The following is a 245,924-nucleotide window of genomic DNA, read 5'->3' as shown; positions in this document are numbered from 1 at the left end:
TACAGACAGGAGCTAGTCCCCCATGCTTCCCCATCTGTGGTAGACAAACCATTCTTTCCCTTCATTAATTTTGCTACTTGCCAGGTCTAAGAGAGCAAGGAGAAGCGTAGCTAATGCACCGCTTTCCACTCAGGGCTACCCCATGTCTTTCTCATCCTTTCCTGCCCGGGGTGAATGCTGCCTCACAAGGTTTCATGGTTGATACATCTCTCTGTGCATGGCCCCCTCCAGCTCTTGTCATCTGCTGAGAAGTGAAGATTTCCTCCTTGCCATTACACACTTCGAGTAACTGAAAACACTTACACACTGGACATTGAGTAAATGTGGGATAGGGTGCTGGGCAGGTGGATCAGGGGTACAGGGCCCGCTGCACAAGCATGAAGACCTGGGTATAGTCCTCAAAACCCACATTAAAAATAAACAAGGGGTTGGTGATTTAGCTCAGTGGTAGAGCGCTTGCCTAGCAAGCGCAAGGCCCTGGGTTTGATCCTCAGCTCAAAACAAACAAACAAACAAACAAACAAACAAACAAAAGCCAGGCATGGTGGTGCATGCTTATAATTCCAGCAGTGGGAGAGCAGAGACAGGAGGATTCCTGGAGTTCACTGGCCAGCCAGCCTAGCCAAAATGGCAAGCCCCAGGCCAGGAAGAGACCTTGCCTCCAAAAAACATAGTGCCCAATGCTGTGGATATCACTCTGTATAAATAAAGTGCTGATTGGCTAGTAGCCAGGCAGGAAGGATAGGGTAGGCGGGACAAGGAAGAGGAGAAGGTAGGGAACAGGAAGGCTGGGAGGAGACATTGCCAGCTGCTGCCATGAGAAGCAACATGTAAAGACACCGGTAAGCCACAAGCCATGTGGCAAAGTATAGACTAACAGAAATGGGCTAAATATAAGAGTAAGAGCTAGACAATGGTAGGCCTGAGCTAATGGCCAAGCAGTTTAAATAATATAAGTGTCTGTATGATTATTTTATACATGGGTTGTGGGACTGCGGGGGCTTGGTGGAACCTGGAGAGAAGCTCTCCAACTACAGGCCAGCACCTGATGAACAACACCTGAGGTTGACATCTGGCCTCCACAGGCCCGTGTGCACACATGTGGACACGTGCGCTTGCACACACATGAACATATACATGCACGTGAAGTCACTAATCACTGCTCTACTGGCAGGCTGAGAAGCAGCCTTCAGACCTAAGCTGAGTCACGACTCCCTTAAGCTAAAAACACGAATCAGTTTCCTCAGTGTCTCTGAAGTGATCCCAGAAATGAGTTCATAATGTAGGGAAGTGAGATCGTGAATCCCACCACTTTTGAGCGGTGTGCTGTGTGTACTTGCTATTCCAGGCTAAGCCAAAGCAGGAAGCCCTTAGCTGGTTAACAAAATTCCCCTCCATCCTATCTGCATTGGATGTTTAAGGTCAATGGGACAGCTCATCTGTAAGATCAGTTTGCTTGCTAATTTAATGAATAGCTTTGGTTATGACAGTGGACTAGTCTTTTAAATGGGATGCTGTGGAGTGAGCAAGATGGTTCAGTAGGTAAAGCCACCAAGCTTGACAACCTGTGTTTGATCCCCAGGATCTACATTGTAAAAGAGAGGGGTTGGGGATTTAGCTCAGGGGTAGAATGATTGCCTAGCAAGCACCAGGCCCTGGGTTCTGTCCTCAGCTCCGGAAAAAAAAAAAAAAAAAAAGAAGAGAACTGAATCCCAAAAGTTGTCATCTGACCTCTATATGTGCACCACAGCAACTCAGCCAAAGATGGGATGTTGACATCAACCCCTGCCCTAACACTCAGGGTCATCATAGAAAGGGGGGTGGGGAGGCAAAAGAATGTAAGAGCCAGAGGCTAGGAAAGGGCGCTGTGAGGTGCTGAATTTGAACGTGGCACCGCTGTTGTACATGTGAGTGCTAAGAAGCAGTGATTATATCCAGTGGTGAATATGGTACAATGGACGTGTAATAAACATTGGTTAAAATGAGTGTGTGGGTCTGTACACAACAAATCTGACAAGCACTGGAAATGTAGTGTTGAATGAAAGGAGCGAGTTGTAGGAGTGTAGAAGGTGTATTTAAGGAGCATTTAAATTAAATTCAAAATAAAAGGCTGGCAAGGTGGCTCAGCGGGATAAAGTATTCGCTGCCAAGCTTAGTGGCCTGAGTTGGATCCCCAGGACCAACACCGTGGAAGGGAAGACTCGCCCCTGTTGTGTGACGTTTTGTTTGTGTTTTGACAGATAAAGCTTGCTTGAAGTCATAGGGCGGAGCTAGCCACTAGTTGAACACAGAGGCCTGGAGGTCTGTACAGAGAGGAGACAGGAAGTGATAAGGTGGGGCAGAGATAGGATCTCAGTCAGCCCTTCTGGTTGGAGGAACGTAAGAGGTAGGAAGTGACCGTGGCTGCTCTCCTGCTTCTGTGATCTTTCAGGTTTTTACCCCGATATCTGACTCTTGGTTTTTATTGATAAGATTAATTAGATTCACACATCACACCCCTGCAAGTTGTTCTCTCACACCACATGCACATTAAGACACACAAACAATGTAAAGGGAAGCCTCCAATGACATAACATTGCTGTGGGGTGTCTTTCTGTACCCTGTGACTATGTGTTGCTCTCATTGGTTGATAAATAAAGCTGTTTGGCCAATGGTGAGGCAGAATAAGGTTAGGTGGTACATTCAAACTGAAGATGGAGACGAAGAAGGGTGGAATCAGGGGAAATGCCAGCCTGCCACCCAAAGGAGCAACAAGATGCCAGCAGGCTGGTAATGCAGTGTCCACATGGCAACATATAGATTAATAGAAATGGGTTAATTTAAGATGAAAGAGCTAGTTAGCAAGAAGCCTGAGCCATAGGCCATATAGTTTGTAATTAATATAAGCCTTTGTGTGTTTACTTGGGACCACCGAGAGACCAGGCGGGACACAGGAAAGCTTCCAGCTACATTACATATTTTGAGAGAGAGAGAGAGAGAGAGGAGTTTAAGTGTAAAATCACTGATTTGTGCTTTTACATTCCAAATCTACTGTGGTGAATGATGCTGAGAAAGTGAGAGAAAGGGATAGAGGCAGGAAAAGAAACACAGAAGACCTCATCTGTATCCCAGGATCTTGTTTATCTGAACATAAGACATTAAAGTCTTCTAGAATAAAAGCTTTATGTACCATGTAGGTCAAGCCTTGGGGGTGACTTGGATCTTAGTGGTTCCTCCTATCTATGTTTCCTATACATTCACACCTCTTAAGGTTCCGTCCCCCAAACCATAGGGCTCAGCATGGCAGGCAGTGCGCTTCTCTTCTCTAGGAGAAGTACCTGTCTCAGGGTCTAACCCTGGCAGGTACTTCACGAACATTCACTGAAACAAATCTAAGAACAGAGGATTTTAGCAAGGTGTTTAACCATTTTGAATCTTAAGACATTGTAAAGTCACAATACAGTGACTTAGGAAGAGACATTCTGTGGGATTATGCTTGAGAGCTATGTGCTAGCAATTTGTGATAGTTGATTCACCAAGGTAGGTGGTATCCCAAATGGCGAAGGGTGGCTTAGCATAATGGGTTCCCAGCTGGGCTGAGGATAGAAATACAGAGTTAACTGAGGAGAATTCAATTAATTCTGAGCCATGAATGCACAATCATATCAAGGTTGTACAATAGAGCGAGGCAGGTGTTGCGATGCATGCCTGTGATCTCAGCATTCAGGAGGCTGAGGCAGAAGGATTGATTGCCTTGAGTTCATGGCTTACACATGGGCTACCAATATGGTACCAGGCCAGCCAGAGCTACATAGGGAAACTGTCTCAACAACAACGAAGAGGTTGTACAATAAAGTATAGGTTACTTGGATACCTTTGATGTTGCAAATCCAAGTTTCCCTAGCTGTCACTGTGCCCATCACTCCTTGGCACACTCATCATCTACTTCTCTCTGCAGCATTTAGTCTGTAGTGTTCCCCAAGGCTGTGGTTTGAAAGCCCAGTCCCCAGTTTGTAGCATTAAGAGGCAGGGCCTGGCTGGTGGGAGTAGTTCACTAGGGGCAAACTTCTGAAGGTGAAGCTCATCCTTGTTACCTGTGTAGAACTATCTGCCTCCAGGTGAACAAGCCATTACTTCATGCTTCCTCCACCAGAGGGACTCCACCCTGCCTTCCCCATCACGATGGACTTCCTTCCTTTAAGCTGTTTCTGAAAGGTACTTGGTCACAGCAGTGAGGGAAACACCCACACTCCTGGACAGCTGAAGACAGACCCGTGCAGAGCAAGAGTGCATGGCCTTCTCCTCTTGCCACTCAATGCTCTGCCCCTTTTAAGGAGGCCTGACCTCTGCTTTGGGAGCTCATTCTCCCTGCATCATCTCAGAACTTCCCTCAGAGTCAAGTGAGGGGTTGGGAAGACCTTGCTATTCGCTGAGTGTTCCATATGGTGAAACCAAAAGGAAGACACCTGTGTATGAACAGTCACTGTGAGTGCTCCAACCCTCTGCCATGTACATATGCCAGAGAAGCCGTTTTCACCAGTGAGGCAGGGATGAGCTCACTGTAGGCAGTAAAGGGGAAGCACAAAGCCGATCACATGTGTTACTGAGAACAGATGCTGGGCTACAAAGGAATGCTAAGGTTAAAACAGTGAGGTGGGGGATGTCAAGGATGAGAAATAAGAAGGCTTCCGGCTGGGAATGAGATAGCCATACTGACTTAATAGACAGACTGGGGCAAGGCCAGTGTGAGCTGGCCTGCTAACTGGCTTCCATGTGTCTTCTCTCCCACAGGGAACGTATGCAAGGTGGTGTCAACCTTCACATACTCTTGCTTGAAACACAGCTCATGAATAACTTGTAAGGATGGCTTCTAAAAATCCTCCACCTACTTCAGGAAAGAGACGAGTAACCCCCAAGACTGCCTGCAAACAGTTAAGTGTGAAGAACAAGGGCACCTGAATCTTGACAGCTACAAGTTGACCAGATCATTGTGAGAACAGACAGCCAGACACCTACAAGGTTGATGACTCACAGACTGACAGCCAACAGCTAGTCAAGGCTGTCACTAAAAGAGGAATGGGGGGCATTGCCTACCATAACTGGGTGAGCAGCATGTGGATTAGGCACAACCATTTTTCTGGTTAGTCCAGGGGAACATGCCCAGAGTGTGGGGCCCTCTAATTGGCCAACTAATGAAAGTACCTCAATCTTTGTTCAATTTCTACTATGGGTCACATAAGATGCCCTAGACCCTTTAATACAGCTCCTCATGTTGTGGTGACCCCTAACCCTAACATTATTTCGTTGTTAATTCATAACTTTAATTTTGCTACCATGAATTATAATGTAAATATCTGCTATGCAGGATATGTGATATATGACCCCTGTGAAAGGGTTGTTCAACTCCAGGGGTTTCGACCCACAGGTTGAGAGCCACGGTCCTTGACAAAGGTCCGTGGCTGTTTCTCTCCTGGGAATCCCTCCCACTCTCAGGAGTTTTCTCATGTTTCCTTAGTTCCTCACTTTTTCTTCATATCTCTTCACACAGCTTGCTTCCACTGTGTTCACACCCCTGAGTGTCCGCATCTTTAACCGTCACCGGTGTGAGACAGATTCTGAGCCTCTCTCAGGTTGACATTGGGTGACTTTGGAGTTTCTGGCACCTTAAGCTCCTGGATGAAGCACAGTGGGCTGAGCAAATCACTCTTGAAACTGCATCATCAGTGCCAGTGGTTTTGATGACAGGGCAGAAGACAGTGCTGTGCTGACCATCACTGCCCCATGTGTCCTTTTGACAGACACTCTCATCACACTATCCATCTGAATGAACCGTTCACACATGCCAGCTCCTTGTGTCTATACGGCTGGTCTAGACTTGGCCCAAGCCCTTTACTGTGAGGTGCAGGGGCACCATCTGCTTTTCTGAGAGACTGTGTTGCCTCTATTTTCTCCCCACCCATCCTTTGCTATATGGCTTTGCATATATCTCATACAAAAATGAATAATATTCTGCTGGAGAGATGGGTCAGTGGTTAAGAGCACTTCTTCTCTTGCAGAGGATCTAGGTTTGGTTCACGGCATGCATTTGGTAGCTCACAGCCAGTTCCAGGGGATCCAGAGTCCTCTTTCTGGCCTCTGTATGTACCAGACACATGTGCAGTGCACTTACATACATGCAGGCAAAGTATTCATACACATAAAATAAAAATAATTAGATCTTTTAAAAGATGAATAAAAATATAAAGATCCGGTTAGAGGGAAATATGATCAAAATACATTGTATGCATACAAACTTCTCAAATAATTAATAAAATATTACAAATTTTTTTGAGGCAGGGTCTCAGTATGTAGACTTGGCTGGTCCTAGAACTGGCTATGTAGACCAACTGGTATCAAACTCACAGAGGTCTGCCTACCTCTGCCTCCTGAGTGCTGGGATTAAAGGCATTCACTACAACACCCCACAATATTATAATGCCTTTATTTATTTTTTTTTTTTAGCAAAGATCATATGAGGTCACATGAATATCTACTTTCATATCCACAGATTGTTATAGGTTTTGTTCTGTAGCATCAGTTTATAAGAGGAAGGATATGTAACTCAGTTTATATAAACCAGAAGAGAAAATTGTTTGACGGCATGCAGTAAGTGGAACCTGGCTCTGATGGCCTGGTGGAAACTCACCCTAATGTGCACATCAGTGCAGATAATGAAGTCTGTGCATAATTAGCTGCTTAGAGTTGCCCTTTTATCTTCTAAGATCAAAATATCCTCCTGTCCTCTGACTCGGCAAGTTCTAAGGCACTCTTGCTGAATTAATATAATGTCATTTTGAAGACCTAATAACTGTGTCTCTGCTAGTGCTGGAAATTAATTTTCCCTGCAGCTCGGGGTAAGGCTTCTCTGCATGCATCTTGGTCTAAAGGCTTTGAAGTGATTTTAATGATGTATCTTGGGTAAATATAAAAATAATGTTGATGCTTAACCTAAACAAAGGACAAGGGTATGGGAGACACTTGGGCTTTTTTTTTTCTCTTTCTTTGATCCCCTAAAAGCAAGATTCCTGACACACGTCAGGGTCAGAAGAAACAAGGAAGAACAAAAAGAAACAAGTCAGAAAGGAGGGGACATAACCTGAAGTCACTCTGGGAGTACTGAATTACAGACCCTGGGAACTTAGGGAGTGTGTGACAGTGACTAGGAGAGATGTATCCTCTTGTAGATACATCAGCTAAGAGGACTATTAAAGACAAGTGTTTTAAAAAGCTTTTAGATATGTATTAAGTGGAAGCATCTAGAAGAGTGGTTCTCAACCTTTCTCATGTTTTGGTGACCCCCAACCATAAAATTATTTTTGTTGCTACTTTGTAACAGTAATTTTACTACTATTATGAATCATAATGTCAATATCTGTGTTTTCCAACAGTCTCATGTGACCCCTGTGAAAAGGTCTTTTGATTCCCCCCCCCCAAAAGGGGTCATGACCCACAGGTTGAGAACCTCTCCTCTAGAGTCTTGCTTAGAAAGCAGGTTTAGTTTGTGTTCAGAATGGGACAGTGATATTTGAAGCCAATTAAGTTTGTTTTTGTTGTTGTTTTGTAGTTGAGGATGACTTTGAACTCTGCTCTTCCTGCCTTGCAAGCACTTGGGTTACAGGTATGCACCACCACGGTTGGTTTTGTAAGGTCCTGGGAATGAAATCCAGGGTTTTATACATGCTCAGCAAATGCTCTACCAACTGAGCTCCACCCCCAGTCCATGAAGCCAAGTAAGTTCTAATGAGAAAGAGACAATGTTTCACTTAAGGTTTTGAAAACTTGCTCATTAAGATAATCTATTTCATTTTAAAGTTACAAGTATTATTAACTGTGTAATCCTAACTGTCCATTACACTGTGGAAAGCTCCTTTTCTCCACATTGCTATTTCATAGTTGGAGTACTTGGCTGTCCTCCTCCTGGACTGCCATCTGCCCTGTTTCTGCTCCTTCTAACCACCTCTGCTTTCAGCACGCTGGGCCTTAATTCATTTTATACCTAGTCACTGAGCATCCTCATCATTGTCCCCTGCATCCACTTTTAGGTGGGCTGAGGTTCATGTGGCTTCCCTCACTGAACTCAGCCCCTCAGAGAAATAGGCAGCCATACCACCACCACCACCACCACCACCACCACCATCATCACCACCACCACCACCACCACCACCACCACATACACAGTTGAGTTGCTATAGAGGCCCATGCAGCTGCTGAACAAGTACAGGAAGGCTCATTGGCAGACATCCAAAGGATTAGGCAGCAAGATTTTCAAATTTGCCAGCTATATATTTTGGTGGAAAGCCTACTTATGCTGACCTACATGCCAGGAAGTCATAAGCCCATGAAGGTATAACTGTCCATATGGCTGCCACAGTGTGTTCAAAATATTCAGTCTGTTCTAAAGAAAACCAGTGGCTTTTTCAAAATCCTTGTTTACCTTTTTCTTCTAGAATGGAAGACAAGAACCAACTTAATTTTGTTCTCATCTGTAACATTACTGGCGACAGGCATACAGAATAAGTACATACAATGTATACAATAAATACATTGAATAAATACTTGTTGAAAGAATAAAGGAGAATAGTGGCACACACCTGTAATCTCATCGTTCAGGAGTCTGACATAGGATTGTGAGGCTAGCCTGGACTATAAGGGGAGTTCCAGGCCAGCCTATATACAAAGTGAGACTCTGTCTATAAACAAAGTTGGGTAAATATTTATGATGCAATCCACACTCCATTTTTTTGTTTTTTTTTTTTAACTTCCAGTGGCCTTAATTTTCACCTCCCTTCAGGCTTTCTTTCTCTGTGTCTCTATTACATTTCTGAAATTCCCTGCAAACTCTAGTCAGTGAAATGTATAAGGTCTGCAGAACCAATTGGCTGATGAACAAACACAGCTAGGAGGCTGTCAGAAGGCCAGGAGAAGGACGGTGGCGTGATGAGGACATCGGAGGCAGTGTCGCAGAGCGGGGTGGGCACTTCTCATTTGCTGTCCGATCCATTAGTGACTCTGCCTTTGCCAACTCCAGCTTGGCAGCAGGTTACCTTGAACCATAATGCAGCTACTATGACCCTGTCATAATGTGGCAGGATCCTGTTGGGGAGACTGAGACCACTGTTGTGGACATTTTGCCTAGCAGATGCTGCTAGTGTTTCCATTGTGATGGTGGAGAAAGGAAGAAGAGAGGGAGGAAGCTCCAGGATCAGAGGAAAAAGGCAGAGGACTCGAAGCAGGAGTCTGAAGTCTCCTCGTAATCAAATGTTGCAAAGAATGTCCTTTGTCCCCAGAAACATCCTCCACAAGTCACCGAGTATGTGACAATTGGGACCTGAGATGCAGGTCGAAGACATGTCCGAGGTGTTTTTAGTTTTGTTATTTTAAGGGAATTGATAAAAATAATCTCTCCTTTTTTTTTTTTTTTTTTTTTTTTTGAGACAGTGTCACTCTGTAGCTCAGCCTGGTCTCAAATTCACAGCCATTCTCCTGCCTCAGCTTCCCATATGTAAGAATTATAGGCATGAGCTACCATGCCTAGCCAGAATCTATCTTTTTTTCTTCACCTCTGTATCTCCAACGGCTAAAGTGGCACACACCTAGCTCTCTGAAAGTGTCCCTATGGAAGTTCAGAGGTAAGGTGGGAGCCTTTGCTGGTCTGTTTCCTTCTTTACTATTCAGAACAGCTCTGGGGTGTTTCAGAATCTCACTGCACAGCTCTAATGAGGCAACACACTTTTCTTGCTCCAGGGAATACATACAGATCTGGATCTTGAACCCCAAGGGGCTCATGGGGCTACAGAGAGCGCTTTGATTCTGTTCTTTTCTTTGCAGAGGTTTCTGAATCTTAAATTTTATGACATTAGATTCTTTCCAAGACTGCATGAATAATGTGTACTCTTTTTATTCCTATCCCCCACTTTTTATACAGGATCTTATTGTGTAGCCCAAGATGACCTTGAACTCCCGGTTCCCCCGTTTTTAGCCTCTCAAGTGGCTGGCATTACATAAGTATGCCATCGTACTAGACTTTACTTCATGGCTTTTCATTTGTAAAAAAAAAAAATTAATCTTTGGATGTCACTTACTCTTTGTTTTTGTTATCTTTGGAAGCTTGATTTTTGAGACAGGGTCTCACTATGTAGCCCCAGCCTCCCAAGTGCTAGGATTACAGGCATGCACCACCATACCTAGCTCTGTGTTGAGTGTGTGTGTGTGTGTGTGTGTGTGTGTGTGTGTGTGTGTGTGTGTTATACTTCTGTGTGTGAGGTAGGATGCCAGTTTGTGTGGAAGCCAGAGACCAACACCTCCTCAGTTAATCTCTCATTGAAGCTGGATCTCATGCATGGATTCAGCAAGACCGCAGCTCTAAGGATTGACTGTCTCCTCCTCCACAAGCCCTGGGATTATAGACGCTTGCTCTGCACCCAGCTTTTATATTGGAAACTTGGCTCTTCATGCTTAGGCAGCAAGCACTTTCCTGGCTGAGCTTTGTCTTTGTTAGCACGACATTTCTTGTCATATTCAAACATTTAAAAATATTCACAATCATCAGAAAGTTCTCTATAATTGCTTTTGAAATTAGATTTAATATGCCTTTAATCCCAGCACTTGGGAGGTAGAGGCAGACAGATCTCTGAGTTTGAGGCTAGCCTAGTCTAAAAAAGGAAAGAAATTGGACTTAACAGGAAAAAAAAGTGTGTGTATATATGTGTAAGGAATATTTCATACTGAAACTGAAATTAATAGAAATTATTATATATATTTCAATAATATAAATTATTAAGATAGGGTCTGGAGAGGTGACTCAGCAGTTAAGAGCACTTGTTGCTCTCACAGAGGACCCTGGTTCAGTTCCCAGCACCCACAGGTCAGCTCACTACCATCTGCAACTCCAGTTCTAGGGAATCCAACACCCTGTTCTGAAAAAAAGTCTAAAATACATTTATTATTATTATTATTATTATTATTATTATTATTATTATCATCATCATTGTTGTTATTGTTGTAGTAAGTGTTACAGCTCTGAGGGGAAATGTTTCTCCGATACAGGGTTATAGCTCTGAAAGGAAAGGTATCCGAGCCAAGGAATACCACAAAATCACTCTGTACAACAAACCTCCCACAAGAGATTTATTGAGAAAGACCCAAGAGAGGGGCCGCCCTGGGAGAAGTAGCAAACAATTGAGAAGGAGGCAGGCTTTACATAGGGTTTGGGAGAGGGGCGGGGAGGGGCGGGGCAGCTTCCTAGTGTGGCCTGGGTTTGGTAGGATTTTGTGGCCTGATCTTGAGCTTTTTTTTCCCCTGTAGGGTGGAGTTTGGCCACCTGCTTCTTGGGGGGCAGGAAACAGCTGTTAGAGTAGTGAGGGGGGGGATGGGCCTGTCCTCTTGCTCCTCAAAGGCTTACAATTATTATTTTGGTTTTGCCTTGAGGCAGGGTTTCTCTGTGTAGCCCTGGAAGTTCTGGAATGTGCTTTGTAGACCAGGCTGGCCTGGAACTCAGAGATCCACCTGCCTCTATGCTTAAGCGCTGAGATTAAAGATGTGTGCCACCACACCTGACTTATTTTACTATTATTAGTTTTAGGGGTTTTGTTTTGTTTTTTTGAGACAGGGTTTCTCTGTGTGGCTTTGGAGCCTTTCTTGGAACTCACTCTGTAGCCCAGGCTGGCCTCGAACTCACAGAGATCCTCCTGCCTCTGCTTGCCAAATGTTAGGATTAAAGGCACATCACCATGCCCATCTACAACCTTTTTTTAAAAATAAAGATTATAAATTATTAGGATAAAGTCAGGGACTGTAGATATAGCTAAGTGGTATATTATAGTGTATATAATATATTATTATTGAATTGGAAAACAAAAGAAGAAGACAGAAATGTATTTTTAGAAATTCATGTGCATGCAATAATACCTGTGAAGGCCAGAACTGGATGCCCCATCTGTTGGAACTGGAATTACAAAGGGCTGTGAGCTGCCGTGTGGGTACCAGCAACAGAACCTGGGTCCTCTGGAGGAGCAGCTAGAACTTGTAACTGCTGAGCCATCTCTCTAGTCCCAGAATTGTATCTTTTTAAAGGCAAAATCATCGTGGAAAAGCACAATGCAAGCACCTACTTTATATTTATTTTCTCTTTGAGAATCAGTCGGCATGTTACTTTGCATAAAAACCATACAGTTTTAGTTTTCCCGAATAAATTCTAAGTTGAGATTTCCTATTTTTGGACTTACGCCTGTGGCTAACTGGCCTTTATCAACTTTGGTTGCTTTCCAGTTTCTCCACACAGATAAATAAGGGGAAAACAAAAGAGGGAAGCTTTTTACTGCCACCTAGTGTTGGGGGGGAAAAATAGCCACTAAGTGCAAAGTGGAAAAACTTGCATAAATACTTAAGGTGTGGTAAGGACAAGATGACCACATGTCCTGGATTGCAGAAAATCCCTGTTGTCTTGGCATCTGACTTGTTTAGCATTTGGCCAGCTCCCTTTTCCCTCAGAACACTGATTTGGAAAATAAATTAAATGGCCACTATTGGCTCCTTCTGTACATAGCAATGTGTGTGTTTTATGTGCACGTGTGTGTGCAGGTGAGAGTGCACTTGTGTATGTGTGTGTGTGGGGGGTGGGAAAGAACTTGACCTCAAGTGTCTTCCTCTACCATTCTCAACCTTAAGTTTTCTTTGTTTGGCTGCTTGGTTGGTTTGGTTTGGGGGTTTTGGTTTTTCTGAGACATGATTTCTCTGTATAACAGCCCTGGCTGTCCTGGAACTCACTTTGTAGACTTGGCTGGCCTTAAACTCACAGAGATCTGCCTGCTTCTGCCTCCTGAGTGATGGGATTAAAGGTGTGTGCCACCATCACTCGGCTCCATCTTTTTTTTTGAGGTAGAATCTCTCACTGAACCTAGAGTTTGCCATTTCAGCTAGACCAGCTGGCCAATGAGCCACAGGGATCTACTCGTCTCTGCCTCCCCAGCAGTGGAATTATGAGTGCATGCTGATGAGTCCTGCTTTTTATATGTGTTCTGATGATTGCACTCAAGCCCTCATACCTGTGTGTCAAGCGCTTTACCAGCTGAGCCATGTCCCCAGGCCCCATAGAGCATTTAAAAAACTCAAGTGGGGTATGGCTCTCTCCGCTAAGCACCCAACGACTCAACTTAAGTGCTCTCATTCTTCCCTTACTGAACTTCAGGACCAGGATTCTTGAAAAACTCACTCACACATAGTTCTGCTTCCTAAAACTTCACCTCTTCCTCAGCATTGCCCTAATCCTTGCACTGTGCATCAGTGGACACTCTACTCTCTCTTCATCCTGCTCCACAGCCTTGTACCAGCTGCCTACCTTCCAACCTCATCATACTTCTTGTCTTCCATGAGGCATCTCCTGTTTTCCTCCCCTGTTCTGGAATCTTCTCAATGCCTTTATTGTTGTTTCCTTTCCTCACACCTAAATCTTGATGTCTTCATTTAGCTCTGCTCCAAAGACTATCACCTCATCTTGTACGATTTATGTTAATCAACTCACTGAGATATCCAAATCCTTTCATTCCACTCAACCGGTCACTCAGTAAATATTTATGAAACACCTAGGAAGTACTAGTTGCCACTCCAGGTACTGGGATGCATCGATGGACAAAAGACAGAGGGGAAATGTTTTTGTCCTATGTCCAGAGTCCATTATACGATAAGCAAAATAAGTGAGTGAAATGAAGTGAATAGGAGAGGGGAGGAGAGGATAAAATAGAACGGAAGAGAATAGGACTAACAGAGATTGGGGTGTTAGGAGGGCATTAAAGGAAGAACGGAAGGCTTATTGAAAAGGTCATCTTTTAACTGACTACCATGAGTTACAAAGCCATCTAAATGAAAAGCCAAAGGAACAAGTGTGTACTTGTGCACTATCACGAGCCAGCAGTGTTGGTATACACCCGTGGTCCCACTACTCCAGGAAGATGGTGAGTTCAAGGCCAGTCCAGGTTACATATGAATTTCAGGCCAGTAAATAAAAAAAGAAAAGAAGAACTACAAAATATATCCAGAGGGTCAAGGTCACTATGGTTCTAGAGCCAAGTACATGGGGGCACATTAGCAAAGGATGAGGCTTGAGAATGAAGTGCTACAGATCTCAACTAACAGGTCACAGGAAGATCCTGGGTCTTCATGATAGAACTTCGCAGAGTTCTGGCTAAGAGTACCATCAGATTCATTGCCTTGGGTCAGGTTTCCTGGCACACACTTCGATACAGGAGACTGTTCTTGGGAGCATGCAAAGTGAAGAACAGATCTAGGCTGTGGAAGTTGTCCAAGATGCTGTTGCCACTGAGACCACGAGATGGCTCTTTAGAGTTGTCCCAAATCTTTGAACTCCTGTTCAACTAGTCACTGGGTGCAGGTTGCCTTAGGGGAAGAGACTGTCTCAGGCAAGGCAGCCACTTCCAGTGATAAGCACTTCCTAGACAGACAGAGAACCGTGCAGGTAACAATGCTCCACCCTGGATGCCAGGTGTAATGCAAGGCATGTAGCAGCTAGTCTCCAGGGCACCTGTGTTGGTTAAGTGGCCACGCCAATGGAGGAGAGTGCTGGAGGAAAGTCACAAGCCATGGTTACCTCTTTTAGAGCTTTATTGAGAGAAAGAGGGGGAGAGAGGGAGAGGACACACAGAGGGCAGGCCCGCTTTTTAGGCTGGGATGCCGTCGCAGGCTGGTGATGTAATTGAGGACATATTCCTTACAACCTGTCTTGGTGTCCTGCATCTTCAAGCTGGCTATCACCACTGCCACTTGTCTCAGGGCATGCCTGAACCTCCACTTGCACACTTACAAACACTGGGGGACTCTCCTCTTCATCAGCCAGTCAGGTCTTGGCTCAGCAGCTTGATTGATCCTACTCTAACTGGTTGGATCTTGCCGATCCTCCGTGCACAGCCAGCCCATTTAGCAATCATTCCCATTCATTTCAGAACAAAAGCTAAAATCCTTGCTGCAGTTTGTACCCTGTCTTGCTGGGGTTTAGCTCTCTACCCTCCCGCTCTGCTGTTCTATTCTCCTCTTCTTGCATAGCTTCCTTTCTGGAAAGAATGGAAGAATTTCTACTTTCTTTCACTTCCAGGAGAACCCCAACCCAATGGCACAGTCAAACTACACAAGAATCAGGAAGCCTTGGCCCAGTGGGTCTCAACCTGTGGGCTGCGACCCGTTCAGCAAATCTCTATCTCCAGAAAAACTATCTACAGAACGATTCATAACAGTAGCAAAATTGCAGTTATGAAGTAACAATGACAATGTTATGGTTGGGGGTCACCACCACATGAGGAACTGTAGGAGGGCTGAGAAGCACTGTCTTGGATTGAGATGCAAAGGGCTGCTTCTGCTGGGTAAGAGGTTGCCTTCTGCTAGTCAGGGTATAGGCGTTTACTCAGAAGAAATCAACTAATGGGTAAAAATGCAAAAGTAATCATTAAAATGGTCACATGACTAGGGCAGAGGATGTACCTGAGCAGAGGATGCTAGAGTGCTTGGAAAGGATAGTTTTCAAGGCTTACCAGCCACCATCGTCCACAAGTAAATGTAGCATTGAACAGCCAGATAAGATCTCTTGAAAAAGGAAGTGACCCATTGTGGGAGGCAGAGAAACATTAAGGAGAAGGAATTAGAACTGGAGTCAGGTGTGGTAGCACACAGCTGTAAACCCAGCACTTAGGAGGGTGAGGCAGGAAGGTCCTGAGATTAAGGCCAGCCTGGCCATACTACAGAGGCAAGGAGCAATGAGGAGGAGAGGGAGGGAGGAAGGAAGAACTAGAAATGACCGAGGGTGTACTGAACAAGAATTGGAAAGAGGAACTTGTCCGTGGGAGAAATGGGCAGGCCTTTGGAAGCAGCAGTAGAAGGACAATGGGACCTACAGACAGAGGTAGTCAGCACCAGCATGTAAACAGCAGATCCTAGGAACAATTTTATTTAGTTAACGAGTTTAAATTTTCTTTCTTGGCCGGGCGGTGGTGGCACAAGCCTTTAATCCCAGCACTTGGGAGGCAGAGGCAGGTGGATCTCTGTGAGTTCAAGGCCAGCCTGGTCTACAGAGCTAGTCTAGGACAGGCTCCATAGCTACAGAGAAACCCTGTCTCCAAAAAAAAAATAATTTTTTTTCTTTCCTGTACCTTATTAGGCTAAATTCTACATAGTCTGCTAAACCCGTGAGCCAGGTCCTAGCTGCAACTGGAAGGACAAGAGGGAGGGACATCGTCCCCTGGTGGAGTCAGCAGAAGGTGCTATGGCCTAGGTGTAGTAAGAGTGGGGATGCTGAAGGTAGGGCAGCATCCTGAACAAGTGGCCAGCATCTGACATGAAGTTGTGCATTTGTAATCCTCAGGCACATAGAAAAAGAAATTCCCTTTCCTGCTTCCAGCTGAGTGCTGGGCGGGATTACAGGTTTGTGCCATCATGCAAAACTTGGAAGGACAATATTCTTTCATAGACTTCAAGGTAAAATGTAGATTCCTGAGCCTGGAGAGATGTCTCATCTTGCTGCTCTTGTAAAGGATGTGAGTTCAGTTCTCAGCACCCATGTCAGATGGCATACAACTACCTATAAATCCAGCTCCAGGAGATCCAGCATCCTCCTCTGGCTTTTACAGGCACCCCCCCCCCACACATATATATACAACCACACACAAACATACATACTCTCATGGTTAGGGTTTTGTGCCGTAAAGAGACATCATGACCACACATCTCTTATACAGGAAAACATTTATTTGGGGCTGGCTTACAGGTACAGAAGTTTAGTCCATTATGGTCATGGCGGGAAGTATGGTAGCATGAAGGCAGACATGGTGCTGGAAAGGTAGCTGAGAGTACTATATCTGGATCCACAGGGAGCAGGAAGTGACTGGGCAACTTAGCCATGTTTGAGCAACTTAGACTCAAACCCCACTCCCTAGTGACACACTTCCTACAACAAAGCCACACCCACTCCAAGGCCATACCTCCTTATAGTGCCACTCTTTAGGCACTACTTCCCCGCCCCCCAACCCCACACTTTAGTTTGGGTGCCTGTCCTGGATCTTGCTCTGTAGACCAGGCTGGCCTCGAACTCACAGAGATCCACTTGCCTCTGCCTCCTGAGTGCTGGGATTAAAGGCGTGTGCCACGGCCTGGTTTAGGCACTATTTTCATTCAAAGCACTACACATCCACATAAAAACAAAACACACCTGTTTAAAAAGGGTGGAATCCTTAGCATAGTATGTGATCTGGCATCTGCCTATTCTATTTGCATTAAGGTTATACCAGGCTGTTTAAATCTTGGTAGCAGATATCTCACTGTCTTGGGATTTTGTTGTTTATTTTTTACTTAATAGTGTCCTTGTTAATTATACTCTTTGATTTCTGTACTCTACTGGTTTTTTTCCTCCCAGGGGTAGCCCGCTCTAGTGAGCCTAGGGCTAAGTTAAATATCTGTTGCTTTGTGCTGCCACAGCACCATGGCAATCAGTTCCTAGACACTGGTCATTGGCAAATGGAGAACCAGGCATCCAAGTTTGCATTTACATAAATCTAATCCCCTACTAACTTGTTCATGTCATGAAACAATGAACACCTTGACAGTACAGATTATGTGCTCATTAGGTTTTTAGGGTTTTTTTTTTGTTTTTTTTTTTTTGGTTTTTTGAGATAGGGTTTCCCTGTGTAGCTTTGCGCCTTTCCTGGAACTTACTCTGTAGCCCAGGCTGGCCTTGAACTCACAAAGATCCGCCTGGCTCTGCCTCCCGAGTGCTGGGATTAAAGGCGTGCACCCCCATCGCCCAGCGCTCATTAGTTTTTAAGACCTTATTTCTTCAGTTCCATTAGGATGGTTTGGGTGGCTACTGTAGTGTTCATTATAACCAAGTTGTTTAGATACTATTGTATAATGCATTCTGCCCTGGTTCAGTCTAACACAATTCCTTTACTCGGCTTTACCTTTACTTTCTATATATGATATATATATATATATATATATATATATATATAGATATATATATATATATACCACTGAAGGTCTTCTAACATGCTGGCCAGATTTATTGATTAATTCATAGTCTGTCCTTCACCAATATCATCTGACAAGGCTCTGCTTCAGTTAATTATGTATGGAAAATACCTTTGGAAGTGCCTGGCACATAGTAGGTGCTTAGCAAATATACATTAAATGAATAGATTTGCCAAAGTAAGAATTCCTTTTTTGGGAGCTCATTATCTTGTTTTTTCAGACTGACTTTGAATTCATGACAAACGTAAAAGTCCCCTCCCTCTTCTATTCAGTGTTGGGCATTAACCCAAGACTGCCCACTGGTACAAGTGTTCTACCACTGAGCTTCACTTCCAGCTAAAACAAATTTCTTTTAATGGAAATAAAAATTGTGTGTTAAAATTTTATTTTATCAAGTAATACAACAGTAGAATACAGCTTCTACATGATTAAACCAAATAAAAATTTCAAATTAAAAAACCGAAAACATTGCAAAAATACCCTCCAAAAAAAGCAATCGTAAGGGGCTGAAGAGATGACTCAGTGGTTAAGAAGAACCCTTGCTGCACTTCCAAATAGGACCCAAACTCAGTTTCCAGCATGCAAATCGCTTGGCTCACAACCACATGAAACTCCAGCTTCAGGGGACAAGATAGGCCTCCCTGCCCCGTAAACACATGCAAATGAAAATCAAACAAATCTCAACAAAACATAACAAGTCAATGTTAACTAGTGGTGTAGTTTAAGTTGGTAGACTGCTCGCCTAATACGGAGTAATAAACCCTGGGTTTCATCTCAAAGCACTGCATAAAAACCACATGTGGCCGGGCAGTGGTGGTGCACACCTATAATCCCAGCACTCGGGAGGCAAGCCTGGGCTACCAAGTGAGTTCCAGGAAAGGCGCAAAGCTACACAGACAAATCCTGTCTCAAAAACCCAAAACCAACCAACCAACCAACCAACCAACCGACAAACATATGTGGTGGCACAGTCTTGTAATCTGTGCACTTTCGAGGTGAAGACAGTTCAAAGTCATCCTCGGCTGCGTAGTTTCAACCAACTATGGGGTGGGAGACAACGACACAATTGCCTTTCTCTAAGCCTACGCTATGTAAGCACTACGGAGCTGAGCCAGAGGTGGCTCCAGTGAAGTTTTCTCTTTGCCTAAATGCCGGCTAGAGGTGGATCTCAGCCAGCTCACACATTTGGTCATTGTTATCTTAGGCTTCTTCAACTTGTGGGAACTGTGCAAGTCACACGGTAGCTGCTACTCTCATTCTAGTCCTTCCGACAGTTATCCTCGTGAGGAGCGCGCGGATGCCCAGGACCAGGGCGGCAGCAGCCTTCAGGTCCGGGGTCCTCCTCCGCCCTCGCTTTCCATAGCGAGGCCCGGGGCTTCCCGTCCTTCTCACCCGGCATTGCTAACTGGAAGCCAGCCGGGTACTCCCCGCCTCCCTCCTTAAGTGGGTCTGTCGGGGGAGCGCACCATGATCTCGCTCAGCGATAACGCGCCCTGCAAACCTTTCCGGTCATGCACCCTACAGCGCTGCCCACAACTAGGGGGTCGGACAGCAACTCCGGCAGAGAAGTGCGGGTTCCGTAAGCGTAGTACCCGCCTCAACCACCGGGGAGCACTCGCAGGAGGACGGCTAAGCATGCTCTGTGTGCTTCCAAGGAACAGTGGCCGGTGGAGAGACGCGCGTGCTCTGTGTGCGCTTCGCCTCTGCCAGCGTCTTGTACTGGAGCGCCCACAGCACCACGGGAAATGTAGTTTCTAGGGTTTGGAATGTCAGGCACGTCTCCAGCCTGGGATCAGGGCGGGACTACAGCTCCCGGCTATCCCGCAGAAGGGTGGTGCGGGGATGCGGACTAAAGGGCGGGGCGAGAGCGAGGAGGGCGGAACGGGTGGGAAGGCGGCGCGCGCGCGGGGGCGGGGCTTCGGCCGCGGAGCCGCTGCCGCTTGCGGTCCGGACCTGAGGCGCGAGCTGAGGACACAGCGCCGGGTGCGGGCGCGGGCGCGAGCACGAGCACGAGCCCTGTCGGTGGCTCTCGGTGCTCTTAGGTCCCCTCGCTCTCGGCCGGGACGCGGGAGAGAGCGGCGCGCGGCGGGGGCGCGAGGTGGTGCGGGCGGGGGCGGCCAATGCGAAACTGGCTGGTGCTGCTGTGCCCGTGCGTGCTCGGGGCCGCGCTGCACCTCTGGCACCGCTGGCTGAGCTCCCCGCCGCCCCCCCCGCGCCTCTGGGCCCGGCGCGGCAGGTGAGGTGCGGGGCTCGGTGGCTGCGCGGGTGGGAGGCCGCGGGGATGGTCGGAGGGCCACGGGGCAGGTGCGGTCGTCCCGGGACAGCCTGAACAAACGGGTCTTTTCATCGGCGTCGGGCGAACTCGCCTGTGCGCTTCCTCTCTGCGTGTGCTCAGCGGCTCACGCCGTGCTCGAGGGCCTCGGTCACAACTTGTGAGTGTGTTGGGTCTTCCCTCCTCCGAGGGGGGCCGCGAGCGCGCCGGTGCTGACGGTGCTGCCTTTTGCATGTCAGGATTCACTTTGCAGTGTGAGGAGGGACTGACTGGACTTTGTGTTCCCTGAGCACGAGGTGAGCCAGTGAAACACATCTAGACGTGAACTAGGGCGCAGCTGTGAGTGGAGTCGCCCCTGCGGGTCTGCTTGGGTAGCTTGCTAATACAGGAGCCTGGGAATACCGGATTCTTTAACTCTCCGGCCCATTTGTTCCTAAACTTCATCCCTCGTGGGCATGAAATCTTTGTTCTCATTCGCTCAGTGTTGTCCCACTACCCGGAACACTACCTTAGGGTCTCGTGTGTCTTTTTCAGGTTTTTCCCAGTGAGTTTGTATAAAGAGACCTAGATGGCTGTTTTTAAAATAGGGCAATGCTTATTTTATTTTTATTTTTTTAACTACGTTCAGATTTCTCTTACCACTTCATATCCAAACAGCTGTTTTCTTCCCGGAAAGTTTATAAAAACAGGCCTTGACAGCACAGGGCTGAGTCTTATACCGTATTTAGCAATCCTCAAAACTCCCCAGCTGTTACCATATTACACTGGAGTTGTTTTAGTAACGATCTCTTTTCCTATTAGACAAACCACCAGCTTTTGGAAAGGTTATTTGTGTGACTGAAAAGAATTAACCATTTAAGTGGTTATATGTGTATTTAGCTTGTTAAACATGTGGGGCTCTTACAAACTATTGGAGAAAAGTGTCATACATACAAAACACTTTGCAGCCTAACATCTGTTGGGGTCGCGTTTTATAGGCTTCTTTCTCTTAAATAGATGAGTGAGTTGCTGGAATCTACTTGCAGATCCAATGAAGATTATATATGATCCTAACATCAGCAGTCTTTTGGGGTTCAACATAATAAACCTTGCCTTTGAGTTTGTATTTCAGTAAGCCTGCGAGCAATTTTTTGGTTTTGAAACAGGTTTTTCCTATTCTTTTAATGTTTGGATGATGCTTTAGTGCTTATCCATTTAGACTAGACTAGATTAAGGAAGCAAACTGTCAGGGCCATACAGGTTCTTACTAGTTGTAAAAATTAATTTGGTATTGATACTGAAGCTTTGTCAGATAATGTTTCAGTATAAAGCCAGATTCCTATCCCACTCTCCTCCCTTGGCACTTCAAAAACAAAAACAGAAGTAGTTTGATTGCAAACATTTCCCATAGGTCTTTTTCCTATTTTGCTATTGAAATATTTAAAATATTTGGGCATATTTTTTGTTTTGATCCTATCCATGAAGCCTAAAACCTGAGATTTTACTAAGGATCTTTCTCTTGAACTGACATTTTAGGATTTACTTGGTTCTCTTTCCTGCTCCTCTGTCTGTAGTCCCACTAAACCACGATAATAATTTTTTACATTTATTTGTGTTTATTGGTGTACTCAGAGCTCTTGTAGAAGTCAAAGGACAATTTGTGAGACAGTTCTCTTCCTTCACTATGTGGGTTCTGGGAATCAAACTGAACGTCATCAGACTGGGGCAAGTCCTTTGACCTGCTGAACTATTTCAAAGCTCAGTAACTCATTGAAAGAGAAATTTACCTTCGGTGAGTATTAGAAAAGCCCTCTTGGCTAACAGTTGGTTCAGCAAACAGTAGAGAGCTTCTGGGCAGTCTCCTTTTGTAGGTTGGAACTAGCAAATCATCAAAATAAAGTGCCTGCCCTCCAGGTGTTACTCATTTGGAAGTGAAGACAGCCTAAAACTATAAATGTGAATGTCCTGAGGATGGTGAGTATGATGAAGGGAAAATGAAGCAGTTTCTAAGAGGACAAACAGATCAAAGAAGGCCACTGTGAAGAGGTGACACTTGAGGAAGGACCTGAGGGAAGTGAGTGAGTCATGTTAGTACTAAGATTAGCAACTTTTCTAATGTAGTGGCTTTAAACAGCACTGGTCATGAAGAGGGTCTCTTGTGAAATGTAGCAGCACACCAGAGGGACAGACAGGAGAGGAAAATACAGCCTTTGGACCAGGGGATAGAAACTGTGACTTGATCACTGCGTACTGGTTGCAGGCAGTGCCTTAGAATTACACAGTGCTTAATATAGAAAGATGATGTGACCTAGTGGTCAATATAGAAAGATGATAATGACCGAGAAAAGGCTTCTCTTTGTAAGATATCTGGAAAGAAGGAAGCCAGAGTTGGAAAGAAGAGGAACTTATCACCAAGTACAAACCTGAGCTAGGTGTCGGGCTGGATACCTGGGTCCAGCGTGCTTGGAGACAGGCAGAGCAAGCAGTTCAAAAACAAATTGAGCTTGATGCCCAGTTTTTTGCCTAGGGCTGGTTCTTCCAGAATTATCTCTGCTATATCTTAGGGCTCCGGTTCCCATGTTTATAAACCGATGTTCTACAAAGATTTGTTAAGCAAAACACTCAGTGGTGCCGAGTCACTGTAAACCCTCCAGGAATTTAAGGGAGTATTGGTAGTAGGGAGGTGGCTAAAGCCTGTGCCAGTATGGTTCATTGAAGCTGGCAAGAGCACACTGTAGTGAGCAGTGACTATTTCATAATTGATCTGTGATGGGCTCTTGTATTTTCCTCATTTTCAAGATTGCTGCCTGATTGTGATGGATGCCATCCAAGAACATACATACGAGTTTGCTTGTCTGTCCGTTGTTTGTTTTTTATGAGTTCTTAGGCTTATTTTGAACAATCATTTTCGAGGTCAGCATCCCTTAGACTTTAATGTCCACAGTCATTGCAAAGCCCAGCAGGTTGCCAGACTCGGATGGATTACTTATTAATATAAATAGTCATTGCTCTTGGGGCGCTTGCTTGGGGCTGTGAGTTATTCCTGTCATTGTGGAGATCTTGTTCCCTGTGGGCCTGTGCTAATTAGCACAGTAGACATAAGAAATGCTCAGTTTGAATGAGTGAATCAAGAGAATAAAACTGAGAAGATACTAATTTTCTGCCTATATCATCTGTTTACATGCCATGAGGACCTAATAATTTAAATATATTTCTTTCATAAAGGGGAACAAGTTCTGTGGAGGAAAAGTTGAAATTGTTTTTAAATGAAAGGAAAGAAACATGATCTGTACTCATAGATTATTTTCAATATAATACATGTTTTGAAAAATGTATTTTGAAAATGTTTTTGATGTTTCATACTAGATTATTTTCAATATAATACCTGTTTTGAAAATGTATTTTGAAAATGTTTTTGATGTTTTATACACATTCTTTTCAGCCACGTGACTGTGCAGGCTGATACATTTTTACAAGCTGAGCACTCACAATCATGTTAATTTTAAAAAGGAAAACTATGGGGTTGGGAATCTAGCTCAGTTGGTAAAATGCTTTTCTTACAACAAGCATGAGGATCTGAATTAGATTTCAGCCAGGCACGATGGTACACAGTTGTAACCCCAGCACTGAGGAAGTAAAGAGAGGATCCTGGGGCTTACTGGCCACCAGCCTGTATGGATCAGTGAAGAACCTACCTCAAAAATTGAGATGGGACAGCATTTGAGGAATAAAATGTTGGCAAAATTCCTATCTTCCTAAAGTGTTGAATGTATATTCAAAGTGTGCCCTGAGTTTGTTTTTGTGGGGTTGTTTTATTTTGTTTTGAGACAGTTGCTCTCCCTGACTGTTCAGGAACTCACTTTGTAGACCAGACGGGCCTCCAACTCATAGAGATCCACCTGCTTCTGCCTCCCTAGTGCTGAGATTAAAAGCATTTGCTGTCAAGTCTGACTCCAGTATGCTCTGTAAAAGACTTGCAGGTTACAGTCCTACCAGCGGTGAGGCGGACTAGCTATTATCTTGAGATCATTGTCAGCATTCTCTTGAAGTACCTATCATTTGATTTTTATCATATAAGAAATCTGTCACTTCAAATGTAGAAGAAATCTAGTGTGTAGTTGCTGTAATTCAAACTTGATTTCTAGTGAAGTTGGGTTTTCGTTCCTTCCAGAGGTTGTTGCCTCTTTCAAGACTTGTCCTTTAGTGCTTATGTCTCAGCCGCCCTCCCCTCGTGCTTTTGTATACTGGAATCAGAGCTATGTTTCCATGCTTGTACCATGTAACAGTGATGAGTATATAAAGTGAAAGTCTTTTTGAAAAGGCATCAACATGTTTCTGTTGCATTTTAGACTGACTGCTTAGCACCTGCAGCATATAAAAACATTGCATTTAATATGGTGAAGATCCCTGCCTCTCAGAAATTTACTTTTAAAAACATTTTGAATCAGTTCCCACCACTGGACAAAGATGAAATGGAATCCTTTTTAGAGCTCTGTATAAGCTTGTAGCTCTTAAGCTTAAAAAACTAGCAGTAAAAAGAAAGACATAGCCTCTCCTGTCATATTTCTAAGAATTGAGGTTTTTGTTTTTTTTTTTTTTTTTTAATTAAAATAGAATCCTGCCCATTAGGTCATACAACAGTAAAAAATGAGCTGTAGCTGGGCAGTGGTGGTGCACGCCTTTAATCCCAGCACTCAGAAGGCAGAGCCAGGCAGATCTCTGAGTTCAAGGCTAGCCTGGTCTACAGAGCGAGGATCCAGGACAGGCACTAAAGCTACACAGAGAAACCCTGTCTTTAAAAAAAAAAAAAGAAAGAAAAAAGAGCTGTGTACATGATTTGTTAAAGTACTTTTTTATTTTTTACTAAAAATGTTGATTCTGCTACTTCATTCTTTAGAACATTTGGTTTGTAACAGAAATTTTAGCTGGATATAGAAGTCTGTCTGTGTGCGTATGTAGTGATAATGTCTGACATATTTGCGAGAAATACTATAGTCGTTTTAGTTTAAGAAAAACTGACATGCAAGATCATGTAACTTAGACTCAGCCAGGTATGGTTGTTCATGTCTGTTATCCCAGTATTGGGGCCGTGAAAGTAGTAGGATTGAAAGTTCAGAGCCAGTCTGCACCTATGAAGGAGTTGAAATACCAGTCTGGATTACATGTTAGAACTCTGTCTGAAAACACAACAATGTCTTAGGGTTTTTATCGCTGTGAAGAGACACCATGACCAGGGTAAATTGGAAAACATTTAATTGGGGTGGGTTACAGTTCAGAGGTTTAGTCCATTATCATTATGGTGGGACATGGTGGCTAGCAAGCAGACATGGTGCTAGAGGAGTAGCTGAGAGTCTGGCATCTTGCAGGCAACAGGAAGTGGTCTGAGAACTGGGTGGTATCTTGAACATACATGAGACCTCAAAGCCTGCCCCCACAGTGACCTTTCTCTTACAAGGCCATACTCCAACAAAGCCACATCTCCTAAATGTGCCACTCCCTTTGGGGGGCATTTTCTTTCAAACCACCACAAACAACAACAACAACAACAACAACAAAACCCCCAAACATTCTTTATAGTAAATATGTGAAGGATCCAGGATTCTGACTGAGGCCTAATTGACTTTCTTACTGCCTACTACTTGTTGTTTATGCCATATCGGCTTTTACAGGTGATTTTTGTTTTGTTTTGTTTTTTGTTTTTACAAGACAAGGTTTCTCTGTGTAGCTTTGGAACCTGTCCTGGAACTCACTTTGTAGAGCAGGCTGGCCTTGAACTTACGGAGATCTGGTTGGCTCTATCTCCTGAGTGCTAGGATTAAAGGCGTGCACCACCACCACCACCACCACCGCCTGGCTTCACGGGTGATTCTTATTATATAAACTTCCTTGTTTTGAAAATCCTTTTTATGTTAGCATAGATATATAGATGCATACATACATATGAGATACCAAAAGCCTATATGCCAGTATGTTGTACATATTTCTGGATGCTGGGTTTATGGTTTTTTTAAAATTGTTTCTATTTATCTGTATGTTTTAGAAGCATAAGCATGTTTTATTTGTAATAAACTATTTATGAAATATGCTGTTTAGTGTAGTTGAGATGTTGTGACTGACTTGCAATCTATGTTGCTTATTTATAGGTCAATCAGCCCTATTTCCTCAGTGGAAATTTAGTCACTATGATGTGGTAGTTGGTGTGTTATCAGCTCGAAATAACCATGAACTTCGAAATGTGATTAGAAACACCTGGCTGAAGCATTTGCTGCAACATCCTACTTTAAGTCAACGGTAGGTTTTCTGAATTACTCCTTTACCTGTTTGCAAAACAAACAAAAAAGACCCCTTAGTTTTAAAAGGCAGATATTGGGGCTAGTGAGACAGTTTGGTGGTTAAGAACACTGGCTGAGAATCTAGTTTCTGTTCTCAGTACCCACATGGTGGCTCACAGCTGTCTATAACTCTCATTCCAGGGGATCTAATTTCCTTTCTGACCTCTGGGCCTGCACACATGTGGTCTACAGACATACATGTAGACAAAACACTTACACATGTAAAATCTTTTTCAAAAAGAGAGACTGATTTAGAAGCATGGTTCTTTGGGGAGAAATGGCCACTTCCTTCTGAGTCTTAGAAGTAAGTTTTATCAAGATTTTTTGTTTGTTTGTTTTGAGACAGGGTTTCTCTATTTAACAGTTCTGGCTATCCTGAAACTCTTTGTAGACTAGTCTGGCCTAGAACTCAGAAATCCTTCTGCCTCTGCCTCCGCCTCCGCCTCCGCCTCCGCCTCCCAAGTGCTGGGGTTAAAGGCATGCACCACCACTCCCAGCTAAGTTTTATCAAGATTCTAAGCCCAAAAGCACTTGAAAGAATATCTTTGGTTGCGGATTTAGCTCAGTGGTAGAGTGCTTGCCTAGCAAGCTCAAGGCCCTGGGTTTGATCCTCAGGTCCCCCCCCCCCCCAAAGTATCTTCTTGGGTTAGCATCCTAGAGTATTTTCAATAACCTCATTTTTGTCAGTTGTGTAGTATTTTTAGTGGTAGAATGCACGGTGTGTGTGGCATGCCATATTCTTTCCTCCCAGAACTGGGCTTTGCACTGCCTCTCCTGTTGATAGTGGGTGGCCCGGCTGTTGGTGAGGGATGGTTGGTGTGGGAAGTGAAAGCAGGGGAAGCCAACATAACACCATGATTTTGCTCTGAGCAGTTGATGAAAGTTTGTATTGGGCATGATGGGAAAGACTCCTGGAACTCAGTTCTGGAGGTGATTCTGAGGCCTTTCCTTCCCTTGCAATGTAATGGGATTTATTATTGCAGTCATGTACTGAGGACATGAGTCCTTCTCAATATGATCATCTAAGACTGCAGTGAGGAGCTGAGGGAGAGGCATGGGGCTGAGCTGCGTAGGATGGTAAAACACTGGGGCAGTAGCAGAGAAAGTCCTCTTGGGGCTGTAGTAAACTGTCACTTTCTTGTCGGCTGTTGAGGTAAATTGCAGTTGGGAATTTTCTTGTCACCGACAGTGAACATGTATAGATTTCCTATCTTTCTCGTGACAGCCTCCATTCCTCTTCCTGGTAGGTTTCCTCAGTACATGACTGCAATAATAAATCCTATACCTAGCAAGGAATGGCCCTAGAACCACCTCCAGAGCTTGAATTTCAGTAGGTCTTTACTGTCGTGCCCAATAAGAACTTGCCGCAAGCTAGGTGGCGGTGGCACACGCCTTTAATCCCAGCATTCGGGCAGCAGAGGCAGGTGGATCTCTGTGAGTTTGAAGCCAGCTTGGTCTACACAGTGAGTTCCAGTACAGCTAGGACTGTTTACACAGAGAAAAACCCTGTCTGGAAAAAGAACTTGCCACCAATTCCTCAGGCCAAATTCATGGTGTTATATTGCTTTTCCTTGCTTTTACTTCCCGCGCCAACTGTTCACATATTCTTGGTGCAGCTTTTAGGTCATACCCCAAACTAGACTTCTCACACGGTTTACCACTGCCTTCCTTACCTATGCTACCTTTTCCTGTTACTTGGATTATTGCAGAAGTTCCCCTATATGGATTGCTTGCTTTTATCTTAGTCATATTCCACATTATATTTTCCATATAGCTGCCAGACCAGAATGATCCTCTTAAGATTAGTCACATTTTGTTAATTCTCTATTCATACCTCTCCCCTGATACTTGTGTGTGTGTGTGTGTGTGTGTGTGTGTGGGTGAATGCATGTGTGCCTGTGTCTGTTGTCTTTTCTTTCTTAGAATAAAATCCTATCAGGCATAGACAGGAGCTTAAGGTGATCCTCGGCTGTATGCTGAGTTTGAAGCCTGTCTTGGCTACATGACACTTGTCTCTAAATAAAGAAATATAATGAAGTAAAAATCCCAAATCATAGTAGTCATTGACCTTGTCTCTATCATCTTTTCTATTTGAGTAATTTTGTTTCCCTCATGTCCCATTGTGGGAGGCCAGCTCCCACTTTTTCCAGGGTTCCTGTGAGAAGAGAGAGATAAGAAATAATAGGTAGAAAGATAGTGAAGAAGAGAAAGACAGAAACACAGGATAGCTTCAGAAGAACCTAGGTCAGTACTCAAGGGCCCCTTCTGCCTTTTCAAAAGGGCTTTTTATAACAATGCCAAGGGCCGGGGCAAAAGACCTCCCCCTTACTAGATCAAAGCACACCACACAGCCAAGTGTAGACCCTTCCAAACACCTGGTAATCATGCCCGTGGTCAGATCATCCACTTATGCAGCCCTGCTGAGTAAAGCAAGCTCAGGTTCTCAGACCCTGAGTAATTTGGGCCTCCACACCCCAGAATTGATTTTATTTTATTTTTTGATGCATACAAAATAATGGTGGTTTTCATTATTACAACATTTTCAAAAGTTTGCCATTGTACTTTGCTCATACTTACTTTCACCCTCTCATCCTTCCTATGATTAGTTAAGTTTTTCATCATTCCCCACTAGGAGGTAGGTTTTTTTTTTTTTTTCCTTTTCCACTGATAGAATTATAGTATCTAGAACCTGGCCTGACCAAGAGTGAGGTACTCAACAACTGTTGAATGAATACCTCAGAACTACATATAATCAGTATATAATTTAAATTGGTAATTCATTTGCTTTTGTGGCAGTTATTTAAATGTAGTAAGCTTGTGTTTGTTTTCTGAAGAAATGGATTGTCTATATAAAAACAGATTGAAGCCCCTAAATAACTTTCTAGGGCATGATAGTTACATGGATTTGGTAAGGTTATTTAAGCTAGCTTAAAAAAAAAAAGGTGAGTATGTATAATTTAGTTAGCATAGTCACTCATGTTTGTTTTTATTACAAATGCTAATTGTCTACATAAGGTAAGGTGTTCTGCCTGGCTGGCCAATAGTAAAAGCTGATGCATTCTGTGGTTATGACATTCTTTTATATCTTGTGTTTTACCAAAGGAGTCAAACTCAGTGTTATTTATGAGAGCTGTGTTTGATTCTAAGCCTCTGTAATACACTGTAACTTGTCACTTTAATGTATTTATTGTTCTAAGCAGGTCATGCACTATGTGTGTTAAAACCACAAAGGTATAATAGACCTGGAGCCTAGGAGCCTTGAAGTAGTAGGTAGAACTAGGTGTGATAATGCCGTCAGTATGTGCTACCACGGAGAGACATGTGAAATAGCCTGGCCAGCTCAGCAGTTAAGAGGACTTGCTGTTCTTCCAGAGAAACCTGAGTTCTGATCCCTGCACCTTCATCAGAAGCCTTGCAACCCTCTGGAATTCTAGCTCCAGGAAGTCAACTCCTTTTTCTGGCCACTGCAGACACACTCAACAGGCAGCACAGGCACTCGTACACACACAGCAAAACACACATACACATACACACACACACACACACACACACAGAGAACATGATAAAATCAGTCTTTTTTTTTAAATAGCCTGGGGTGCTTGAGAAACACCAGTCATTAACCTGGGGGTTGTTGAAGGTGAGTATTAGAGCAGAGGGGAAGCCTAGGAAGGAAGGAGAAAGAGAAGACGAAGAGATGGGGAAGGAGAAAGGCCTGTGGCTGTGAGGTCAGCGGTGGCCTGTTTGCTCATGGCAAGCAGTTGTGTAGAAGCTGACTTGTTGAGACAAGAACTGCTGAGGAGTGGTGATCTCATCAGAGGATGCAGAAAGAACAGGAGGTGTGCCAGTGACTGCCAGCTGTCTGACTTGGAGAGTTGTGAAATCTTCAGTCAGGTGCTGAGGACTGGATGGAAAGAAAAGAAAGCTCAGCTGAGCATGTGTTTGTGCTCAGGTGCCCATAGGCTGTGGTGTCCTCTCTAAATGTCTATTGAATGGCTCTCTGTAGAAAAAGGGTGCTAGGGCTGGAGAGATGGCTCAGCGGTTAGGAGCACCGACTGCTCTTCCAGAGGTCCTGAGTTCAATTCCCAGCACCCATATGGTGGCTCACAACCATCTGTAATGAGATCTGGCACCCTCGTCTGTGTACATAATAAATAAATAAATATTTTAAAAAAGGGTGCTCATGTGTACATAGATTTATCATAATTTTATTGATATAAAGAATTGTAGCACATAATTGATACGTAATAATATTCATACAGTACTCTTTCAAATTAGTAAATTCTATTTGGCCAGCTAATTGTCATAGAATGCTTCCGTTTTGCCAGGACATTAGATCTATAATGAACTTATGGCTGGAATCAGCAAAGGCATATAGCTCTGAGGAAAATATTTGAAGTTAAAGAATAAGACTTAAGGCTGGAGATGTGGCTCAGTAAGAACCTACCTACCTGCTCTTCCAGAGAACCCAGGTTCAATTATCAGCACCAACATGGCAGCTCACAACTGTGTGTAACTCCAGTTCCAAGGGACCCACTACCCTCTTCTGATCTCCATGAGAACTACATGTAGTACATGGATACATGCAGGCAAAACACACCTACACATAAAAATAGGTTTTGGACTTTGCAAAAGTACTATTCACAAAGTAATGACTAAAGAGCTATTGTACTTAGTTTTAATTTGCATTACTATCATTTTCTCATACTTTCATGCTAGACAAACAGTGATACAAGAAGTTCAGTCCTTGCCGGGTGGTGGTGGTGGCGCACGCCTGTAATCCCAGCCCTCGGGAGGCAGAGCCAGGAGGATCACTGTGAGTTCGAGGCCAGCCTGGGCTACCAAGTGAGTTCCAGGAAAGGCGCAAAGCTACACAGAGAAACCCTGTCTCAAAAACAAAAAAAAAAAAAAAAAAAAAAAGTTCAGTCCTTATTTATATTGTTTATCAATTTCTGTGGTTTACATATTTCCACCAAGGCCAATTTCAAGCCACTACTGTGACATAACTGGGTACAGAACTGTGAAAAGATATATACCATGAATATATTCCATCAAACAAAAGTATGGGGAGCTTGAGGATTCCCATGTTTTAAATATATTTGTTTTTGTGATTTAATAAAGACCATTTACAAAGTTCCTGAAAATTTGACAACTAGCTCTCATAAGCCAGCACTTCAGAACTCAACTCCCTGTGCGTAATCTTACTCTAAGGATGAGTCGACACTAGATGTGCTAGTTCAGGAATCCTTCTTGTACCAGTTATAGCCCTAGGAATAAATTAGTGTTGTCAGAGGACAGGGAGTAAGAAGATGAGCAGACCAAGAAGAGATGAAGGATAAAACCCTGGGTAACAGGTCACAAGGTAACCAGTGACACAAGGTTTGGGAGGGCAGGGCCTCCTCTTACATAAATACTAGTCCAGCAAGAGAAAAGAAGTCCAAGTGCTGTTTCTGAGAAGTTGATATTATTGTGATCTGTTGCTAGCTGGCATTGAACATCTGCTGGTAGCCAGGCCAAACATTTACACTTGCTTTAGAATTACAGAAGAATATAAAGTCATTCAGTAGTTAGCAGGCTAGAAAAATAAGGTTAGAGAACAGCCCTCATAAATGCTAGTGTCTCAAAGGTCTGAAATGAGCATGGGGAAATGGGTATGTGTGAAGTGACGACCCATAACTGACTACGTTAATGCCACCCTGTCTCTCAGTGTGCTTGTGAAGTTCATAATAGGTGCTCGTGGCTGTGAAGTGCCTGTGGAAGACAGGGAGGACCCTTACTCCTGCCGACTGCTCAACATCACCAGTCCAGGTGCGTGGGCCTCCAGGCTGCTGTCTGCGTTAGTTGTCAAGTAAGAGGTGCTAAATTTTATGGGAGGGAGTCTATTTTTAACCAACTAAATGTTTATCATCAAAATTTGTGTTCCAGCCTTTTTGACAGCTGACTAGTCTCTCAGGGAGTCTCTGAGATTCTTTACTGACAAAGAATTTCAGGACTGACTAGTGTATTCTTCAGTATGATTTGGTACATCTAGAGAATTAGATTACTCATAGATTGCTGAATTTTGAACTTTTGGAAAATTGTTGATTTTACCAGTTTATAATAGTCATGATACAAATATTGTGAGTTGACTTTGATTTTGAATTATTGCTAAAATCCAGGTGATGTGGCACATGCCTGGAATCCCAGCATTGGGGAACTAGAAGTGGGAAGATCACTTTTGTTTAGGAATCAGCCTGGGCAATAGATCAAGAACATACTAAAAAAAAAAAAAATCAAAAAGTTAAATGTCATGGACTATTGACTAAGCTTCTGCAAAAGAAACAGGAAAAAGTTTGAAATATTAAAAATAATTTTATATTCCTTAGAATTAAGTTTGTGAGAATCTGGGTGGGGATGCAGAAAGCTGATGCTAATGAGGTCTCTGTGTTTGCAGGGAGGCTGTTACTAGCATTTTATTAGCATTCCCATTGTATTCAGCTACAGTTCTAAAGGAGGCTTTCCAAATCTCTGTTGGGTGTGCTGGGTCTGGATTCTGGTATTTTAAAGTTTATCATCTCTTCATAGTTACATATATCTCACTTTTAGAAGTGTGACAATACGCAGGTTTGAACAGCAGATCTGTGGCTACACAGCCAACTCTGCCACATTCTAGCTCTGTGGCCTCCTAGTCTGCATTTCATTTCATTATCTGTAAGCAAGGAATAAACAGTATAATTGCACATGCCTTTAATTGCAGCCCTTGGGAGGCTGAGGCAGGAATATTGCCACAAGTTTGAGATCAACCTGCTGAGTTCCATCCAGGTCAGCCTAATATACAGAGTGTGATACTATCCCCCCATCCCCCAAAAGAAAAGAAAAGAAAAGAAAAGTACCTACCTCATGGAGACTAGTACAAGGGTGGAGTAAATGCTAAAAACATTTAGCATAAGTCCTGGGACTCCATAAATACTTTGTGCTAAAAAGCTTGCTTTTTTCATAGGTTGGATTCCAGCACACTTTCTAAACAAAATGAGCATATATTCTAGTCTAAAAGCAGAGGTTTGTAGACAGAATTTTGCATATAATTGTCTTCTTCTGAGGAGAGGTTCCATTAACTTTTAGTCAAGAGCCAAAGGATCATGAACCTCATCAGATGTGTTGTTGCTAATGTAGTAGCTTAGAGAAATTAAAACCAAACAAACACATACAGAAACATACACAGGGCTGGAGGTAGAGCTCACTGGCAGAGTGCCTGCCTCACAGTGTGCAGCCCTGGTTCCATCTCCAACACTTGTTAGCTGACAGTTCTTGTTTTGTTTTTTAAATTGTCTGCTTACTCTAAGCCCTTGTGGGTTACCATCTTGGTAGTATTGCCTTTTCTGTTGACGTAGGTTTTTCTTTTGTGCCTAGCAACTAGTAACTCCAGATACTGTGAATGATCTGTTTCCATATGGTGTTCTCCTACATACTTCATTTTGGTTTATTACCGACCCTCTTAACAACTCCCTGCTCCTTCTCCCACAGTAGTATTTTGCTCTCCTATTGTTGTGAAATATTTCTTTATACTGTGAAGACATATCACTGTGATTGGTTCAATAAAAAGATAAACAGCCAATAGCTAGGCAGGATTTTCAGGGCAGAGAGGACACTGGGAAGAAAGGAGGAAATTCAGAGGATGCAGAGCAAGCAGCATGGGCATTACAAAGTAAAGATAACTGAACCACATAAAAGAATGTAGATTAAAAGATAAGTTATCTTCTGTGTAGATGCCTTGAAGTTGACATCTATTTAGTATTCTATGGGATGTGTGTGTTTGCACATGTGTGTATGCAGATGTCTGGATTTTATTTATTTGAAGATATAAAACCCTATTCTTAATGTTTGTTTAGTTTTGAATCAGGAAATTGAGGCCTTCAGCTTTCCTGAAGATGCTTCCTCATCTATACTCTCTGAAGACCGAGTTGTCAGCGTGAGCTTCCGAGTTCTCTACCCAATCGTGATTACCAGTCTTGGAGTATTTTATGATGCCAGTGATGTTGGCTTTCAGAGGAACATCACAGTCAAGTTGTATCAGGCAGAGCAGGAGGTGTGTATTGGCATGTACAGGATTTCTCTCTCTCTCTCTCTCTCTCTCTCTCTCTCTCTCTCTCTTTTTTTTTTTTTTCTTCAAGACAGGCTTTCTCTGTGTAACAGTTCTAGCTGTCCTGGAACTCACCCTGTAGACCAGGCTGGCCTTGAACTCACAGAGATCCACCTGCCTCTGCTTCCTGAATGCTGGGATTAAAGGTGTGTGCCACCACTGCCTGGCGAGACTTACTAATTATGAAAGCTTGGCTGATATCTTAGGCTTGTTTCTAGCTAGCTCTTATAACTTATGGCTCGCAACTGTCTGTCTATAAATTCAGTTTCAGGGAATCTGATACTTCTTCTGCATTCTGTGTACACGAGGCATATATGTGGTGCATAGACATACATGCAGGCAAAACACCCATAAACATAAAATAAATAGATTAAAAAAAAAAGTAAAAACCTGAAAGTTGTTGAAACTACAGTGAACATGATTGGTGGCTTTGTGGATTAATGATAAAGCGACACAGTGTCTAACAGGAAATACTGTCTTTGTTTTTCCATCCCTCCCTACCCATCTTGCAGGAGGCCCTTTTCATCGCTCGATTTAGTCCTCCGAGCTGTGGAATACAGGTGAACAAGCTATGGTACAAGCCTGTGGAACAGTTCATCTTACCAGAGGTATGGCTCCAGTGAAGACTAGTGTTGCTTTTGAAGGCGTGTGTGCTTTGTTATACCACATCAGCTCTACAGTGTGGAAGCAGCAGTACCAACAAAGCCTGAACTAAATTTTGCAGTTACACCAACAGAGAACTTCATAGCCACACTTTTTTAAAAGTGCTTATTGATATGGTTAACTTGAAGTTGAGAACTGTGTGACTGTCCTAGTGACAAAGGGTAGTATTAGGTCTTAATAGACAGTAGATCTTTTGGAAGTTAAATATTTTACTTATCTAAAGAATTGAAAAAAATGCCTGTTGTAGGATATTTTGGTCACACTCTGACACCCCTGAGACTGCCAATAAAGGTTACCTTGAATCAGAGAGATGAGTTAGCTACTAGCTAACCAAAATTAGCCATAGAGGTTTTGGAGGACCTAGGATGTAGAGACGCAGGAAGTAGTATGGAGGGACCTACAAAGATTTTCCACCCTTTTGGACGGAAGAAGGAGAGAGAGAGGAGGTCACTGGTTGTTTTGCTGCAGCTTTTCTGATTCAAGGTAGACTTTATTGGCAGTCTCAGGAGTGTCAGAATGCAATCAAAATATCCTACAACATTGCCAGATTATGATGGGGCACACTTTTAATCCCAGCACTCTGGAGGTAAAAACAGGCAGATCTCTGTGAGTTTGAGGCAAGCCTGGTCTACATAGTGAGTTCCAAGACAGCTAGAGCTACATAGTTAAACCCTGTACCAAAAATTAAAAACAAAAACCAAAACCAGTGCAGATAGGAAAATAGGCAATATTTTTGAGTTAAACAAAAGTTTAATAACAGTGAACACTTGTGGATGATGTCTGAAAACATGTCTGTCACCTCTGGGCTGCTCTTGGGCAGTCTTAAATCTTACATGCTGGAGACCATTTTACCTGCTAGGTGCCCTCGTGCATCCTGAGGGTTTCCCCAGTGTAGAACTCTGACAGAGGCAGGTGTGAGCAGTACCCATCCACCAGCTTCAACCTATTCAGAGTCTACTTCTGAATTTAGTGCTTTGAAACCACAGTGTAAGGGTCAGAGTGTTAGACAGTTGTGTGGTTCATTGAAAACTATCTTGAGTTCATCTGCAATATCAAATCTGAGTTAAGGTTTGAAAGCTAGACCATTGACAGCTCCTCCATTAAGCACTAGTCTCATGGTGGTGTTTCAATTAAGGGCAACAGCAGAGCCACACATTTTTATAGTGTGTTATGTCCTTTGGCATCAAATTCAAGTAGTTGAAACATCATTTGTGTCTTGATTAATTTTATGTCAGTTTTACACAAGCTAGAATCATCAAAAAAGAGGGACCCTCAATTAAGAAAATGCCTCTATTAAGGTTGGGCTGTAGGCAAGTCTGTGTGGCAGTAACCCCAACTAAATATGTTAATTCTATATCAAAGGAGTCTTGTAAGAGGTACTTGTTTTCTATGTGTGGCTGTGTCTCCTATGAGGTAGAGATGCTGCACTAGCTAGTCCAGAGGGCTTTTTAGGGAATGACTGTGTAGACTACTTAGAATGTGCTGCCATATGGCAGGCATCCTATAGGTAACTGTACCGTCATTGTCTGTATACAGCAAAATTCCCCATGAGTTTTCTACTTGCTGCCAGAGGACACTTTGCAAAGCCTGGTACTCTGATCTGTAACATTGGCCTATGAGTGTCCAAAATGACAAGGGTTTGAGCTTGAGAAGCTTCTTGAGGGAGGAGTCTCTGGGGCTGAGGTCAAAAAGAGAAGGTAAGTTTTAATGCTTCAGCTAATCACAGGTTTATAGTCTGTCCCCTACTTTTGATCACCCTTATAGAAAGAAACTTTCTTGGTCTGGAAAAAGCATTTCTTTCCTCAGAATGCCATTGTTCTTGAGAAGTGCTATGTCATTGTGCATCTGCATTTCTGTTTAGGACACGGACAGCAAGGAAGTGTGTGGAGAGGACATAGCTGTGGAAGTGTGGAGCTCTAGGGAGGCTAGGCATTCAGGTGGTGACTGTAGCTTCTTTGTAGGTTTGTAGTTTTTCAAAATAAAAAAAATTAGTTAGGGGATGAGGTGCCAGTGGTTGGAGGATCTTTGTTGATTTGTTTATTGTTTTTGTCAATAATTAATTTAAAAAATGTACCAGAAGCCCTGTCTACACCAGCAAAAGAACACTGCTCTGGCTTCCTTACATTTTACAGTTAAAAAATAGTTTTATTCTTTGAGAATTTATTATTTATTTTTATCATATTCACCCCTCCCACAAACTGTACCAGGATCCACCTTCACCTTCTTATCACCCAAATTCAAGGTCCCCCCCTTTTCTTATTTTCTAGATAAACCATAAGGTACAGTTTATGCAGCCCATACACTCCTGAGTGTGGGGCCATCCACTGGTACATGCCCACCCTACCAGTGGCCTCACCCTTAAAGAAAACACTGATTCTCCCCTCCACAAGAGCAGTCAGTTGCCCATACCTGGAAGTTGTTTGGTTGTTTTTATTGCTTTGAGACAGGGTCTTACTGTATAGTCTTGGCTACCCAGGAAGCCACTATATAGACCAAAGTAGGCTGATTGCCGTCTCATGGAATTCTATCTGCCTCTGCAGGCATGTGCCACCATGCATGGCCTGAAAGGAGCTTTTAATGCTGGCATCCCTAAGAGCCTTACTTCCTTTTAAGTTTAAGGTAAATATACTAGGTATTTCATTACTTTTTAAAAATACTGAGAAATAAAATTGTTCATTAGTGAGTATATGGGAGAATGTGGGATGATTTTTATTTTCTTTCATATATATGTTTTGTTTTGGTTTTTGAGACAGGGTTTCTCTCTGTAGCTTTGGCTCTCCTGGAACTTGCTCTTTAGACAGGTTGGCCTCAAACTCAGAGATCCACCTGCCTTTGCCTCCCTCATGTATTATCTAAAAGTCGATAGTAAGTGCATGTTAGCTTTATAAAAAGAAAATAATAAACCTTTAGAAATCTAGAAATTAAGTTTCATACCACATGCAGCGCTTTCTTTGTTGAAATTTGTCTGGAGTTACATGGATGTTTTTTTTCCTATATCAAGCCTAATGGAACCTAATGGACTTGGTGATGGTTTGTCTGTGTCTCATGAGAAGTGAGAGTCAGCCTTGGAGTAGTCCATCTGTGAGGAGAAGTAGATGATCTCATTACTGTCTCACTTGTAGTATAGTGTTCATCCTGTGGCCTGCCCACTGAAATGTAAACCTCCATGAGAGCCACAAGTTTAAGTGAAAGCTGCTATGTTTATCATAAAATAGCTATTTCTCTGATTATATATTTTTCTTAATAATGTAGTTAAAACGTAAAACTGCTTTCAGTAGAAAACAGACTTGTCATTCAACTGAATCCCTAGGCACATTACTGTAAGTTTAGTGGACACTTATGCTTACATTTTTATGAAAAGTGAGTCTTCAGTCATTTTTCCAGTTCACAAGAAGTTGTTATTGTTTATATGCTATAGCTCCTGTGTTGTTAGGGATGAGAAATTATAAGTAATACATAGAATTACCATGTAGAAGGGCTTGTACTAACTGTTTTCCCAGACTATCACAGTGCTTTTTCCCCGAGTCATAGTAGTTTTATGATCTTCAAACTGGGTTGCTGTCATTCATTGTGGATTGTAAGAGTTTCCTGGTTTCATGAAACCTACAACAGAAAATAGAAAGGTGTGTGAGAGGTGTGAGACGCAACTTTCAGCTGTGGCCGGTATCAGGATGGGGAGAATACTTGTTGCTGCCCTACTTCTATACAACTTCAGAGGAAATCAAGGACTTTTGCACTAGTGGATTTGTCTGGTGTTGAACCTTGTTGACTATTATATCACGGCCCAATTATAAGCTACATGGAGGCGGGTGCCAGGAAGAGCTACTGGCAAAGAGCAAACCAGATGCCAAATGTCGTTTGAATAGGATAGAACAGAGAATGGTGTCTTATGTTTCCATGCTGTTATAGGTTCAAGTTTACCTTTCCTTTCATAGATACCTTTCCTTTTGGTGTGGCTCTATGTCTCCTGTTTGACTCTTGGTCACCTGCTTTATTTTACTTAGCACACCTGGGTCATTTCATCCATTACTGCCTAGACATCTCTAGTGAACTCCAGATGTGCCAGCTGATCATGGACATTGAAGCAGTGTTGTCTTCCTCTCAACCATTCTCAATGCCTGTATTTCCTTCCTTCCTCCCTCCCTCCCTCCCTCCCTCCCTCCCTCCCTCCCTCCCTTCCTGTTTCTCTGTGTAGCTTTGTGCCTTTCCTAGAACTCACTCTGTAGCCCAGGCTGGCCTCCAACTCACAGAGATCTGCTTGCCTCTGCCTCCCGAGTGCTGGGATTACAGGCGTGCGCCGCCACCACCCGGCTCATTTCCTGTATTTTCAATCTTGGGGCTAGGATTTTCTTAAACCACCTAAATCAGAATCAAGGGATTTGTTCTCAGGCTTTAGACCCAAGTCCTGTCCATTCTAATTCTAAGGTGTTCTCACATCTTCCACATTTTACTAATGTTAGAGTTTTAGAAGAAATTACAGCATACCAAAGGCAAAAGATTGTTGTTAGGAGATGGGTGCATGACTAACCCAGGCTATCTCATCCAACACACAGTAGTGATCAGATTCCCAGTGATTATCATTGTGTACCATTGTCAGTTCATTCATCTTTTACGGTGTAGGCTCATACATGTGACTTGAATGACTATTACCCCTGGTATGTCAAGGTCCCAAAAACATCACTTGGAATAATAGTTCTTGATTTTGGCAATGAATTTGATTATAGAAATAAGAGTCGGGCGGTGGTAGCACATGCCTTTAATCCCACCATTTGGGAGGTAGAGCCAGGCGGATCTCTGTGAGTTCAAGGCCAGCCTGGTCTACAGAGTGAGTTCCAGGAAAGGTGCAAAAGCTACAAAGAGAGACCCTGTCTGGAAAAACCAGAAAAAAAAAAAAAAAAAGAAAGAAAGAAAGAAAGAAAAAAAATGAGTATTTTGAAGTGATGTTTCATCCAAGAGGGATGTGACTAGGTACTCTATTCCTGAAACTTCCTCCCCTACATATTGCTGCATTGCCAAGATTCCTGTCTGTGCTCAGTTTTTATGCAGTGGCCAGTGGCAGATTGTTGGAGGGTGTAAAGGTCGCTAGTTAAATTTCACTCTTAAGCTCTTCTCACTGATTGGAACATGATTTCCTTTCTGTAAAAGAGGAATTATATCTCAGCCAAACAGGCAGTTACCTGGGAATCTCTGTGTTGTTCAGTCTCACCAGGACTGCACGTAGCTAGTTCTTCTCTCCCTACCAGCCACTGCCACTCTGCCAGCAACCTCCAGTCTTCACCACTTCCAAGCAAAGGACAGGGTTCATAGCATTATGGTGGGCAGAGAAGCATCTATCTGGTCTACCTTAGACCTCTCCTCTCTTTAGCCTAGTGCTATAGCCTGTGAAATGCTTGTAATTCTGAATGAGCTACTTCTCTGCTTTTGTGGTAATTTGAAGTTCTTCTTGCATAATATCTACCCCAATTCTTACCAAAATGCCATGTTTTTTTTTTTTTTTTTTTTAAGCGGAGGATCAAATCCAGGGCCTTGTGCTTGCCTAGCAAGCTCTCTACCACTGAGCTAAATTCCCAACCCCCAAATGCCGTTTTTCATTTGTGAGCCTGTGGCCAAATGTTGGTAGTATTTAAAGATAATGGCTATTCTGTTTTTATTTCTAATATTCAGTGTATAGCCCATGACTTGGTAAATATTAATGTCACATGTTAAAAATCTACCACATTAACTTGAACTTTTTACTTTTTCCTAAATTTTATAGTAGAGAGAGTACAATGCAGTTGGCATTCTCAGACTTTGCTTAATGACCTTATAAATGAATAAAAATGACTATTTAAAAGCAATTTGATAGTTTGTATGTACCAAAATAAACACATAAACACACCTTGCTTTTTCCATTAATTTCCCCTCTAGGAATTTATTTTAAATAAAGTATTGTGGGAACGAGACATTATACCAATCATTCCTATATTACAGTAGCCATTTGGTCAGCAGACAACAGTTACAAATCAAGTGTCAGCCAAGTGGCATGTTATGCCACATTAGAAAGAACAGCTCTAAAAGTTGTAGCAACATTAGGAAATTGATACAGGAGAAACAGCCAGGCAGCATCTGCCAACACCACGAACTCAGAGTGACTGTTTTCTAGATGTGTCCAGAAGAAATAATTGAGGACATACATGCCAACAATGAAATGTTCAAGTTGTGGCTTAAAATTTTAACTGATATATTTCAGGGGAGGGAGGGGTTGATTTTTTTTTTCTAAACTTTTACATATATATATACTCAGAACCTAAGTGGCAAGAATAAACAAATTAATCCACTACCATTTTTCCCCCCAAAGAGCTTTGAAGGTACAATCGTGTGGGAAAGCCAAGATCTCCATGGCCTCGTGTCCAGAAACCTACACAGAGTGACAGTGAATGATGGAGGCGGTGTTCTCAGAGTTATTACAGTAAGCTGTCCTTTGTTTGGATTGGTTAGACATGAACTATCTTAGATACATAAAAAGTTTAGAATTTACTTTTATCCCAGGCAGTGTCAAACAGTGGTTTTGAACATACAACAGTAGAAAGTGTTTCTGAGTCACTTCACCATAGTGAAGATGAACAGCTGTAACTCCAATATTAATGAATAATGTGGTTTTGCCTTAAGATTGGTACATTTTAAAGTGTGATATTTTCTTGACAGGTTTTAGTGAGCATTTTTTAGAAACATTTGTTCATAGCTGAGTATAGTAGTTTATACCTGTGTTCTCAGTACTGAGGAGGCTGAAGCAGCAGGATTGCCTAGAACTTGTGACCAGCTAGCTACAGAGTAAGAAAGGAAGAAAAGAAATGCTTCTTCCATAGTTGGCTATGTTACCTTGATAGCAAAATGTTAGTTAAAGTACGATCTACCAAAATACTGAGCTGAGCACAATGTCCTGTGCTTGGGGTCCCAGCTCCTTGTCACACTAAAGCTGGAAGATTACTTTAGCTCAGAGTTCAGGGCCAGCCTGGGCAACATAGATAGCATCATGCTGTCTTTAAAAAGAGAGTGAGAGAGTGCTTGTTTTTGTTTTATTTCAAAGCAACTTGAGTTTCTGAATAATATTTCTCATTGAGTCAGATTTTTCTCAGATTTAAAACAAATCCAAGTTAGGTAAATTTCTCAAACATAAGCATAGTAAAGGTATAAAGACAGACTTAAGACGGGCGGTGGTGGAACATGCCTGTAATCCCAGCACTCAGGAGGCAAAGGCAGGTGGATCTCTGTGAGTTCAAGGCCAGCCTGGTCTACAAAACTAGTTCCAGGACAGCCTCCAAAGCTACAGAGAAACCCTGTCTCGAGAAACCAAAAAAAAAAAAAAAAAAAAAAAAGACAGACTTAATAAGCAAGAGGAATGCTCTAACGGTGTTGCAAACAACTTCCCAACCCCCTCTTTGTACTTGGTCTAATGAATAGGAAGACACTTGGCATTTAAATGCAGAAGTTCAATAATCTCTTAATTAGCCCTGCTCATGTGAAATAATTCCTGGTTTTGAAATGAGTGTCATGTGATTTATTACTTATTCAGGAAGCATTTGTTTCACACCCACTGAAAAGCAGGTACAGGGGGGCTGGAGTGATGGCTCAGAGGTTAAGAGCACTGGCTGCTCTTCCAGAGGTCCTGAGTTCAATTCCCAGCAACCACATGGTAGTTCACAATCATATACAATGAGATCTGGTGCCCTCTTCTGGCTTGCAGGGATGTATGCAGACAGAACATTATATACATAATAAATTAAATACAGTTTAAAAAGAAAAAGAAAGGCAGGCACAGTTACTTCATCACATCCTGGTCAGGGAGAAAGTAAGTCAAGGACTGGCAGGGTTCCTTAATGTAGAGGCGTGGGATGGCAAGCCTGATGGCCTCAATTCAGTGGGCATACCTGTGTACATACACACAGAAATAAATGTAATTTTAGAGTGTTGAAAAGAAAAGAACATATATTAAACAAATGGACCAAAGTCACATGTAATTATACAGTCTCGTAGGCCATATATAGTATTTTATCCATTGTTTACTTAAGACAGAGAATTTTATGAAAGGAATCATAATTTTTTTTTATTATTTTTAGGACAAATGCCTCTAATATCATGCCACCTTCTATTTGTGGAACAGAAATATCTAGGATACACCAAAATTCCATAGTATTTGATTTGTTATACTAAGGAAATGTTTCCTGCTGAGTGGAAGATTTAGTTTAAATATAAAGACAAATGATCTGCTCTGGAGGGAAACTAGCTGTGGATGGGGAGAGACAGCGTCAGCAGAAGCCCTTTAGTGGGAGAGATTTCAGGTCTGCTCCCTGTCAGTAAGTGATGATTTCAGGAAAATTTACAGCTAGACTGTGACCGTTGGGAAAAGTCACTAGCGAGGAATCCTAGTTAACTTTAACTGTCAGTTGCTGCAGCCTGGAGTCATGTGAGGAAGGATGTGGCCTGTGGCCTCTGGGTCTGTCATCGGGACTATCTTGATTGCTAATTGATAAAGAGGGTCCATTCCACCGTGGGTGACACTGCTCTCTGGACAGGTGGTCTTGGGCTAAGCGTGGGCTGAGTGACCCATCCAGCAGCATTCCTCTCTGATGTCTGCTGTATTCCCTGACTGGGACCCAGTTTCTGGTTAGAGGGAATGCTGCATGGACTAGTTAGCAGACTGCCTCTAAGTGCATGCTTTAGTTCCTGCCCTGACTTCCCTCAACAATGGATGTGACCTGGAAGTATAAGCCAATAAATACTTTCCTCATGGAAGTTGCTTTTGGTCTGAGTGTTTATCACAACAACAGAAATCAAACAAGAACACAATCAGTATTAGAATATTGTTAAGTTCTAAACAAGTCAAAACAAGAACATATTACAGTTGTTTTTGTTCTGTTTTGTTTTTTAAGTATACCACAATTATGGAACCAGAGTTGAACTCTAAAACATTCAGCTACAAACTGTATTTTAAATATTAATGTTATCCATGTTATCCACAGTGATCTCAGAATACTCTTTAGAAGCCTTAAAATGGTGCTGTGTAGAATCTTTTTCTACTGAGATCTGCTTAAAGAAAGTAGCCACGTAGTATTTCGTCTGACAAGAGAAGTCCGTGTAAGAAATGCTGTGAAAGGACAGATGGCTGCTTTTGGTAGTCAGCTTCAGCCCCAGCAGCTAGGGGAAAGCTGTGGAAGGCAGACATGTTGGAGCACAGCATACTGATGAAAAGTATTTCTAGTCTAAGAGGCAGGACTGTTGTTGGCTGGTGATAGTTAAGTTCTAGGTCTTCAACAGCAGTAGGAAGTTGGTCTACATCTGATTTGTTGGGAACAGATGATGATGTTTGTCTGGTTTTTGATACAGGGTTTCTGTGTGTAGCCCTGGCTATCCTGGAACTCCTGTAGACCAGGCTGGCCTCAAACTCAGATCCACTTGCCTTTGCCTCCCGAGTGGTGGAATTAAGGGTGTGTACCACCTCATCAGGTTGGGAACGAATGATGACTTAAAGAAGCTTTTCTCGGGCTGGAGAGATGGCTCAGAGGTTAAGAATACCATCTATACTCTTCCAGAGGTTCTGAGTTCAATTTCCAGCAACCACATGGTGGCTCACAGCCATTTATAATGAGATCTGGTGCCCTCTTCTGGTCTGCATACATGGAGGCAGAATGTTGTATACATAATAAATCTTTTTTAAAAAGGGGGTTGGGATTTAGCTCAGTGGTAGAGCACTTGCCTAGCAAGCACAAGGCCCTGGATTTGATCCTCAGCTCCAAAAAAAAAAAAGCTTTTCTCTGCATGGCCCCTGAATTCTCAGGTGCACAAGGATCTTGTCAAATTCATGAAAATTTTTGTGGAAAAACAAAAGTGATAATTCTTTAATGTTTTTATAAGTTTTTTTTTAATTAAAGATTTATTTATTTATTACATATACAGTGTTCTGCCTGCATGTGTCCTTGCAAGCCTGAAGAGGACACCTGATCTCATTACAGATGGTTGTGAGCCACCATGTGGTTGCTGGGAATTGAACTCAGGACCTCTGGAAGAGCAAGCAGTGCTCTTAACCACTGAGCCATCTCTCCAGCCCCTCTTTAATGTTTTTAAAATGCTATTAACTATGTTGAGTTTTGTACTATTGTGGTTGTGAGTGTAAGAACATTTATTTATCTCTAAGTGGGAATTTTGAGCACTGGGCCAGAGTCATCCTGATGCTTTAAATCCATGGCATAAGGGCTGGAAAGGTGGCTTAGTGTTTAAGAGTGCTGGCTGCTTATCTTCATTATTTTTCTGTTGCCATGATAAGGCAAGACCAAGGCATCTTATAAAAGAAAGTATTTAATTTTGGGCTCATGGTTCCAAGTCGTCAGAGTCCATGACCACCATAGTATGGAGCCTGGCAGCACGCAGGCATGCTAGCTTGGTACTGAAACAGTAGTTGAGAGCTTGCAACTTGATCCATAAGCTCGAAGCAGAGAGCTAACTGGAAATGGCTTTTTGAAATTTCAAAGCCCACCCCAGTAACATCTCCTCCAATGAGACCACACCTCCTAACCCTTTCCAACAGTCCCACCGACTGGGAACCAAATATTCAAATATATGAGCCTATGGGCGAGTGCATTCTTACTCGGTCCACTGCACCATTCTTCCAGAGGCCCTATGCTGGGTTCCTAGTGCCCACAGAGTGGCTCCAGCCTCATGGTCTGATGCTCTTCTTTGACCTGTGGCACTGTACTACACATGCATACAAAATATCCATGCACATGAAGTAAAAATAAAGAAATAAAGCAGGCCAGGTGGTTGTGGTGCATGCCCTTAATCCCAGCACTCAGGAGGCAGAGACAGGCATATTTCTGTGAATTCAAGGGCAGCCAAGGCTACACAAAGAAACTCTTGTCTTGAAAAACAAAAACAACAACAAAAAAAGAAAGTAAAAGGAACGCATGGCATCAGTATCTGCTGTAGGGTAGGCACCTTGGGCATCTGCTGGTCCAGCTCTGCATTGTAATACATTCACTGTTAGTCATGAAAATGCCTGAGCACTTCTGTTCTCATTCCTTTCAGGCTGGAGAAGGGGCATTGCCTCATGAATTCATGGAGGGTGTGGAGGGAGTCGCAGGTGGCTTTATCTACACTGTTCAGGGTAAGTTGGCTAGTGTAAAAGCAAACTCAGTGTTGCTAACCTTTTTTTATAATATGCTGTGAAAGGTCATCTTTTCAAGTTGAAAGTTCCTTATTGAGCAGGAACAAAGTAGTATGCCTGAAATACTGATTTAGGAGACTAGGAAAATTATGATTTCAAAACCATCCTGGGCTATGTGGCAACACCATATCTCTAAAACAAAGCCAAAAAACTCACTTTTTTTGTTTGTTTGTTTTTTGAGACAGGGTTTCTCTGTAGCTTTGGAGCCTGTCCTGGACTAGCTCTGTAGACCAGGCTGGTCTCGTATGCAAGTAAAGCATAGTTGGACTCTTTCTGTTGGTTCCAATTTTGTTGTTTCCCAGCATAGCAAACAGTGCTGCAGAGAACATTGTGGTGCCCAAGTAAGGTAATATCTCTAATGTCATGTCACAAGTAGGCTTCACTGAGCTGTAACTCGGCCCCACTGTCAAGTTCTAGGTCCTGAGCATGCAGTAGTGTTTTTCTCCAGCAGTCAGCATTTCCTTTTCAGAGGGAGATGCACTGTTACGAAGCCTCCATTCGCGGCCCCAGAGACTCTCAGACCACATACGGGATTTGCGAGTGGAAGATGCCTTACTGCAGGAGGAGAGCAGCGTCTATGACGACATTGTCTTCGTGGATGTTGTGGATACTTACCGGAATGTTCCTGCAAAATTACTGGACTTCTATAGATGGTAGGTTATGCAGATATTGGGTAGCGAAAATTTGCTTTGTTGTTATTTTGATGTGGAAACATCAAACCACTGAAATTTCAAAATTCAAAAGACTCATCCTCTGGGATGTGACCTGTTACGTCACATCCTTTAAAAACAATTTCTTTTTAATTTTAAGGTTTTTAAAAAATGACTCATGTTTGTGTCTGTGTGTCTGCTTTGTGAGTGTGGGTGCCTTTGGAGGCCAGAAGAAGGCATCAAATCTCTGGAACTGGGGTTACAAGCAGTTGAAGCTGCCCTACATGGGTATCAGGAACCAAATGGGTCCTACATGGGTCCTCTGGAAGAGCAGTACTTAGTCCTGATTCCCGAGCCAACTCTTCAGCACCTCCTGGCATTTTAAAGACAATGTCTAATGTGCTGTTGCTTTCTTATTTGGATGAACAGATCCACAGTGTGAATGGCATTAAGTGGTCAAAAACAATAAACAAAAATTAATTCCCTTAGAGTCATTCCTACACACTTTGGGTGTCTCAGCCTAGCATTGGATGAAATCAGTGGGTCTAGAAATGATCCTTTTTAGTTTTGTTTCTACCTATACACTCCAGTTCCCTAATTATATTCACACTAAGTTACTAATCTGAATTCTGTGCAACTAAATATCCACCTTTAAATAGCCAGTCTCTCTACTCTATCAATTTCCAAACTCCTTGCATTGGGATAGATACAGTGGTGCATGAATTTTGTCCCAGCTACACAGAAGCTGAGACAGAGGCTCTTTTGAGCCTAGAAGTTTAAGGCTAGCTTTTCACAGCATGGTAGATTCTGAAAGCCAACAAATACTTGTCTGATTTACAAACTTTTATAGCTGTTCAGTGAAATTAACTCTCCTAACTTCCTAGAACGTCCAGTGACTGTTGGTTGCACTCTAAATTTGTGACAGTATGTTAGAATCTTTAACATGCATAGTTGGTAGTTACTTGGGGCTGTGCTGACTTGCTGAGGTGCACCTTGCTCTCATATGACTGAGGTACTAACTCCCTGGAGTTGTCTGCCTGTCTCACCAATGCCTGACCTGGGATTTCACAACTTTGCCTTATTTTTTGAAGCCTTATCAAGGGCTTATTTCTTGGAAAGGCCTACCAGATCTCTTTCTTCATGTCCCTTCTCAGGTGGGAAGTTCACAAGGGCACTGTAGTTATGTTTTTTTGGGGTCATGATCTCTAGATTGTCCAGTTAGTTTGTGGAACATTCCTAACATTTCCTAATTATTATTTTGGAGTCATCTGTGGATGGAAGGCAGACAAGTCTGAAATACCAGGACTGCATTTAGACAGCAATATTTAAGGAGCCTGTCACAGCTGGGCTGTGGTGGTACACCTTTAATCCCAGCACCTGGGAGGCAAAGGCAGGCATTTATCAAGTTCTAGGGCTATACAGAGAAACCTTGCTCAAAAAGGGAGAGGAAAAAAAAAGGAGCCCATTACTTAGAGTTCCAAGTATAGATAAGGCCACTATGAGGAGTTTCAGGAAGGGGAAATCAGGACTTAGATGGGGTAGGGCACTAGGATTTCTAACATCATTTTGTTTTCCATATCCTGTTCCTTACATACCTCTCCCATTGTTTTCTGTTTCCCTCCTCACTTCCCTGTAGTGCTGTTACTGGCTTCATCAAGGCTGTTTTCAGACCTGCCTCCTCCTAGCCCACATCACCCTCCACCTTCTATTTTTCAGCATGCTTTGTGTGGAGGGAGGGAAACATGGGGGATGGAAGGGAGGACAGTGTTCTTCTAATAGGAGAATATTATTAGTTGTACCTTATACATTTTAAGTCAGTGCTTAATTATTTGGCCTTATTTACTGAGAATCACCAGTGACCTAAATGTCTTTATAACAAAAGTTTATTTCTGATTGGCAAATACCATATGTCTGTTATACTGTTGAAAATCACTTAAAAGGCTGAGTTTGGTGGTACACACCTTTAAGCCCATCAGTCCAGAGGCAGAGGCAGGTAGATTTTGTGAGTTTGAGGCCAGCTTGAACTACATAGTAAATTCTAGCTGGTCCCTTGACAAGTCTGTACTTAAAAACAGACCTGCAGAGATTGACAGTGAGGTAGGGAACTAATTTTGCCCTGTTTGAGGCCATGAAGTTTTGGTGTCTAGAGAAATAAAGTAAGTCACCTTCCTGTTCCTCCAGAGGTTGTTTATAATAACTTAAATGCTGGAAATTGGTTCCAAAGAAAAATATGTTTGCATGTTATAAGTCATGTTTTAACCCATAATATAGTTATTTAAAAAAAAAAAAGTTTTGAGACAATCTCACTGAGTATCTCTTGGCTGGCCTAGAACTCACAGAGCTCCACCTTTCTCTGCTTCCCACCACACCTGGCCTGTTTCATAACACACCGTGTTCCACGGTGTTGTAGATGAGAGCTTTGGGTCTGATACCATGATCTTGGGCTTTACAACTAGGCACACATGGGGCAAGGTACAGGTGATAGGTAGGTCTGGTAGCAGACATGGAAGATGACTGGGAAGCACTTGTTACAATGGAAATTCTACTTCAGTCAGACTTTCTTCTCATTCTTCTCTGTTATGCCAGCTGGTCAGGTAAGGACCAGCCACAGTGGATGGTCACAGGGATAGTGTTCTGGGTGCAGGATAAGACACTGAAAGTGCACAGCTGTACAGACAGTGCACATCCTTCCAGGGTTGTGCTTGCTTGCACGTCTCCTTTTCTGTCAACAGGACTGTGGAAACCACCAGCTTCAGTTTGCTGCTGAAGACAGATGACGACTGTTACATAGACTTAGAAGCTGTGTTTAATCGAATTGCTCAGAAGAATCTAGATGGGCCTAATTTTTGGTGGGGAAAGTAAGTGAAACATGGACAACCATTGACTTGCAGTGTACCTAAGTGTAATTAATTTAGAATGAAGTGTGCAAGTTATTTTTCCACAAGAAAAATGGTATGAACTTTCTTATTAGTTAAACTGTTTTAGATTAGTTTGCTGTCAAAAATCTCAGGCTTATTAGCCAAGAGTCAAAGATGTGATTTTAGAAGTGCATGGTCCTCTGAAGCTGTTGTATGTTTTTTTGTCAGAATCATGCATGATACATCTCCATAGCCATTGTCTTTGCTACTTTAGGAATCACTGCAGGATTAGTGATTTGGTGGGTTTGGTTTCATTTGAATATATACTGAAACACGGGGTGGGCTTCTATTAGCTTCCATTAAGAAACTGAGAGCTTACCTAACTAATATATATAAAGTACCATTCGGTAAATAATTCCTTTCCTTAGTTGCAAGAATTTTTCCCTGCTTTACAAGCCAGTCCCTTTGTAGTGATCAATCCAGTAGAAGGACGTGGCTAGCCATCACCTTTGTAACATCTCAGTTTCAGATTGAATTGGGCAGTGGACAGAACTGGAAAGTGGCAGGAGCTGGAATACCCCAGCCCAGCCTACCCTGCCTTTGCATGTGGGTCAGGGTACGTGATCTCCAAGGATATCGTTGACTGGCTGGCAGGCAACTCCGGAAGGTTAAAGACCTATCAGGTAACAAGATCACTCATCCAGTCCAATGTCCTTGAGATAGCCCTGAAGCAGAGCCAGCTTACCATGATTGTGGTTTCTCTGCAGGAGTCATTCCCTAAAGGTCAGGGATGTATTCCTGCCACCTCTCAGACTCTAGCCACGATGTCTATTCCTGTATCTTACTTGAGCCTGTTTACACTGTTCTTCATTTGCAAAGTATATTCTCTGGAGAAATGTAAATACTTCTGTTATAAGGAAGAAGCTAAAGAAGTGCTTTCTTCCCCCTGACCTGGTTATAGTGTTGGGGAGCAAGTGTGCCCAGCTATTAGATCCACAGCACACTTCAGACTTGTCAGTTCGTTGCATACTTCCTGTTTCCCATCTCTAGCTTGCTCTTGTACATCTGGATTACTTAATCTACATATGGCCTTGTCTTTACAAAAACTTAAAAAGTTTGCATTTGATCATGAGTAGGGTGAAGATGTCAGCATGGGCATTTGGATGGCAGCCATAGGCCCTAAAAGACACCAGGTAAGCAAGTATGGGGTTGCTGGCTTCAGGGCTCTTGGAGGTATGTAGGTGAACTTACATACTGTACATCCAACCCTAGGCATAAGAAATGAAAGCCTTCTGGCATCCCAGCTGTGCTCTTAAGCTCCAACACGGTACCTTATTACTACTCAGAGCAGTTGTCTAAGTTTAAACCAAAAGGAAATGCTATGAATGAACGTTCCTTACTCACAAAAAAGAATTAGGTCTTTAGGTTTGATCAGAAATTCCTTGTAGTTTTACAGTGTAGAATCTGTTGACTTGAGTTTCTGGTCCATGACTGTGAGACCTCTCAACTCCTGACAGCAGACTTTTCCTAGTATTTTATTTGTATGGAGCCAGGGCAGGGAAATGTGTATGTAAGACCAAAATTGAAGGTAAGAAACTTGGGGACAGGAGGAACAGGCTTCTGCCTTATTTGTTGTATTGACTTCTGGATTCTTGCACCTTCTACTCTGGCTGTGGAAGGTACAGAGAGCAGGACATGCAATGCTTGCCATTCAGAGCCACACAGTCACACTTGCTTATTTGGAAACAGGAATACATACACAGTCAGCTCAGCCTGAGTCCTGCTGCTGCATCATACTCTCAGCGAATCTGAATGTTGTGATCTGTAGTTTCCAAAGACTGTTTGTGGAGTTTGTTGACGTGTTGAGATCCTTTATTGTGACCCTGGCTTGTAACAGTCATACAGAGGATAGCTAGTCACTTTGTCTTACCTTCTGGGGCACTGTCACTTTTAAATACTTAACATTGCTGGTTTGGATCTTCTGGAGCTGAACAGTTTCTTGGATAGAAAGCTTTGTTTTCTTCCATGTCCCCAAGGCATGGGGCCCACTATGCTGTCACTGGTGAACCCCTCATTCTAGGTGTTTTTGAGAAACAGGGATTACCAGGTACCCTCCAGACACATGGTAGTTCCAGCAGCTCCTATGCCCATCAGAATTGTCATGGTTTAAAAAGATTTTCAGATTTTTGCTGTGTATATCACTCTGGCTTGGTGGGGGCTGGAGAGGTCTCTAGCTACAGATTTTAGCTAGGATTTATGTTCTCTTATATGTGTTTCTTCACGTGTGTGTTGTTATGCTGAGCAGTGTGGTACTTGGGACTCAGGTCAGAAGTCTTGGACGTGCCTATTCTTACAGCATAGTGCTCTCATAGCATTTGATACTTAAATGGGGTGATTTACAAAGAGTTGCAGGCATCCTATCAGAGAAGTGCTGCCATTGCTTTATGACCTCTCTCTAAAGGAGAATCTGAAAGTATTCATCTGTGCTCTCTGTACTTTTTATAGAATTTCATGTGCTGACTCTTCTGAGAATCTTAATGTATTTATTTTAACTGACAACATAGTAATTGTGCATATTTATGAGGTAGTGTGGCATTTGGTGACTATTAATCTTTACACTGTAGTTTCTATGTTCATAGCCCCAGGACTATGAGGTTGTGGTGCTTTCCCAAATTTAGGAGTCATCCCCACCCCAAAATTCATGAGTTGGTATCGGTAGAGTACAATGAAATGTCTCACATGTAGTTTCCTGATTCTGTCTTCTATTTTGTTTCTTAACAGGACAGCCTGTGGCTGTGTGAGAAAACCTGTGAGACAGGAATGCTGTCTTCTCCTCAGTATTTACCACAAGAGCTAAGCAGACTGTGGGAACTGAAGGAACTGTGTGGGGATCCTTGTCAGTGTGAAGCAAAAGTGTAGTGATCCTCAAAGATCAGGAACTGTAAGTCTGAGGAGACCTCGTGGCTGGTATTGAACTATAAGTAGTTTGATATGACTAGTATTTGCACAGGCATTAATGAATCAACTGATACTGTAGTGTAAGTTTTTATTTGTAAATTGGAAGATTATTTAATACCAAATTATGTTATAAAAATATTACTAACTCCTGATCACTGTTACTAATTAGTAATTCATCATTACCATTTTTTGTTAAACCTGGCCAAATTCAGAAAGTTGTAATAACTCCATTTGAATCTCAATCAGGATGATAAAATAGCTCTGTATAGCTTAATTAGGCCAGAAAGAACATACAAAGATGCTCTGTGGCCCTGGGGCCACATATACCAAAGTCTGGGTTGCTGGAAATACCAGTTTGTGGATCTCTGACATGGGCAAACTGGCCTTGAAAAGGAAATACTGTAACCTGAAGTTTGGAATCTTGCTTTTAAAGATGTTTATTTACAGATGTACCATGTTTTCTTTACCATTTAATGTAAATCCTGAATGTCTCAGCTTACTCTCACTAAACTGTTTTGTGAGTATGAGTAAAAGTAAACACCTCAGGGTTCAGTGTCACAGGGAAGTAGGGAAGGCACTCTGCCTTGCCTGATGTTTACCTAAGCTTGAGGAGGTGGTAATCTATGGAAGATAGGTTCAGTATAATGTAGGGGAAAGTATGTTGTACAGAGTAGAAGATGAGTTTCCTCAGTTTAAGGGACATTTCTCAGAATGACCAGCCAAATCACTGTAGTAAACTTTTTTAATAGTTAAGTAGCCCTCAGCAGATGTTAACTCCACTCAGATTTAGAGTATTGTGTTTACTTCATAGTTACATCTTCACATATTGGAATGCAGTAAGCTAAGAAAGCAGAAGGAGTAGAAAAATCACTAGTAATCAAAGCCTTTATTATTCTATTAATATACAACCAAATGGTCCTTTCCCAGCAAAACATACATCCTTTGTGAGGGTGAAGTTTTTGTTTCTGGTGTGTACAACATTCTAGTCGCTAAACTCTTACGGTTGGACTGTTACCATCGCACTAGTAGACAATCTCCATTCTCCACAGAGTAAAACTGTAATGACTGTAGGTCATTTTCTAGTTCAATTTCTCTGCCCGGCATCTAAAATTAGAACAGAATGGGGAAGAGTGAGTAAGACATCTGATAAAGCGTATTATACATGCCGCCCTCCAATGGCAGGTAGCTTGAAGAGTCAAAATGCTGCCTCCATTTAGAATCTGTTATGTATGGCTCATGGTACTATGGTGAACTAAGCTTAGCATAGCTTTGTGTTTTTGCTTAGCAACTTACCTTGGGACTTTCATAGGACAACAGAAGTTCTGACACAGGAACTTTGAAAAGACGTGACAGCAGTCCCTTTACCTTTTGAATTGTCATGGAATCTATCAAAGAAAAGGAAAATCCATTTCTCTCAAATGATGACTATGTACAAACAGCTCAGGTGAGGCAGCCATGATCTGTTGTTTCTTAGCATCAGTTTACCTAAGACACTAAGTGACAAAAGCTTGAGTCATTTGACCAGTTGATTCTTTTGGGAAATGGAGCCAATGTTTAACCCAAGTGGTCTTGACAGTGAGGTGTCATACCATTTCAGCAGCATTTACTATTTCTTCCTCAATCTGAGTAACCAGAAATAATCATTTCACAGAGGAGGAAAAATATAGGCCTTTGTGATAACTTCCTAATGGGTTGCTGAAGATCCCATGAGTGGGGCCTTGAGGACACCTCTCAGCCTTATTTTCCCTCTAGAAGAGAGCATAGACTTAAGTGGTGGATGAGGTCTCCCCCAGCATGAGCATCCAGTCACCATCAGGATGTGCACACACATGACTACCAGGTATGGGAAGGTAACTCAAAAACAAATGCTCTGGTCTATTCAGAACACACTAGGAACTTCTTTCCAAAGACAGGTTGTGATACATAGTGGATATTTTGATTAAGGATATTAGTTTCTCTGAAGCTTTAGCTGAAAGTACAGCAATAGTTTGGTGTCCCACAAATATCACAATGTAGACAATTATTTTTCTATAAAAATTGTTTTTTTATGAAAGCTGTGTTTTTATGCAACTTGTGATAATAAATCTTCTCTATTTTAGAATAAAACTAGCCTTTTCCTGTTTGTGACCCAATTCGACAGCCGTACTACCTTGAATGTGCCTGATCAAACTTGTTGCATCTAGAGAGGACTAGGCTGGGTCCCAGACTGAATAAGGATGGGAAGGGGAGAAAGCAGGTTGAGTTGTCAGCATAGCTTTGCTTCCATAGTATGGACATAATGTGACTACTGCCCCATTCCCACCAGTCTTTCCTGCCATGAACAGCGCACCTGTCCTTACATTGCTTAGCTTGAGTATTTTTTCTGAGCAACAAGAAGAAAGTTAATACATTAATACACACTGTTAATTTGTCATCATATATTACGTATCAGTAATAGAAATTGAATTGCTAAAAAAAAAAAAAAACCACAGGAGAAATTGGCCCTAAATGGATGGTTATTCAGGAAAATACTCTTCTGGGTGCAACTAGCCTTGCATGAACTATGGTATCATGGGCAAGCTTTTGTCTAATGAACACGGATGTAAAATCAATAAATTTACAGCACTTACGGTAGGCAAATAGGGAAATATATTTACTGGAGTCAGTCAGATGCATATGTTTCCATTTCTTCAAGTGCTTTAAATCTAACCCACCAGCATTTAGCTTTGACTCAAGTTAATCTTGAGAATTTATAGAATTGTGTCATGCTAAAAAAAAAAAAAATAGACTGATTCTTCTGAGTGCAAGTCTAAGTTCGATTATATTTATCCAAAAGCATTTATTTTCTTAATATTAAATTAGTTCCAGTAGTACAAATGTTTTTTAGAGGATTTTGAAAAAAATTTCTTTCTCCCCAAGTTGTATAAAAGCACTGACTGGGGCTGGAGAGATGGCTCAGAGGTTAAGAGCACTGCTTGCTCTTTGAAAGGTCGTGAGTTCAATTCTCAGCAACCACATGGTGGTTCACAACCATCTGTAATGAGATCTGGTGCCCTCTTCTGGCCTGCAGGAATATGTGCAGATGATAGAACACTGTATACATAAAAAATAAACCTTAAAAAATAAAAAAAAAAAATAAAAATAGCACTGACTTCTCCCCTGATCAGGAAATCATCTCTAGATAAGAAAAGCCCAAGAGAATCTTAAACACATGGGCATGGGAAGTAATTCCTTTAAGGGGCTAAGCATTCCATTCAAGTCAAGTCCTCACACTTGTGGCTGGACACACTATCACATGGCACAGGTGTAGTGGCGAATGCCTTTTACTCAGGCACATGGGAGGCAGGTATGTGAGTTCAAGGCCAGCCAGAGTAACATAATAAGACCCTGTCTGAGAGAGAGAGAGAGAGAGAGAGAGAGAGAGAGAGAGAGAGAGAGAGAGAAATGGGCATGCTCTTACCTGGCAACTGCTTTTCTAATACTTTCTGTTCAACTTGGTTTGAGCATTTTATCTTCAGTGCTTTAAGGAAAAAGGGAAAAAATTACTAACCATCATAGCAGGGATTTATAGCATGCATGCATGTAGAACTGGGACTGTGCCTCTGAGGTAGAGCACATACTTTGTATACACAAGGCCTCAGTGTGATTACTAGCACCAATAAGTTAAAAACGTGCAGGAGATTGCTAGATAACGTAGCAGTTTGGCACAACTTGGTTCAATCCTCATAAATGGGCCTTAATGATGTTAAAAATTTCTATTAATATTTCCATAAAGCTAGGTGTGGTGGTGCACACCTGTAATTCCAAGCTATAATCCCATCTTGAAAGGCTGTGGTAGGACTGTCACAAATTCAAGTCCAGCCTAGACAACACATTCCAGCTATGAGACCTTGTCTCAAAACAAACAAACAAACAAACAAAAAAAAAAAAAAAATATCATAGTCCCAGAACTGGGGAAGGCATAGCGGAGGCTAATGAGTACAAGGCAGCCTGGATTTATATAACAAGATCATGTCTCAAACAGGCGACCCAGAATTCTATCACCCTTTCTTCCCCTCCATACTACTTCCTGACAGTTTAGCTAGGGTTCTGCATGGAGGATACAGTGCAGGATTCCACATTACAGCGTGGTTTACTATTCCACTCTCTCCTACACCTAGAAGGCTATTCAGAGAGTCAACAGCATAATAGTTACTAACATTATGATTCATAACAGTACCAAATTTTAGTTATGAAGTAGCAATGAAAATAATTTTATGGTTGGGAGTCACCATAACTGTATTAATGGGCTGCAGCATTAGGAAGATTGAGAACCACTGCCCTAGGAGAAACACACTTCATCCCTGTCAAACATCACCACTTGCTTCATACCCAAGACCCCGGTACAAAGCATGTGTGTGAAAGGATTCTTACTTACTTAGTAGCTGATTTCTGAGCATGAATGGCTGCTGTGTTTTGAGTTCCTCATCTTCAGGCGCACCATATTCTGTTTAAGAAATAAAAAGGGATGAAAAAGAAGCTAGAGACCACAGTAAGGAAACAATGTTAGTGTAAACAGATCCTCTCCCAGGATCAACCCAGCATCACTGATCAATTAGCTTCCTCCTGCAGAACTAACTGCTTGTTGGGTTGTTAGGAGAGGTAAACAATAACCACTCCCAAGGAAGATCATCTCTGTGGCTGTATGTTCCATGCTCGTTCTAACAGTAGCCTGTTCTAACAGTAGCCTGACTAAGCTCCTCATGCTTTCAAAACCTTCCAACTTTTAACTTGGTTTCAGTTTTGAAAATGCTCTTTCCTTCAGGGTCCTGAGAGAAACTAGGTATGATCTGGACAGAGGTCATAGGACCCCATCAGGTTTTAACCAGTCAAGTGTTTAGTCCTGCTGCAGACCAGTTCCTGTCCCTGCAACACAAGCAGCAGCTTTCCTTGTCTGTGGGGACACATCCTAGGACTTCAGTGGAGATCTGAGCTTAATAGCAGCAGATAGACCCTTTTCCTAGGTCTTTAAGTACCACATACCTGTGATCCTGTGATTATACACTGTAGGAGACTAACAACCACACCAATGTGCTGTGATGGAAGTTCTGCGAACCTGCTCTTTCAGAATATCTTTCTGTACTTTCAAGCCTCAGTAATTCCATTTCACAGCTTCTCTTTGGATTTTAAGAACCATGGCACTGTATTCATCTGTGTTTGGGGCTATTTTCTTGTCACAAGCACTACGACACCTTGGTGGTCTATATACTCAGTCACTGAATGACTCAGGGCAGGCAGCACATGTAGCATGGAATGCTAGGCAGAGGCAGTCTTGGACATCATACCACTTAGAAACGGTATGCAATTAAGGCGATGAAGTTTTGGATTCTGGAATTCTCTATTTAATGTTTAGGTTGAGGTGGACTAAAGGTAAGTGAAACTGCAGAAAAGGCTGAACTACTGTCCTTCCCTGCTGCACTTTATCAAGTGGTACTGGTTTCTCTGTACACACTTGGCAATGAGAAGCTGAACTGCATGCATCTGCAGGCTGCTTAGAACTTTCCTTTCCCCACTCAAGTGACTCAGAATTTACCTAGAGCAGCCAGGAAATTGGGCCAGCTAATGGAGTAATTTGAAAGCAATTCCCACAGGCAGCTTGTCTTCCTGAGATAATGTTCTAGCTGAAGCATTTATGCAGTGAGCTGCTTACACTGGAAATATGTCAAAAGAAAAATGGCCTAAATGTGAACCATGGAATTGATGAAATGATGAAGTCAAAACAAAGTGAAAAGTACATTGGAACATAATGCCCAATCCTTTGCTCCAATGCCTGAGGCCAGCTAGCATGCTAAAGGAACCACTGTGAACACCAAGTGCCAAACAACATAGGACAAGACTTTAGGATGGGACTTGGGAAGAACAATACAATTTATGTGCAAACTTGCCATGCTGGGAGCATTACAAAAAAAACACCAGCACTTGAGATGACCTGGAGTACTGCCAACCTTTGCAAGGAGTTACCCACCACCAGAAAGTGTAGGTCTCTGGGGGAACACATGTTGACACTGCCAGTTTACCATCTGTTTTCAACTCGCTGATGTGGTGCCAGGAAAGTGCCCACATAAAAAGGAAACAGATCCCCCAAATCAGAAAGGACAAAACACTGAGCCTTCCTGAACTACTACATCAGGGCCCTGTTCTGGCTGGATTCCCCACGGGCTACCTGGACGTACTGCAGCAGAGAAGCTGGTATCTAGGATGGGCCGAAAGAAACTCTGCATTTGGCCTGTTTTTGTCGGGATCTGGATGTCCACCAGCCTTTTTCCATTCATTTCCAAAGGTTTTTCGGTAATCAAGCTCAGCTCCACGCCTTTCCTCTGGAAGAATCTGTGTTCATGTGAAATAGAAATGTGTCATCTTCCAGTGAGCTGCTCATGGTTTTACCCAGTCCTCCTTCTGGTGCTCAAGCAGAGACAATACAATTTTTGCCCTCTACACTGAGTTAAATCCCCCAACCATCCCTGCACCTTCCTTTTCCAACACAACTCACAAGTTTACTTAAGAAGTCCAAACTGGATATGGTGGTTCCTACCAGTAATCTAGCACTTTAAAGAGAGCTAATGCAGAACTGCATGGAGTTCAAAGTCAGCTTGGGTGAGCGACTATTAGTCTCAAAAACAAAATAGAAACCAAATTTTAATTTAAAAAAGACAAGCCATTACATAACCCTGAAAACTTAATTTGCGTTGCCAAGAACTTGCATTCTTCTATAGAACTAATATCCAGGGCCAGCAAGATGGCTTAGCAGTTTAATCACTTGCTGCCTTAAAGCCTAATGACTCTCATTCAATCCTTGAGATCCATATGGTGGAAGGTGAAAACAAACTTCTGCCAACAAATGCTCTTAACCACTGAGCCATCATCTCTAACATTCCACCCCCCATTTTATAATTTCCATCATGATAATATCTGCACCAGGTACCTGGGCTCACCTCTCTTGGTATCAGCTAGAACAGCTTGCTTCCTTTAGGAAACTTCAGAGTGTGCCTAGGCCTCAAAGCCTCACTCTTGGGAGGAACAAGGAGAGAAGAGACATGCTCTGGTCCTGTGTTCTTTCCAAGGACACATGATAAAGTGCCTAACACTCCCCCACTGCTCCTTAAATGACCACTGTTCAGGCAGCAAAATAACACTGATCTAGTGCTGACCTAAGTATAACCCTCTTCCCTCTAAGGGCAAAGAATCTCAATAAACAAAATGCACATGGTCATCACTTTATAATATTCAAATGTAATTTACTTTTACAGTTTTTATTGTTTTCTAGTCTTAGAAAAAAATTTAAAACCTAGTGCTATGACACACTTACAGTCCTACGTACTCTGATGGCTGAAGTGGAAAGAAAGCTGAGTTCAGAAGTTGAGGCCAGTAGAGGTAACACTTAGACTTCCTCTCCAGAAAGAAACCAAAGGGCATGGTTAGGGTCATGTGCTCACCTGACACCTGTTCAGGGTCTTCAGCTGACCGATCTTGGCAATGATGATCTCCTCTGCTTTGTCTCCTTCAGTCAAGGGGTTTCTAGTACAGGACAGAGCCTGTAGGCTCTGTAATTTATCTAGCTCATTGATAAATGACCACTGAAGCAACAAAAGAAATAAAAGCATCATGTATCAGGACACATTTCAGATTACTTGGCCTAGCACATAAAAGTAAAATTGCCTAGCTCTCATCTGAGGTATAAGGTGCACTGGTCACCAACACCTCACCCATGTCAACTTAATGACATTTTACATCTGTGTAAATAAAAGAACTCTAACCCTAAAAAGTTTTACTATGAGGAAGCATTTGCTTTTGATTTAATGTTTTCTAAGATTTGTTTTATGTGTATGGATGTTTTGCCTGCATGTCTGTCTGTGCACATGTGTGCAGTGAGCAAGAAGGCCAGAAGGTGGCATTGGATCTCCTGGAACTGGAGTTACAAACAGTTGTGAGTAGCCATCTGGGTGCTGGGAATTGAACCTGAGTCCACTGCAAGAGCAGCCAGTGCTCTTAACCACCGAGAGTCATCTCTCCAAGCCCCTAGTTTAACTTTTTTGACAGAACCTTCAAGCTTCGTGTGCAAGTGAAGACAAGCAGTATGGTGCCCGGCACACTGAGGCAGCTCTTACTTCTGATATTTGGTTGTCATTGACTACGAGGTACTGCAAGGACGGGAACATGGATGTTTTGCACCCTAGAACAATAAAAATGAAATTGCACAGTAGGAGTGAAAAGAAACAGCTAACATAGGAGGGAGGCACATTACTAATCTTATTTACCAATTCCAGCATCTGGGAAATGTATAGACGAAAGTCCAATGTCAGAAATGAGTAGGTGTTCTAATCTGAAATTAAAATGTTAGATTTGATTACACAGGGCATCTACTAAACTAGACTAGCAAGTCTTTCCCTCCACCTTGGGTTTCCATCCTGTTGAAAAACACAAGGTCTAGAAGGAAGGTTGACACTGTGACTTGTGTTCCCACACAGGCCTCTAAGATTATGGAGTGCCTCCTATTCTATCAGGTGCTAAGTGGGTCTCAAAAGAAGTCTCATTCCCCCAAGATTAACAGAGATGTAGGTATCACCACCAGGACGAAGTTTGCAGCTACAGATTATCTGGTACCTAGTCCACATGGCAAATGGGGTCAAGTACATTCTCCAGATGAGTTCAAGTTGAAATTCCCCAAGGGACTTGCCCAGTTTAGGAACTACATTTTGTATCTATTCAAAAGGTGTATTTAACATATGACAATTCATTCAGTATAAATGATATGTTTTGGTTGGTGGTGCCCAGCTTGGGCTACGAAGTGAGTTCCAGGACAGAGAAACCCTGTCTTGAAAAAACAAAACAAAACAAAAAAAGATCTTTAACAGGCAAAATTTAAGGGATTACCTGGGCAGATATGCTATGAGGCACAGCTGGCTCTCATCAATTGCTGGGTTAGAGGAAAGGTCTAGAAGCCTCATCTTCTGCAGAACGTTCACTGGCCTGTATGGAAAGTACAATTTCTTCAATATGGACTAATCTCTTGTTTTCAAAGTCAGAAGCTTAAACTAAGTGCACCAGATGTTACAGAGGGTTAGGGAGAAAGGCAGATGGATTTGGCTCCAAAAGGCCAAGGGGTGCTGTGTTGAAATGCTAGCAGAGTCAGGGTGCCTATCCTGCCTTTGATAATGGGAGAAAAATGCCTGCACTTGCCTTCACAAATGAAACTATTCTATACAATACAGTCTTTATAGTCTGATCCAACTCAAAAATTTCCCATCCTTGACTTTCTTGCACATACTTATTTAATGATATTGTCTAAAAAGGGAGATGATGGGCCAGAGAACCCTGATGACCTGAATTCCACTCCCCAAACCCACGTGGTGGAAGGAGTGAACTGATTCTCAAATTGTTCTTTGGCCCCCACATGCATGCACACACCCAACTATACAATCAAGATACATACAAAAAACCAAAACTATTTTAAAAGAGGGAGATGAGGGCCTGGAAATAAGACTCAGTGTTTAAGAGTTGCTGTTCTTACAAGTTCTGTTCTCAGCACCTATGTCAAGCAGCTTTCAACTGCCTGTTAACTCCAGCTCCAGGAAATCTGATACCCTCTTCTGACTTCCTCAGTTACCTGCATATATTCGTACACATTAATTTTTTAAAAAAGAAAATCTGATTTTTTTTAAGGGAGATGAAGCAGCAATACATTTATTTAGGACATGAGCCTACATACACTATAGTACAATGGCCTGAAGCAGATATTACTTATTAAAGATCCTTCATTTCCTAGACTCAGCCACCCACACCTGTTTTCCCAGCACATGGGAAATGGAGGCAGCTGAGAAGCTGAAGGTCATACATACTGAGCACATAACTAGTTTGAGGCCAACCTGGGCTATATGAGACTTTGTCTCAAAACAAACAGGCCTAACAAGATGGCTCAGTGAATAACAGTGCTTGCTGCACAGCCTGGCAACTTGAATTCAATCCCTGGAGCCCACAGTGGAAAGACAGAGCCCCAAAGGTTGTCCTTACCCCGCACACCCCTGAATTCACACATAAAACACCACACACATACAATAAATTAAGAAAAAAAGGAAATCCATCATTTACTTACTTTAAAATTTTCGCAATACTAAAGAATGAACTGAGGAGCTAGTGGGATGGTTCAGTAGTTCAGAGCATTGGCTGCTCTTCCAGAGAATTGAGATTTAATACCCAGCACCCACATGGCAACTTAAACCTTCTCACTCCACTCCTAGAGGACCAGACAGACACCCTTTTCTGGTCTCCTTGAGCACTGTACATATGTGGTACATAGACATACATTCAGTCAAACACTCATATACATAAAGATTAATATCTCAAATTTTTAAGTAAGAATAAGCCCAGGGCCTTGCACATGCTAGGCAAGTGCTCTACAACTAAGCTATATCCCTCTGCCCTTGGTTTTTTTGAGACAGGGTCTTGCCTGTCTCAAAGAACCAAGGAGGGGGGTAGTGGGGAGAAAAAAGCCTGTATTCCACTGAGAATCAGGGAATCTCTAATACATGTATACAAAACTAATAAATTCTAATATTTAGTTTGGTTGTCTCTGAGAATCCAAGATATTTATGCAAAGTAAACAAGTTCAGATATTTAATTCAGTTATCTTCGATGAATTTCCTTTGGTTTGTATAACACTTCAGTTGATAATCTAATCTGTAATACAATAAGTAAGGAGTAAGTACAACTACAATTCATGCTTGCAGACCCTCCTAAAAGTTAATGCTGGACCTGAGGCTGTATTCAGAATAACTGAATAGCCTTAGAATTACTGAAGCAAGCTCATTACCTTTCTGAAATGGAAATACTGTTAGACTTGAGGTAAAGTTCCTCGAGGACTGGCCATGAAGGGGCACAACGCAGCACCTAGAAAGGAAATTAAACTCAATGTCTGGCAGCCTCTGCTGGCCATGTTCAGCCACATCACCGTGGGAACTTCATGCCTGTGGACAGGTCATGCAAGCTGTACTCAGGCACCAAGTGGTGGTGCAGGAGGATGAAGGACCACACTGAAAGGCTGTAGCTTCTGGTAGCTGAGTCAGCACCCAGCTCAGGAAGTGCCCACAAGGAGCTGGGAATGCTGATGGGCAACCTAACTCGCTAGTGGCCTAAGCCTAGGACAGGATGAGGTACTCACCTTCTTAGTTCTGATACCACTTGGGCATGTGAAGGATATACTGAGCACATAAATGTTGCCTCATCAGTTCTTAAGTTTTCCTCCTTGAGCCTCACTGCCACCCCCCATCCAACTGCTAAGTGATTTTCTGTCTCAGGCTTGGTGTGTACCAGAAGAGGGAAGGATATCCTCCAAAATCAGGGGCCCAGGAAAAGACAGAAACAGATGTACCAAATGCCACTGTGCCAAGGATACCTGTGGCTGCTCATAAGCCAACCATACCAGGACAGTGGAGTATGGGGACAAGCCTGAACACAGGGAGAGGGTAAGACTCTCCACTTCATGCTCTGTCCTAAGAACATCTGCAGGAAACCCGGGGGAGCCAGCATTATGGCATTTAAAACTCTACATAGTTGGTGATTGCCACTGTGAACATCATATTCAAGACTCCAGAGCAATACAAATGAGCTAAGAGACAGGGACAGGCTGAGAAAGAACATGGATTACCAGATCTAAAATCCTGTTTCACCAAAGGATTACTCTTCTCTGTAATGAAGTGTAGAACATTCTACTGTTTGGATAATAGGGTTATTGAAATGAAACCAGTTAGTCTTTAATTCCCTTTTAAAGCAAAAATTGTAATTATTTATTACTGTGTAATAAAGCAAATATGATTACCTCAGCCCACGTTATTCCCATTTTATTTAGGACTAAAATCTTCAGATTAGAAAATGTTCCAGTTGGAGTTGGTGAGTCAGAGGGAAACTGCAGTTTATTTTCACTGAGAAGAAAAAGGAGATAGGAAGTATTTACAACCTATATGGCAGACCCAACACACTGACATCAACAGTCTGGGGTTTAACCTGAAGGCTTGAGAGGGGTTCTCACAGAGGTAGGTGAAACTTCAGGTTTCCTCACACATGTGAAGTTGACTTGGGCTCCCATAGTTCCAGAAGAGGAGACACTAAGAGTTAAATTATAACCATCTGCTCTATTTGAGTGTCTTCAAGCTTGACTGCTCTAGCCTAATAAAGCTTACCTGCATATGTAAGCACTTAAGAATGCAAGGGGAGAAGGGCTGGGGTGTGTACAGTGGTCGGGGCTTAGGAAGCTTGGTTCCCAGCCCCATCAAAGGAAGGAGGGTTATTGAAATGAACCCTAGTTGAGCCCTAGTTATTGAAATGACCAGCCTAGTTGAGCCCTTGGAGAATGAGGTTGTGAGATTAAACTAATCAAATATTTGTGAAGGCCTCAGAAAATGTGACATTAGTAAACAAAGTAAAGAAGTTAAAAATACTTACTAAAACTATATTAAGCAATGTTCCAATGAACTACTTATTCCTAAAGAATTAAACACTGATTCCAAATAAGCAAGCATGTTCAGCACTAACCCCTCTCCTCCTCTACAGAGATCACACATACCATAGTCCCTCTTTCATAGACAGCTTTGACTATCACCCCCTCCTACCTGATCAGGACAGATATACTCCTTATTCATGCACTTTAAGGGACCATGTGAAGACTGTGCCTTGAAGTGGACCTTCTTCACCTAAGTCCACTCAGCCGAAGCATCCCATAAAGTACCTACCAGCTGTCAGAGAAGGCAGTGAGGAGTCCATACCTGAGATCCAGAACCTCCAGGTTGTTGAGCTGCTCTGCAATAAGAACCACTTCAACCCAAGATGGCAACAAGTTCTTGGACAAATTTACAACTCGAATATCTAAAGGTATATTTTAAGAAAAATTAATTACAAAAGACCCCCCAAAGACACAGAATTAGTAGCATTCTAATTCTGAAATGAGTTTGGTTTTTTTTTTTTTTTTTGAGACAGGGTTTTTCTGTGTAGCCTTGGCAGTCCTGGAACTCGCTCCGTAGACCAGGCTGGCTTTGAGCTCATGAGATCCCCCTGCTTCTGCCTCCCGAGTGTTGTGATTAAAGGCATGCACCACCACTACCTGACTGGAGTGGGGAATTTAAACTTCTGTCTAGTCTGAAAAATTTTTTCATGAACACAAATGTTTTTATCCTTTAAATTATCTATTAGACTGGATGTAGTTCAGTGGTAGAATGGTTCTCTATATGCCCAAAGCCCCGAGTTCCATCCCTAACATTACAAAACTAAAACGAACACTATTACCTTGGTTCATTCAAAACCTAAAATACTCATTTTCAGTGTCAGAGCATGAGACATGCATCTATAAACAAAGGAGAAGCAAGTGTCATAATCAAACTTTTGCAGAACAAAAAAAGAAGACAGTGACAGATAGCAACTGATGTAATGAGCACCATGAGGTGACTAACAAGCCTTGCCTTCAGCACTGCCACAAGCGTGTATACCTGTGCACACACCTGCCCGTCTCTCTAGTACATCAGTCCCAAACCCACGGATCTAAACAGCACCATCCTAGAAGAGAATACAAGGGCAGCAACAACACAGGCAAGAAAGAGACTGAGAATCACCTGAGTGCTCAAAGTCTGCAATGTGGCTTTTTGTTTTGTTTTGTTTTTGTTGTTGTTTTTTTTTCGAGACAGGGTTTCTCTGTAGCTCTGGAGCCTGTCCTGGACTAGCTCTGTAGACCAGGAGCCTGTCCTGGACTAGCTCTGTAGACCAGGCTGGTCTCGAACTCACAGAGATCCACCTGCCTCTGTCTCCCGAGTGCTGGGATTACAGGTGTGTGCCACCACCGCCACGTGGCTTTTTATCTGTGGTTCAGGACTACAAACGTAAAACAAACTGGGACCATCACATATGCATGATGGCTTAAGCAACTGTTCTCAGGGAGGGGGGTGTGTGTCACAGTGTACCATAGTAAGGCTTAACATTCCCACCCGATATATGTAGGTATTACTGTGGTTACTCTACAAATATTATTTGTAGAGGGCCAAGAAGACAGGCTTTAGCAGGGAGAGAGCCATAAGTTGACACCTCCTGCAAGTCTGAGACTGCCTGTGTTCAGAGTGGCAGGTGGGGCAGGTAGGACGAAGGTATGTGGCCATACAGACAGACACAAGTAAAAGCAAAGCCAATGAGCAACTTGAGCAGAAAAACGAGGGAACCTAGGAAATAGAACCTGGAAGAATCTTGTGGCAACATGACAAAGCAGTGACCACAGCAAGGTGCTGAGCAAGCCAACTCCAACACACTTGGAAAGATGGATAGGTATTCTCAAAATGAGACATGTAGGCCAGTGGTTCTCAACTTTCCTAATGCTGTGACTTCAATACAGTTACTCATGTTGTGGTGACCCCTCTCAACCATAAAACTATTTTTGTTGCTACTTCATTACTGTAATTTTGCTACTGTTATGAATCATAATGTCAATATTTTTGAAGACAGGTTTGCCACAACCTATAAGTTGACAATCTCTGTCCTAGGCCTTGGAGGCCAGGCCACATCATGGAGGACCTCCAAAGCCTGCTAGTCTGCCAGAAATGGGAATTATTAGAAAGGCTGGAGCAGAGTAACAGGATCTGACTTGGGTCTCCAGAAAGTGACTCTGCTGTAAAGCTGAGCTAAGAACTGTAGGGAGAGAGACAAAAGAGACAAGTGGTCCTCCGTCTTAGGGATACTGTTGCTGTGATAAAACACCATGACCAAAAGTAACTTGGGGAGGAAAGGGCTTATTTGTCTTATATATCCTAAACCACAGTCCACTGAAGGAAGCCAAAGCAGGAACTGGGTAGGAATCTGAAGGCAGGAGCTCATGCAGAGGCCATGGAGAAGTACTGCTTACTGGCTTGCTCATGGCTTGCTCAGCCTGCTTTCTTACAGAACCCAGGCCACCAGCCCACAATGGGCTGGGCCCTCACCCATCAATCACTAAGAAAACGCCCTATAGGCCTTCCTACAGACCAATCTTATGTAGGCATTTTCCCAATTGAGGCTCTATCCTCCATCAGATGACTCTAGTTTGCATCAAGTTGACATAAAACTGGCCAGCACAGCCTCACATGTTTGGATCCCACCTCAGCATCAGAACAGGAGGAAATATCAGAATAAGTTTACCTCAAGCTGAAGGCAAAGCCAGCAGTATTTGTCAGACATAGGAAGTGAGGAAAATAGAGACAGAGCTGGCCAGGCACATGGTACTGCTGTTTACTGGATGTAGAAATTATGGTATAATTGGGCTGGGGGGGGGTGTCTCACTGTGGGACATGTTGTTTGAGGTAACCATTAGACAGAAACAAGTGTTAAATGAGCCACTGGGAAGAACAGCAGAAAAAGAAAAGAGCAGTGTGGGAAGACAGAAGCATGTTGGGCTCCAACTGTGTCCCAAATACAGTCTTTGAGAGAAGCTGAAGATACACACTCTTTGCTGAGAGAAGGGACCTTCCAAAAGAGACAGAAAGCATTCATCCAGGGAAGAAGAGACCCATGGCTGAGAACAGCAACTGCAGCTGATTCTTTATTTTTGAGACAGGCTCTCATGTAGCCCAGGCTGGCCTTAACTCACTATGAAGATGAGAATTACCTTCACCTGAGAATTCCTCCTGATCTTTGTTTAGCACTAGGATAACAGGCATGCACTCACTGCCACACCCAGCTGCTGAGTCACCTTTGCACAGAAGAAAATCCAAGTAGGCAACTGTCACCTGTACAGAGCAGCACAAGACAGTCAACCTGTCTGCCTCCATCGAAAGAACAATTTGATATATCCTATGATAAAAGGAGGACCATTAAACATAGATGAAACATGGAGACAGTTGTGGTAGCTCAGATGAGTGATCTCACTACTAGGAAGGCTGAGGCAGAGGTGCTTAAGCAATTTCAATGCCAGCCTGAGCTACAGTGCGAGACACTATCTAACCCCCACAGCCCCCCCCCCCCCCCCACATACACTGAAACATGGAGAGCCTGTTTTATCACTTCAGGGCTCTGGCTGGAAATGAATCAATCTCAGGAGGAAACAGGTGGGGAACTCCACAAAGAACATAGGGCTGGGAAGAAAGGCAGGCAGACATAGTCTGTAAACTCAAACCTGTCAACTTGCCACATGTGCCCAGATCAAGTCAGCTCTCTCAGCCTTACTGGATGGCTTTCTTCACACTTGAAAGACAACTGATGAAACCCCAGACATCCCAGCTGCACTGAAGAATCACCAGAGACCAATACAACAGAGGGAATGCTAACCAAGTCTATCCCCTTGTTAGGGGCCACCTATAAACTTCCACTCTCAGAGCCAAGCATGGTGACTCATACTGTAATACCCGCACTTGGGGGAAGCTGAGATAGGAGAACTATCATGAGTTCAAGGCCACCCTCAGATACATAGTGAGTTCAAGACTAGCATTAACTACAGAGTAAGAACCTATCTCAAAAAAATAAAAAAGCCTCCCCAGCACCAGAAAGCTATATTAAAGTATAATAAAAATGTTCACACTCATTGGCCATACTTGCAGGCAAAATGGTCTGGGAATGTACTTAACTGAGTTGCATGCCCCAACAAGGGCATGCTACGAACAGTATCAGGTACAAACACCAAATCCAAAATCAGGTTTCAGGATGAGCTGGTAATGAAAAGGATACTGGGGCAGGCTTCAGCAATTCTTCCTTGTTCACCAGCGTGACTCACAGCACACTTCCACAGGGAAATGTTTTGCAGTGCTCTCAGCTGACTGAAAGAAAAACAGTTCATATGTACACACAAGTCATATGCTATCCACTGGCCCTTTAAAACACACAAAATACCATAAATATACAAATGCTAGTACCCACCACATAAATTAAGAAGAAAGCATTACAAAAAAAGGAGAATGAAATGAAGCATTAGAGACATTAGAGCGTGTTGTAATCATTGCCTCTCTCTAAAACACACTGCTCTCCCCCATTCCCTAGCAAACTCTCCAGCCACAGCTGCTATGGACTTAATCCTGACTTGTAAAACTCTGTGTCTCCACTTCCTCTTTTATGTACACCATGAAATGCTGTAAGTGATATTCTGCTATACAGATTCTCCTGTGACTTCTTCCCTCTGAAGGATATTGTGAAGCAGTGAGTGAGGTGCAGCTCCATTGACACTTAGAGCTCTGGAACACTTGCCTTCTTATCTTAGTGTCTACTAGACCCCAATGAAGTTACTAATTCTTCTGCTGATAGTTGGTAGTTTCCCCAAAATGCTGAAGTGACACTATGAGCGCCTCCTGCCCCCTGAGACAGGTTCTCTAGGAACGTGTCTGAGGCATTGTGCACGAGAGCTCCCAGTTGTGTTTCTACATATGCAGGATTTGTGTCCTCTGCCTGTCAGGAAAGCCAATGTCCTGCAACTCAGAATCCAGAGCTAGGCTACCAGGCTTCAAGGCCCAATTCCACCACCTCCTGTGGCACTAGGGAAGTTAATTAAATCTTGGTGCCTCAGACTTCACACTGGTAAAATGTTTTTGCACTCACTTTAATTGTAGCAGTTTTATTCACACAATAATCAAAAGGTAGAAACAGCCCAAGTATCCAGAACAGATAACCAAATGTGACATCGCATTTGAGTAGCACTGTTTGGCCTTAAGAGAAGAAATTCTGAAATCCACAAATGGAGAGACCTTCAAGATGTTACTCTAATCAAAGTTAGACACAGGGACAAATAATGCACAAGGCTCCCACCTGTGATCCCAGAACAAAGGGACAGGCAGACAGAACAATGGCTGGGAGATGGGGAATTAGTGTTTCTAGGGGAGGGAATTCTAGTTTGGAATGATGAGAATGTGTCGGGGACTAGTTTATCCAATGTTTAGAGTTCGTACTGCTAAACCATTTTACTAGGTATATTCTGCTATAACTTTTAAAACACAACCAATGACTCAGTGAGTTAGTATTTATGAAGATCTCAAAATACTGCTTAGCACACAATGGTTCATTTCAATTAATATTTGTAAAAATTAACATAAAAGTGATAATGTTGAGGGGTAAACACAAGAACTAAACACATGGCAAAGGTGATTATAATCCTCAGAAACAGGCTCTAAGGCAGAGGCGCTCACACTTGTTCAACAGGCCCTGAGAGTTTCAGTGATGTTTCATGGTGCCTATATTAAAACAAATGTTTCCCAGTTCCAATTTTGTGTGTGGTTAGGACCAAACAACTTCATGATGACTTAGAACCACTGAGAACTGCATGACTTCCTAGACTCTGAAATCAATCCATTTGAACACCACTATGTCCATATTCTGTCCACCATAATTTTCAGGAAGTATTTACTTTGTATATATTTATTTTAGATAGGGTCTCTTGTAGCCTAAATTGGCCTTGAATGCCTGATCTTCTGTCTCCACCTTCCAAGTGCTGGGATTATAATATGTGCCACTATGCCTAGAAAATTACTTGTTTTTTAAAAATGCAACAACTGTCCATTTCAGTTTTTCAGAAACATGAAGTCACTGAAAGAAAATGTTAATACTTATTCATAAAACTGTCAATAACTGCAGACCAGTAGTTTGTACTCTGACAGAAGTCACTGTTTCTGGGCCAGGTGTGGTGGTTTTTTAATTCTAATACTCGGGAGGTGGAGGCAGGAGAGTCAAGGGTTCACAGTCAGACCATCTAGATAGATGATTCAGTGGATAAAAGCACTTGGACCTGAGTTCAATCTGATACCAATGCCTACAAAAAGCAACAGGTGACGGCTCACAGCTGTAATTCCTGCAGCCCTCCTACATGAGGCTCAAGGCAGAAAAAGAATGGGCAAGCTCCAAAAGTTGTCCTGCTCACACTCTCATATTGTGACACGTGCATGTCTGCTCTCATATGCACATATCATACACATATACAGATAAAAACTTCAAATTTAAGCGAGTTCAAGCCTGGCAGTGGTGGCTCACAACTTTAATTCCAGCACTTGGGAGGCTGATGCAGGTGGGTCTCAAGGCCAGCCTGGGCTACAGATCGAGTTCCAGGATAGTCAGTGCTACAGAGAGAAACCCTGTCTGGGGGGGGAAGGGGGGAGGGAGGAAGGGGGAGCCAAAACAAAACAAAAAGAGTTCAAGGCTAGCCTGGGCTACATGAGATCATTTTTCAATAATAAAAATAATTAAAAAAAATTTTTAAATCAAGCCTGCTATTTCCCTCTACAGTTTAAAGTGTGCCATGCTGGGACACCTTGGCACCAAGCTTGAGGAACCAGGTCTCTATAGAGGCATCAATCCAAAGCCATCTTCAGAAGAGTCAGGATACATGGGCTCTTAATTGCTTCTCTTGTCTTTATTGTGCTTGTCTCTCCACCACCCCACAGTCCCCCCACCTTGTAACTCGCCCCCCACCCCCACTTTGTAACACATTTCTTTATTGATTCTTTGGGAATTTCACATCGTGCATCCCAATCCCACTCACCTCCCAGCCTCTCTATATCCACCCCTCAACCCTAGAGCATCCCTTCCAGAAATGTGCCCCCCCCCCCTCCCAGGTTAATTAAACACAAAACAAAACAAACAAACAAAAAAAAACACCTCACTCCTCCATCTTTCCAAAACCTTTTCATTCATCCTAGTGGCATTGGGAACTGCAGTGTATCACAAAGTATACCCTTTTGTCCAATCAGCCCCACCAGAAAAAATGTTAACTGCAGAGTAATGAGTCTGCTTCAAGGCCTCTGGCACACCATCATCACTGGACCCTCACTGAAACTCCTCTTGGATATCCTTCTGTTGCCCCAAGTCATGGAGATCCTGCGGTTATCGTTCCACAGGACCAGCCCCTTAGCACACTCCAGCAGGGCATGGATGGGGCAGAAGTTAGGGTGGCCAACCCAAGACACAGAATGTGGGTCTGAGAGGTAGCTGAGCTGGTCATCTGGGCCACTGGGACTGCCCTCCTCAGGCGAGGGGCAGAGCCATCTCTCCTAGACCCATGCCTTTGGGGCCAGCTCTCTATGCCTAAAATAAACCACTCAGGATCAGACTCCCAAAGTTTGAACCAACACAGGCTACTCTGGTGCTAAACCAAACTGCCTCCTGAGGATCATCACTCTGCTGGCCATGGAGGTCACAGAGACAACCCTCCACCCCCAAACAGAGGTCAGAACAACTTTGTGGAGTCAGTTCTCTACTTCCACCGTTATGTGGGTTCTGGAGCTTAAACTCAGGTCCCTAGGTTTACATGGCATGCACCTTTACCCCACTGAGCCATCTTGCTAGCTTTTTTTTCTTTTTAACATATATTTAATTTTATTAATGTATATAAATGTTTTATCTGCATGTATGAGTATGTACCACCTGCATGCCTGGTACCTTTGGAGGTCAGAAGAGGACATCAAATCCCCTGAACGGGAGTTATTTAGGTAGTTGTGAGCTCTCTGCTATATGAGTGCTGGGAACTGAATAATCAGTGCTTGTGTCCTCCACATTTCAAGCTACTGTGTGAAGAAGATGAACCAATGTGGAAGCAAAGTTGCAAGCATCACCACACAATCAAGAACTTTAATCCCAACCTGTTGACTGAAAGCCAGGCTGCCAACATCAGCTCTTACCTCTGCTTCTTTGTAATACTGTCAAAACCAACAGTTTGCACTTGTTTACTTCCAACTTTTAAGGAACATGATTTTCCATCATCATCAGACCCGTCTTCTAGCACGTAACGCTTCGTAAGGGCAGTAAGAAAGTCTACTCCAAAATTAACTTTGTTTGGACGAACAAAGGAGCCTCCTGTTGGGTGCCTGAGAAGGGAGAGAAATTACTATTCAAATATCATCTGCCAGTGAGCATGGTGATAGAGGCTTGTCAATCCCAGACATCTGGGAGGCTGAGGCAGGTTCCAGACCAGACAAGGCTACACAGTGAGACCCTGTATATATATGGATAGATGATAGATAGACAAGTACTTATTGTTAGATATTGCTTTGTTATTTAATCAAGAAATATTAATATGGCCAGGCAGTGGTGGCACATGACTTTAATCCTAGCACTTGGGAGGCAGAGGCAGGTAGAGCTCTGTGAGTTCGAGGCCAGCCTAGTTTACAGAGCAAGTTCCAGGACAGCCAAGGCTACACAGAGAAATCCTGTCTTGAAAAACCAAAGAGTAATGTGTATTATAAAGCTTTTAAAACTATTTTTAGTAGATGTGTGTTATTGGAGATTGAATTCAAGGCCCTACACACATTATATAAATATTCTACCTATGATCTACATCTACAGAGTCTCACTAAGGGCCTTGAACTTTAAAAAGAAGAAACTTAATTACTCATCTGCATGTCTGTATGAGCACATGAGTGCCATGGCACTATGTGAAGGTTAGAAGACAGTTCTCTCCTTTTATGTGGGTCCCAGGGATCTAATTCAGGTCATCTGGCTTAGCAGCAAGTGCCTTTACCAGCTGAATTATCTCATGGGCCCAGACTCTGAAGTTTCTATACTCCTGCTTTAGCCTCCACAACACGTAAGAGAATGGGCATGTGCCATCATGCCCAACAATTACTATATTTAATTCACATATCTGCTTTGTTAATATAACATATTTTGTTTTCTATGTTTCTGAGACATCTCCCTCTATAACTCAGGCTGGCCTGAAAGTCATTATGTATCTCACACTAACACTAAACTTGTAAAGATCCTCCAAACTCAGCTAAGATTACAGGAGTGAGCCACTAGACTTAGCTATTTACTACTTTTAATTAATGTTTTTATTTTTATGTATACAAGCGTCTTATCTGCATGTATGTATGGGAACCACTTGTGTGCAATGGTCACTGAAGCCAGAAGAGACATCAGAATCTCCAGAACTGGAGTTACAGATGGTGTGAGCCACCATATGGGTACTGAGAACAGAACCTAAGTCTTTTGCAAGAACAGCAAGTGCTATTAACTATTGAGGCATCCCTCCAGCCCCCTATTTACTACTTTTTAACACATTATTTTTTGCCTCTCAGAAGGATTCAGAATAGGGGAGATGGGAATTAAAAACCTGACCTAGCACATACTGCATAAGGCTGCATATCTAAGGTGGACCTTCAAGGACTAATGCAACTTGGTTTAAAAAAAGCTAAGAACTCTTTTCTTCCCTCCTCCTCCTTCTTCTTCTTCTTTATAAATAAATGTTGAAAGATTTGTTTTTAAAAATGCTGGAGGCAGGGGGATGGGATGACAAATTTCTGGGCTGGCCAAATGGCTCAGTGTGCCAGTGAAGTGCTTCTTGTGCAAGCCTGGTAACCTCAGTTCAATCCCAAGTAGGACCCATTAAAGCTGAAGAAAGACTGACTCCATAAAATTGTCCTCCAATCTCCACACATGCACAGAGGTACAGAAGTCACACAGGTACACCACATGCATACACAACAACTTTTTTTTCAAAGGTTTATTTATTTATTATGTATACAGTATTCTGTCTGCACATATCTCCGCAGGCCAGAAGAGGGCACCAGATCTCATTACAGATGGTTGTGAGGCACCATGTAGTTCCTGGGAATTGAACTTAGGACCTTTGGAAGAGCAAGCAGCACTCTAACCTCTGAGCCATCTCTCCAGCCCCACACAACTTTTAAAATGAAAAAAATCTTGAAATGCTAATGTTTACATGTAAAATATTGGAATTAGAAATATGAAATTTTATTTTTCAAACACAGTGATTTAAATAAAAAAAACAAAACAAAACAAAACAGAAAAAAACCTGCAGGCTGGAGAGATGTCTCAGCACTTAAGAGCACTGGCTGCTTTTCCAGAGGACCAGGGTTCAACTCCCAGCACCCGCATGGTGCTCACAACCCCCCCCCCCCAAGAAAAGGGTTTCTCTGTGTAGCTTTGCACCTTTCCTGGAACTCACTTGGTAGCCCAGGCTGGCTTCGAACTCACAGAGATCCTCCTGGCTCTGCCTCCCAGTGCTGGGATTAAAGGCGTGCACCACCATCGCCTGGCTAACAAATCTTTTTTTTTTTTTTTTGCCAGAGCTGAGGACTGAACCCAGGGCCTTGTACTTGCTAGGCAAGCGCTCTACCACTGAGCTAAATCCCCAACTCTGCTGACAACTTTCTTTAACTCCAGTTCTAGGAAATCCAACACCCTCACACATCCTAATCTACATAGCAATTTCCAGGTTAGCAAAGGCTACATACATAGTGAGACCTTGTCTGGAAAAAAAAAATGCATTGAAGGTGATGATAGATGAGAAAAAAATGCAAATCACAAACGGGACTGGGGAGACACTCATGGATGTGCTTGCTGGGTAACATGAGGACCGGAGTTCATTTTCCCAGCCCACATAAAGGCTGACCACTGGTGACAAATACCTGTAATCCCAATACAGAAACAGGAAGACCTATGGGGCTTACTTACAAGCCTGCTTAGTCAAGCCAGTTAGTGAACTCTAAGTTCAGTGACCCTGCTTCAAAAAACAAGGTGGAAAGCAATAGAGGGAGACACCAGATGCTGACCACTAGTCTTTGTGCAAATGTACACGCGCGCGCGCGCGCGTGCACACACACACACACACACACACACACACACACACACCTACCTACCTATGAACATTTAGGATAAAAATATATTTGTGACTTTTTTTATAAGACTGTTCTGCTACTTAGCCCTAACTGCCTTGCACTCCTTCCTGATCATCCCACCTCTGCCTCCACCTTTGTCTCTGTAGTTTCAAGATTACATGCACTTAGCCTAAATTCACACTTCTTACAGCAATGGTAATGAGTTAGTCAAAAGGAGATATTTATTACTTTTGGTTGCAGGCAGAGTGTGGAGTTATATCAGGCAGCAGCGAAGTGGAGTCTGTCCCTGTTATAGATCAAAGATCTCAATCTTTGGTGAAACATTTCCAGCAGGTTTCTCAGGAAACCAAACAGCTCAGTAAATGATAAAAATGCTTGCTAGTCAAATGAATGCTCATCAGTAACAAATCTCCAGAAGATACACTGATTTTAACAGTGATTCATACAGAAATCACTAATACTCTAAATTAACATCAAGATGCCGCAGTGAAACACAAATTCTGAACCCACGAGGAAAATGGAGCAGTTCATATGTATTCTCATCCCACTAGTCCCTAGTGCTCAGAACCTCAGAAAACTTCACAACTTGTGACATATTAAAAAAACCAGCCGGGTGGTGGTGGTGGTGCATGCCTTTAATCCCAGCACTCGGGAGGCAGAGGCAGGTGGATCTCTGAGTTCGAGGCCAGCCTGGTCTACAGAGTGAGATCCAGGAAAGACACCAAAACTACACAGAGAAACCCTGTCTCAAAAAAATCAAGACCAGCCTGTTCTACACAATGAGTTCCAGTCCAAAAAAGAAAGAAGAAACCCAGGCTAGCCCAGGCATGGTGGTGTATACCTATCATCCCAGAACTTGAGAGGTAGAGGCAGGAGGATCTCAAGTTTAGAACCAGCCTTAGCTATACATCAGGTTAGAGGTCACCCTGTACAACATGACTAAAACAAAAAACATGGGGTAGGAGATGGCTCAGTGGCTAAGAGTATTGCTGTGCAAACATTAGAGCTAGTATCCATAGCACCACGCACAGCCACATAAGCCTATAATCCCAACACTATGACATGGGTGTGCAGCAGAGCTAAGAGGTTCACATGTTTGCCTGCCAGCTAGTCTAGCCAAAATGGTGAGCTCTAGGTTCAATAACAGGCACTGTCTCAAGGAAATCTGGCAGGAAGCAAAAGATAACATTCCTCCTCTGGCCTCTACACACAATTGTATCTACCTGCCTCTGCCTCTGCCTCCTGAGTACTGGGATTAAAGACATGCACCACCATGACAGGTTGAAGTACCTTTTCAAACTATTCCAGATCCAACAATGCATCTTTTCTCCAGCCCTATTATTAAATGATTAATTATGACCTTGTCAATTCATAAGAAATATTTACCTGCATTTAAAATACATAGTACCTTCATGGCTTCCATCATGTTTTCCTCTCTCGGGATTGTCCCATTCGACTCCTAACCAGAGTCCTAGCAAAGCAAAAAGAAAAAAAATAGTGACAGAAGATGACAAAGGGATGCTCCACTCTCCTTCAAGAAAATACAATTTGTAACAGAAGCTGCATCACACACAGGTGGAGGAGGGCATGTCCAGGAATCTCCTGGGAACTTCACTCAAACAACGTAATAGCAGCATGTGTGGGCCAAAAGCCAACAAAAACCCCAATAGCAGAAAACAAGAACAGCTAAACTTCACTGGGTATATTAAGCATGGATGAATACTGAAGACATGATACCAAGTGAAGAAAAACACCACAGAGGACTAAATAGGGCTTACCCCACACAGAGGGGATACAAGGATCTCTCTCTGTTGAACTGACCACTTCATAAAGTGGCTAATGCATGCCACATCATAATTCATAACTATAAGTTATACATGATTAAAATGGCAAATTCTACCCTAAATACCTGTAACTGCCACCATAACAAAAATCCAGAGGGAAGAAAAATTGAAGGTAAAATAGAGAAAATTTCACTCCAAAAAAACCCCAGAGAAAGCCTTCAAAGAAAAGTATTTCCCAGAAAGAAACCTGCAAGAATGCAAGCGGCTCAGATACCCGGGTAAGATAAAATGGGCAGTAGAGCTAGCTGCCAGTTCCTTGGGCATAAAGTTTAAAAAAATGAAAGCATCCTGGGGTTGGGGATTTAGCTCAGTCAGTGGTAGAGCGCTTGCCCAGCAAGTACAAGGCCCTGGGTTTGGTCCTCAGCTACACACACACACACACACACACACACACACACACACAAAAAGGAAAGCTTCCAGTAACTAATTAGGGATGAGAAACAGATTTAAGTGTTCAAGTGTTCCCAGGTCTTTTGTATGGGCCTCAGAATTAAAAAAAACAAAAAAACAAAAACTGGAGCTGGAGCTGGAGAGATGGCTTAGCAGTTAAGCGCACTGACCGCCCTTCCAGAGGACCTGGGTTCAATTGACAGCGTCCAGATGGCAGCTCACAACTATCTTTAACTTCAGTTCCAGGGGAATCTGGCACCCTCACATGGACATATATACAGGCTAAATACTCATACACATAAATCTTAAAGCAAAAACACAAAATCCAAAACTTAAAAACAATTATGAGGGGTTGGGGATTTAGCTTAGTGGAAGAGTGCTTGCCTAGCAAGCGCAAGGCCCTGGGTTCTGTCTTCAACTCTGGGGTGGGGTGGGGTGGTGGCAATTATTATTAGGGTTTCCTAAGTCAGAATAGCATATCTTAGCCTTAGAAAAATCATTAAGTAATTTTTAAAGCTATGACTATCTAATTAATACAAAGAAAAATAACCCAATGGGGTGGTAATAGAGCATCCATAAGGCAAACACACAATAATAAACCCAAATTATCAATAATTCTGTGTGCATGCAAACGTGCAGAAATGTATGTTCAGGTGTACAGGTACATGTGTGTGAGTATGCATTTGGAGGTCAGAGGTCAGTCAAATGTCCTTCCTCAGGGGATTTCTTACCTTTTTTGTATTGTTTTAAAGATTTATTTTTTAAGTGTGTATGTGTGTTTGGTGGTCTGTTTATGTGAGTGCAGGTGCCTAAGAAGGACAGAAATGTCTGATCCCTGGAGATGGAGCTATAGGATATGAGCCACCTAATGTGGGTGCTAGGAACTGATCTCAGGTCCCCTACATGAATAGGAAATGCTCTTAACTGCTGAGCTATCTCCAGTCCTTGCCTTGGTTTTTTTTTTTTTTTTTTTTTTTTTTTTTTTGAGATTAGGGTCTCTCAGTGGTACTAGAAGCTCAATCCCTAGGATCTACGGTAGAAGAAACAACTCCAACAAGTACCATGAAACCCATACACATTACACACACACACACACACACACACACACACACACACACACACACACACATAATAAAAACAAATGGGATTTTGGCAGGGAAAAAAAACCCTAAACTTTTGACCACTGATAAATTTTAAATTTTAACAAAATAGTGTTTTGATCCATAAACACAGGAAGTTTGTCTATACATGTAATTTTTTCCTTCCTTCCTTCCTTTTTTTTCAACACAGTCTATGTAGTCCTGGCTGGCCTATCCCTTACTATGTAGACTAGGCTGGCCTCTAACTCACAGAGATCCCTCTGCCTGCCTCCCAAGTGTTTGGGTGTGCCATCATGCCCAAGTCCTTCTTTAATTTCTTTCTGTACTGTTTTATAGTTTTCATTCTTGTTGGCTAATTCCCCAAAACTTTCGTTTTTGGCATCATGCAAACACAACGTGGAGTGTTATAGTCAGCCCACTACAAATGAAGGACAGAAAGTATAACACAGGCTATAACCTGAATGAACTTTAAGTACATCATGCTAAGTGAAACAAGCTGGTCATAAAAAAAAATACTGTATGATTCTGCTTATGACTCCCTATAGTACAAATTGCAGAGACAGAGGAGGAAAAAGGGGGAATTACTGCTTTATGGGTATGACATTACAGTTTGGGAAGACCAAAAACTGTTCCAGAGATGAACAATGAATGTATTTGATACCTGTGACTATACATTTAAAAACAGCTAACTCAGGTAACCCTAGCACTCAAGAAGAACCTTGATACAGAGTGGCAACAACAAAAGAGACAATTTTTAAAAAGATTTTTTTTGTCTATTTTATGTATATGTGTGAGTACCTGCATGTATGTATACCATGTGCCTAATGCCCAAGGTATTCAAGAAGAGAGCATTGGATCCCCTTGAAAATGGAGTAACAGATAGCTGGGTCACCATGTAGGTGCTGGGAACCACACCTGGGTCCTCTGCAAGAGCAGCAAATGCTCTTAACCACTGAGCCAGTTTCTCTCTAGTCCCAAGAAACTGTTTTAAACAAGGTAGAAGATAAAAACCAACACCTCAGGTTATCCTCTGACCTCCATATGCATACTATGGCATGCCCTCATACACACAGATTAAAATGATGTATTTTATCCTATTGGTATATTTACAAAAATCTTCAGTATGTTCTCTGATCACAATCTCTAAGGATTCTGTGAGCCTATAACAAAATGTTAATTAGAAAATTGTCAAAAGGCTAGGTGTGGTGGCTCAAGCCTATAATCTAGTACAGGCAAGAGGATCACTCCAAGCTCAAGGCCAGCCTGAACTACATAGCTAAAATAAAAGAAATCAGGCCAGAGAAATGGATCAGTGGTTAAAAGCACAGGCTGCTCTTGCAGAAGACCCAGGTTCAGCTCTCAGAACCCACATGGCAGCTCACAACTGTCTAGAACTCTAGTTCCAATGGATCTGGCATCCTTTTCTGTCCTCTGCAGGTACTGTGCATATGTAATACACATACATATAATGCAGGCAAAACACACACAAAATAAAATTTTTTAAATTCTCATATATTTAGAAATTAAGCAGCGTTATTTTAAATTTCTTTAAGTTACAAAAGAAATCACAAAACAAATTAGAAAAATATTTTGAAAAGACTGGGTAACTCAGTAGTCAAAACAGCCAAGTGGGCATGGATTACAAACTAATTCCAGCCTTGAAGGTGTGAAGAAAGCAAACTGACTAGCAAGACCAGCCATATAGGAGCACTCTGTGTGAAGGAGACCCTGCTTTGATGAGTAAAGTCAGAGAACCATTAAGGATGAGTCCCTATACCAACCTTGGGCCTGAGGCTAAATTTAAAAGTAACAGACTGATTTTTTTTGGTGGAGAATAACACAGGGGTAGAAGGGTTGTGGAATCTTCCTCTACAGTTTAAGATTACTGGTAAAGCCAGGCGTGTGGCAGGAGAGGTCTTTCATGGAAGCCCTAAGCTAAAGTAAAGCCTGGATTTGTGTTGGAGATGTCAGAGCCATAGGATGTCTGCCAGGGAGAGCTGCAGATAGGGAATAGAACCAGCAAAAGAGAAAAAAGGACATTACAGGTAGCAAAGCCTTTTGACAACAGACTTGGAGCCATAGTATTTAGTTTTCCCTGTTGGATTTTAGTATTCCCTAATTATGACTCCATTCCAAAATTTTATTTTAGTAATATACATTCTGTGCCACTGTATGTTGTAAGTATGTTATCTGCTTTTGGATTTACAGAAGGTTACCATTAAAGAGACTGCCCTGAGTCTCAGAATGAGATTTTTAGACTTTTAAACAGCACTGAGACAAAGACAAAGGTGACTTCTGAAATAGAACTAAATGCATTTTGCATTATTTATTGCCACAAGCCTATGGGGGCCAGGAGGTAAAATGTGGGTGTGAATGAGAATGGCCCCCACAGGCCCATATGTTGAATACTCGGTTCCTATTGGTGAAATTGTTTGAGAAGGATTAGAAGATGTGTCACTGGGGGTGGGTTCTGAGGTTTCAAAAGACATGCCATTCTCAGTGTATGCTCTCTTTCTGCCTCCTGCTTTACCATTCAGATATGAGTTCTCAGCTGTTCCCACCACCATGCCTTTACTCTGCCATCATGGACTCTAACCCTCTAAAACTGTAAGCCCAATTAAGTGCTTTATTTTGTTGAAATAATAAATAAAACAAACAACAACAAGAAAACAAAAAACAGATGAGGAACTCGGAATGAAGTTCAGTTGGAAGAGTGCTTGCTTGCCCAGTATACATGAAGCTCTGGGTTCAATGCCCAGCACAGCTTAAACTGGGTGTGGTAGTTCATGCTTGTAACCCCAGCATTCAGATTAGGAATTCAAGGCCAGCCTGGGCTACACTAGAGCCTTTCTTTAAAAAAAAAAACAAACAAACAAAAACAAAAACAAAAAAGAGCACCAGACCATGAAAAGATAAGGACACAGGGGAACCTAAATGGAAATCGCAATGGCAGACAAGGTAGTCTGACAATTATGAGAGAAAATGGAAAAGGAAAACTATGGAAAAGGGCCAGTAGCTACAGGAGCTCTAGGGGATACACAGCTGGTACACAAAGCATTTGGGATTTGGGGAACAATGGGAGACATAAGTCAGACATCTGTGACTAAACTATACAATAAATAATACCAAGCACAGACCCCAAGGTAAACTAAGCATGAGAGTGATGCCATTTGTAGACACAGTGATTATTAACATTCAAATACACACACCACTACAAATGAAGGAGGTAAAACAGGTGGTTATTTTTACTCTTTGCTCTTTGGGGGCCTGCCACCCAGCTCTTAAATAAATACATGGAAACTTATTCTTACTTATGAATGCCCAGTCTTAGTTCAGCTTGTTTCTAGCCAACTTTTCTTAACTAAATTTATCCTGTCTACCTTTTGCCTCTTAGTCTATGTATATATCTTGCTTTCCTTCCTGCCCTGTGGCTGGCTGGGTGGCTGGCCTCTGGCATCCTCATGTCCTTGTTTTGTGCCTCCCATTCTTCGTTTCTCTAGATTTCTCTTCCCATTCATTCTCTCTGTATGGCAGCCCCGCCTATTTATCCTGCCTAGCTATTGACCGTTCAGTGCTTTATTACACCATATAATACCAATCAGGTGTTTTAGGCAGACAAAGTAACACAGCTTTACCGAGTTAAACAAATGCAACATAAATGAATGCAACTCATCTTTGCATCATTAGACAAATATTCCACAGCATAAACAAATGTAACACATCCTCAACTAATATTCTACAACAAGGTAACACTCAAGGAGGTTGTGCACATACAGATAAGAAGTATTTGGGAGCTTGCCAATTTTTCCCCTCAATTCTGCTGTGGACTTAAAACTGCTTTAAAAAATGAAATCTAGAAGCTAGGCATGTCTAGGCTGGCCAGAAGGTTCTGTGGGCCAGGATGATTGCCACTAAGCCTGATAGGCCTGTGTGGAATCCTTGGGAATAAGGAGATGAGAGGGATCAAGATGCATGATGTGAAAGACATAAAGAATAAAAGAAAGTTTAAAAAAATTAAAGAGCCGAGGACATGGCTCAGTGGCAGAGCATGTGCCTACCATGTCCAAGGCCCTGGGCTTAACCCACAGTAGAGAACAAAAATTAGAAATTATCAAATCAGCTAGGCGGTGGTGGTGCACGCCTGTAATCCCAGCACTCGGGAGGCAGAGGCCAGCCTGGTCTACAGAGCTAGTCCAGGACAGGCACCAAAATTACAGAGAAACCTTGTCTCGAAAAACAAAAACAAAAAACAAACAAACAAACAAAAAAAATTGATACTTTAGCTGTTTCTGCCATCTCCTAGAACATATTTCACTGACATCCCTCTTGTAGGATCTGTTCACCCCACATAGGCACTCACAACTGATCAAAGAAACAACTCTACCCTAGTCTATCTGGTGAACCTATAAGTTTAACTGGGGTGACTTACAGGCACAGTAGCCACTAAAAGCCAACTCCAACAACTGGAAAGCATCTACTCCCAGGAAGAGGTGTAGCTCTGGGTAATGCCCCCTCCCCAATGTCCCCATAGGTTCCTATTCTGTACTGGTCACAGCTGCTGAATGTTCAAGAGGGAACTAGTATATCATGCCTGGAGGACAGCATTCCACAACAGCAAAGTATGTCAGGTGCTACACTCAAATTCATATACTCCTATCAGCTCTGATACAAGGATAAAGTTAAAAAAAATTAAATGAGGTCAGGTAGTGGTGGCGCACGCCTTTAATCCTAGCACTCGGGAGGCAGAGGCAGGTGGATCTCTATGAGTTTGAGGCCTGCCTGGGCTACAGAGTGAGTTCCAGGAAAGGAGCAAAGCTACACAGAGAAACCCTGTCTTGAAAAAAAACAGAACCAAAACAAAACAAAACAAAACAAACAAAACAAAACAAAACCCCATTAACATAAGCTGAAAGCTAAGGAATAGTGCTGTCCATGACATATATAGGGATTTACCACCAAACCTCACTGAGTCAGTTCTGACTCTTTTAAGGTGTGTTACTGTAATGAAACTTACATTTAAAAACAAAAAAACATCAAAAACCTGTAACAAACAATGCCCGCTAGGTGTGATGGGGCAGGACAACAAGAATATGAGATCAGCCTGGGCTACAGAGTGAGAACTTGTCTCAAAAACAAAACCACAGCTGGGCAGTGGTGGCACATACCTTTAATCATAGCATTCAAAAAGCAGAGGCAAGTGGATCTCTGAGTTTGAGGCCAGCTTGGTCTATAAAGAGAGTTCTAGGACAGCCTTAGTTTAAAAAAGAAAATACAGGGGCTGGAGAGATGGCTCAGAGGTTAAGAGCACTGGCTGCTCTTCCAGAGATCCCTAGTTCAATTCCAAGCACCCACATGGTGGCTCACAACCATCTGTAATGAGATCTGGTGCCCTCTTCTGGTGTGCAGACATAATGCAGGCAAAATACTGTATACATAATAAATAAATTAATCTTAAAAAAAAAAATCCAGCTACACAGAGAAACCCTGTCTCAAAAAAAAAAAAAAAAAAAAAAAAAAAAAAAAAAAAAAAAGAAAAGAAAATCCATTTTAGGTTGATATTTAGGAGCCTACAATATGCCATCTTGATACACGTCATTAATTTATTATTCAACAGTTTATACAATATATATATATTTATCCAATATATATGTATGTATGCACGTATTATTTCTTTGTAAATCAACAAAAATGAGCAATACACAAAGTTCTATTTGTCCAAAATGCAATTATATTATCCACATAAGTATATACCCATGCATATACACAAACACATACAACATGGGGAGGAGAAGCATTCAAATAACTTTTTGAATTATGAAAATTCAAGACTATTGGTTGGTTGAAGTTTGTTCAGAAAATATTTTAAAGTTGATTTAGTATAAGAAACACTACAATCAAGTAGCATATGATTAAGAAAGCTGTACATATCATATACATATACAATTCAATGTCACCCAAATAAAACTATGTGTCTTCTAATTGGCTGGCAACTTCCTTAAAACTGGATTCTTTATTTTCTTTATTTATTGGCAATAGCGTCTCACTGTGTTGCTCCACTTGGCTTGGAATTTGCCATGTAGAACAGGTTGGCCTGGAACTCAAGAAATCTAACTGCCTCTGACTCTGACTGCTGGGATTAAAGGCATGTGCCACCATACCCAGTTCAAAACTGGTGTGATAAAGCATTACTGAGAGGCTTCGATGGACCTGACTGAAAGATGTACACAGTATCATAGCTTACCTGCCACAGGAGGAACATCACCACAAAAGCGCACTGTTGCAAATTCTCCATTAACTTCAACTCTTCTACCAATGACATCTAATGGCAAAATGTCACTCATTATAAGACATCAGGAACCCAAAACACGAGATCTAGGAAGGAAAACATGAAAACCTGACGAGAACTTAATAAGCAAAATTTGTAGCCTAGGCTGGCCTCCAGGGTTTAAACTTAAGAGCAAATCCTCCTGCCTAAACTGCTTAAGTGCTGAGATAACAGATGTGAGGCACCACACCCAGCCAAAGTTTCCTTACAAGTTTTTTCCCCCATGGGGATTGAAGAAATGATTTACTGTGTAAGACGATTGCTACGCACACATGAAGACCTGAGTTTAGATCCCTAGAAAAAGCCAAGTGTGACAATGTGCACCTGTAATTCCAAAGCTGGGAAGAAGAGACAAGAGGATGCTTGGGACTTGTTGGTTAGCTAGTTTTTTGTTTTGTTTTGTTTTGTTTTGTTTTAATAAGATCTTTATTGACAGATAATTCACATAGTATACATTTTCCTGTTTGTACAATTTGATAGACTTTAGTCCAACATCCTCATAGGCCCATGACACCATCACCACTTCCTGTTTTAGAACATCGCTGTCTTCAATTTCTTTCTTTCCTTTTTTTTTTTTTTTTTTTTTTTGAGTGCCGAATGCCATTTATTGAAGGAGGGAGGTCTTAAATACATGCTTACAGCACAAGGGGAGAACCCCAGAGGGCAGAAGTTGGCTTCCGATGTTTTACAATCTTGCATCTAAGCTGTTAATGCCCAATATGCAGGATACACAGACAAGGAACTTCCCTTAAGCATTCAGGAGGTTGGAATCTTGCAGGGAATTAGCATAGGGAGGATATCAAGGTCAAGGTCAGCAAGCAAGGCAACAGTTACCCAAAATGGGGGCTAGGGCCCTATAGGTCCCCCGCTTTTGACAACCGGTGAACTCCATGTTTTGTGATCAACCCTGCCTCAAGAGACAAGGTGGAGAATGATGGATAAGACAGACACTGAGTAGACCTCTACCCTCCATGGGCACATACACGAATGTGCGCACACACACAATATTAAAGAACAATGGTTGCAGCTGGCAATCTAGCTGAGTTGGTAACATGCTTACCTAGAAGTCACAAAGCAGAGTGGCTCATATGTTTAATCCTAGTAGTCAGAGGCCAACCAGGGATATATAAAACCCTATCTTAGGAAAGAATAACAAAAAAACCCGAACAACTCAAGTTTTAGGTGTGGTAAGACAGGATCATGTAACCCAGGCTGGCCTCAAACTCACTATGTAGTTAGGGATGGGTCTTGAACTGATGATTCTCCTGCCCCAGCTCCCAAAATGCTAGAATTACAAACATGTGCCATGCCCAGCTTGGCTATAACTTCTTTCAAACTTTGACCTTTTGGAAATAAACACTGAACTATTTAGAGTTTCAAAAGCCATGTTTTAGGTGTCCCAGTAGCAGTGCAGGCAATCCACAGAATGAAAGAGGGATAATGATGAGAAGAGTGTGGATTTTATGTTTAGAACCAACATTTGGGAGAATAACTAAATAGAAATGGTCAAACAGAAAATTAGGAGCCTTGGTTGGTTTGTTTTTTGCTTTGGGTAGATGGTGGTACTCTAAGGCACTGCAACTTCTAAGATACACGTAAAAGTCCCTGTACTACAATGGAATCTTTAGCAATGAAAAGGAAAATAAGTCATCACAGAACTCAACACATGGGGCAAGTAAAAGCAGCATAGACAATTTGAGGAGACTGAGCAGTTACTAGGAACTAGACTGGGCTACTTATGTTTTAGGAAACAGATATATGGATAGGCCAAGGCAGAGCCCTGCTCATAAGTCTATGCCCTGAAGCAAAGTTCTAGTCCTTGAGTAAGATGCCAGTAGAACTCCATTGCTAGAATTCCACAAGCTGGAGAGCAGGGTGTTATCTTGCCAGAAACTCAGAGTCCTGCTATCAGTCTGGGACTGCTGAGCCAAAGGGAATATGCATTTAAAATTTTGGTAGCTGGTATCAAATGTCCTTTTATAATGGTTGTTCCAATATATACAGCCCTATCAGGAGTATATGAGCCCTTCTATCCTAACAACCTTGCCTTCACAGAACATCAACAAACTTATACCAGTCTATATTTTTTGTTTGTTTTGTAGTTTATGGTGGGGATCAAATCCAAGACCTGAGGCATGCTAGGCAAGGGCTCTACTACTGAGAGAGATCTGTAAAACATGTACTTCACCTATATCCAGTTGTAACAGAAGGTGAGCATCCAATACCTTGGATTTACTTTTCTCTAGACTTTCATACCTTGCTCTCCTTTCCTTTTGACTTCCTGTTTTAGCTGATTTTTTGTTTTGTTTTGTTTGTGAGTTCCCCCCCCCCCCCCCAAGACAGGGTTTCTCTGTGTCCTGGCTGTCCTGGAACTCGCTCTGACTGGCCTGGAATTCACAGAAATCTGCCTGCCTCTGCCTCTCAAGTGTTGGGACTAAAGTCGTGTGCCACCACCACCAGGCCTGGTTTTTTTGTTTGTTTTTGGAGACAGAGTCTCTAGGAAAGCTCATGCTGGCCTTAAACTCATTTTGTAGCTGAAGATGACCTTGAACTTCCAATCTTTCTGCTATCACCTTCCCAGTGCTGGGATCAGACTTGTATAGGTTTATATGGTAGCAGGGACGGAATCCAGGGTTTTGTGCCTGTTAGACGAGCACTATATTCATTCACTCAGCCACCATCCCTAAGTCCCCTTGTTTGCTATTCAGATGCACTTTCACTATGTTGTCCAAGCTGGCCTTGAACTCACAACTCTTTTGCTTCAGTCGTCCAAAATACTATGTACCACCATACTCAGCAGTTTCTTATTGCTCTTGATGATGAAGTGACTACAGCTCCTCAAAACAATTTGCAAAGAATTGAAAGCATGGAGTCAAGAACTATCTGCACAAATGTATTTGTAATTGCATTATTTACTAACAGACAAAAGATGGAGAAAGAAAGCTAAGTGTTCATTAGAATAAAGACTATGGTAAAAAATGTTGTGATATTCACCAGATAAGAATGCTGAGACATGGGTTTAAGGCAACATAAAGTCTTTAATAGTCGGCCATAGACTATACTGGGTGTTTGAGATCCCAGTGTAGCCCCGAACCTTTCTAAGGATGAGCTTTTAAGCACAAAAACCATGTTCTGGATTGACATACTTCAGTTAACAAGAACAGTTAGCCGGAAGTGGAACTATAGAGGCTACAAAGTAAGGTTAGTACATTTAGAGACTTTCCTAAACTATGGATTTTAGTAATTAGGCCTTTGTTTTCCTTTTTGGCAGGTGGTGTTGTCTACTTGTTGAGTTTTACATCTTGAATGGCACTTCCATCATGGAGTCAGTTGTGCTAAGGGGCCTGTTTTAATACACCAAATGTATTATTCAATCTTAAAGACAGACACCAAGTGATCGATCCTCCTCCTACGAAGTATCTAGGCTTGTCAAACTCAAAAAGACAGCTGTGTGTGGTAGTGAATGCCTCTAATTCTACACTTGAGAGTCAATCTCTACAAGTTTGAGGTCAGCCTGGTCTACATTGCAAATCCCAGGCCATCTATGGATATATACTGAGAACCTGTCTTAAAAATTTTTTTTAAATAATTTTCCCTGATGAGGACAGAAAGTATAATAGTGGATACTATGCTCTTCCAGAGAAGGGGACTGGAAATAGTTATCTAAGACTAACAGTTTCAGTTTTGCAGATGTTAGGAGAGTTCTGGAGTTGGACAGCAGTGTTGGTTATATTGTGAATGTACTTAACACTACTAACTTTATATACTTAAAATTGCTAAGATGGTAAATTTTCTACAGTATATATTTTGCAATTTAAAAGGTCATTTCAGCTGGGCAGTGGTGGCACATGCCTTTAATCCCAGCACTCAGAAGCCAGAGGCAGAAGTCTGGTCTATAGAGCTACTTCTAGGACAGCCAGCCCTCACAGAGAAACCCTGTTTCAACAACAACAAAGTAATTTCAGTGAGATGGCTCAGCAAATAAAGGCACTTACATCAAGCCTGAGTTTAATCCCCAGGACCCACATTGTAGAAAGAGAGACCCTACTCCTGCAAGTTGTCCTCTGACTTTCACATATACTCCTTGGCATGCCCCTCCTTCATTCCCACATACACAAATATATGAAATAAAATACTTTTTAAATAAAAAAGAAAATGGGTTGGGGATATCGCTCAGTTGGTAAGACTGCTTACCTTAGCATGCTTGAAGCTCTGGTGTTTGATCCTTAGCACTGCATAAATCAAGTGTGGTGGTATACTCTCATAATCTCAGGACTCAAAAATGGAGACAGAGGATCAAGGCTACCTCAACTACATAATAAATCTGAGGTTAGCCTGGGAATACCACAGAACATGTCTAAATAGATATATAAATAAAATGTCAAACTATGATGTTTTCATTTTCTTACAGTATCTACTTTTTTCCCCCCCAGAGCTGAGGACCGAACCCAGGGCCTTGCTTGCGCTTGCTAGGCAAGCGCTCTACCACTGAGCTAAATCCCCAACCCCAGTATCTACTTTCTAAATAACATTCATTTCATATTTAATTTGTCTATCATATTTCTAATTGTACCTCCTACACATATTCCTAGCAAAATGCTAAGACAGGAAAAATGTCATATGAGCCTAGATGTGCTAAATCTAAATATATATCCTATATATATTCTTTTAAAATGCATAATAGAGCTGGAGAGATGGCTCAGAGGTTATGAGCACTGGCTATTCTTCCAGAGGTCCTGAGTTCAATTCCCGGCACCCACATGGTGGCTCCTAACCATCTGTAATGAGATTTGGCTCCTTCTTCTGGCCTGCAGAGATACATGCAAATAGAACACTGTCTACATAATAAATTTTAAAGATGCATAATAAAATTTTAATAAATTAAACACCAACACAGACACACACAGACCCCAGAAAACAGTTCTAACTACTAACTCTATTGACAGGCAGAGGCAGACAGATCTCTCTCTGTGAATTGAGGCTAGCCTGGTCTACAAAGTGAGTTCCAGGATAGCCAGGGCTGCTACACAGAGAAACCCTGTCTCAGAAAACCAAAAAAAGGGAAAAAAAATAGACAAAAGAAAAACAAAGGCACTCATATCATATAAAAAAATTTAATGCTGAGATGATCCAGGAAGGTTGCTGAAAATCAGCAACTTTAAGGTTTAAAAAAGAAAAGTTCACAGTGTATTAGATTTGAAGGAAGAATGTACAGTAAAATTAAAAGTTAATCATAGTAAGAAAATTAAATTAAAATTAACAAGTAGCTGGAGAAAAGTGAAAAGAGAAAATAAATTAAAAAAGGGCAAGAAAGTACAATGTGCTGGGCTGAGAGATGGCTAAATGGATAAAGTACTTGCCATTCAAGCATGAGCACAGGATTTTGGATTCCCAGAACCCATCTAAGTGCTGGGCATGTGTAATCCCAGCATTTTAGGAGGCAGAGACCGGATCCTTGGGGCAAGCTGGCTAGCTACATTAAAAGGAATTGGTGAGCTCCAGGTTCAGCAAGAGAGATTGCCTCAATAAATAAAATAGCGAGCTCAAGGAAGACACCCAATGTCAACTTCATGCCTCCATATGCACTCATGTGTATGTGCATCTGCACCACACATATGCCCCACCCTGAGTGTACAAACATGCATACACTCATACAAATAAAGTACAAACTATTGGGTAGAAGTTGTAGTTCCCTGGCAGACTGTGTAAGCAAATATAGTATGGTAAAAAAAGTCCAAATACCTTCATTCAACAATTAAGAGCATCTTTTAAGGGGCTGGAGAGATGGCTCAGTGGTTAAGAGCAATGACTGTTCTTCCAGAAGACCCGGATTCAATTCCCAGCACCCAAATGGCAGCTCACAACCTGAAGGCAAAACGCTGGTGCACATAAAATAAAAAATAAGGGTTGGGGATTTAGCTCAGTGGTAGAGCGTTTGCCTAGCAAACGCAAGGCCCTGGGTTTGATCCTCAGCTAAAAAAAAAAGAGTGTCTATTAAAAGTCAGATGTTGTTCTGGGTACTAAGTGCACAGCAGAAAAATACCTGCCCTCTAGAAGCTTCTATCTTTGTGATGAGAAACACAATAAACCAGATAACTGGGTAAATCACATGATACGAAAAAGGACAAGAAGCACAGTTAAAGATGGAAGAAAGTTGGTTAAGGAAGGTAGTATTGCAAAAAACAGATGGAGAGGTAAGGGATTGAAGCATATGACCATAAAGAAGAACATACAGACAAAGAACAGCAGTTTTGAGTATCTTAGAAGCTAGGATGTGTTTGAGGCCAGATAATGGAGCAATAAGGTAGTTATTAAACAACAGATCAGAGATGATGCAGGGCCAGGTCATTTAGAACTCTGGAGGCCACTTAAAAAAACTTGTCTGCAGAGTGGAACAACAGTACTTAGTAGAGTTTTTGTTTTTTTGTTTGTTCATTTTTTTTTTTTTTTTTTAAAGGAAAGAGATTATCTTACTTTCCTAAAAAGATCCCTCTAGATTCTGTGATGCAAACTGACTAGAAGAAAAACTGTGACTAGTAGTTAGGGAGCAATAATCCTGTGAGAGATAATGCAGTTTTTAATAGGTGAATGTTAAGAAGGGGCTTGAAGATCTGGACTATTTTGACCACTGGGGGATTTGCTGATATGGATATATGAAAATGCTGAGTCAGAATGACTTCAAAGGTTAGGGTCCAAACAAATGTCTCAGTACACAATTACTGTAAATACATCTGCAAGTCACAAGGCAAAGTACTGGCAGACCCCCACAAGCCTGTAATCCCACCTACTCTGGAAGCTGAGGTAGAAGAGTCAGACAATCACAGCCAGTAAAGACAAGACCCTGCCAGGGCTGGGTGTAGCTCAGTCAGTGGTAGAGTATTTATTAGCCTAGTACAAAAGAGGCCCCAGAAACAGGAAAAATGAATGAATAAATAAATAAATAAATAAGAAGAGGAGGAGGAGAAAATGAAGAAGAGGAGGAGAGGAAGTGTACTAGTTTCAGCACCAAGTTGCTTTCTGTGGTCTCCTTCACCAAAAGCAAGTAACCAAAGCTGGAGCAGGTTTCTCCTTCAACATCAAAAAAAAGAAGCCAACTTCCAGAGAAACGGATTCTTTTGCATTATGACCCAATTGTGAACAAATAAAAAGTCCTCTTCGCGTAACAACAATAAATGCATTCTCAATGATGCACTGAAAATAAAAAAAAAAAAAATATGCCTTAAGCCGGGCAGTGGTAGTGCATGCCTTTAATCCCTGCACTCGGGAGGCAGAGCCAGGCGGATCTCTCAGAGTTCAAGCGAGATCCAGGATAGGCACCAAAACAAAATGGAGAAACCCTGTCTTGGAAACCCCACCCCACATAAAAAAAAAAAAAAAAAAATGTCTTATAAAATTGTCAACATTGGAGTGTGATGGCCCACATCTTTAATCCCAGCATTCTGGAGGCAGAAACAGGAGGATTTCTGTGAGTTGCAGGTCAATCGGGTCTACACACTGAGTTTCAAGACAGCCAGGACTACATAAAGACCCTATCTCAAAAAACAAGAACAAACAAACAAAAATTCCAGGTAGTAGGGTGTGTTTACAGCAGCACCCATAACATGAACACATAGAAAATTAAAACAAGAAGACATAAAAAGAAAGCAGGCACTATCAACAGACAGTGGACCTGGCTAATAGTCACACCAGACAAGAGAGCAGTCCCTCCCTTTATCTGCTGTCTGTCATTAGCATTTGTAAACCCTGTTGTTTCAACAAGCCTATTTCTTTGGGGATGGCCAAATCACATCCTAATTTGAATTCAACAGTTCACGTAACAGTCCCCAGATGGTGAAGTCTGTAAGAAATTTATTCCCAGGGTGTGGCGGCTCATGCATGTAAACTCAGCACTCCGGAGGCTGAGGCTAGAGGTTTGACACGAGTTCAAAGTCATCCTGGACTAAAATGTGAGCTCCACGTCCAGCAAAGAATCTTCGTTTTAAAAATTAGTTAATGCATTCATTGCCAGGCATGGTGGCTCGTGCGTGTAATCCTAGAAACAGGGAGGCTAAAGCATGAGGGCTGACGCTAGTTCGAAGCCAGCCTCAGATACATAGTGAGACCCAAGACGGCCTTGAGCTCAAAAACCAGGGCTTTCGTCCACAGTGACAGCCAGACAGGTCCTCGGGCGCCCGGCACAAACACCTGAGACCAGCACCTAGAAGACGCTGACTGAGGGGGCGCTTGGCGCAGGCGCACTAGCCTCCCGCCGGGTCAGCCCAGAACGCGCCCCGCCGACCCGAGAGAAGTCTCGGAACTTAATGAATGCTGAGCCACCTCAGGGTGAAATGGCGGTCCCAGTGGGCAACTCGTCACCTCAGCTCCACGACCTTACAACGCTCACCTGCCCTCAGCCCGTGGCTCAGCACCGCGGGCCCCTCACGGTCTCTCAGCGACGAAGTTTCCGGCCCTGGGCGGAAGTGCCGAGAGACCGGAAGTCCCTCATCCGCGGAGGAAGTGATGGCGGGAAACCAGTTCTACCCACCCAAACTTCACCCTTACCCTGGCGAGGTATGGCTCAGGTGGGCGACACCCCGAAGGACAACGGGAACAACCTAATTTTCGTACTGCAGTTGATCCAGGACAGCCCCAACGAATGCTAAAATTCATAGGTGGGCGTGGTGGCTCATGCCTACAACAAGCAGCACCCAGAAGGCTGAGGTAGGATTGAAGCCAGCTCAGGGTCGGGTGGGATGGGGTGGGGTAGCCTGGGCTGCATAAGAAGACCCTGTCTAAAATACAAAAATGTTTCATGCATATGGGGAGTCTATCTCTGTAGGGAGTTCGTAGTTATGGAGAAAACTGTAGTGTTGATCCCTCCAGAACTGGAAAGAAAATGATAACCAGTTAAGGAATAAGGCAGAATCAATAGTAAATGCAATGTTTTAAACTGAAAAGTCACCACTGTAAACAAGTAGTTACTGTGAATCAGGTTTTTTTTTTTTTTTTTTTTTTAAGATGTTAAAAGCCAGTAGCTATTTCATTGAAAACCAAGTAAGATGCTAAATACACATAATGATATGGCAAGAGGCCTCTCACAGAATTAAAGCACAGTATACCTGGGGCTGGGCATAAACTTAGTGGAAGAGCTCCGGCTTTGCTGGATCCAAGTCAGTTTGGTCATATATCACTACAAAAACAATAATAAAAGAAAGCTATAACTCAACCAAAGGGGAACTGTGTAACTTTGTAGCAGATGGCATTCATGACAATCTATTTTATTGCTCAACATTGAGAAATATCCTGTAGTGAACCTGTTGTCATTGATTCATGAAAGATAAAATAAGCTTTCCAGAAGCTTTCCTGTTTGAAATCCTTTCAGTAGGACTAAAGCATCCTACTCTTGCCTCAGTTCTCCAGTAGAAATATAGACCTTCAAGTAAGAAGTTTCGGTTTCAGGGATAACATTCCACTAAGATGGTGATGCTGTTTGTTCTGAGACAAGGTCTGATGTATCTTCGGTTGGCCTTAAAACTTGCCATATAGTCAAGACTGGCCTTGAACACTGGATTCTCTTGCCTTTATCTCTCAAGTGCTAAAATCTCAAACTTGCACCATCATGCCAGTATCTCCATATTTATTTTAACTTCATACTTCTCAAGGAATTATTTTTTTTTTTTGAGCTGAGGGTCGAACCCAGGGCCTTGCGCTTGCTAGGAGAGCACTCTACCACTGAGCTAAATCCCCAACCCTCAAGGAATTATTGATACAAAACATCTGCTCAAAAAGAGATAAGAGATTATTCTGAGCCAAATTTGAGTGACCTTGACCCAGAAACACTTAGTGAGTTTACCCTGAATGACATGTTACTATGGAAGAGATTATTTGAATTTTTACACACACACACACACACACACACACACACACACACACACACACACACACACACACACGTCATACATAAGAACACTTTCAAAATAAGTTGCTGGAACACAGAGTAGCAGATTACAAGAAAATTGGATCAATCACTTCAGTTTCAGAAGTCCTGTGATTTTAGCTTTAGGGTTGGTAGAAGCTAGTGGTCTGCTAAGTTTAACATTGCATTCCAAAAAACCTGACCTAACAGTCAAAGATGTTTAATTGACATCAAACTCATGATAATCTCTGTGCTTCCACCACCCAATTGATAAGATTACAGCTACGAGCCAACACACAGCCAAAATTGGATTTATAGTTACTGTTTGCAAATGTCTCTTAAATTTGGGCACATGTTGGGCTGGAGAGATGGCTCAGTAGTTAAGATCACTGACTGCTTTTCCAGAGGACCTGGGTTCAATTCTCAGCATCCACATGGCAGCTCACAACTGTCTGTAACTCCAATTCCAGGGGACCCGACACCCATGGCAAAACACCAATGCACGTAAAATAAATTTAAAAAACTGTGCACACATAAGCATACTGTTCTCAGGCGAAGGTAAACAAACACTGGCTATTTGACACTACAAAAGTTACTACAAAGATGTATTACTGAAAAATAGGATAGATTTAGAGGAAGTTTAGATAGCCCTGAGACAAGGCTATTGTAAGGGGCTGGGTAGTACTGAAAATCTTACACAAATTTCCATCTTCGCCCATTTGGCTTCTCCTGCAGCAGGGTATAGCAAGCACAGCTGCAAGAGATTACAAGCCCCTTTCTCGGTATTCTTGTAAGATTAGTTTGATTCCCCAGGACATCTGATCCCAGAGGGGATTGCTTTATATTTGGCTCTTGTCTGTTTTGTTTATTGTTATCTCAATAGGGTGACTGGTGTCATTCACTGACTTTTGAGGATCCCCTTCCTCCCTCCCCCCCCCCCTCAGTTCTTTTTGCCTTTTAGAAGAATAGAAAAGATGATTAGAGGTTTTCCATATGTCATGTTCAAGATCATTGCTCCTGTGAAAGAAGGAAGTCTGGTGTGCTTCCAAAAGCCATGTACCAATAAATGAATTGGGTGCTGTACACCTTTGAAAAAGTATAATATCCCAAATTTTTTCCTAATTGAAACTGTATGGGGTTTGTCTTGAAAGCAACTTAGAAACTCTTACTACTTGCTGGGCCTGGTGGCATACACCTTTAATCCCAGCACTCAGAAGCGGGAGGCAGAAGCAGGTAGATCTCAGTGAATTAGAGGTCAACCTGGTCCAGAGAGCAAGTTCCCGGCCATCTGGAGCTACATAGTGAGATCTTGTCTCCAAAAAGAAGATGAGGAGCAGGATGGTGAGGAGGGGAAAACAAAGGACAGAAATTTCATTATCTTTACCCTGGGGAGGGATTTTTTTTTAATGTGATAAGATTTTTAAATGCATACCTTCAATATCTGTAAGGATCTTTGCTTTCTTTGGTTTAACAGTTATCTCTATTTTTCCTAAGGTAGTAAGGAAAAAAGGAACACTCTGGATTCTCTTGAGGAAGCCCTGGGCTAGGCTGTGTCTGTTGGAATTTTCTTTGGGCCACCAACCAGCTCCCAAATAAAGACATGGAGACTTATTGTTAATTATAAATGCTCCGCCTTAGCTCAGGCTTATCCCATTAGCTCTTTTAATTTAACCTGTTTCTATTCATCTGTGTTTTGCCTTGGAGCTTTTTACCTTTCATTCTGTATGACCTATATGTTCCTGCTTCCTCCGTGTCTGGCTGGGCCCTAGCTTCTCCCTGATGTCTCCTTTTCTTCCTTCCTCAAGCCTAAATTCCTCCTCCTACTTACTCTTCCTGCTTGGAAGTTGTGGTGATATTTTATTTGTATGTTAATAAATAAAGTTGCCTGGAGATCAGAGGTCAAATAGCCATTAAGCAGAAGTCCAGCAGCAGTGGTAGCACACATGCTCTTAATCTGATCACATGGCAGCGTTTAATCGCAGTACCAACCATAGAGACCTGGAGGTCTGTATAGACAGGCAGTGACGAAGAAGTCATGTGACTGGGCTTAGAGCCAATGAGAAAGCAGAACAGAAAGGCAATAAAAACACAAGCCAGACAGGAAGAAGCTCTCTCTGGGGAAACTACAGCTGGTAGTAAGCTAAGGCTAGTTGTGGCTATTACTCTGATCTCTTTGCTATTACCCCTGTATTTGGCTCTGTGTTTCTTATTTACTAAGACCGTTTAGAAATTTGTCTATAGGAAGTCTTGCCTATACCTCCTACCTCGCTATTGCTGTTCAGCTGAGGATCGAACCCAGGGCCTTGTGCTTGCTAGGCAAGTGCTCTACCACTGAGCTAAATCCCCAACCCGCTGTTCAGCTTTTTATTAGACCAATCAGGTGCCTTAGGTAGGCAAGGTAAAATAGCAACACATCTTTACATATTTAAACAAATGCAACACCTCTTTACATAGTTAAACAAACATTCTGCAACATAAACAATGTAACACATCTTTTTGTAGTTAAATATTTGGCAACAACCTTGACTTCCACTCAAGGTTTCTCTGAGGTCTTTGTCCTTTTTGGACAGCATACACAAGCATTTTTATTATTATATTTGTTTCATAATCTCTTTTGAAGTGACTTTTTACACTAGGTACATGTAACTTTGTCTTTCTCAATATAGACAATTTGATAGTTTGAATGTAATTGGTCCCCATAATCTCATAGGGAGTGGCACTATTAGTAGGTGTGGCTTTGTTTGAGTGGGTGTGGTCTTGTTGGAATTGTGTCACATGGGGCAGTCTTTAAGGTTTTCTATGCTCAGGATACCACCCAGTGTCTTAGTCAGCTTCCTATTGCCTGCAAGATGTGGGACTTCAGCTACTTCTCCAGCACCACGTCTGCCTGCACATTGCCATGCTCCCCACCATGATGATAATGGATTGAACCTCTGAAACTGTAAGTAAGCTACCCCAATTAAATGTTTCACTTTATAAGAGTTGCTGTGGTCATGGTGTCTGTTCACAGCAATAAAAAACCCTAACAGATGGACTCAAGGGAAAGGCAAGGAGGAAAAAAAATGAAAAAGTCAGCTGGGTCTAGTTCATCTCCTGACCTGGGAGCTTAGCTATTTTTGCTGTGAATTCATAGTTTTGAGAGTAACATATGTTTCCTTTTTCTAACAATTTTTTGAAGACAGTTTCACCAGAATATAGCCCAGTTTTCAGGGTGCTTGCCTAGCATACATAAGGCCTTAGGTTTGATTACCAGCACTGCATAAGATGGCATGGTATCACACACCTTTAAGCCCAGCATCTGGGAGATGGAGGCACTAGAACAGCTCAAGGTCATCCTTGACTGTGGATTTAGTTTGAGGCCATCCTGGACTGGGAGGAAGGAAGAAAGGAGAGAGAAGGGGGGAAAGGAGAGAGGGAGGGAGGGAGGGAAGGAGGAAGGAAGGGAAGAAAAGAAAAAGAGGAGGAGGAGGAGGAGGAGGAAGAGGAAGAAATGGGATGGGGAAAATCACACATAAAAGAAGGTACAAAGGCAGAGAAAATGAGAACAGATACACCATATAAAAAAATCAGATACAACATATAAATTTTCTATTCTTCAACATCAGGGGTCTTCCTCAAGTTTTTCACATCATTTTTTTTTCCAGACAGGGTCTCTTGGATATGCTTTACAGATTTGATTTAAAGAATATGCTTGGCCAGGCATTGGTAGTGCACACTTTTAATCCCAGCACTCGGGAGGCAGAGGCAGGCAGATCTCTATGAGTTCAAGGCCAGCCTGGGCTACAGAGTAAGTTCCAGGAAAGGCACAAAGCTACACAGAGAAACCATGTCTCAAAAAACCTAAATAAATAAATAAATAAATAAATAAAAAATATGCTTTACAGATTCAGTTAGAATGGCTTGTCAGAGCACCTGTCTCTGCTTCCTAAGTACTGAGATTATATGGTGCACACTGACATATTCTGATTTTGTGTGGATGCTGGGGGTCAAAACTCAGATCTTTGGGGCTAAAGAGATGGCTCAGCAATTAATTAAAAGCACTGGCTGCTCTTTCAGAGATCCTGAGTTCAATGTCCAGCAATCGCATCTAGAGTAGGATCCGATGCATATGGTTGTACATGCAGATAGAGCATTCACATTCATAAAATAAATAAATAAACAAACAAACAAACAAATAAATCTTAAAACAAAATCAAACTCAGATCCTTATGTATATGAAGTAAGAACTTGACAGACTGGGCCATCTCTGTCTAAATTTATACTTCAAACAAACCACAAACCCACTTTCACAAAACTTATTAGAAAATCTGAGTCTTTCTGAATTCCTACTTTGTGTTTTAAAAAGCCACATCTTATTTTAATAACCTCTGCTTCCTTAACTCAGTACTTTGGTTTCTTGAGACAAAGGTCTGAGTATGCAGACCATCTGGGCTCTAACTCGCTATGGAGGTCAGAGTGTACTTGAACTCATAATTTTCTTACCTCAGCTTTAGTGTTATTACAGGTTTGTGCTACTTCGTCTATTCTCTTTGCTCCATTTTGTATGTCCAGTTCTTTAACTGACTTAACCTGTGAGGTTTGATAAACCATTATAGTCTTAAAAAGCAATGACATTTTTGTCAGAATATTCATCAAAACCAAATCTCTTTAAAACACTCCTCAAATGTTTACTTCCAGTTTACAACTTCTATTAAGTAACTGGGCAAGTTTCAGTAAGATTTACACACCATCCAACTGCTTACCATTATTGCTAAACTACCTCAATGTGGTGGTCTGAATAAGAGAGACCCTCATAGGCTTATATTTTTGAGTACTAAGTCACCAGGGAGTGGAACTCTTTGCTAGAACTAGAAGGATTAGGAGGTGTGGCTTTGTTGGAGGGAGTGTGTCACTAGGGGCTTTGAGGTTTCAAAAGCTCAAGCCAGGTCCAGACTCTGCCTGCTGCCTACAGATAAGGATGTAGTTTTTAGTTATTGCTCCAGCGCCATGAGTGTCACCACATTCCTGCCATGTTGTGGACTGGACTAATTGAAATTACAAACCCCCAATTAAATGCTTTCTTTTATAAGAGTTGCCTTGGTCATGCGGTTGTCATAACAATAGAACACTGACTAAGACATTCACCCAACTGAGATCCAGCTATCTTGTTTCATGGATTATCTCTTCAGATATAGCTTTCTTTTTAAATACAGTGATAAACAATGATAAACAATACAAAGTTGGTGATTCTTCTAAAGTAGTGTTGTATAAAGAATATGCTTTGTTGGGGAGTGATGGTACATGCTTTTTTTTTTTTTTCCTTTTTGGTTTTTTGAGACAGGGTTTCTCTGTGTAGCTTTAGTGCCTTTCCTGGAACTCACTCTAACTCAGGCCTGTCTCTGCCTCCCTAGTGCTAGAATTAAAGGCCATGCCACCACCCCCTATGCCCCAGTAATGGTACATGCTTTTAATCCCTGCAGTCTGGACATAGAAACTGGCAGATCTCTGAGATCAAACCTACTTATCAAGCTCTAGGCCAGCAAGGGCTACAAAAACAAACAAACAAACAAACAAACAAACAAAAGGCGGGACAAATATTTCCCAGGCATTTCTGTGTCAGTGACCATTAACTGCTAGGAAACACTGTACACAGCTGACTTGAACTAACAGGTTAACACTGAAATTTATATCACTGAATTTTTTTTTTTTTGTATTTCCTTTTTAACCAAGCTGTACATAGCAAAATGCCTAACATTACAGCTAAATCTCAATATATCAAATAATCTAAATATGAAAAGATAAATTAAAATGAGTAGAGTGAATCTGTAGTTAGCCAAGTGGGTGGTCAGGTTAAGAAAGTAAAATGTCAACTATATTATATATGAACTCACAATACTGTGAGCCCTTTTCTGTATGTGAAACTTTTTTTTTTGAGAGTCTCACTGTTACCTCGACTGGCCTGAAACTCTTATTTAGACCAGATCACAGATCTGTCTGCCTCTGCCTCCTGAGCGCTGGGATTACAGATATATAAATACACATTTCTTTCTGCTTTCCCATAGCACAGGGCTTAACATGAGCCATAGGACAATTCCTACTAAGGATGACAGCCTGAGATGGGGCGAGGCCCTTAGGAGTAGGGAGGGAAGGGAAGGGAAAGGAATCTAGAGCTCGAGAGCTCCTTTGGCCTAAGGCTGTAGGACAAATTCTTACAAAACCCAGGTCAGGCCCAGCCCACTATGTAGTCAATAAGGACCTTGAACTTTTGGTCCCAGTTTCCCATCCTAACTGCTAAGATTACAGGCATGTGCCACCTCATCTGGTTTGTTTTTAGAAATAAAAGGCAGAAGACTTGAAGGCAGATTTGAAATAAAAGAGTAGAAAGTTAGGAGGCTTCACATCTGATAGGTGGAGAGTGGAAAAGGTAATAGGAGAACATAAGATTGCTAGGTGAGGAATCTCCTTTTCTGTTAGGAAAGGAAGATGAGAGAAATAATACAGGTTACTCTGGGGGAAGGCTGCTCAAGGAGGCAGTAGTGACGACCCCAGCAGCCAGAACATTCCCTAATAACACTGGAAGCCAAAGAATGCAGGTGGCTGAATGTGCTCAGAACTGGCAGAGGGCTTCCGAAGATCTCCCAAGGGGAATGAATGGGGAATAGAAGTTAGAGGAGGGGCAGTGGGAGATCAGAACAGATGAACTAAGACCTTGCTAGACCCAGGACTGGACTGGAATCCCAGCTACTCCAGAGGCTGAAGGAAGATAAGGCCAATAATAGCTTAGACAACAAAGCCAGACCTCATCTCAAGAAAATAAAAATCTTGCTGAGCCAAGTCATGTAAGGCAATATAACTGACATTTATTCTTGTAGATCTGGTAAATAAAATTAATGTTTTTCTGAAGCTGCATGAAACAGAAAATATTAAAAAGTCTCAACCAGGCAGTGGTGGCACACTCCTTTAGGTCCAGCACTCAGAAGGCAGAGGCAGGTGGATCACTGTGAGTTCAAGGCCAGCCTGGTCTACAAAGTGTGTTCTAGGACAACCAGGGCTACACAGAGAAACCCTCTCTTTCAAAAAAAAAAAAAAAAAAAAAAAAAAAAAAAAAAAAAAACCCACAAAGTAACAACAACAACAGAAGTCTCTGACAAGAGGATAGCTGAAGAATTTCTTAGGCAGGAAAAGCATTACTGCAGAACAAATCTTTTTTTTTTTTTTGAGACAGGGTTCTGTATAGCTCTGGCTATCCTGGAACTCACTCTGTAGACCAGGCTACCCCCCCCACCCCCCAAGATCTGCCTGTCTCTGCCTCCTGAGTGCTGGGATTAAAGGTGTGCACAAATAAAATCATCTTATTAAAGGAACAAAGATACTCATTACATTCTGGCTGTCCTCTGAATTAACTGTGACCACAGACCAAGTAAAGAATGGAATTATGATTACTGGATAATCTGACTCCAATTCACTATTGAGCATTTCTGTTACTGACAAAGGCAAGACAAGAATGACAGAAGAATCATGAATTAGTACCAGGCCAAAATTAATTTGATTAGGCAAGAAAATAAATCAACTTACACATTCTTTGTCAGGCATGGTGGGACACACCTTTTATCCTAGCATTCAGGAGGCAGAGGCTAGGCTGGTGGATCCTTTGATCCTTGAGTCCTGCTAGAATTGTATAGTGAAGCCTGTCAAAAAAATTTTTTTTTCTTTTGAGACAAAGTCTCAGGTAGCCTAGACTAGCCTCAAACTCATATAGCTTCTGATCTTCCTGACTATACCTCTGGATTGCTGGAGTTACAAGTATGTTCCACAAAACACTTTTTCTATATTTTCTTCATTCACAGAGAAACAACATTATACACAGATATAATCAGTTTGGGGCAGAAAAATGTTACAAGAAGACACACACACACACACACACACACACACACACACACACACACACACACACACACAAAGAAAAATAAATTGGGACCAGGATGTGAACTTCATTAAGTGGAGCCTCCTTGCTAAAAAAGCAATTTGTGTGGTGTTAAGGATGGAAACAAGCAAAGGAGTGAGAAGAGTATTTACTGCTTTCATTGTGTCTTTTCAGACTTTGGTATAGGCCTTCAAAGAGACAAAACTGACATACTCTTAGTATCATTTAGGGAAAAGACAGCAGTTTTTTGGTCTTTAGCTAAAGACTTGTCTAGGAAGTCCCTGTTTTGAACTGAAGCACCAGTGAATTGGGAAGCATCCATATCATACAGTTACAAAGCAGAAAGTTTCTTGGAAAATGTCTTTTTTATTCATAAATCCAGAACATGTGTGGTAGTAGAGACAGTTGGACACATTTACCGTCTGACATTTCTAAGGCTCCTGGTACTTTCAACTTTGTGTTTTTAAAAAATTAAAAAAAAAAAAAATCTAATTTGTATGAGTGTTTTGTCTATGTGTGTGTCAGTGTATTACGTGCATGTCTGCTACCTGCAAAGGTCAGAAGAGGTCATCAGATCATTGGAACTGGAGTTCTAGATTAGATGGTGGTGAACTTCTATATGGGTACTGGGAATTGAACCTGGGTTCTCTGCAAGCCTCTTAACCACTGAGCCATCACTCTAGCTCTCGAGTTTGTATTTTTATGCAAAGGGATTCTGACAATGAAATATTTTCACCCACATCATCCTTATTTACTCAGTTTTTGGAGACTAGTACTTGAGAAGATAAACAGGAAGCCACTCCACATTTTTGACTGAAAGAAGCTATTGAGTCTAACCAAAATAGGCAAATATTATTCATTTTCTTCTGTGAACATCTTACTTAAATGCTTCACTAAAGCCACTAGTGCAGGGTTCCCACCACAGGCCTCAATTTGTTTGTAGGCTTTAGCTTCAAGCTCTCTCAGGGTGTATCGAGTATATTCAAAAGAACCTACATCCTCCAGGTACTGCACACAGTATTTTTTAATATCTATATTTTCTGTTCTTTGGCGCAGGATATTCTGTACCTGGGTGCTTTCTGGCCTTGACCAAATGGCATGAATAGTGGGGAATGAGAACTTCCCTTCTGTCAGGTCTTCACAGAAACTTTTGTTTTCACTGTATTCTTTGGAGTGTAGATTGGCATAATCATCTCTAATCTGGAAGAAGAGCCCAAGTGTATCAAGAAGTGGCTTTAAATCTTCTTTGTATTCAGAGAACAACTGCATGAGACCCACTGCTAGTCCAAACAATCCACCTGTCTTCTGCAACACCATGGCTTTGTATTCTTCCTCAGTGGGACAGGTGTAGGTGTCCCTCCAGTAAATATCTAGGCCTTGTCCCTGATGGAGTTCCAAAAGTTGGCGTGTGAAAAGCTTTACAGCATCTGGGTGATCAAGTGTTAAGACTTTCTCTAGGCCAAGGAAATAGACATAATTGGCAGAATTGATGACAGATGGGATTCCATAGATGCTATGCGCCACTGGAAAACCACGTCTGAGCTTTGAATTGTCTTCAATATCATCAATGAGTAGGCTGGCGTTATGCAACATTTCAGTTACTTCAATGATAATCTAGAGGAAAACAACCAAAATAGAAAGAAAATTTCACTAACATATACACATACAACACGTACATGTAAAGAGATACAACCACATACATACAGAGATATACAAAGACTAAAGCACAAATGTGTACATGCACACAGTGAGAGTTTTTTAAAAGATTTATTTCTATTATTTTTAATTTGTGTATGTGTCAGTGTATGAGTATGTGCATGTGAGTGCAGGTGCCCTTGGAGGCCAGAGATATCGGATTCCCTTGGATCTAGAGTTATAGGCAGTTGTGAGGTGCCTGATGCGGGTGCTGGGAATTGAACTTAGGTCCTCTGCAAGAGCAGTATATGCTCTTAATGAACCTCAGAGCCATCTCTCAAACCCAGTTTTTTTTTTTTTTTTTTTTTTTTTTTTGAGACATAGTCTCCTTATGTAGCCAGCTCCTAAGGGCTGGGATTCCATGTGTGTACCACCATGGTACATGCTTGCCAAAACAGGTTATACTTAACAATATTACTAAAAGTGCCCCCCCCCCCATTGCTGTTGCTGTGTTTTACCATAAATCTGTCAGCCAGATAGGATTTCTTTTCTTTCTTTCTTTCTTTTTTTTTTTTAAGGTTAATCTGCTCTGTTAATCCCCACTTAAAGCCATTGTCATCTCCCTGACAGTAGACACATCCCTTCTAAAAGCCACCTTTTCTGTACAGGGTTGGGCCTTCAGGAAGCCAAACCAAAAGCAGAAACAGGATTTCAGAAACCAAAGGTGTGTGGTAGTAACTCCAAATAAATTAATCAGGCACAGAACACCACGCAGTCATGCTCAGATGGTGTCTACTGCTTTTTGAGGGGAAAGGGGCAAGAGGCTGGTGGGAGGGTACCTGGGAGGAAACAATGATTTTGTTTTGTTTTGTTTCTTGGTCATAAGAAACTGGACTATAAACGTGTGCCCTACACAAGCAGTTCATTTAGATATTTTCATGGATCTTTACAATTTTCACAGACAACCTATCCAGATCATTCTTTAAGTCATCCAGCAAGCCTTTGGCGGACTCCAGGTTGTTTTCATTTGTTTCAGTCTTGACAGAGTAGGCAACCAAGCTGTCCAAAGCAGTCCTGAGCATTTTCAAGTCTGACTCCACTTGGTCCACTAAGGATTTCAGGTTGTCTAGAGAGAAGAGTCTATCCAGGAAATCCTGGGAGGCAGGCCTGTGGCTTGGGCTTGGTCCTCATTGAACATTGAATGCACCTGTTCTTGCAGTGACTCCACAGTGCTGGAGAGTTCACCCACACTTTGCTGCAGCTCTTTTACTTCGCTCTGGCCAGCATCAGCTGGACCTCCCCCAGGCTACTCATTGTGCTGGCCATATCAGAGGAGGACCCCAGGCTTTCCAGGTGCTCCTGCAGCATAACCAGGAACTGCTCTTACTCCTGGCTCTTAGACAAGAGCGATTCCAGGCTCTCAGTGTGGTGAGCAAAGGGCACCTGCATAGAGTAGACTCCATCCTCTACATACTGGAGCCTGGCACCAAGGCCTTCAATCTGCTGCTGGAGTTTATCTAAGGCTTTGGAGTCTTTGAAGACAATGGCCTCCTCTGCTCCATGGGCCTCAGCCTTCAGCTCTTCTTCCAGTCTCCTGATGTCCTCCGGGAGGCAAGAGGACGACTCCTCAGACCGCAAAAGCTTCTCCATGAGGGGCTCCAATGCCAGGCTCTTGCTTGAACCCATGTTGTTCCTGCTTGAGGCTCACTAGCTCCTGGACCTCTATGTAGACATCAGATTCCATGGCCTGAAGGGAACTCTACAGGGCCTCAATGTCTATTGGTGAAATTATTAAGGCCACTCCACATAGTTAAAAGGGAGGTGTATTTTGTGGGGTAACTTACAAATGAAGGGATAGGTTATAGGGTCTGGCAAAGGTATGGCGCAGTCCGGCGGTGTTCTCTGGAGGACTCTGCTCGGTCTACCTCCAGTGTCCAGGGTCCCGGAACCAAAAGAAACCTCTCCTCTCGATCCTGGGTCTTCAGCTTCCTCCCTCAGCCCCGCCTTGTGGGCGTGACCATTACCGAAGGCTCGTTGGGGGTTGGAACTTCCAGGCCAAGGCTGGGATGGCTACCCACTACAAATGTCCCTCTCCCTGGACTTCACAGAGGCCTGGACATCCTTCAGGGCTTTCAGAATTTTCAGGTTCTGATTTCTAGTGCCCTTGGATTCTTCCAGGGAGGCAACCTTTATCTTGACGTCATTTATCTCTTTCTGGCTCCTCTTTGGGACATCAGTGAAGATGGAGATTTGTCATTGATGGACTTGGTGAGCTCCTTAAGGTGCTCCTTGATCACGTTCTCCAAGGATGTGAAATCCCAATCTTGGGCATCCTTGACCACATGGATCCTGTCAGACAGATCTTTGAGAATCTCATTCTGTGGCTTCTGCAGAACTTCGCTGATAACGGTTCATCTAGCTGTCCCCCTGATTCACAGCTTTCTCTGTGAGGTCCTGTTTATGTTGAGAACTTCTCAAGATGGACTTGAAAGTCCCAAATATGGCTTGTAGAGGTTATACCTTCTGCTTGACACCCTGTAGGCTCTGGCCCAGCTCGTCCCTTGGCCGTGCTGGACCTGCTGGACCTCCTCCAGGATGTGATGGAGAAAGCCCTGAAGGAGGTCCAGGCCTCTGTGAAGTCCAGCCACGTGCTCTGGCCTGAGCGCTTTAGGGCCTGAGCCAGGGGTCTGTAAACTCACAACCAGTCTAGCCAATAGGAGCTCTGGCCACGTGAGTTAGAGATCTGGCTGCAAGTAATTCCAGCTGTGTGTAGCCTGACTGCTTGTAGCTACGGTCTAGTTCTTGTAGCCACGGTCTAGTGCTTGTAGCCCATCTAGCTCAGTCGGTAGAGCATGACACTCTTAATCTCAGGGTTGTGGGTTCAGGCCCCACGTTGGGCGCCAATTGTAGACTAATTTCTAAACAGTCTTATTAAGTAAGAAACACAGCCAAATATAGAGGTATAAGCCACACAGATCAGAGCAATAGCTGCCAACTAACCTTAGCTTACCACCTCGCCATAGCTTCCCCAAAGAGCTTCTTTCTGTCTAACCTGCGCCTTTATTGCCTTCCTGTTCTGCCCTCTCATTGGCTCTAAGCCCAGCCACATCACTTCCTCAACACTGCCTGTCTATACAGACCTCCAAGTCTCTATGGTTGGTACTGGGATTAAAGGTGTGTGTCAACATGCTTGGCTCTGGCCTTGAACACACAGAGACTCCACCTGCCATGTGATCAGATTAAGGGCATGTGCCACCACTGCCTGACTTCTGTTTATGGCTCGCTCTGATCTCCTCTGATCTCCAGGCAAACTATTTATTAACATAAAAATAAAATATCACATTTCAGCACAAATAAAATGTTACCACATATTACCAAATTATTAAAGTCTCAGTTGTTTTAAGCTTTTATAAGTAATAAATATTTAGCAACCTCAATATATAATATTGTGTAAACATTAACAGAATAAGGATCTTGCAGTACTTTTACATGACACCTACTAATTCCTTGGTGATTAAATGCAGAAGATTAGAACTGCCTAAGGGCTGGGGATGTGGCTCAGTGACAAAGCACTTGTCCAGCATGCTCGAAGGCCAGAACTGGACGCACAGTAGGACAAAACGGAGACAAAATGGACTGCTTAGATACCTGTAGTTTGTCTTCTGGAACTTTCAGCCAGTGATTAAATGCCTGTGAAAGTTTGGTTCTCACCTGTTTACCTGCAATTAAAACAGAATATGACAAAGAAAACATTATTTTACTTAAAAACATAATTTCAAGAAACACTTATTTGAGTTTCTATGATCATGTGCATTTCACAGTGCACTTGTGGAGGTCAGAAGACAGCCTGCAGGAATATGTTGGTCCTGGAGATGAAGTCAGAGCTTAGGCATGGCGACAAGCACCTTTACTGCCTAAGCTATCTCACTGGCTTCCAAAATGTGATTACAAGAAAAATTGAAAAACTTGCTTCCAAACTGATCAGACTTAATAAGACAGTCACAGCAACCCATTTCCTTCCCCACCAAATACCCCTCAGATTTTCCAATGTAAAAGAATAGTGGGGGTGGATTACCCTCTTCATTTTATCATTCACACTACACTTGGGTGGGTAGAGAGATGGCTCAGCATTAAAGAGCTTTTGCTGCTCTTGTAGAGGTCCCAAGTTTGGTTCCCAGCACCCATGTCATGTGGCTCACAACCATATGTAACTTTAGCTCCAGGTGATCCAACACCCTCTTCAGTCCTCTGTGAGTACCCACACTCATGAACACATATTTCCTACCCCAGCACATATATACACACAATTAAAGATCAAAAGGCACAGCTTTTTAAAATGGGGGCCAACAAGAAAGTCTAAAACATTTCAGTGAGTTTTAATCTTATTGGAGGTGGAATGGTCATTTTTAGAAAATACACTTTAATCTCTTTCTGAAAAACAAAGACAATCTGTTCAGGGACAATTAGTTAACACTATCTGTTACACAAAACTTTGAAGCATTTTGCAAATGAATTTCCTCATAAAATTATCCATCATTCCTTTAAATTAAGGTTTTAGAGACTAGGACAACTTCAGTTTACATATCCTAAGTTTAAACAAGTGCTAGCCTTTGTTGTTGATTAGGGCCACTAGCTTTCTAATAGCATTTTCTTTTTCTTGTGGAAGGCTTGCGAAAGATCTTTCGGTAGTAGTTGCCAGTAGAAGTTAAATTAGCCTAAACATAAAGCAATGGTAGATAAAATTCACAAACAGTTCATTTAGTACAAATATCGTATCCCGTCTAATACTGCAAATTCAGAATAGGGCTCAAGAAAATAGTTACATAAAAGTTAAGTTTCGGAGGCTAGAGAGATGGCTCTGAGGTTAAGAGCACTTGCTACTCCTCCAGAAGTTCCAGGTTGGATTCCCAGCATACACATGGTGGCCCAGAACCATAACTGTAACTTCAGTCCTAGGGGAACTGACCTCCCCTTCTGACCTCTTCAGGCACTAGGCATACATGTGGTGTCCAGACACACATAGCCAAAATCTCCATATACATAAAATAAAAACTTAAAAAGGGGAAAAAAAGTTAAGTTTCAGTCTGGGTATAGTGGTGCACACCTTTAATCCTAGCACTTGGGAGATAGACCTCTGTGAGTTTAAGGTCAGCAAGACACTGACTCAAAAAAAAAAAAAAAAGTTAAGTTTTAGAAGTAAATGTGACTAGGGCAAAGCCTAATGACATGAATTCCATCCCCAGGATTCTCTGAGCTCCACGTATATTCACACTCAATACATTAATGAGGGGGAAAAAAGGAGTTGGGTTGGACAGATGGCTCAGAGATTAAGAATGAGTTAAGGGTTAAGGTCCTGTAGAGGACCTGGGTTTGTCCTAGCACCTACATCACAGGTAGCTCACAACAGGCTAAGACTCTAGCTCCAGAGGATATAACATCCTCTTCTGACCACAGGCATTTACACACATGTGCATATACCCTCCCACAGACACATAATTAAAAGAAAGAAGGAATAACTTTTTAGGACTGGCCACAGTACACCTGTAATACCAGCACTTGGAAAGCAGAGGCAGGAGGATCACCACAAATTCCAGGCCAACCTGGGCTACTTAATGAATTCTAGGCCAACTTAGGGATGTATCAACGAGATCCTGTCTCAATAAAACAGAAAGCAAAACAGAAACACTTTCATTATATAGTTCTTTGAATAATTCTTCTTATAACGGTACTGCTTCAAATAGAAGATCTCAAGAACCATTTAAGTTAACGCTTCCTGTTGCTAACATTTACATAAACACTACTCTCTGAAAACTATGCTATACGGACAATAACTGAACTGTTACCTGGCAATTGAAGTAAGTACCTATAGGGCTCTAGAAGAATTCTTTCAGCTTTCTCTTGAGTCTTCTCCATGTTTTATAAATTTCAAAGCTGACCTGTTAAAAAGTAGAAATATAAAAATGATCTCATGAATCAAATTAAGTGCATAGGAATTTTTATCAAGGTACTTTTAAGACAGACAGACCTTAAATTTTATTTATATAGCAAAATGTTACATGTATAAAAACCTTGAAAAATTATGTAAAGCAAAAGGAGCAAGCCATAAAAGAACATGCTGTATGATCCTATTTATAGGAAATGTTCTGAATCAGGAAATCTACACAGATGGGAAAGCAGGTTAATGGTTTCTGGCTCAGAAAAAATAAGGACTGTTACTAATGAATAATGAAGGTGTGTGCACATGCTCACATGTGTGGTGTGTTTGTATATAGGATCAAAATGTTATTAGAATGTGGTGATGGCTGTACACTGTAACTGTAGTAAAATCTACGAAATTGTAATTAAAAAAAGTTTTTGAAAGGTCTTATGGTGTAGCTCAGAATGGCTTCTAATTTGTGACTGCCCTGCCTCATGGTTTTCAGTGCTGAAATTACAGACATGCATCATCATATCTAGCTTGTCCTCAGATGGGGTCTTATTATGGTCCCCAAGCTAGGCTTGAAACTGTGGGTTCAAGCCACCAAATCCATCTTAATTATACATTCTGAATGGGTGGTATACAAATTATACCTCAAGTTTCTAAAAAGAAAAATTCTTCATTCCACTGATTACATTGATCAGAATGTTTAGTTGATTTTTAAGTAGTTTTCTTAGATGACTTATAGTAAGTTTTCCTAGTTAATTAACCATAAAGGGCTTAAATTACTGACATCAAGTAAATGTCAGAACAAATTCACAAAAACAGACATTTCTCTAAATGATTACAAATATTCTATCAACCATCTTATGTATCCAGAGGGCCTAGTCCTGTCCCATGGGGGCTCCACAGCCACCAGTCCACAGTTCATGGGCTTCCACTAGTGTGGCCAGTCATCTCTGCACATCTTCCCATCATGATCTCGACGTCCCTTGCCTGCAGTAGCTCTCCTCTCTCTCATCAATTGGATTCCCGAAGCTCAGCCTGGTACCTGGCCGTGGATCTCTGAATCTGCCTCCATCTGTCACTGGACATAGGCTCTATGATGACTGCTAGGTTGGTCACCAGAGTAGACCGGTCCAGGCCCTCTTGAACTCTTTGGGGGGCACCCAGGCAGGAGGATCAAGATCTGTCCCTGGTCTATGGGCAGGCTTCTGGAATCTGGTGCCTGTGTTGTGACATCTTGCACAGCCTTGGTGCAGTGGGAAGGGGCTTGGACCTGCCTAGGCTCAGTGTACTGGGCTCTGCTGACTTCCCATGAGAGGCCTCAATTTGAGGGATGTGGGGTGGCTTGGGAAAGAGGGGTGGGGGGTGGGGGTGGGGGTCTGTGGATAGCATGTGGAATGAGTAGAAAAATTCTTAATAAAGAAAAATGAAAAAAAAAAACCAAATATTCTATCAATATTAAGATAGGTGTGCTTTGTAATTTGTGAAAAACATTTTTCAAATCAATAAATTTCAGAGATTGTTTTTAAGATGCATACTAATTTGGATACAATTATTATTTAAGAATTCCCTGTAGTGCCTTATGAATTTTGCCTTTACTTCAATATTTCCTAGAATATAAACTGTGGCATGTATGTACATATGAATTTTTTGAGAGACGATGTATGTAGTCTCAGGTAGCCTTGAACTCTTGATTCTTTTGCCTCTATTCCCAAATACTGGGATTACTACCTTGCCCAGCTTCATGGTCTTTGCAAGGGCTTCCTTTACTGGTGAGTCTTCTGTTTCTCTGCAAATATCTATGTCTACTTTTCTCCTCAGAGATCGGCTTTTCTAGTGACCATGATAACTCTGGCAAGCTTAGGTGTTATGAATTGTGTCTTTTTTGGGGAGCAACATTTAGGTTTTCAGAATCACAAGCTCTCCTTTAAAAATCTCTTATGGATTCACTGTGTATATGTAAATATAAAACCAAACAGAACATGGTTATATGATGGCAGTTCATGGTTATTGCTGGTCAAAGAACTAGCTACATATCACAGGTTTTGGAATCGGAAGGCACCTGTGCTGGTTAGTGTTGTCAACTTGACAGGCTCTAGAAGAGGGAGTCAGTTCTCTTCCATCATGTGAATCCCATGGACAGAACAACACAGGTTGTCAGGCTTCCTGGCAAACCCTTAACCTAGAGCCATCTGCTGACACTACATAAAATTAAAAGAAAGAATGAGTTAAGAGCTAAAAGCTATACTGACTTCCACACAAGTACTATGGCATGTGGATGCTCATACACATACATAATAAGTACCTATGATGAACAAAAATTTTTGTGTGTACATGTATTAATGTGTGTGAGTGCATGTTTGTATAGAGGCTATATAATAATAAGCCTTAGTCTTCAATCATTTTCCACCTTATATTTGAGACAGGATCTATCACTGAACCCAGGCCTTGCCAATTTAGCTAGACTGGCTGGCCAATGAGTTCCTGAGATATGCTTGTTCAGGCTTGGGCAAGTGCTGGGGTTAAAGATGGAGGGATGTGGAACTTGGCTCCTCATGCTTCATAGATGTTTTACTGACTGAGCCATCTCCCCTGCAACCTCAGTTTGTAACTCTTTATTGAAGACAGATAATAAATAAAATCAAGGAATGAAAGTGATATATTTATTGTTCAGGTTGCTCTTTAGAATCAAACACATACAAATGTGACTGTGCACGCTGAGCACTTTTTTTATTGTTTGCTTTTGGAGGCAGGGTTTCCCAATGTAGTTCAGGCTGCCCTAGAATGAACAATCCTCCTTTCTTAGCCTTCAGGTGCTAGGATTACATGTGTATCACCACGCCCAGTGAAAAGCATGCTTTAAAAAGTATTCATAGCCAGGCAGTGGTGGCACATGCCTTTAAACCCAGCACTTGGCAGGCTGGGAGGTAGGAGGATCTCTGTGAGATTGAGGCCAGCCTGGTCTACAAAGCAAGTTCTGGAACAGCCAGAGCTGCCACACAGAGAAACCCTGTCTGGGGACAGGGACGGGAAGGTATTCATTTATTTAAGTGTGTGTGTGTGTGTGTGTGTGTGTGTGTGTGTCTTAGTTACTGTTTTATTGCTGTAAAGAGACACTATGACCAGTCCAATATGGTGGTGCACATTTTAGTCACAGAACTTGAGAGGCAGAGGCAGGGGGAATCTCTGTGAGTTCAAAGCTAGTATGGTTTACATATATAGTTCCAAGACAGCAAGGGCTATGTAGTGACCCTGTTTCAAAACCAAAAACAACCTAAAAACAAAAAACACGACATTATGACTAAGGCAACTTATAAAAGAAAACATTTAATTGGAGGCTTGCTTACAGTTTCAGAGGGTGAGTCTCTGAACATCATGATGGAGATCTGGCAGTAAGCAGGCAGGCATGCATGGCACTGGAGCAGTATTTGAGAGCTTACATCTTATCCATAAGCCCGAGGCAGAAAGCTAACTAAGAATAGCATGAGCCTTGGAAACCCCAAAGGCTACCTCTAGTGACATACCTCCTCCAAAAAGTCCACACCTCCTAATCCTTCCCCAAAAAGTTCCACCAACTTTGGGGGGGCATTCTCATTTAAACCACTACAGTGGTGTATGAGGAACTTTGAGATTGATATTGGGTAATTTCTTTAACCTTCCCACCTTATATTTTGAAATAGTCTTTTATTGAAGCTGGAATTTGCTGGTTTGGCTAGACTGGCTGGCTAGCAATCCCCCAGTCCTCATGATTTCACAGCAAGGACTTTACCTACTGAGCCATTTCTCCAGCTTCAAGAGCTCATTTTTCGGTAGTTAATTCTTAGTATGTCAAACATCCACACAAAAAAATCAGCAACACACCAAAGCAGTTCAGCAATATGAATTCAGAGAGAAACATCCTAAATAGAAAAATTCTAGCCAAATGTGGTAGAACAAGTTTGTAATCCCAGCAGTTGGAAAGTGGGGAGAAGGATCAGGAGTTCAGGGCCAGCTCGGGCTACATGACATGTCTCAATCCCTTACTTCCTAAGGAAAAATAATCCATTAGCTTTGACTAGCAGTTACTATTAAGGGCGGTGGTGGTGTATGCCTTTAATCCCAGCACTCAGGAAGCAGAGGCAGGCAGATCTCTGTGAGTTCGAGGCCAGCCTGGTCTATAGAGTGAGCATCAGGTCAGGCTCCAAAGCTACACAGAGGCACCCTGTCTCGAAAAACCAAAACCCAAACCAAACCAAACCAAACCAACCAACCAAACAAACAAAAAAGAACATTACAAGGAAAAGAACTGTCATCTTAAAAATAGTTTAAAATATTCCAAATAGCAACTTAGACTGGCCTGGAACTCCCTATGTAGTCCAGGCTGGCTTTGAACTCTTGAGCTTTTTGGAGAGGTGGGATTACAGTTGTTAATGCTGGACATGTTACTTTGGTCTTAAGAGGTTAAAGATAAAGGTGATGCAAAGAAGGAAGACAAATAATGTTGGCAACAGATCATTTAAACATACGCTAAAATATACCTGTTCTTTTTCTGTTGGGTGAAGTCCAAAGCCTTGCATTTGATCTAACATTAACCTAAATCCTCAAGTCCCCAAGCATCTTTTATACAGTCCTCTCTTTTAAACCAGCTGGCAGCCATCTTTTCTCAATTAGGCAGCAAAAAGCATGCTGCTATCTTGTTTGCATTCTGGAAGACACATTTGACCTAACTTTAAATAATGAAGTCACCTTCAAGAATTTGCCTCTGGGTCAATAGCACAGGTAACTTTTGCACAGGAATTAAGAGTGACACATCCCTTAAACACTGAAGTGTCATGTTGTCGTCATGTCCCCCAGTCCCCCACAAAGGGTTTCTCTGTGTAACAGAGCCCTGGCTTTCCTGGAATCTGCTTTGTAGATAGGCTGGCCTCAAACTCAGAGATGTGCCTGCCTCTGCCTCCAAGAAAACCTGGTGTTTTTTTTTTTTTTTTAATCTTTAATATTTCTCTACTAGTGATGAATTTAAAAAAGTAATTTTTTGCTCATTCACAGTTTAACAGTACTCATATAAGTCAATTAATGTTCCCTTCCCAGAAAATATTTACATATAGTGGAGACTCGTGAGAACTTCAATGTCTGTAATTACTGACAGTCAATCTGTTTTGCACTTTAAGAGTCTAAGGCAGATTAAGAGTTCTATATACTCTTGACTTTTTTTTTTTTTTTTTAAACTAAGGACTGTCAATTGTCTTGGTTAGAATTTTCAGCTTTTCATGTAACTAGACTTAAGTGCTGAATGGCACGAACTCAGTTAATCTTATGTGGAATCACTATAGAATGCCTCAGTGCAAATCTGATACCAGTTTCCCACTTTAAAACTGAAAAGCTGTTGGAAATTTGTTTGAAAAAGAGATTAGTGTGTATTTATGCAAGCAGATCATTTTCCCTATTGAAATACTATTGCAGCTGCCCCTCTGATCTTCCTCCATCATTTTTCTTTTTCTTGAGACAGGATCTGTGTGGCCCAGGCTAGCCAGGAACTCATTAGTAGTTCAGGCTGGCCTTGGAATGGGTCAGCACCACAATGCTAAACTCTACTTCTGGGCGAGTTGTCATTTTAGCGATTCAAGTTGGGAATCCAAGATATCCTACTGCTCACTGGACCATTAGAGCAGATAAAACCTTTTTAATTTTGATTTCTGGTGACAGGCTAGTCCTGTGTAATCTAGGCTGGCCTACAATACACAGTAATAATCCTCCTGCTTCAGTCTCCAGAGTGCTGGGTTAAAATTCCTTAACCTGCCTTCTTCATCTCTCTGGGCCTCAGATACTGGGAAAGCTTTGTCCTGAAACGCGTTTCCAACATGTTCTTTCTGGGCTCTGCTTTCCTTTAGGCTTTTCTCTTAGGAACTCCTGCTTGCTTCTTGAGCCAAGCTCGATCCTCATTCCCTCAGAAAAACCTCTCTATACTTCTCTAAGCCAAAGCTCTAATTCACATCCTCCTATCACGCTTCACTTTGTCTGACCAGACACGTTCAGGAAGTTGCACAAGGTCCATCCCGTCTTTCCACAAGAGGACTGAATGAACGTTTCTCCTTAACACCTCAGAGGATAAAATCGCGCATCAGCACGCACACAAATATCGAAAATTCCATGCAGAGTATTTCTCTCTGTTTTTTATAGGCAGGCTCTGGCCTGAAACTAGCTAAACATATGGGTCCCCGAGAAACGTAGCTTTCACTCCAAGTCTGAGGAAAAAGGGCTCCACACCCGCAGTGGTGCAATAAGCTCCCAGGCTGGCTTTTCCCCTGCGCCGCATCAGTGCCCTTCCGCTCCTCAGAGCCCCTCTGCCTCCCCCGCGTCCCAGCACCCAGCCGCCAGTCACCCCAAGCCGGGTCAGCATCCGGGTCCTCTTCCTCCTTTCTTCTTCCTCCTCGGTACCGCCCCCTCCCCCGCTCCCCATCCGGGTCCCCCCCCCTTGCCCCCGCGCCGCTGCTCACGGTTCCACGATGATCTCAGACTTCAAGCCGCCGGTCGGAGACAAACAGTACCCACATCAATTTCTCACTTTATAGTTCAGACCTCGGCTCTTCCCGAGGCCTCCTTGGAGCCCTCCCCCTACTTCCCCACAGAAATCTCCGCCCTCCTCAGCGGCCAGCGACGCCGCATTACTGGGTGCAAGAAAATACGCCATCCCTGGCATACTGCGCAGGCGTCGTATGTCACCTCCCTCTGCGTTATGGCCGCGCCCCCTTCCCCCCTCCCCGCTCCGGTCGAACGCAGGCAAGAGGCATTGCGGTCTTGGTAGTTCTTATGTCCGAGAGTTTGCCAATTGGCCCGGAAGAGTGGACTTCAAATCCCAGGAAGCACTGAGGCATAACTTTCTGTTTCCATAGAACTGGTGGGAAAATGGCGTCGTTGTTTGCATCGTTGAAACCAATAAAAACTGGGAAGAGGCGGGCTCCAAAGAATCCTAGCCAATCCTAGATCGTCTGAAAGGCATCCGGGAAAGAGGTAGGGGAGGGGAAAAGAACTGAGGGGAGGGGAGAAGGGGAAGGGGGGGCCGGGGTGGGGGGGAAGCGATGTTTGCCCGTCAGTCGAGTCCGGAGTGAGGAGCACGGGCGCCGGAGCGGAGGGAGAGTCTCGAGCTACTGCTTGCCGCCGCGACGGCCACCGCCTGGACGTCTGCCCGGAGGGAGCCGCAGAAGATCGGCCGCCGCCGTCCTCGGGAGGGCTTCGAGACCGGGGCCCGGACCTCCGTCTGGGAGGGATTTTTCGTCGCCCCCCTCCCCCCGCGAGGGAGCCGGAGCGGCCGCCAAACAAAGGTACCAGTCGCCGCCACGGGAGGAGGAGGAGCTGGAGCCCCGGCCGCCGGCGGACCCGCAGCTTCTTCGCCATCTCTGCCCCGGGCCTGCTGGTGTTGGGGGGGAGGCGGAGCAGGGGACTCTGGCCGCAGGGCTCAGACCTCGTCTACGCCGGAGGTAGGGGCATTATTTTTCGTGGGGGGGGGGAAGCTCCGGGCCGGGCCGCGCATCGGGGCAGATGGCTACGGGGCTGAGTCGGCGCTCGCTGCGGGGCCTCGGCCTCCCGGGACCCCCGCCCCCCGCGGCGCCTAGCCGGAGCCGCCCTTCCCGGGCCGCACCGTGAGCCCTGCGGCCTCGGCCCGTGGGACTGAGAGCTCGATGTCCTCGGTGCCCGGCCCCGGCTCCCACTTGTGGGCCTGGGCTTGAGCTGGACGCGGACGGGCTCTGTGGGGCCGAGCCGCCGCAGCCTAAGGGCCCGCCGGTTCACTCAGGGCTCAGTCCCGGAGCTCCGGGCATCGCGGTTCGGTGGGCTTGGACGGCTGCAGCTGCACTCCAGGCCGCGCCGGACTCTGGGCTTGTTGTGAGTTTTCTTCTGACAGAAATGGCGTCATCGTGGAGGACGGGGAAAAGTCCGTGGAGTCGCGACAATGGGGCGGCGAGCGGCGGGCGGTGGGGGCGGTAGGGGCTCTGGGATGGCGCGTGCCTGCTCGGGTTCCTGGCCTCACTCGGTGCCGCCCCCGCCCCGACGGCGTACGGGGTGCCTGTGGTACTGACCGGGGTGTCTTTGTTTCCCCTCCAGGTGCAGGTGAAGCTGGTGTCGCCGTGGGGATCGCGGCCCCAGAGTCACCATGAAGGTAAGGCGTCACTCAGCCAGCTTGAGTGGCTTTCGAATTCAGGAAGTGCAGGGGCCGTGGCTGTGGCAGGCCTGCGAGTTTTGCAGAGGCAGGTGTGTGGTGGAGTGGCTCGGTGCGGAGCTTTCCCTGGAGAAAGAGGGTCAGCTGGTGCGATCTTCCACGGGCTGTGTCGTGGAGTTGTGGAGTCAGTTAGGAGACATCTCACCAAAGCTGTGCGTGCGGCTCCGCAATAGAACAGCGCCTTTTGCATGGAACCTTAGGAACAACTGCACTAATTAAAGCGTCTTAAATCATAAAACAGAAAGCTGTTGTAGTAACCTGACTCTTGAAACAGTACTATACAGTGGGTCTGTCTGTCAACACCGATGAAAGAAAATTGTATTTAATCATGTGGACAGAACCGTGAATTTTAAGCAGAAAGCAAAAATAATTTTGAAGATGTTTAAAGCAGTTTGGTGCCCTTTACGTTTAGAGATCTAATTTGGTCTGTTATACCTTGTATTTCCAGGGATGTAGGGTTGTGTGGTCCATTTTTCTTTATGTTGATGTTCTGGGTCTTGGAGTTGTCATGTGCTCTGCTATGTTGTGTTGTGTGGAAAACTGATGGCCAGGTTCCTCTGAAGTAAACATGTTGACCGCAGAATAGCTTCTAAGAAATGTGTCTAAGAAGTAGTTTGTGTATTGGTGGAGTAAATCCTAGCAATAAAAATACAGGTGGTTTTTGTCATTTTAGAGAGTTTGTAAAGTTTTTTTTTTTTTTTTCCCCCACACTGGTATGAAAAGCTTTGGGTATCTGATATATCTAGATTTAACTGGTGGAATTTTGATACTAGAATTTTTTTTCTTTAAATATATTACAAATTCAGATGTGCTTGAGAACCGTAGTAGTGTGTGTTTACTGGATTGAAATGTAATCGATAGCATGTCAGGATGTAAATGGCATCTACTTTTGACAGTTCTTTTAGGATGTTTTTTCTTTTTTAAATTAATTTCACTTGTCTCCAGAATGAGGATTGCTTTTTAGGACTTCATCCAGGTACAGTTTCAAAAGCTTCTGTTTATAGAAGAATGCAAACACTCTCGCCACCTAAATATTTGCCTATTGTACAGAGCAGTTTAGTCCATTTTTAAAGTTGTGGTTTTTGTTTGTTTGTTTGTTTGTTTGTTTGTTTAGTTTAGGGCTTTGTGGACAGCTTGGTTTTTATTTACTGTGTTCCTGTCTCCCTCTCGTGTGAATGAAAACATACCCAGAGATATGTCAGAGATGAAACCCTTTGTTAGTCACAGATGTACAATCTGTGAAAACAGTGAGAAGTGGGTTTATTAGGAAAAGCATGTAACTGCCTTGCAGTTGGATGAAAACTTGAGAAAAAAATTTTAAGTTGACTGGTAAATGTATAATATTTAGAAGATGAATAAATTTTCGGAATGCTGTAATCTGTCAAAGTTCCCGTGGTAATGCCTGACGTATCTTAGAATGTAAATGCTTGTCTAAAAGGGTTATATATACTAAGTTGAAGATGTAGATTTTTATTTATTCCTTTCTTTTCCTGTTTAAAAAACTTGTCTGTTTAAGAAAAAGAAAGCCAGGTGTGAGGGTGCATGCATGTTGCGGAAGGAGGATCAGTAGTAGTTCAAGGCCAGCCTGGATAATACAATGAGCTAGAGGCTAGCCTAGCCTACCTATTGAGTTGGAAGCCAGCCAAGGCCACATGAAACACTATCTCCAACAAGCAATCAAAATAACAGTGAAGAGAAAGTTTGCTGGAAACTTTAGCCTTAGAAGTTTCATGGTATTAGACAAATGCAATAAAGGTACTTGTTATTATTAATGTTAAAAAAAAGTTGTTAAAACAAATTTCCAACTTTATAAAGAACTTTCTGTTTTTAGTTTAGGAAATTTTGGGGAATCTATTACTCATTGCTAGTATTAAAATTTATTTTTTGCAATTTAATTTCTTACATGCAATTGATAAATTCCTCCTGAGTGCCTGAGGTTCAGTGATTAGGAGCCTGCTGCCTTTCCTCATGGGAGTTGAGTGTCTGGCCTCTATGTTTTACAGCCACCTTGTAACTCCAGTTCCGAGGGAGGGATCTATCTAACACTCACTTCTGGTCTCCACAGACACTACCCACACACATGCAGCATTCATTTACATAGTCATACACACATACATATAAATAAAAATAAGAAAGATAAATCTTAAAAAAAAGATGGCATACATCTTTAATTGCAGCATGTAGGAGGTAGAGGCAGGCAGATCTTTGTGAGTTTGAGGCCAGCCTTGGCTACATAGTGTGACTATCAAAGAATCAAAATAAAATGAAGAGAAGGTATTTACTGTTGAGTATATCGGGCCCAATTTTGTGTGTGAATAAAAGGTTTCAGGTAGTGTGTGTGTGTGTGTGTGTGTGTGTATGTGTGTGAATAACATTTGACCCACGGAATGATTTTAGGCTGTTTGTTGAATCTTGCCAAACAAATCTTATTTGAAACAAGCTTTTAAGTTTTAATTATTTGTCTTATTAATAGTGACACTAGGGATTTTACTGTTGCAGTGTATTGAGGTAATGACATTATTTGGTCTTTGCCTATGTAGAAAAGTATATATTCTATTTTAAATGTTAGCTGGCTTTTAGAAACAGTTTTCTTATGGTATAACCTTCAAAACTTAATGTACACAAAGCCTGGTCATGACTAGTGTGTTCTGTCTGGAGATTGTTTTTGCAGTCTGTTTGTGAGAACTGTGACTTGTCACATAACTGTGACTTGTCACATAAAAGCAGTCGGCTTTAGGATTGATGCTACTGTTGCTATGGACACTGCTATTAGGTAGAAGTTGCTGGTGTCCTTTTTTTTTTTTTTTTTGACGAATATATTAACATTTGTTTGTATGTATATGTACATTCGCATGAGGTCAGGACAACTTAAGTTGATTGTCTCTTTCCACCAAATGGGTCCTTAGGATTGGACTCATACTGTTGGGTCATAGGGCTCTACAGTAAGGGCCTTTACCTGCTGACCATCTCAATAGCCCTTCTATTGTTTTTCATACTTTCAGTTGGTAGACCTTTTAGCATCAGTGTGAGATATTAGAAGATAGGCTATGGAAATTACAGTTAATTATGTCAGATTGATTCCTACTTTTTTGGTAACTTTCTGCTTTTTATACTGTGCATGTTACTAACGTTCTTAATATACTGCAGTAATTTGTGGAGTGAAGTGGGCTGTGTGGCTTAGACATTAGAATGTTTATGGAATAAGTGATTTAGATGCTGTACCTAAGAGTCTGGCCTTTTTCATCTGTATCATTGTCTTCCAGTGAGTACTGGCCTGGACCATGTAAACACACTGATTGGTTCTAAGTGTCCTCTTTCCAGTTCTGGGTATGCAGGCATACTCTTTCTCTTCCTCCTTTCCCTTTCTTTGCTTCCTTTTCTGCCTTGGATTCTTTTTTCTCTTTCTCATTTAAATAAATCCTTCATTTAAGAACTACTTCCATGTGTCAGCCAGTGCGATGAGGTAGCATCAGTCATTTGGCTTGCTGTCAGTGTAGTAGGAGACTGAAAACTAAAGCAATTTCTGGAGTATTTGTTCCACTGTATGACTATTGCAGTACATGCTGTGAAGGGACAGCTAAGTGAAAGAGTCATGGAAAGTTTTCTGGTATAGTTGACATCTGTGCTGACTGTCGAAGGGAAAAGCATTTCAGATACACGGGAACAGAACAGGGCGGTACATATGGAAACTTGGGTTTGTTGGAGCTGGGTGTGTTGCCAGGCCTGTCATCCCACCCACTTTGGAGACTGGCAGGAGACTGGCAAATTCAGTGCTGCCTAGGTTACAGAGTAAGCTCAAGGCTGACCTGAGTGATTTAGTGAGGTCTTATCTGAAAATTTAAAAACAGTGTGATGTGTTTGGGTGAGACTAGTGGAACAGTGATAGAAGATGAAGGAGTGAACCTCCTCCCTTCGAGCTAATGAGATTGAAGCCAGGGTGTCATACATGTAAACAAGCACTTTACAGTTGAGTTACAATCTAGTCTGAAAATGTTTTTAAATGCTGTGTGAGGAATCTGGGGACATGGCTCAGTTCATAAAGTGCTCATTGCACAAGCATGAGGGATGTGAAGTGTCCCCAGCACCCATGTGAAAAGCTGAATTGTGGCTGTGTTGACTTGTAATCCCAGCACTAGAGGCGGGGAGATACTGGGGCTTGTGGGCTAGCAGTCCAGTCAAATTGAATTGGTGTGTTCCAGGTTCAGAAAGAGACCCCATGTGAAAAAGAAAAGATGGAGAGGGGCTGGCAAGATGGCTCAGGTTGCTGCCAAGCCTGACACCTGAGTTTGATCCCAGGAACCCTTCTGGTTTCCACATATGTATGTTCCTCTCCTAAGCACACACAAAATAAATAAATAAATGCCATAATTTTTTTTAAAGATAGAGAGCGACTGAAGAAGGCACCTGATGACAACCTTTGACCTGTGTACATATACCCAAGTGCATGTGCACCCATACAAAATGCATGTATGAATAGGTACTCATGTACAAGGTACATGAAACTTTAAAAAATGATTTTAAAGAAATTAGAGTGTGTGTGTGCGCGCATGCCAGAGTAAACATTGGAGTCAGACAACTTGGTGAGTTGGGTCTCACTTTTCCCTCTATATAGGTTCTGAGAATAAAATTCAGGTCACCAGCCTTAGTACTTTCATTTTCCCAGCTCTCATTTGGCTCTTACCAATGACTGAATACATGGGACTGCCCTGCCTTGAAATTTTCAGTCACCACAGTTTATAGTTTTGTATAATTAAAAAGTTCTGTAACTTTTCGTTTTTTTTTTTTTGTTGTTGTTGTTGTTGTTTTTTGTTTTGTTGTTGTTTTGTTTTTTTGGGACAGTGTTTCTGTATGTAGCCCTGGCTGTCCAGGAACTCAACTCTATAGCCCAGGCTGGCCCGGAATTCGCAGAGATCTGCTTGTCTCTGCCTCCCGAGTGCTGGGATTAAAGGCGTGCATCACCATCACCTGGCTAAGTTTTGTAACTTTCTAAGGTACACATCCTTGTGTAATTTGTTAGAGTAAAGGAAAATGGACTAATACAGCCAGGAAGTCTTGTGAGGGTCTTGAACTGAAGAGTGAAGTGATGGGGTACACATTGTCCGACCAGAACAGTAATTGGTGTAAGGAGAGTTGACTAATGTAGTGCGAGAGGAAGTGGACAGACCGGTCATACAGCTAGCTGTCAGCTGGTAGTTTGGGAGGGGATGATGGAGAAGCCATGGTACTGAATATGGAGCTGATGAGATTAGCAAGGTTAGATGTGAGGTGGATGTTCTCCTTGTTGCTGTTAATATGAGCAGCTCCCGAGACACCTGCCCTCCACTTAACCACTTAACACTCTGCTTTATGTAGTCAGTACATGGAACTTCTCAGATTGAGTGAGTACAGCCAAAAAAGTATTCCCAATTCCTAGTCTGCCCTCATGAGCAGACGTATTGAGCTCAACAGTCTGTCAGTTATTTTTATTTCTTTTTTAATTTTAAAAAGTAAGATATAATTCACAAATTATAAGGTTTAAACTTTTTTAAATTTTATTTTATGTACATTGGTATTTTGCCTGCATTCTTTTTTTTTTTTGGTTTTTCGAGACAGGGTTTCTCTGTAGCTGTGGAGCCTGTCCTGGACTAGCTCCGTAGGCCTCGAACTCACAGAGATCCACCTGCCTCTGCCTCCCGAGTGCTGGGATTACAGGCGTGCACCACCACCACCCGTCTTTCCTGCATTCTTGTATGTATGAGGGTATCAGATCCCCTGGAACTGGAGTTACAGACAGTTGTAAGCTACCATGTGAGTTCTGAGAATTGAACTCAGGACCTCTGAAAGAGAAGTTAGTGCTCTTAACCTCTGAGCCATCTCTCCAGTACAAGGTTTAAACTTTTAAAGTTTAATTTTGTTTGTTTGTTTTTGTTTTTGAGGCAGTTTTGTGTGTATGTGCATGTGTGTGTATAGCCTTAGGTGTCTTGGAACTAGCTCTGAAGACCAGGCTGTCCTCGAACTCCCACAGATTTGCCTCTGCCTCTGCCTCTTGAGTGCTGAGATTAAAGGGGTATGTCACCACCGCCCAGCTAAAAATATTTTTATTTAAAGAGTTGTAACATTTATACATGCATATGTGTTCCATGATGTACATCCTCAGATATGCTTATTCATATGTGTTCATTTGAGCGTAAATATATATATACGTTAAAATTCTTATTACATTTTAAATTTAGCTATTTTTGTATGTGGCATGCATATATAGTTTGAGTGTTGGAGCTCAGTTTGTTCTCTCTTTCCACTGTGTGGTGTTCCAGGGATCATATTCAGGCTTAGTGGCAAGTGCCTTTATCTGCAGAGGCATCTTGATAGCTCAGGTGAATATTTATTTTCCAGTCTGTTAACTCCTAGGAGTGGACCTATTCCTTTTCAGGTAGTGTGGCTTGTGATAACCTATTGAATGCTGAGTATTTACCTTCAGGTGTTTGTGTTGTGACAGGTGGTGTTAGACCCTGGAGACTTAAAAAATGCACTCATCATTTACTGAATGCTATTGCATGCTAGTCTCTGTTCTGGCTATTAGGATGTATCAGTGAATCAAACAGGTAGAAATTCCTGGATCTGTGGATCCCATATGTTAAGAAACCTTTGTTAACAAAAAGGAATAAATATGATAAATTACTACTTTAAGGAATAGATGTCTTGGGAATAAGGAAAGGGCTGGACAGGGTAAGGTGAAGAATTCAGAGGCTGGGGTGTGGGGTGTAAGAGTTGGCATCATTGAGAAGAAATTTGGGCAGGTACTTGAACACTCAGTTAATGGCTATGTGGCTGGCCAGGTCTCAAAGCACTAGATGTCAGGGTAGCTGGTATGGAACAGGGAGGAAAGCAGTGGGAAGGGATAGGGTAAAGGGATGTGGTGTGGGGCAGAGCACAGCAGGCCCTCCTAGAACCTGGGAGGTATTTTGAGGACTCTGGCTCTCACTGCTGTGGAAATAAGGAGCATTGCAGGTCTCACAGAGAAGTGGTGCAGTCTCACTGCAGAGCAGTGGAGTTTGATTCTGTTTTAAAGGGTCACTGACTGCTGTGGAAAAATGCTAGTAGCAGAGGGGATGATAGGAGCCATTGGAGATGAAGCTACTTTATTAAAGGACGATGGTAAGATGATGGTGGCTGCTTTTGGAAGTAAGCATTTACATTCTGTGCCAGTAAAAAAATCTTGTGTTGCTCTGTGAAATGTAGTTTGAAAAAAAGTACAGACATATCATGCTTAGTGACTTTTTAGTGTAGAGTTAAAAACTTTGATTTGTGCTGAATTTTCATGGCGCATTTAATTCCTAATTTCCTCCCTCACTTCTCATCCACCTCTGAGCATGTCAAAATGTTGATAGTGCAGTGGGCAGCCACAGGTTGTCATTTTACTACTATTGTTGCGACTGTAACTGTTACTACTAGTATTTTATTTTAGAGATAGGGTCTCACGTAGCTCAGGTTGGCTTTCAACTTGCTAAAGCTGACGCTGGCCTAGAACTCCTAATTTTCCTGCCTCCACCTTCCTCATGCTAGGTTTACAGACATGTGCCATCTCACCCAGCTCTGTTAACTTATGCAGTGCTTGGTTTTGAACCCTGGGCCCAGCAATGACAGACAAGCACTCTACCAGTTGACCTGTATGTTCAGCTCCTCTATGTTTTTAATGACCAGAAATCATGTAAAATTGAAGCTTTTGAATTAACCATTTGTTCTTGCTTAATACTTTCTTGGAACTTGGCCCTGGCTTCCAATCAGTCCTACACTTGAGACTAGTGTCTTTGAACACATTCTTGTTGACAAGTTTGATCCAAGGAGACATCCATGGAATACATTGTGTACATGAAGTGATTGTAGTTACAAATTTTCACATCAGACCTGTTCTTTTACCTTTTGGCAACTTTTCTTTCTTTCTTTCTTTCTTTCTTTCTTTCTTTCTTTCTTTCTTTCTTCTTTTCTTTCTTTCTTTCTTTCTCTCTCTCTCTTTCCTTCCTTCCTTCCTTCCTTCCATTTATTCATTCATTCATTCATTCATTCATTCATTCATTTATTTATAGCTGAGGATTGAACCCAGGACCTTGAGCTTGCCTAAGCGCTCTGCCACTGAGCTAAATCCCCAACCCCCTTTTATTTTTACTTTAATTGTGTTTTATTTTTGAGACAGAGTTTTACTATGTATAGCCTTTGCTGGCACAGAACTCGCTATGTAGACCTGGCTGGCCTTGAACTCATAGAGATGAATTTGCCTGATTATGCCTCCCAAGTGCTGAGATTAAAGGTGATGTATAGGTATGACCCCAGCTCTTTTTTTAAAAATTTTTAAACTTATTTTTGTGTATGAATGTTTGCTTACATGTATGTACCACGTGTATGTAGTGCCTGCAGAGGCCTGAAGAGGGTGTCATATCTCTTGGTGTTGGGAATTCTAGGTGATTGTGAGTGGCCATGTGGTGCTGGGAACTGAACCTTTTTCTGCAAGAGCAGCAGCAAGTGCTCTTAACTACTTAGTGATTTTCTTGTTCATGGCGATTGTTATTTTTGTGGGGAGAGTACAAATGCAGTCATACTGGCATGCCTGGAGGGGTGACACCAGGTGCCATTGTTACCCTGTTGTTTTTTAATGGTGACAGCCTTTCATCCAGTCAGGATCAGTGGCACTTCCTACCTTTTATTGACCTATCCCTTTTTTGTTTGTTTGTTTTTTAAGACAGGGATTCTCTGTGTAAACAGCCCTGGCTGCCCTGTAACCCACTCTGTAAACCAGGCTGGCCTCTGCCTCCTGAATGCTGGGATTAAATGTCAGCTAGTTACCTAGTTCTATAGCAGAAAGTAGTAGTTTTTTAAGACAGGGCCTCACTTCACCCAAGCTGGCCTAAGACTAAGTATATAGCCAAGGATGACCCTGAGTTCTGATTTTTCCTGCTCTTCTGCCTCCCAGGTGCTGGGATGACAGCTATGTGCTACCACACCTGCCAGGAACACATTCCTGGAGAGGAGACATACTGTCTTCTTTCTGCTGTCACGGAGCAGAATAGGAACTCTTCTGGAGAGTTGAAACTCCATTAGAAATATGTGCTAGTATTCTAGTATTCTGTGAAAGATGATATCTACAGAGCTACTTGTCTCTGCCTCTCAAGTGCTAGGATTAAAGGTGTGTGCCACCGTTCCCATCTTTCTTTATTTAATAGTTTATTTAATAGGTAAATGATTGTAGAATGTGGAAGATGTAGTTTTTGGTAAAATATGGAATGCTGTGATAATTAATTTGAAATTTTTATTACCTAAGTGCAAAGTATCAGTTTCAGCTTGTAACTTAAGTGAGACAAAGGAAAATAAGCCACTATTGCATTTTTGGCTTAGCATGCTTTAAACCTAATGGACACAGAATGAAACATATAAATGAGATAGCTTTTGTTCCCAGATGATTAAAATACTTTCATAAAAATGATTTCTATCAAAATGAGAGAATATCTGTTGCCTCTTAAACAATCAGTATAGTCTGTTTGATGTTACTAATTGAAATGTTTAATTTAAAGTTATTAAATTTATTTTTCTTTTAAGTGGAAATGACATTGAGATTTTCCTATGAAAAATAGTATGATTTTTAAGAAATCTGGTCACTTTCATACTAAATTTGGAGATAGTGTTCACATTTGGGTAAAGAGTTTATGCAAGTTTAGACCAAGAAACCTTATTTTAGGAGCTCAGTTGGCTATGCTGAGGATTGTATTTTCTAATTGGTTATAGAAGCAAGAGGTGTAATAAAAGGTGAAAAAGAGGAACTGTATATAGTAATACCTGCCCCATGTATGGGGGAAGACAATTGCTGTGAGCGTGAGGCTTGCTTGGGCTGTGGTGAGACCATTTCACACCCTAAAAAGAACAGAAAATAGCGTTCTTTTCCCTCACTTCACTCTGGGCGGAGTCCTAGCAATCTTAATGGGTGCTTGCATATACTTAGGAAGTGCAAGCACAGGTGGGCTTTAGGGGTCTGTAAACCTCTCCTTCCCTCACAGTCACTCAGAATTTCATCTTATCATGTATTATCCAGAGGGGAGGAGCTATAGCTTTCATCAGGATTGTGCTGAAACCTGCAGGACAGTTAGGCATAGCTGTTTGATAACTGAACTGCTCATGTGTTCAGGAGCTTGTCCACTCTTCTCTGACCACTAAAGACACACAACCAAATGTCAGTACTCACATTCTAGTTGTGTTTTGTTCAGATCATTGCCAGTCACAACATGATTTTATTCCATTATTTCTAAAACACCATTTACATAAAATATGTATGTTTACTTTTGGGTGTGTTTACTTTGAGGTGTGTGTGTGTGTATGTGTGTGTGTGTGTATGTATGTATGTATGTATGTATGTATGTATGTACGTACGTACACATGTCTAGATGCCTACAAAGGCCAGAAGATGGTGTTGGGTCTCCTGGAGCTAGAGTTAACAGGTGATTGTGAGCTTTCTGACACATCCTGATATGAGTGCTGGGAGCTGATCCTCTTGCAGTCTTTTGCAAGAGCAGCAAGTGTGCTTAACTTGAATTATTTCTTCAGTCCCACATTTACTCTTACAATTCCCCCAAATCTGTTTTTTACAAGTTGAATTTAATTAAAATTAATCTTGGATTTCATGGGAATATTTCATAAAGTAATTAAAAGTTTTTATTTTATGTGTGTAAATATTTTGCATACATGCATGCTTGTGTGCCACATACATGCCTGGTGTCCTCAGAGGTCAGAAGCGGCTATTTGATTCCCTGGAACTACAATTAGAGAGGGTTGTGAGTGGTAGGAATTGAACCAGGATCCTCCACAGAAGCAGTGTTTTTAACTGCGGAGTCATCTCTCTAGCCTTCATGAAATAATTTCAAAAATCACTGGAAATTTTCAAGTATGATTTTGAAGCACACACACACTATATATATATATATATCTTTCACACTTTGCACAGTCATTCATTTGTCCTAGTGAGTTTTTCACAGAATACTGCCTATTGATTCAGGATATAGTTGGAGATCAGTATAAAGCAAGACATTACCTTGGGCGGTGTGGTATTTGTCCAGGTAAAGTTTAGTGTTTGGTGGTAAGGAAGTTGAGAGGTTTCTTTTCTGGACCATTATTATTGATTTGTAAAGATCAAAGTCTAACAGGAAATAATCTATACACTCTTGTGTTACAAATTTAGCCATTTAAGAGAAAGATAATTCTGTGTGAAGTCTTATACTACTCTTAAGTGTCAGGTAACAGTGTGCCTTGGACACATATAATTGCAAAATTTATTATTTTTATTTTTTTGTGTGTGTGTGTGTGCACATGCATGCATGATGTGTATGTTTGTGGGGGGGTTGAATGTGCCATTATGTGTGTACAGAGGTCAAAGGACAACCTGTAGAAGTCAGTTTTCTGCTTCTACCTTGTGGGTTCCAGGATGGAACGCAGGTCATCAAGTTTGGCAGCACTGGCCTTACTCACTGACCCATCTCACCAGTCCCAGTTTCAATGTTTTAAGTAAGTTTATGATTTTGTGGACATAGATTCTAGACCAGTGGTTCGTTCCTCAAGTTGTGGTGATCCCCAAACATAAAATTACTTTCGTTACTACTTCATTATTATGTTACTGTTATGAATTGTAAATATCTTTGTTTTCTGATAGTCTTAGGAGACCCCTGTGGAAGGGCAGTTCAGTCTCCAAAGAGGTTGTGACCCACAGGTTGAGAACCACTGCTCTAGACAGACTTCTTATTTAAGGTATTTTCTCTCTCTTCGTGTAGCCTAGGCTGACTTCACAATTGTTGTCCTCCTGCCCCAGCCTCTTAAGTGCCGCAGCTATGTGCCAACATGCTTTGACTTGTAGTCTCTTAGATTGTAGTTTGGGAACTTTGGCAGTGTAAGTCTAAGATAGCTGAATTATTGTATAAATGTTCTGTTACTACTCTTTTAAAACAACTTTTAGTTGAAAAGTTTGTGTGTGTTTTTATGTTAGTGTGCACATAGGGAGGTCAGAGGACAACTTCAGGGTGTTCCATCTTGTTAAAGGATGTCACTGCCTCCCATTTTGCCACATGAGTGCTTGAATTACGAATGTACTCCCATATCTGCTTGTTAAGTGGGTTGTGGGAAATGACATATCCCTGGTCTGTTATTTGTATCCAAAAATTTAAGTCTTTTGTGTGCGTGTGTGTGTGTGTGTGTGTGTGTGTGTGTGTGTGTGTGTGTGTTGAGTACTTTTGCAGGATATTTGATCACACTGATACCTTGAGACACTGTGTTAATAAAGTTAATCTTGATCTTGAATCAGGGGGTAGGGCCAGCGACCAGCTGACTGGAATTAGCTATAGAGAATCTAGGAGATGCACAGGAAGGAATACAGAGGGACTTGAGAGTTCAAGGTCTCTTCAATCTGGGAAGTGTGGCAAGAAGGTCAGCTGGTTGCTCCTCCACTACTTCTTTGATCTATCAGGTTTTAACCCCAATATCTGACTACTGAGGGTTTATTGGTAATAGAACAATTTAGATAAACACAACAGAGTACTGTAGGGGGTCAGACCCAAGGTCTTGTGCACACAAGTACTCTACTACCTCTAGGCCCAGGTTTGAAAACATTTGACATCATGACACAATTGCTTATCCAGAGCATAGTTAATGATGACTACTTAATAAAAGCTTCATGGAAAACAATGCTGGTTGCTCTCCTGCAGTGTACACAATAAATTTTTCTTTTGAAAAAAACAAAAGAGAAAATATAATCACTTTGATAGCAGAAATGAACATTTGAAGCTATTGAACTTTTCAGCAAAAGACATATGGAGAAAAGATTTATTTACACTGATATTTAAGATATTGTTTTAAAAATTGTTTACACACACACACACACACACACACGCACGCACACACATTTTTCTGTGTATCCCTGGCTGTCCTGGAACTCACTCTGTAGACCAGGCTGGCCTCAAACTCAGAGATAGATCCATTTGCCTCTGCCTCCAGAATGCTGGGATTAAAGGTATGTGCCACCACTACCTGGCTGACTCTTAGCATATTGTAGCTCCTATTACTAGTTTCAAAATATTGGAATTACATTTTTATATGTCTCTGTGTGTGCACACATGCTGTGATGCTTGTGTGGAGATTTGAGGACAAATTATGGTATTTGGTTTTCTCCTTCCACCATGTGGGTACCAGTGATCAAATTCAGATCCTCAGATGATGGCAAGTGCCTTTATCAGCTGAGTATCTTACCAGCCTGATTATAGGTTCCAGAGAAGAATGTTCAAGTTTTGGGAATTTAAATTCCTTTTTAGGGTTATGTAGTGACTCAAGTTTTGTTGTGCTGACCAAAATTCATTCTGATGGCAATTTTATGATTAAAAGTTAAAACCTTGTTGTTTGTTTGTTTGTTTTGTTCTTTTGTTTTGTCTTTTCAAGGCAGGGTTCTCTATCCCTGGTTGTCCTTTGTAAACTAGGCTGGCTTCAAACTCAGAGATCCGCCTGCCTCTGCTTCCTGAGTCACCATACCCATTTGTTTTTGGTTTTATACTCTAAATTCTACAAGACAGTGTTCAGTGGTGGAAGGTAAATACAGCCAGATTTCTTTATTCTAAGGACTGAGCTCCAGTCCCCCTTAACCTACCATCCCCCTTGAACCAGGGTTTTACTCTAGCCCAGGCTATCCTGGAACAGTGTGGCCCAAGTTAGGAGAAAGGGGACATATATTTACTGGGAAGAGGGAATAGTTTCTGGCCTCAACACACGTTGTAGTTGGTTTGTTTGCTTATTTATTTAATATGTATGTATGTGTCCATCTTCTGTCTGTGGAGGTGAGTGTATAGAGGTCAGAGAACAACTTTGCTGAGTCTCTTCCTCTCTTGCACTGTGAATTCCAGGGATTGAGCTTGGTAGCAAGTGCTTTTAGGGCTGAACCTTCCTAACTGGCCTTCTGTTATTTTGAGACAAGGTCATGTATAATTCAAACTCCCTTTGTGGCCAAGGATGATGACTTGCTTCTACCTTCCATGTGCCTGGATTACAGTATGTAACATGGTGGGCAGCCTCATACAGATCTGTCATTCTTTCTGACAGGGTACTACTATGAAGGCCCGACTTAGAGTGGTGTTTGGTATTGTTAGTTGATTTGAATGTCTAGTGCTACTAGGAGATGTAGTGGGTAGCCATCCCAGCCTTGGCCTGGAAGTTCCAACCCCCATTGAGGCTTCGGTAATGGTCACGCCCACAAGGCGGGGCTGAGGGAGGAAGCTGAAGACCCAGATCAAGAGGAGAGGCTTCTCTTGGTTCTGGGACCCTGGACGTTGGAGGTATACCGAGCAGAGTTCTCCAGAGAATACTGCCAGACCCTACAACCTATCCCTTCATTTGTAAGTTACCCCACAAAATACACCTCCCTTTTAACTATGTGGAGGGGCCTTAATAATTTCACCAATAAGGAGTGAATAGTCTTTGAGGATCTATAATGTGTAGAGTCTTAACAGCCTCGTGAAGTGATTTTTGCAGCTGTTACTAATGAAGTCCAGTTGTAAGGGATTGCCCCTAAGGTAAGCCAAGAGGATTAACAGAGGAGGCCCTTCTGTTGGGTGGCCACTTCTCAGAAATCCCTGGTCGAGCACAGTGTGATTACAAGTGCACCAGCACTTGAGAAGCTGAGGCAGGAGGATCTCAAGTATAGCTAGATACTTGTCTCATAAGAAAAGGGAATACTCAGTGGTCTAGCTCAGTTTTAGGGTGCTTGTCCTATGTTAGTTCTCCACTACCTACCAAACCAACAAAACTTCTGGTTTGTTCTTGGGATCTTTGATGTATGTAGTATTCTTTTTGTTTGTTTGTTTTTTTGTTTTTGTTCTTCCAGACAGGGTTTCTCTGTGTAGCTTTACGCCTTTCCTGGAACTCACTCTGTAGCCCAGGCTGGCCTCGAACTCACAGAGATCCACCTGCCTCTGCCTCCCAAGGGCTGGGATTAAGGGCGTGCGCCACCACCACTCGGCTGTATGTAGTTATTTTTGAAAAGTTAATTTTGGGACAGACCAGTGTAGACAGTGAGTGACCCCAGCAGATGGAAGCTTTAGCTCCAGAGTATATGGTTTAAAGGGGTTCTTTAACACTCTGATTTCTGTAATGTTTTAAGTTCTGTAGTGATTAGTTATTTCTTAGAACATCCCTCTGAGGCAGGTCAGCAGCATTTTTCTCTTTTTATGGTTGAAGAAGCAAATGCAAAGATGCTGAGTGATGTGCCCACAGGCACACATTAAATTGATCATAGAGCTTCATTCTAGTTAGTACACTGAGCGCTGCTGCCTAATTATTATAAGTAAGTCAGAAAGTTGTGGCCATTTAATAACCTTTCTATAGCTTTACTGGAAACAAGTTTTGAATCTAGAATTTATTTACGTAGTAGTATTAAACATTCTTAACTAAATTTACCCAGTTCTCCTAAAAATTAGAAGTCATTTGAAAATATATTAAATATGAACTACCATGGATTTAATTTTGGGAAAACTTTTCCTGCTTCAAAGTTGGTTTCTTAAAAGAGAGGAAAAGGAAAAGAAGGCTTTGAAGAGTTTGAGGGGTAGGCGAGATGGTTCAGTGGTTAGCCCCTTCCTGGTCTTCCAGAGGACCTGAGTTTGGTTTCTTTAACTAAAGCTATGTGGGCTTTTGAAGCCCTCTTCTGGCCTCCATAGGCATGCATACATTCATAACTCATAAACACAAATTAGTAATACATTTAAAAAATTCATTTATTTTGTGTGTATGTGTATTGTGTAGGTACACACTTATGAAGGTGTTCATGCACATGCACTCAAATGTGTGTGACTGTATATGTATAAGCTAGGGAGTGGCAGAAATGGGTACAAATGAGAGCTGGAATCAGATACTTAAGGAAAAAGATACTTTAGAAGACACATGTATTATTGCTTAGTACGTTTTACGTTCCTTTTTAAAATGTAGATCATGAATTATCAAGCTTTAAATATATCCCATTTTCATTTAAGAGATCATGGGAAATAGAAAAATTAAAAGGTGTTCTATTAAATTTTCATAAATTAAGTTTTTGTGCTAGAAAATGAACCTGTAAATTAAAACAATCAACTTCTACAAGTTGTATTGGCATTGGAATGTAAGTTTGAGACCTGTCTGGGCCACATAGTGAGTTTGAAACAATCCTGGAAGACAAAGCCAAGTCAAGGGCATCTTACTTTCTTCTTCTTTTTATTTTTTCCAAGACAGGATTTCTCTGTGTAGTTTTGTGCCTTTCCTGGATCTTACTTTGGAGACCAGGCTGGCCTTGAACTCACAAAGATCCCCCTGGCTCTGCCTCCCGAGTGCTGGGATTAAAGGCCTGTGCCACCACCACCCAGCACATGTTACTTTCTTGGTTGGTGGACAAATAAATTGTAATTTAAGAATATGAAGTGGTCTTTTTTTTTTTTTTTAAATTATTTTTAGAGAGAGAAACTTAAGTATCCTAGATTGGACTCTAACTGAAAGAGCTATGGACAAGAGATTGTTTTTGTTTTCTTGAGACAGTCTTACAATGTAGCTCTGGCTGGCCTGGAACTGACTGGCCTCACAGAAGTCCATTTCCCTTTGCTTCCTGAATGTGGGATTAAGTGGTATCATGTTCTACCACTACTAAAATTCTGGTTCTCTTCCCTCTGCCTTCTAAGTGCTGGGATTAAGAGCATGGACGCCATTCCGGTTTAAGTGGTGCTAGGAATCAAACCCAGTACTTCTTACATACTAGACAGGCACTCTACCAGTTAAAAGACACCCCCGGCCCAAGAATAAGAAGTTAAAAAATATTTACTTAATGTTGTGTATTGTTTTCAGCCTTTTGGCTAAGATCACGTGTAGTGTCTGTTATCACTTTGAATATTTGTGTGTGTGTGTGTGTGTGTGTGTGTGTGTGTGTGTGTGTGTGTACAGGTACAGAAAAGCTCACCGTGTGGCTCATGTGGAAGCCAGAGGACAACTTTGTATGGCAAATACCTTATCCATTGAACTTTCCCACTGACCCAAAATAAGTTTAAATTTAGGATTAATTACTGTTTAATTTTTTTTTGGAGTGAAGAATTTATGTAAAACTATATTAGCTAAATTTTGAGGCACGAATGAGACAGATTTTTTTAAGTGTCATTGCTAAAATTTAGGTACATATAGTTTTTTCTTTTCTTTATGGTTTTTTAAAGACAGGGTTTCTCTGTGTGATAATCTTGTCTTGGAACTAACTTTGTAGACCAGACTGGCTTCAAATTCACAGAGATTTGCTGCTTCTGCTGCCTGATGCTGGGCTTAAAGGCATGTGCCACCATACCTGGCCTAGTACTTATATTCTATACAAAACCATTTAGCAAATTTTCTTTTTGCATGGTGGTGGTAGAACTGGGCTATGTATTCATTTCCTGTTAAAGCAGCTTGTTACAAATTTAGTTGCTGTTAAAACAGCAGACTCCAATAGCTCAGATTTCTGGAGGTCAGAAGTCATACATGGCTTTTACTGGACTCCTTTGTCTTCAAAGGACAACTTATGTTCCCTGCCTTTTGCAGCTTTGGAGGCTAAACACAATTACAGTATCTTTGCCTTCCATCCCAGTTTTTAAAAATTAAAATTCTATTTTATTGTGGGTATGGGTTTTTGCCTTAATTTATATGTGTACTACATGCATGTATTACCCAAGAAGACGAGAAGAGCTGCCATGTGGATGCTGGGAATTGAACTAGGTCCTCTAGAGCAGCCAGTGCTCTTAACCCCTCAACTATCTCTTCAGCTCCTCAACACAATTCCTGTTCTCTTGATATTTCCATCTCTGACATCACCCCTTTGTTTATCCAGCCTCCTCTTCTCAAAAATAAGGACCCACATGGTAGTATTGTGTACAGTCTTTTGCTGTTGTGACACAATGTTGACATCTACAAAGGTCACACTTGTGAACCATGCAATCAGGTTACAAACCACACAGATTACAAAATTATCTCATAATGTTTTAAGTAAGTTTATGATTTTGTTTTGGACTGTATCAGCTGATAAGCAACCTTAGTTCATTCTGCAATTTTAGATTTTCCCTTGATAGGTAATACAGTATTTTCACATATTCTGTGGATTAAGGTGCAGACAGTTTGTTTGGAGGTATTATTCTACTTCCTCTGCCTCCTTAGCTTAGTAAAATGATTCAGCTCTTTAACCTTTGTAAAATGGGATTTGTAGCTTTGAGTTTTTCTCTCTGGGTCCTGTCAAGCCCCAGCAGTCCCATAGCCCACTTATAAAATAAACATACAGATGCTTATATTATTTAAACTGCTCGGCCATTAGCTCAGGCCTACCATTGTCTAACTCTTTTTTTTTTTGAGCTGAGGATCGAACCCAGGGCCTTGTGCTTGCTAGGTAAGCGCTCTACCACTGAGCTAAATTCCCCAACCCTCCCATTGTCTAACTCTTATACTCAGCTCATTTTTGTTGATCTATATGTTGCCACATATTCCGTGGCTTTACTTGTTGCCTTTACACAATGTTCCCTGGACAGCAGGCTGGCGTGTCTTCCAGACTTCCACCTCCCAACCTCTCTTCTCTGTTCGTCCCGCCTATCCTATACTTTCTGTCTGGCTACTGGCCAATCAGCATTTTATTTATTCACAACATACAGGACATCCCACAGCAGGGATTACTGTCTACTCTTTACTACATTAGACTTTGATGAAGATGGAAATTGTGTGCTGGTGCAGACCAGCCATGTCTAGACTACACCTCAAATAAACAGATTCTTTGTGGTTGATCTTAATTGCCTTTTAGATGCTTAGGGGACTAGGTAGTTTCCAAGTTAGCCTGTGGCTTGGTAAAGACTAAGCTGGGTACCTGGAGCTCATTAAGCTTGGTTGTAGGAAGCAGAACAAGGTGTTTGGGATCTAGGTACATCCCAAAGAGTATGCCTCTCTAGCTGATTTATTTTCACTTTTCATTTGATTCCTCTAAAGTTGGGGTTTTTTATTCTTTGAGATATTCATACAGTATTCACCACCCCCACTCCTCACCCTAACTTCTCCCAGATCCTGTTGCTTCATTTCCTTCAGCTTCATTCCTTTTTAAAATAGCCCATGAACTCATTTGTGCTGTCTAGATATTGGGCGTGGGGCCATCCACCAGAATATGGTTGACTTACCAGGAGACACAACCTTAAAGAGAAATGACCTTTCCTTCCCCAGAAGCTATAGCTCCTCACCTAGGGGTAGGAGCTTATGAGCCTCTGCCCACTTCATGCTGGAATGCTGACAGGCTTGCTCTTGTGCAGGTCTTGTGCAGGTAGCCGCACAGCTGTAAGCCCATGAGCATAGTTGTTCTGTCATCTCCAGAAGGTGCTGTTTTGCTGCAGTCCTTCCTTGTCTTCTGAGATGGTCCCTGAGCCTTGGGGAGGGGATGTGATACAGAGTTCATTTTGTGGTTGAATGCTCCACCGACGCCTCAACTAGTTGGGAGTTTCTTTATGAACCACCAAGAGATAGGGTCCTAATGAACCTCAGGCTGGCCTCAAACTCACTGTGTATAGTTGAGGATAAGCTTGATTCATCTTCCTGCCACCCCTTTCACATACTGGAATTACAAGCTTAAGCCACTGCACATAGCCTTTTACTTGGAGTCATCTTTTTTATTTGGTCTTTCAGTTTATCAAATGAGGGTAATGGGAGACAAACTTCACAGTGAAGGAATGACTGCTGACCCTTCTGATAGGGATCTTAGGAACAGGCATAGATCTTCTATGTTGTTCGTATCTTCAGTTTAACAGTTAAAGTACACTGTTCTAGAGTACATTCAGTGCATTTCTATATCAGCATTGCCTAGGTAATCTTGTAGTTGTTCCAGGTAGAAGAAGAGATCTGTTTTTGTTTGTGACCTGCTTTCCATCTCTGGTGACCCATCAGGTAGAAGGAGAGAACCCATTACTGAAACTAGCATAGTGCTATGGCAAGCCTGTGCCTGCCCAAATACAAGTAAATAGAACAAATATTTTAAAAGTTTTTGGCCTTTAAGATTTATTATTTGTTATGTGTATGAGGGTTTTTGCCTGCCTGCATATGTCTGTGCCTCACATGCCTATCTAGTGCTCGTGGAGGCCAGAAGAGGCCAGTGGGTGGATACCTTGCAGGTGGAGTGAGGAATGGCTGCTGAGCCATCTCTTCAGTTTTTTTTCTTTTGGGGGTGGTGGGGACACACAGGATCTTGTTATGTAGTCCTGGAATGTAGAGCAGTTGGTCTCAAATTTGTAGTAATCCTTCCTTTTGCCTTTGTGTACCAAATATTGGGACTATAGATGTGTATTACTATGCCTGGAAAACTGTATTTATTGATGTACAGAGAATAATTTTTTTCTCATTTTGGAAAGCCAATATCACTAGTGCCAATGCTCATTTCCTCCATCTTGTTTTTTATGTTTTAGTTATTTTGTTAGTTTCATTGTAAAATATAGGTAAAACTTCAAGTAATTAAAAAAAATGTCTTGTTAAAAATTACATCTTTGCTGGGCAGTGGTGGCACATGCCTGTAATCTCAGCACTCGGGAGGCAGAGGCAGGTAGATCTCTGTGAGTTCAAGGCCAGCCTGGTCTACAGAGATAGTCCAGGACAGGCTCCAAAGCTACAGAGAAACCCTGTCTTGAAAAACCAAAAACCAAACCAAACCAACCAACCAAACAAAAAACCCATCTTTATTGGGGCTAGAGAGGTGGGTTCAGCAGTAAAAACACCTGCTGCTCTTACAGAGGACACGGGTTCCTAGTATTCATGTAGTGGCTCATAAAAACCATGGACCAATTTCAGGGAATCTGGCACCCTCTCTGACCTCCACAGGCACCAGACACACCAGGTGTGATAAAACTTTTGAAACTAAGCAGCAAAAGAAATTTTTCCTCCTTTTAATTGTCTCTTTGGCAGTGAGGAAAGTCTAGCACATTGTCTTAATTGTGGTGTTTAAATTGAAACACAATTTGGAGACTAAAGTATGCTCTAGTCTGTACAAATAGGATGAGATGCTGTAAAGGAAACATCTAAATATAGTATTTCAAAGAAATGCCATAGAAACTTGTTTGCCTTTAAAGTTATTTTTGAAAGGATTTAGTGGGACGAGGGGTATTTATCAGAGTAATTTCTTAAAAATTATTCTAATCCATAGCCGGGCAGTGGTGGCGCACGCCTTTAATCCCAGCACTCGGAAGGCAGAGGCAGGAGGATCTCTGTGAGTTCGAGGCCAGCCTGGTCTACAAAGCGAGTTCCAGGAAAGGCGCAAAGCTACACAGAAAAACCCTGTCTCAAAAAACAAAACAAAACAAACAAACAAAAATTATTCTAATCCTTTATATCTCTGAAAAAGTATAATGTAAAAGATAGTAATGATTATTTAAAAAAAAAAAAAGATGGTCAAATGTCACTAAGTATTCATGTCTTCAAAGCAAAGCTGATTTTTCATGACCATACTACAAGGGTAGGTTTACAGATAGGAGAATAAGGCCCAGAGAACAGGAATTTGGACTCATTCTGGCACCAGAGCTTGCCATCTTAGCCTGCCTGTTGGTTGCTAGGTAGAATGAAGGACAAATGAAGTGGTGGTTGTTTGTTTCTTTTGTAGGGTTGCTGGAGTAGAGTGATGTGGTCTGAGGGCCAGTGTTTCAACAGTCCACTTAAATATTTGAGGGGACTAAGTGTTTAAATTCCTTCTTGAGTCAGTACAAAGTTGCTCAGTAATGCCACATTAGATTTTAGTCTTCTCCTCTCCTCTTTGCTAAGGATTAAAGCTGGGACCTCGTGTATGTCACAGCACATGCCTCCCACTGAGCTCCATCCTTAGCTTGAGGGAGGGTTGTGCCCTACATTTGACAACTGGCAGTACCCTGAAGATTCTTTTGGGTTCTAAATGTAGTTTTAGAACCTTTTGCAAGACAGTACTGTTGGCAGCTACTGCAACTGGATAAGAATTAAGGACTCAGACTTCTGAGTAGACTTCTTCATTTGGATCTCCTGACCAGTGAAGGAAACAGTGTTCATTTTCCCGACATCCCAGAAAACTTCTGCAGTTTTTAGCCAGTGCCAAACTTTACATTTCTCCAAAGCTGCAATAGGAAAGAAGTGCTTGTCTCCGAGAGTATGGGATATGTTAACACTCTTCCTTTTTAACACTTTGGACTCTTAGCAATCCAAAAGTTCTTCAGATTTGAAAATTTTCAGATAACTTTAAAAAGTTTATCCTGAGCCAGGCGGTGGTGGCACATGCCTGTAATCCCAGCACTCGGGAGGCAGAGGCAGGTGGATCTCTAAGTTCGAGGCCAGCCTGGTCTACAGAGTGAGTTCCAGGCCAGGTCAGGACTGTTAAAGAGAAACCCTATTTCGAAAAACAAAACAAAACAAAAAAAGTTTATCCCATAGAAAAACTTAGGTCATTTGCTTGTATTAGGTTCATGTTAGCCGTGGTTCTCATCCTTCCTAATGCTGCAACCCTTGTTATAGTGACCCCTAACCATGAAATTTATTTTTGTTGCTACTTCATAACTAATTTTGCTACTGTTATGAATTATAATGTAAATATATTTATTTTCCAGTGATTCAAAGGGGTTGTGACCCACAGGTTAAGAACCACTGCTTAAAAGGCTCTAGAAAGACCCACAGGATGGCAGGAGTTTGGTATTTCTTTAATTTTGCAGTGTTGGAGCTTGAAGTGAACACATGGTCTGAGCTACATCCTGAGTTCCAGACAGGACAGCAGTGTGTGCATATAGGTTGAGACCACTTTTTTTTTTTTTTTTTTTTTCCCTCGAGACAAGGTTTCTTGGTGTAGTTTTGGTGCCTGACCTGGAACTCACTCTGTAGACCAGGCTGGCCTCAAACTCAGAAATCTGCCTGGCTCTGCCTCCCCAGTGCTGGGATTAAAGGTGTGCACCACTGCCTCCTGGCCTGAGACCAACTTTTATGGCAAACATTATGTATGACTAGTTGCCCCTGAAGTTACAGTGTAAGTTGTTTTGATTGTAGTATTAACTGTAACTAAGTGTTGATGATACAGGTGCAGGGTCACCTTAAAAAAAAGTGACAATCTTAGATCTAACTGAAGCAGAATGAAGTGGGACATTATCAGAGCAACTTTATGCCTGACAGATACTTAGCTGTATATAGGCAGTATCTGTTTATAAAGCAAGTAATCACCATGAATATATTGAAGTAGGGTTTTTAAATTTTTGAAGATGAAAGATAAATACTCGAGACTTTTAAAATTATGCATTTAGAAATGCATCTACATACTGGTGACACAACTGGAAAAAACTAAGATATTAAAAATTTGTAAAAACAAAAGATTGATTTCACATAATTCACATTTTGGCAATTATTTATTTCATTCTACTGCCCCCCTCCACTATGTGGCATTTTTTTAAAGGAATCATAGATACTAATTCACCCCTTAATATTTCAGTATAAATCTACTAACATACTTGGACTTTTAAAAAGTATAACCACAGTGCTGTTAACGTCACTAGTTAGTAGTGTTAACAAGTTCTTCAATTCCTTAATATACTGTAGCCAAAATGTTTACATTTGCCTAGTCTCAAAAAATGGTTTTTACAATTGGTATGTTTAATTAAGAAGCCAGAAATGGTCACATCACACATGGAAGAGCTGTCCACACAAGTGTAGCCTGTTAAGTTTTCTCCTTTCCCTTCCTATGAGGAAAGAATGGTGTCATTTCACCTGTAGACCTGTGCACGTTCTGTTAGACTGGTTGTATTTTGTATTTTTGGTTAACCCCGTACTTCCTGTACTCTGGCCATTAGTTCTGAAGCCTTTGGTGAGCATCAGCACAGTAGGCTCAGTGTTCCTCCTGTTGCTCTCATCATTAGGTTGGTTCAGTTGTGGTTTTACAAGAACTGGTTAGATCCCATCAGCCTTTCTCATAGATGTCACTCACAGATGGGAGAAGCTCAAATGCTGGTTTGACCTCACCCCCAAGGATGATAAAAGGTGGCATTCTGTTGGAGACAACAGTTCAGTGGTAGAGTGCTTTGCCTAACATAAAAGATAACATGAAAGATTACAGCTTACTGACATTTATTAGTTGAAATCCTTGTTTAAAGAAATCTTTTTGGTCTGCAGAGATGGCTCAGCGGTTAAGAGCACTGGCTGTTCTTCCAGAGGTCCTGAGTTCAAGTCCCAGCAACCACATGGTGGCTCCCAACCATCTGTAATGAGATCTGGCGCCCTCTTCTGGCTTGCAGGCAGAACGCTGTATACATAATAAATAAATCTTAAGCAATAAAACAAAACAAAACAAAACTCTTCTTGCATGTATATAGTATCTTTAAAATCTTCAAAAGCAAAATAGATGTTAATTTTACCTTCCTCATTTTGCTAGGTTTGGGGGTTGACGCTCTGGTGACTGCCTGTTGTGACCAATTGTTTCTTGTGGTGTCATGGATCTTTATGTAGTCGATGGGCTTTAAAACCATTGTAGTTCTCTGTTTCTTTCATTTTGCTTTCTTTCTTTCTTTTTTTTTTTTAGGATTTAAATCATTTCTTTTAAAAATTTCAAATCATTTAAAAATTTTATATTGTTTAATTTTATGTATGTGTATATGTCTATGGGAGGGTATGTGCACAAAGTGCAGGTGCTTGCAGAGTACAGAAGAGGACATCAGAGTCCCTTGGAGCTGCAGTTAAAGGTGGATGTGAGCCACTTCTCATGGGTGCTGGGAACTGAACTCAGTCACTCTGCAATGTATGCTTTTAACTGCTGAGCAATCTCCAGTCCCTGATTTCTTTCTCACTTACTAATACTTCTTATGTGATGCGTGTATGTCTGTGTAGTGCATGCAGTGCACACTGACTGAAAGAGATGTCAAATCCCCTAGGACTGGCATTGCAGGTGAGCTGCTATATGGGTATTGGGAATTGAACCCAGGCCCTTTGGAAGTAGTCAGTGCTGTTAACCACTGAGCCATCTCTCCAGCATTCTCCTCCCCTCTGCCTCTCAAAGCAGGGTCTCATGTAACCTAGATTGGCCTCTATCTAACTCACTGTAAGTCAGGCTGATCTTTAAATTCGTGACTCCTCCTGCCTCTGCTTCTGCCTCTGAGGTGCTGGGATTGCAGGTGTCATCCTTCCACCCTGCCTGACTACAGTTGTCCTTTAGATACTTCCGTTGTCTGGCTTGTGGCCAGATGGAGTCCTTTGTAATGGAGTTCTCTGTTCTTCCAGAATAACTTCCTCTTTTTCTCAGTTAATCCTGTGTGTATTTTCCACCCTAGCCCAAGAACCAGCTATTTCTTCAAGGAGCTCTGGTTCAACTGGGAAATGGGCTTTAGCAATCACAGTCAGTTGTCAGGGATATTCACTGCTGTTTGATTACTCATTGCTTCTAATAAGTTTCCAAAATAAAATTTAGAGCCAAGTGTGGTAACTCATTGCTATAATCCCAGCACTCAGGAGGCTGAGGAAAGAGGCCCACCAGGAGTTTTTAGCCAGCTTGGGCTAGAGAGTGAGACCCTGTCAAAACAAAACAAAAGTTAGAAACATGGGTATGTTCTGACTTCATACTGATATTTTCAGTTTTCATAAAAGTTGTTTTTTTATATTATGTATGTGTGTACATGCACACATGTACACACTTGAGATGGGAACAGTTTTGGTCGATTGTCTCCCACTGTGTGGGTTCTGGAGATTCAACTCATAGTCAGGAACAGTAGCTGTTATCTATTTGCTAAGCCATTTTGTTGGCCCTACAGTTTTAACTTATTTATAATGAAAATGTATTTAGAATTAGCTGGTTCTGCTCAGTTTAGCTCCCCCTAGTTTGGTTGACAACATACAAAGGCATCCAAATCAGTAGCCAGTGGATCATATATGTGCCTTCTTACCCTTAGGCTTGATCAGGGTGTTGACATGTGCCATGTTAATGTCATAGCCTGTTTTTGTATCCTATTTTGTCTGATGATGTTGGCATTGATACCCCCAGGGAAACAGATTTGTTGTCTTCTGTCTACTTCCTGTCTGACTCATTAGTCAAGGGGAGTTTGATAGTGGCATAGTGGTCCGGAACACTCTTACTAGGAATCTCTAGAGCAGTGTTTCTCAACCTGTGGATTTTGACCTGGGGGGGAGGGTATCAAATGGCCCTTTCACAGGAGTCACAGATATCCTGCACAGATGTCAGATATTTACATTATGATTCATAACAGTAGCAAAATTACAGTTAGGATTAACAATGAAAGTATTTTTATGGTTGGAGGTCACTATAACATGAGCAGCTGTGTAGATGTAACCGTCCTTCACTGCTTCTGCTGTCTTTCCTCTCCGCCAGAGAGCTACTTCCTGAGTCCTGTCTTTTATATAGACTTTCTGTTCTGCCTTCTCATTGGTTGTAAACCCAGCCACATGACCTATACAGACCTCCGGTCTTCTATGGTTGGCATTGAGATTAAAGGCATGTGTCGCCATGCTGGCTGTATCCTTGAATACACAGAGATCCTGCCTAGCTCTGCCTCCCAAGTGCTGGGATTAAAGGCGTGCACCACCACCACCCAGCTTCTGCTATGGCTTGCTCTGACCCCAAGGCAACTTTATTAATATACAAATAAAATCACATTTCAGTACAAATAAAATATCACTATACAACTGTATTAAAGGGTCTCAGCATTAGGAAGGTTGAGTACCACTGCTCTAAATTTAGCCTTAGTGTCTTTTTTGTTTATTTGTTTTTTCGAGACAGGGTTTCTCTGTGTAGCTTTGGAGCTTGTCCTGGAACTCTCTATAGACCAGGCTGGCCTCAAATTCATAGAGAGCTAACTGCCTCTGTCTCCTGAGTGCTGGGATTAAAGGCTGGTGCCCATTGGGCCTTAGTATCTTGGGCTGCCTAAAGATGGGCATGTGTGGGTGGACTGTGAACCTTTTAGCCTTCTTTGCTTGGCTTCTTCAGTGCAGCTTTGGGCCTTGTGCTCCACTCTTTGCAGATGCCATCTTGGTGAAGAAGGCATGTTTCGCTTCTTTAATGTATGTATCTTTCTCCTCTGTATTAGTCTTTTGTTGCTGTGTTAAAATACCATGACCAAGGCAGCTTCTAGAGGGAAGAGTTGTTTTGGCTTATGACCCCAGAGATTGTAAGAGTCCATCATGGTTGGGGGAGGCATGACTGCTGGAGCTGGAAAGCTGAGAGCTTACATCTTCAGCTGCAAGCATGAAGCAGAACAATCTGGCACATTCAGGTTTTCATAGTAGTTCTCTTGAGCAGGTAGCAACACTCCTATGTGGCAGATGATAGACACACATACCACTGTTACTGTTCTAGCATCATGTTGTGCAGCTTTGCATACTGGGCATACACGATCTGAAGCTGGTGAGCTGCTGACATTGGGGCAGAGATAGAAGCCAGCAGGTATGGGTAAGGGACATCAGATAACTGGTGACAAGAACTTTGCCCTTCTGCAGAAGGTGAAGAAGAAGGGAGAGTTAGGGAGGCGTATAGCTAGGTAGAGGATCCAGGTAAGTAAGGTAAGACCTTGAGGCCAGAGGGATCTATGAGAAAGTGCACTGAAGTCTAGTCTTCATAAGTGCATGTGAAAGTAGAGTGGAAAGAGTGCTGGTAATGTTGGGGAGAGAGGGTCACTTGAGCATCTGCATCTAGGCCAGTGGGGCTTTTCTGTATGTTGTCTTCCAGTTGCTAGCCACTGAACATAAGGCATGACAATGAAGAGATGGACAAGCTGCCAGTGCTAGCCATTCTCTCTCCAGGGGATCATAGGTTGGAATGAAAAGGAAAGGGGACAGGCCAGGTACTTTGACCCTTGTGTAGAAGGGATCCAGAGAATGGATTACCTTGAAACCAGACTTGAGGTAATTACAGAAACCTTGCTAATGGACTTGCTACTCCCTCTTCCAGGCAGCTGGGTCATTGTTGTACAGGGCTAACATTGTAACTGTATAGCCCCAAGTTCCATTGCCCGAAGTAGAATGGATAGTCGTGATTGCCAGGAGACATGGCATGAGGTTGGGTTATAGTTGCTAACAGTACTCAGTGTTGTAGCGTCAGGACCTACAGAGCTACTGTTAGGCTCAAACAGAGGCTGATAGGACATTAGGACCAGAGATAGCACTAGACTAGAGCCTGGCCTTTTGAGTCCAACCTCTGTGGAATATGGGAAGAGTTGGGAGTTAAAAAGCAGTTCTAGGAACAGTTTTAGCTGGTCCCAAACTCCCTTCTGTCTCAGTGGTCAGATGCCAAAGTGGCTCGTTCTAGTAGAACCTTGCCATCTCCCAGGACACCTGTCCCACATCCACTAGTGCCTTTTCTCCTATCAACAGGTATTGAACTTTCCCTCTACCCAGGAAAGCCCATTGCTCCTGCAGACTGGAGACCACCTGAGCTCTTGCTTTTCAATTTTTTGATGGAAAATATTTACCAGATTTCAAAATGTTCACTATATTTTTAAAGTGATGAAACTGGTTGGCATATTAGCAACCCCCCATATTCTATGTATAACTAAAAAAACTAAACTTTATTTTATCATGTTTTCATTTAAATTTTAATTTATGCTTCCCTGAACTTAATTTAAGATTCTGATTTAAAAGTCCATTGTAAGATTTCCAAGTCTACCAGATGGTTACTAGACATCAGCCAATAGTTCTTGTCTGTATATCACATTTTAGAATTAAATTTTTTACTGGGTTTTGAACATACTGCATGCCATTAGAAAGCAGATGGAATTATAATTGCTCAGAGTTGAAATTGTAGTATCTATAGTCAGTTTCATTCCAGTAACCTCTGTCCATTATTGAGTTGTTTTGCAGGCTGGTGTTCTGAGACTTAGATTCAAGTTTCCAAATTATGTTCATCATTTTCCAAACTAGACACTTTTTTTTTTTTTTTTTTTTTGAGACAAGGTTTCTCTGTGTAACCCTGGCTGTCCTGGAATTCAGTATGTGTACCAGGCTATCCTTGAACTCAGAGATCCACCTGCCTCTGCTTCTGTAGTGCTGGGATTAGAGGCATGCACTACTACTTTGAGCTAAACAGTTTTTTAAATCTTCTAATTTGAGTTTAGGTGAAAATTACATTTTTAGAATTAAGTGACTTAGTTTTTACTTATGATAACTGGTCATACATGGTCATCTGAGTCTCCCCACCTCTCTTTTCCTTGCCTACAGTGTAGTCATCAGACCCAGGACCTTGCATATGTTAGGCCAGTACTGTGCTACTGAGCTATATACCCTCAGCCCCCATTCATCATGGTACGGGCTTCCCCTCTTCTCCTCTCCCCTCTCCTTCCCACCCCTCCCCTTGCCCGCCCTCCCTTTCTTTCTTTCTTTCTTTCTTTCTTTCTTTCTTTCTTTCTTTCTTTCTTTCTTTTTTTTTTTTTTTTTTTTTTTCAGACAGGGTTTCTCTGTGTAGCTCTGCATGTCCTGGAACTTACTCTGTAGACCAACCAGGCTGGCCTTGAATTCCAAGATCTGCCAGCCTCTGCTAGGATTAAAGGCATGTGCCACCACCACTGAATTCTTACTGTTTTTAAAATTTTAATAATGTGTCTATGTGTGTGTGACAGTGAGTTTGTGAGTGCTCTGCTCCAGGGGGACAGAAGATGTTGTTGAGTCTCGTGGAGTTGAAGTAGAGGAGGTTGTAAGCTACCTGATATGGGTGTTGCGAACTGAACTCAGGATGTTTGCACAAGCAGTACGTGCTCTTCACTGCTAAGCCATCTCTCCAGCTCCCTTTCTAAAAATGTATATATTTATTTGAGACAGTATTTTATTATTCATACAGGCTAGCTTCGAACATGGGATCCTCCTGCCCCAGCCTCCCAAATGCTAGGATTACAGTTACACATCACCAAAATTGCCTGCTTCAAAATACTATTTGTTCAGCTTTCATTAAATAACTTTTATGAAAAACCATGGTGTAATATGAGTTTTTAAAACCTTTGGAGGTGTGTTGAAAATACAGACTTTACTGCACAAATATTCTTTGAAAGTCATTTGGCTGTAGCTTCAGAGACTCCCAGAAACAGCTTTGTTGTTCCAGATTAAAACTCCCTCCATTTATAGTCAGATGTGGTAGCTCATGCCTTTAATCCCAGCACTCAGGAGGCAGAGGCAGGCGGATCTCTGTGAGTTCTAGGACAGCCAGGACCATTTTCACTAATTGTCTGTTGTACCTACTTGAGTTTCCATAATTTGACTCATCTATACAAATAGTTATTTCATTGACTAAATTCACATAGACATTCTCTAGTTTATTAAAAGTCCTTGACTAGACTGTAGCAGAAGAATATTATTTACCTTCTCTGAGTTATAGACAGCGCAGCCTGAGGGATAAAAAGTGCAGTTCTAGGTAAAAGTAAGATCTTGGGTTTGTGCTATCATGGTGGCTCTGAGGGTAAAGGCACTTACTGTCAAGCTTGATGACCTTGAATTCAGTCTGCATGACCTTCATGGTGGAAAGAAAACCAAATCCCAAAAGTTGTGCTCTGACCTCCATGTACACATGAGAGAGGGCACACACACACATCCACACAAAGAAATAAATTAATTAAATGCAGTAAAAGAAAAACATCTTGGTTTATTAGTGGGGCTAAAACTTTGGCTTTTGAGAATATAAACAAGCAAAGTCATCACTGAAAACAGTTATACAATATCCTAGTGCTAAAGACAGACCAGTAAATACTGGGTTAACCAGGTCTCATCAGCAAACATTAGGCATCAGTACCTAGTTGAGTGTTGTGTGTGGTGTATATGTGTATAAAGGTCAGAGGTTGGTTTGGGGTGTCTGTGGCACTTGTTTTCCACCTTGTTTTTTGAGACATTTTTGACTGAACTAATTCACCTTTATTGGCTGGCTAATGGGCTCCAGGAATCCACCTGTGCCCCAGGTTACCCAAGTATGAGAGTTACAGGCACATGCTGCTGTGCCTGGCTTTTGACATAGGTGCTGGTGATTCAAAATCAGTTCTTCATGTTGCACATTAAGCGCTTTACCCACAGAGCCATATTCCCAGCCCCTCTACTTTTGACTATTTTAATTCCAGTCAGTATGCTACAAAATTCTAGTATATCATTGTCTTATTTCATATCAAATTCTTATAAACTATAAGTATCCCTAGTCTAAGTCCAGTGTAGTGCCTCACACTTTTAGTCCCAGCACTTGGGAGGCAGAGGCAGGTGAGTCTCTTGAGTTTGAGGACAGTTTGGTCTACAGAGTAAGTTCTAGGACAGCCAGAACTACATAGTGAGACCCTATCTTTTTTTTAAAAAAAAAAAAAAAAAAGTATCCATGGCCTAATAGTTTACATAGATTAGAAAATTTTAGTGGTGATTGTAAGGCTGAAAAGTATTCCATCATTAATGATACTGTTATTAATAAGCACCATGTTAATCTTATTTAATTTTTATATTCTTAATGTTTTCAACATTTCCTTGGTCTTTTAAATGGTGTAAAGAGTAGCTTTTCTAAGAGTAAATTTGCCAAACTCCCTTGAGTTTCTTCAGTATCCCTCACCACGAGTGTCCTCAGAACATGGAGGAGTAAGCTGTTCTCATTTGCGTTCTTGGCAGCCTGCTTAATAAGGTTGACCTGTTGGGAATAAGCCTGGTGGCAAGCCAGTCCTCGGGAGCGGTAGAGTCTGTGCCATAATTTAGGGCTTCATTTGAAACCTTGTCTTTTCTGTCATTATGTCTTACTGTATAAAAGTAACAAGTTACATATAATTTAGAGTTGTGGGAGATGATGACTTTCTTTGAGATTTGTTCCCAGTATCTTTAAGTTTTATGTTTTCCAGGTAACCGGGTTTAGTGGTCAGTCTCCTCTTGTTTGGTCCTGCCTACAAAGTATTCCTCTGTTGGTTACAGCATACCAGTTTCCCTAGTGGCTTATAAGTTTGCCCTGCCTTTGTCTGTTAAGGATTTTGCATGTGATTGAATTAGGTTTACTGGATATGTTGCAAAATAAGATAATGGGAATAAAATAATAGTAAAATGCTTTTACTAATGGATCAAATAAGGGTAGCATGAACATGGCAGACTTAATGGTGTTGACATTGTTTTCCCTCATTAATAGTGTTAGTAAGAAAATATTAGGGATTCCAGCACCATTCTCCAGTTTGGTAATTTGCTAGGAGAACACACAGGCCTGACTCAGGGTGATAATTGTTTTTACAACCCTCCATGCCTTATTACAACAGAAGGATGGAAAGCAGAATCGGCAAAAGACAAGGTGCATGGGGTGAAGTTTGGGGGGGAAAGAGGTCTAAGTTTCCCAGTAGAGTCACACAAGCCACATCTAATTCTCCAAGAAATTATGACAGTGCAAGAGAAATGTTCCTAACTAGGGAAGCTTGTTAGTGGCTGCATGCAGGGCTTGGTGACCGTCACACAAATACCTCAGCCTGGCATATATATATATATATATAAGTAGTTCTAGACCTTGAGACTGAAAGCAGGTGCTGAGCATAAGCATTTTGTTTGCACTTGCAGTTCAGGCACAGGGAGCCTTTCTTATCAGTTGATGGTGGGAGCTCTTCAGAAATCTAGTTTTCTGTAAATTATTTCCAACTGCTGCCTAAGGCCAGTCCTGTAAGCAGGCCTTTAGAGCAGTCTCACAGCTGTCCTTATATAGAGGGATTAGCTCTCCTTGCCTGTGATGATAATTTCATTTGAACTTCTTTTTTGTCTGTTAATCTTTTGTTTTTAATCTTCTAGAAGCACCCTCTTTAAAAAAACCTTTTCTACAATATACTTCTTAAATGAGCTTTCTCTTTTGTTGTTTTGGTTTTTTGAGATAGGGTCTCACTATGTAACCTTAGTTGGCCTGGAGCTGATTCTATAGACAAGGCTGGCCTGGAAGTCTTAGAGATCAACCTGCTTGTCTTCAGAATGCTAGCATTAAAAAGGTGTGCACCACTGTAGCCGGCTTGTGAGTTTTCTTTTATTGCCTTGTTGTATGTTGTAGGGATGTAACAATTTAGAAAAAAGTTTTTAGATTTTTAAATTTTTATTTTGTATGAGTATACATGTGTATGCACAAGTGGGGGCCTGGTGCTCATGGGGGTTGTTGATTCTTCTGTAACTGGAGTTGTAGATGGTTGTGAGCTGCCCTGTTGGTCCTGAGAACTGAACACAGGTTCTCTGTAAGAGCAACAAGTACTGTTTGTTTACTACTGAGTCATCTCTCCAGTCCCAATTGTCACACTTTTCATTATCACCATGCTGACATCTTTCAAGTGTTGTAGTTTCTGCGATTTACCAAAGCACTTGCACCTGTCTGTTCCACTCATTTCATGCTGCTAAAGATACTAAGAGGCTCAAGAAACCAGATGCTGAGAACCAACTCAAGACCTTGAGATAACCTTGGGACCCAGTGTTCCTTGGTGAGTGAGGTGTGTTAAGAGTTCTCTGGAGAGCTTGTTAAAACAGTAGTTGATAGTTCTTTCCCTCAATTTCTAAATCAGGGTATGGAGTAGAGCTGAAAATTTACACTTTTAAAGATTTACTGATTTATGTATGAGTGCTCTGTCTATCTGCTCATCAGAAGAGGGTGTTGGATTCCTTTATAGATGGTTGTGAGCTACCATGTGGTTGCTGGGTATTGATCTCAGGACCTCTGGGTGAGCAGCCAGAGCTCTTAACCACTAAGCCATCTCTCCTGCACCTGAAATACTTTGAACAAATTTCTAGGTAATGCTGATGCTGTTGATCCCAGAGAGTCCACTCTAGGAACCACTTTGTGATCTATAATCACAAACTCACAGGAAGTTACACATGCTCTGATAGCCCAGAACACAGGAATACCTAATTCAGTATTTTGAAAGTGAATAAGTAGTTATACCACTGTTAATTCCTGTGTAATATTTTTTCAAGATGGATGTGGTTACAGTATGCTTATATGACTAGTCCAAGAAATACTAGAAAATGAATTAATTCATATCTTAAAGGCTAAAAGCAGCTTTACTGGGAAAATGAAAGTGATTGTAATGTGGATTTAGCAAGCATCTGAATCCCTGTGTGATGTCTGCCAGCTCTTGGCCTCTATTTACATGCATCTTGTCTTTTCTCTGGACCTGGGAGAAATCAACAGCCACCTGTGTTTCTTAGTGATCATTCTTCCCCTTTCTGTGATTAGAAGCCATTGATGGTCCCTAAGACAGTCCCTCCTGGAACGAATTTTCATCTTTTGTCTCAGTCAGCCTCAGTGAGTTCATCTCTAGTACTTGAAACGGAAGCAAGACACATCAATGATTCTTTACTGGGAAAGGAGTATATTAGTGAAGCTTATTTCTGAATCTATTTAAAAGTTATATATTGTTGTGTGTACTTGGTGAGTCCTCAAGATCTCCTAGAACTTGTCATTAGAGTCCAGAAAAAATTCTCTCTCAAGCACCTTTTTTTTTTTTTTTTTTTTTTTAAATAGGTTGCCAAGGCACATCTTAGAATTTTTCAGGGCTTCCTTGGCCTTCTCTCCGGCCAGGCATGCCATGGAAGTAACACCACAGGAATGCTTTCATTCCTCAGGGGGATGAGGTCTTAGGGAGATAGAACTTAACTGGTGGCCAGACCATGAGGAAGCAGGTTTAATAATGAAATTTTGAAAATATTCCTTTTTTTCTTTCGAGACAGGGTTTCTCTGTGTAGCTTTGCACCTTTCCTGGAACTCACTCTGTAGCCCAAGCTGGCCTCGAACTCAGAGTTTCTTCTGGCTCTGCCTCCCGAGTGCTGGGATTAAAGGCGTGTGCCACCACTGTCCGGCCTGAAAATATTCTTTATGTTTATTTGATTTTAGTTTTTCAAGACAATTTCTCTGTCTGGCCCTGGCTGTCCTGGAACTCACTCTTGTAGACCATGCTGGCCTTGAACTCAGAATTCAGAGATCCTCCTGCTTCTGCCTCCTGAGTGCTGGGATTAAAGTGTGCACCATCACCACCCAGCTTATATATATTTGTTGTGTTTTTGGTTTCTTTGTTTTTTTTGTTGTTGTTTGTTTGTTTTTGAGACAGGGTTTCTTTGTGTAACAACCCTGGCTTTCCTGGAAATCGGTTTGTAGACCAGGATGGATCTCACTGAGATCTGCCTCTATTCCCTGAGTGCTGGCAATAGTGGCACACACCTTTAATTTTATTCTTATCCACATGTGATCAAATAAACCACCTGTAACTCATTAGTATAAGCTTTTCTCTTTGATTGTGGAGCTAGAACCCTGGATCTTGCTCATGATCATCAGGAAATCAGAGTCACTCTCAGCTTTTTTTTTTTTTTAAATTCCAAGTCTAATGCCTAATGCTGAACAGTATAATAATATTAATTGTCCTGTTAAAAATACCTCAAGATGAGTGTTTATTCTTTAGAATAGTGGAAATAGGCAAGATCAAGTGTGTTGAAATGTCTGTTGTAAACTTGGGCATGTAGCATGGCCATTTCTGGTGATGTCTTGGTGTTTGTTTACAGAGTGTGCAGTGGAGATGAATACTCAGTTGCCAAAATTTGACATTTGTTCAGACATAACAATGACTTCTGTTGATTCAGCATCAGTGTGATCTAGTGGTAAGACAGTATCTGGAGAGAGAATAGATAAATTCTAAAAGCTAGTGGGAAATAGCCAGGAGCAAATCTAAAACAGAGTGTGGATAAGCATCAAGCAGTACAGCTCTGCTTTCATTATTGTTGTTTTTTTGTTTTGTTTTGTTTTCCTAGACAGGCTTTCTCTGTGTAAAAACCCTGGCTGTCCTGGAACTTGCTCTGTAGACTAGGCTGGCCTGGAACTCAGAGATTTGCTTGCCTCAGCCTCCTGAGTGCCGTGCGCCCTCACTGACTGGCTTCATTGTTTTTGACATCACTGTCTGTCATGTGCTACAGATACAGACCCATAACCCATGACATGACATGATACAGAGATTCTTTTTGATGGATGTGCCACAAAGAGTATAAAACAGATTGAGCCTGCACAGAAAGCAAAGATCATGAATTTCTTTTCATTCTTCACAATTACTCTCGCAAGTGTCTAGCTTGGTGTTATAGTGAGATTCATACATATACTGTGGTTTCCAATATTTAGGTAAGTTATTTAGTATTCAATTCTTTGGAAAAAAGGAATAGTTAGTTAGTGGTTTAATAGACTAAAAGCTTATTTAATTTCTTGGATAAAATTGAAACTGTGTTTTTAGTACAATCATTTTAAAGTTTAGGTCAACAATTTGATATTTTAAACTAGATTTTTTCCTCTGAAGGCTTTGGCAGCCTCTTTTAGGACCTTTATTTGCCCCATTTAAGTCATCAAATAGAAATTTTTAAAATGCGTATTTTTTCTTGGCATCTATCCAGGAATGTTGTAGTCCTAATTTGTTTGATGGGTTTATTTATTCATGAACTTCGTTGGTATCAATGTGGCACTTACTGATTCTTGCATCATTCCTGTCTGTTACTTAGCAGAAGGATTAGCCAGTGGTTTTCTCATACATGCCATTGTCCTTTCAGAAGGATGAAGGCACAGACAATCAAGGTGTCAGGTAATAACATTGGATCATAAGCCAAGGCATTTCATAGTTATATTCTCATTCTTCCACATCCTGTTATCTCTGTACAGCCGTATCTGGACTTATCAGAAATTCTCTCCAGTCTAGCCTACAAATTCTTTGTGAAAATTATTGTATTAGCAGAAGGTAAATACTGAGGTTGTGTGTGGTGATGTATGCCTGTGATTGACTACATTGCAAGTTCATAGCAAGCTTGAGTCTCTGTCCCACAAAACAAAATAGTAGGGATATACATTTTCTTAGTTGTTTTAAGTTCCTGCCATTTCAGTTGACAGAGCTAAAAATATTTAATGTAAACATGTTCTGTTATCTCTACATCTAGACAACAGAATCATCTTTTTGGTTTCTGCAGTTGCACTTTATGTTTTACAGTCAGAGTTGGCAATACTCACATTTTATGGGTTTGATGAAACAGCAGAGATAAGATTAGTAGTAAATGGCGTGCTTTTGTGTGGTGATGTGCCACTGAGCCATGTGGCAAAGGGTCTGTAGCCCTTTGAATGGAGGAAATAATATGAGGATGGACTCCTATGTATGACACTATGCTCAATATTAAAAGCAATCTTTAGTCCAAAGTAGCCTAAGTGTAAAGTTTTAACAAAATATCATCCATCATGTTAAATATATACTATTTGAATTTCATATATGTTGGTAGTTTGAAATCTAGTTCTGGAGACCTTTTTACTTTATAATGTATAGTGCTGTAAACATAAAGAATCATCATGTTGGGCTGGTGAGGTGGCTTAGCAAATAAAAGCACTTGCTGCTAACTCTGATGACTTGCGTTTGATCTCTAGAATTCACAGTAGAAGGGGAGAACCAGTTTCAGAAGTTGTCCATTAGCTTCCACATACATATGTGTACACACACATACACACACACACACATACACACACATCTATACAAAATGTAAAATTTCAGAGAATCATCATGTCTCAGGTGTCCATATTCCATAATTCTACATCTTGCAGGCAGCAGAAAGTGTCCGAGACATTGGGCGGTATTTTAAGCATAAATGAAACCTCACAACCCTCTTCCACAGTGACACACTTCCTCTAACAAGGCCATACCTCTTAATAGTGTCACTCCCTTTGGGGGCCATTTTCTTTCATACCACCACAGTTACCTTTCTCATTGCTGTGACAGAAACAACTGCCAAAGCAACTCAAGTACGAAAGGAGGGAGGGAGGGAGGGAGGAAAGGAGGAAGGGAGGAAGGGAGGAAGGGAGGAAGGAAGGAAGGAAGGAAGGAAGGAAGGAAGGAAGGAAGGAAAGAAGGGTTTACTTTAGCTTCCGGCATAAGAAGGCATATATATAGTCTATCAAAGTATGAGGGCAGGAGCTTGAGGCAGATGGTTGTTATTGTCCACAGTAGGAAGCAGCCAACCAGAAGTAAGGCTAGGATATAAAACCTGAAGACCCACCCATTGATCCATTTAGTGAGCTCCAACTCCTCAAGGTTCCATTGATCCATTTAGTGAATCCAACTCCTCAAGGTTCTACAGTCTTATAAAACTGTCGATAGCTAGAGACCAGGTGTTGAGACACATGCACACAGTATCCTTCGCTCAACTCTGCTGATGAAATGTCCATTTAGAACATTTGAGATACTTGATTTTAAGAATTTTAAGAAGATTCACTTAACATTTGTGAATATGAAATTATACCTTGGGCTGATAGTTAGGGTCTAAGATGTACTTAGAAGTAGTTGTGATTCTATCCACTTAAAGTAGCTTAAATTTCAGAATAATGTTAAATGTAAGTAGGTACCATCTAGAAAAGATTTTTGTGCTTAGGGAAAGTCGGTTTTTAAAAATTAAAAAAAAAAAATGGAATACCAGTTTAAACAAAAAAGACACAAAGAACTCAGAATGACAGAGAACATAAGTGGATAATTCATACAAAATATATTCAAAGTGCCCAATATATGCTATATACTTTCAAATAGTGTCATATTTACAATACAAAGAAGTCTGTGCTCCTTCACCTGATCTGCCAATTGACATCCAGCTTCCTCAGTTCTGTATTTCCTTTCTTTCTGTGTGATTTTCACCTGAAAGTACACTCTCCTACCCACAGTGTATTCCACTCTAGAGTAGGAAATCAGCGGCTCTGCCAGCTCTCTTCTAATCATCCATTTTCCTTTCTGGCCCGTTTCTATCCAGGAACATAGGTTGTCTTTCTCTTCAGAATCCTGCAATTTTAGAACTTGCCCCCAGCTTTCCCCATATTTCATGTTCTTCATAATTTGAAGGAATACAAACTATATTGTGTAGGAAGGACAACTTAAGTTTGGGCTGTTTCTCATATCGTTCTCACAGTCCTGGAAGGAAGGATGCTCTTCTTCCCGTGCATCACATGTGCATCCCTGGGAATGGAATGTAGTCTAGGAGTGTACTAGCACCTATTAATCAGATCTCCCACTGGTCAGCTTGGCATCTGTTATGGTATTCTGTATTACTCACCTGTATTATTGTGGCTAAGGGATGATTCTTTGTTTCAATCATATTTATTAACACTATATTGAACAGATGAGCACTTTTTTTCTGCATCTTAAATTTGTTCATTCATTCATACAGATAAGGAGGCATAGATACCAGGGCATATGTTTGAATAGATACCCCATGTTGTGAGTATATGTGGAGATCAGAGGACTACTCTTAAGAGCTTAAGAAGTTTAAAACCTTAAACTCTTAAGGTTTAGCCCTTCCACTGTGGGATCTGGAGATTGAACTTAGGTTGTCAGGTTTGCACAGCAAGAGCTTTTATCTGCTAAGCCATCTTACTGCCCTCATTTCCCTCCCCACCCCCCACACCTTATTTTTAGAGACAAGGTTTCTCTGTGTAGCTTTGCACCTTTTTCCTGGAACTCACTTGGTAGCCCAGGCTGGCCTCAAACTCACAGAGATCCGCCTGCCTCTTCCTCCCGAGTGCTGGGATTAAAGGTGGGCCCCACCACCGCCCGGCTGAGACAGGGTCTTAAAGATAAACCTAGGTTTCATTTAGTGACTGAACTAGCTGGTCCATGAGCTCCATCTATTTGTCTCTGCCTCTGCTCCTGTGTTGGGGTTATAGATGCTCAGGTTTTGTTTGTTTGCTTTTTAATATGGATGCTGGGAATTCAAACTCAGGTTCTCATTCTTGTTAAGCACACATCCCTAATCCCATTGATTCCTATTGAATGCCTAATAATGTCATCATTTTATTTTAAAATAATATAAATATAAATAACTTACAGTGGGATGTGCAGACCTCATGTTGATTGGTTTGACTTATATGTACAGCCCTAAAAATGTGTTGAACAATTAATATTTATGTGATGCATAGTCTTATCTAGCTTGGACTGGTTGTAAACACTATAAATTTGAGACTGACCTTGAACTCCTGATTCTCTTGCATCTACCCTCCTGGTGCTAAAATTGTAGGTATGTACTACCTATACCTACCATTTATTACTTATTTTTCTGCTCAGAGTTTGCCTCATTTGGCTAGTAGGAGCCCTTTATGCTTCTTGTGTGTTCCTTTGCAATGTCTCCATCAATCACTGAGCATTTACTTTCTAGTATAAGATGTTTCAGATTCTTGCTGCACTTCTTCCCAACAGTGAAACGAGCCCTGGCTCTAAGGATTCCTGGTTCCCTTTAAGGGAGTACATGCTTTAGAAATTGATTTTATGGCATTGATGTATTAAGTTCCTCTCTGCTCCCGCTTTTCTGTCACTTGTTCCTGGGCTTTCTTGAACACACTTAGGAAATACAATAAATGTATGTATGACTACATGTGCATGCACACACACACACACACACACACACACACACACACACACCTATTTCCTCTCCACATGAATGTGTATTTATACTTACTTTTGTTTATTAGATATTGTGAACCCAGACCTTTATACTGTCATTATTATTTCTTCTCCTCCTCCTCCTCCTCCTCCTTTTCCTCCTCCTCCTCCTCCTCCTTTTCCTCCTCCTCCTCCTCCTCCTCCTCCTTCTCCTCCTCCTCCTCCTCCTCCTCTGTTTTCAAGACAGAGTTTCTCTGTGTAGCTTTGGCACCTTTCCTAGAACTCACTCTGTAGCCCAGGCTGGCTTTGAACTCACAGAGATCACCTGCCTCTGCCTCCCAAGTGCTGGGATTAAAGTTGTGCACCACCACTGTCCGGCTTATACTGCCATTTCTAAGCCAGTACTTTGCTGCCCTCTTTTTAAATTTTTATTGACTCTGTGAATTTGACATCATGTATTCCAGTCCCCGTTTCCTCACATGTGCCCTCTGCCCTTGCAACTCCCTCATCAAAACCAAATTTAAAAGAAAAATAAAAACCAAAACAAGACAAGCAAGACAAGATAAAAAATAAAACAGCAACAATAACAACAACCAAAAGGAAGAATCTTGTCGTGGAAGCTGTAATGTGGCCCATTGACTCACAGTTTACCCTTTAGTCTATTCATCTTTACTTGCAAGTGTTCATTGCCACGAGTCTTTGGTCTGGCTCTGGTGTGGCTCAAGGCCTCTGGTTTTTACTACACCACTGATAATGGGCTTCTCTTGGATATCCTGTTGTCCTGTGTCATGGAGACCCTGATGTTTTGGATCTGTAGGTTTGTTCCCTTCATGTGCTCATGGATGCTAGAATGGGTCAACTTGGCCCTGTTTCTGGGCCTGGGTGGTAGTTGGGTTGATAGGCTTGCTAGCTTTCCCTCATCATCACTACTCAGCCCAGCTCTCCAGCACTGCTTCAACTAGTTCACCCCATGCAGCCTACAGCAAGAAACAGGGTCTGTTCTCCTGCTCTCGGGCCCTCAGATCCATGTCACCCCTCACTCACATCACCAGAGCCCACTCTACTGTTTTGCTCAGGCAAGGTGCAGGGCCCTCTCACCTGATGCTTGTGGGGGGGAACATGAAGGGGTGGTGGGGTCAGCTCTCCTGTTCTCACACCCTTAAGGCTGGGTCATCTGACCCGAAAACAGTGTCAGCTCTAGTGTGCTGCACCTGGTGTAGAGCAGGGCTAGTTCTCTCACTCTTGTGACCCAAGGGCCAGCTCTCTTGCCTACCACAAGTGGTAGCAAGGGACAGAGAGGGGAGGGCATATTGCCATCTTTCTTCCTCTGTAACCTTTGACTGTCCTCAGTGTAGCCGTGCCACTCATCTCCTAGCCTTACTCAGCCTCATCCACATTTTGCAGCCAGGATGTGTTTTTGTGTATCACTCTTAGACCTCTTTTCACAGCCTTGTATCCTCAGCATTTGTTTCTCCCTCCCTGGGCCTTCCTAGCCTTTACCCTTATTAGCCCATGTCCTTTGTACCACAAAAGAAGAGAGTGGACATAGCCCAGAGAAGATTATCCATTAGAATGTATAGTTTTATTTCCTATATATATTTTCTAAAATAATTGTATCTTAAATTTTGTTCTTTAGTACTAGCCTATGGCATACAGATCAGATTCATATGCTATTTGGAACTCTCTCTCCATTATTTTAATGCCACTTGGGGATTGTCATATATACAAAAAAGGTTGCTTTTCACAGATTTATTGCCACTCTGTATGTGTAAGTGTATTTATTACCGTGTTTTTAGCATCAAATTTCATAGTCTTGTTTTCTGATTCTCCCAGTTGCATCAGCAACTGTAACCAATTTAAATGCCTTTTTCTTTCTAAGAAACTACCTCAGTAAAATGTTGTATAGCATGTTTTGGGGTTTAAAGGATTGATCTTAATAACCAAATGTTTTCTTGGCAGTATCAGTGTTACCCAGCCATTTCCAGAGCTGATTTAGCTGTTGTTCTTGAACTGCATGCAGCCCGGAGGCACATTAGAGATCACTGTTAGTGCCTTTATGCACTTATGTGGCGTCCCTGACACTTTGAAGGGGTCCAGTCACCAGGAGTGAATTTTCAAATTATTTTTTCAAATGTTCCCATGAAATTGAAGTGAATTGATTGATTGATTGTGTGTGTGTGTGTGTGTGTGTGTGTGTGTGAGTGTGTGAGAGAGAGAGAGAGAGAGAGAGAGAGAGAGAGAGAGAGAGGGAGGAGGGGAGGGAAGTAGAGAGTGAGTGAGTGAGTACGATTGGTAGATTGACTAGAAAAATAATTGTTTAAGCAACATGGGGTAACTGTGAAATAACTGTTGCCTTAGCAACTAGAAAACTGTTCTGTTTGCTAAACAAAGGGATGATAATTTAGTGGTTTAATTTCCTTTGTGGTGTGGAGGTATACTTAAAACATCTTATTTTTAGCCTCTGAGATGGTCTATATTACTGACTAAAATCTGAGAAACAGAACAAAAAGAGAAGGTAAGGACAAAAAAAGAGGGTTTTTGTTTCCCTTGACCATATAGGTACACATATCTCCATAACTGTCAGTCCTGTTAGTGGCAAGAGTCTTGGTTAACCTACTGACACAGTTCTTTATGTGTGTCTGCTTTGGACCAAGTACATTAGTCTCAGAATAGCTGTGCAGACTCGCTTGATTTCTGCTGCACTAATGGATCACAGTGCACTTCATTAGGCATCAGCCTCATGGAGACTTAGCAACTCATACCACTGGAAGGCAGCGTGAGTATGTCATAGGTGAATTGAGCAAGGGTAACTCTTCTAAAGGAATCACCTACACACACATACACACACACACACACACACACACACACACACACACACACACATAAGGGAAGAAAGATGCTGAAGTCTGTTCTTTATATAGGAATTGTTTGTTAATGATACAACTCTTTTTAAATTGCGTCATTTTCATTTTTAAGTTGTTTAGTCTGTATTTTTGCATTGTATACTTGGCATATTCTAAATACTGCAGATATATAATATGTTAGTTTTCATTTCTGTGAGGTAGTAATTGTATTCTGAGCCATGGAGGTCCTAACCCAGTATCTTTTAGCTCTAAAATGGTAGATTTGAACCTAGGTATCTCATTGAGGAATCTACCCTTTTATGGTAGAGGGTGCTGGGGATAGAGCTAAGGAAACACCCATCCTATCACTGAGTTACATCCCCACAGAAGTTGGTGTTGTAGTCTTAATTAATAATTTATATTGTCTTTTATTAATATAAAAATGTGGGATAGAGGTGTGTTATATATATGCCCTTACCTATGTGTACACATTTGGAGGCCAGAGTAGAAGGTGTATTCCCTTAATGGATTCTGCCTTATAAATATATTTATAAAATTATATATATGATATATACATAATAATTAAAAGTTACTTTTATATGTATGTATGATTCAGGGAGGTGTGTATGCCACACTGAGTGTGTAGAGGTTGGAGGACATGGAATCGGTTCTCCCCTCTACCTTTATGAGACTTGAAATTGAACTCAGGTGGTCAGGCTTGCTAGGGAAGTACTTGTACCCACCAAGCCATTTTGTCGGCCCTTCATTTTTTGGGGGGAATGGTCTTTCTCTGAACCAGGATACTGAGCATTTAGACTTGGCTTGGCTGGCCAGTGAGCCCTGGGATCTGCCTGTCTCTCTACACCCTCCAGTGCTGGGTCACACATATGCATCACCACACCCAGCTTTTTTGTGTGTGCTGTTGACCTGCCTGTAGCTCTTTATGCTTAGCCATATCTCCAACCCATAACAAGAGAATTTAACTCAAAATCCCAGTCACTACAGATAAGAATTTTTTTTATGAATGCAGTACCTGGCATTTCTTTAAAAATAAGGGCACATATATAAGTATGGGTAATGAGGATAAATGTGATTGATCAAAGTATATTATATGCATTTGTGAAAATGTCAAAATGAAATTTATCATTTAACATAATACATACTGATAAATGATTTAAAATTGTGAAAAATACCAGGTGGTGGTGGCACACACCTTTAATCCCAGCACTCAGGAGGCAGAGGCAGGTGGATCTCTGTGAGTGCGAGGCCAGCCTGGGCTACAGAGTAAGTTCTAGGAAAGGCGCAAAGCTACACAGAGAAACTGTCTTGAAAAACCAAAAAAAAAAAAAAAAAGTGAAAAGTGAACAACAACAAAATCCCAATGATGTTTAGGAGGGCATGGGAAGGGAAGTAGATGGGATAGTTGTTGATGAGTTCATAATTGGTAGCAGCCACTTTAAGGTTGTACAGGAGCTCTTACACTATGCGTCTTTTATGTATATATATATATGTGGAATGTTCCTTAACAAACATTCCAAAGTACATGCCAGAGTAGAAATGAACAAAAAGAAAACTTTCTTTTTTTGGAGACAGGGTCTTACAATGCAGCCCTGGCTGACCTGGAACTCACTCTGTAGACTAGGCTGCCCTCAAACCCAGAGACACATCTGTCTCTCTGGAGTGCTGGGATTAAAGGTGTGCATCGCCATGACTTGTGACATCTTTCCCTTGAAACAGACTTTGATCAGAGCATTTTCATTCACATACCAAACTACTGTTGTTATTGCATGTGTTATTCTGCTTATAATATGATGTCTTTGATTAGTTCTGTACTGCTGGAAGTGGAGAAATAACACTTTAAAGTCATATCATACATAGCATTAATTATCTTGAACTTTATTATTAGATTTAGTACTAAAAAGTACCGAATTTTGACTAGTATTGGTACTAGTTGACCAAATGAGCAAAGTGATTCAGCTTTGAATTTTCACCAAATTATGGTGAATGATTATTTCAAGAGAGGTTTGCCTCTGGAATACTACAAAGTTAAAAAGGAAGTAGTCACATGTGAGTTTGTATTGATGTAATTTCTGGCTTATCCACGTGGAGAGCTTCATAATGATATTGTTAGTAGCTAACTACTTTAGGCCTTAGTCCTTACTGATAATGCCTTTATTTTATGATATGCAAATTAAAGGCTACATAGGTTTAGTAAAGTAACTCACTTAGTTATTATCTGGGATTAGGACCTTGACTTGGTGCTATGAAGGTCTGTGTACTTAATCAAGTCTACTGGCTAGTTTAGCAAATGGCAAACTAATGACATATCCCATGATTACTGTCTCTGCTAGTTAGCATTACTTATGAAAGTCTGACCATAACAGTTAGAGATGTGACTTGGGTATCTTCAGATAATTGCATTTATATTTTGGATAATAACAGTCCTAGTTATGTAGCTTTGCTTCTAGATGATTAGGTATGTCTCAGCGTAATTCAAAAATTTTGACCATCTTTGTAACCTTCGTGTCTGTGGAATTATTAGACAGATATGCTTAACATTTGGACACTTAAATAAACCAAAGGAGAATTTATGAACAGAAAGTAACTTGCCTAGAGTGATGCAAAGGAAATAGAATTAAGATGAGTATATTGCACAAGTCTGTACTTGTAGCACCCATGGGAGCTGAGGCAGAAGGACCACAACAAGCTCCAGGCTACATATCCCATCTTAGAAAGAATAATAAGAGTCAGAATGCCAACAAAACATGGGTCATTGCTTTTCCTAACAGGTTATTCCTACCCAGCCCCTGTCTTTGTTTTAGGGTTACATTTGTTTTCCATTTGCATGTATTGTTGTAAGAGTTGTTTCCTTATATGCAGCTTAACTTCTTTTATTGACTTTTAACTTGAAGGAAAGAAAATAGAACTTAAACAAAATGAACTTCTTTAATATTTTAAGGAATTAAACACTTTTCTGTTGCTAGTGTGGATTCTAATTGGTGAGGATATGGTGTGGGCTTAGTGTGGAGAAATCAGTTCAGCTTCATTTCAATGATATCTTGAGTAGACTGGTTGAAATGGTTGCTAGTATTTGATGTGATTGTCAATGAAAATATACTAGCAGTATTTGAAATTCTTAATACTATGTTTTATTCAGAGGTCTGCTAAAAATTTAAAAGCCTGTCAGAAGACCCTTTTGCAAAATGTTGTTTAGTTACATATTCGTATGTTTGGACTGACACATGCGTGCGCGCGCACGCGCGCGCACGCACACACACACACACACACACACACACACACACACACACACACACACACAGACTGGATGTGACATCACCAGGCCTAAATTTGTCTGCTGGCTCTATTAACTTTTCATCTCAGTGATACTGACGAGGAAGAAAATAGCTATGATGTGCAAAATAGAGATGATACTTAACCCCAACCCATTTCAGTGGGCTGCTATTAACAAACAAAATGAAACTAAAAAACCTTTTGTTTGTTTGCTTGCTTGCTTTTCAAGATAGGGTTTCTCTGTGTACTCAAGGCTGTCCTAGAACTTGGTCTGTAGACCAGTCTGGCCTCGAACTCACAGAGATCCACCTTCCTCTAACTCCTGAGTGCTGGGATTAAAGGTGTGTGCCTCTTATTTTTTTTAAAATACATTGTGTGTGTGTGTGTGTGTGCTTGTCTGTCGTGCGTGCATGCTTGTACATACCATGGTGTACCTGTGGATGTCAGAGAACAACTTGGAGGAGGCTTTTTGTTTGTTTGATTTTTCTTATACTGTGGGTCCTGGGGATTGAACTTAGGTGGTCAGGCGTGGTATAAGCATCTTTACACACCAAGTCATCTTACTTGTTCCCACGAAGTATCTATTTACTTCCGTGTAGATACAGATATGAAGCTGTGTGTGTGTGTGTGTGTGTGTGTTCAGAGGCCTGTGGTTGACATCTTGTGTCTCCATTGTTTCCATCTTAATTTTTGAGCCTGTGTCTCTTACTAAATTGAAGCACATCAATTTTGGTAGGCTGGCTGACCAGTAACTTCAGGAACGTCATCTTCTTAAGGCTTGGGTTGCAGGTACACACCTCTACACCAGACTTTGCATGTGAGTTTTTTTTTTATCTCTACTTAGGTTGATGCTTGGGTGTCAGTTGCTTTATCGACTGAGTCATTTCCCCAGGACCAATTGGTTAGCTTTTATTGACTTATTCTATAGCTCATAGTTTGGGTTCCCTTATTATTTTTAATTTAGTTATATACTTTTTCTCTCTGAAATGAAATGTTACTGGCTAGCAGGGGAGGAAGGATGCATCGCTAATAAAAAGTTGTGAGCTGTGGAGAGTAGTAGTGATATGGTCATGAAGACTGTCTCTACCTAACTGCTTAACCACAAAATGAATTTGAAGTTTTCTTAAGGTTTTTTTCCTAATTTGAAAATACTTAATTGATAAAGATGGTATATAAGATACAGTGTGATATCATATGTGTATTCCTTAATGATTATTACAAATTGATTACAGATTGACATTCCTTCCTTATTCTTTGTAAAATAAAGTCACTAAATCCATCCTGTATGGAGTTTGGCCAAGGAAAATGGAATTTTAAGAGGGCTGAGATGGGTGGGTAGGAGATACACATTGGTGAACCTTTAAAGAGCAATACAAAGGAGATAGAGAGATGATTAAGAATACTGGCTGCTCTTCCAGAGCACTGGGGTTTGATTCCCAGCACCAACATGGTGTCTCACAACTATCTGTAAGTCTAGTCTGAGGGGATCTGGCATCCTTTTCTGGCCTCCACGGCCACTGAACACATGTGCACAGACATACATGCAGTCCAAACACATAAAAATGAATAATAAAAAATATATAAAAAGCAACATAAAGTTACCAAATTGTAGTTAGCACTAAAACATTAAGAAAAATGAAGAAGTTGTTCTTCACTCTTAATACAGCCTAAATGTACTGTTTTACTAACAGACATCTAATTTAAGAAAGCATATTGGTAGGGATTCTTGTTTCCAAGTCCTGTGACCTGGAACCTACATGCTGGAAGAGAATAACTGACTCCCACAAGCATTCCTCAGATCTTCACAAATGTTGTGGTGCAAACTTATGCACACTAAAATATTTTTTAAAAATTTAAGTATATGCTTGATTTGATATTAAAAAACAAAACATTTTTCAGGCTGGGCATGGTGGACATATCTTTGATCCCAGCCCTTGGAGGCAGAGACAGGTGGATCTATCTGTGAGCTTGAGGTCTGCTTGGTCTACATAGCTATTTCCAGGCAAACCAGGGCCTCATAGGTTCAGAGATCCTGTTTCAAAGAACAAACAGCAAAACAAAACATTTTGTGACACATGCATGTAATTTCTGCTCAAGAGGCTCAGAAAAGTTGTTTTCGAATTCAGTGCCTACCTGGGTTGTATATAGTGAGATCTTACTTTATCTATCTATCTATCTATTTTATTCATTTATTCATTCACTTACATTTATTTATAGCCCACAGTACTCGGTATTCTCAGGCAGTGTCTTATCCAAGTACTAACCAGGCCTGACCCTGTTTAGCTTTCAAGATCAGGCAAGATTGGGTGATGCCTTCCTAGCTATCCTGGGTCACATGTATGCCTAATTGTAGCCAGAGGTGAATACCATGGTAGAAATCGTAGATATAGTTTCAAGCACTTGATTGTAACATTGGAATCTCTGTATTCTCTTGAGATGGATTATTCCTTGTTCATTAGCTAAAACATTAGGGATGAGCTTAGATTGACGTCTCTATGATGCAGGGGACCTACGTTCTTGTGCTTGTGGCAGTATTTTGTACTGCAAACTTTGGGATTTCTGGAGGGTGTTAATGCTATTAAGAGGAAAGGGGTTTGGACAAATAGATTGGGTCATGCTAAAAATTTTGAATATTTGTCTTTATTGTGGGGCTTTTTTAGACTTTTAGCGTATTTATGAATTTTTTAAAAGAGGAGATGGATTATTCAATAATGGATTTTTTCAAACTTGCTGCCTCTTTTTGGTGAACATCTTAGGCTGTTACTACTTATAAAACAGTTTTGGGAAAAGCTGATTATATAATTTTCCTTGGCTATGGAATTGATGAATGTAAGATCTAGTGCAGAAATGCAGCCTACTGTAAAAATCAAAGCAGTCAGATTAGAACCAGTAAAATCAAACCCACAAGTGAGCAGTGTATCATTTAAGGCAGAAGAGCAGACCAACAATGAACCCATATTAAAGCATTCTGCCAGTAGTTTGTGACAGTACAGGATGGATTACTTCATGTGGCTTTCAGCAGAAGTTGGGAACACATGCATGTCTTTTATTCTGTCTTAGAATTCTGGAGATCAAGAACAGAACCATCCTGAATCTGGATGGCTACAAGGTACAGCCTGTCAGAAGACATTTGTTTGTGCTTTGAGATTTAAGATCTGCTAACCAGCAAATTGAGTGGTCATATAATAACCACATATTTTAATAAGTCAATGGATGAATGAATAGATTGTGGGAACCTTAAATAGAACACTGCATCTGTGAATGATCTTATGAACCATATGTGTTTAATAGGAAAAAATGTCTTTATTTTACATGATGTACATTTAATTAGTCTATGATGCAGATTTTATTATTTTTAACTCATAGTGTTTTATAGATTGCTTGTTTAAAGTATACTTCATTATTCTAATTTACACTGCTGTAACAAGATTAGATGTATTCTGAAGCCCGATTATAGGGAGAAAGTTAAGCAGTTTAAATCAGGTTATGTTTCTTTGCATTTTTAGGCCCTCGATGAGCCTCCCTATTTGACAGTGGGCACTGATGTGAGTGCCAAATACAGAGGAGCCTTTTGTGAAGCCAAGATCAAGACTGCAAAAAGACTTGTGAAAGTCAAGGTACAGTATTATTTATAATTTAATAGTCATTAAATATTTGATAATTGAGCTCTAAAAATCTAAAAATTTTTGTGCAAAATGAGTTTTTAAAAGTGGTGGCTGTAAAACCATTCCCAAACTAAACAATATTTGTGGTTTTAAAATATTCAAATTGGAATAAAACTTGGTTATCACAGCTGATAAACAAATTCACTGAAGATTTGGTTTTTTGGGCTGCTATTTTAGTGTTGGAAAGGATCTTAGAAACTATGTAATTTGATTCTTTAGTTTTATTCTCTGAAAATGATGGCCAGGCATAGTGGTACATCCCTTTAATACTAGTCCTCAGGAAGCAGAGGCCATCCTGGTCTCCATATCAAGTTTCTAGCCAGCCAGGGCTATATGTTTTCCCCTCTAACATCATCCTATTGCCCTTTTTGTGATTCTAGGATGGAATCTTGGGCCTTGGGAATCCTAGGCAAATATTCTACTTACTATGGAGCCATATCTCCAGCCCATCCTTTCTTTTGTTTCTCTCCCTTCCTTATTTTTTTTGAGACATCTTGCTATATAGCCTAAGCTGGCCTTAAACTCACAGCAGTCTTAAAGCTGCAACCTTCTGAATGTTGGAATTGCAGGTGTATGCCACCTGACACTTGGCCCTATGCCTTTTTTGGGAAAAAATCTTTCTGAAGCACTTGAGTTTTGGCTCAGTTAATGGACAAATGTAAATTTAATTGCTTTCATTTTAGGGAATTGCCATAAGCCTGTTGAGTTGCACCTTTGGTCCCAACTATTTCCAAGGCAGAGGCAGGAAGATCATTTCAGTTTAGGAGTCGGAGACCAACTTGGAGAACATAGATTCTCCATTTCAAAAACAGGTGAAAGGGACTAGATTTGGAGCCCAGTGATAGAACACCTGCCTGCCCTGAGCAAGCCCCTGGGTTTGAAGATAGCAGCACAAAGGATGAGTAGATAAGTGAGTGAATGAATGACTGTGTGTGTTTAATAGAAGAAAGATGCCTTTATATTTGGAAGATTCAGGACAGTGAAAACTGAGGACCAGTGAAATAGCTTAGTGTCATGGGTACCTACTCACTTGCTAGTAAGGTATTGGGTGGCATGACCTTTCAGGGGACTCTGTTAGATGGAAGGAGGGTGTACAATGTAGATGAGCAGATAACCATGCAAGCATTAATTTGAATAATTAACCAAGTGGAAGAGGTATGATATTTCCTGGAAGCGTTCTGTACTTGATGCCTGAGTATCTCTCTTAAGCATGTGTTAAAGCTTCCTGGGCAATTCTGATTTCTATTCTGGCTAAAACCTTTGATAAGGCCTCTAAATTAACCATGAACACAAAGGATGCTCATCTGGGCCGCACCATCTCTTCCTTTTCACAGGCTGGTGCCTGGAATTGCTTTGTTAATGTGATTAGGTGGGTGTGCTTACAGTGACTTTTCCTGTTCTCTTTGGCATTGTTTACTTCTGTTTCCTGAGCACCTAGTTATTTGTCACTACCATCCTAGGGATGAATAAAAACCCATTTATCAAGCTGGGCAGTGGTGGCATGCGCCTTTAATCCCAGCACTTGGGAAGCAGAGGCAGAGGCAGGCAGATCTCTTGCGTTTTTTAGGTCAGCCTGGTCTATATAGGGAGTTCTAGGATAGTCAGGGCTACATAGAGACACCCTGTCTCAAACAAAGTGAATACATTTTAAGCAGATTTGGTGATACATTTCTTTATTATCAGCTTCAATCTGTTGGACATTTATTCTACACCAAATATTATCAGAAGATGTTGGGATTCTAGATGTTAAGATTTTATCTTAATGCTGCTTTTGTGTGATATTGAAATGTATGGGATGCTGTATATTATAAAATCTCTTTCCATAGTTGGTTTGTGAGTGAGCCTGTTCCCTGTTGACCACAAGACTCTGATAAAGAACATGCTAAAACATTAGGTTTTGCGGGGGAAGGGGTTCGAGACAGGGTTTCACTGTGTAGCCCTGGCTGTCCTGGAACTTGCTCGGTAGACTAGGCTGGCTTCAAACTCACAGAGACCAACCTTTGTTGGTCCCACCACCACCTGGCTATACATCAGTTATTAAGGAATTCTTTTGTATAGTGCTCAAGAGAATGTCAGTATTAAATATGGTACTTTTTTTTTTTTTTTTTTTTTTTTTTGGTTTTTGAGACAGAGACCGTATGTAGTTCTGGCTATTCTGGAACTTGCTGTATAGACCAGGCTCTGATTCACAGAGATTCTCTTATAGGATTAAAGGCATGCATTACCATACCTGGCTCTATGATACTTTTTGTCAGCTAATTAAGCTTTTTTTTTCTGGCCTTAGTGGCTTTAATCTCAGTACATGGGAGGCAGAGGCAAGCAGATTTCTGATTTTTAGGCCACCCTGATCTACATAGGGAGTTCTAGGATAGCCTGGGGTAAATAGTGAGCTCTAGCTTTAAAAAAAAAAATTTTTTTTTAACTTACTGTTCTCTGGTTTCCATGGTATTGATACAAAGTACAGAAAGTCCTGGGGAAAATTAGCAATGTTTGAATCTTAGCTCAGACATGTTGCAATTCTATGATCCTGGACCATTTAGACTTTCTGTTCATTGGTTTTCTTTTTAACAAAAGGGGAATAGAGTTTTGAGGGGTGCTTCTATGTCTCTTCTCCATGCTGGGGATTGAGTCAAGGGCTTTCTATGTCATGTACTTTACCTCTGAGCTACTTACTATTCATGACCTTGGATATTAAATTTGATCCTTGAATCTGATACTTAGTTCTGAGTAACTGTTCTGCCCATTGGGTGTGGTGGTACACACCTGTAATCCAAGCACTAAGGAGCCTGAGGCCAGGCTGTGCCACATAGTGAGATGTTGCCTCAAAAAATCCAAAACAAAGCTGGACAGTGGGAGGCAAGAGGCAGGCAGATCTCTTAAGTTTGAGGACAGCAGAACTACACAGAGAAACCCTGTCTGTGGGTGGGTAGTGGTGGTGGTGATTCCAAACAAAACAACAGAAAAAGCAAGTTTATAGCCAATGCTTATATTAAATAGGCCTTCACAAAATGATATAATTCCCCATAGACTCAAGGTCGTTACATCTTCTTTTCCTCAAATTTTACAGACAAAGGTTATAGAGCTAAAATAATAATAGTGATAGAATACAGTATGATAGGTAGAACACCCAGCCTTGTAGGTATCATGTCTGTCAGTGGTTATTTTCATTTTGAAAAGAAAATCTATTTAAACAAGTTTTCTATTAATCCATTTAGTGTTTGGCCTCTTATTTAGACTGGGGATCTTTATTTAGTTTGTGTTATTTGTACATAGATGACCTGATATTGGTGTGTGTGTGTGTGTGTGTGTGTGTGTGTGTGTGTGTGAGAGAGAGAGGGAGGGAGGGAGAGAGAGAGAGAGAGAGAGAGAGAGATATTAATTGGATTCATACTTTCTAGGTGACCTTTAGACATGATTCTTCAACAGTGGAAGTTCAGGATGACCACATAAAGGGCCCACTGAAGGTGAGTCATTATCTTTAATTTTGGTTGGAAACTGATACTTGATCTTTTGCCTTTTAATTCATTGGCTATTCATCATTGTTAATTTGATATATAGTTTCCCCTATTTGGAATATATTTAATGCTAAATCATATCTGAAATAATAGCAAAATCTTTTTAAAAATGAAATGAACATCAAGGAGGCAGTGACTGCTTCATACAGGTTTTCCTTTAATGCATGAATGGTGTTTCCAGGAATAAGAGGTGTAAGATGTAAGTGTAAGATGTAATCTCTAAAAAGTGAGAAAATTAAAACAAAATCCAGCACTCTTGATTTTGGAGCCATCTGCTGGCAGATTGAATCTTTGGAGGGTAACTGGGAGGTTGACCTGTTTGTTTTTCATTCACTAGTAGGATAGATGTTCCTTTACCTTCTTGTTTGCCAGTAAGTGAGCTCCAGGGAATTCAGGAAACTACTGTGTATGAAGTTGCCCACTGTCTGGGCTTGAGGAATCCTAGAGAATACTAAGAAGAGCAAAGAAACATTTTGTAGATCTTTGCAGAAAAAAACATATTACTTGCTACTGTGAACTTCTAAAACTCTTCAGTTAAAAATAAAATTTTTTTATTATTAACTCTTGACTTGTAAAAACAGTTTCCTATCATTTCTATTGTATAGGCATCATCTTTTACATTTGATATACCCATTTGTCACTTGCAAGGACCAGAGGACAAAGGCATATACAGTTATGACTTTAGCTACCACCTGCTTAGCACTTAATATGTGCTAGTGGTGTGCCAAGTCTTTTTGTATCTAGTATTTTATTTAGTGTTGAGAACAGCTCTATAGAAGAGGAAACTGAAAGAAAGAAGTAATTTGACTCCAGTTTTACAAGCATTAATGTCAGTGCCAAGATTCAGACAGGTTCACAGCCTGTGGTTGAGAAGATGTGCTCTTTGGATTCTCAGTACACAAGCCTATGCCTGCCTTCTAGGCACAGCACCATTGTTCTTTACTGGCTTGCCTTGTTCTGGCACAGGCCCATAGGTATCTACCACCGGGACTGTTTAATCATCACTGTAAATACTTTGCAAGTGTAAATACCAGCATTTTTATGATGAGATAGAAAGAACTGTAAATGCTTGTCAGCAGGGGGACAGGCTAACCCTCAAAGGGAGCTCAGGACTTTTTTGATTACCTTTATCCATGAAGCTTCCTTGAAAGAAAGGTGGAAGGATGGAGGAAAGATATTTTTTCCCCACAGGCAGTGCTTTTCAGTACACTGTAATGACCCCTGAGAATTCATAGGCCTATAGGGGCAAAACTGCTTTTGTATACACTTCGATGTATTTACCTTACCCATATATGGACATTTTTACTAGTAGGTAGGAAAGTATTGTCAGTAAAACTACAGGCATCTTCAACACAGATCAAGTCAGTAGCTGTTTCATTCATCACCATGTATTCATTAAACACACATACACACACACACACACACACACACACACACACACACACACAAAAAAAAAAAAAAAAAACCCCAAGGTTATTGCCTTTTGGTTCATTTGTCTTTAAAAAGTTTTTCTATTATTTAAATAATATTTTAGGTAGGAGCTATTGTGGAAGTGAAGAATCTTGATGGTGCCTATCAGGAAGCTGTTATCAATAAACTGACAGATGCAAGTTGGTACACTGTAGGTAAGAGAATTTTCTAATAAATATTCATCTTTATTTATATGAAATTTATGTTACAACAATGCAGATAAAGCCAGATTTCCTGGATTAAATTTCCTTTACTAATGCCATACATGCTGTTACTAGTAGTGGTTGTCTTCTAGATCTTAAAAAAATATTTCTAAGCTGTATATATGTACATATAATTTGAAATTATTTAGTATATAGAGTATGTAATTGAATTTCTATTTTCTCTTCAACATATATGTTAAAGAAATTGTTTCTCCATCTTTATCACTTCTAAGTCAATTGTGGTATCTGCCCATCCTGTGTATAAAAGAATTTCTTTTAGTGGCTGGACATACTCTTTTTTTTTTTTTTTTTTTTTCAGTTCTGCTAGTCTTGCTGTTACAGTGGTGGATGAATGTCCAGTGTGTGCATATCATCCTAATATTTTCTTGTGCACTGAGGAATAGAGGTTGAAGGGTCATGTGCTCCTTCCCTCCCTCCCCCCACAGGGTTTCTCTGTGTATCTTTGCACCTTTCCTGGAACTCACTCTGTAACCCAGGCTGGCCGCGAACTTGCAGAGATCTGCCTGCCTCTGCCTCTGAGTGCTGGGATTACAGGTGTGCGCCACCACTGCCCAGCTGGACATGTGCTTTTTAACTTGAGTGAAAACTGCATGCCTGTTTTGAAGATTACCATAGTCAGTGTATGAGTGTGTTTCCCTAGTCCTTGTCAGACTACTGTCTTTTGAGATTTTTGTCAGATTGAGTGTATATGTGTGTTATGTATCAGGATGTGTAGCCCAGGTTAGTCTCAACTCAGAAGCCTCTTGTCTCGGCTTTCCTAGTGCTGAGGGCCAGTGAAGTGGTCCTCTGGATAAAGACATTCACCAGCAAACCTGAACCACAGTTAAATCTCTGGTATCTACATGATGGAAGGAGGGAACCAACTTGTATAAGACAGACAAGATTAGAATCTGTCTGTGGCATATGCATGCAAGTATGCACACATACACACTATGCTAGTTTGTTTTATGTAAACTTGACACAGGCTAGAGTTATTGGAGAGAAGGGAGCCTCAACTAAGAAAATACATTGAGAAGATAAATACCTGTAAGTCATTTCCTTACTTAGTAAATGACCCAGCCTTTGGAGGGGGTCACTCCTAGTCTGGTGGTTCTGGGTTCTATAAGAAAGCAGGCTGAGCCAGCCAAGTGAAGCAAGCCAGTAAGCAGCACCCCTTTTATGGCCTTTGCATCAGCTCCTGCTTCTATATTCCTGCCCTATTTGAATTCCTGTCCTCCTTCCTTCAATGATAGACTATAATGTAGATGTTAGAAATACAAGTCAAATAAACCCTTTCCTCAACAAGTTTTTTTTGGTCATGGTATTTCATTCCAGTGATGAACTAGGATGGACGGGGACAGACAGACAGACACACACACACACACACACACACACACACACACGGACACACACACGGACACGGACACACGGACACACACACATAATAAAAATGTAAAATTCAGATCAGATAATTTTACTTGAAATAACTGTACTCTGTCCAGGGTTTCTTGAAGTTCTTTGTATCATAAAATAGACATATGTTCTGTATGTTCAGCAATTTTCAAGTTGTGACACAGTTATCACAGTCAAATAAGTTAATACCTTCATCAGTCATAGTAGTACCTTACATCAGCAAATCATAGTTTTCCCAGCTCAAGGAACATTTGGAATATCTGGGCACAGTTGATTTTGACAGCTGGGAAGGAGTCTTTCTTGGGTGGAGATCCCCAAGAAATTTCCTGTATCTGAGGTAAATGCATGGGGTGTCTACCAGCAGGAAGATTTACTCTTCTTTCTTTATCTTTTTTTTTTTTTTTTTTTTTTGGAGACAGGGTTTCTCTGTAGCTTTGGATGCTGTCCTGGAACTCACTTGTAGCCCAGGCTGGCCTCCAACTTAGAGATCACCTGCCTCTGCCTCCCTAGTGCTGGGATTACAGCCTGCGCCACCACCACCCAGCTTTCTTTACCATTTTGAGAGAGATTAATGAGTATTTAAGTGATTTCCTCTTGCAATGCCACCTTTGTGTGTGTGTGCTTTCTACTTCAAGAAGGAGTTTTCAAATTGTATGTGTGAGTGTGGGGGGGGGGGGGAGGGAGGGAGGGGGAGGGAGGAGGGAGGCATGTGTACTATAGCATGTATATAGACAGAGGTTAGAGGACAACTTGTAGGAATCAGGTCTTTGTTCTACTGCTAATTTGGGTCTTCCAAGTGTGGCAGCAAATACCTTTCTCCACTGAGCCATTTCATTAGCCCAAGACACACACACACACACACACACACACACACACACACACACACATATTTAAAGTATATATATATATAAAATATTTATATTTCAGATGTGTTTTGCTAGAAATAACAAACTACTCTAATAACTATAATTAAAGTTATTTGTTAAAAAACATGAAATGTGAATGAAATTCCAAATGTAATTCTTAAAAATGGGACTATTTGCACTTAGAAAAATTTAATGATTTCTGACATCATCTTGTTAATCTTAGACAAGTTTCTCAGTTGCTTCCATTCTTACCTCCTTGCACAGTTTTCGATGACGGAGACGAGAAGACACTGAGACGATCTTCCTTGTGCCTGAAAGGAGAGAGGCATTTTGCTGAAAGTGAAGTAAGTGATTGCAGTGGATGGATATATTTACAGGGTTTTCTTTTTCTTGAGACATGGTCTAACTATGTAGCTCTGGCTGTCCTGGAACTCACTGTGTAGACCAGGCTGGCCTCAGGCTGGCCTCAAACTCACAGAGTCTACCTGCCTTTGCCTCCTAAGCACTAGTATTAAAGCCCGCCATTATATCTGACTTGACAGATTGTGTATGGAAGGAGTAAAGTTCTGCTTTTTCAATTCAGCTAACAAACCTGTTAATTAGGAAATTCCTGAGTACTTAAGTGTTGTTATGGTGTCATCTGTGAACTGTGTTGAAAGCCCTGAGTTTGAACACCAAATTTTGTTTTCTTTGTTGTTTAAAGCATTTCAGTAGTTTTCCTTGAGGCTGCCTCTTTTTTTTTTTTTTTTTTTTCAAATAGATTCTGGCCTTGAACTCATAATTCTCTTGCTTCCGTATCCTGAGTCCTGGGATTATGGGGATACACCTCTATGCCTGGCTTTCTTTATAGCTTTATGTAATTTGTAAGTAATTATGAGAAAGAAGTGTGTGGTTTATTATCCCACTCAGGTTGTATAAGAGTTTAAAGGCTTCTTAAGAATTAATAAAAATACTTAAAAAGAAGAGTGGAAGGCTATAAAGATGACAAGCAGTCAGAAACTTCATATTGACATTGCTTAGCTTTGTCTGGCTGCCTGTCTTTATCCTTTTACATTGTTTTCGCCTTTTTCATGTTAATCATTCTCTGACATTAAAATGTATATTTTATTTGTTTGTTTGTGAGGTTTGCCTTCCTAGGTAGCATGTATCACAAGAGCGGGTGATTTATCTTCTTCATTGCTTTAATCATAGTTCCTGCTGTAGTGCCTGGCACAGGACGGGAGCTAAGCACTCGTCAGTCAGACGGAATGAAGTGCATGTGTCTACCACAGGCTTTGCTAAGTGACTTACATGCATTGTCACATTCTCTGCATTATCTGTGATTACTGTTGTTGATCACCCCTAATTAATTGGTTAGGAGACTGATGGACTGAACTAGTCATACTAGCACTTTCTAGTACCAAAGCCAGCTCTTTACTTAAAAGCTGGGCCAAGGATTTGAACTCAGGAACTTGAGTCAGCATCACAATGTAACATAAGTGGTCCAGTTCATTCTGTCAAAAGTGACCGATACACAGTGCAACTAAATTGTCGTATCTTTGTCCTCTTTGTTCTTCCAAATGCTGGGATTATCAGCTTACCCAGCTTTTGAAGGGTTACATACAAGAAGTCAGACTACTTTGGGGCAAATGACATGATGAAATACTCTTTCTGCATTTATGAGTTTTAGAACACATATCCAGTTATTGCTAGTAAGTGAATACAAGGTCTTAAAACCCTGACTTTTCACCTGATGAAGACTTGGTGTAAAGAAATATCTAATATAATAGTTTTTCTTTTATCAGAATAATTTAAGCCAGGTGGAGGCACATATCTTTAATCCTAGCACTTGGGAGGTAGAAGCAGGTGGATCTCTGAGTTCTAGGCCAGCATGGTCTACAGAGTAAGTTCCAGGACAGCCAGTTCTCAGAGAAACTCTGTCTCAAAATAAAATAAAATAAAAAGGAGAGAGAGAGAGAGAGGAGAGGAGAGGAGAGGAGAGGAGAGGAGAGGAGAGAGAGAGAATATGAATGAGAATTTGAAGCTGGATTCATAAGTTAGGTATAGGCTGATATAGTATGAACAGGAGCTTCATGTTTATGATGCCTTCAGGGAGGGTGTTTTCTCTTTGTCTGTGCAGGTGTACACTTTGATTTATGTTTTGCTGAAGGGAAGTTAGGATAATAGGGGTGTGATGCATTAACTATTTCCTATGTGCCAGTGCTGTGCTAAGGACACTGATGAGCTGTGTGGACATGAGTGCTTCTATTTGAGTAGCTTACCCTCTACTGGAAGGGAAAAATATTAGTTAAGCAGTGAGAAATATTTTATAATTTTACTATATTAAGGCTTAGTAAGGAGAGCATATAGAAGGGAATGCAACCTACATCTGTGTATTCTTTCCTATTATTTGGTTTCTCTTGCAGGGTGCTCAGGATCAAATCTAGGTCCTTGTGCATGCTCAGCAAGTACTCAGCCCTATCATAGATAACTCTTTCTACAATACTCTAATATGTAACTTTAAGAAATCTTACCTTATCTTACCTTCCTCAGCCTTATTTTTATCTTTGACAATTTTCCCAGGAATCCATCATTTCCCCAGCACTCAGAAAACTATTTCCTAATAGCAAGCATTCTGTTGGTGAGAAAGGGAGGGGAAAAAAGTGTGTGTGTGTGTGTGTGTGTGTGTGTGTGTGTGTGTGTGTGTGTGTGTGTTGAAAAGAAAATAGACACATTGTCAACACTGATCAACAGAGGGTCAAAGTTAATTAAGGTAGTGTCTTTGAAGTGCTATCTTAGGTTTTTAGATATACTTTCAGGAAATAAAGGCTGAAAAAAGGACAAGGGAAGCTTGTGAAAAGTGCATTCTGGTATGATGTTAGTTAATATCAAGGAAGGATACTCAATTTTATAACAGCACTTACATTGTGTGCTGCAGATTAAAAGGAAAACAAGAAATTAAATAGTAAAAGTCATATTTTAAACATTTTCTTTAGAAAAGATTTAAGGCAGAAAACATTTGACAAATTATATCTTTGGAGCCCCCTTTCCAGCTACTGGTGCCGCTTATATTGATGGTTAATTTTGTTTCAATTACTTGTTACAATTTTTTTTTTAATGAATTCTGATTTGCTATGGATAAGGAAAATATTTGAGCTGTGATTGGCCTCATCCCAGGAATTAACCCTTATAAGTAGGAGTCTATTTCATATGTGTGTTTTGGGTAAGCTATTGGTTGTTTTGTATCTTAGTGATTTTTTGGGTGTGTGTGGCCTTAATGAATCTTCGAGACAGGCAGCTAGGGCTTTTTTTTTTTTCTTCTCGTTTTTCCCTCTCCAAGTATGGGCTCATTCATCTTTATTCTAATATCTTTGAAGCTAGAATTTTCTTTGATTAGGAAAGATGGAGCCTTCTTTGAGGAAAAAAATTTAATTTCAAAATATGAGCATATTTCATTGGTTTGGTTTAAAATGAAGAAGTAATAACTTTTGATGGGTTTGTGTTCTCACCCACAGACACTAGACCAGCTCCCACTCACCAACCCTGAGCATTTTGGCACTCCAGTCATAGGAAAGAAAACAAATAGAGGAAGAAGATCTAATCATATGTAAGTCAATTTTCATAAATGTTAGTGAACTTGAATTCATTTCTTTCTAGTGTTGTTTCAATAGTTATGATTTATAAATTGTAATTTGAGAAATGCTAATGAGATCTTTTGGTGATATCAGTTCTAGTAGTGATTTGGACTCCCCATCATGGACCTAAGCTCCATGCATGTCCACCAGCCTTAACAACTGGGTTTACCTCCAGGTCTTTCTCATATATCTTGATGCTGCTTTTGGAGTGGAACTAGTCAGTTGTCCCCACCAGCTCATTTTCTAATATTGTGCTTTTAAATGTCATTGATAAAATTTCATCTCCTACTATTATAGTGGTGGTTTCCTTTCTTAGTACCTATGAGACAAATGCCTTAAAGGGTTAAAAACAACTTCCTTGAAGCAAGAAACAGAAGTTGGAGTGGATGGGACAACAGAAATAATTTTAACATTTATTCTCTCAGATGTTTTCTTTATAAAAATTAATGATTTGGATTAAAAATTTATGTTAAAAATAAAAATTCTGAAATAAAATATTGTTACACAACTAAAAATAAATACAGTGTTGGATTATTAAAAACCTTAAGTGAATGCTTTCAGTATATAAAATCAGATATTAAATGATTGTTTCTGAACCCTCAAGATGGAATATGGGTAAACACATTCATACTGTTTAATTTCAGTCTCCCATCCACTGGTGAGGATAAATATCTGGAGAGATGGCTCTGCAGTTAAGAACTATTGCTTCCCTTGCAGAGGACCAGAGTTTAGTCCCAGTACCCACCCACATTGGGCCACCATTGTAGCTCCAGCTCCAGGGGATTTGATGACTTTTGGCTTCTGTGGGCGTCCTCTCTCGATCCTGTACACACACAGATACTTAACACACAGACACACACGCACGCACCACGCATGCACGCACATAAATAAATAAATAAATAACCTGTACACACACAGATACTTAACACACAGACACACACGCACGCACCACGCATGCACGCACATAAATAAATAAATAAATAAATAAATAAATAAATAAATAAATAAATAAATAAATTGAGGTTAAGGAATTCTGAGGGCACAGGAAGGAAAACTGGGGCTTGAGCTTACCCTTGTCCCGTAGGCTTTTCCTGTTCAACTGACAAATTTGGGTTTGCTCAGCTAGAGTATTTTAGTTACTTTCCAAATTAATTTAATGGTAAATAAACTCTCATCTGAGGAGTAAATTTAGAAGACTAATCATTGCATTGAAAATTACTACCCATTTTCCTATCTTACTGTAATTTTAGTTATGCATTTACTCTCTGAATCTTTAGAAAATGTTTTCTTTAGTTGCCCAGAAAATTTCTCTGCCTTGTTACTTTGCTGGTGACTTGATTATTTTTAGAATACTTGTGTTATAGCTGTTTTTTAAAATTCTTCTGTGTATGACATTTTAAAATTGAATATTTCAGCCACAAAGAAAATAAACGGTGGGCCCAATGCAGTGGCACACACCCTTAAAACCAGCACTTGGGAGGCAGAGGCATGCAGGTCTCTGAATTCCAGATCAGCCCGAGCTACATAGTAATACTGTGCCTTAAAGAGAAAGAAAAAGAAAATGTGTGGAGGTGACCTTCATTGTGAATATTAAGTGTAACTCTGATGTGATGTCTTTCAGCTTTGAGAGGATTATTACATTACCACAAAGTATTCACTGAAACATGTGAATTGTGGAATGTTTTGATAGCTTTGAAAATTAATGAGTTAATATTTTATTATTGATCATTAATCTTCCTATAATTCTGTAGAGTATATTCAAGTTTTAATAGCTGATTGGTGATATCAGAGTGGTGAGTGTGAAATGTCAAATAATCTCATTCTAGTTATCTAGCTCAGTGTGAATATATGATGGCCTGAGTTTTCATGTTCTGCCACTTGTTACTTTGGCATGTTAACCTTCTCATGCCGTGCTTCAGTTTTCATCTGTAAAATTAGGGTTATAGTAGTAACTGTCTTAGAGTTTTGAAAACTAATAAATTAACTTCTACTATAAATTATAATGTATCACCCCCCCCCCCACACACACACACACTGTTTATATAGCAAGTACAGGTTTGAGGGTACTTGGATAGACTTGACTGGAGGAACAGTCCCAGTGCAAAGTCTAGAATGCAAGGACTGAATAGAATGATCATGTATTTACATGAAAACATATCAGGGTCAAAATTCAGTATGTAAAGAGATTTCCCTCCTGGTTGGCTTGGAACTTGAGTCTGTAGACCAGGATGACCTGGAACTCACAGAGATATGCCTGCCTCTGCCTAGGATTAAAGGAATGCACCACCACCACTCGGCTAAGATTTTTTTTTTTAATTTTGAAAATTAGAGTAAAATGTTAATATTTTACCATTTTACACATCACCCAGAAATTCAAGAATAAATTCAAAATAGGTTTAATATGGAATATCACATAGATATAATCTATTAAAATGACTAAAAGACATACTAGAAAGTCTTTAACGTTAAAGAAAAAACAGTTCTACATTGAACATGAGAATGAAGTTATGTAGGTGCTGCTTCTTAGTAACTAGCGAACATGTTAAATCAGTTATTCTGTTGAGAGTCTCATCATGCAGTGTGAGATGGGATTTGGAATTGTGTTAGACACATTGCTGTTTGAAAGCTGGGTTTGGAGATGAAGCCCAGCTGTTTGTTCCCGGTTTTCCTGACTGTTGCTCACCTCTCACTACTGTGGTTGATTGCTCTCAGTGCTGAGGGTTCTGACAATGTTCTTGTTGGTGCATTGTAAGTAAATATCATAGCTTGAAATACCCTTTCTTTACCACATTTCTTCAGTCTGTCCTCCTGTTTCTTATCTCTCATAAGGGCATTCTAGTGACCTTCATTTCCTTTTTTCACTTAACTCCTTTGAAAAATATCTTCATTATGATTCTAACAATGGTCACTTCAAATGTATGTTTAGCCAGGCCTGGTGTGGCATTCCCCTATAATCCTAGCTCTTGGGAGGCTGAAGCAGGTAGATGACAAATTTGCAACCAACCTGAGATATATAATGAGACCTTGTTACAACCAAAATAAGCAGTTTCTTTTTGTACAAATGTAAGGTTATATTTTCCTAGGTTTCCCAGGACTTCATTGTCCCAATATTGTAAAACTACCTTTGTTTTTCTTTCAGCAACTACAAGTCCACATACTGGTTAATCTGCCCCATTTATTCTGAAATTGATTGTTTTTGACACCTTGTAATTTACAGCCTGCCGTTAGTTAAGCCTAGTTAAGTTCAAGAATTTTTTAAGACCAATTTTACCTTGTTAATTATTTAAAGTAAGTTATTTTTCTTACTGTGTAAATGAACTGCACTTTACCCTTACTGTGTTCCTGTTCTGGACAAAGGTTGTGTTTTATTCTGCCCAAGAAAATATGTAGCGCGGATTCTAGTTGGTCTTAATAACAAAAACTCAGAGTCAGATATCAGGGTGAAAGTTAGCAGAACAGCCAGCCACTAGAAAGACTTCTTACCTTTAGGAATCCTCAGACTGAAAAGCCAAGCTCCTGTCTCCACCCAGCCATATCATTTTCTGTTTCCTCCTCCCAAGTGCTGGACTTAAAGGCAAGAGATCCCCAAGTACTGGGATATTAAAAGTGTGTGCCACCACTGCCTGATCTCTAGTGGCTAGCTCCACACTCTGATCTCCATGCAAGCTTTATTTGTTACAGCATAAATAAAATATCACCACAAAATACAATGCTTAGAATTATAGACTTGTGGGGACTGGAGAGATGGTTCAGTGGTTAAGAGCACTGGCTTCTCTTCTGGAGGTCCTGAGTTCAATTCCCAGAAACCACGTGGTGGCTCACAAACCATCTATAATGAGAATTATAGACTTGTTTTCGTGTGCTTTTCTCCCCCAGCTTTGTTACTGTTTTTCTTTTTTCTTTTTCTTTTTTTTTTTTTTTTTTTTCAAGATAGGGTTTCTTTGTATAGTTTTGGTGCCTCTCCTGGATCTCACTCTGTACAGACCAGGCTGGCCTTGAGCTCATAGAGATCCGCCTGGCTCTGCCTCCCAAGTGCTGGGATTAAAGGCATGCTCCACCGCCTGGCTACTGTTTTTCTTTTTAGTAACCTGTTAAAAGTCTGTTTAACTGGTAGAGTAGGAAGACAATCTTCTGCTGTCACTTCCAATCAGGAATAAAGCCTAATGAAATTTCCAGTGATTTTTTTTTCCCCCCTAACAGAGGTTATTTATTAGTATAAGTTTTACCCTGTAACAGTGCTAACAATTATCTGGAAAATTAATGTCTGTGACTTTGGTTTACATATTATAAACAATGCTTTTTAAAATCTTATTACTTAGAATTTTAAGTATGTTCACAAAATTGTGTAGGAGTTGCTACTTTGCCTCTGTCTGATTCCAAAAGATACTATTTTTTTCTCCTAAAATTAATCTTTTCAAAGTCTACAACACATGAAGTATGAAATTGGTCCTGACTTGTCTGAAATAATAATGGCTTGTTGAAACTAGAATTGCATTTGAGCTGTTAGTTGTTAGAAATCTTACACGGCGGGCGGGGCGTATTAATTGTGGATTTTCTTGTCTTTCTTGTCACTGATACTCAGTATAAAGTATCTATTTTCTTTGTCTTTTTCTCCTTTTTATCGAATTATGTGCAGCTTTTTTCTAATGTCAAGGAAGTATAGTGCCTGATTTGAGATTCTTCTTTTTGATAGTTGACGTCTTCCTCATTTAGTAGCCCAGTGCAGTATTCTGAGTTCCTGTGAGGTATTTTACAGCAACCCAAAAGAACCATGCTGAACTCCTCAGTTCATTTGCTGTTAAGGATTGCTGTGGTGGTCTCTTAACTAGATTGTCTCTTTGCCCCCTCCAAGTAACTTCCAGTTAAAAAGAAAACCTGCCTTTTTGTTTTAGATTTTATTTTCTGTGTATGAGTGTTTTGCCTGAGTCATGTCTGTGCACCATATATATGCATTGCCCACAGAGGCCAGAAATGGGCATCAATTCCATGGAACTGGACTTAAGAGGCTTGTGAGCTACCCCATGAGTGTTAAGAATCTAACCTGTTCCTCTCGAAGTGTTCTTTTTTTTCTTTTTTCTTTTATAATTTAATTTAATTTTACATATCAGCCACGGATTCCTCTGTCCTCCCTCCTCCCATTCCCCCCAATTCCCAGCCGCCCCCCCCCCCCCAATTCCCATCTCTTCTAGGGCAAGGACTCCCCTGGGGATTCAGCTCAGCCTGGTAGATTCAGTCAAGGCAGGTCCAGTCCCCTCCTCCCTTCACCCAGGCTGAGCAAAGTGTCCCTGCATAGGCCCCAGGTTCCAGACAGCCAGCTCATGCACTAAGGACAGGTCCTGGTCCCCACTGCCTGGGTGCCTCCCAAACAGTTCAAGCTATTCAACTGTCTCGCATATCCAGAGGGCCTGATCCAGTTGGGGGCTCCTCAGCTATTGGTTCTTAGTTCATGTGTTTCCACTAGTTTTAGCCAGTGTTCTTAACCCCTGAGCAGCCATCTCTCCAACCCTTGCCTTTAATAATTTTTTTAGTATTAGGAATGCCAGAAGACTATCTCCTTGAATGTTTACAGTTTGACCCTGGGATCTCCTGTCTTGTATTATAGGACTGGGCTATGTAGTGTGGGCCTTCAGTTTTTTGAAGATGTGGGGACTGGCTGTGCTGGTCTGGTTTTTCTCCTTAATCTTTATTTTATCTTTTGCGACATGTCTTGCTATGTAACTCAGGCTAGCCTCAAACTTCAGATCCCCCTGCTTACTTCTCCTGACTGTTGGTTGGAATTATAGGCGTGCACTACTATGCCTATGCCTTCTTTCCCTCTTATTTTTCAAAATAGTAAATTCAAATGTTTATGCTTGCTGTTACTATTTGGAGATTTAGAGAATGATTTAAAATGGAAAAGAGTTAATTTTCAGCTTTTGGGGAAAGTGGGAAAATTCTGAAATAGCCTACTAATTATTGGTTTATTTATCTTCCTGAAGGTAAATAAGAATGTCTTATTTTTTTTTCCTTCTTTTTAGACCAGAGGAGGAATCTTCCTCCTCCTCCAGTGACGACGATGAGGATGATAGGAAACAAACTGATGAGCTACTAGGCAAAGTTGTTTGTGTAGATTATGTTAGTTTGGATAAAAAGAAAGCACTGTGGTTTCCTGCACTGGTAAGTATTTGAGTGTGAAAGACTATTTATTTTTTTTATTTTTTTGGGTTTTTGAGACAGGGTTTCTCTGTGTAGCCTCGACTGTCCTGGAAGTGTATCCTCGACTGTCCTGGAAGTGTATCCTCGACTGTCCTGGCACTCACTCTGTAGACCAGGCTGGCCTGGAACTCACAGAGATCCGCCTGCCTCTGCCTCCTGAGTGCTGGGATTAAAGGCGTGCACTACCACCGCCCAGCTAAATTCTTGTTTTTTTAAAATACTTATTTGGGGGTGCCTGGGAGATGGCTCTACAGTTAAGAGCACTGGCTTCTCTTCCGTGGGTATTGTTTAATTCCCAGCTCCACAGAGTAGTTCACAACCATCTACAGTTGAATCTGATGCCCTCTTCTAGCATACTAGCTCTGTATTCAGATAGAGCACTTATATACATAAGATACATACAGTTTTATTTTATGTTTATGAATATTTGCTTTTATGTATGCATATGTACCTGTGGAGGCCAGAAGAAGGTGCTGGATCCCTTGAAGTCGAAATTATAAACAACTGTGATCTGCCAAGTGGGTGTTGGAAATTGAACCTGGGTCCTGTGCAGGAGCAGCACATGCTCTTGACCAATAAGCCATGTTACTGTTGAGCCATTCACTTCCCCCTCCCTTTTAAAGACAAGGTTTCATATAGTGCAGTTTGGCCTCCAATTATCTTTGTAATTAGGTTGACTTTAAATTCTTGATCCTCCCATCGTTGCCTCACAAGAGCCGGTGTTACAGGTGTGTACCACCCATGCCTGGCTAGGAACATTTAGTTTTTTAACTAGCTGAGTTTATCAGAGAAACTCAGGGCTGGTTTTTCTAACCAGTGGGTTTTTTAGGTACAAAATAGGAGCGAGTGTCTAGAATCATTAAATCAATAAAGATTATCTCCCAGATTATTTTGGTACAAACAAGTCTTGGTGATGTCTAAGAGAGGTGGTTTTTATAATGAAGAAACTGGGTGTTTTGGGTAGAAAAATCATGATGTAAACTTTTGGAACTTCTAAGTCCACTATGAAGTCTAAAATGCAAAAGAGGGGCAGACTTTTTGTGAATTGACACTCTTATTCTTATTGCTGGGTCAGCCACTGCTCAGCTGGTAAAGGTTTAGCTTACCACCAGCCCTAATGACCTGAGTTCAAGACCCGAAACTGTGAGTAGAAGGGGAGAACTGACTCGTGCAAGCTTTCCTCTGATCTACACACTCCTGCAGTGCTCCTGTTACTCCAAGACTGTTTAATAAGAAAAAAGTTTGAAAGAGGAATGCTAGAGAAGGGGGACGTTTTGATAAAGACACTGTTCACATGTGCAAATAAAAATGTACTTCTATGAAACAACTTAGCCACATATGCACACAAACCCTGTGACTTTGATTAGCGAAATTAAGGACTCCTTTCGCCGTCCCATACTGAGGCCTTAGGGTCAGGCTGCCACTCCTGGCTTTATTTTATTTTTGGTTTTCAAAGACAGGGTTTCTCTGTGTAGCCTTGGCTGTCCTGGAACTCTCTGTAGACCAGATTGGCCTCTGTCTCACAGAGATCTGCCTGTCTCTGCCTCCCAAGTACTGGAATTAAAAGCGTGTGCCACTACCACCTACCCATTCCTGGCTTTATGTAATTGCTAGGGATTCTAATTCATGTCCTATTGCTTGCATGACAAATACTTTACTATCTAACTCATCTCCCAGCCCAAGAATTTTTGAAAGTTTTTTAAAGTTAAATTTAAATAATTTTATGTATCTGTGTTTCTGTGTGAGTGTATACCATGTATATGAGGGTGCCTATGAGTTTAGAAGACACTAGATACAAGTGGTTGTGAGCCACCTGACATGGGTACTAGGAATGAAACTTGGGTCTGCTGGAAGAGCATGAAGTATTCTTAACTGAGACATCTCTCCAGCATGTCTTTTGTTACTTCTTGATAATATTTTTCTATGTAATTAGGCAGATCTTGCCTTATCCTTCCATGTGCTGGAATCACTAGGCTGAGCCACAGTGCCCAGTGAAAGTGTCTTTTTATAAACCCTTATTTGGACCCCTGTTTCAAACAAGATAAGTAACCTCATTTAATCTTAATTGAAACTAGGAAATAAGTGGTATATATTCCCTTTTTTTAAAGTAAGGAAATCTCAAGTTTGGCGGTTTCATGGTCCTCCTTTTCAGTCTTCATTAAGTTCTCCGAACTAATTATAGTGTTGTGATTCAAGTTTATAAAATATGACTGTTCTCTTTAGGGTTATCTCTTCTTCTCTTTATAGCTTGTGTTGGTACTAGGGAATAATGTAATGAACAGCTGTATGTGCATTTACAAAATCTGTAGCTCATAGGGAGCTGAGGTTCTTGGGCTGCAAGTTTCAGAATACTTTTTGTTTGTTTTTTGATGTTGTATTGAGACAGGCTGGCCTAAAACTTGATGAGTAGTTGAGGGCAGCCTTGAACTCCTGATATTCCTGCCTCTGCCTCCTGAAGTGTTTTGATTACATAACATTTGGCTTAATAAGATTTTGATCCCTAAATTTTATTAACTTGGCTGAGTACCAGACTTGTATATTTGCCAGTTAGTCATCTTGAAGCTTGCGCCCCAGACTCTTTATTTTCTCCTTCCTCTTGGCCCCTTCAGTAGCTTTCCTTTTACATGCCATTTGCAAAAGACAAAACCAAGTTTTTCCTGTGTCTGTCTCACCTTTCAGCTTGTGGTGCTTTTTGTCCCTTTAATTTTCTGTTGCTATTACTTGACATACAAGCCATTACCTACCTAGGTAACTACAGTAGCTATAGCGTCCAGCTCTTACACTTATGTGGGCTTTTTTCTTCCTAGCATGACATTTTTTAAAAACATTTTTATTTATTTATCTTTGGTGTGTGTGAGTGCTAGCACATGCCTATGGAAGTCAGAGGACAATCTGTGGAAATTAGTTCTCTCCTATAGTGCTATTCCTTAGTGATCTAACCCAGATTGTCAGTCTTGACAGCAGGAATCTACTCACTGAGCCATCTCATTGGCCCAATAATTTACTGTTTATTTATTTTAATTTTGAAATTGCACTTATTCATGGGGCATATGCCATGGCCCTACATTCAATGTGCATGTGGAGGTCAGAAGACAGCTTATTGGTTAGTTCTCTCCTAATACCACTTGGGTTCTCAGGATTGAACTCATGGAATACCCTGGCCTAGCATTCATGGGACCTCTAGAGACCTGCCTGCCTCTACTTCCTGGTGCTAGGATTAAAGGCGTGTGTCCCCATGCCCAACTATAAAGCAAATCTTTTACAACATACATTTGTGTTAGATCATTCTATAAGCTTTTAGTTTTTATTGAAGGCTTAGCATATGGTGTATGAGACTCTGGGTTCTGGCCCTGGCCTTTCTTCAGCCACATAGTGCTGCCCTATACCTTTAGAAACATTTAGATAGCAGGTGTGTAAATAACTGTTAGTATACTTTCACTTATGATAGTTCTATACGTTCTTTTAAAGGTTGTTTGTCCTGACTGTAGTGATGAGATTGCTGTGAAAAAAGACAATATTCTTGTTCGATCTTTCAAAGATGGCAAATTGTAAGTATTGTTTCATTTTTAAAATCTATCCCATATAAGCCAGGTTTTCCAAATTAGGGTGTTAAATGATGAGTTTAGTTACTTCTTTTGACCTTATGCCTTTATATTTCAAGAGAATGGCTTTCACACTCTCTGGAAGTCTTAGGGTGTCTTTCTTTACTCATTGGGTCTGCTACCATAGATGTAGCAGTACCTTAGTCATGTATAACTTGATGGTTCTTTTAGGCAGATTTGATGTTTAATGGATCTAACAAGCTACTAATATGCTGTATTTCTTCAGTGTTGTTTATTTACTTGTGGTGGGGGTGCATTAGTGTCATGGTGGACATGTAGAGGTTAGAAGACAGCTTGTCGGAGTTGTTTTCCCTTCTACCATGTGGGATATGGGGACTCAATTCAGGCTCTTAGGCTTGACACCACGTATCTCTACCTGCTGGGCCATGTCAGTGGTCCTAGGGTTTGCTCTTGGTGATTTACTATTCTTTATTTGTAACTAAGATCTATTGCAGGGGCTCTCAATCTATGGGTCATGTCCCCTTTGTGAGTCGAATGACCCTTTCATAGGGGTTGCCTAAGACCATTAGAAAGTATGGATATTTACATTATGATTCATAACAGTAGTAAAATTACAGTTATGAAGTAGCAATGAAAACGATTTTATGGCTGGGAAACTATATTAAAGGTTGCAGCATTAGGAAGGTTGAGAACCGCTAATGGATTGGCTAATGTATGACTTCTACAGTGGTCTCAGGATTTTAATGTATTTTTTAAAAAATGCATTCCACGTGGAAAGAAAGCAGTCTTTCTTGAAGAAGGTTTTTTTTTTTTTTTTTAGAAGAGTTCTGAATTTTCAGTTTTACTTAGAAGAATTAAACAGATATAGAAACTGTGTTTCCTTTTCTCTCTCCCTTCCTCCTCTTCCCCAGCCTCTTCTCACTCTCCTGGGCTCAGTATCATGCCTTTTCAGCCTCCTAATAACCAGGACTATAAGTTCGTGCTATCACACAGCTGAAGCCAAATAATTTTCTCCTGAGTTTTACTTACTAGGTGTCAGTACCTTTAGGTCACCACTTCTTGAGGTTTAGTGTTTAGGTTTTCAAGTTCTGAAAAGTAAATTTGAAAATAATCTATGAAAACAACTTTAACAAAATTGAGATAATCAAAGACATTTCAACACCAAATTTGAGTACTTGTTTGATATTAAATAAATTACATTAGGGGACTAGGGGGATGGGGAGATGGTAGTTAAAGGGCATAAGTTTTCAGCTTCATGCTTCCGAGTCTTCTGTATAATAATGTGGCAGTTGTAGTTCTTGACACATCTTATGTACTTGATATTTTTCACTCCCCACTCCATTCCCTTAAAAGGTAACTGTGTAAGGTAATAGATGTGTTAATTGAATTGTGACAGTCATTTCTTATAGTATGTGTGTGTTAAATTATCACATTGTATGCTTTAAATATGTACAGTTTTAATTGCTAGTTACACCTGGTTAAAACTAGAAAAGGTAATTGTGTTTAAATATTTAATCCACTTTCATTAAAGTATTTTAAAGATTCATAATGAAAAATGAATTATATAATGTGTGGAGGTGGGAGGGAGACATATAGAGATGTAAATGAAACAGTGACTGAGTTTCTGACTGCTGTGGTGTGTATGAGACTTAATTGCACAATTGTTACCCACTTTTGTATGCCTGAAATTTTTAAAATAAAAGATTTAATTTTTAAAAATTTAATGTTATGTGTATGCATGTTTTGCCTGCATGTACACTTTAGTGTTTCTGTGTACACTTTAGTGTTTCTGGTGTCCTTGGAGACTAGAAGAGGGTGTCAGATCCCCTGGATCTGGAGTTGCAGACATTAGTGAGCTTCCTTATGGGTGCTAGGGATCAAATTCTGGTCTTTTTGAAGAACAGACGGAGCTCTTGACCCCTGAACCATCTTTCTAGCCACCAAACAAGGTTTTAAAGAGATGGAGCATTGAAAATTGTATTCTCACAATTAGAGGTTTTTTTTTTTAATTGTTTTTGGTGGTGGTGGGGGGGATGATTAGTACAAACCAGGAGCTAAATTTTAGTTTACTTAAATTAGAGAATAGTAAATGGTATTTATTATTTAACCTGTCTCAAGTCTTTTGCATATCTCTCTTTAGGCTTGAGGCATTCCATAAGAGGCCTAATTTCATTTTAGAAGTTAGTTTGTAATCCTAAAATAGTTCTTGAAACATTGTTGAGAACACCCCCAGAACAAAGAAAAACTAGAGAAATTTATCTTATTAACAGGCATATTTTCCTCCTACCTTAAACTAATTTTATTATTATCTCAAGATAATGGCAAGTTTTACTGTTGATTTCTTCCTCATTTGATTTATGTGTTCTATCATCCAAATGCTTGTTTTCATTATTACATTGCTGTAGAGGTTCAGCATTTGTTTCTAGACAGAGGACTATTTGATACCATTTCCCTCTTTTCTGGTTCTGGAATTTGAACCTAGGTATAAATGAAACAAATCTTAAGGCGGGATTCTTCCATAGACAGTGTGTGATTTGGGACTTATAGTTGTTTTTATTACTCATTTTTTTGGTACTTGTCTATGATTTGATGACTGTGGTCTTACTCTCTCATTTTCTCATCTTTATAATTGAATAATGCAGTACTTCAGTTCCAAGAAAAGACGTCCATGAAATTACTAGTGACACTGCACTGAAGCCTGATGCTGTATTAAAACAAGGTAAGGGGACGGGCTTGGAGAGGTTATGATTAGTTTAAAACCCGTATTTCTTTTCTTTTTTTGGACAGAAAAAACTGTGTAACTGCTCTGAAACTCACTCTTTACACCAGGCTGGGCTTGAACTCACAGAGATCTCCCTGCCTCCACCTTCCAAGTGCTGACATTAAAGGCATGTGCCACCACCACCTGGCATAAATTAATTTTCTTGACTTTCTTAAGTTTTCTTTTTCTTACTAACATTTTTCAGTAGATTTACATTTTGAAAACTCATGTATCCTGTTATACATCTTTCTTTGGTAGAAGTTCTAATTAAGATAATAATCTGGAACAACAATTAAAAATCATATTATTAGCTATTTCAGTAATTTGAATTTTCCTTAGTAAACTCACTATCAGTTTACAGGGATGACAAAATAAGAATCTGGGTAATTTTGATTTGTTAACTCTGCTTATTCCTAGGCAAAAGACTCTAATAGTTATATCTGACAGAGAGGATATAATGCTGTAATTGCTTTTGTTATTTCTTTTTTTCCCATTGTAAATTACTGTTTTCACTTTGCTTTACCTGTTAACAGTCAGTAGACTGCCTTAAAATCATAACAAATTATGATTTTATAATTAATGCCACATAGTATAAAAGATTGATTGTTTCTAGCTAATTTTAGTTTAAACTTATTATTAACAAAATTTCAAGTTTGGTTCAGTTAGAGTTGCAAAGAACATTTCTAGTTTGTTTTTTTTTTGTTCTTGATATGGTACTGTTTAGTAATTGCTGAATAAAACATCGACTCATCTATTTGAAATTTGTTGTTAGTACATAAGCTTAATTTCTGTTTCAAAGAAGAAAATTGCTTGTTTCCTCTTGCTTTTGTTTTTATCTAAGAACCCTTCCAGGGGTAGCGATGGGCTGCACTAGCTATAAAGTGGGTCTCTTGTGTGTATGATTAAAAGGATTGAGTGAGTGGCTTCATAGAACAGATTTAGTATAGAGCTAGGAACCTAGCACACACTTAACAAATGTCAGTGCTCATACCACAGCTTATATCATGTGTAATAGTTTTAGACAGTTCAGTTGTCATATTTAAAATTTATTTTATTTATTATGTATACAATGTCCTGCCTGCATGTATGTCTACAGGCCAGAAGAGGGCGCCAGATCTCATTACAGATGGTTGTGAGCCACCATGTGGGTGCTGGGAACTGAACTCAGGACCTCTGGAAGAATAGTCAGTGCTCTTAACCTCTGAATATCTCCCCCAGTTGTCATATTTAATATTTTTAGATAATCAGTTGTTGTAGTCAGTTTGCTAATGTTATGATCTGTTTCTAGCCTTTGATCAGGCACTTGAGTTTCACAAAAGTAGAACTATTCCTGCTAACTGGAAGACTGAGTTGAAAGAAGATAGCTCTAGTAGTGAAGCTGAGGAAGAGGAGGAGGAGGAAGATGATGAAAAAGAGAAAGAAGATAATAGCAGTGAAGAAGAGGTAAGTAAAAACAGTTGATGCCTTTTAAAATGTTAAGTAATGTTTTACTGTTAGGAATCTTTTCTTCATAAAATTTTGTCTTATCAAGTTGTTTGCTTCTTACCTGAAAACAGAAATGTAGGCTTGGGAGGTTCAGAGTAGTTTGATACTCTCATCTTAGGTGATTTTGCAGATGCTTTTACTTTATAAGATTACTAAAATAGTACCTAGTCCTTAGATGGTTTGCACTGTCATGTTGATAGTTACCACCTTATGATAGGTGTACATCTTTACCATTATCAACTCACTAGGAAAAGTGTCCAGAATATAATGTCCAACCAGCATTAATGAAAAAAAGTGAAGGTTAACATCTTTTACATTCACGGGATGCAAAGCATTTTAATTTCATGCACATGGATTTCCTTTTGCATTAATTTGGGTCATGGAGTTAATGTTTTAGATTTTATTGTGACTTCAGGTCTGCAAGTGACAGGTATTCTAACACAAGAAATTACCAAGTAAGTGATGTGCAGATAATAACACCTAGTGTTTTGACCATGAAGTGAATTCTGTTTTTTATTTTGAAAATCACAGTAATTACTGTGAATATATAGTGTTTTCAGTTTGGGGATTTTATCATTTAAGTGAAGTAAAGAATAAATGAAATAGGAGTTTTTTGGAAGTTATGTTTTAGAGTGCTGTGACAAAGGATAGCATAGAAACTTTTCTGTTTCAGTCTGGCGTAGGTCTGCCATTATTTTAAATGTTAAAATGAGAACTGTGGTTGAGGTATTGTCTGGCTGCTTGCCTGGCATGCTGGAGGCCCTGGCTTCTACCTCCAGTATTTTATAAACAGTTAAAAGTTAAAACAACCAATTCTGTGTTTAGAATATCTGAATAGGTGTTGTTTTTTAAGTATAAGTGTAAAGCTCCAACTGTAAAGCTTCCATGATGGTCTAGCCTCTGCCCCTTTCTCATGTTTGTCTTTGTGCCCTTTCCCTGTGAACTCTGAGCTGTAGCAGCATATTTTACCTACCTTACTGCTTCTCATTTTTCACATAGTTGCACTAATGCTTCTTCCCTGTCCATTCCTCATCCTGCATGTGTGTGTGTGGTAGTAGTGATGGGGATTGCCCAGCAAACTTCTGGTCAGTTAACAAAACTCCAGAACCACAACATCCCTCCGATTAGGAAACTTCATCCCTCCATGTGTACAACTTTTTTGTGTCCTTTTTCCGATGTATATTTATATGTGCTTACATGTATCTCGCTCTCTCTCCTCATCACTTTTCTTTAAGTTTATTGCCTGTTTTTCTGTCTTACTAATATTTGTAAGCTCCTGAAAGAGAGGTTCCCTATGTTATTAGTATTCTCATATTCTCAGCATTTACCATAGTGCATAACCTATAAAGATGGTCAATAAATATCAGTTCTCAAACATTTTATTGCTTAGATTTGTGTTTTAGAAGTATTATAAAAGCAAATCTGATCACTAGGCAAACGTTTTCAGTTAATACAAACTTAGATGGTTATGGAATAGAAACAAAGTTGATGTGGCTTAAGTCAAATATTTTACCACAGTAACATTTAGGATAATTTCTTTTTTTTTTTTCTTTATATTTATAATTTGACTGCCTTACCAAAACCTGGCATGTGGGCTGTTTAAATGAAGAAATATGGTTTATCATAAGCAAGTTAATAGTTGTCATTTTTTTTTTGTCTAAGTACCAACCGAATAGTTTATTGATATTAATGTTTTGTTCTTTTTTTTAAATTTACTGTATTTTGCTCCAAAAAATTCTCCTCAAAACAAAGGGGAAAATTCACTAGAACAATGGCAGTGGAAATGTGATTTTTCCAAGTTAGAAATATGTTTAGCTTTGTTTAGTGTACTAGTTGGGTTTCCTATGACTATTAGAACTTTGCTTCCAATTAGAGTAACTGCATAGCTTGCTTATATATGCTGAGTCATTTTTGCTGCAGTTACTCCTGACCATGTTCTGTCACAGCAGGCTCCATAGCTTTTTCTTTCATTTGTTCAGCACCTAGCATAGTGCCCACACTTACAGGTGCTTTTTGTTTGTTGAATGGATGAAAGTCAATGAATTGGTGAGTTCCTCAATCTTACCTACTACCCTGCTCCTTGCAGGTTGCTTCAGGACCAGCTCCCTACTGCCACAGCCCTTGGCCACAGCAGCAAGAAGCTAGTCCCTCCCTTGTAATTGATAATTCGGGGAACTATTTTATTACTTGAAGATTTCCCTAAGTCTGAATCTTCAGGTATTGTAGATCAAGTTTGTTCCCCACTTCACTGATCATATAAGCTTGAAGTACTATCCAGTGGGGCTGCCTGTAATGAAGGATACTTAGAGCAAATGGGACCTGTGTTTACCGAGTTCCTTGAGGAACAATAATGGAATCAACTTTGATGTTCAACTCTAGCCCAATTTTAATACAAGTGAGAGTAGGTGTTCTTGAGCCTGTGACCCTGATTTAAAGACTAGATCTCTGACAACAGTACAGAGTTCAACAGTTTTATTAGAGTCTTTTCTTATAAAAAAATTAACAGTTGGAATTCTGTTGAGATACCTTTTAGGATGTGTTCTTCTCTATAGTGCAAAATGTCTAGACTTGGTTTTGAACAACTTAATAGTAAAAAATATTTTGTAAACTGCCTTTGAAATATTTAAATGAGTATTAGTTTTTGCTGTTGGTAAGACATTGCTTGCATTAATAAAATTCTGAATTGAGGAAAACAATATTTTTTCTTCTGTGGTTAAAATTAGGAAGAAATAGAACCATTTCCAGAGGAAAGGGAGAACTTTCTTCAGCAGCTTTATAAGTTCATGGAAGATAGAGGTGAGTGTGGCACTCTTACTGTGTAAGTTCATGGAGGATAGATGAGTGTGTTACTCTTGCTGTGTAAACTCATGGAAGATGGGGATGAGCGCATCATTCTTAACTGTGTAAGGTAGAAAACAAAAGATCATACTTGTTTGGGCATTGAGTGATTCCTAAGACCCAGCCTCACAGACCAAGAGAATTTAACCAAGTAGAGATCCAGAAATAGAGAAAGAAGTGTAGGCTGGATGTGATGGTTCTTGTCTTTAATCCCAGTACTAGGGAGCTTAGTACAGGAAGATTGTGAGCTTGAGGCTAGGCTGGAGTAAGTAGTGAGGTCCGGTATTGAAAAGCTCCCTCTCACACGGGAAAAAAGAGAAGTCTGGGGCGAACACAACTGTAACAGTCTCCAGCTGAATGTGGCGGCTTTCTGAATTTTGCAAAAGAAATGGAAAGAACAGGGCTGGTGGTCTGGCATGCATGAAGCCACACACACCGAGTGTTGTGACAAATGCTTATAATTAGTCCTATCACTCTCCCAGTGGAAGCAGGATTTAGAAGTTCAAGATTATCCTCAGCTATTTAGCAGATTTGAAGCTAACCTGGGCTACATGAAACCCTTCTTAAACCACACTCTCCAAAGGGGACAAAGACTAAAATGGGGCCTGGTGGTATAAACCTGTTATTTCAGCTACTCAGGAGGCTGAGCCAAAGAGGATTCAAGCCAGCCTAGGCAGCTTTGCAAGACCTGTCTCAAAAGTAGAAGTAAAGCTGAGGGATGGTTTAGTTGGTAAAGTACTTGCCCTGTAAGTATGAGTCTATGAGTTTAATAACTGCCACCAGTATTTACAAATGCTGAGAAGGCAGAGACATGCCTACCAGTTTAGCCAAATAGGTGAAATCAGGGAGAGGCACTGAAAAAACAAAAATGCTGGCCTCCGCATACATGTACATGTACAGAAACATGAACCATATGCAAAGTAAGAAGGTGGGCTGGAGAGATGGCTCAGTGGACAACAGTACTGACTTTTTCCAGAGGACTTGTACCCCACATGGTAGCTAACAACTGTCTGTAGCTCCAGCTCCCTGAGGCCATTAGGCATACATGGTACACAGACATACATGCATGCAAGGCATCATTCATATAAAATAAAAATCTCAAAAATGTAAAAAGTAGGCCAAGTTCATAGTTCATTGGTAGAATATTTGCCTAGCATGTTCAAAACTTGGTCATTCCCTGGTTTCACACATGCAGGTACACATACACTAAAGCAGAGTAGAAGATATATGCTAACCTTTTAAAATTTACCATGCCAGTCTAGACCTTGAGGGGTTTTTTGTTTTGTTTTGTGTTCACGAATGGTTAATGGCTGTTATGGTATGGGTATTTTTTAATTCTTCTTTAATGTTAAATATTTTTGATTCCTCTATTGTTTGTTTGTATGCATGGAGACTTAGCCTAAGAAGTGTGGTCTTCCTTCTAGTTTTGTGTGATATACAAGAAACAGTGCAAAAAATGATTAAAGCCTAATTAGAGAAGAATGATAATAATATGCTAATCCACTCACCCACTTGGGTTTGGGGAAGGATGTGTCAGCCTGGCTCTGTTTTCTTATTTCCTCTACTAATTTTGGACATCTTGGTAGTTTTCCTTAGTGTCTCCTTGAGAGTTCCTCTGTTGAAGGAAACAAAGTTTAGCTTTACTCACGTAAAGCTAAACTTTTGTTCAGAGTGTTAATAAGTAAAGCACAAAGAAAGCCTCATGAAATACCTGATGGGCAGCTGCCCAGTGTGCATCTCAGTACTTCTTTAGTTCTCAGCTTCGTCCCTAGTGTTTGAAAGGTTTGTAGTTCGTTAAGCCTCACTTGATACTCATCCTCTATACCACCAGAGGGAAGATGCTAGAAAGAAACAAGACTAAAAATCTGGTGTGCAAAAACTTTTAAGAAAATGGTGACACGGGTTTAGATAAGAAAGTTGTGGGAGTTTTGCAGGTTTTTTTTGTTTTGTTTTGTTTTGTTTTGTTTGGTCCTGTGGCTTATGTATATGGTAAACATTGATATTATGTGAATCTTTTGAGATTTTTAGATAAAAATCTGTAGCATGGTGCTAATATAGTTTATGTTTTAATAGGTACACCTATTAACAAGCGACCTGTGCTTGGGTATCGGAATTTGAATCTTTTTAAGTTATTCAGACTTGTACACAAACTTGGAGGATTTGATAACGTAAGTACTATAATCTCACTATAAATTATATGGTTGAGTGTGGTTTTCATATAGTGTGCTTCCTTACCTATCTGTCATCTCTAAAATTATTGTTTGTTAATAAGAATGTAAGGGAACTAGGATGAAAGGTACAGTTTAGAAACACAGGATAAAGATGATTTTTTTCAGTGACAAGTCTGATTCCCTGTTGAGTGTGTCAGATTTTGATGAAGTCCTGTCTGAGTCAAGAATCAAGGCCCAGCCACAGGAGTGGAAACACTTTTTTTTGCCCTTTTCTTTTTAAAAATAGGATCTTAGTATGTAGCCCTCACTAGCCTGGAACTCCAAGATCCCCTTGCTTCTGTTTCCCCAGTGTAGGGATTAAAGGTGTGTGCCACCACACCAAGTTCCTCCCTCCCTTTCACTAAAACTGTGTTGAGTTGATCTGAGATGGGATTTTTTATTTTTTTTATTTTTATTTATTTTTGGTTTTTTGAGACAGGGTTTCTCTCTGTAGCTTTACGCCTTTCCTAGAACTCACTTGGTAACCCAGGCTGGCCTCGAACTCACAGAGGTCAGCCTGGCTCTGCTTCCCGAATGCTGGGATTACAGGCGTGTGCCACCATCGCCCGGCTAGATCTGAGATGGGGTTTTAAAGTTAGGATGCATGATTCCTCCAACTCAGAATATGGTATAGATTAAAATGCCTTCCTAAGCTCATAGAATAGTTTTGATTTACTAGCTTGTGAGTTTTCTGGGAAGAATATACTTCAATTTTTTCTTTTTGTTAGAAGTATTGATTTGAAAAACATATACTTTGACATTTACCATAACTGAATTTATTTAAAAGTCTATAATCGCCCAGATTTTTGATACTTAGAACTATCTGACATTTGTTAGAGTAATAAAGCTTTTTATTTGTAAACCACATTTAAAGTTTATCATATGGTATTTTTCATGCTTTTTAGCCTAGAACCAAGAAATGTTAAGCATATCATATTTGCTATATATGTAAAATGTGTTACTACCTTCCCATCTTTGAAAATTTTTTTATTCTTTGTCCATTAGATTGAAAGTGGAGCTGTTTGGAAGCAAGTCTACCAAGACCTTGGGATCCCTGTCTTAAATTCAGCTGCAGGATACAATGTTAAATGTGCTTATAAAAAGTAAGCCAGTGTACTCAATGTGATTATCTTCAATATCTTACCTAGAAAACAGCATGGGATATATCATTTAACTTAAGCTAATTTAGAAAAAAAATGGAAATTTTTACTATGGAAATATTTCTAGATATTAGATATATAAGAATCTGTAAAGAAACTATTGAATGCCAGGATCATTTGAAAAGTACTGCATAGAAATTAAAAATGTCCCAAAGCCAAAGAGATCCCATTATTAGTTGTTGGTGATCTTTGACCCTATATAGTTTACCTGCATTTTAGTTTACTTATATAAAAAGGGTTACTACAATTTACCTCTTAGGAGTACTCTGCTGATTTTATGAAGTTTACTAAAGTTTCTGATACCTTGCATATTAGAAATACTCAACAATAGATTTTTACCATTAATAATTTTAATAGATTCCACTAATCCTTCTGATAGCTACTGTTGTTACTTTTATTTAGATTATAACTTTTCACTCACACCACAGGTATTATTTTTTAAGTTCTTTGAAAGCTTCATGTAGGTTTTGACCATATTCACCCCCAATCTTCCCCAATTCACCTTCCCCTCTCCATACGTTCAACTTTGTCTTTCTCTCCCTTTCCTTCTCTTCCCTCTCTTAACACCCCATCCCCACACCCTCACCCCTGCCACATTTTTTTCCCTTCAAGATCAATTTGTGCTGCCCAAATATTCTTGGATGTGTGGTCTTCTACATAGAGAGCAGTTAACTTACCAAGGCCTACACTCTTAGAGAAAATTGTCTCTCCCTCTCCCAGCAGCTAACACTTGCCCATAGATCCACAGCTTGGGTGGAATTAGGTGTCCAACTCTTCTTTCCTTACTGCGATTTGGTCTGGATTTTGCTTGCATGAGTTTGTACATTCTGTCACAGCTACTGTGAGTTCATGTGTGTAGCTGCCCTGCTGTGTCCAAAAGACACTGTTTCTTTGTAGTCATCTACCACCTCCATCCCTTCTTCCAAAATGATCTCTGCTAAACACACACACACACACACACACACACACACACACACACACACACACACATGATCTCTGCTTCTTTGGCTGGGGGTTGTGCTAAATACACACACACACACACACACATGCGCGTGCGTTTCTATACGTATATGTGTATGTATATACATATACAGATACAGACACACACACACACACACACACACACACACACAGACACACTTTTTCCCTCTCTCTTTATGAAAGACCAATTGGCAGTCTCTTATTCTCTGTATGTTAGCTGTTAGCTAGTTGTGGTTATTGTCAACTGCAAGTAGGAGTTTCTCAGGTGATCTATGATAAATCATTAGGAGTTGGTTTAATACTATGTCTATTTAGCTGCGACAGTAGTAGTAGGCTCTCCCCTAGTGCTTGTGACTTGTTGAAGCCACAGGTTCCTAGCCCGATAGGTGTGGGTTTCATTCTATAAAGTTGGGCTGAAATCTCATCAGAAAGTAGTTGCTTACTCCCATAATGTTTGTGCCCCTGTTGCCCTAGTGGACATGCCTTTCCAGGCCAGTCATTATTGTAGCTTGAAGGATTAAAAATAGCTGGCTGGGTATGATTGAAGATTACTTTTCTCTTCCACTAGTTTGCATAGCATCTTCCAGCACTATGAAAGTGAGCATGTAGGGATGAAGCATCCAGGTTTGTAATAGCTTGATTTCATCATGTCCTATTACTCAAGCATGTAGCATCTTCAGCAATAGGATCTTACTATCCAGTTCTGGACAGTAACCAAGAGCAATGCAATAGCCTGTAATGTTTTGGGGCAGGGGAGGGGGTTGTCTATAGACCGTCAGGCCAATAACTCCAAAGGAAGTAACTCATACCTTCATTGGACTTTTTATTTGTTATCCTCTGGTATCTAGGGCATTGTTGCCATTATAGGGTGATGTTTTTCTCAAAAGGTCTTCAGTGTTATTTATCCATCCCCCTTTCCTAACATACTCCCCACTCCTTCACTCCAATTTAACCCTCATGTTCCATTATTCCCTTTTAACCTTTTTTTTTAAAGTATTTTAATTTTTTTAAGATTTATTTATTATGTGTACAGAAGAGGGCACCAGATCTCATTGCAGATGGTTGTAAGCCACCATGTAGTTGCTGGGAATTGAACTCAGGACCTCTGGAAGAACAGTCAGTGCTCTTAATCCTCTGAGCCATCTCTCCAGATTCCCCCCCCCCACCAACCTTTTATACAAGTGTATTCTACTCCCTCCCTTAAAAGTCCCTCCCTGTGACCCCTTAGTAATTCCCTGACCTTTGTGGGTATTCCTAATGAAATACATATATTCTGAAGATTCAACAGTAACATTCCCAGACAAGAGAAAACGTGTGATTATTTTTCTGGGTCTGGGTTACCTCACTCAGAGTGATTGTTTCTAGCCCCTTCATTTACCTGTAATTTTAAGAAACCGATTTGCTTTATTTGATAAAATGTTTTATTTGTGTGGGTTTTCTTTTATTTTTTTAAAGTGGGGAGAGACAATCTAGGCATAGTGGCCCACGTCTATAATCTCAGAATTTGGAAGACTAAAATAGGAGGGTCAAGAATTTTGGGGTTGCATAATTAGACCTTTTCTCAATAAAAGGGGATAAATAATTGGAACACACTGAAGTGATTATAACCTAAAACAAAATGCATATTAAATAACAACTCTGTAACTCAGGCATGAAAATGCATACCTGTGACCCCAGGAGACTTATGCATCGTCTCCAGCTTCAGGCCACCTCAAAAGGTGAAACCAAAGCAATTCCCCACACTGTTCAGTAGTATATTAGAATGTTTCTTACCAAATGTATCCTCTCTGCATGTTTCCAGGTACTTATATGGCTTTGAGGAGTACTGCAGGTCAGCTAATATTGACTTTCAGATGGCATTGCCAGAGAAAGTTCTTAACAAGCCATGTAAGGATTGTGAAAATAAAGAGATAAAAGTTAAGGAAGAAAGTGAGACAGAGATCAAAGAAGTAAATGTGGAAGATAATAAGAACGTGGTCCCAAAAGAGGAGACACCAGCTGAGGATGAGAGTGAGAGAAAAGAAAACATCCAGCCCTCTCTGGTAACCTGACACTGTTCATTTTCACTTGTTGTCTTGATACATTTTCTACAGCCTTTTTAAAGTTCCCCAAGTTAATTTACTATTAGGAAGTATTATACTTCATTATATTTTTTGTTAAGGGTATTTGTTAGTTTTTAATATGCTGGGGATTAAACCCCGAGTCCTAAACTCTTCTATTGAGCTATATCCCCAGCCCTCCAATGTTACTTTAAAAGAGTAGTTTTTATAGTAACTCTTCAAATTGAGTTGTAGCTCTTTTCATGTAATGTGTCCTTTAAAATGTAGGAGTTTGTTACAGAGCATGCTGTTTATCAGTAGTAATAGCTTGTCATTTTGGTTGGCACCTCTTGTTGCTGACAACTAGAGTCATGGATTTAGGTCTAAGTTTTTACTGTTGTTGGTTTAGTTCTTCTGGTCTTTCTCTAGGGAAGTAAAAAGAGTTTATTAGAATCTATATCTGCACAGTCGGATCAAGAAAAAGAAGCCAACATTAGAAAACTAGAAGAAAAGGAAAACTCAGAAGACAAAGACAGTGACAGAGCTAGGGCAGAGGAGTCCCTTGGCACAGAGGTAGATGCTGAAGAAGAGCAAGCACGATCTGGGTAAGATACTTGATTTGGTTATGATGCATTTTGGCTGGCTACAGTCTTATCATTTGCTCTTGTGAATATTTGAAACTAAATTGGTTTGATTGATGAAGTACTGAAGAGTTATTTGCATTTGTTAAGAAAAATTGATTCCTTCAGAGACCCCATTAATGTGAATTATTGAAAAGATCACATTTTTTGATCTATTCTTGCTCTCATCATGGAAATTTATAAATAATTATTTTGAGGGAACCTGCTCTTTACTGCATTAAGGTCTGACTGGGGTAATAAGGGTCATGAAGATGATATACTGGCGGTGGGGCTCCTAGGGTATATGTGCATCTTATCTTAAGCAGAGAGTGTGTGAGTCATTTTGGCCATGTGTGGTGAGTAGTACTTACTTACTTGGCTACTTGAGAATGTTGACTTAAATGCTCTGCAGTCGGATTCTTAGCTTTGTAGGTAATCTTTGATTGTATCTCTGAGATTTTAGAAAATCATAAGCATCCATAGTGCTAGGAACGTTTTTAAATAAATACAAACAACTTTTTTTCATTTTAGTATTTTGAAAATTTAGTTATAACATACAAATAGGGAAGAAAAAAATAAACTAAATGTGACCAGGTAAATATAGTAAGGAGTGTTTTTTATATTTTGTTATATTTCTCTGTATATATGGACATATTTAAAGTATACCTTACAGTTCTGTTGTTGAAGATTATTCCAGTTAAGAAACTTAGTAAAGATTGGGGTTTTTACGGAAACATGTTGATCACTTTAGCTTTCTGAAATAAAGAAGAAAACAATACAAAGGTATCGTTTGTTATACTCCTGGCAAGATGGAACAGGACAGTGCAAGGTTCAGATGAATGTAGTAGAGTGTGTGTTGTATGGCTTCATAGTGTTGAGAATATTAGAAGTGTTCCTACCAGAAACTTCCAACTCAAGAAAAAATTCATATGCAGCTGTCAGCTAAAATTCTGGGAGCAACATTGTCTCTGGAGTGTTTTACTGTTCGCAGATACTTGTTAGTAACTCTTTTCTGTTCTCACTAATTGTCCAAGTTGGTTCTTTAGTCAAATTCTATTATAAAGTTTTGACTCTTTAACTTTCGGTTGTATGAGTTCTCTATGTACTGTGAATATTCATGAGTACAGTTGTGGTCTACATATTGATGATAAAGCCAATTTTGTTCATGACGATTACTGTATAGCCTAGGCATGTAGAAAGCTGGCCTTTCTAGGTTTATATAAGTGCACTTTATATTTGTACGGCAACACATTTCTAAGAATGTATCCCTTTTATCAACTAATACATGGCTATTCATACCACAGACCAAAGCTTTCCTTTTGTGAACACCTACATTTGATATTATTTAAACACATGAAGGAAATGATTATTAAAAGTGCAGTCGTGTTGCTTAACCACAGGTATGTTCTTAGAAACTGTTGCTAGGCAATATCATTGTTGAGTGTAGCACACATATTAAACTGGCTGTGACATCACTAGGTAGTCTTAGGGCCACTTCTTGTATGTGCAGTGCCATCATGACTGGCTATGTGTTTTCTTATATGCCCTGTTGTACCACTCAAGTTCCTCTGCCCTTCTCTTCATCTGCCCTTCCATTCTCCCGCCTTGCTGCCTCCTTTTCAGCACTGCTGCACCAGCATGGTTGCAAATGGGTAATGGGTGGGTTGCATACAAAGTGCAGGTACTCTAGCATAGAGCTGAGTAGTTCCTGGCAGAGTGGAGCAGGATGGTGCAGGGTTTTATCATACTACTCATGTCACACTATTAAAAATGAATGGTTAGTTTCTGGAATTTTTTCTGTTCAATATTTTTTTAACTGACAATGATATGAGTAACTAAAACAGGGAAAAGCAAAACTACAGATGAAGGCAGACATCATAATTGATTTCTTAGTGTTATTATTAAGTGCTAAAAGAATATTTACAAATATAAAAAAATTAAACATATTGGGATATGAGGTGTATTTTGGTTTGTTTTTGGTATTTAAGTTTTCCCTGCTTGGTCACCACCAAGAATTTTCCTCTATCCTAACTCTGTAGTATGGGTTAGGAGATTTAAAAGGTTAATACTAAGTACTAAGCTGCTCGGCTTAGTACTTGCTCTTCAGTACATATTTTTTAATACTGTGGCTTCTTTTCCTTCTTACAATGTGAGTAGAATATTGGATTAGGGAAATCCTGCATTTCTCTGTTGATTCAGGTAAAAAGTTTATTTTGATGTAGTTTGTTTCCCAAACATTATTGTTCTTCAGAAGACAAGTAACTTCAGGACTGTCAGGATTGCTTAGTGGGTAAAATGTCTGCCTTGCAAGTCTGACTGCCTAAATTGGAGCCCCGAACTCACAGTGGAAGAAGAGGACCAACTCCCCCAAACTGCCCTCTGACCTCCATACTTGCCCTATGGCCTGGTACATTTGTACTCACACAAAACATGCATTAGCACAATGATTTTTAAAAAGATAAATACAGATGTGTGTGTGCTTTATGTAATATGTATATCGGCTTAGTTTTTAATGAGTATGTTGGTTATAATTGGTATTTTCAGGAAATGCCTTTCTGGGCATTCTATGTGCCTGCCATCAAGTTCATCATTCACTCTTTGAATTTACCAGCGATGTCTTTGAACAAACAAAGCAGTTTTCTTTGGCTAATTGCCAGTATTTATGCTGTTTGCTTCTTTGAACCCAGTGTGTGGTTTAATAAAATTTAGTTTGTGTCTGAGATTGTATATAAGTGCAAAACTTTTAAATTTTTGGTTGGTCTGTCTCACAATTTCCATGTTCTGTTTCTTCAACCATTGACAGGACTGTCTTTATGTCTGATAATATTGGCATGTACCCAATGGGCTTGGTGTATTATTTGATGTATGAGTTGGGTATTTTCACTAACTGATTTTGGATCTTTCTTTCCTTTGTACTATGCTTCACTATGTACTCATCACTCCCTTTCTCTTAGATGTCCAGGATGTAATCTTAAAACATGAAGGAGTAGTATTCCTCTCCTAGTGGTTTCAGTGTATTATGTAAATAGCACATTCATTTAAGGTATTCTTGATAGTTATAATGCCATCTCTGGTTTTGTAGTTATCTTGGCTAATTAAAATACTTCTTCATGATAGAAATGCTAATGTTTGCTGAATGACAGTTCATGTTTTTCATTTCAGACTAAAGTTGTTGTCATTTAGGCCTAGGCTTCTAAATACTGACTGACTTGACTATACCTAAGTCTTTACTTATTTCTTTGTTTTGAGTTTCTGAGAACAGGGTCTTGCTACGTTGTCTTTGATCTAGATATCCTCCCGGCTCAGCCTCCTGAGGGATTATAGGCTTGAGCCTCCACTCAGACAAAGTTGATGGATCTAGTACCTTTGTGAACTCCCTCATCATTCCATGTATCTGTAGGTGTTCTCACTACCCATATAATTATATAGCTGAGACACATTATCACTTAAAAGATTTTATGAAAGAATCTAAAACTGAAATTAGTACTGCTGGGGCTTTTCTGTATCTATTTTCATATGATTACACATTTCTAGCTATGAAGTGATAGATCCTTTCTGAAAGAGACTTGTTGATAGTTCACTCACATTGCAAAGTAAACAAACTGTTTAAATATAACACTGAATTCATATTGAAACTTAATTTATGTAAAACTAGTGATTGGAAAGATTCGAACCTGGAGATTTTATCCAATTTTTTCAGTACAGATTTATGGATAATAGAAGCAGAATGTGAAGCTGGCATGGCGGTGAACTCTAGAGCCTGTGGCAGGAGGGTCACAAGTTCAAGGCTGTGCATGCCTACATAATAAGACTGTCTCAAGATTCCAATTGAAAAAAAGGAAAAAGGAAAAAAACAGGAATATAAATGCCCATTTTAGAAATTATGTGGTAATGAGATGATGAAAATAGCTTAGTGCTCTTAAGTCTGGGATAGTTTGTGTTTTAGTTTTCAGTATTTAGAGTTGGCCTCTCAATTTGCCTACTTTTTAGAAACTTTCAGGATGAAAGAATCTATGGTAGGAAAGATCAGTTAATGTCTGGTAAAGAGCAGAAATTGTGATATTTGCATAGATAGATGTTATATTCATGTGACTATAGTAGAAAATTCCTGTGAAAATTAAAATTATATTTCATTTACTTCAACATTTGAGGATCTGGTTGGAGCATATCTTAACATTACTAAGAGTTGCCATTTGTTAGTAAATATGTTTGTTTTAATCATTCTTAGGTTGGAAATATTTGTTTTAGAGTAAGTTTTAATCAGAAAATGGCAGTTGAGTGTTGGGGTGTGTGTGTGTGTGTGTGTGTGTGTGTGTGTGTGTGTGTGTGTGTGTGTGTGTGTTTGTATCAGCTGAGTTGTAAAGCACTTCCATAATAAAGCATGAGAGAACAGTTAGTTAGGCATACTAGTTTCCTGCCATTCAATACAACTTATGTTCTTTTACGGGTGGAAATCAATCATTCAAACTTAATCTCTCTCTCTCTCTCTCTGTGTCTCTCTGACTGTCATTTGAGCAGGGTCATACTATGTAGCCTGGACTGGCCTCTGAACTCACATTGAGCCTCCTACCTCATCCTCCCAAGGACTGGGATTGCAGTACAGGAAATTTTCTTTTAATGGACTTATTTTTGCTTCTTCATTTTCCTCTAAATAGATCTTTCTGACACTTGTCCTCTCATACAGGTTTTAGTTTTTAGTGCTAAATTGAAACTCAGAGCATTTTATACACATGGAACCTGCTGTTCTGGAACAATCACAGCCACGATTTTTATCAGTATATGTGGTTTGGAACTGAAACGCATATGAAGTAACTTTTATTAACTCTGCAATTTTTTAAACCTTTCAAGAGATGAAACCAATAAAGATGAAGATGAAGATGATGAAGAAATAGAAGAGGAGGAGGAGGAAGAAGAGGATGAAGAGGATGAGGAGGAAGATGATGACAACAACAATGAAGAAGAGGAGTTTGAGTGCTATCCACCAGGCATGAAAGTCCAAGTGCGGTATGGACGAGGGAAAAATCAAAAAATGTATGAAGCTAGTATAAAAGATTCTGATGTCGAAGGTGGAGAGGTCCTTTACTTGGTGCATTACTGCGGATGGAATGTGAGGTAACTTGAGTTTCAGCTAGTGATTATTACAACCAATTCTAAAATACTTTTCTATTTAAAAACTTACATAACGAATTACAGACTTACTAGTATTCTAACTGAAATCACATTAACATTAAAAATACCAAGTTTTTAGCATGTAAATACCTCACTTAATGACACCCTACCACCCTGCTTCATGTTTTCGGCACTTCACAGACATCTTTAGTGTATGAAAGATAGGCCTAAACAGTTAAGTTTAATACATTGAGATTAATAGAGTGTAAGACTGAAATGAGATGATAGGAAAACCTCACACAGGTAATGGTTTTCGCTTCTTGACTTCATCATTTCATCACCAGGCTGCCTGCTTTCTCCATTTTCAATCCCTGCACTCTTCTTTGTGGTCTTCCTAGTCATCACACCCTCCTTCAGTAGGCAAGGATTTCAGAGATGGAATTGCTTAAAGAAGCATCACTGAGTCTTAAAAGACCTTATTATCAGCAGCTACGTTATTACTTCTTCAGAAGTCTCAGAGACTTGTTTGTATTTTTGAAACTGTAGCTGAAAACACCAGCAAGTGTGATAAGAGAGAGTGCACCTGCCCACTGCTCCTGAGTCCAGGCAACGAAAGACAACGCAGAGGTCTTGGATATAGGTTGTAGTCAATGACTTGAGATTTTTTAACTTGCATAATTTTGTGGAGTTTATTTGAAGAGACTGCATTTCAGTCTTATCCATGATTGAGAAGTCAGTTTTTAAGATCGACCACTTACTTGTCTTTTAACAGTAACTTCATTAATTTTGCAATATTTATTGTTACATATGAAATTATATGCATCTAGCCTGTGATAGTTGGATCTTGAGAAAAATTAAACTCAGTTGTTTCCACTGGTGGTTATGAAGGAAGTCCTTGTGTTTTCCGTGAACAATACAGTTGTCAAGCTTTTTAGTTAAAGTTATTCTTTGGGGAGAGGTGTGGCTCGTAGGTAGAGTACCTACTAAGCACTGTGTGTCTTTCAGTTCAGTCTCTACTATCATGTGTACACAAATGCAGTATTCAGAAAACATTTAAAATTCTCCAATTCTTAGTAGTACACTAAGACTCATTAAATTTCTGGTTAGTAAGACTAGTAAAGGTGTAGATTTTAAGAATTCCTTCTAACCAGTGCTTTGAAGTGTAGTTGTCCTGAAGCATGGACTTTGCAGACAGTATATGCACCCCTGATGCAGTCTGTCTTCGTAGCTGTTGGCTCTTCTGTCTTTATTGCACGGCACTTTTTTTTATTGACAGCTTGGCTATAACTAGAAACCTCAGATTCTTCCATGGGCATGTTCTGTGTAGTGTTTTAGTCTTGGGCAGTTCTCATCTTTCTGAATAAAGGTGTTAAGGTGGTCTTGCTTCTCCCTCAGATGCATGCAAACTAAGTGTAGACTATGAAGCCTGAAGGCTGAGCCAGCCCGGCTTCAGGACCACCACAGAGTAGAGAGGCTTGATGTCCTTTCCGATCTTCATTCTTAGTTACTTTGCTAATTTCCACACAGATGCAATTATTCTTCTTGGCTTATATTGAATGCAATGCTTGAAGTTTCATGACCAATGAATAAAGTTTAGGCATTGTTCAGATTTCACAGCATTAGGGCTTGATTATCTTTACTAATTGGCTTCCTAAGCAAAAGCATAAGAAATAAGACACAAAGGAAATTATTTCACAATTTAAATGCAACTTTTTATAAAACCAATAAAACCATCTATTTTTGTTTTTTGTTTTTTGTTTTTGGAGCTGAGGATCGAACCCAGGGCCTTGCGAACCCAGGTTGGGGATTTAGCTCAGTGGTAGAGCGAAGGCCCTGGGTCCAATCCTCAGCTCAAAAAAAAAAAAAATCAAAACACTTAACATGATTTTCTATTTTTAAAGAAAAGATTGATTAAAGAAAAGCATAGTTCTGTTAGTGTTTGAGTTAAATAAGGAAGGAGGGAATATCCAGTATTTCAGTTTTGAAATTGATAGAAGGAAAGGAAGATTTTAAGTTGAGATACTCAGCTTTGTAGTGACACAGGAAGGAAAGAGATACCTGAACCAGCAAGTCATGCTTGTCTTATTAAGGTGGATGCTGTCTGTTTTGACCTCAAGCAGTCCTGTGCTAAGAACTTTGCAAAGAAGAACCTAACCATCTCGATGAAGACCTCGGGGTGGATCTGCATACTTCTGCAGCATAGAGGACAGGACTGTACTTCAGCATATTAACAGTTAATCTCCTTTTAGTGAGCATGACAATGTCCCTGTTGCTATCTGCAGTAGTTAACCAAAGAGTGTCTTGCTGATAAACCAGCAAAAACTGTTATTATTATTGCTGTATCTTCATATCTGAAACTAATCCAAAGGACTACAACAAATCATCAGCTCTTCAGTTATTTCCTATTACTTTAGGGGTCTTCAGCATACTGTCTACATTACTAGAAATATTAGAGATGAAGCTTTACGCGTGGAGGTTCATGAAAACAGCTTTGTCGGCAGTCACACTGACGATCGAGAATGTTTTAGGACATTTTGTATGGAGTCATTTTGTGTACATTTTATCTGAAGTTTTCTGTAAGGAGATTTTTTTCTTAAAGGAAATAATATCTTAGTTTCGAAAAGTTTTTATTACTGATTTCTGTACTTTTCCTTTTTCTTATTGATTTCTGTAGTTTTCCATTTTCTAAGATTCATAAATTTAAATTTTGTTCATATCTCAATTTACAGTTATAAAATATTTTAAACAAAGATTATATTTATACAAACATTAATATTTGAGTCAGTCTTTTACTACCATATCAAAAGAATAAAATGTATTTTATGTAAATTTACTTAAAGTAAAATTGGAATTCTTGAGCCCAAACCACAAATGACAGACGTAATGTAATACTGGTAGTGAATTTTTCTGATACAGTGATCGTGTTTTAAGTTACTGTCAAATACTAGAGAATCATTAGGCATAGGATGCTTGGAGTATTCTAAGTCACTGTGTGAATACGTTTTTAACCCTCCCTACAAATAGCATTCAATCTAGAAAAATAAATACAAATGTAATAAATGGATTAAAATCACTTAAATTTCAGTGTTTTTAAAAATATATCCCCATAATTTTTTGAAAATCACATTTCTATGGGTGGGTTGTAACAGTAGTGGGGCATTTGTTAAGCAAGTGTGAGGCGCTGTCTGGGTCCAACCCCTTGGCAGCACTGCCACAAAAAGTTATAGTACTTTAATCTTTTTGTTTCCTAATTGAGTGTGAGAACCCATTTTTTAAATATGTAAAAGTGTTCTGCCTGCATGTATGTCTGTGTGGTGCTCACAGAAGCCAGAAGTACATATTGGATCCCCTGGAACTGGAGTTGCAGATGGTTGTGGACTAGCATGTGGATTCAGGGAACTGAATCAGGGTCCTCTGGAAGAGCAGCCAGTGCTCGCAACCACTGAACCATCTCCCTAGCTATTACTTTAGCCAGTTTTAATAGTAGACACTCTTCTGTGCTTTTTCAAATTTCTCCAAATGATGTTAGTATTGGTCTGTTTTGGTATCATGTCCTTGTCATATATTTTAGGATTGATTTTAGGAAATAAAGTTATGCATTATGAAAATAACCCACTAGGAGCTACATATGTAATCCTAGTACTTAGTGTCTGAGGTAGGAAAATTGTAAGCTTGGTACCAGCCTGGAGTATATATAGTGCAGCTTTTTTAAATTTCAGCTCCCCCAAATAACATATCATAGATGTCATTGAATGTGGTAGGCCCTATTTGTATCATAGTTGAGTGTATTAGAACCATCTAGATTTATTTTTATTATTTGTATATCTGTGTGAGTATATGCTACTTGTGTGCATGTGGCCGTGGAAGCCAGAAAGGGCATTGGATCTCCTAGAACTGGAGTTGTAGGGGGTTGTGAGTTGCCTGACATGTATGCTGAGAACTTAGCTTGTGTCCTCTGGAGGAAGTAATAAGCAGTCTTAACCACTAAGCCATCTCTGCAGCAGCATTGGCTTGTGATGTATAATATATGAATACTTTTTACAGTATACCAACACTGACTCATTAGAGGAATAGGGAAGAGATATTTAATATAATTCTATGACTTCAATTTTATTTGTTCTTTGTCTTTGGCTTCTAAGACAGGATCTGGCTGTCTAGCCCTGGAATTGGCTTCCATCCTCTTGCCTCTTGACTCCCTACTGTTGGGATTACCAGTGTGCACCACCATGCCTGGCTAACTGTAAACTCTTCAGTATCTAACAGTAGTTCTGTTCTTTTTGAGAAATTAGAGAGAACTGAAAATATCATTATACTTAAGAACATATGTTAGTTTCAATAAAAATGTGTTATATCCTTTAAATACTGTATTTCTATAAGGATATAGATTCCCTTTGGTGAGAGGGAAATATAAAAAGAGAAAAACTGCATGTAGGGACAGATTGTGGGGAGGCAGATGATAAAGTATCATAATATATATGAAGGTATTTCCTGCCATTACTTGTCCACTAAGTTTAAAATTTTTTTAAAAGACTGACAAATTCAACCTTATTTTCTGATCACATTTAGTTGCTGTTTATCAAGCTTTATTTGGCAAACGGACATTGAGTGCCTACTATGTGCCAAACACTGTGGTCTTAATGTGGACATTAAGAAAATGGTCTCTGCAAAAAGATTTCTAGTCCAGTTAAGGAAAACTTTTCAGTGAGATTTTTAATTTATAGATTCTCATCTCCCCACTACCACATAGATGGAACATAGTGGCACACACCTCAGTTTCCTCTCTGTTTTGTACTTCTCTTGGCCAGTTCTCCTCACTTTGTCTGTGTAGTTAACATCCCTGGTGTAGATGAGAACAGAACTCTGACAGAACCACAAGCACCGATCCCCCTTGCTCGACCCCTTCTTACTGGAACAGCTAACCTGGCTGAAGTAAAACCAATGTGCCACTCTGCTGCTATTTGAAATTAGTTGTTGTGAACCTTAAGTGAGCCTTTATTCCTTTTTGTTGTTGTTGTTCACTCTTCTATTTTCTTAGCTGATTATTTTCCATTGTTTCTCTTTTCTTCCCTCCCACAAACTTCCCTGGCCTCACTTTCAACTGGTAACTTTGTGTTTCATCTCAGTGAGAAACTGAAAGGAGAAGAAACTTTGTACTCACCCTATATCTACCTCCTGTCAGCTCTGCAGTCCAGCTGTGTGTTTGTCACCTCGAGTCACAAGCTGATGTCATGTTGCTGTCTAGACGTTGTCTAGTAAAAGACAGGGGTCCATTTTCTTCATCTGTTCAGATTAACCCCACCACTAAAGACTTGCACCTTTTCCTGTCTCTCGAGCCTGTTTAGTTCTGCTGTGCCATCTCTGTGCATCATTCCATGAGCTGTTTGAGAGTGTTGTCTGCATCTGTCCTGTTTTCTCATTTGTGGGTATACCCTCTCTGACTGGGCTCCACATCCCATGCTTCCTGAACAGTACTTACCAGGACCTGTCTTGCTTATCAGTGATGGCACATCTAGCTGATCACTCCTTCTGTGATACTCCCTGCCTGGGTTCCGGCTGCCACAGCTGCACCGGGTTTTACTTTCTGTCCCTTAATTACCTTGTTTTATTTCTTATTTGTAAATGGAAGTTTTCTCTTTTAATTTCTTGTTTTATTTTTTCTTCTGATAACTATTGCAGTTTGTTACTTTATGTTCCTATTTTTCTAATCATAACATGATTCAAATGATGAATTTTTCTGAGTTCAGGAATATACTTTCTCTTCAGAACACTGAACCTGTCTCCTGGGTAGCAGTGAGAGGTGGATTAAATTTCTTTGGGAATCCCCATTTCTTAGGACTTCGTCCTTTCTTTTGTTCTTTGAAAATTAAACTGTTACTTTTCAACTTAATTTTTCTATTCTTTTTCCTAACTAGTCTGTCCTGTATATATCCTGTATATATCCATGCTATAAGATTATTACAGTAATGATAAAAGGACAGCAAAAACTCCGGAAAACTGTCTGTTGTACTTCTGTAGGCTAAAAGTTAAAGGTCCAGAAGATGAACCTCATTTGATAATGGTTTGTAAGCAAGCATTTGTAATCTTGTTTTAGTAGAGATTGACTTTTGATTAACTACAGGAGTACAAGTGAAAGTCAGCATCAACTTCATGAAAAAGATTAATCTTTCTTTGTATTTTTATCTCAGACTGTTGACTAAACTTGGGTCTGTCTCATTGAGTATAGGTTGGCAGGTGTTTTAAAAACACCTACTTGGACATATTCTATGTAATATTTTACAGATTAACAAGTACATCTGTTTTTGTTTAAATATGCACAAGTACAATTTCCTAAACTTAATCAGCTACTAGAAAAACTCTACTTTGGAGATGTCTATAGAACTTAGTATCTGCATCACAATGTGCAGTTAGTGCTACAGCTTTAAACCATTTGCAGGATAAGCTTGGTTCATATTGTGTGATGTTTTCTTGGCATTATGTGTTCTTTCTGCCTGCAGACCTACACTACCATTAGAATCCTTAGGAAGGGCTATTGCTAGGGTGACTATACTGTTTTGTTGAGCTGCTTGTGGCAAATTTTAAATACAAGAGTGCTGTAACATTCATGTTTCTATCATTCTACTGTTATGTTCTCTTGGGAGGTAGTGGTGAAGATAAGGTCTTTTGTAGCCCAGACTGGCCTTGAACTTCCTGTGTAGCTGGGTGACCTCTTGGTCTTCCTGTTCCATCTCCTAAGTGCTGGTCTTAGAGATGTGTTCCACTATGCCTGGCTCTGCTATTTTATTCTTCATTAAGATGAATTCATTGGATTTCATATCACTGGATTTACTAGTATAGGGGGTATAAAATATTGTTGTCAACCATTTTAAAATAATTATCATTTTAGAATTTTGATATTTAACTTAATGGCTAATCATTTTAATTGTAATAACCTTTACATATATTTCAGATAGTTTTTAAGAATTATGTCCACTTGGTTTTGCTCTGAAAGCTTATTTTTTACTTTGCTTTGTTTTGTTTTGTTTTGTTTTGTTAGGACGGCGTCCCACCTTGTAACCCTAGTTGGCCTGGAACTCACTGTGTGTACCAGGCTGGCCTTGAACTTAGAGATCTGTTTATCTTTGCCTCCTAGGTGCTAGAATTAAAGAGGTGCACTACCATGCTCTGAAAGTATTTTTAAAATATCTGTTTCTGTGTGTAATTTGTTTTTTAAAATAAAAGTGTGACTGAGTATATATTATGGTATACATACAATATTTCTTTGCAAGTTGTGTTTCAGAAGACCTGTATTGGAAGTGGCATAGTCACCATTTTGGTTACTGTATTTGGTAGGCTAACATTCTGCTGTTTGTATTATTGCCAAATGATTGTTTAGATGATTTGCCAATTCAGCCAAACAAAAGTTACAAAGCTTTTTAGAACTTCTAGTTTTCTCTGGTGAGAGCAAGTACACAGTGGTCTCTGAATGGTTTCCTTTAGATTTGTGTATTTTGAACACATTAAGAAAAAAGTCAAATCTGCCATGGCTGCTTCTTTCAGAAGGTTTGTATTGTTACATTTACTGCTTCGCACTGTCTTCTAGGTTAAATTGTGAGCTCCTTGAAGACAAGAGCTGTGTTGTGACTTCATGCTGAATATGCTGAAATGTGTTGAATAAATAAATTTGTCTATATAAGTTTTGACCATTTTTATGTGTTAGGTGATTCCAGTAGATGTCGTCTCAGATTGGGCATGTATTTGCCTAACAGTTTTAGATGTATATCAGATACTTAACCGGGTTCTGTGTGTAAGATTAATTATTATATAATACGCTAATAATGGAATTTAAAAGCTGAGGCTAACCTGACTTTTTTTCCCCTTTATTGACAATACTAATGCTCAAACCTAGAGCGTTGCTCATGCCGAGCAAGTACTTAACCACTGTGCTCCAGCCCTTAATTAAAATAATCAGACTTAATTTGCTTAATATTTAGTTTCTTTTTTTGTTTCTTTGTTTATTTGTTTTTCAGATAGGCTTTCTCAGTGTTACCACCCTGGCTATCTTGGAATTACTCTGTAGACCAGTCTGGCCTTGAACTCACAGAGATCCACCAGTCTCTGCCTCCTGTGTTAGGATTAAAGGCCTGTGCCACCACTGCCTAGCTCAGTATTTGTTTTTGAATTAGGAAAAACTAAAAACCCAGTAATAGTCCTCTTCCCTGATGCCCTGAGAAGGTGAATCTCTTCTTGTCATGAAGAGACCAGTTCCTTGGTACTTTTAGTGAAAGTCCAGTTAGAGGCAGAGGGTGCATCAGCCATCCAGTCTCCCTGCTTTCTCTAGTAAGAGCCTCAAGAAGACAGCTATGTGTTGTGTGTGAGCCAGTGGGTCAGGTGGCACTTTTCTCATAGTTCTCCAGCCTTTTTATGTCATGCTGACTGATGAAGAGGAGAGAATATAATTGCTTAGCACTGAAGGGTTCAGCTGAAGACCCGTTGCTCAAGAGTTGCTGGGACAATCGTAGTTGTATCTGCTCAGTGGACATCTACATTGGAATATGTACCCTAGTATCTTGATTCCCTGTATTATGATTCTCTTTTCTAAAGTCACTATGGCATTTCTACCCATGCTTCGTTCTTATTGGTGCTCATTCTTCTTCCATTCTCTGCTTCATCCCCCTTGCCCCTCCTATAGTTTCCTTCCCTCCCTCCCTCCCTCCCTCCCTCCCTCACATTGCTCCCCTTCTTTCATGTCACTTGTATTCTGTAGCCATCTTTCTCTCCATTGAGCTATCTCTGGGCTGAAGAGATGGCTCACAGATTAAGAGCACTGGCTGCTCTTCTGGAGGACCTGAGTTGAATTCCCAGGAACCACATGACATCTCACAACCATCTATAATGGGATCCAGTGCCCTCTTCTGGCATGTAGGCATGCATGCAGACTGAACACTCATGCATAAAAAATATACATAAATAAATAAAAATTTAAAAAACAATGGAAGATGTCTCTTCATAATTCCCAGTCTAGTTTCATGATCCACACTCTTAGATTTATACATCTAAAACTTAAAGTCTAGAATCTGCAAATTTGAGAAATCATGAAGTATTTTTCTGAGTCTGGCTTAGTGTAATAATTTCTGCTTATCCATTTTCTTGCATATATATGATTTTATTTTTATTTATAGCTTGATAAAATTGTTATGTATGTATATGTGCCACATTTTCATTATCCATTCATCTGTTAATGGATAATTAGGTTGCTCCCATTCTTAAATATTTTGAATGGTGGTTATCCTATGTGATTCCTTGTTTTAACATTAAAAAAATTTTTTTTTCTCTTCATGTGTTCTGTGTATTGGTATATGTATTGTGAGTGCGGATGCCCTCAGACTCTGTCTGTTCACTCTTTTCTGCTGAGCTATCTCCCAGCTTTCTGCTGTTGACTCTTAAAATAATGAACCGGGGAGCCTCATGTACAGTGTTGGTTAAGATAGCCACAAGGACAAGGCTGCTCATGTTTGCATGATGTTCTTTTCTTCTGGTTTGCTCATTAATGTTGATTTGGCTTGGCGTTTTTGGAGACAGTCTTTCTGTATCCAGGTTAGTCTGGAGCTTTCCATCCTTCTGTTTTGTCCTCCTGGGTGATAGATTGTAGGTGTGATTTAATGTCAGCTCCAACATTCCAGTATTTTTTGTTTTTGAGATAGGGTTCCACTATGTAGCTCCTGGCTGGCCTGAAACTCCATTTGTAGACCAGAGTGACCTCATACTCACTCTCTTCCCCTATGTTGAGATTAAAAGAGAACTCCACAATACCCAGCAATTCTAGTATTCTTTAAAGATGTACTTTAGATTCTGTAGACCAGGTTGGCCTTGAACTCAGAGATCCGCCTGTCTCTATCTCCCAATCAATAGGATTAAAGTTGTGCACCACTGCCACCCAGCTGTTTTTCTGTTTCTTAATTAAAAAATTTCTCATTTTTACCACTTCCTTTAAAAACATGGAGCTTTAAATTTTTGTGGTGTTTTAAGATATTTGAATTTCCTATAATCCCAACACCTGAGTCAAAAGCAGGTACATCAGGCATTCAAGATCAGTCTCAGCTGTATAGCAAATTCTGACTAACCCATACATACTACATGAAACACTGTCTCAAAAGCAAAACAAGAGGCCAGCCTGGTCTACAGAGCAAGTTCCTGTACAGCCAGGGCTATACCAAGAAACCCTGACTCAAAAAACAAAAACAAGAAAAACAAACAAAAAAAAAAAGTAATACTTTAAGTGGGTATGATGGTGTATGCCTTTAGTCCCAGCACTCTGGAGGCAGAGGCAGGCAGATCTACATGAGTTTGAGACCAGCCTGGTCTACAAACAAGTTCCAGGACAGCCAGAGAAACACAAAGAAACCCAGTCTCCAAAAGTAAATAAATAGGCTCTTATATTGAAATGATATTCACAGTATAAAAGGAGTTTATGTGTGTTTGTTTTTGAAGTGCACACAGCATGTGTTGTTACTCCCATTTCACAAGTTGGCTTGAGATTGGTTGTTTTTAAATTTATTATTTGGGCGTGGTGTGTGTGTGTGTGTGAGAGAGAGACAGACAGACAGACAGACAGACAGACAGACAGACACGTGTACATATGCATCCCACAGTATGCATGTAGAAGTTTGAGAACATTTGAACATTTTGGAGTCAGTTCTCTGTTTTCACGTTTATATGGGTTCTAGAGGTTGAACTCAGTCAGGGCTGTCAGGCGTGGATGTCAAGTGTTTTTGCTTGCTGAGCCATCTTGCTGGTCCTTGAGAACAGGTTCCTGCTGTGTTTCCCAGGTTAGACTTGAACTCCTGGGTTCAAGTGATTCTCCTACTTCACTCTCTCAGGTAGCTGAAACTCTAGGTCCAACCAATGCCCTGTTTATTCTTATAAAATTTTAGTATCTCTAGGATATGTTAGATTTGGGAAGCCAACATTCTACTATTCAGGTATCCTTTGTCCCTAAATGCCTTTAAGCATAATGCAGTTTTTGATACTACTGTGAAGGGCAAAATGTAATTTTGGAAAAGTAATACTTGCTTTACAGCTTTCCTAAGTATTATGTATTTGAGCCTTAAAACCATATATGGCATGTGACTAGTAAGAGAAACATTGAGAAGTTCTCAGAGTGCATCCTATAACTGTCCCCTTTCTCTTTTATGGCCACCATCAGGATCACATCACCGATGTGATCCTGTGTGGAGTTGAGTCAGAAGTTTCACTGTGACCTGTGTTGTAACACTTGCTTAAGGGTTTCTTTAGAAACTTCTCAAAAACATGCTTAATCAAAAGATGACCTGTGTAATTTATCTTTTTTTTTTTTTTTTTTTTTTTTAATGTTTAAGAAGACTGGTCACTTTTTGAGCTAGCATCTCACTTTTGAAACCAAGACTGGTCTGGAGCTTCTGACACTCCTCCCTTAGCCTCCTAAGGCCTGAATTATCACATCTTACTAATTTAGTTCTTGATTTGGGACCTTTGTTACTTTACTATAAATGCTTGTAATAATGAATTTTTATTTTAAACATTTTAAACCTCATTTTCAGGTTCCAGTGTTTAAAATGTTATTGAAGGCTGGAACCATAGCTCATTGGTAGAGCATTTGCATAGTGTGTGCAAGGCTATAATTTTTAATCTAAAATACTGCAGATAGATAAATAAGCAATAACAATTGCCACTCTCTTTTTATGGATGTAGTTTCAGAACACCAAAAGAATTAATTTCTAATGTTACTTTTTCTAGCTTATTTTTAATGGAAAAAAATTACTCTTTTTTTCTTATAAATAGCTTAATGTAGTTAATAATATTTTGCACATTGTAAAATTCTGAAGACTTTGGACATTGGGTTGAGAAGTCATTAGAGCTCTGTTGACCCTTTAATGTCTGTAAATGTATGAAAAAAGCTTTTTAGAACATAGAAAAGTTGGCAGAATAATGTTTTTCTTAACATTTTATCAGCAGCACTCCCCTACCCTGGGTTATTTTGCATTTTCTAAATTGCAGGAGGAGGCTGTCAGTGTTGCTTAACTACAACATGCTTTCTTGCAGGCCTAGAGAGAGGGAAAAACTACCTGCTGCTCGGGAGCAAAACAGATGTGTAGAAAAGATTGTAATTTCTCAGTGTTTATTGTCCATGTTTGGTTTCAGTGGAGCAGGGAGGGAACCTAGAGGATTTATGAGGGTTTGGTTCAGTCAGTAGCTGTATTGACCCTGGGACAGTCAGTTTGATGCTTTTTGATGTCTTGATTGCACACTCATCAGGTTGAAATAAGAGATCTCCAAAGAGCCTTTGAAGTTGTAAGATGTTAGGACTCAATATTTGAGTTTTGTATTTGAATATAGCATAGTTCCTTCTGTGGCATGTAGCTTACATATTTATGCTTATTCATTTATGCTTATTTCTTTCAATTTTAGATATGATGAATGGATTAAAGCAGATAAAATAGTAAGACCTGCTGATAAAAATGTACCAAAGATAAAACATCGGAAGAAAATAAAGGTAAGTGTTGATTTTGCTATGCTCCATTAACTGTTAAATACATTTTTTCTTCAAAACCAAAAGACAATTAAATGTGCATGTGCTACTCCTGATTTTAATCTTCTCTTGAAAAACACTTTTACCAAATGTTAGATTCTGCTCTAATTAATTTTGTCGCCTTATTGAAAGGTTTTAGGAACAGTGCTAACTGATCTTTCAGGCCATTTTGGTCTCAATATTATATAAAACTATATGACAAAAATGTGTTTATCCATTTAAACCTTTCCTGTCTCTTGTAGTTCCCAACTACGAGCCATCAAGCATTGCAGGTAGGGGATGAGTTATTGTAATAGATGTGAGGAAGAGGAGATGTCTAAAGACAGAGGAGAGTATATCATCTTTATCTGACTGGATACTGGGTCAAAATGTTTTCAGCACCCTCTTCACCATGCACTGCATAGCTACCATAGGATCTGTGCTCTCATGTGCCAAATTGTACTGCTACACATGATAGAATTATTGTTACTAATTGTGAGAATAAATACTTTCAAATATTTTATTAAAAGCCAGACAGACCATTTACATGGTTTTAAATTTTTTTAGAAGGGATTTTTATACTTTTTGTGTAGTTCACATGCTTAGTAATGTTCTGAAGCTCAGTCTTCTTACTCCAGTAAAAAGCTGTTAGTTTCCTGTTTAGAGACCCCCTTGTGGTCTCAGATCCGAATACATTTATGTCATTGGCAGTCATTTTATCACTGTAAACTTGAGTCTAAATTTCTGGTACGGTAATCCAGTACCTAAAACTCAGAATTTCTTAAAACCCTTTACACACTCTTTGTTGGTCCTTATTGAAAAGTATGTAAATCCTGCTATGTGTAGCATTGTTGTTAGTAATTGGAAGAACATTTGTTAAAATGTTTGTTAAAAACCCAGTGTCTGTACAAACAAGCTTGGAAATAGCAATGTTAAGTAGATGAGTGGGGGAAGCAGTGCTGGCTCTTCAACATGAAATGTTCTCTGAACGTCTGTCTGTTCCCGTTCACTCCTCGGTCCTAAGGAAAGAGGCGTATGAACTCTGAGTTTCCGTATTTGAAAAGGTTCTTGATATTGCACATCCCTCCCTCCCTTTCTCAAGCTTTCTCTGAGAGCCATTGTTGGAGAGACTCTTGACAACCACTAGAAAATATATTTGAGCTGGGACTGAAGTGAGTTGTTTCAGCCTTCAGTGTGCATGGTAGATTGTGATTTCTGAGATCAAGTCATGAAGTGCTAAAGAGTTGGGAGTGACAGTAGACATGACAAGCTGGGGTAGTCCACTTGCCCCTCTTAGGATGTTCTGACAGTTAGGCCCAGTCACTGGCCCCTCACTATTGAAGCATTTACCAGAGTCACCTAGAGAACACGTTGAAACAGGCTGTCTGGTTTCCTTCTCAGCACTTTGATTTATCTTGTTTCTAGGGGTCTGCTTTTCTAGCAAGTTGTCAGAAATAGCTGGTCAAGGACCTCACTTGGAGAATAGCTGCTATCCAAATTTTAACTGTTAGATATAAAGGAGTATTTTTCCCATGCTCTGCCCTTTGGAGACTTACAAAATAACCACTCATATTTTCAGTCTGTCTGTGTAATAGGCCTTAAGAATTGTTGTTGCTAAGTTACACTTTGGTGAGCCTAAATTGCAAAACAAACAAAAAACATCGTTTGTAGGAAATCCCTTAGCCTTGACTTATCTGTTTGTTAATTGAGTATTAGAAAATATCAGCCTTTGAGTGAGGTAGGAAGGCTGTCTGTGAACTCACTTCACAGCAGGTCAATGCGTGTATTTCCTCCTATAAATTTCAAAGTACAGAACATGGCCATTCCAGTCTGTACTTTACAGTGAGAATGTTCAATTTTAATATAAGAATGTTGAAATTGAGTTTCTCCTTTTGTAAATACTAAATTTGGATCTATGATTTAATTTTTAAGAATTTATAACAACTGTTATTAGCAGTACTTATTTGCTTGTCTTAATTGCCTGTTTGATTTGATCCATACTATTAGATTGTAAATACAAAACAATTTTTTTCATCTCAGTGTTTTCATGAATAACCTAAAGAATCAAACCTGGTTATTTTGAAGTTTTTATTTTACTTTTTCTGTTATTCTTTCTCGGTTAAATATTTAATAACATATTCTTTGATATTTCTTTCAAATATGACTAATATTGTTCCTTATAAGTTGTTCATAATAAATTATAGCTAATATCTAGTGCTTTGCTTCTTAATCTAGAATAAATTAGACAAAGAAAAAGACAAAGATGAAAAATACTCTCCCAAGAACTGTAAACTTCGACGCTTGTCAAAACCGCCATTTCCGTCAAATCCGTCTCCTGAGATGGTTTCAAAACTAGATCTTGCTGATGCCAAAAACTCTGACGCAGCTCATATTAAATCTATAGAAATTACTTCCATTCTTAATGGACTACAAGGTAAACATAACTGTTGCATGCAAGTATTTGATTTTAAGTTCTGTAAGTGTTTAAATGACTCTGAGTGTGGTAGTACATAACTGTAATTTCAGTACTCTGAAAGCTGAGGCAGGAGGGCTGAGACTTGAGGCTACCCTGAGCAATATATCAAGAGTCTATAAAATCCTCCTATCCCCATTTCTGCCACCCAGAATTTTTCCAAAATTCCAAATGTTAAATTCTACAAAAGTAGTTCTGTGGCACCAGGTTAGTTGTTTTTTGTTTTTTTTTTTTAATACCAGTATTTGCTGTGTATGTTGTTAGTTGAGCACCTTCAGGACTGGGTTTCTCTCTGATTCTTGTCAAACACTGTCCATTGTGCAGCTGTCTAAAGCATAGGTTGTGCTGTGTATTAAGACGATAAAGCAGTTCTGAAAGTCATTTGTGGAGAAATTATGTGCTCATTTGTTTGATCCTTTTATGATGTTGTTATGGTTAGTACACATGGTAATATGAAGGAAGTAATAAGAAAAGCAGAGAACTGGACTGAAGAGATGCCTCTGTGGTTAAGAGCACTTGTTGCCCTTGCATAGGACCTGAGTTCAATTTCCAGAAGCCACATGGTGCCTCATAACCATCTCACTCCAGAATGGAGGGGATCTGACACCCTCCTCTGAACTTCATGGGCATCAGGCATACATTTGGTGCACACACACACATATTCACCCAATCAAAATAAGAAAAATAAATTATATTTAAAAAAGGATTGAGAACTGGAGATTATTAAATTTGGCTTGAAAATTGATTGGAAGAGGAATCTGATCTACAAAATAAATTAATTCCTTTCCCTAAAAATATTTTAAACTGCTTTGAGAGTTTTGTTTATTATTTACTTTTAGCTATAATAGAAATTAGATTTTCTCCCTTCTTTCAGAAGACTCTATTTGGATTTATTATCTAAGTCTACTGCTATATAATATTCTAAAGTTTGTTTTAAAAGTTTGCTAATGTGTCTGACAAGTGGACTACTATATAAAAAAAATGTAGTCTGAAGAACAAGAATTAGACGCTTCAGTCATGAGCTGGTAGCAGTTAACTAGGTGTGCCTCCTCAGGAGTCATTACTTTTTTGTCGTTACCTTAACTTTATGTAACATTACTTTTTTTAAAAGTAGGATTTTATGTATGGATATACTTCTAAAGAAGATATTGTTTACTTTAAAAATAATACTGATCATTTAATGTAAGCCTCAATTTGTGGGAAACCTTAGGTTGAGGCAGTCTTTAATGCTGTTTGGTCCAAGTGTGGTGCATACCTTTAATCCCAGTACTCAGGAGGCAAAGGCAGGCTGATCTCTTGAGAGTTCAAAGCCAGCCTGGTCTACATAGTGAGTTCCAGACCAGCCAGGGTTTGTCTGAGTAGACTCTCTAGATCATATTCTGGTTTCAGAGCCTGTAATAATACCTTGGGTGGGGGGGGGCAGTGGTAGGTCATTCCAGAATGATTGGATGGCTGGGTAGAAAGATAGAAAGATTCAAGAACTCTTCTCTAGTATTAGGTTTTTGTTTTTGTTTTTTTAAACTGAGAATTCTGTTACCCTAAATTCTCATTAAAAATATTTTTTTTAAAGATTTTTGTATTTTATGTGTATGTTTGTTTTGCCTGCATGTATATATTTGTACCAAGTGCCTGGTGTCCACAGAGGTCAGAACATGGGTTGAATCCCTTGGAACTGGAGTTTGGGATGGTTGTGAGCCACTTTGTTGATGCTGGGTACTTAGGCCCTTTGCAAAAGCAATGGACACTCTTAATTGCCGAGCCATCTCTGCAGCCCTCCCTGTTCTCATTTGGATGACAGTGTTTTCTAGTACTTTAAAAACAAGTACAGGAAAAGGGCGCATTTCTTTAGAAATTTCTGCAGATTAGTTTTATTCACTTGAAAAAGTTTTTAGTCAGGTACAGCTGTGTTTTAGTCAGTTTTCTACTAGTCTAACTATTACAGCCTGGATAAAACTCAAAAAGAAAAGAAATTTTCTTTCTTGCCATTGAGGGCATTGAGCTGTCTGTGGTGAGGGCATCATAACAGTGGTAACACATGCACTAGCTAACTAACTACTGTGGAAAGGATGTCATTCTGGTCATGACTTAGTCACTTGTAAAGTTCCCACTTGCCAGTACTGTCATAGTGTCAGTTAAGATTCAGCTTCAGTTTTGAAGAAGACATTTAAACCACAGCACCTAGGATGGAAATTTTTCTTTCCATTTTTTGTTTGTTTGAGGCAGACATAAACAGTAGTCTTACTAGGCTTATTACCCCCCTACCCTCTTATTTTTTAGCTTCTGAAAGTTCTGCTGAAGAAAGTGAGCAGGAAGATGAGAGGGGTGCTCAGGACATAGACAACAGTGGCAAAGACGAATCAAAGGTGGACCATTTGACCCACACCAGAAACGAGCTTATTTTAAAAGAGGAACAGAGTAGTCCATCTTTGCTAGAAGAAAACAAAGTCCACACAGATTTGGTAATAGCCAAAACAAAATCTCCAGAAAGGTTAAGAAAAGATGTGGAAGGAATATCAGAAGACACTGATTTTGAAGAAGATGATGAAATCACAAAAAAGAGAAAGGATGTTAAGAAAGACACAACAGATAAATCTTTAAAGCCACAAACAAAACGAGGAAAAAGACGGTATTGCAATACAGAAGAATGTTTGCAGACTGGATCCCCTGGCAAGAAGGAAGACAGAACCAAGAGCAAAGAGCCGCTTTGCACAGAAAACAGTAGTAACAGCTCCTCAGATGAAGATGAGGAAGAAAAGGCCAAAGCAAAGATGACACCAACCAAGAAATATAATGGCTTGGAGGAAAAGAGGAAATCTCTACGGACAACTAGTTTCTATTCAGGATTTTCAGAAGTACCAGAAAAAAGGATAAAACTTCTAAACAACTCTGATGAAAGACTTCAAAACAGCAGGGCTAAAGATAGAAAAGACGTCTGGTCAAGTATTCAGGGACAGTGGCCCAAGAAAACACTAAAGGAGCTTTTCTCCGACTCTGACACTGAGGCTGCAGCTTCTCCACCCCATCCTGCCCCAGATGAAGGGACGGTAGAGGAGTCACTGCAGACTGTGGCAGAAGAGGAGAGTTGTTCACCCATTATAGAGCTTGAGAAGCCACTACCAGCCAATGTTGACAATAAGTCAGTTGAAGAAAAACCCTTAGAGGTTAGTGACCGAAAAACTGAATTTCCAAGCAGTGGCAGTAATTCAGTGCTTAATACCCCACCTACCACACCGGAGTCGCCTTCATCAGTCACTGTGACAGAAGCCAGTCAGCAGCAGTCTTCTGTCACAGTGTCAGAGCCCCTGGCTCCAAACCAGGAGGAGGTTCGAAGCATCAAGAGTGAAACTGACAGCACAATTGAGGTGGACAGTGTTGTAGGGGAGCTCCAGGACCTCCAGTCCGAGGGAAATAGCTCACCAGCAGGCTTCGATGCGAGCGTGAGCTCCAGCAGTAGCAATCAGCCAGAACCAGAACACCCAGAAAAAGGTGAGGCTGAAAAGGACATGCTGACCGCTTGTAGGATTTCCCTCTTTAATGCCTTGGTAGTTGCACTGCGTCTTTTAATGTGAGGTGGTTAAGTGGTATGCTTGTGTGAACACAGTAAAAATGGACAGTAGGAAGGTAATTTAAATAATGATCATGGGATGCATTTGAGAGCCTTCAATGTCCTTTTCCTGAACCTTTCATTACATTTCAGGTGGATTTTAGCCCACATGCTATAACTTTCCTGTAGGCCCAGAGCTAAAGCTGATGAAATTCATTCCATGTGTTGGTTGACTATATATATGAGCCACTTAACTGTATTTATATAACACTGTCTTTGCAGTTATAATGTGTAGTCTCTCACAAACATTTTGATTTGTTGACAGACCCCTCTACTCTTAACCAAATTCTGTAAATAGGGGTTTGGAGCAACCAACTGTCCAGGCACTGCTTCCCTCAGACAACTGTGTCAAACTGATTTGCAAGCCTGACTTACTTGTGTGAGTTTGTAAAAGAATTTGATGCTTTATTAGATGTATAGCTTCCAAATTGAAGGACCAATATGTATGTTAATAATATTCTATAGTAATACTCTTGATTTTCCGTGAGTTGTTCAAAGAGGAAAAATCAAATTAGTACTTTGTAAAAGTATTAGTACCTCCTAATGGTACCGTAGTTGTACTATGCCATCATTTTTCTTATAAACTACTTTGATCAGGTGCCTTAAATTGGTGAACTCAAGGCCAACACTTAGTTTTGAAATATACACACTCAGTGTAAAGATGGAGCACTGGAGGGCATGTGTTTTGAGTAGCAGAAGATAGTGCAATAGTTCAAGAGTCTTAGTTGACCATAAAGAGATATGGTAACCCTATGCATGCTGTAATCCCAGCACATGGGAGGCTAAGAGAGGAGGCTGTAGTGTTCAAGACCAACCTGGGCTACAGTTCCTGGCCAGGTGTGCTGCATACTGAAAACATTTCTCAAAGAAATGAGATAGTAAATCATTAGTAAAACAGAAGTTATAGTTATTGGGGATTTATAAGTATAGCTGCTACTATGATTACATCTATGCTCTGTTATAGAGTTGTATTACATATTCATGAAGAAAGGCATCTTCAAAGGGGAAAAATGTCAGTTAGGCCTTCAACAGTGTTGCATTAGAATTCTTGCTCTTGAGAGATTATATCGTTTTTGTGGTCTTCATCTCTTAACAAAAATTAAAATCAACCAGAAAGAGTTTGCTATTTTCTCTGCTAAGACTCAGTACTGCCCTTTTAAATATTAAACTTGATTAGATTGAAAGTATGGAACTTGGAGCCGGGTGCTGCTGGCAAACACCTTTCATCTCAGCACTCAGGAGGCAGAGGCACATGGATCTCAGAGTTCGAGGCCAGCATGGTCTACAGAACAACTTGCAGGACAGCTGGTGCTACACAGAGAAACTCTGTCTTGGGAGGAAAAAAAGTATGGAACTTAGACTGGCAACATTTTTCTTTGTAAAGTGCTGTGGCTAGAGATGGCTTAGTAGTTAAGAGTGCATACAGCTTTTGCAGAGGATCAGAGTTCAGTTCCCTACATCGGGTGGTTTACAGCTTTCTGTAACTAGTTCCAGGAGATTTGACTCCCCTCTTCTGGCCTCCATGGGCACCTCCGCTCACAAGCTCATACCCACACATATAGCTAAACATAAAACAAATTTTATTTTTAAAAGATGTGAAACTCGAGGCCATCTGCTTTATCAAATCAAAGCACTATTCAGTTTTTTTTGGAATTCATGTCTCAATAAACTCTTAGACACCTATCATACAACCTCATTTTCATTAATGTATTCAGTAAGAAATATGAAATTTCATACAATGAATAGCCTATTACAGTTTGCAACCAAGGAAGCCATATTTTGTAAACTGCAGATTAATTTTATCTTTGGTAACAGAAGCAGCAAGAAACATTTTTTGGCTGCCATAGTTTTATTCTAAGAATAATTTATATGATGTGTTACAGTACTATAAATTGGAAGCAAGTGGATATACCTCTTTAGTCTCTGAGTTTTAAAACAAAAGCTTATTTTAGGTAGTCTAAGATTATATATAATTCAAAAGTCACAAAAGTATAACAAGGGCTAAAGACCTCACAAGTAAGGTACAGAAATGTTGCAATTTAGAGTAGTGATGAATCTGTGAACCTGCAGCATCAAAGAAGTTCTTGTTGAAGGTAAACACTTGAGCTAGTTCAAGAAAGGATGGTGTTGATTTATAATACTTTGCAGGTCACTTCATACCAAAAAGATGAAGTGTTTCTTAAAATCCATGTTGCTGAGTTTATAAGTTGTATGCATATTAGCTTGCCAATGCCCTAGAAGTAAATTCACATAAAACAAGCATGAATTACTGCCAAAATATATCCAGTTAATATATTACAAAGCACCATGTTTCAGGCATGTAATTGCAGCACCAGGGAGGTGGAGGCCGAAACCAGGAGTTCAATGTACTTTCCAGCTATACAGGAGTTGGAGAGCAGTCTAAGCTATGTGACTCCCTGACTTAACTTCCCCTCCTCCCATATTCACTTGTTTGCATTACCATTTGTAACAGAACCTTAATACTTCAGTTTCACTGAATCTTCACAGATTTCAGCATATTTGTATAATTGAGTTACTTGACCCGTAAACTGTGGTACTATGCTGACAGCATTTTCAGTCTTGATTTTCCTAAGAATGCACCGTGCCTTTCTGGAAAAAGTCCTTAACTTTTAAGGGCTAACTAAGCTTCATTAATGACAGTTAATTAAAAATTGGGAATGTTTTTTATGGTAATTTATATAAATCTTATGAAAATGTAAAGTTTAGGATTGCTTTCTAAAATATTGAACTAGTCAGCTAGGGAATGTCTGATTCTGTTTTGTGTTACTGGACTGGGTATACAGCTCAGTTGTAGAGCAGTGGCTTAGCATCTGTGAAGCTGTTCACGGATCTGTTCAGTCCCCAGTCCTACCAAAATAAGAGTGAGTTCTATTTCATATTACTGAACTTGCTTCTCATTACAGCCTGTACGGGTCAGAAAAGAGTGAGAGATGCTCAGGGAGGAGGAAGTTCATCCAAAAAGCAGAAGAGAAGCCATAAAGCCACCGTGGTGAACAACAAAAAGAAGGGGAAAGGCAGTAAGTGAAATGTGCATTCAAGCCTCACGATACAAAAGTAATAGTTGACACCCACCCCCCCATTAAAAGGTTATTTGGTTATGGGTTAATTCTACAGTTTTTTTTTTTTCTCATAACCTTAAAAAAGGTCACATGCTGGATAGGTGGTGCACACCTATAATGCCAATTTTGGGGAGGTAGAGGCAGGGGAATCAGCAGTTCAAGATCATTCTATGCTACATAGCCAATTCAAAGTCAGCCTGGACTACATGTGACCCTGCCTCAAACAACAAACAGCTAACAGACACACAGAAGCTATCTCATGGGTAAAGTCTAAGATTGAACAAATAATTGCTATTAATGGTATTGGTTGCTGGTGAGTGATCATGTAGACATCATGGCTCAGTTACCTTCATGTTCAGTGTCACATGTTCTATGTGTACTTTTGTTACAAGGAAATGGATTGTTTTGTAATGTTTCAGAACAGCAGGCACAGTTTCAGTCTATGAAATTACACTTCCGTTCCTAAACCATATATATTACTTAAAAAGCAATCACATGCAATACTTTTGCTAAGAGTGCTCTGTCTAAAACTGACAGGGGCTGTTCATTGGCCTGCGGAGAATATAATGCTTTGCTTCTTCTGAGGGCTGTGCATTTGATCTTTATTTATTATTATTTTTGTAGACAAAATAAGAAGTGGAAAATATGTAAAGAATTTTTTTTCAGGTGCCCCACACTGACCCCTGCTGCTCTTCTGAGACTCCTGCCACCTCCACTGCCTGACCTTTGCTAGCAGCGGCCTTGGCTGCACTGCAGTGCAGAAAAGGGTTACGCGGTCAGCTCCCCGAGCTTCTGCTGAGCCCATATGACTTCCAGGCGGTGAATATGGCATCCTTTGGGGCCCCGGGTGGCTGTGCTCAGCAAGGCCGTGTCAGGCAGGCTGAGGCAGGCCACAGCACACAAAGGGGCCAAGCCTTGGGTGGCTTAGCTAGGAGTTGTTATGGTTCCAGAGCGGCAGTGGAGACTGGGGAAAGATTGATTAAGATGTGTGTATAGGAGTGGCAGAGGTTGTTTACTCTCAGGAGAAGAAGTGCACCTTTGCAGTTTGGAACACTTTTGACACCTTCAGAGCCCCCACTAAATGCTGTTAAAGAATAAGTCATCATATATGGATTATTCCTAAACAAAGTCCTAAAGTAAAGAAGTTACTAGAAGAAATATATGCCAGATTGGTTCTAGATTACTTGGTATGAACAATAGAATAGTTAAATTTTGTTTTTCTTACACTGTAATGCTTTTGTCTTCAAGATGTTACCATTTTAATGTCATTTACAGAAAGGCTCATCTTCAAAGAGTCAATAAATTAATCCATTTAGAGCAGTTGATGGTAACTTTGATTATCTGGCTTCAGTCCTGGTAATTTGCCATTAACCATTCTCTAAGCATGTCTTAGTGCAATCATTGTAACAGACTCTGATGAGGTACTTTGTATCTAGAAAGAGAACATGCATAACTAAACAAACTGTACTCCTGCCCTATGACAAGTGGTCAAGGATAAGTTCATCCAGTCTAGGACTGAAGCTTAATTAGCAAATTCTTGATAAACTCCAGAACATGTTGACCACAGAGAGCGTGGTGATGAAGTTTAGGAAACAAGCTAATATGTGTGAGGAGATTAAGGAATTTGTTGCTCATGTCAGAATAGTTTCCCAAGGAATTCACTGATAGTGCTGATTATGCACCACTGTGGCAGCAGAATTGGTACATTTTGCTGTGCACAAACAAAGTCCTAAAGTAAAGAAGTTACTACAAGAAATGCCATATTCCAACAGAGTCAAAAGCTCTTTAGCTAGGGAAGAGACTGACTGAGTGAAGCATCTATTGTATGGATATGTGGGAGCGTCTAGATGCTGGCTCACTGTATTTTCTAGTAAAACTAGCAGAATGGAAGATCGCTGTAATGAATTCATACCTATTGGCAATCTAGGTGGAAGACTGCCTTTTGTTTCCCTTGGCTCAGATATGTCTGCATTTGCATGTGACTTTTCTAGGTTTTATTTTTCCAGTGCCAGGGACTGAACCCAGGGACTTGGGCTTGCTAGGCAAGCATTATACAACTGAGCTAAATCTTCCATACTGATTTTCTAGGTAGATTGTTTATTGTAGTGGAAAACTTAAGTGGCGAATTTAGAGTTATCCTCTTAAGTTGATAGATTGACCAACTTTTGTTTATTGATGGTTTCTTTCTCTTTCAGCAAACAGTAGTGACAGTGAAGAACTTTCAGCTGGTGAAAGTGTGACTAAGACTCAGGCAGTCAAGTCAGTCCCCACTGGAGTGAAGTCCCACAATAGCAAGTCTCCTGCAAGGATACAGTCTCCAGGAAAGTGTGGCAAGAATGGAGATAAAGACCCTGATCTCAAGGAGCCCAATAACCGGCTTCCCAAGGTGTACAAGTGGAGTTTTCAGATGTGTAAGTGACATATTTGGTCTGGACTGTAGGCATTTTGTCTTAGTTCTTCCTGATGCCAGTGCTAGCAAAAAGAAGCTACCCTGAGCCTGGAGACCTTTTAACAGTGGCATAGTGTAGACCTTAGTAGGGTCCCGATTTGAATGAACAAATTGCTAAAAGAAAATAGTAAGATGCTGACCAGCAAGTGAGTACATGTGAGATTGAGAATCTGCTTGGAAACAGTATGAGGGTGCTGGAGGAATGACTTACTGGTTAAGAGCTTGTACTGTTCTTCCAGAAGACAGACGGCAGTTCAGTTCCCAGCACCCATGTTACTCACAGCTGCCTGTAACTCAGGGCCGGGGTCGGGGGTTCTGACAACCTTTGGCCTCTTCAGGCACCTGCACACATAGACTACACACATATACAATTAATAATTAAAAATAAATCTTGTTTTTTAAATAAAGAAACAGTATGGGAGTTGGGCATAGGGACACATACCTAAATCCCAGGGCTCAGGAGCTTGAGACTGGAGAATTGAAAATTTGAGAACATCTTGGGTAAAGTTGAGACGCTGTATCTCTTCCCTTCCCCTCTAAAATACAATTTTAACCTTCTGCTATCTTTGCATGATATTTGCAAATATGAATTTGCTTTTGGAGACAAGATCTTGCTATATAGCCTGTCTGGCCTGGTACTCTGTATAGATCAGGTTGCTTTTAAACTCAGGCAATCCCTTAGTCTCCTGAAGGCTGGACTTTCAAGGCTGTATTGCCATAACTGAGCTTTTTTGTTTGTTTGTATTGGTTTTGGTTTTGGTTGTTGTTTTTTGATATAGGGTCCGATTATGTAGCCTTGGGTGGTCTGGGACTGACTATGTAGACCAGGCTGAACTCACGGAGATCCTCCTGTCTCTGCCTCCCAAGTGTTGGGATTAAAGGTGTGTTTTACCATGCCCTACACCAGATATAACCAGGCTACATTGGCTATTTTTAAACTGATGCACTATGGTGTTATTTTGTATGACTAGAAAACTGAGCAGAGAAAATAGTATTGAGTATAGTGGTAGATGTGTAGTCTTAGCATTCAGGAGGCAGAGAGCAAGAATGGGAGTCCAGTTCAGCTTGGACTACATAGCAAGACTATCTGCCCAAAAGAAGAATTTTAGCATAATGCATCAGTCATAAGGTCTTGGTTTATACATGCTCATTCAACAAATCCTGTGTTGTGCATTTCATTTGTGCCAGGTTATTATAGTCAGAGGGCAGGAAGGAAGGACATATTTTGATGTTTTTGTTTTTTGTGGTTTATGTGGTATCACAGGTGCACCATCACACCCAGAAAACTGTCTTGTAGTTTATCTGTCTTTGACTTTATTCTATAACCATATCAGTTTTGGTTTTTATTAACTTTTACTTCCAAAATACATAATAATGAATATTTTAAATTGACAGCGGACCTGGAAAATATGACAAGTGCTGAACGTATCTCAATTCTTCAAGAAAAATTGCAAGAAATCAGAAAGCATTATTTGTCATTAAAATCTGAAGTAGCTTCCATTGATAGGAGGAGAAAACGTCTAAAGAAGAAAGAGAGAGAAAGTAAGTACTTTTCCCTTAGACCTAAGTCAGTTTAGTACACTGCTGTTGAGGAAGGCCTGTGTCTGTGTTTCTGTGGACAAACTTCACTCTGTCAGCCTCATCTGATAGGACGTCACAGTGCCCACTCATGGAACTCACAGTGCACCCTCAATCTGAGGGAAGAAAGGGATGGTAGGTCTTCACTGAGTGGCAAATGGCTATTGTCCTAGCATTAAGGAGGCAGAGACAGCAAGAGTGGGAGGCCTGATCCACTTGGGCAAGACCCTGTCTACCCAAAAAGAAATTTAGTACATAAATCATAAGGTCTTTTGATTTATATAAGCTCCTTCAGCAAAGCCTGTGTTGTGCATTTGGTTTGTGCCAGGTATTACTGAAGAAACTGTCTTTTAAAGAATACTTTGACAAATATTCATACATTTTATGGTCACAGTGTGGTGTTTTCAGTACATTCATACTTGTAGAGTGACTCCTTCAAGATTTCTAGATTTCTTTCTTCTCTGTTATAAAAACATTCAAAATCCCCCTGGGTAGTGGTAGCGCATCCCTTTAATCGTAGCACTTAGGAGGCAGAGCCAGGCGAATCTCTGTGAGTTTGAGGCCAGCCTGGTCTGCAGAGCAAGATCGAGGACAGGCACCAAAACTACACAGAGAAAAACCTTGTCTCAAACAACCAAAAACCAAAACAACAACAAAAACAAACAAACAGAAAAAATTATTTAACATTCAAAATTCCATCTTGTAGATATTCTGAATTATATAGTACAGTATTATTGACTGTCATCACCCTTCTGTGTGAGTACACTAAAATGTACTGCTCCCATCTGGTCTTGATGTTATGTCATGAACTAACCTCCATGTCTCTTCTCCTCTACTCTCCTGGCCATTGTAAACACTGTCCTGTTTTCTATAATATGGTATATTTACTTGTAATTTTTAGGGACCTCCATGTTGTTTTCTATTGTGGCAATAGTTGACATTCCCTCACAAGAGTGTAACAGCGTTTTTTTCTTTTTTCTCACCATTTGCAAATAGTCAGGACATTTCTATTGAGACCTAACTGACAAGAAATGATGTGAGATGTCAAAACAAAATACCATGACAAAGAAGACAACAATAGAAAAAACTTCTTTTCTCACAGTACTGAAAGTTTAAACAATCAGCACCTTGTTTTTTCTCTTCGGGTCTGCCATGTTTGTGTGTAGGTAGGCTGTCTTTGCCACCCTCTTCCCTGTGAAAACATCTATAGTGGATATAGTGAGTCTTCTTTTTATAAGGATATCCATTGGATTATATTAGTGCCCTACAGTTAGGACCTTGAATTATTTTCCATTGGCTACACCATGGAGGTTGTGTGACATATGACTCAGTTATTACCAGAAGTCCTTGGCAGAAGTCCCTGAGACAGGATTGCTTTAATGTGACGCCATTAACATTTTGAGCCTGATCATTTTTTCCTGTAGATGGCTGTCCTCTACATCATAGGATATTCAACAGTATCTCTAGCCGCCATCCTACATGCCAATGGTATGGCACAGTTAATGCTTCTAGATACTGTCAGATAGCCACAGGATGGAGTGGGAGAGTAACCCCAAATTAGGACCTCTGCTCTGAGGTGAGAGTGTACATTGGAATGAAACCATTGTGGCATGAAAGTAGTAGAGATTTTAGTCACGAAATGAGAGAGCGAGTCATGTGGGCCCTATAGGCTAGAGTGCAGGGTTGCAGTTGTATTTTGAGCAGAATAGAGAGCTGTTAGAACCTTTAGATAGGGAAATGGCATGCTGGATGAAAAATAGACTCTAGGAGTCTCAGTGGAAACAGGTGATGGGGAAGCCTGTTGTTCCACTAGGTCAGATAGTGGCTTAGAGCGACTTGAATCTGGAATCAGTCAAGATGTAAAGCAGTTAATGTTGAATTAGCAACATTGCTGATGGAAATCATTACACTCTATTTATTTATTTATGTGTTTGTTTATTTGGTTTTTTTCAAGACAGGGTTTCTTCTCTGTGTAGTTGGAGCCTTTCCTAGATCTCACTCTGTAGACCAGGCAGGCCTTGAACTCACAGAGATCCACCTGCCTTTGCCTCCTGAGTGCTGGGATTAAAGGTGTGTGCCACCATTGCCTGGCATCATTACATTTTATATTCAAGCCAGTGGGGGGAAAATAGACATTCAGTTTTTGATTTGTGACTGGGTGGGTGTGGTGGCACATACTTGTAATTCCAGCACTTGGAAGGTAAAATAGAAACAAGAGAATCTTGACCTCAAGATTATCTTTGGCTACATGGTAGGTTTGGGGATAGCCTGCTTAAGACCCTGTCTTAAAATAAATAAAATTGTATTAATTGTACAAACTATTATACTGCTGGTAACGACAAAAGCTTGGAAATTAAAGAAATTATTGCTCGTAAATATAGTGCAATACTATTTGAAAAGAAAAAGAAATAGAGTTGTATATGCTGATATGGATGGAACATGACCTTACACTATGTTGTTGGCACATATTGCAGCCCTAGCACTTGAGAGACAGGGGCAAGACAGTGTTTGCAAATTCAAGGTCAGATTGCTGTACACAGTGAAGTTCACATTAGCCAGGACTATATAGGGAGATGCTGTCTCATAATCTAAACCAAAGCAAAGGCAGGAGATAGGATACGATAGCACACTATAATACACTTTACTTCCACCTGTGTTTGTGTGTGTGTGCATGTGTGTGGAGGCCATAGGACAGCTTCAGATAACTTATTTTAAGACATTTCTCGTTGGCCTGGGCCTTCCTCATAGGCTAATCTGGCTAGCCCCCAAGGTTTCCTTTTTTACATAGGTTCTAGAGATAGAACTGAGGTCCTTGCAATCACTTCAATGACTGAGCTACCTCCCCAGCTCCTTCCTATGTTTTAATAAGTGCTGTTAAATCTAGGAAATTTAAATCCCCATTTCCAGATTCTAGAGATGAAATTCTTTCAGAACTGTAGTTGGAGACCTTCTCTCCAGTCCCCGCCAAGCCCTGTTGGTCCAACAACCCACTTATAAAATAATCACTCAGCCGCTTATATTACTTGTAAAAACCGTATGGCCGTGGCAGGCTTCTTGTTATCTACTTCTTCTATCTTAAATTAACCCATTTCTATTAATCTATAACTTGCCATGTGGCTCATGGCTTACCCATACCTTACATCTTGCTTGTTATGGCGGCAGCTGGCAGCTCTCTCTTTCCGCCTTCCTGTTCCCCGAATTCTCTTCTCTGCTTGTCCCGCCTATACTTCCTGCCTGGCTACTGGCCAATCAGCATTTTATTTACACAGAGCAATATCCACAGCATAGAACATGGGTTGCAGATGTTGTCTCTACAGAGATGGTAGCTGTTTGAGGACCACATACTCTCTATAGAAACTGTTCATCTCTGGAGGTTCAGGTTAGGAATTTCCCAAAGGCTCCAAAATGCAGAAGTAAATATGTGGGGTTATGTTACATTGCAATTGTTTTTATAAAAGATTAGGCCTAATTTTCCATATAAAGTTTTAAAGAATATGAACAACTAGGGACAATAGAGGGAGCACTTGGACAAATAAGACAGTTGTAGGTGATAGTTTGCTTCTTTAACTTACACCCATGTATGGAACAAAAATTTGTTTTTACAGTGTGTGTGTGTGTGTGTGTGTGTGTGTGTGTGTGTGTGTGTGTATGTGTGTGTATTAATTATTCCATTCATGCATTGATAATAAGGAAAGCATGCCCTTGAGGAAAACATATATATATATATCTTAAAAACTGAGGGAGGTAAGTGCAGTTGGTTAGCTTTTCAACTTAGCCTCCCATTCCTTTTAAACTTTGAAATAAAATCATTTATTATGTGAGTGTATGTGGAGGTCAAGTGGAAAACATAATGGAGTCATTTCTCCCCTTCCACTTTAGTGTAGGTTCTGGGAGTTCAGCTCAGGTAGTTAGGCTACAGAGGCAAGCAATTTATGCCTGGTAACCATCTATGAGGTTTCAGACTCCCCATTCTTAGAACCATAGGCATTTCTAGGAAAACTTGAAGGATGGAAAGACAGAAATGACAGAGACTTTTCCAGTTTCATTCAAAACTGTTTGGGTATTTGGTGAACAAAGTTATCCTTTACCTTACCCTCTGCAGTATGGGTACATAGCTCCTTTCTTCCCTTTCTGCTTTGCTTTGCTTTTTCCTTTGACAGGACTGGGGAAAGAACCAATGGGCTTATAATCTAGGCAAGTACTTTGCCTCTGAGCGGTACCACTGTACCCCATGTTCTCTGTACAGGATGTCTCTGTTGAGCAGTGGCTTGCTGCTGAAATGCACTGGCTTTCCCGTTCTGTATACTGTGGTACTGTGAGCATGGATGGCTCCTAGAAGGTGAATTTGGAAAACAGCAGACAGCTGGGCTAAGACTAGCATTTGTGTCTTTCCACTGTGGTGTGCCTTGTAGCCTCACATGTGCTCTTTTCTTTCCTCAGGTGCTGCTACATCTTCCTCCTCCTCCTCCTCCTCCTCCTCCTCTTCTCCCTCGTCCAGCTCCATAACAGCTGCTGTTATGTTGACACTGGCTGACCCGTCAATGTCCAGCGCATCACAGAATGGAGTGTCAGTTGAGTGCAGGTGACAGCAGGACATGCTAGAGCACTTTGCACTTAATGGCTGTTGAGGGCCACATCTTTTTATACTGCACAGTGGCACACACACACACACAATCAGACAAGCACTATTTTATATTTAAAAATTGTTTCTTGACAAGCTGACTTGGCACTTAAGTGCACTTTTTTATGAAGAAAAAGTACAACGAACTGCTTTTCCTCAAGCAATAATTGTTTCCAACTTGTCTGGGAATTGCGTGTCTGGTAACTTGAAGGCCTTCCACTGTGGCAGAGGAGGCGTTTCACTGCCTGTAGAGACAACACAGTAAGCAGAGAAAGGGTGGGCCAGAACATGTGAGATGACTTACTGTATATGTATTCCCTTGTATTTTGTTAAAGCTGGAACATTTGATATTTTTCCATTCATTTATTAAAAAATATGAACCTATTTTCATTTGTACAAGCTAATTGTTTTTTAAAGCAAGTCACCTTAGGGTGACTTTAATTGTATAAGTCAAGCACATGTAACAAATTCAAAACCTGCAGTTAACAGGATATTATTAGACATCAGTCCTGGTAACCAAATATTAAAGATTCTCTTTAAAAATGACTGAACATGTTTACAGGTTTGAATTAGGCTAAAAGGTCTGCAGTGGCTTTTCACGCCCCTTCAAATTGAAATGGGACTACTGTACTTTGCCATTTTTCTATAAATCAGTATTTTTTTTTAATTTTGATATAATACATTGTGTGAAAAAAGAAAATGGCTAAAACTGTATTAAATCTTAAACAATGTATAAAGATTGTACTTAGCCAGTTCAAAGTGTATATTTATTCATAATGAATTATAACAGTTATATTTTTGTGTTTTCTTGTAAATGTTTCTTTTCCCTTAAATACAGATAATTCATTTGTATTGCTTATTTTATTATGAGCTTACAACAAAAAGACTTCAGGAACAAACTGTTAGAATGGTTCAAGGTTGTTTATATGGCCTGTCTCACAAAGATGGTTGTTATTTTAAGTATAAATAGCTAATTGGGTAGTAGGCCTATACAATTAAATGCCTTGTATAAACTGCAAAATGAACGCCAAGTTGTTTTCACTTGTGTTGACTTTATGTTGTATGATTCCAATCCGTTTGGCACTTGTATTTAATTCCCCACCTTTGTAAGACATTTGTATATTGCGGATGTGTTCATTGAAGCTATTTAAAACCTGGCACTGTTAATACACAGTACTTTGCTGTACAGACTGTTTCACTGTTTTAATTGTGGCTCCATGTGCTGTTTTTTTTTTTTTTTTGGTTTTTTTTTTTTTGTTTTTTTTTTTTTTTTGAATGAGGCTGGCATGTTTTATTTGTTTTCTGGCAATACATGTGAGAATCTCGAAGCGTTTTGTTGTAGATGCTAACGTGTCAGAATCCTTAATCCTTTACATTCAACCTTTCTAAGAAAAGCATTTTAAGTCTTGTAATGTGTGCTTACAGTAACTAATTTTGTTGAAAAATGGTTTCAAGTTATTCAAATTTGTACAGTCTGTAAAGATTTGTTGACAGCAAAATGTTGAAGAAAAAACTTATAGATTAAAACTATAAAGTATATATTAGGATCTGCAAACATGATGAATTATGTAATATATTGTACAAATGTAAGCAAAGGCTCTGAAATAAAATGCCATAGTTTGTGAATCCTTGATTTTGTTTGTAGAAGATTTAAGTAATTTTAGTTCACTTTGCATGTGATGACTGGGAGAATATATACATGCAGTCTGTATTATCGAAAGGACTCACATTGATACCTAAAAAGGGATTGTTCTGCCCTTAAAAATGAAAAGTTCCTTATCAGGGCTGGAGGTGCCACATATGCTCAATATGTGCAAGGCCTTGGTCTCAGTCCCCAGTACGGTACCAAACCAGACACTAAATCAGAAAAAGGAAACCTTGTCTAACCACTAGAGAGCAGTATTTTTAGGCTGTTATTGTCTTTCTATATACTATTTTGCTAGACTCTGAATACATACTTTTTTTGTTAGGATTTGGGGGCTTGTCTAAAGAAGGAGAAAGAATAAGTACAACTTTAAAACTATATTTTGGGGCCAGCAAGGTGCTCAGCAGGTAAGCACTGATAACCATTGAGTTTCAGGATCCCTGTTACCCACATAGTGGAAGGAAAGAGTGCCTTCTTTTGCAAGTTATCCTGTGCATTCACACACAGAAAATATATAAATGTAAGAGAAATGTTTCTGTAGGGTATGGTGACCCACTTCGGTAATCCCAGCCCTCAAGAGGTTGAGGTAGTTGGATCTTGGGCTACTCAATAAACAAATCCTTATTCTTGAGAATAGAATCGCTATGTTGCCCAAGCTGGCTTCAAACTGACAAATTCTCAGTTCTGCCTGAGACTCAAAGTACTGGGATTACAGATCTGTGCCTCCACACACTGCTTAAAAATGCTTATTTTATTCAAAATTACTACCTGCAGAGTGTCTTGTCTTTTAATTTGGTGGAGCCTTTGTGGTTCTGCTTTGAGTGACTCCGTACCCATTACAGGAATCCAGTAGGCATTGTTAAACTAGCCAATGTACCAGCTCCCATTCCCAAGGTACCCTAATTCATCTGGGGTAGTATTGTATATTATCTTAAAGAAATAATGCAGCGATTTTAATCTGTAACTTTTTTTTTCTGTTTTGAGACAGGGTCTCTTTGTGGAGCCTTGAGTTATATAGACCAAGCTGGCCTTCAACCTAGATCCACCTGCCTTTGCCTCCTAAGTGTTGGCATTATAGACATGTACACCACACCTAGCCCTAGTGTACAACCTCAAGAGCCACCTCCTTGCTCCCAAATGTTTATGTGGTGTATAAGGAGGAAAAAGATGGGAGAGAAAGGGTCATAGTCTGTAGAGGGCCTTGAAAGCCATCTAACAAATCTTCACTATTCAACTACTGCAGCCAACTATTAAGGTGGTTGGATATCATGTGTGGTGTCCTTGAGAGGAAGGGGGTGGTGGCCCGAAGGGCTGCTGTTGCAGTCCGAGTCCAGGAGTGTTCAAGTCTCCTAGCTCACCTTGCTCATCTTACACAGGTGAAAAAACAAGGACCTATAAAGGGGAGTGTCATCTGAGTGCCGCATGGCCCTTGTCCTTCTTCTTCAGTAGTCCTTTCCCCAGCTGCATGGAACACTGGTGCCTGACAAAGCAGAGCTGAGGTCCTGGCTAGAAATAGCCCTTGTTTGAAGACTCCCTCCCTCCCCCTACTCCGCTGCAGGAGTCAGGGCAGTAAATTTACATCTGTTCAGCCTTTCTGTTACACCCAATTGACCCCGTACCTAATACTCTGAAGCTTCATCACATCTAAACCGTGAACTTGAAACTGAGAATTGGCCTGTTGTCAGTTTGGGTTTGCCTACAGCTTATCCACAAGGAGATGGCCAAGTGCTTCTGGCCCCACCAGCTCTTCAGACTTACTGCACTCCCAAGCCCAGGTTTTCCTGACAGGAAAGACATAAAGGGCATACTGGAGTCCTAAACCATCAGTTCTGCAGTTCCTGAGTATTGAGCAGCCACAGACTGCTTGAAGAAGGGGTTCTGAGTGGAAGGGTAATGCCCCATTCCTGAAGTGGCCGGAACGTGGGCCAGAGGCAACTTAATGAGCCTAGCAGGAGTCCGGAAGGAAGGACTCAGCACTGAGGCTGCTGGGGAAGCTCAGGTCTAAGCACTGCTTTGGGCAGGAAGCAGTACAAGAGAAAGAAGGGCCTGGGATGGGGCGAGTGGTCTGAGTGAAGCAGCGAGGGCCACACATATGTGAGCATGTGCCTGTGTTTGAGAAGGACCCCTGGGGGACCCCTGGGTGGACTTTGGTGGGATAGCTTGCCCACAGCCTGCGGGCCAGCCAACACCCTTGTGGAGGCGGCATGGGTCAGCTGGCCGCCTGAATTGGCGTTATGATGCCATTGGTTCCACTGGTGTTCATGACTACTCAGGTGAATCTCTGGGCTGAGATCTGAGTATCACAAGTAGGACAAGGTTTAACAGGTAACTCATCTGACAGCACTGGCTGTTCTGTGTCACCCTCCTTCCCTTGAGTTGGGTAAGCCCTTCACCATTGGCCACATTCTCATCTCAACTGATTGGCTGATTGATAGCCTTTTGTGACCTATGTAGGTTTCAAATTCCATTATGTAGCTGAGGATGACTGTAAAAGTCTGATCTTCTTCCAGGCTCTTGAGTGCTGAGATTAAAGGCTTGCACCACCATACCTGGCTTTACTTTTCATTTTGAGACAGGGTTTTATCTTGCTAAGTTGCTCACACCTAGCTCAGAAGCTGTCTCCTGCGTCAGACTTCTTCTGAATAGTGAGAATTACAGGCTTGTGTGACCAGGCCCATCAAATCTGGGTTCATGACTAATTTCAAGAATCCTGTGCGTTTCTGTATAACCATTGAGGGCAAAGAGGTGCCTGTTTAGAAAGATACCACAATAGTGCTTAGGGTCTGAAATCTTTGGAGATTGGAACTTTTTTTTGAGACAGGTTTTCTCTGTGTAGCTTTGGAGCCTTTCCTGGAACTCGCTCTGTAGACCCAGCTGGCCTCAAACTCACAGAGATAGATCCACCTGCCTCTGCCACCCAAGTGCTGGGATTAAAGGTGTGCGCCACCACCGCCTGGCAATATTGGGTATTTTAAAGAAATAAACTATTTATCATAATTTTTGGCCTAATTCTAAAATTATTTTAAAAAATACTAGGTAAAGTCTCATAGTATACATAGTTGACCAAATTGAGCAGTTACTGCTGGACCACCCTTGTTAGGTCTTGGCCTCCATCACTGTCTATTATTGCTGGATCAGCCTTGCTGGTCCTTTACCCCCTATGATTTGGTGGTAACCCTTTGGTTTATGTCATCAAAATTTCAGCATGTCTGTGGAAGAACTTGAGCTTGATTTTCCTAGGAACCAAATTTCCCTCATTAACTTCAAGTTTTTTAGTGTGTTTGACTTAGTATCCCAATGCCATCACTACTTGTCCCGTCACCTGTTCCACATTCTTTTTTTGGGTGGGGAGGCGTGGAGTAGGGCAGGGATTTTATATATTGCAGGTCAGCTTTGAACTCAATATATACCTGACTAAGCTGCACTTCAGCTTTTGAGCTAGATTACAGCCATATAACACAAGCCTTGGATCTTCATTATTTTCCACTCCTTCAAACTTATTTTCTTTTCCCATTTTTCTCTACTCTCAGAAAGCCTTTAATATTTTTGTTATGTTTATGACATTTGCACATGCTGGTGCACCCATGCCATGGTGGCATGTGGAAGTCAGAGGACAATTCACGTGAGTCTGTTCTCTGTCTTTTCTACCATATTGGTCACAAAGATAAGTCTTCGCGTCAAGCTGCTTAGTGAAAAATGCTTTTCCCTACTGAGTCATCTTACCAGCCTCCTTTCCCCCTGCCATATTCTTAGGGGTGCTTGTCGCTGAAAACTTGGTAACTGCTACCTTGAAGCTGTTAGAGTTTGTGAGTGATCTTCCTGTTCCTCCCTTGCTTGTCTAGTTTCTCTGAATTAAGACGAGCAGCTTTTCTTCAGATGGCTCTTATGACACTGCTTTTTCTCAGAGTCCCTGTTGCTCATTTTTCACAA

The 245,924-nt window shown here is 40.7% G+C and overlaps 4 protein-coding genes, 1 non-coding gene and 1 pseudogene across 11 annotated transcripts; 2 read left to right on the top strand and 4 right to left on the bottom strand.

Annotated features, from left to right (window-relative positions):
• Nucleotides 1-19,971: 19,971 nt before the first annotated feature.
• B3galnt2 (beta-1,3-N-acetylgalactosaminyltransferase 2) lies at nucleotides 19,972-55,173 on the top strand. The gene is given in 13 exon segments (XM_036186881.1): nucleotides 19,972-20,246; nucleotides 20,248-20,278; nucleotides 26,437-26,584; nucleotides 32,330-32,430; nucleotides 34,491-34,687; nucleotides 35,254-35,349; nucleotides 41,742-41,852; nucleotides 46,463-46,541; nucleotides 47,071-47,254; nucleotides 49,984-50,109; nucleotides 50,633-50,792; nucleotides 51,246-51,302; nucleotides 52,891-55,173. Coding segments are annotated over 13 exon segments (1,512 nt in total). The 5' UTR covers nucleotides 19,972-20,162; the 3' UTR covers nucleotides 53,029-55,173.
• Tbce (tubulin folding cofactor E) lies at nucleotides 53,935-95,459 on the bottom strand. Of its 4 annotated transcripts, none has more exons than XR_004944949.1 (17): nucleotides 94,674-94,776; nucleotides 86,207-86,337; nucleotides 78,018-78,102; nucleotides 73,674-73,859; nucleotides 69,748-69,836; nucleotides 65,841-65,940; nucleotides 64,898-65,000; nucleotides 63,893-63,969; nucleotides 61,957-62,052; nucleotides 61,341-61,405; nucleotides 61,191-61,255; nucleotides 60,519-60,659; nucleotides 59,249-59,412; nucleotides 57,464-57,532; nucleotides 56,507-56,566; nucleotides 54,361-54,452; nucleotides 53,935-54,171 (listed from the first exon to the last, which is right to left on the bottom strand). XR_004944949.1 is itself a non-coding variant. In XM_036186879.1 (17 exons), exons 2-17 carry the CDS (start codon nucleotides 86,304-86,306, stop codon nucleotides 54,079-54,081), a joined length of 1,575 nt encoding a protein of 524 aa, XP_036042772.1. In that variant the 5' UTR covers nucleotides 86,307-86,337; nucleotides 95,389-95,459; the 3' UTR covers nucleotides 53,935-54,078. The 4 variants fall into 4 exon arrangements, 3 of the variants coding, with proteins under 3 accessions (XP_036042772.1, XP_036042771.1, XP_036042773.1); XM_036186879.1 differs by lacking the exon at nucleotides 94,674-94,776 and adding an exon at nucleotides 95,389-95,459 and having other exon boundaries at nucleotides 59,259-59,412; XM_036186878.1 differs by having other exon boundaries at nucleotides 59,259-59,412.
• An 8,975-nt stretch (nucleotides 95,460-104,434) lies between these two features.
• On the bottom strand, nucleotides 104,435-118,342 carry Ggps1 (geranylgeranyl diphosphate synthase 1). Its single transcript, XM_036189109.1, has 4 exons — nucleotides 118,123-118,342; nucleotides 111,567-111,659; nucleotides 109,372-109,442; nucleotides 104,435-105,702 (listed from the first exon to the last, which is right to left on the bottom strand). Exons 2-4 carry the CDS (start codon nucleotides 111,634-111,636, stop codon nucleotides 104,941-104,943), a joined length of 903 nt encoding a protein of 300 aa, XP_036045002.1. The 5' UTR covers nucleotides 111,637-111,659; nucleotides 118,123-118,342; the 3' UTR covers nucleotides 104,435-104,940.
• LOC118583825 lies at nucleotides 106,316-109,307 on the bottom strand (annotated as a pseudogene).
• A 359-nt stretch (nucleotides 118,343-118,701) lies between the features above and the next one.
• Nucleotides 118,702-241,580, top strand: Arid4b (AT-rich interaction domain 4B). Of its 4 annotated transcripts, none has more exons than XM_036187141.1 (24): nucleotides 118,702-118,947; nucleotides 119,726-119,780; nucleotides 169,821-169,931; nucleotides 173,378-173,443; nucleotides 175,029-175,119; nucleotides 177,711-177,790; nucleotides 180,941-181,032; nucleotides 187,078-187,216; nucleotides 190,724-190,803; nucleotides 193,461-193,537; nucleotides 194,868-195,022; nucleotides 197,788-197,860; nucleotides 199,976-200,070; nucleotides 201,118-201,215; nucleotides 204,055-204,295; nucleotides 204,722-204,897; nucleotides 209,761-210,024; nucleotides 222,445-222,529; nucleotides 224,780-224,978; nucleotides 227,295-228,503; nucleotides 231,546-231,659; nucleotides 233,897-234,112; nucleotides 235,546-235,692; nucleotides 240,169-241,580. In XM_036187141.1, the coding sequence occupies exons 2-24, from the start codon at nucleotides 119,775-119,777 to the stop codon at nucleotides 240,312-240,314; spliced, it is 3,960 nt and encodes a 1,319-aa protein (XP_036043034.1). In that variant the 5' UTR covers nucleotides 118,702-118,947; nucleotides 119,726-119,774; the 3' UTR covers nucleotides 240,315-241,580. The 4 variants fall into 4 exon arrangements, with proteins under 4 accessions (XP_036043034.1, XP_036043033.1, XP_036043035.1 ...); XM_036187140.1 differs by having other exon boundaries at nucleotides 118,702-119,103; XM_036187142.1 differs by lacking the exon at nucleotides 209,761-210,024 and having other exon boundaries at nucleotides 118,702-119,103.
• LOC118584924 lies at nucleotides 154,003-154,119 on the bottom strand. The gene has a single exon (XR_004945092.1). It is a non-coding gene; the product is annotated as a small nucleolar RNA SNORD22 (small nucleolar RNA).
• Nucleotides 241,581-245,924: the final 4,344 nt, after the last annotated feature.

Source organism: Onychomys torridus, chromosome 5 (assembly GCF_903995425.1).
Source record: "Onychomys torridus chromosome 5, mOncTor1.1, whole genome shotgun sequence".
Classification (NCBI taxonomy): domain Eukaryota; kingdom Metazoa; phylum Chordata; class Mammalia; order Rodentia; family Cricetidae; genus Onychomys; species Onychomys torridus.
Note: the sequence above shows the minus strand (reverse complement) of the source record. Positions and strands in the feature narration are given on the sequence as shown.

Excerpts from the sequence above, each read along its gene's own strand:
- Tbce (XM_036186879.1), bottom strand. The coding sequence starts at position 86,306 with ATGAGTGACATTTTGCCATTAGATGTCATTGGTAGAAGAGTTGAAGTT. Across the intron at positions 69,837-73,673 it reads AGTATTACAAAGAAGCAGAG|TCAGCTGAGAGCACTGCAAA; the intron begins GTAAGAGCTGAT and ends TTTTTCTTTCAG. Across the intron at positions 63,970-64,897 it reads TGGGAATAACGTGGGCTGAG|GTGCTGCGTTGTGCCCCTTC; the intron begins GTAATCATATTT and ends TTTCCTTTCTAG.
- Arid4b (XM_036187141.1), top strand. Across the intron at positions 175,120-177,710 it reads TGCAAGTTGGTACACTGTAG|TTTTCGATGACGGAGACGAG; the intron begins GTAAGAGAATTT and ends CTCCTTGCACAG. Across the intron at positions 204,296-204,721 it reads AAAACATCCAGCCCTCTCTG|GGAAGTAAAAAGAGTTTATT; the intron begins GTAACCTGACAC and ends GTCTTTCTCTAG.
- Ggps1 (XM_036189109.1), bottom strand. The coding sequence starts at position 111,636 with ATGGAGAAGACTCAAGAGAAAGCTGAAAGAATTCTTCTAGAGCCCTAT. Across the intron at positions 109,443-111,566 it reads GTACTTACTTCAATTGCCAG|GTAAACAGGTGAGAACCAAA; the intron begins GTAACAGTTCAG and ends TTTTAATTGCAG. Across the intron at positions 105,703-109,371 it reads TTCCAGAAGACAAACTACAG|ATTATCATTGAAGTAACTGA; the intron begins GTATCTAAGCAG and ends GTTTTCCTCTAG.